The 288358-nt window shown below is 41.0% G+C and overlaps 11 protein-coding genes and 1 long non-coding RNA gene across 26 annotated transcripts; 5 read left to right on the top strand and 7 right to left on the bottom strand.

Annotated features, from left to right (window-relative positions):
• The first annotated feature begins 7135 nt into the window (after nucleotides 1-7135).
• thbs2a (thrombospondin 2a) lies at nucleotides 7136-25868 on the top strand. 2 transcript variants are annotated; one of them, XM_030071076.1, is made up of 23 exons: nucleotides 7136-7202; nucleotides 7661-7732; nucleotides 8091-8647; nucleotides 8990-9074; nucleotides 11884-12083; nucleotides 13213-13353; nucleotides 13460-13553; nucleotides 13965-14135; nucleotides 14941-15117; nucleotides 15478-15651; nucleotides 15921-16048; nucleotides 16163-16315; nucleotides 17438-17656; nucleotides 18990-19097; nucleotides 19197-19356; nucleotides 19625-19743; nucleotides 19901-20135; nucleotides 21880-22107; nucleotides 22235-22506; nucleotides 22598-22695; nucleotides 23263-23402; nucleotides 24850-24880; nucleotides 25230-25868. In XM_030071076.1, the coding sequence occupies exons 2-23, from the start codon at nucleotides 7666-7668 to the stop codon at nucleotides 25231-25233; spliced, it is 3561 nt and encodes a 1186-aa protein (XP_029926936.1). In that variant the 5' UTR covers nucleotides 7136-7202; nucleotides 7661-7665; the 3' UTR covers nucleotides 25234-25868. The 2 variants fall into 2 exon arrangements, with proteins under 2 accessions (XP_029926936.1, XP_029926937.1); XM_030071077.1 differs by lacking the exon at nucleotides 24850-24880.
• A 16724-nt stretch (nucleotides 25869-42592) lies between these two features.
• Nucleotides 42593-47688, top strand: agpat4 (1-acylglycerol-3-phosphate O-acyltransferase 4 (lysophosphatidic acid acyltransferase, delta)). 6 transcript variants are annotated; one of them, XM_030070175.1, is made up of 9 exons: nucleotides 42593-42701; nucleotides 43761-43867; nucleotides 44075-44244; nucleotides 44354-44515; nucleotides 44624-44777; nucleotides 44896-44998; nucleotides 45156-45231; nucleotides 46117-46315; nucleotides 47171-47688. In XM_030070175.1, the coding sequence occupies exons 3-9, from the start codon at nucleotides 44077-44079 to the stop codon at nucleotides 47251-47253; spliced, it is 945 nt and encodes a 314-aa protein (XP_029926035.1). In that variant the 5' UTR covers nucleotides 42593-42701; nucleotides 43761-43867; nucleotides 44075-44076; the 3' UTR covers nucleotides 47254-47688. The 6 variants fall into 6 exon arrangements, with proteins under 6 accessions (XP_029926035.1, XP_029926034.1, XP_029926037.1 ...); XM_030070174.1 differs by having other exon boundaries at nucleotides 42602-42701; nucleotides 43688-43867; XM_030070177.1 differs by having other exon boundaries at nucleotides 42631-42663.
• A 1445-nt stretch (nucleotides 47689-49133) lies between these two features.
• On the bottom strand, nucleotides 49134-78742 carry map3k4 (mitogen-activated protein kinase kinase kinase 4). 4 transcript variants are annotated; one of them, XM_030070167.1, is made up of 27 exons: nucleotides 78533-78742; nucleotides 71474-71664; nucleotides 69942-71365; nucleotides 66560-66820; nucleotides 66261-66413; nucleotides 63631-63788; nucleotides 63328-63444; nucleotides 63122-63221; nucleotides 62860-62943; nucleotides 62462-62731; nucleotides 62051-62200; nucleotides 61340-61501; nucleotides 60380-60513; nucleotides 57743-57821; nucleotides 57558-57636; nucleotides 56364-56457; nucleotides 55795-55917; nucleotides 53977-54077; nucleotides 53801-53881; nucleotides 53502-53693; nucleotides 53342-53412; nucleotides 52751-52867; nucleotides 52468-52627; nucleotides 52071-52193; nucleotides 51282-51388; nucleotides 50633-50812; nucleotides 49134-49550 (listed from the first exon to the last, which is right to left on the bottom strand). In XM_030070167.1, exons 1-27 carry the CDS (start codon nucleotides 78562-78564, stop codon nucleotides 49530-49532), a joined length of 4764 nt encoding a protein of 1587 aa, XP_029926027.1. In that variant the 5' UTR covers nucleotides 78565-78742; the 3' UTR covers nucleotides 49134-49529. The 4 variants fall into 4 exon arrangements, with proteins under 4 accessions (XP_029926027.1, XP_029926028.1, XP_029926030.1 ...); XM_030070168.1 differs by having other exon boundaries at nucleotides 69942-71362; XM_030070170.1 differs by lacking the exon at nucleotides 78533-78742 and adding an exon at nucleotides 78252-78358.
• Nucleotides 78743-81632: 2890 nt separating this feature from the next.
• kcnk1b (potassium channel, subfamily K, member 1b) lies at nucleotides 81633-92600 on the top strand. The gene is made up of 3 exons (XM_030070961.1): nucleotides 81633-82164; nucleotides 84319-84714; nucleotides 88787-92600. Exons 1-3 carry the CDS (start codon nucleotides 81810-81812, stop codon nucleotides 89035-89037), a joined length of 1002 nt encoding a protein of 333 aa, XP_029926821.1. The 5' UTR covers nucleotides 81633-81809; the 3' UTR covers nucleotides 89038-92600.
• An 11709-nt stretch (nucleotides 92601-104309) lies between these two features.
• On the top strand, nucleotides 104310-155131 carry slc35f3b (solute carrier family 35 member F3b). 2 transcript variants are annotated; one of them, XM_030070765.1, is made up of 8 exons: nucleotides 104310-104407; nucleotides 105461-105675; nucleotides 144678-145020; nucleotides 150040-150259; nucleotides 152766-152891; nucleotides 153545-153737; nucleotides 153839-153928; nucleotides 154884-155131. In XM_030070765.1, exons 1-8 carry the CDS (start codon nucleotides 104310-104312, stop codon nucleotides 155123-155125), a joined length of 1527 nt encoding a protein of 508 aa, XP_029926625.1. In that variant the 3' UTR covers nucleotides 155126-155131. The 2 variants fall into 2 exon arrangements, with proteins under 2 accessions (XP_029926625.1, XP_029926626.1); XM_030070766.1 differs by lacking the exons at nucleotides 104310-104407; nucleotides 105461-105675 and adding an exon at nucleotides 132144-132219.
• A 2106-nt stretch (nucleotides 155132-157237) lies between these two features.
• On the bottom strand, nucleotides 157238-161068 carry LOC115372656 (5-hydroxytryptamine receptor 1D). The gene is made up of 3 exons (XM_030070718.1): nucleotides 160771-161068; nucleotides 159541-159701; nucleotides 157238-159335 (listed from the first exon to the last, which is right to left on the bottom strand). The coding sequence occupies exons 1-3, from the start codon at nucleotides 160934-160936 to the stop codon at nucleotides 158001-158003; spliced, it is 1662 nt and encodes a 553-aa protein (XP_029926578.1). The 5' UTR covers nucleotides 160937-161068; the 3' UTR covers nucleotides 157238-158000.
• Nucleotides 161069-161211: 143 nt separating this feature from the next.
• Nucleotides 161212-177269, bottom strand: tarbp1 (TAR (HIV-1) RNA binding protein 1). Its single transcript, XM_030071001.1, has 29 exons — nucleotides 176247-177269; nucleotides 176053-176150; nucleotides 175887-175956; nucleotides 175172-175326; nucleotides 175016-175068; nucleotides 174795-174892; nucleotides 173982-174117; nucleotides 173685-173781; nucleotides 173487-173576; nucleotides 172901-173066; nucleotides 172530-172796; nucleotides 172083-172180; nucleotides 171497-171655; nucleotides 171168-171397; nucleotides 170759-171002; nucleotides 170003-170185; nucleotides 169686-169867; nucleotides 169277-169348; nucleotides 168831-168951; nucleotides 168261-168371; nucleotides 168024-168173; nucleotides 167823-167909; nucleotides 167523-167734; nucleotides 167355-167436; nucleotides 167071-167242; nucleotides 166559-166744; nucleotides 165627-165751; nucleotides 163655-163791; nucleotides 161212-162093 (listed from the first exon to the last, which is right to left on the bottom strand). The coding sequence occupies exons 1-29, from the start codon at nucleotides 177202-177204 to the stop codon at nucleotides 161940-161942; spliced, it is 4893 nt and encodes a 1630-aa protein (XP_029926861.1). The 5' UTR covers nucleotides 177205-177269; the 3' UTR covers nucleotides 161212-161939.
• Nucleotides 177270-177503: 234 nt separating this feature from the next.
• Nucleotides 177504-189041, bottom strand: zgc:172136 (FERM domain-containing protein 6). 3 transcript variants are annotated; one of them, XM_030071070.1, is made up of 14 exons: nucleotides 188900-189041; nucleotides 185517-185741; nucleotides 185280-185370; nucleotides 183810-183889; nucleotides 183515-183591; nucleotides 183134-183329; nucleotides 182396-182551; nucleotides 181833-181898; nucleotides 181295-181363; nucleotides 181003-181177; nucleotides 179591-179872; nucleotides 179199-179327; nucleotides 178979-179049; nucleotides 177504-178885 (listed from the first exon to the last, which is right to left on the bottom strand). In XM_030071070.1, the coding sequence occupies exons 2-14, from the start codon at nucleotides 185592-185594 to the stop codon at nucleotides 178595-178597; spliced, it is 1761 nt and encodes a 586-aa protein (XP_029926930.1). In that variant the 5' UTR covers nucleotides 185595-185741; nucleotides 188900-189041; the 3' UTR covers nucleotides 177504-178594. The 3 variants fall into 3 exon arrangements, with proteins under 3 accessions (XP_029926930.1, XP_029926933.1, XP_029926932.1); XM_030071073.1 differs by lacking the exon at nucleotides 188900-189041 and adding an exon at nucleotides 188276-188405; XM_030071072.1 differs by lacking the exon at nucleotides 188900-189041 and adding an exon at nucleotides 186393-186481.
• Nucleotides 189042-192087: 3046 nt separating this feature from the next.
• On the bottom strand, nucleotides 192088-210339 carry fam135a (family with sequence similarity 135 member A). Of its 3 annotated transcripts, XM_030070301.1 has the most exons (22): nucleotides 210253-210339; nucleotides 210051-210146; nucleotides 207056-207185; nucleotides 205479-205558; nucleotides 204035-204174; nucleotides 203879-203949; nucleotides 203565-203738; nucleotides 202880-203006; nucleotides 201469-201622; nucleotides 200689-200766; nucleotides 200214-200263; nucleotides 199158-199316; nucleotides 198914-198987; nucleotides 198624-198778; nucleotides 196487-198497; nucleotides 196132-196292; nucleotides 195926-196017; nucleotides 195733-195830; nucleotides 195157-195308; nucleotides 194877-194987; nucleotides 194668-194781; nucleotides 193255-193460 (listed from the first exon to the last, which is right to left on the bottom strand). In XM_030070301.1, the coding sequence occupies exons 3-22, from the start codon at nucleotides 207130-207132 to the stop codon at nucleotides 193255-193257; spliced, it is 4284 nt and encodes a 1427-aa protein (XP_029926161.1). In that variant the 5' UTR covers nucleotides 207133-207185; nucleotides 210051-210146; nucleotides 210253-210339. The 3 variants fall into 3 exon arrangements, with proteins under 3 accessions (XP_029926163.1, XP_029926164.1, XP_029926161.1); XM_030070303.1 differs by having other exon boundaries at nucleotides 192088-193460; nucleotides 210051-210327; XM_030070304.1 differs by lacking the exon at nucleotides 200689-200766 and having other exon boundaries at nucleotides 192088-193460; nucleotides 210051-210327.
• Nucleotides 210340-213109: 2770 nt separating this feature from the next.
• On the top strand, nucleotides 213110-231786 carry col9a1b (collagen, type IX, alpha 1b). Its single transcript, XM_030071116.1, has 36 exons — nucleotides 213110-213167; nucleotides 213687-213819; nucleotides 214326-214722; nucleotides 215796-215879; nucleotides 216708-216728; nucleotides 217149-217211; nucleotides 217317-217352; nucleotides 217460-217522; nucleotides 218805-218858; nucleotides 219400-219435; nucleotides 219821-219844; nucleotides 219987-220040; nucleotides 221316-221369; nucleotides 221598-221630; nucleotides 221729-221785; nucleotides 221896-221949; nucleotides 223520-223573; nucleotides 223711-223764; nucleotides 223900-223953; nucleotides 224034-224087; nucleotides 224232-224285; nucleotides 224382-224435; nucleotides 224616-224669; nucleotides 225307-225351; nucleotides 225468-225521; nucleotides 225620-225673; nucleotides 225780-225833; nucleotides 226941-227012; nucleotides 227292-227327; nucleotides 227476-227520; nucleotides 227636-227668; nucleotides 227800-227946; nucleotides 228918-228972; nucleotides 229915-230103; nucleotides 230517-230594; nucleotides 230675-231786. Exons 1-36 carry the CDS (start codon nucleotides 213110-213112, stop codon nucleotides 230878-230880), a joined length of 2667 nt encoding a protein of 888 aa, XP_029926976.1. The 3' UTR covers nucleotides 230881-231786.
• Nucleotides 231787-235807: 4021 nt separating this feature from the next.
• On the bottom strand, nucleotides 235808-254333 carry LOC115372947 (collagen alpha-1(XIX) chain). Its single transcript, XM_030071115.1, has 14 exons — nucleotides 254293-254333; nucleotides 254031-254055; nucleotides 253183-253233; nucleotides 250662-250715; nucleotides 249643-249687; nucleotides 249318-249362; nucleotides 249158-249220; nucleotides 248677-248712; nucleotides 246996-247040; nucleotides 246326-246466; nucleotides 245175-245241; nucleotides 244900-245040; nucleotides 241219-241296; nucleotides 235808-235926 (listed from the first exon to the last, which is right to left on the bottom strand). Exons 1-14 carry the CDS (start codon nucleotides 254331-254333, stop codon nucleotides 235808-235810), a joined length of 951 nt encoding a protein of 316 aa, XP_029926975.1.
• Nucleotides 254334-255465: 1132 nt separating this feature from the next.
• On the bottom strand, nucleotides 255466-260390 carry LOC115372229 (uncharacterized). Its single transcript, XR_003929436.1, has 3 exons — nucleotides 260340-260390; nucleotides 259813-259866; nucleotides 255466-255520 (listed from the first exon to the last, which is right to left on the bottom strand). It is a non-coding gene; the product is annotated as an uncharacterized LOC115372229 (long non-coding RNA).
• Nucleotides 260391-288358: the final 27968 nt, after the last annotated feature.

Below are 288358 nucleotides of genomic sequence, written 5' to 3'. Positions count from 1 at the left end.
CCAATCAGACCCCAATGCACTGTTAATGTGTGAGCTCATCAAATTGAGCAACTTAAAGACCCAATATATCATCTGTTGTCCCATGCTGGAACTAACTTTTCAGGTTGTGAGGTCTCCAACTGACCATGGCTATCACCTGTCTGACTCATTTAAATTCAAGGAATAAATTCAAGCCACAGCATTACTCACTTTTATTTTGTGCCAGTTTTTCATACCCTTAAATGAACTGCAGAACGGAAAGTGGCCCAAGACACCAACCGTGTGATTTTGCTCAGCAATGAATGCACTGGCTTCAAAATCAAGCCAAAACAGGTTTAGCATCAAGCAACAGGCAAATTACATTCCGTAACTATGCATGCATCCATCAGCTAATTTACCCTGAATGCCCCTAACCAAACATGCATAAGACTTTAAGTGTACAGACAGAAGCAGTATGCCAGCTCCAAAATCTGGACTCAATAATAAGCAGGAAATTCCCTTCTTGAGCATTTGGTATTCTCCAGCATATCATTTCTGCTAAGTGCACCTATCCTCAGTGTGTTTTCAATGAATGTGTGCTTGTATCAAAGAGAAGAAGCAATAGATTCTCTTCTCTTCTTGACAGCATGTGCAACTCAGCATATTGTAGCGTTCACGTCTGAGCCAATACCAATGTATTATCCCGTTTCATTGTGTAGGATGATGTGTAGACACGTGTTCACTTCAGCCTTTTACTGAAGGTTAAAAACTGACTGAGAAGTGATGGCTGAATTAAATATTGTTGTTTAAGCTGTCATCTTGCTCAGCTGCTTCTCTGTTGGTAAACAAAGCTGTTTATAAGGTAACAGTCTCCGCCTGTCTAGCAGAAAAGCTGGTTAGTCCTTCTGAATCTTAAAGCTTAAAGGATGTTGTTACTCAATTGAATGCAGACAAATGGATCACTCACTGACAAGAAGACCGCCCTTATGCTCTGAAGTCAGGGGGCTCACATGTTATCCCATACATCTGACACAGCACACGTGCAAAAACTTGGCGGGATGGAATTCATATACACTTGGGAGAAGGCGAATCAGATGAATCTGGTGAGAAAAAATGTGGAAAAGCTCAGTAAGGCAAAAGTAAAGACCGATATAGACACATCAAATGATCTGAACAGGGGTGGGCCATGCAAAATAATCAGGCACGTGATGCTGAAATGGACAATTTGTGTTGTACAATGTACTTTGAATAGTGTAATGACTTTTGGGAGATCTGATAGTCACTGTTGATGGAGTTTTAAGGTAAGAAGAGCTGAGAGCTTGATTTGAAGTGAATTTATCTGACCACTGGTTTACCATTCGGTTTTACTACTCAGTATTGTAATATAATCATTGGTTCAACTTGAACTTGTTGAGTTGAAATTCATAAGACATAATATTGCAGAATGAGTTTGTATAGGCAGTGGAGCTTCAGCTATGTTGCAGCACCTTCTGTGCCCAGGGACCCAAGGCCAGAGCTCCTCCTCCTCCTCTCAGCTGCACTGACTAGCTCTTGCTCTGTCCTCTCTCTCCTCTCTCCTCTCTCCTCTCTCTCCCTCCACTATTCATGGTACTTGCTTTATGTGGTTATGTTGTCCATACACATCTATCTTTCTATAGGCCCAGCATCGTCGGTCCCTCCAGATTTATCAGTCATACTTTCTACCCGCATTTAAGCATTCACCACTTCTTAAGCTCTTGTGAATTCGCTCAATATATCTTACTATTTGGCTTTAACTCCACAGATCCCACCAGCACAAAGAGGAAAACGGCAATCTGGAAGTCATTACCAAATGATTGCACCTCAAAAATGAAAATGCAATTGGAGTTGCAAGAGAAGAACGTGAGAGGGATCCGGTGATTGTTCTTATGTAATCCCCCCCCCCTGTCCACTGACATAAATTTAAGTATGAACTTCTCAATGTAAATTTCAAGAATCACTTCCCAGCATCCTCTGCTACTGTGATATGACATATGCATGGACATAAGGGAGATAATTAATGCTATTTCCTCAAATTAATCGTGTATACTTTGTATATTTTATTTTATTTTATTTTATTTTATTTTAGACCTTGCATATTATGAAGCAGACAACTCCAACCTTGTCTGGATCTCATTTCAGACCTCCGATATGGGTCCAGATTCACATCTGGGAATAAGCCTTTCACATTGAATTATCTGAGGTCACGATTACATCACTGTGACAATCAGTGTTACATAACGCTGGCAGTCTTTTGCCCCTCATCAAACATGTCCCCCCTCTTCTAGCAGGCCTTTAGTGAATCCTCAGGCCTGGCATCCTGAGACTTGAGGAGGTAAACAAGACTACTGGTCGTCCCACTATGTTCATCTCTCCACTTGGTATACTCATAAAGGAGACTTAAGAAACTATTTTGGAATAAAAAGGTCTGGCTTGTCTATATTTTGAGCAAAATCCTTCAGATTGGTCCTGGGGAGGTTGTCCAATATTGTTATATTGTGCATAATATCACCCAGGAAATATTCCATTATATGGCTTCAGCAAATTATGTATCAACAAATCCCACTCTCATAGGTCACACATAAACCTTCAGAGAAGGAAAAGTCAAACACTGGTTATCTCACTTTTCTGCAATGTGTGGTCAAAGCCAAGTCATCCAAGCCTGTTAAAGAAGAAAGAATGGCTTGCTTTCAGTGCAAATGTGTGTGTGTTAGTGGGCCATCTTTTTTTGCCACTTTTTTCCTCTTTTTGAGTGTTATGTATGCCATCTTGACACAAAACCTTTTAGACAGTACATGTAATTGATAAGGTAGTTCCTTACTGTAATTATGAGACTTTGGTGATGCTGGTGCTTGACAGAAGTACTCCATATCTTCATCACCATTACCAGCCATGATCACACTGAAGATGAGAAGTGAAACATGGATGGCATTGTGTGTGTCACTGTTCACCATCTTGATTTCATTCCAAGCCACAAAACAATAACAAGCCCCGTGGTGTTTGTGTACAGATCGGCTTTTATGTTTTCTACAGTTTTCTTGCTCCCCTGTTGACTTCTCAATAGCCTCACAAAACCTATGAGAATGATCCATGTAAAATAGAAGTCTGCTGAATGACTCAAACCTTGCCGTAAATTACTGCCTATAACAAGCCATCTGAATTCAATGGAAATGCTCTGTTGTTGTTGCTAGGAATAAGAGCAGGATTTCTTTTCTAAACAAACACAGGCCAGTTTCAAGAAAGGAATCTCTGATGATATTGTCAGGAACCAAAAGGCTAACTTGGGAGCTTTTCAGTAAATGTTACCATGGCGCCATTTCCAATAAAAAAAAATGCAGGAACATGAGATAACTGAATCTATCAAAAATGACATGATATAGAAGACCCAGTTACAGTAAGCTGCACTTATAAGCTGCAAATGTAGAAGTAGTGGTGCACACAATAATTACTTCAGACATTTTTGCAGGTGAGATACTCTGGCCCAGTGTCGGCGCAAGGATATTTTAGTCATTTACCAAGCTTCTGCAGTATAGAGTCTTTGATTGGTGGGTGCTGTGATGTGGCTCCAACGTCAGCTGTAAACAGAACGCTCTGTCATCAGGTCAAATGAGCAGCCAGGCAAGAGAGATAAATCATAGCCAACATTCACAAGACAAAAATAAGCTTAAATGTGGCGCTACATTTTTTGCAGGAAAAAAAAAAGAAAAAAACAAAAACATAGGAAACTGTGACTGAAACGGCAGCGTTTCAACTGAGGGAGGAGACAAAAGCAGTGGCCAGTGACAGCAAGAAGCGGGCAAAAGAAAGATGGGGCGTGAAGGATATGCAAAGAGCATTTGTGGTCTTTGACTGACTTGTGCTTGACAAAGAAAACAGTGTAATGATTTGACCAGACCAGACTGCCAGTTGCATACCAAAGACAAGCCCCAAAACACTGGATTTTTTGGGATGAGTTATGTCAGGAATATAGCTTGATACTGTAGGCACACACACATGCACTTTCAAAATAAATGCATTGATAAATACACACAATTTCCACTATCTTCTTCCTGATGCTTCTCAGTTAGACTGTTTTTTACAAAGAATGGAACTGAAAATTAAAACATACAATGACAATCCATTGTTTTTTCATTGTGATCAAGGTTATCAGAATACTGAGGTACTTTGGTTGGTAAAAATTGTGATTGGTGCTTTGGCAGGGAGAAAAAAGTTAACTTCCAGTCCTGCAGTAATCCTCACCATAGTGAAACCATTCAGCGCTGTAATGTACAGTTAATGTATGTTGGAAGCATGAACCTTTGTTTGACATCCAGAGCAAACAATCTCCTGTCCAGATATGTTTAAGTAAACAGAGGCGACGTCTTACTGTGATTGTCACCACCTTTCCAGCTCGGTGATTATAGAGGCATAGTTTACAATGCCAACGATTCTTGCCCAAATTTGTCTCACTGGCACCACGCAGCTGCTGGCATAAGCCATATAAAGGGCAATTTGTAGTAAATCTTTGCAAAAATGAAAAAAAAAAGACAATCCTACCAAACCTCACTTATTTCCAATATTTAAGACTTGCCAGGTGCCGTTTTATAGTATGGAAGAAATAAGATTTTCATGTTACATGTGTCACTCTCTCCGGTTGACTGTAGTTTAAACAATTCAGGTGCCAGATTTCCCCTTTGAATTGTGCTGCTGAGTCACACTGGCTCTTTTTTTTTTTTTTTTTTTTTTTTTTTGTGTGTGTGTGTGTTAAAAACACATAAACCTCCACGATGAAGTCACAGTTTGGAGAGGAAAGAACTGGAAACTAAGTTGTTTATCAACCTAACTGACATCCATCACCCGTTTCATAGCTCCTCCAGATCTCTGCTTTTTTTTTAATTTAATAGAGGAGTCCACATTTATATGTGCTCTCTGCTACTTAGTAAGAAGAAGGTAAGCAGCACACTCAGTGTTTGGTCCAAATTATCCAAAGTTTTCATTTCTACCTCTTTTTTCCCCAAAATAAATTACTTAAGATAATCATAGAAACCTAAAGTCAGCACCTTCTCTGTTTTGGTCAAGCTGCTACCAATACCCTAAGCTGTCTTCTGTTTCTTTATGGCATAATTAGGTGTCCATAGACAAATATAGGGATCCAATTAAAGAAGCTCCCTTTAAATCTTGTGTGTAGACTCTAATTGTGTGTCACAGTACATGTCATGAGTCTTAAATTTAATAAAACTAACTTAGAAGTTCAATTCTGCTGTCTCTAAATCATCAGTGGGGTACCACAGTTGACCTCTTCTATTCCTTAAACTATTTTCCATTCCTCCGGTGACTTGACACAGTCTCTATGCTTTAGTGTTATTTGTCTTTCATTTGTAGATAAAATGAAAATAAGCCCACAGATTTCAGGGGTGGAAAATATTATTACAAGCACTCTTGTGACGTGACATCAATGCATTCCTTGAAAAATACTTTTTTTATGATTTTGTGCATAGTTGTGGCTTTTTACCTGAATTTAAAATGTATATATAGAATAGGTGGACGTTATCTATTTATAGTAAAACAGTCACTGTGAGCTTAATGTCCTGTTAGTGATATTATAGCTTTGGTGATAAGCTACATGACGTTGAATGGAATATACCCAAACCTTGGGCTGATTTTACAAGTCATCTGATCCTCTAGTACTTTCACTGCCACATTTGCACGCGCATGTGAGTCAGTGTAATATTTCAAAAGCCTTTCCACCACTGACATCTTAAATCTGATAATCTCTGGTCACTGCAGACTGCTTTTATCATCACTCTGCACATTTTAAGTCATCTGACTAACTGTTCACTGCTCTCCCCAATTTCTGTCAGGCAGGTACACCCATGATGTCAAGAGGCTATTGCCGAATTTGGTAAGAAAGCATCCTTCACTCTTCTTTTTCCACTTCAAATGGGATGCGCATTTCCAAATGACGCAAACCATCTCTAAGAAGTCTTCCGCTGGTACACAGAGGTCTGCTCATGTCCATTCCTACAATCTCTCGACCGGTGGCCAAGAATCAGACACTGTATCAGCTATGACGGCACAGAGGAAAGCCTTGGCAAATCCTGATGCTTTGCAGACACAAGACAGCGCCTGCCAGCAAAATGGAAGCATCCAAAGCATCTATTGTATTAGAGGTCATTTTCATCTTTGTCCCCCCCCCCTTCAAGTAGCAGACATAGCTGGGATTCTCAATTTGAAATATTGTGCACATCCTACATTTTGTTTCCAGTGGATGACTTATGTGATGAACTTGACATTAGATGATTTATTGGACCATTTGTCTACATATCAGACCTTTTTTTTTTTTTTTTTTTTTTTTTTTTTATCTAAATTGAGTTACTTAAAGATCTTTGTATTGCTGTTTTGTCTATATTATTACTTATTTAGGCTTGTGTTGTATCTTTCCATTTTAAAGAACCTCTGGGGGTTATACACAGAAAAAAATACATAAAAGTTAGCTGATAAATATCTCACAACTGCACTCCACCCAGATGAGACCTCTCGTTTCCAAGCTCACGATCTGTGAAATCTTATTTTAGGCTGTTATTTATTATACGGCAACGCCCTCGTGGACATTTCTCACTTGGATAAATTGTGGGATTGCACCTTAAACTGTGGCTTATTCCAGTCTCGTTATTTCTCGTGGTTTTGGTTTCATCAGCACCAAAGTTTTGTCGGTCCACAGTAAAAGCAGCCCTCGCTCAAACCACTTCCCCCCATGTGTGACTCTCTTCCACAGTGAAAGTGAACTGCGCTCCGGTGCTGCGGAGAGGTGGCTCAGGTAGGGGAGCGCAGGAGACAGCGGGCATCAGTGTGAGGGAGGGGTCATGAATCAATGCCAGCGTCCGAGAGAGCAGGGCTAAGAAAATTACGCCATCGGAAGGTAATTATGTAACCCTGTCTCTAACAACTGACCCCAAACAGCTCGCATCTCGGGACTTGATTGACAGGGGCTGTGCGAGCCTCTATATAAGAGGAGGGAGCTCCTCGCCTCAGTCACTGTTAGCGCCTCCAGTCACCCGGGCTGTGGATCTAGTCAACCAAAGTGGACTTTACAGTTTTACGCACGGGGTTCCAGGAGAGACATACAGCTCCTCACTCACTTGGTTGAAATCATTTGCATCTTTATCGTTTCCCTCGGTTTATTGTCTTCGTTGGATATTTGTCTGATTTAAAAAAATAAATAAATAAATAAACTGCATTTGCGTCAGGTAAGTTGCTTGGATGATATTATCTGTGTCCTTGACCTATTTCCAGTGATAGCAAATGGTAGGCTTTGTGTTGAGAATAAAATTTTCTGCGCACTATAATTCAATTGCCTGTAGAATGAATGGACCGAGAAACAAGAGTTTCTATGAGCTGATGGCGATTTTTTTTCCTCCTCTAACAAAAATTCCTGCAAGGATGCAGAGTGTGTCTGTGGTATTCAGCAGTAAGTTTACAGTCACCGTATTGTGCTTTGTGGTGTATTTTATATCTCCTGCTGCTCCAGCATTACTTCCCTGTAATATTTTCCAAACCCATGCTGCGGTTCCTCCTTTGGGTGTTTGGGTCGCTCGAGTGCAAAGTTGGGCTAGCTTTTGAAATGGACCAGAGATGTCAAAAAGTGGCAAAAGTAAAGCCAAACCTGTGGCCACTGGTTAACAACCATTTCTGTTGTGTTTTGAAGGAGATATGATACTCAGGAGAAGTCTCTACTTGCTGCCCATATTATTTAATATCCTCTACTCATTACCTCAAGGTAAGTAGACACACTATGGAAAACCTTTGACTGTGATGATGATGATAGTGATGATGATGTAAACGAGTATGCATAATAATAATGGTGTAATGATAATAATAATAATAATAATAATATACTGTTTTATATATTTATATTGTAGTAAAAAGCCCAGCAATTCAGGGTAATTATTTACAAGTTAATTGATAAAAAGTTTTCTTATTAAAAGAAAAAAAAAATTCTTGTAAAGCACTTTGAGCTGCAAGCCTGCATAAACTGTACTATGCAAATAACGGACTGACTGGTACTGTTTCTGCATGAAGTAATTTCCCACATTTTCCATTGTCTTCCTTTGTGTTTCTTCCTGCCTGACTTAAAGATGGTGAGCAGGAGGATGACTTGACATCGTTTGACTTGTTTGAAATCAGCCACATCACACGCAAGACTCTGGGAGCCAAGCAGTTCCGAGGCCAAAACTCAGATGCCCCTGCTTACCGCTTCATTCGCTTTGACCACTTGCCCTCAGTGAGCGCCCCCATACTAAAGCAAATACTGCAACAGATCCAGAACAATGAGGGCTTTGTGTTTGTGGCCAGCATTCGCCAGGACCGCGGCTCACGGGGCACCCTGATTGGTCTGGAGGGCTCTGACGGCCGGCGCAAGTTTGAGATCGTGTCTGATGGACGGACCAACACTCTGGACCTGAAATACTGGGTGGACGGCTCAGAGAATGCGGTTGTGTTCGAGGATGTGGACTTGGCCGACTCGCATTGGAAGAATATCACACTTCATGTTCATGGGGAAAATGCAAACCTGTTTGTAGGCTGCAACCTGATTGACAGCTTCATCCTGGACGAGCCATTCTATGAGCACCTGAAGCCTGAGGGCAGCCGCATGTTTGTTGCAAAGGGATCTGTACGCGAGAACCACTTCAGGGTAAGAGAGCACTCATGCCTTTTTGACAGGGGACTTGTTATTCTGTTAGGCTGTGTCTGCAGACTGGAATTTCATGGGATCCAAGAGCCTCAGTAGTCCATCTGTCTCATCCCTTATGTGGTCTTTTAAAGTTGTGCTGGGTGAGACATTAGGAGGCCTTATTCTGTCACCTCTCCTAAGTTGCAGGAAACATCTGTGGTTTTACCTAAGCCTCTCATAAAGCCTATTTTAAACCACAAGTTTCCAGCTATAGAAACATGTCTTTTTTGAGGTGCCAAAGTAGCCCAAACAGAGAAGAAACTGTAACCACAATCATGACATGAGTCTCCTATCTCCAAACAGGGCCTTCTGCAGAACGTTCACTTCATCTTCGACACCCCGGTAGAAGATGTACTTGAAAGCAGAAACTGCGAGGTCATCAGGACAGGTAAGAGGTCCTTTTTTTGGATCATCGATGTCGTGTCTGCATGAACACACATCTTATATGGGCTGGTAGAGAGCCCTCAGTGTTTGAGATAACTAGGGCACCTTGCCAAGTTGCTACTCTGTCTGTGGTTACCTTATATTTGTTGATGATCCAAAATAGTTATTCTTTGCAGTCTGCTTCCAGACCCTATACCGAGCAGATGTGAATGTGAGACAGTTTCACATGCAAGCCTTTAAAGCACGGTGTCTGTGTTTCGTTAAATATAAACCACTGCACGATTCCAGACCAAACTGCTTAGCATACTCAGTTGTCTTCCTTTGTATGAATATAGCTCTTTGGTCTTTCTTTCACTGGGTCAGAAAGCTTGCAGATTTGATATGTGGCAAGATCTCACAGCATTACATCATGTTTACGGAAACAGCAGTGTCGATGCAGTGGCTTGAGGTCAACCAATGTGCGTGGTGAACAAAAGGAGATACAGATGTTTACATTTATTTCCATTGGCAGTGGACTCAGGGTAATGCCCTGGGAAAGAAAATAGCAAAGAGAGAGTAAATGCTATTCTGCAGAGCAGGGAGCTTCCACTTCCAGCTGCACACACACACACACACACACATACACACACACACACACACTCGTGCACACATGCACACACACAGTGAAGTCATGAATTGGCAGATTGGGTTGCTTTTCTCAGCTGAAGATATGTTTGCATGGGGAGTAGTACCTTGTGGTCCTCAGCAGGGTTCACGTGCAGAAGGGCTGTGGCTGAGATGATATCTGAGTCAATATCTAGACTATCAGTCATTAGTTACAACCCAGCTAGATGTTACCAAGTCTGGAGCCAGCGTCCCTGGCCAGTATGGAAGCATGATTTCGGTGGGCTGTGACAAAGCAAATCCAGATGAAGTGTGTGTGTGTGTGTGTGTGTGTGTTTGTGTATGCGTGACACTGGTTGTTGCAATTCTGTTGCCACAAGCAGGTTTGAATTCCAGCAGAATGAGTTTATATGTTTAACAAATCTGACCAAAGCCTGGATATTGTCTACATGATGGTACCAGCCAAGATTCTGCACTGGTAGCAATTCTAAAGCCAAAAGTCGCTCATAAACTCACACAAGCCACACTTATAAAAGCTGTCATGTTGGACATTAATGAGTAGCGTTAAAAGTCCCCTAGATTTTGCTTTTTTTCTTTATCCGCTTTGAAAAAATAGAGAATGCCTATCAAGTGAAGAAGAATGTGTAAACACTTTCACAGACCGGCATTCACGCATCCAAATGTACACACAGTGCAAAGCCCTCTTGAGATTTGAATGACTCCACCAGACTCAAAAGGAAAGAAAACATAGCCTTGGCCACAGTGGGATATCATTGGGCAATGCTGTGTTAGAATGACTTCTTGATTTAGAGTCCCTGGTCAACTATTAATCTACACCAATTTAGATAGGTAGCTCAAAACCAGTTGTAGATATCGCTTTGCCTTGGCTGAATGATCGCTCTTTTCCTTTGTAAACAACCTCCTACTGTGAGGGCTGAGCTGGGCCCTGAAATCAATATCACAGTGTTGTAATTTTGTATTTTGTATGTATCTTTACTCTACCATATAACCATACAAGTGTATTATGATATTACTGCGGTCCAGTGGTCTGGGACAGGATGGGGTAAATTGTAAATTGGGAATTTAATGGAATGCACATATGCATTCCATCATGGTGGCTGTTTGAGCCATATTCATATTTTATACATATGAATATGGCCCAAACATGCAGTTGGTCCTGCATGGGGTGCCCTGTCTTGTTCTATGGCTGGGATGTTTGCCCAGACTGTTCAAAGAGCACAGCTGGGAGATACATTACACCAGGCGAGTTTGTTCAACTGGACTTCCTACCCCAGATTTGCGAGATTTGAGGAACTCTCAACATGACAAAGTCTTTCAGACAACCCTGTAGGCAACGATTTACAGATGAGACTGGACTGGCATTTTCCTCTCACTTTCTCCACCACATGATGAGTTTAAAGGAGAAAGGCTTCCTGAGTAAAGCCCAGTTTTAATCAGATGTGATGAGTATGGATATAGCGAAATAGTCAAGGGCTACTTGGGAGTCAACATTTGTTGATGTCTAGAAACTGATATCCCTCGTGCCAGCCCCTGCCCCAGTGCTTGGCACCTTGCAGGACAACAAACCTTTGAATAGAACAGCCTACCAGTGAGAATCTGAGCATGCCTGAGTATGCCAGCCTGCTGTGTTTATACGACAAACATCACACACCAGGGCCACTTCAGAATCACAGTATGATCTGCTGAAAGGACAAGACCGTGAATCAGTTTCACTGGCTCCTTGTAAATCTGTCTGTGTGGTCACTCCAGCCTGTTAAGTACATATTAGAAGTGCCCACGGATCTCAAAGGTCATGGAGATTTATGACAACAGTGTGGTTTTCTCATCACGTAAGGAACACTGAGATTTCTACTTTGGGTTTCCCAATGACACCCCCACCCCACCCAATCCTATCTCATCTCTAATGGAAAGATTTCACCATGTCAGAAAGATACATTTTTCAAATCAAATACTGCTGACTGAACATCTGTTTTTTGGGACTACAATAAACATGGTAATCACTGCATTGTTGTGATCATTTGACTGGCTGGAACAGAACAGGAAATCATTCAGTAATTTCCATGACCAGTCTTTGCGTTTCAATTATTGCATTGGTCAAACATGTTTTCCATAACCAGTCATCATCTATGTTGCTCATTCATTTGCTCGCTCACTCATTTACTCAAATGTCTCCTTTGTTGCCATTCCAGATGATGCTAATATAGTGAGTGAGAGCAGCGAGATTGTGGACGTGAGTCCCTCCATCACTACAAACGTCATAGGTCAGAAGACGGACGAGACAGGGGCAGATATGTGTGAACGCTCCTGCGAGGAACTTAGCACCATGTTTCAGGAGCTCAAAGGCCTTCGCGTTGTCGTCAGTAACCTTATTGATGGGTTGCAAAAAGTGGTAAGTGGCAAAAATAGCAAAAATGTTGACCTTTTTCACTGATTGTCTCCTACATAAATTAAGTTAATCACGGCTTGTGTTTGCTTTGGACAAACCACTGCATATTTCCCTTTATGCTACAAGGCAATTTTAATGATGGATATTGCAACACCTAAATTTGTATTTGGATAAGGAAAGATGAGAAAAAAAAATGAAATGTTCAAAATAAAACTCTTGTTGCAGTAATTCCCAAGTAACCTGATACAACACTCAGTACAGCAGCCAGTAGGCAAGAAGCCTGAATAAGGTTACTAGGTAACCTACATTGGTTTAAAAGCAAACAGTAAGTAGCTGCAGGGCTGTTTATAGAGTCGCCAGTGATGCCTGAACCCGCTTAACTCATGCTAGATCTGTGGCAGCGTGAGTCAGACAGATTTTATGACATGTTACATGTGGATATAGGAAGTGTTCCCCTGGCTGCGATTGGGTCCAGTCTAATGTCTGGCTGTGTTTAAACAGCCCATGTGCTTCCTCTGGGAGCCTCCCAGCAATAAGAGAGTCTGGGCATGAACCTTGGGAAAAAACGACTGTGATGAGAAGGGTCCCTGAGGCTCTTCCAGACCAAGTGGTGTCTCAGATTCTACTGCTGCACATTACTGCCTGCCTGCTCTAACAGAAAGACACATACAGACATACACAGACATGCACACGCACGCATGCACACACACATGCACGCACGCAGATACACACACACACACACACACACACGCAACAGAACTTTGGCAGCAGTTTATCGACTGACAGTTCCCAAGTGTTGAAAAGTCCAGCCAACGATCCCCTAGCCTCCAATCGGGTCAGAGGTTACAATCTGCAAACTGAGCAACACTTTCGAATGGGCTGTTTTCCGAGAACCATTAAAGTTACAAAGAACATAATAAAAAACTTTGGACTTCAGTATGAGCAATTTTCAGTGATGAAGGGTAAGCCCACATGTGTCCCGTTCAGAGGAATCAGGTAGTTGGCACGTGTGACTCGCAGAATCTTTACCTTTCCTCCCACTTGGAATGCACTGCACCCCTACCATAAGGTTTTCCTACGTTTTGACTTACTTCCTTTTTCACTGCTAATCTATCTGTTGTTGTATCTTCAGACGGAGGAGAACACAGTCATGAAAGATGCCCTTGGGAGGATGAAGAACTCTAAAGAGAAAAACATGTGCTGGCAGGATGGCCGCCTCTTTGAGGATAAGGAAGACTGGGTTGTAGACAGCTGCACCAAATGTACCTGCCAGGTAAGGTCAAGCTATAAGGAAACGTACACAGAATCAGTACAGATGTTTTTTTGTTGTTGTTGTTGTTGTTTTTTACACTGATTTCAATACTATTTATTCATGGCAGGAGTCCAAGATTGTGTGTCACCAAATTACATGTCCACCAGTTGCCTGTGCCAGCCCGTCCTTTATTGATGGCGAGTGCTGCCCTGTGTGTATGCGTAAGTAATCACCAGTCTATATATTATATTCTACTAGTCAGTGAATACAGTATAGAAGCACACAATCATAAACACATACACACAACTTTGTTCCATGCATGGCTGATGTTTTAACGTCATGGTGCACTATACCGGAAAAACAATATTCCATGCGTATTAAATTTTAATAATACAGCACTGTTGAAGCCTGTTTGTCTTTGTGAGCCAACCACATATTTATTGCTCAAAGCGAACCACACTGAAAATGGCTACTGTGGGCTTCTAAGATGATGTAATACTGTATGAAAAACAGTCTGAAATAAAAAAATAATAAAAACAGTGTGGTCATTGTCTTTTTTCTGTTTGGACAATGGGGTGTTTTTGATGCATGAAGGGCAAAAATATATGAGTGTATGTTGTCACTTTTTCCAGCTAAAGACAGTGAGGATGGCTGGTCGCCCTGGTCAGAGTGGACAGAGTGCACGGTCACCTGTGGGACGGGAACTCAACAGAGGGGAAGGTCATGCGATGCCACCAGTAATCCCTGTACCGGAGCCTCAATCCAGACACGCAAGTGCAGCCTGGGGAAATGCGACAGCCGTGGTGAGCAAATTTTCACCGATGTCAACATTGCGATATTATCACTATCATAGCATGTGCGTGCCGTTGCCACAGCTGCATGATAATGATGATGTAAGACAAGCAGCTGTTGTGTTACAGTTTGAAATATGGGATGGTGGAACTGGATATAAATGTTGAAAAGTACAGATCTATAGGGTGGAGTTAAATGAAAAATGATATCCTCCACACTGGAAAAGTTCTTTCCCTCATAAATCTCTTGAAAATGGATCCATCTGAGTGAGGCAGAATCAGGAGGAGCGCTGGATCATGTGGTTGGGTTGCAGGGTGTGCCCAGTCGAAGATAATTCCAAAATAAATCATTGGCTGAAATGTGCAACCACTTGCAGCCTACTGGACAAAACCACAAAATCTTAATGAATTTGATTAGTGGACTCGTTCGAGGCGGTGTATCATCCCTTTTCGCAAGATTTCTGCTGAATACTGAAATTGATTAACTACTGTTTGATGAATTGCTGGCTTAATGTTGGTTAGTGCTTGCAGCTAGCATTAAATTGAATCTTAGTGACTGCCTGAAGCAGTTAAACCACTGTTTTACCCACGATGACATAAATACTGAAGCGAGTATCTTAGAACATCTTTGAAATTGAGCCAGTCCTCTCCAGTGTCACATAGTATTTACTCAAAAAGAATGTGGTGACATTTTTTTTCACATTTGCAAAATATACATGCCTTGTGCTATTTGTTTGAATGAAAATCCATGGGATAATAGGTAACATCTGTGTTTTGGTGATCTTTGGCTGACCTTTGTTTGACGTTTGATGCCCAGTTCGCCAGGATGGAGGGTGGAGTTTGTGGTCGCCATGGTCCTCCTGCTCAGTAACCTGCGGAGAGGGCCAGATCACCAGGATACGCCACTGCAACGCCCCTGTGCCTCAGCTGGGCGGCAAGGACTGTGAGGGTAGTGGAAGAGAGACTCAACGCTGCGAAGCCAAGCCGTGTCCCAGTGAGTACAGCAGCCTGGAGGGAACTCTTAGAAACAATATATTACAGCAGTGTCCATTTTGAACCAGATTTACTCAAGCCTCATGGCCAACCCGAGGCAAAATTCCCATGTGTTTGGACTGGCCTCCTGTCTGTCTCAGGAAATGTTGACCCAAATCAGCTCAGTGTGTTTTCCCTTGTAGTATTAGGTTCCAGGCTTCTGACTTTTAGGCTACTCTTCAGCACTGGCACATGCTGCAGTTTAGATAAAAATACCTGGAATACCAATGGAATAAAAAGTTTGGTGCTAAACATTTAATAAAATATTGCATTTCAGACGTAATCAATGTCTAATATCTCTCCTCTTGATGTACTTTTGTAGTTGATGGTGGTTGGGGTCCTTGGTCTCCTTGGGCAACTTGTTCAGCAACTTGCGGAGGTGGCACCAAAAGCCGAACACGTGTGTGCAACAGCCCCCAACCTCAGTATGGTGGCAGGAAGTGTAATGGAGAGGCTACTGACAGTGACAGCTGCAACAAAAAAGAGTGTCCCATTGGTGAGCACAAATCACTCAACATCTTCTTTTTTACTTAAAAGTTATTAGACATTTTTTGCTGAAGGTGTCTGTAAAAGTCTGTATTATCAGATAATATATGCACGCTACATTCCAGCTGGCACGACTTTGTCCTGGAGGCAAAAAGTTAAGATGAAAAACACGATAAATGAAAGCTGAAACTTTTGCAGCCTAACTATAGGTATTTCCTGGCTGCGTATAAATCCATTTGCTTTTGTTTTATTCATTACTCTTGCCTAAATCCTCTACAGATGGCTGTCTGTCTAACCCATGTTTTGGTGGAGTGGACTGCAACAGCTCTCCAGATGGATCCTGGGAGTGCGGACCATGCCCTGCTGGTTTCCGTGGAAACGGCACCCACTGTGAAGATATCAATGAGGTAAATAGATGAAAATCACCGCCTTTCCTTGTGTGCATAAACCAGATATTTATCTAATACCTTGTTTCTGTTATTCCTCATTTACACGGGCTGATGCTTGTCTTTCCCCATTAGTGTGATATGGTTTCTGATGCTTGCTACAAAGTGGGTGGAACACAGCGCTGCGTCAACACAGATCCAGGTTTCCACTGTCTGCCCTGTCCAAAACGTTACAAAGGCACCCAACCATTTGGTATGGGGGTAGAGGCTGCCAGGAAGAACAAACAGGTGAGTTACTGTTGCCCTCAGAAGAAAAAACAGTGAAGTGTTGTAAATAAAAAAGAATGCAATGTAGGCTTCTGCTCCAGGCATATTTGAAAATGCAGTTAAAAGTTGTGTGGATTTTTGCATGTCAGATCCAAATTTATGAAAGATGGAGGCTACAGCCCAGGTGATTTACTAACTTCATTTTTGAAGTGTGCATGTTTGCACAGTGCTAGAGGCCCTGGGCCACCGTATATGAACGTGACACACCTTGACCCAGTATCATACAAGGGAGGGAGAGGCACGAGAGTTTGGCAACTCTTAACAACTAACATATGGTACCTAGCTCTCTGCTGTTTTCACGGCTGAGAGGTATTCATTTCTCTATGTTGTTACTATAGATGTGCATACCTATATAGTTACATAAAATAGGAACTTGTTAAACTTTGCTTCGTCTAGATCTACCTAATAACTCAAGGTTTCCACTCCTGTCAAGACTACTGAATTTTAAACATATCACAAGTTAATATGAAGTGTCAGGATATTAACTGCTTGATTTGGGGACATAGTTCTCTGCCCTCTTGTGATCGCTGAATTTGGACAGTCCTTGGAAAGCCGAATAATACACTATGTCACTCTGACCTTGCACTTGCACAACATCCCTTGTGGACCACTTTGTTGGTCTTTGGCCCCTACAGCTGCTTGACTTTGGTTTGATGCCCCACTTTCACAAATTGATTTGGGAAAAGGGGAATTGTCTCATAGCTGGCACAAATGGGCTCCATTTCACAGTTTCGATCAAAGGCCTCTTCATGCTGTCACTTTGTGCTCCATGAGCTCATGGTGTGGCATCCAAACTGGAGTTATATTCATCCCTTCTTAATTTGTGGCAGCTGTGAATGCCCTGTGCTACAATATGAAGGGCAGCGGAGGGTCATAGTGGGGTGTATGAAGAATTAACTAGAGGTTTCATAAAATCAACTGTGCCGAGCAGTACCTCATACTTAAAATTATACCAGTGGTAATCATTTTTTTTGCCATACTCTATGCCAAGTAAGACATACAGTACTTTGAAGAGCTATGATCATGCCTCTTGTGATTTTACTGTGAAGGTATGCTCCGTTTAATTCCACCTTCTTCTTCCAGGTGTGCGAGCCAGAGAACCCATGCAAGGACAAGACCCACAACTGTCACAAATACGCCGAATGCATCTACCTCAGCCACTTCAGTGACCCTATGTACAAGTGTGAGTGCAGGATTGGCTATGCTGGAGATGGTTTTATCTGTGGAGAAGACTCCGACTTGGATGGCTGGCCCAATCAGAACCTTGTGTGTGGTACCAACGGCACCCATCACTGCAAGAAGGTATCTAGTGTAACCCCTCATGTCATTTTTCTTTCTTCACCTACTCAGTACTGTACACTAACCTAAGTACTGTACACTAACCTGGGGGTATTTGATAAAGCATTCGTTGCAGTGGAGAATTGTTGCACCTAAAACTGCTGGATTCCTTGCTAGTGAGGTTGGGAAAAAACACGTCTGACAACCAGCACAGCAACCCCCCCAAGGTGGTGTCGTATCCTTTCTGTTTTTCCTCCTGTGCACTAACAGCTTCACCTCCAGACACCACTCTGTCAAACTCCTCAAGTTCACAGATGACTCTACTATTTGCTACTCTATTGGGCTCCTCTCTGATGGGGATTAGACTTCCAACAAGAGAGAGCTCGACCATCTGGTATCCTGATGCAGACTGAACAACCTGGAGCAGAATGCTCTGAAGACAGTCGAGGTGATAGTTGACTTCAGGAAAAGCCCATCACCTCCCACCCCTATCACCCTGTGCAGCTCCCCCCTCAACACTGTAGAGTCCTTCTGCCTCCTAAGCACCACCAACGCCCATGACCTCAAGTGGGAGCTGAGCAACAGTTCCCTCACCAAGAAGGCTGAGCAGAGGCTGTACTTGCTGAGGCAGCTGAGGAGGTTCAGCCTGCCAAGGGACATGTTGGTTCATTTCTATGCGGTTACCATCAAAGCCATCCTGTGTGGTTCTTTGCTGCCACAGCTAAGGACAAGGAAAGGCTGCAGTGCCTCATCCAGCAAGCAGAGAAGTTGATTGACTGAAACCTCAGGATCTGTGCTCCTCCAGAACCTGGAAATGTGCTGGGAGAATTGTGACAACAGCCACCCTGGACCCTCCCTCTTTGACCAACTGCCCTTCACAAAAAGACTGAGGTCCACCAGGACCAGAACCATGAGGCACAGAAATCTTTTCTTCCCTACAGCAACAGTTCTGCTCAATGAAGAACACTGAGCTGACACTGAATTTACATATACCCATTAGACACACCCACTCTCAGTCATGCATGGCACAACACACACAACCCATCTCATATGGTTTAAATTTGTAATATTTTGCACAGCTGCTCATATTTTATTACTTATTTATTCTGATATTTGTACTTTGCACTGAGGCCATGGTGCACTGCAGTAATGCACCTTCATTTTATTACTCTTTATTAGTCTTTATTACTCATGTCCTAAATTTTTATTACCTTTCCTAATTTGGTATTACCTTACTAAGTGTTTTGTTTGATCTCAGTATTTCTATCATGTGTTTTTTGGGCAACCACTCACCAAAGTAAAACCCTTGTATATGTATAAATGTACTTAGCAATCTATTGTTATTCTAATATTGTAGGACAACTGCCCCAGCTTGCCAAACTCTGGACAAGAAGACTTTGACAAAGATGGTCAAGGAGATGCTTGTGACAAGGATGATGATAATGATGGAATTGCAGATGAGAGGGTATGATGCTTTAAAAAAAAAAAAAAAAAAAAAAAATCAGATTCACACATTACATTTCATCATGAGATTTAAGAGATTTAACATATCCTCTCCCCTCAGGACAACTGTCCCCTGCTTTACAACCCTCGCCAGTTTGACTTTGACAAGGATGAAGTTGGTGACCGCTGTGATAACTGTCCCTATGAGCACAACCCTGCTCAGATAGACACTGACAACAATGGAGAAGGGGATGCTTGTGCAGTGGACATTGATGGAGATGGTAAAAGAATCTAGTCAAATTACCAAAAAAAAAAAAATATATATATATATATATATATAATTTTTTGATAGCTAATGATTAATTATGAGAAATTCATTTTGGGCAGATCTTTGTATTTGATTACTACAGAACAGCCACCATGAGCAAGTAATTCTGCAAATCTTGGCCAATTAAATATCATGATTAGTCAGTTTAGGACAGTTTATTGTCAGGATCTATTACCTTAAACTGCCTGGCAAATGATGACTAAACTCTTCCTGTTGCTCAGAAATTCTGAATGAGAGCGACAACTGCCCGTATGTGTACAACACTGACCAGAAGGACACGGACATGGATGGAGTAGGTGACCAGTGTGACAACTGTCCACTGCTGCACAACCCCGACCAGGTACTATAACACTCTGTATATAACGAAATGTTACAAAAATCAACAGTCAGAACAGGAACAACTGCTGGACCACCAGTGGTCTCAGATGTCGCAAATAGACTTTTTTTTTTTTTTTTTTTACCATGATTGTTAACCACCACTCATATTTATCCCACAGACTGACGTAGACAATGACCTGGTTGGAGATCAGTGTGATAACAACCAGGATATTGATGAAGATGGCCATCAGAACAATCTGGACAACTGTCCCTATGTGGCCAATGCCAACCAGGCTGACCATGATAAAGATGGCAAAGGAGACGCTTGTGACTATGATGATGATAATGATGGTATACCCGATGATAAGGACAACTGCAGACTAACACCCAACAAAGACCAGCTGGACTCTGATGGTGAGAGTGGAAAAGTGAAAGGATATCACATATCCATTTGGGGGGCACTTAAAGTAGCAGACAGGGGTGTCATGTGCTTTTGACCCAGCATCACAGGTCAAACACACATGCAGGTTCACATGCAGCTTTTTTCCATTGCTTAATCTAGTAAAGTCTAAATGTCATGAAAACATGACATTTGGCCCTCAGCAAAGCACAAAAAGATACAGTTCTACAGAGATGGAAAGAGTACCTACAAGTGCTAGAGGGAAAATTACTCTTGTTGAGTAGCTTTTTAAAAATGTACTCACGGTAACAGTTACTGAGTAACTCCACTGATGTTTCTTTTGCTACTCAATTGCCACTACCTTGCAAGACTAGTACACTAGTTAACCAACACCTCAGGTAGCTTAAACCCAGTTAGTTAAAGTTACCTACACCTGATTGATGGAGATAAAATGTTAAATTGGCCAGTTTCTAATGCAGTGGTCATTTGCACTGGATGTGAATTAAACTGTAGTTCAAAACATATTTCAAGTCAAAGCAAAATTACTGACTGACTGAAATTATCTGAAAAGTACACAAAACAACTACTCATTAACAAGAGTACATAAACAAGGTACATAGCAAAACTAAAGCTTCCAAATGATTAACATTGTAGGTAATGATATGCCATTTGTGCGTACATTGAGAAATTAGAATGTGCCCTGACACACATACTTGCACACACTGTGGATCAGCATGTTAAAAATCTTACCCCCCAAGATACTTTGGCATGCACAGAGAGAAATGTTAAGACTGTAACTACCTGTCAGGTTAGAGTTAATAACCTACAGCTATGAACTGGATAGTAGCTGGTATCATGGCCCACTGTTCTGTATCTGCAAATCTACATGACTTCTTTTAAAGTATGCTCTCTTCATGGTCCCCCTGCACGTAGCCCCTGTGCTCATTATTCAATGATTTTTCCATGTTTCTTGCACATTGTTGTTCAGTATGCCATCTCCTAGACACTTTCACAGTTAGTTAGTGCTACAGCAGGTGTGAAATATAGTTGCTATGGAAAGAGTTAAGGACTGGGCCAGTGTTGGTGATGTCATTATGCATGACTTCACTGTTGAGCCCAGGAGGGCACACGCCAAGCCGTGAAGTTTTTATTTCCAACAGGCTTGCTCTTGATTAATCCGCAGTGCCCAATTTAAACAGGGTTACCTGGAGTTTGTTTCGTTGTCTGTAACTGGAAACAGTCTGTGAAGGAGGAAGGTCCTTGACGCAGTGGCTTCCACACTCTTCACAGCTCATCACATAGTGTTTATGTGATAGAATAAGTGTAGTCTCCCATGCAGTAATAAGAAGAACCGACAAAAATCAGCTAGTGACTTCTATGCAGTGGGCTGTATTAGCTCCTGGCCTCTTTGTGCTTGTGGCCTGTAGTCTGGGTCTAATAGACTTCAGACCTCAGATAGTTACAAGTATCAGTGGAAGTTGTCACAGCGTGAAGAGGTGGTTGATTTGCCATACTAAACTTGGCAAAGGTATAACAGCTGCTGTTTTTTCCATTCAGTTTTAATATATACTGTACTTAGAGGAGCACCTCAGCCTTCACTGCAGTGGAAATATTACGACAGTAACATTAGCTGCCATAGAAATATTCACAAAAGCTTATGGTAACTAGAACAAAAAGGGAAAAAAAGTTGGTGTATATTATGCATAACAATGATTCAATAAAACCTACACATTTTTATGACACTGATGTAATTAACAGGTGATGGAAGAGGTGATGCCTGCAAAGACGACTTTGACAACGACAACATCCCAGACATCTTTGACGTCTGTCCAGAGAACAACGCCATCAGTGTCACAGACTTCAGGAAGTTCCAGATGGTCCACTTGGATCCTAAGGGAACAACTCAAATTGATCCCAACTGGGTTGTCAGACATCAGGGCAAAGAGCTCGTTCAGACTGCCAACTCTGACCCAGGCATTGCAGTTGGTGAGCAGCACACACTTGTCAACATTTGAATTCTATTTCCTGTTGACATGCAGCCCTGATTGTGATATCAAACACCGTCTTGGCTAAACATGACATTTAAGATCTCACTTCTTTTGCACAAACACAGGTTTCGATGAGTTCAACGCTGTGGACTTCAGCGGTACAATGTACGTGAACACGGACAGAGATGACGATTATGCAGGCTTCGTGTTTGGCTACCAGTCAAGTGGGCGTTTCTACGTAGTGATGTGGAAGCAGATCACGCAGACCTACTGGGAGGACAAGCCCTCCAAGGCCTTTGGCATCTCTGGTGTTTCGCTCAAAGTAGTGAACTCTACTACTGGCACTGGAGAGAACCTCAGAAATGCTTTGTGGCACACCGGTAACACTCCTGGACAGGTAGGCTGCAGTCTAAGTGCTATTTGGTCTATTAAAAAGTCAGTGGTAGTTGTTAACGTTAAATGTTGTGAATGTGAATTATTTTCCATAGGTGCGTACTCTGTGGCATGACCCCAAAAACATTGGCTGGAAAGATTACACAGCCTACAGGTGGCACCTCATCCACAGACCAAAGACCGGATTCATCAGGTAGAAGAATAAAGATGCACAATACAATAACACCATTGCAAACACCTAGATAATAGACAAGCAATGTAAAAGAGCAACAGTATGTACTGTAATCACCATGACCCAAATACAAAGATACTAATCACAGATGAAACAACAACACAGTAGAAAAAGCAATGCCCTGTAATGAACAGACTTATAGATATCTGACCAAGTTGCATAATAAGATTAGTATCTTTTGAAATACTGTTTTAAAGTCACATAGCCTTCAGTTTGTTGCAGAAAAGATTGTATATATGTACTAGTCTTACAGACTGATGCATAGGAGAGAATAGAAAAAATGCACAAAGTAACAGTTACCAGAGACCAGTTTTCACTGCACAGGGGCAGATTTCTGTGAAATTAAAGTTTATAAATATACTAAAGGGTTTATGGGATCGGAGTTTAGGTGTGAGCATGTATCACCATAAATAAAGCTGAGAAGTCAATATGAGGGTCAGATATATGGATTGTTGTCCCTGACTCATCTACAATTCTAAGAATACTTTGAGAACACAGTAAGATTAAATCCTTGTGTGTGTTTTCCAGGGTTGTGGTGTACGAAGGCAAACAGATCATGGCTGATTCAGGACCAGTTTATGACAAGACATTCGCCGGGGGAAGGTTAGGCTTGTTTGTCTTCTCACAAGAGCTGGTCTTCTTCTCCGACCTCAAGTATGAGTGCAGAGGTTAGTAGTAACCCTTTCATCACTTTAACTTTCTGACAGTATTTTTTAAAACTTCCTCAAAGAAATAAAGTGTGTGTATATGTGTGTTAGCTGCCTACTGAGCCAGTGAGACAAATGCGTTGTGATTATTTGTGTGAGTGTGTTTGTGAGCATGTATGACAGCCAGAATCCTTAAGGGTGAGTACCTGCAGTGCCTTGAGGGGAGCTTCACATGTTCATGTTAGAGGATATTGCCACTGTGATAACCATCAACTTTATATCTTCACACCTTCCTTATCAAAATAATTGATGGCTCAATGTAAACTTTAATGTCCTGGTTTGATCACAGTTTTACCCAGAGAAGTCCATGCAATATGAAAGAAATGGTTGAGAAACTCCGGTGCTTGGAAGCTGCAGCAGCCTATCCAGCAGCATGCGGTCATTATATTTAAACCCACTGTAGAGCCATTTTGTTTTGTTTAATCCCTGTGGTAACCATGAAACAAATTAATTAATCTGTCAGTGATTTTATTTTTTTCAAATTAGCATAAATTAGGCTACCCCATCTGCAAATGTCATATATTTTAGCCAAGCCAAAGGGATTTGCAGTGGATGTTTTTTTTTTGTTTGTTTGTTTTTTTTTATTGTTTTTTTGTTTTATGATTCTCAGATGGTAGAAATTGTTTTTTGTAGTTGCAATAAATAACCTTTGATTAGAGGGATCTTTTGATTAGAGGACTCCATTATGTATTTCCCATTTTTGTTCATTTTCAAGACCTGTTCCTTATTCATGGGATCTGATTGCTTAAGAACTGGCTAATGAATCATTCATAAATAAGGATAAATTTACAAATTAAAGCAACCATCTTGAACCATTATTACCATGTATTTGACTATTCTGTCACTGAGACTGTGATTGGCTGTTTGTCCAAGGGGAACGATTACACTCGCAGACATTTGCAAGGAGACAGCTATCACAGCAGTGATATCCTCTAATAAGTAAATGTGCAGCTGTGCGTAAAATAAATCCCGTGTGATATCATCATTTGCATTCCAAAACGATGTCTGCTAAACGACATGAATGCTGCATTATGCCTACATCAACTGAATTTGCATTAATATTACACTTACACTACATGTGTCTAATGCATGTCAGTGTAAATTCTGGGCATCATAATAATCACAGAGGTCTGCTCCGATCTTGCAGGTCATCATTTCACAATAGGTAGGCACTGGTAGGTACTAAAGCTGAAGGATACTGTCTGTGTTAGACCATTGTGTGTGTATGTGTGTGCGTGTGTGCGTGTGTGTGTGTGTGTGTGTGTTTTTTTTTTTTTTTGGGGGGGGGGGGGGGGGGGGGGGGGGGCATTTGCACACATATGAAGGTCAAAAAATGAGGGAGAGAACTCTTTCCATTTTGCATAATGAAGGACAGGTCCTTAAACCTTCAACATTTTTGTTTGTTTAGATAAAGCGGAGTTTCCAACAGTGGTCACAAGGTAATGATGATAAGGGTTGTATGCTGTGTTTTGGCTGAGGCAAGAAAAAAAGTCACGCATTGTTTCTGCTTGTTAGCTTGCCCGGTTACAATGCCCCAGATGCATTGTGAAAGGCCTTGTGTATTATTCCAAGGACTTCAGGTCTTCTGCTGAATGCTAAAACAGTTGAAAATGAGATTGCTGCTTTCTCACCGTCACAGTCATGTTACTGAAGACACGCTTTTTGATGCTCACAATGCAAATAGTGTTGCTGCACTTGGGCGCTTGACTGAGCGAGTCTCGTGGAGATTCCCAACTTTTGTTATAAATGTGGCGATAATGATAAGCTGCTTTCCCAATCTCTCCACAGATAACTGAACCACGCTGGATATAAAGAGAACAAAAGACAAGAATCTCTCTAACTGAACTTCATGTGACTGATAAATCCATTTAAGAGGAAACGCAACTTTCTTTGTTTGATGTGTCATCCATAGAAGAGGAAACCATGGCCATTTTTTCTTAGTGCCTCACAGTACATGAATATATTTCCCTTGAAAATAAAAACAGATGAGGGTGGACAAATGAAAAGAGCCTCCGGAAGATATTTAACTAGTGTACTAGTGTCTACATTTTAAAGGGATTCAGTGTACAACCACTTACATATGTGCTTTTTGACAGTTTCTCTTTTCTACTGCTTTTAACTGCCATGCCATTTTCTTGCTGTTCTGTAGCCTTAATAAGTTTGTGTTTATTTAGGAATAGAATCTGGAGGCTCCTTGTCAGGTCCAGGACTTTTCATGGCCCCCATTTTTCCCTGAAACTAAACCTGCCGCATCTGAAGTTATCTGTCAAACATAAACTGTAACCAAAGTGTTATAATTTAGCCCTTTCAAGTCCATTTCACGTCTCATTCTTATCATCCTGAATGTGTTTTTTTATAGTGATCTTGAGTGAATGATTGAAATAGGCCATTGTAGTAAGTACCAAAGATGTTTATACTAAGTCTGTATTATAATGTCTTTTGTAAATTATTTATGTCCTGCTTTTTATTGTTTGTTTGCCTTTTTTTGCTAGAGATTGTAAATAATTATTTATTTGTTTACACTGACAAAATTCACAATTCAATATTAGAAACATTGACACGTAGTATTGCAAGATTTGTAGTGTTGTCATGCACTTACTTGATTTGTTAGTTTACCAAATGAGAAACTGTCAGAGACATCTGGCCTCCTCTTTCAGATAAACTATAGCATAATGCTCTGGAATGGATAAACATTGGCTGCTGAAAGACCCGCTGAGATGCACATGCTGTGTTTATGTATGTGATGGTTACCGCCAGAGTTATTATGGTAGCATGTGTATGTGAAAATGGCACTGTGTTTATTTTGTTAGCTGTCAAGACAGGGCGCCATCTGAAAAGTGATATTTCACTTTGGCCCAACACATTTTAGTGCAGAGTGTCTACCTAGAAAACAAAATTTGACTGCTCCAAGGAGCCAGAGCCAGCAACATTTTTTTTATATTTTATTTTGATACTATAAAGAGTGTCATTCTAATACAAATACAAAAAGGAAAATTGATCAAAGTGGTACTATTTTAAGGGGCATATTTTGCCAGGATGCAGCTGTGGACATTGAGAGCTAGTCATAAAACTAACTAAATAAAATGAAGTAAATACATCACTCTGAAATGTGGTGGATTCACAGGGCAGCTAATGTCAGTGCTTTCACCACTCCGAGTTTCCCTGCGGTTTAAAATGTGTGTGCTAAATTGTTGAGTTTACAGCCAAAGTGACATATCACATCAACAGCTGATCTGAAGTCTGAAGTTTAACAGCCAGTCATCGTGTGTGAGAGGTAGTCATTAAAGATCAGATAGAATAAAAAGAAAAAAAAAAACACTTAATACAAGGTAACCTTTTCATTCTTATGCTAATCGTGAGTATTATGGACATTGTAAACTATATTTTAATACTGTTCACTGAAATGAATCCCGATGAAGGTCTTCCTAAAACCTACAAGTGCTGGCTGTGTATGGGTTTGGTTGTATAGTGTGTATCAATTGTTAGTGTACAACTTTTGTTGTTAGTGTGTACAGCATTCATTATGTTCATCCATGTTTGGTCTCCAGCTTGTTCATTTTCTTGGGGGTTTGCGATGCACAAAATGTAAATTGTTTTTTTTTTGTTTTGTTTTTTTGTATACATGTGTTGTTAGATATACATTTCCTACAAAATATTATTGTAAGAGATTGTCCTGTTTCATGAATAAATCATTTCCTGTTTCATAAATAAATCTTTTCTACGCCACATTGCTGATGGTGCCCTGGAGGTTTGACAGATGTGCTATAATCATACTATTAACACATGCTTTTGACTTTATGCCATACATGAAGCATTAAAATAAATGACTTTTTTCAGTCAGTTTCCAAACAATGCAGTTCTTCACAACAATGCAATTCCTCACCTGACGGACAGTGTGCACTTTATAGTAACACACATTCAGATAATTGTCACAAGCCATTTTTTTTTTAAATTGATCATTTCTAATTGAGTACAGCCCCAACTCCCTTTACCAGAGAGTGTGGTGAGGTGGCACCTACATATCAGTGAAAACAAAACCTATTTATTTTCCCTCTTTTGTCTCGCAGTGGAGCATTTTCTGAAATTCTAAAGAGAATCAGCCTTCCATCACTGCATGTGAAAGTACTTGAGCTGCAGTACTTCAGAGGTTTCTCCAGGACATGTCATCCTTAGCAGTGAAATAAGATTAGAAAAATTGTATCATCGCCTGTGTGATAATGATGACAACTGCAGCACAGAATTTGCAGATTCTCATTGTTTTTATGACCAGGAAGAGGAAATGTCCCAGAGGCTGATGGAGGGGGATGATGTCTGTGGTTTTAACCGCTGCATCAGGCCAGCTGTCCTGTGGGAGCAGACAGCAGGGAGAGAGGGGGTTAACTAAATAATGGGAAGGCCAGGAAAAACGTGCTATTAGGGAATACGGGGAAGTGAAAACTATACTCGGAGCTCTGTGGCAGAGATATTTGGGTTAAGGCCTTTGGAATACGTGGCATTCACCAAAGACGGGCTATGTGTCTGGCAGTAGGAGTTGGTTTTAAGCCCAGAATACGTTCCAGGGTGGTCTTCAATGCTAAGCCAAAGGATGTCAGTGTGTGACACAGTAAACCAGCATTTTCTGCTGAGGTGGGCTTTTAGCAACTGGCATATATTTAAAAAGAATGAAGAACCTCAAGCAAACTGGCTGCAATTTATTGAAAGAACTTTTAAAAACCTTATGTAAAGCAGTGGATTTTTGTAATCTTAAGAAAAACAATGATAAAGTGAGAGGTTTGGACCGACACCAAGGATGAGCTCATCACCACTGAGTTGAATTGAGCAATCAAAAGATTTGAAGATCAGATAGTCTGTTGTTGGTATGTATCTATCTTGGAAGTCCGGATGTGGAGCTTGGCACTAGATTGTCAGTTTAAACAGCATAGAGAGACAGACATGCAGTTGGAAAACCAAGGATGGATAGGGAAGCCTCTTATACAAACAAAAGGAGAGCTGTTCTGTGTGATGTTCCATTTCAGCCACAGGAGTGTGAAATGCCGGCCTGTCTCTACTTCTCCCCATCTGTCTACCACTGCTTTTCCCCCTGTCTATACCAATCCCACTTCCTCTCATTTCTCTTCCCTCCAAGCTCATTTCTCATATCATCTGCTATGTGACTGCAAGAAAATGAAACCGTGGGTGATACTGGACAGTATTCTGCCCAGTCTCATGGTATCTCATGCAATCATCATGAAATTTCATCTCCAGATTGGTATCTCTGGACACATCTGTGGATCTATGGACACAAATCTGGGTGGTGAATGGGTCAGTCAACATGACTTTCCCATGGTAGATCTGGGTTTGATTCTCAAGTCTGTTGCTTCTTTTCCCGTAATGTTACATAGGGTTAATATTTTCATAACATTAACCATGACCTTTTTCCTAACCTTAACCAAGTTGTTTTGTTTGCTAAAGCTACCAGAATTAAGCCACTTGTGGTAAAGGAAAATTATGTTCATGACACAAATTAAATTTGTGTGTATATGCACGAAAAGGAAAAATTTGCAGTCAAAGACACTAATTAAATTTGTGTCCATGTGCACAAATAAATGGACATCTCATGCCCAGGAACACAAATCTGTAGATTCAATTTTGTGACCATTGCACGAACTGCCATGAGACAGGGTTGCAACACTGGGAGGCTGCGGCTTTGTAAGCCTGCTACCTACAACACAAAGAGTGGGGATCAAGTGCCTTGCCAGCTGGGCAACAGGCAAGATCAGCATGTTCCAGGCATCTTGGATCCCAACAACTAAAAATTAGTACTTGGGACTTGGAACATCATCTCACTAGGGGCAATGAGGGTGGATCATATGAGTAGGAGATTGGTAGACAGAGCCTAGGTTTACGTGCACACAAGAAACCACGTAAAGGCAGGAAATCAGGTAGCACATTTACACATTACTCTGATTTGTCAACAAATCCTCACTCTCGACATGCTACTGACTGTTACCACTGCAGCAGCCAGCCTCTTGCAGTTGGGACTTCTCCTGCTTTGCTCATCTGCTCCTGGCAGGACTGGATTGGACAGCTCGGTGAGCGGCAGTAGTTTCTCTACCATTCTTCTGTATTTGGACTAATAAGTGAAGCAGGCTGCATCGGATGTATGATTCATTTCCTTCTATTTTCATCAGTGGCAACGTTGACATAAAATAACTAAGCATTCTTCAACGACAATTTCAAATTGACAGTGAAGTGGTTATTCTCCCAGGCATTGTACAATGTGTGTTTCTTGCATCAATTTCCTTATCCACTCTCCATTCAAAAATCCGAATAAGGATTTACATGACTTTCTTTGCAAGCCAGAGCTCCCTTTGTCAGAGGTTGTTTAGACTTTGTATTTGTTTGATTGGACCTGACAAATGTGGCCTGGACACCTCACAATCTCACCATCCATCCATTCATTTAAAAAAAGTGAACCAGAAGGTGTGTTCCAGTTATAGGGGACACACACTTCTCAGCTTGCTTCAGTAAGCTTGTGCCAGAGTGCTGGATAGGAGGCTCTGATGAACCTGGATTCAGAAAGTACGGTGCAAATTCCAACCCAGGAGCCACATGCATAGTGGTGGAGTGGTTGGCCATCCTTATCAATGTGTGCTTTGTGTATTTGGAAAAAAGCTGATTATCATGTATCCTACGGTATGCACTAGGATTACTAGCAGTGGCACTGTCAGCATCAGTGTGAGCTATATGGTCCTTGTACTCCCAAAGAGTTGTGTTTCCTGTTGTGAGGTCAAGCTTGTTTAATGTGAACATTATACTCCCGTAAGGATGTAGCTTGTCTTTCTGTCTGGGATTTGCATAAACAGGGTATCAAGGTGTGACCAAAGTTTGGCGAGTATCTAGTTTGCTTGGCAGAAAGATGGCGTCTTTGTTTTCTGCAGTTGATATTGTCCTTCTATCTTCTCTTGGATAAGTTGATATCGCACCCTTGTCCAAGAGAGGGGCTTTGAGGAGCAACTGCTCCAGGTCAAGGAGCTCAAGTATGTATGGGTTTTATTTACACGAGGTTAAGTGGACTGTGAGATAACCTGTGGGTGGGTGCAGTGGCTGCAGTAATGCAGGAAGTGTATGGAATCAAAGTGGTGAAGAAGGAGCTGAGTTACAGGGGAAAGCTCTCTATTTACCTCTCTAGTCATCATCGTCTTTGCCCTAACTCTCACCTATGGCCACAAGCTTTGGGCAATGACCATAAGACTGAGGTCACAGATCCAAATGGCAAAAAAGAGGTTTGTCTGGATACATTGCAAGCCTCACCATTCATGATATTGTGGCAACCCAGTGATCTGGCAATCTATATTGAGTGGAGTCGGTTCAGACATCTGATAAGGATGCCCCTATTTTGGCTTCCTTTGGAGGTGTAGCAGATGGACCTGACTAAGAGGAGGCCGCAGGCCAGACCTAAGACACATTGCATGGATTTTATCTCTCAACTGGGAATACCCTGAAATCCCCAAAGAAGAACTGGTGGAAGTTGCTGTACACTGCCGCTGTTACCCAGAGGCATATGCAGTTTGATGGATGGTCATCAGAGTAAAATTTCTTTGTGAATTTCTGGCATCCTGTTTCTCTGTCATCTGAATTATTAGAAAGTGTTTTAATATCAGGAAATCAGCCTTCACTAAACCTAATGTCCTTTTTGGTATCAAAACCAAACCTTCAGCCTGGCTCAAAACCTACCTACCCATTGCAGTGCATCAATAGCAGAAACATTCTTTTGATCAAAGAGAAGGACGGATTTGACCCTTGGGAAGCATGCTTTTCTTTCGCTTCCCAGAATCCCAATGAAATCAGCATTTAGTGTTCCCACTGGTAGCTTTAATGGGCAAACCTCTGTTGTTGCTGAAAAGTGACTAAGGTGCTGCCAAAGGCAAGTGTATTGGGGAAGCAGTGGGTCTGTCAGTTGAAATAAAAAAAGTCATTTATTTGAAGGCATAGGTTCCTCTAGTCATTGGGAAAAAATCCATAGTCCTGTCTCCCTGCCAACCTTTGGGGTGCACACTCATTGCTCCCAGAGAAGAGGGGTGACATGAGGTTTGGGCTGCAAACTGAAGTGCTACACTACGTGGATGCCAGGTTTTGTTTGCATGAATGTAGCCCTTTGATATTTTTTAATACGTTTTAATGTTGTAAAACGTGGGACTGTAATTAAATATTAGAGGAGCAGAAGGAAAAGAAAAGAAGGACAGGCAAATTTCAAATGGAAAATAACTTTTCTTAGACAGCAGTAATTACATATTTGGACATTATCTAAAATGTCAAATCTGAAATGACGTTCTAATTCAAGACACATAAATGGAACTGCAGAATTCAAGGAAAAACGTGTGATCCTCAAAAAGTCCAGGGTGTAAGAGTGAGGCTTGTTTCCACTTACGTCTTGATGGCACTGGTGTGAAACTGGGAACAGATGCACTGTTTCTCATTAAATCAGGTTGTGAAGTCTTGGCCTGGCAGTAACCTTGCACAAAGTAAATCCAGACAGTACAGATAGCTGCATGTGCTATAAATTGTGATTTATCTGTCCTGCAATAATGAACTCAGATCAAATATGAACATAGCAATGGGCAAAGATATCTTTTGGCAAGTGGAGACAATCATAATATCCCTGGTTTTCCTCTGTTTTGATACAAAATGTTTTTCTTTTATCTTTAATGCCCAATTAGGTATCACCCAAGAAGGCAAACCTCCATGAAATTGTTTGATTCTTGGAAAGCATGAGTTGGCTGCAGGTGCCAGTGTGTATCCATGATATTGCACCTGTATCATACAGCAGGGGGCCATGCATGCAGAAACCCTTATTCTCAGCTGGGGGATTTATAACTTGGCGCATTAACTGCTGTCAGACACATGTAACTTCTTTGAATTCTCACACTGGCCAGGAAAATCTGGACAGAGCGAGTCAATAACAAGCACTCGCCTCTCACCTCCATCAACTTCTATATCTTTAAGTGTTCTTGAGCAAGAGACTTAGCCACTAACTGCTCACAAGCCCAGTTGTAGTAGTCCACTTTTCCAATCAAATAAAAGGTAAAAAAGAAACTGAGCAAAACCAGTGACCCATTGTGGTGATAAGTAATACCATTTGACATCACAAGCATGATTCAACAAAGGACACAGAAACTGCTGAATGCAAATAAACGAAAGCAACTCAACTAAATTAATGTGGGAATGGCAGGATATGTGACAGATTCATAAGTTGCAGCTGTAAAGTAGACACGTGAGTGGCTCTGCTTAAATAATAATGGCTGCGGCAGTTTGTGCTGCCCATAGGAAGCATGTGGAGAAGTGTCAAAGCTTTTAAACACCTTTACACAGCCGAGACACCAAATTACACACCCCCTGCACCTGAAAAAACAGTGGAGTAAAATTTTCAAGTTGCCAGTGAATTTTCGTATGCCAGTGTGCCTCGCTGTCTGCACATGCAACTAACGGCACTGAGAGAAAATTGAGAAACTCCAAACTGTTGCTGCCTATCAAAAGTGTGTCAGATGTTCCATTCGCACTCTGCACAACATATGGAGGCCTACATGTATTATCCTCAGGGCGCACTGACAAGGGAACCCACCTCAGTAGGTGTTTTTTCATGCTGCAGCAGAGGCATTCTGGGCCAGGCTGATGGATTTCAGCGTGACACGACAGGAGAGGAAGGCAAAGCCGTGTCTGCTTTTTATGAGCAGGACTACAATGCTACAAGCTCCCCTCCCTGCCTCACCAGTGGAAACAAATGATCACACCATATCCTTTTACATCTCTGATGGATTTTTCAGCCATGTTGCACTCTGCTGTAATGGAACATCCACTCATGAAATGCACATGGCAAGCTTTTTAAAGATATCAGACATTCTCTCCTCTCTTTCCTTTTTTGTCATTTTCCCTGTACAGAAATGCTGGAAAATCTCTAATAGTTTTCCACAGCACATGCCAAAGTATTTTATATTCATTAAAAAAATGTTTAGAGCTATGCAAATGAAAATATATTTAACATACTCTGAGTTACTTCATAATTGTGTTTGCCTAACCAATGTATGATTAGACTGTTGATTTAAAATTATTTAGCGCCCTTTGATCTTAGCTGACATATGCTGCGTGGTATGAGTGTATGAAGCCTGCTTTATTGTGTATGTATATGTTGCAAGCCCTAAAGGTGGGGCCTAGTCTGCAAATTATATTGTATGTTCTGAATAAAGAATAAAAACTAATGAGATGGAAGAACATCAGTGATTTCTCTCTCCTCTTACCTCCACTGCTCTTTTTTTTTTCAGGCACTTTTTTTTTCTACAGCATTTTAGAATTGCATAACAACTGAAACAAAAATGGCTAAAATGGAAATATTACAAATCAGGACAAAACAGCTTCCTTCATTAAAAAAGTGAGAAAATAGAAATTAAAATCCTCCATGTATTCTCAGTCGATTGATCTCTTCAGTGCTCCATTCCAAGCCTTTAACTTTTCAGTGTGAGAAAACTCAGAGCAGCTCCAGAAATCTTAAACAAAATGTGTCTAAGTGTACCACTGACATTAGCATAGTGTATGTGCTCTTGCCTCGTAAAAATGCTTGCCTCATAAAAGGCAAGAGCTCCATCCATTGACGACATGCAGCATCAGATTACGTTTAATGACAGAAGGACAGAAAACTAAATTATTATATAGCAATGATTACACTCCTTAACATAGCATAGTACCATGCATTAGCATAATAGCAAGTACAGCGGAAGACCGCTATTATGCTAATGCACACTGCCCCCAGAAACGTCAGCTATATGTCAAATCTTCCATCCTCTGACCGCTGCAGGCTGCATGTGGTTGTAGTGCAGTTTCTGCTGTGCTCTTCAACAAAGCTTTGTCATTTAGGAAAATTCCTCCTTTCCTTGTGACCTGAGAACTGGTTTTGCATCTTTGGAGTCTACTTCTAGGAAGCACTGATTGAGGAAACATAAAAGTACCCTATCAGGAAGCATTCTTCATCACTACACTCATCACACAAATACGCCCAGACCTCATAGAAGGCAAGCAGATATGCAACTTCAGTTTACATGTAATGACAGAATGATACGACACTTAATTATTATAATAGAGCAATGATTACACTCCTTAACTTTACTCGATACACCAGGCATTGTGAGATTCTGTGATTGACTATTGCACTTAGGTTTGTGATAGGCTTGGACTGTTATGATGACAGGAGGATTTCCTGGTTGCTGGTTGCTTCTCCTTCTTCTTTCTCGCCTATTCCCTGTAGCCTACTCAAGAGACAATCAATGGTAAGAGGAGAGAGGAAAAGGAGCAGTAGGATGAACAAACAGGACAAACCTGTCTTGCAGTCTTGCCTGCTGTGTTTTTTTTTTTTCCTGCATGCTTGCTCTTCATGCATTAATGTGGATCCCACCAGAGTTCTGGGCAAGACACACCTACAAGCATAGTGATTGTTCATAAAATTTGTTGTCCATAATTCCACCATTCAGCACCTCCACCAAGTCCCTTCCATCCACTGCCATTCTGCAAAGCTAAGCTGAAGTGCTGTAGCTCCAATAGGATAAGCCAATGATTCTAAAACTTTTTCAATAATGTACCACCAGTGAAATTTTTTTACCCCCAAGCACCCCTGACCAGTGCAAAAAAAGGCAGAAAAAAACACATAAAGGGCTCTAATACAGCGCCAAATCTCATGTAGCCTACTCCTTGCAGCACTCCAACCAATTCACTGAGAGTTAAAATAAACCAAAATAGTAAAATACATAATATCCATAAGTGCACACAAGTGGCCTGTTGTGCTAAAACTAATCAATTTTCTATTTCAGTGTACTTTAGTGACATGAAAGTTCATTAAACAGTGTTTATGTTACATTTCATTCCATATATTAATACATTTAATTATATTACATAAAGGAAATGCAGTTAAATAAGATTGTCTCTTCCTTAAAACCCATCTGTGTCACAAATTAATAGATATAGAAACAGTCTCATCTCTCAAAATGCACATCCACTTATTGGCTACCCATGTAGAACTAGCTGCCATCATTATCTCGCTTCTACAAAGAGACAAAGCCTTATGTGCCTGCAGAGTCATTTTAACAAAGATGACAAATCTTCAAATGCTGAACTTACACCCACAACACTGAACTTGTTGGATTAATACAGCTCCTGCTCTAAAGCTGTGTTGTTTTGATGCTGAACTCAGCTGGAGCAAGCTTCCTCAGACCAACATGTGTTGCCAATTTGGAAAATCCTACAACATCCCAAAAGCCATTCAACAATTAAAACCCTTTTTAATGTACACAATGGTTTCTATGCCGATAGATTTCTATTTTCTGTGCAACATTGTCTCCTGGCAAGACATTTATCCACTTAATACTTTTACAAGCAGCCACATTTTCTGTACAAGTGCACACGTGTAGCACCCATCACATCCTGCATACAGACTGTATTAGGGATTGTAGGGATTTGAAAAATGGTGTTCTCACTTGGCACTATCATTGCCACCACCAGCTGCTGTGACCAACAGACTGAATCCTAAATATCACGCTCCCTCATTGAATCGCTCTCGGATTCCTGACTATGCAACACCCAGTTCAAATCTGGAGAGCCTGCACTCAATGCTGAAAAAGATCTAATTGCATAACCATACAATATTTTTATCTTCTTCACCATGGTGATGGCAGTTCATCAAATAACATCACTCAGGCCAGTACTTTTTGGCACTTGAGTCCGACCTCATGCGTGGGCCCCGGAGGAGAGCAAAGCAGGTGTCTCCCGAAAACCTCCCACTATTTTACAACTGACAGTCGGATGTGTCAGTGGGGCCCGCGGTTACTGCGTCTGATGGACAAGGCTGCAGCACCGAGTCCCAGGAGGAACACACTCCATACATCAGCTTCTCATTACTGGCTTGCTGCATATTAGACTGTCACATACAGTTTAGAGCTCAGACTATGTGGTCACGCTTTTTGATTTGCTCTTTTTTCTTATGATGATAATATATGCACACATAACATCATAGTAAATGACCCTGGTCATTTGAACAACGTCCAAACATACAGCCACCAGCTTCTTACTATAATGTGCAGGATTCTCCAGCTGAGCACCAGATTTATTTAGATCATACATGCAAACAAGTAAACAGTAAATGCGCCGTCACCAACGAATAATGCCAAGTTCTGGTGGCGCAATAAACAGAAAATATGGAACTTTGTGGTTCTTGATTTACTGCAAACGATTAAAATAAAAGCTCTGGCAGGGCACATGTGGAATGACGCCTCTTGGTTTGCTTGCCAATTCATCTTTTCTTTTAATCTCACCCTTTGATATTCAAAAGGGAGTAAGCTAATCCACAACTGGAACACCTTCTCTCTTATCTCTTGGCTTCTCTCTCTGCTGTGCCTTTGAAAAACAACAACAACAAAACACAGCAGCCATGGCTTGCTGAGGGTGAGAAGTCTGGGTGCAATTGTAGCCATTTTGGGTCATAAAGATCAATGGAAGTTATACACTCTCTGTGTCACCATGGCAATTCTTCAATGTACATAATAATAAAGTCAAACACATTAAAGTGGTCCTGTAACCCCAATTTCCATGTGAAAAATGCTTGTGGGTGTAGGTTAGTAGATCAGAAACTGCACTTCTTACGCATGGCTGTAAATGTTTAGCGATATGGCTGTGAATATTTATCTTAGGCCAGATTACGAGGTCAGATAGAGCTGATGGCCATTTGAATTTATGAAGCAGTTGGTAGGCCTTAACACTCACGTCCCATGGATCAAAATGTGCTCGCTGGTTGACTCATAACGATGACACTGTACTGTCTGATCAAACCATTAGACTCAGAATAGAAAGTGATTTATTTGCCTATAAATACTTTGACCTTTTTATTCCCAATGGATCTCCCCATTTCCCTCACAAATCCAAATTTCAGTGTCTTTTCTTAATCTGCTATTAATCTATATGCCGCATCAGAACTACCAATATGCATGTATGCTTCGTTCATATAGAGAAACCAGCAGTGATGGTAGAGAGACCCTGGACATTAGCATTACCATAAAGAGTTATACACAGAGGAGTTGAATGAGTGTTAATTTGTGTGGAGTAAATGGTGTGGAAGCCAGTCACCGTCTGTTGACGCAAAATGGTTCATAAATCACACTTATGCAGTAATTTCACTTAATCCTCCGTGCATTCTTTATGCAGGGTACTCATCCAAATCAAGTCTGTGTTGCCGAGCCAAAAGTTCAGCTCTCTCTGGCTGAGGGTTGTTGGCTTTGGCCCGCTACATCAGCTTGATTCAATCTTAACTGAAAACTGTCAGCTGCCGCCACTGTTCTTTTTTTTTTTTTTTTTTTTTTTTTTTAAATAATAACAAGCATAACAACTTAATTTCACTAGATAAATAAATAATCGAATAAACAAAGCAGATGTTAAAAATTCACCCTGCACTCCTAATAGGGTGAGAACTGAGAAATTCCCAACATAAAAGAGGACGTTTCGGTGCTGAGCTGGTCAGCTTTCTCTCATGTCAGAGAAGCATGTAGCCCAGCTTCATTACATCTGCTCTTTAGTTTGATCTGGCAAGGAAGCTTTTTAGATTATTTTTATGGCCTCTCTGCTTGATTTAACAGTGAACAATAAATAAGGGCATGGGGATGTCATGCAACAAATGTCACGCGCTAGACTCAAACTCTAAACTTAGCGATTATATGGTATCCAATAGCCGGCTGTACAAAAGAAGGACCCTGGAAGAGCGACTTTAACTGTTACATATAACTTATTTAATGAAAGCTGACATTTCCTGGAACAGAGCAGCTTCTTGTGGTCAGGTGCCCCCGCAACACATCTCCAAATCCAGTAACCTCATATCAACTGCACTTTTCCACCAAAGAGTCAGTGAAGGAGACACCATCCTTCTTAGCCACCCCATTTGAGGAGGAGGCACACTGACGGCTTGTCTTTCCAGTTTAACTACCAATTTTAAAATACTTGGGGCATTTACATTCTGCTTCCTTTCTTGCGTACTTGCTCGTTTCGCAGTTTAGATTTGCTTTGCCATTGTCCCTGCAGTATTCTGCATCAGGAGAGTCCCACGGCTATGACACAATCAAAGTTTGGGTGGCTATTCCTGTTTGGTTTGGCTCAGTATTTGCTTCGCTCTGTGATCGATTATGTTTGAGTAAATGGTACTTAATTTTTGTCATTCAGTAAGAGTTATGCCTGTGTTTACAGGCATCATTGTTGCTTTTATCTGCAGACTATTACAAGTAAGGAAGTCATTAAAAACAATTGCAGAGAAAATGTAATCATATTTTGCCCATATAATATCTGAGGTCTTGGCTTTTCCCACGTCTCGCTACTCTGAAAATGTTATGCGCCTCATACATATGCATGCCACACACACACACACAAAGGCTAATAGGCTAACACACACACTTAAAAAAACAAATGTGAGTGGTCTGTTACTTATTTGAGCGGTCCATTTGAGGTGCAGAATGATGGTAGTCGTTATAACAGAGTGCTATTCATTACGGTCCCTGTACTAATTTTCCTAGCTGGGATTCAAACCAGCAAACATCAGCTGCACCACTTAGCTCTCTGACCTTGAGGCCACCACCTGATTCAAAACTGTGCAACCACATATTGACTGGAAAACCAACTTTTGAGACGTGCTTAACCTTGGAAATGCAATTCTATCTCGATTCTAAAGCATAGAATGATACTGAACCCTTCTGTGTCAACAGCAGATGGATAATGCTGTAGAAAAGTGGTCATTCATTACAAAAATGAATCGCACAATGTCATTTCTTTCTGACCTAACTGTTTTAAGGGTTTTCAATAGTCATCGCTGAATGTGAGACCTTGACTTATCTACACAGGGATACAATTTCTCTAAAAACAAATGCAAACACACACACATAGCCGATTTTTCTCTCTATCTCTTCATTTTCTATTAAACCTATTCTATTAAATCTATTCTATTAAACCCCTTATCATCTTGTTTGCTCCTTCTCTGCCTCAGTCAGTGAAAGCCAGACTAAAGTATCACAATAGACATTTTATTCTTGTGCTCAAATAAAGAATATACCATCGCGATCAATCAGAGAATATGCACCGGATGAATATACTGTCAGTGCTTCAATTCACCAGCCACTGTCGTTTTATTTACATCATATTGTGTGCATGTCCTTTGCAAGGAAGAGTCAAAACCCCGACATATCCATTCAGTTTATTCTGCACTTGACTGAAAAGGGGATTACTTTTTGATTAATTTGGTTCGGGTATTTGTCGAGTTGTTGCCTTAAAGTGATTCAGAGACGTTGCTGTTGACTTTGGCTACTTTGTAAAGGGGCGATGGGATTTGAAATAGCTAACACATGTATTGTAACTCTTAGTGACACTTCCTCTGTGTGCACAGTAAGATGTAAAATGTGCCTTGTTTTTGCATGGATCACTTCTTCAGCAACAGCAACTCGAACCTACTTAATGAGCATTGTGCTATTATTCCCTTGTGTCGCTTCATATCTTTTCTCTGGGATTTGAACGTGGAGGGCCTCTGCAACTACTTTAGCATATGTTTGGACCACTTCAGAAAGGCTTGTCTTCTCCTCAAGACTATTTGAGTGTGAAGATTTGGACAACTGAAGTGTTATGGGACCTGTAACTGGCAATCTCTGAAATAAGGCCTCAGCAACAGCAGCTTAGACCCCAAGGTGGATCTGCCTTGGGACTTGCTCTGAGTGGTTTCTGAACTACAGAGAAAAATAACCGAACAACGCTGGATTTCACTTGTAGTTCCTATTTTGGCTGCCTTAACTGCGAAAACAGATAACCTCTGTGCACAATATGAATCTAACCTGTTTTTCTGCTGCTTGTCCTGCTGGCGCTTCACTCATCCAGAGGGAGCTGTGTGCAATGATGCTTCTTTATTTCCCTCTGGTGTTGGAAAGAGGAAACAGTTTGAAAAGTTCTGCTTGGTAAGACTGAGCTAAACATTAAGAGATCACTTTATGTGAGCATTTTGGAGCTCAACTGCTGGTTTAACATTCATTCTTTGTGAGACTCACCTGACAATAATGTAACTAGCACAGTATTTCCACCAGCCAAGTCACACAAGTTATTATTAGCTGTGAAAAGCTTGATTGATGCCAGAGAGCTGAACTGGCTTCAATGTGACTTTTATTATTCCTACTGGACAACTTTTAGTTTTGGAATTATAACTCAGACAATCACCTGTACTCAGTACCTGGGGTAATAAATTACATGCGTTTTGGTGGCCCCGTGGTTATGGGTAAACATAACTCAGTTGTTGCTGGGTTGGATCCAACTGAGGGAAATGAGCAAGGCACTTTAAGGGGCAGTGAGCAGTCTTTCACTTTAATTGGCAAGCAAATAATTGGGGGAAAAAAGACGGGTCTCTGGCACAGCTTATGGTGGCCTGTAATTGTGACATAAATCATAAAGTCACTGTTTGAGACCAGGGATGAGTAAGGCAGCTAATTAGAGCAAATATCCAGCAGAGATGCTAAGAAGATGCAATATATCATGATGCAAAAATACTGTAATAATAAAAACAACAACTACTATAATAATAATGGTTTGTTGTTGAATCAGCAGACACTGAAATTACTAAGTGGGCATGGTTAGTGTCTTCAAATTCCAGCGGCGAGAGAATCTAGATAATGAGGTAAACACTGGATCCACAGTACAATTATTTTCTGCTAAACACTTGGATTGCTTTAGGCTGCACAAGCTGTTTGGTGGGCATTTATGCTTATTTTGAAGGCTTTGAAAAATGGCCCTGTTAACCTTAATAGTGTGGGAGAAGGCTGACCAGGAACTAACGCTGTGCGTTTTGTTGTCTTATGAACTTCAACGGACACCCACATTATGAAACAGTAAATTAAAAATTAGACTTGCGGTGAGGGCAAGGAAAAAACCTCCCACAAAAACTTCAGTGAGTAAATAATGAATGTTTCATTTTGTTGTGAACTAATTCCTTTAAGCACAAAGTTTTCAGATTTGCACATACAATTTTTCGCCAGTAGAGAGCGCTGTCCACCAAGACGGAGCAGAGTTTACCACCCACTCTTTAGAAGGAACTCTAAGGGTGGCACAATTTCTCCACTCAAATATAGTTTGAATTACATAAATATAATGGCAGCCCATGTGGGTCTCAATAGTTTTAGTGATCCTATGGCGCTTTAAAGCGTTTTATCCCCTACAGTATCACAGTAATATGGCATCACGCTGATATCCCCATAGGGACTGTGAATAATTGTATGCTGCTCTTATAATATTATTTATAGATTTACTAAATTTGCTTAAGGGAGATTCGTAAGGGAGAAGTCACTGCGCATGTGTCCTATTCCCCGGTCTCCTCCTCACCACTCTTCCTTCTACCAAAGATGGGCAAAAGATTCAGAGCAGGAAACAGCAAGAGCTCTCACTCGGCCTCGAGTACCACAAACAGATCACACCGCACTGTTTCAAAATTAAATGCACTGCATTGTTGCAAACGCACCACAAATAGTAATAATGATAATTCTGCAACTACTGACAACAACAACAACAACAACAACAACAACAACAACAACAATAATAATTTTATTTATACAAAGCTCAGAACACATTTGCTGAGTGCTTAACAAATAAGCAACAAAATTCAAAATAAAAATTAGTGACACACACACACACACACACACACACACACACACACACAAAAGTTGAACAGTAACACAGCAGTGTATATGAGAAAAAGACTGACTTTCCCAGCTTGTTGCTTTTGCTGTTGACAATATTTTTCATTAAACCTCATTGTATTGTGGGCAAACCACACACAAACATTTTTTTTCTTCAAGGGCGGAAATATAGGCTTTTTTTTAAAATTTTGTATACATTTCTATACATTTTGCATAAATTTTAATAGCTTTTAAGAACGGGTCAATAACTGTTCTTTCAGGTCTGTACCAGACTGGTTGCCATGGCAAATAATTAATTAATTGTGGTTATGGTTTGGATTTCTCTGAGGCAGCACTGTGAGGTAAGAGTGAAGACCTACCTTTACGGGGGAAAAAAATACCACTAATAACTCTTCCTATGAATAAACGATCTTTGTAAGCGAGTGCTCTGTAACAGGAGCCATTGTACTCGCTGTGCAGGGCTGCTGTTTGGTCCGGGCGTGGTGTACAGATGGGTGTGGTTCCTGGTAAGGGAAGTTTTCATCAAGACTCGAGAGTGCAGAGTGTAAGTAACTAGCATGGACATGTAGTATAGACCGGTGCCTGGCTCTTACCCGTTTATTGGAGGTTGAAGGTCTCTGAGCTTGGCAGGTTTCTGGGAGAAAAAGAAGGTAACAGTGTTTATTGTCACGCGTTTCACTTGGATTGAAGGTGTGTAAATATTTGTCATAGGTAAGCTGATTTAGTGACTTCACACTTTAAGTCAGCCTGACCATTTAATTGTTTGGAATTGTTTTTATCATCATGATTTTATTTACCTGGAATTATTACAACTTTTCACCTTGACTGCCTTCCCATTTCTGCAAAACCTGCATGTGAATGCTGCTGGATATTACAGTATGTCAGCAGGGAGAATGCTTGCAGAGCAGGGTGTGACATTCTGAGTGTTTATCATCAAACTGACATATCTCTGGGACCTGCCCCGTCTTGATGAACACCTGGAAATGGGAATGCAAAGTGAACTGAGTTACTTTCAAATCACTTAACCTATCCTTCATCATGATGACTGACCTTATCATAAGCAGGCTGTTCTAATAGCAGAACATGGAAAGTGGCATTAACTTGTTTTTATTAAATAGTATGACCAAGGTTCAGCATGCTATTGGCTTGTGCAATGAATGATGGCTTATATGCAGTGACTCCTATGCATAAAAAGGTCATGTGTGTAATGTAAGGAGGCACTTCTTTGCCCTGCTGTGATGTGTGATTCTCACTGGACCTCAAAGGCTCTATTCACCATTGGACGGGGTGTCATATAAAAGTCCAGTCAAAGGAGACCTTTATTCCTGAATAGGCAGAGTGCTGTAGAAAAATTTGCTTTTATGGCCCAGGGCAGTACTCATCTAGCCAGCGCAGGGCTTGAGCCACAGGGCCTTTCTCCATGACTCAGTGTGATACAGCACTGAGTGACTCATTACATCATCCCACAGAGAGTGGACATGATAGGAAGAGATACTTGAATTTTCATGTGAAACTGCGTGTGTCTTTAAGTTATGGACCTCCTGCAGCTGCTGAAATCCCAGTTCTTGTGTCACCTGATCATCTGCTATGTGTTCCTGGCCAGCGGTCTCATAATCAACCTGTTGCAACTTTGTACATTACCCCTGTGGTTGGTCAACAAACAGCTGGCCCGCAGGATCAACTGCAGACTGGCCTATTCCATTTCCAGTCGTAAGTACATACCGTACCTTCTGCCACTGTTAGTCTATCAGGTTTTTCTGATAGTCTGCCAGTATACATCAAATGTTTAAACTCTGTTTGTTGCACGCGTTCAGTGAATGATCACTGTCCTGCCTGTGCATGATGGAAAAAACCTTAGCTGTAAGACTACATCACTGCATCATTCTATGTGTGTGTGTGTATTTTCATGACCCTCAGAGATGGTAGCTGTCCTAGAGTGGTGGTCTGGAACTGAATGCACACTCTACACAGACCCAAAGAGTCACCTACTGTATGGAAATGAGAATGCCATTGTCATACTCAACCACAACTTTGAGATAGATTTCCTGTGCGGCTGGACCTTCTGTGAGAGATTTGGGGTTCTTGGGGTAAGATAAAGCGTCTCAGTAAAACCCTGTTTGGCCTTTTGACTTGGAGGTTTTGTGCATTTTGGAGTCATTCTTCAATCCTGTAACAAGCAAACATTAACTCTTCCAGAGTTCGAAGGTATTAGCTAAGAAGGAGCTGGCCTATGTGCCTGTGATTGGCTGGATGTGGTACTTCTTGGAGATTGTTTTCTGCAAGAGGAAGTGGGAAGAGGACCGAAAGACAGTGGCTCAGAGTCTTCAGAACCTGAGGGATTACCCAGAGAACTTTTGGGTAAGACTTGGCCTGTAGACATCATGATATTCACATCGAGTTGACTGAGAATGATAACTTTTGCTCTTAATAATGCCATTAATGAACAATCTGGGTTCTTGGGGCTAGTTCTTGCTTCACTGTGAGGGAACCCGCTTCACAGCACAGAAGCACCAGATCAGCATGCAGGTGGCTGAGAGCAAAGGTTTGCCAAAGTTGAAGTATCATCTCCTGCCCAGGACCAAAGGCTTCTGGGTCACCGTCCAAAACCTCAGAGGAGCCGGTAAGTAGAAGATCAGGATGCTGTTTATTTTGCCTTACAGATCTGCAAATCAAATGAGTCATACAGTTTCAATTAGTAAGCGCCTCTGTTGACCACTGTGTGTCTCCCTCTTGTGTAGCGGCGGCTATTTACGATTCCACGCTCAACTTCAGAAACAATGAATGTCCAACCTTACTTGGAGTCCTCAGTGGAAAGAAATACCATGCGGATTTGTATGTAAGGTACGAGTAAAGAAGTGTTGTTTTGTCTGAAAGGTGGTTACATGGAATCTCTCGTATCCTGTTTATGTCTTGCCTGATGCTTGTTTGTCTCCCAACCTCAGCTTACCCCGCGTAATTATCAGTTATCTGAGAGATCCGGCTTTCTGTCTGCTCACAGGAGAATCCCTCTAGAGTCGGTCCCAGAGGACGAGGCAGAGTGTGCAGCCTGGCTCCACAAGCTCTACCAGGAAAAGGTTAGTGTGTAGCTGTGCAAAAAGCCCCTTGAAGCAAAATTTATTGTTCATGCATGTCATTGTCACATGTAATGAAATCTACATGTTACTGCACTTTAATAAACACATTGTGCTAATTGTGTTTTCGTAAGTTGGACTCGGGATTTTGAAAATCAGGTGTTTTGAATCAGTTTGTTGCCCAGTTCATCATATCTTAATTTGTTATGCAGTAGGTTGTATTTCTGTTCTGCAGAGTACTGCCATGTATCTTGATACATGTATTGTGACTTGTTTCTTTTTTATGTCTTTGCTGATACCCAGCCCTATTAGTGTGTGTGGAAATGTGTATATTCTACATACCTTCTAATGTTCTTGAACCTTTTTTTTTTTGTGGCTTTAACTACACCCTGTGTGTCTCATCCCTCATTCTTCTGGCAACAAGCCACCCCTTAAGTAAACTGTGAATATGCATGAAGCAACAGTGAACAGAACTCCCTGTACCAGTATTTGCAGTCAGGTGCTGGCAGGTTGCAGGAACATCGCAGTGAAGATAACAATTAACCAGCACAGAGTTACAAGAATTACACTATTTCCCTTAACCTGAAACCCATCTACAACTGACTGGACAGGAAAAACTAAATATCTGAACCAGTCCTACGACTGTCTACATCACTGAGTAGGAGGGGCCCAAACCTGAGGAAGCAACAGGCTCCTAATAAATTTACAGTAAAGTTATTTAAGTTTGCATTAACTAATGTTAAAAGTTCAACATGGCATCAATTTAGAAAGTAGTCATATTTTTGCTGCCACTTTTTCTCTTAGACATGCATAGCAACATGGCCTTCATAGTACCTTGCTGTTCAGGACTTTGGTATCAGTTGTGTTTCTGTGTGGATGTACTTACAGGACAGCTTTCAGGAGCATTATGCACAGAGCGGGTGTTTCCCTGGCCCAACAGTGAGCTCACAGCGCCGACCCTGGGCCTTAATCAACTGGTTATGCTGGTCCGCCTTGCTCTGCTACCCTCTAGGCCTCCTACTGGCTCATCTGGTTTCCTCTGGGTCTCTACTCACCATCCTGGCGTCCATGGCTCTCTGCTCGGCAGGTTGGTGTCATGTATTCAAGGTCAGGGTGAGCTCACCCTGAGACACTTGCTCTGCTCCTTCCCTCAATTTAACCAACTCCTCTTTGTCCAAACACTCCGTAAAGCAGCAGATTTGACAGCTCAAATGTAAGTTCCCCTTTTCAGAAAATATGATTCATCAGTCTCGGGAGCATGCCTTCATTTGAACTGATTTAACACATTAAAATACTCATCCATTCAAATGGTTGCACTGGGGTGTGAAATGGAGAAAATGACTCTCTTACACTGTTACCGGTTCATGAATAGCATGCCACCATTTCCATAGTAAATGTACCCAGAACTGTTATATGGGGTTTTAAAAAATTTAAATCCTTGAAGACAGTCTGGTGTAACCTCACATGCTGAATGCTCAATAGAGACAGCTGAGTCTGATAATCAGCACAAAAAGATGGCACAAGTTAATCATGGGAAGTTTTTATAAAAGTGGCAGTCAGACGACTCTCAAAATCACAGTCCTCTTGGATTCCAGTCTCAAATTGTCAAAGAACCTCTGAAAATGTACGTTTTGTGGCACTTGCCAACACATGCATTTAAAGTGTGTAGCAATTTTGGGGCCTAAATTGTTGTGTCATGTCATATTGACATATTGCAATAAAACCTGGCAGCCACTATTTATTTTCTTTACTGCTTGATTAGATCAGTTAAAGTTTAACAATCAAATACTTTCCATCTGTATACATTATAGGCAATCTAAGAACAATTCGAAAGGAGATTTACTGTGGAAATAAAAACACATAAAGTACATTACCGCAGTGGGCAACGTGTGATTAATTCAAATACCCTACTGAATTTTGTTTTTGAATCTTAACTTTTCAGCTTCAGTGGGCGTTCGCTGGATGATTGGCCAGACTGAGATCGAGAAGAGCTCAAGCTATGGGAATAAGGCTTCCCTGAGCTAAGCGATCCTGACCTACTAAGAGCTGCTCCCTACAACAGCTACTAATCTGCAAGCCACTGGTTTCAGGAGGAAACATTTGGCAGAACTCTTATCTCCCAACAAGTGCTAACCTGCTTGGCAGCACAAAGCAGACGGAGTATCGCCATCTGAAGCGCCCTGCTCTCGAGCCTCAAGCTCTACATGAAGCTGAACAGTGTGGTTTGAAATGTGTTCAATTTGGTATGGAAAAGCTGCAATATTATAATGTGAGACAGGTTTAAGTCATGGCTTCACTACAGTCTCATTTCAGGATGCAGATGTTTGCAACACAGCCTTTCTGTCTTAATATGAAACTAAAAGTTCACCTGGGTGAAAAATGGAATACCTCTTAGATAGCAATGTACTGCATAACAACTGACATTTTTCATGATAAAAGATAATACACGTTCCCTTTTCTTAAAAAAAAGTTTGTTTATTAATATTGTTTGTACATAGCAAACACTGTAAGAGCAGCAGAGGACCAGAAGTTGTGGTGTGTGTCAGTGTTTGTATATGGTTGTGTGGATGTTTAATATTCAGCAGCAGGGAGGGAGAACAGACCCCATTTCTCCTCTTAGTTGGCTATGCTCCAGTCACATGAACAGTTCTTCACCAGCGACTTGACTTGGACGTTGCTCCAAATGCCCACTGAGGCTTCAATACTAACTTGACATTTACTCCTCGGCAAAGGCAAAGAAAAATACATTTAAAAAAAAATCCTTCCGAGTGCCCACCCTTGCCAAATGAGTGTTCAATTAATTTGCATTTCTGGATGGTGTTCATTTCATAAAGATAAAACGGCATCGCCTACTTCTGTTCAATGAGGTTTACCACATCCAAAGACTGAAGGCAAGACTCCTGCTTTAACTTGAAGGATCATTCCGATATTTTTCAACCTGGGCCCTATCGTTCCACCTTTTGGGGTCCAGCTGACTGAATACATCCACTGAAAGTGTTTGTTTTGCCACTGACAGGCTCACATTGTTAGTACAAGTGTCTGACAACATTATGGAAAGGATCCATGTCTGCCACCTTTACAGAAGTCTATCTCAAGGAAAAGTCTAACTCTGAAATCTTTCGTGAGGTGAGCTGTTGCAGGAAGACAACAGTGGAAATGTGAGAGCTGTTGGAGAGAGGAGTCACCAGGAAGTGTTTGTTGTTTTGGAGTACAGAATGCGTAGCTTAGTGTTATCTCAAAAGCATTTCCGCATGTCCGAATTTAGGCAAATAAATGAGATGCCACACTTTGTGCAGCAGACTACTTTTATTAGATAAGGACACTGAAGTTGTGGCTAGTTGTGCTACAAATGGATCCAGACACTCCTGTCCGTACACTGCGCCCTGCAGACTGTCGCATATGCAGTTTGACCAGGATTACAACGGCCAGCAGAAGAGGAGAATAAATCCTTCACCAAAGTACTTTTACATAGAGAAAAATGCTGTTCCAAGAGTGGATAGACCTGCTGCCGACAGAGTAAAGGAAATGTTACTAGATGTAAAGAAAAATGTCTCTCTGTGGGGATCATTTCCATAATGTTTAAAAACTTACAATAACAATCTGAACCAAAGGCAAAGGGCAAGAACAAGCACTTTTACTGGACGTAATGTGACGTGTGTACATGCCCTGTTGCAGCCTGTTTTGCACAGCTGCCAGCTGAAGCATTCTTCAAAAACTGACCAATTTCAAAACTTTTTGTCCCTATCAGGCATTTGGACCCCAAAAGGTGGAAAAATAAGGCCCAGGTTGAAAAATACCGGAATTATCCTTCATCTTAAAGGACTACTGAAATAAGATCCCTTTCCCCCAACTCAACTGCCCCCCTCAGGGTAACAGTTTTTAAAAAGTGCCATAGCTTTTGTTCTCCCCCCACTTAAAAAAAAAAAAAAAAAAAAAAAAAAGTATTCCTCATTGCCTTTTCAGAGGTCTTCACAAGTGAGAACAACAAATGTGGCTATAATTACTTTAACTTTACAATATTGTTTATACAAGGATCAAGGCCAATCCTATTCTTACAGTATGTACATCCCCCCCCCCACCCCCTCATCTTCTTCAGTTCATGGGTACATTAAGACACTACCCTCTACCCCGCAGGTCCAGTTGTCTTCTGAAATGATAACATTGTACAGTTCCTCAGTTTAGCTCCATGTGCCTGTAGCCATAACTTCTTTTCTCTTTTCTGTGTCCAGTTTTCTTTTTGCCATCAGCATGTACAGTAGTGCTTTACTTTGTAAACTTAAAAGCCACAGAGTAGGTCCCATTCACTCTTCATCCGTACAAACCTAAGACAAAGACAACAAATGGCAGATGTTATGGGAACTTTCTGGATTGTTTCACCGTCTGACGGTAAGTACGTGTGACAAACTGGGGCAATTTTAAATTCTTTGCAGCAGCATATGCACTTTTGGATGCTTTGTCATATTTTAGTGGTTATTTGTCATGGGAGGAGGGCTAGGTCAAATGAACAAAAGCAAGTATGACTTTTTTTGGCATTTCTGCTTTGTTTGACCCAATTTGAACCCAGGACGCTGCAATCAGGAATATCATGAAATCCTTTAGCAAATATCTTAATACAGTTGAAGCATTGTGAAGATACGGACAACTAGTGGTGCCTTCCTAACACACAAGATTTTTGATAAGTAGTCATTAGCTGCTGTGGATGTGTTAACGGACCAAGTAAGTTCAAGTTTATTTAGAGCCCTGAATAACTGTTACAGTGTTGATGGCATTTATAAGCCCAGTGTTTATAGAACATAAACCAAACTGTCCCTGATGTTAAGTCCCATGAGAGGGCAAGAAAAAAAGTCCCAGGAAACCCCAGAAGCCAATAAGGGGAAAATGCAAGAAATCTATCAGGATCACAGAGCCCCCTCCAGGCCGGCCAGTAGTGCCGTTTGTGCCGAGTGGTTAATTATTAGCTCTAATCAAATAGTCCAGTATTAAAGTGAAAACAAAAAATGAATGTGAGGTAGAGGCAAATAATAGAACAGCTTTAAAAAATGCATCCGCAGGAAAATACAAGACTTGTGCCATATCAAGTAATGCTGGTACATTGTCCAGGCCTACTTGGGGCTATCCCATCAAAATGGGAACGCTTGGTTTGGTTCCCTGATAACACAAATATGCTGAATTTTCCCACAGCTAATGCTAAATGACTGGGACTTGCTGGACAAACCGGTGCTTTTTTCATATTTTTTGGTCAGTTTACCTAAAAATAACAGCCATGAAAAACCACCAGCGGGAGAAAAAAAATACTTTTTTTAAGTGGGTTTCATACTAACCCAAATCAAAACATAATAATAAAAAACAGGAACACTTTATAAATGTAGGTTTTATAACCATACACCATGCAGCGGTGTCTAACCTTGACAAACGGGTGGTCTAGCAGCATGCTAGCTGTCCAGCGGCGTTTGGGTTCGCTCTCCAGACAGTGACCTAAGAAGTCCTTCCCCTCTGTGCTCAGCTTCTCAGGGATGGGGGGTTTATGACCCATGCCCACTTTGTACATGATCTGGAAATTGTGCTCATACTCGTGCCAGGGCCTCTGTGGGTTGACAAAAACAGGAAGAGAGACTGTGATTTTCATGGTCAGTCATGCTGGTTTAGTGAATTTCCTCTACCAGCTCAGTTCAAAGACAGCTGAAATTTAAAATAACAACTTTTCAATACAGAAGAGTTGTAACCAAGTGTAAAGAGATACTGCATAAAACTATGTGATGTGAAAGCTAAAATCAACATGTAATTCACTTTTATATACATGGTAACAACTAAATATATATTTCTTTGTATAGTGATATTGTCCTTAGCTACAAAATCCTACCTGCAATACAGTAATATGAATTTCACCCTGTCTTTTCCCTTCATCAGAGACAAAGGTCACAGAACACAACATAAATCTCAGCATGAGGTACAGGCTTTAAAAAAAATAATCTATGCAGTCAAACAGGTTAAACTATAGATGAGTCTGTAGCTAGATTTATGGCTGAACTAACAGCTTGAATGACTTTACTTACCTTTCCAGTCACCATCTCAATGAGGACACAGCCCAAACTCCAGATGTCTGCTGCTCGTCCATGTCCTTCGCCCTTTGCTCTTGTAATGACTTCAGGTGCCATGTATGCTGATAAAGACACAATAAGATGACACTTAAATTATCCCTGGGGTGAAACCAGGTCATTGAAGCAGCCAACACTAACAAACAGCAAAGTCAGAAACAAAACTAAACAGAATTTGCACAAAAATAGAACAAATGGGGAATAATTATTGACAAGGACAACACTACACTGTATTACAAGATTTATGAATAACAGGTATGTGAATAAAGAACAAAGTGAATTACACCATGTATGCAGGTGTGAAAAAGTTATTACAGTAGTAGTATTACAGTATATTTAATATATTAAAAAAAAAAAGAAAAATTTGTGACTGAAGAAAAACACGAATTTATAGTGCACACATGCAGGATGTTCAAAATCTGCACCATGTGCACTACTATGACTGCAATTGCAAGGTCGCACATTTGCACAAAACTAAATAAATGAATGAATAAATGCAGAGGTGTGCTGATGTACCCTGGAAAAAGGGGCGCTATAACAAATTGGCAGCAACACTGCACATGCAACATGACAAGTCTAGATTTTGCAGGAGAAAGCTTCTGAGGGCCCTAAAGCGCTTCTCGAGCAAGATCTAGCATGAAATCTAAACAGTGAAAACCTGAGGAATTTATCCTCACAGGTGCCTTCTTCAAAGATTAGTGACCCCTAGTGGGCCACTAGGCATACAACCTGCACTCAGCTTCTTACCTGCTGTTCCAAGGGTGCTGTTCACCTCCCCAGGCATGGTGTGTGTGTTGTTCTTCAACTTGACCGAGCAGCCGAAGTCGCCCAGTTTGATCAGACCTGATGATGTCAGGAAGATGTTGGCTCCTGTTAAGAAAACACAAAGTCAGAGTAGGCACTGGTGAGTTTGGATAGATATACTGTAAATACTGATGGTTGGTTGATTCAGATTTAATTCAATCAAATCTTTGGTTTTAAAAATTATTTGGTTTTAATTCTTATACCACACGCCTGGTGTATGAGATTTACTCCAGTGTCACTATCAGCTTTACGGTTTGATTTATTAATGCCTCAAGTAACAAATATGAGTAATGGTTTAGTGACAATGAGAGCTAAGACAGGAGGAGAGTGTGATGCTGACCCTTGATGTCACGGTGGACGATGCCGTGCTCATGGAGGACATTGATGGCTGTAGTGATCTGTTTACTGTAGAGTCTGATGACGTGTTCCTGAAGGCCGAGCCTGGACACCTCCTCCAGAGTGCCCTCATCACAGTACTCCATGAAGATGTACATCTCCTCCTTAACACAGGCACATCGACGAGGAGGGAGGACTCTTGAATACTAAACCACTTCCAAACAACAGCAGCAACAACTGAAGTATCACATATGTTGTCCGGACTGACAGAAAAATGATGCTCTTACCCGATGGAGCTCAACACCAAAGTACCGCACGAGGTTCGGGTGCTTAATCCCTTCAAATATTTTCAACTCATCTGCAGTCTCCTTGATTGTTTTATGATCATTTGGCTGGAATCGGATCTGTTAGAATACAATGGGAAAAAATAGACGTGCTCTCATGCTTTTCCACACTTCAGCAGTTTCCTCCAAGAACAATTAACGGAATAGTTCACCCAAAATAAAATAAAAAAAAAGCTATTTTCCCTCTTACCCCTTATTAATGCCCCCAGTAAGTACAAATTAAAGGCAGATAGATGTAGTCTCCTGATGTTCTTTGGCAGGAAATAGTTCCCAAACAAACTCTTCACGAGCTGTGGATTACGGCTGGTAGCCATGTCACTGTTTTTTGAAAGAGCTGTTGCTGTTCAGTTTTTCATAACATGTAAATTTTTGACATTTGACACAACATCCATCCAGCCCCATCAGGTCCTGCCCTCTTGTGACTGAGTATTCTGGAGAAACTATCTGGATGGATAGACTGCTCTAAGTGGGAAAATGTCTTTTTTTGGATTTGGGTGAATATTTACTTTAAATTGATCATGCTAGTTTACATACCTCCTTCATAGCCATTAATTCTCCTGTGTCCACATTGATGCAGGTGTACACCTTCCCATACTGGCCCTCGCCTGTTTTCATAGACATAACCATAATATCACTGCTTGTGTATCAGTTAAATAATCCAGATCAAAAACAATGAATCCAAGAGTCAACGTACCTATCTTGTTGCCCCTTTGCCACTTGAAGGTCACCTTCCTGAGGCCGACGTGCATGACGTTGTCGTAGGACTTGGGTGTGTGGCAGACCTGGCCGATGATGTTGCGCTGCTTCATCATAGCGTAGCGTTTTTCCTCAAACGTGCGAATGGAGCGACGGACGGCCTCCATGGGGCTTTGTCGCGCTGCTGTGTCTGAGGTGGGAGAGAGAACACAGTGGTGTCTATCATGTTCAATCTCTGGACAATCAGCATATCAGACATATCGCAGCCTCACACGCTACCTCGTTCAACATCCTCACCTTTAGACTGGCTGATGAAGGTACGCAGCTCCCAGCTTCGTCGTGCAGCACTGCTGGGGTCTCCCTTCGGGTAGGAGGGCTCTGGAGAAAAAGCAACAAGAAACCACAGTCAGGAGGAGCAACTAAAACAATGCAGGTCTAGTTAGTGCTGCCATCCAGACCCACAATACACCAACCCTCTCTGTCCTCTGTGGGGCTTGAGTGGCGGCTCAGGGATTTGAAATGCAACTCTGCTGCAACGGATGACAGACGGTCGTTCTCATGGAAACTGGATCCCCTGCAACAATTAATACACAGTTAATTGTGTTTCTGTCAAAACACTTCTTGTGTCAGACGTTATGTTCCAGGTAGAGGTCTGATTACAAAAAGTCCAAGTCAAGAATTAACACATAGCGCTGTTGCCAAGACTGCTCATTCTCTACACAATCTGAAAAAAGATTGACCAAGATTTTGTGGCACAGTAACGGAGAGCATATTTAACAGCTAAACATGAGTTTCAATGTCACGTGAAGCTGCAGTGGTTTCTTGTAGACATTAAAACAGTGCAGATGTGTATTTTGTTATGGAATCAGAAAATGGCAAAGAGCATATTTTCTTGCATTAAATGTATAAATAATGAAAAAAAATTGATATAGAAGTCGACACTAAAAATTCAACATTCAGATTTCAAGGTAACACATAAAGGAAACAATGCATTACACCAAACCATTTGTTAAACAGAAAAGCAGATATGGCCTATTCCCAATAGTCTACCAGATAAGAAGCTTTCACCAGTCAGTGCAAATCAGAATATCACTCATTCAATTCAAACACATGAAGGTTAGATCTCTAGAGTGCAGGTTTAATTTCAAAAGCACAGACAAATCAAGCCAAAACCCTAATAGCAGTGCAACATTAGCATAAAAGCAACACTAATTAGATATTAGCACTAGAGTTGCAGAGTATCAAGGCACACTCTTTCAGTGAGGTAGCATTTGTTTTCCATTTTCACACCATGCACAACACTCCCAGTCTCTCCCAGTTCGCCCTTGACCAGTACAGAGACTCTCCTATCAGGATATTTTTCTGCACTGGTGACACTGTGTTGTGTTTCAATGCCTAAGATCCAGTCTGACCTTCATTTGATCTAAATTGCTTTGTACTTACATTAAAAAGTGAGAAAAAATTCTGCACCTATACTAATGCCATGCACATATTCTCTAGTTGCATCGTCTATCGCTTTTTGTAGCTATAGTTGAGCCCAGAGTGAGTGATATTATCATACCGGAGAAGCTGTGATGGTAAACTAGCAGCAAAAGACTAAAAATCTGTTGTTTTTTTTCTAAATAAAAAAAGCCTGTAAACTACGGGAAATGCCACTACATGCTGTAAAATTATTTCTTGTTGCACCAGGACAATCCAATCTGTACTTGTGAGTATCAATAACTCTGTCCCAAAATTAAAAAGCAGTTCATTATCTGTAATGCTGCACCGATGTACAGCCTGGACATGAGCGGCTGAAAGTTGTAGTGTATTTGTGGATTCATACAGTTTTTTTTTTTTTTTCTAAGTTTGTCTTTTGGATGTAATCAGGACACAAAAAGAAATCTGGAATCCCATATTGGCTCTAAAAGCTACTTACATGTTAAAAAAGTCATATATTACAGTGAGTGCTATCACACGGTCTCTAAGCATGATGTTCTTTTCCACCATTTCAACTTAAAAAAAAAAACAAAAAAAAAACCCTTTAAAGCTATAACTTGGCATAACATTACAGATTTAAAAACGGGGTAAAAAATCCTTTTTGGCCGTGGGAGAGAGCTGTGAATCCTCACTGATATAGACCAAAGTGTCCCGAGGCATGGAAATAACCTATTTCAGAACTGAAAGTCGGGTATTCTCCCTTTCATTTTCAGAAGCTTGAGGATGGCTGAGGGAAGGCTTTTCGTCTTTGTAGCCGGGGCTCTGTGTTTTGATAACAAGGCTCTAACCAGGTGACTTGGGGACAAGGCTACCTGACGTCATTGGGGGTGCTGCCGGGTGCTTTGGTGTGGCTCTGTTCCCCTGGGCCCTGAGGGACGGGGCGGGGGCCATTGGGGAATAGCTGGTTCCGGAGGTCACAGGGGAGACTTCGAGAGCTGTGTGGTGAAAAAACAAACTGAGGAGCTCCGCCTTGGGGGAAAGAGTTGCCTTGTGTGGGATGTGTGTGTATGTGTGTGAGACTGGGTGACTGATTGAGGGACAGACGCTCACACACTCTTACACAAAATTTAAGAAGCAACTTTACCACCGATATGCTTATGCAGCCCCACAAGCAAACACACACACCCCCACGCACACATATACAGACAAGCTTAAGAAAGAAAACATCCACACACACAAAGAGAGAGAGAAAACACATCACACATAAGCTCACAACCACAGACGCCTCTCCGAATTCAGCATCCCTCAATTAAAAGAAGCAACATGAGTCATGCAGGAAAGAGTATGCAAACAGACACACACACACACATACACATACACACACACACTACTATAAAACTATTGTAAAAAATTAGTGTATAGCTGCACTGTGGTAACCTACCTGAATCCCTCAGCATTAGGGATGAACAGGTTGGGGTTTGGAGGATCGCTGTGGCTGCGAGGAACCTTGATAGGTCGAGGGCTGTTCCTGGGGGCTGGATAAAGAAACCACAGAGTTTATTAACTAAGTCAGGAGATCTAAAACAGGAAAAATGCATCGTAAACCACAAGTCAGTCCAGGGCCATTTACAGCTATATGAAGTTTATCCTACAGTAGGGGTGATAACAGTTCTGAATCATCAAACAGGCCCTCACACCAAGAAATTTACCCTGACTTCTGTCCACAAATTTGTCCTCGCAAATGTCATCATATTAAATCAATATTGTGATGTGAGACTCGATATCATTTGGGATTTTTGGATAGTGTAATAAGTGTTGTCTTTCCTTGTTTTTAGAGGTTGCATTGCAGTCAATCTTGCCATTCTCCCTCTTCACCAAAGAACTGTGTTTGCCTCATGAATGGCTTTCATCTGAATGTCATTTTCTGCTAAACTATTATTGTCTATTATTATATTATTGTCTATAAATCACTGGCCACTCACGTGGATGAAACAGCCAGGAGTGTGGCTGCTTCTGAGATTCTGCAGCTGATTTGTCTGGTGTTCATGCCACAACTTAAGACGCTAAGACCCTAATTTACTAAACACTTCTATTTGTAGAAAAAAAAACTTTTAGCGAGTGCAGTAATATAGTCCAGTAATATAGCCCCTGACTGGTCAAGACTATTAGCTTTTACAAACTCTTACCAAGTCTTAACACTGAAAACCTTTTAGTGCCCACCGTTTTAGTATATCTGGATGTAAATTATTTATTTAGCCCATTCTAAAATTCAATTTCATAACCTTTATCCAGGGAATGTTTGCTGAACAAACTTGCTCTTTTTCCAGTAACACCCTGCGTCACAGATTTTCACTGCTGGGAACTGCCCAGTACAACCACAACCAGGCCTCTGCTGCTGGCCACTGAGCAAATCCACTGGAGCAGCTGGGATCACTGCACGTCTGCTGATTCAAACTGGCAACCAGTCACACATCTGCTTTTTTCATCTTGGGACTGGCCTTCAACGGGAAGTGAAAGCCTCATTGCTTTTCTGCCCACTTTAAGCCCCTTGACACGCTGTGAAGTAGCCACTAGATGTGAATGCTGAACTGAATGCTTAATTCAAGATATGTTTTCAGTGTACAGAGCGTCTTACCAATGTACAGGCCAGTGACTGGGCTGTGAGGCTTGCCGATCACATGTCCAATACACTCGTTCATCAGAGCTTGTAAATTCTGCAGAAAGAAAAGTAAATTCACAATTGGTAGATACCATTCCTAACAAGACTGTGGTGCAGTTTGTAGGGAGTAACCCAAGGGGGAAAGAAACAGGCTCTTTTACCAGGAAGTCATCTTCTGGTAATGCTGATATGAAGGCAGGTTCGATAGCTTGAAGGAAATCAAAACCCTGAGTCGCCCACCTGTAAACAAAGAGATGGCAATCCAATCAGTGCGCTCCAAAACTTTCTTTCTTTCATTTTCTCTGTCACTACCTCTAAAAACAGGAAGTGACATCGAAGAAATGAGTGAAAGAAGGATACTGAAGAGAGGAAAGAGAAGGTCAGGAAGGGGAAATTGTGACACTTGAGCTACAGAAGCAAAACATTTTTCAGTCAGTACCAGAGGTCGCGCCAGACTTTTTTGTTGTCTGTCATTTTGACTGACAGGGTCATAAAAATCCTGTCATAATCTATTTTTACCAGTCACTTTAATTTTTTAAATGATAAGAAGGACATATTCAATAGCATTTCTTTTTCAATCATTTTTAATTAATATTCAGTCCAAAGTTAGCTGAACAGAAAATCCAAACCGTATCCATTTAAAGAAACTTCTGACACTCAACTGCCGTGACATTTTGTATGCGGCAAATTTCATCATATAACATATATACATTATTTGAAATATTAACTATCTTGTAACTATCTATTGCTACATTGCCCATTCTGCTCTATCCAAGCTCATCGCCATTTATTCTTATTAAGCCTGCAATTAAACTAAAACCGCCTTGATTTATCTTGCTTTTTATGGTTGTAGAATTGTCAGAATTGTGCAATGACTGAGTGCTTTTGCACACCATCGGAAAGCTCCGGTTCTCTGCTCTCAGAAACTGTCGGATTTTTCTTTGATCGCACCATGGGTTCAGGAGTTACGGTATGAGAAGCTCTTATTACAAACAAGTGACACACCGGGGACTCTTCTGTGACTGGACGGTCAAAGTGTCAGTAGTCCTACGGAGTTACCGTAATGGCCTGTATATAGGCGCAAAGCTCCGTTTCTCCAGTTCCCGACATTTTTTTTTTTTTTTTTTAAGTTTCTGCATGTCATAAACGGTCTAGGAGATATCGATATGTAAAGTACGCATGCTGAATCCTGTCGGCGCCGACATCATCGGTGTAAGAGACGTCTTTGCTGTCTTCCCCGGGCTTCATGAACCTGCGGTCCATCCTGTGGGTTGCAGTGCGTCACATAGACATACCGGCATATGTCTATGTGCATCACTGAAGGCTAACGAGGTTCACTTTCGATGCCACATGGAGCGCCTGATTGTCAACACCCAAGTCCCGGCCCAGCCCTACTTCTGATTGGCTAGTAGGCCTATTGTTAGTGTGGCTGAGAACGAAAGCTGTGCTTCTATTGGATCCAGAGAAATGTCTGTTAGATAAAGCTGGCCGAACCCTCTTTTTTTTTCCGCACTCACACCGGTACGCCGGAGATCTGGCACGGCGCCGGAATGCTATCAGCCCTGTCATTGCCACCAAGTGGTCAGGGGTGTGAATTGCAATCTGTCAAAATGACAGATGGCCTTCAGATTTTTCCGTCACCGTTTAAAAAAACCCGTCAATGACGGAAAATATTCGGTTAACGCGACCTCTGGTCAGTACACATTAAGCTAACTTCAACTTTCAAGAAAATGTGGTGTTTTGTAGCTTTAGCACTGATGATTCAACTTTTATTGGGATATTTATGATAATACTTCCAGTCTGGTCTTTACTGTGTCTCCAAAATGGCAAGATACTGCTGCATTTCTGTTCTATTAATGAACCCAGAAGCTTTGATCTTAAAAAGCTGCCATGGCAACCGTGTAGTCTGTCAAAAGACCAAAGGCAAAAAGAAATTGTTCTTGAAAAGAGTAAAGTCAATGAATTTCAACTGAGGTTGTGGCTTTTACATTAAACATCGGACAGTTTTACATACACCTGATCTTTAGGTTGACACGTTCTAGACAAGCGATGTGGGACAGGACTTCTAGTGTTAACTCATTCAGTCAATAAATACTAAAAGAAAAGCTGAGGAGGAATTTGTCACATTGGCAAAAACTGTAGTGTTGAATAATTAATCAAAGTCTTATCAAAATTGCAGCATGGCCAAGAGCAATATCCCAATCACAGGAGGTGCAATTTTTGGTGAAGGCAAAACGTGTGTCAAAACATTGTTGTAAATAAATTATTATGGTGCTACAGAGATGCCCTGGCCTACAAACCTTGTTTTACTGTTGTAAGAAAACATGTTTGTTTGACATTGACGCCATCATTTTAATAGCAGTGAAAATGAAAATTAGAATACAAAAATGATCATTCCTGCCAAAATTGCCCATCATATCACAATTGTAATATCTGTAAAATTAATCACAATATCATTTTTCCATATCATTCAGCCCTAAAAAAAAAAAAACACACAGAAATGCTGGACAAGAAGCTATTCAGCTAATCTGAGTTTGCAGTTAGGTGGTTTCTTGGCCTTTTGTCAAAAATCGAGCACTCTTATTATTTTTAAGTGGCAGTCTGGCCTGGTGGTTAGAGGTCTCTTGGGTTTAATCCTCTGGCCAGCCATTTTCATTGAAGTATCAGTGAGATACCACACTAAATGTCTGACCAAGCGTTCCAACCACAGGGTGAAAAGAGAATTAAGCATATCAAAGCATCTGCTATAATAATGTCCTATGAAAAAAAGCATGGTCAGCTGGAAGTGGCTGTCTTACCTGGGCTTGGTGCCCCTGCCACTCTCACACTTGGTCAGGACGTAGGTCATCCACTTGCGTGCGAAAGTGATGTAGCGCTCCCCGATCCTCTGCCTGAACTCCCCTGACATGAGGCGCACCACCTCCTTGTGGTACTGTAATGAAAGGGATAACAAAAGGAGGAATCAGAGGGAAGCAGGTATCCGTTTACCATTACCACTTCTACTCCCTTCGGTGCTAACACAAAGTATTAAAGTTCAATTTCATGTGATCACAATTTGTTTGCACCTCTTTTGTCCTCTAATCCCTTCCATCAAAACAAGATCAACAACAGTAGCCCAAATATTTCACAAGCAGGCTATGATCTTAACTGCTCTAGCGAAGCCAGTGACCAAAAATATGGAACTGTGGTTCTGCTGGAACCATTTGGGGAACATTTCTAGAGTACCAGTGCTTTAGAGGAGATACAGGAAAAACATATTGTCTGTGTTTGGGGAGGTACTGAGGGCCTTGAACTCTAATTTAAAATCTCCATTTTCAAGATGCAACCATTGCAGATGACCTAAACTGATTCACAGTTACTTTTATCTAAGCACTATTACAGATGATCTTAAAGATAATTCAAATATTTACTATAATCTAGAAATTATCTTGCCATTTTTGCCCACCTATATGGGCAGAAATCAATGTGCACCTACAACACCTCCTGAAACTTAGCAATTCCTGCTCATATATAGTAATACAAAATAGAAGTGTGCTTAACAATGCTGCTTCTCTTAAAAAAATCAAAAGATAATGTTCAGTAACAGACAATACGGTGCACAAAACGGTCTTATCTTGGGTGTAGTCTATGTAACGTGCTGCACACGCTGTAATGTTCCACAGATTTTCTGACAGCTATCTAATATACTCTGTCTTACTGAGATACAACCTGTATTAAAGCTCACATCACAACACTTTTAAACCACAGCCTGTTCTGACCTCAAAGGCAAAATTGTAGCCCTGTATCATGGCTTCTCTGTAGTACTGCTGCAGAGTGGATGACTCAGACTCCTCCACCTCTGCCTGAAACTCTGTTGTGAACATGTACTCCACCCGGTCAATGGCAATGTTGATCTTAATGCATAGTTGAAGTGCCTCATTCTGTGGTACAACAGAGAGAGAGAGAGAGAGAAAGGCAGGAAAAGTGACATGAAAGAGTAAATGTGTATGAAAAGAAGAGAGCATCAGCAGTTGAAACTGAAAACCGACAACTGTCATTTGAGAGCATAATAGCAGTGGAAATTACATCTGGCATTGTGGCGCTGAATGTGACACATTCGGTGACTTCACTTATTAGAATTTCTAACTAAACACAGCCTGATAGTAGGTCAGTGTCTTTAGGTTCAGTTCAAATCTTTACTGTCCTATTAAGGGAAATTCCTTTTGCAGGTTACAGTAAAAAAGTAAGAACATAATGACTCATAGTGCAGCTACAAAACAATAAGGGCCCATTTGATAAGCAGATGTTAGCCTATTACTAACAATGAGAGTGGAAAATTCATGCAAACTGAGAGCAGCTAAAACAGATTCAAAAGTACATCAATATGCACTTACAGTATGCATATGGACACAGTAAGTCAAGAGCCTAAGGCAAAATGAATTGCAGGTTAAATGTGTGAAACAGCATAGCTTGTGTGGGTCTGTGAGTACCTTGAGCTGCTCCAGAGCACCGGCAATGAGAGGCTGACTAGAGGTTTGCTCCCGGCTGAGAGTGAGCACATCCTCCATGGACCCCTGGACGGCCTTCCGCTGGGCCACCAGGTGAGCTGACTGCATCACGATCAAGAGCATGTTCTCTACCTGAAAGCAGATCAGATCAGTAAGAGGCTTGAAATTCTCCAACAACAGCCCACTTTCATTTCCACAGATTTAAAGATTTAAAGGAAATCACCACTGAATACAACCCTAACGCCCAGCACCATTAGCTGAAATTGTAGGATTACAGCCAGACCAAAGTGGACTAACACAAAAGACACCTTTTAGTATAGAGCCATGTTATTCTGACAGGACAATATCACAACAATACATTCTGGATACTGCAGAAGCCTAAATGCCACATACTTTCATAGCCCTGAGGGTGTCAACAGTTTCCATCTGGGGAACCAGTTTAAGCAGCTCTCCGTCCCACTGTGCCCAGTCAGAGCCATTAGGCGAGTCCCCAGCTCCATGTTTACTCATGAGCAGGTAGGCCTCATCCTCAGGCATTTCATCTGGCTCCTTGGAGCAGTCTTTCCCAGCAGCAGCATTCAGGAGTTGCAGGATTAGAGGCCGCTGAGCCATCAAGCCATAGGGGACGAAAACCTCCAGTTCCTCCAACCCTGGAATCTGAACCTGGACATAAAAAGAGGGCATTAACAAAGGAGGACAACTAACTGAAGACAGATCGGGAAGATGCAAGGGAGAAATGTGCAGAATAACTGCTGTGCAGAACAAGAGAGGAGAGCAAATCACTTAGGCACCTTGACATAGCTTCTCTCCTTAAGTGCTTCCAGGAGACAGGGCACCCCGCTAGTAATACTGAAATCTGCAGCAATTTCTAGGTCCTGCAGAGGGGGGAATAAACACAGTGTGTGTCAGGACAGGACACTAAGTCCCAGTTCTTTACTGAGGAGAAAAACAGGGTCACACAAAAAACTGCATAGTCAGGGGCTGTTCTGGTTTGTTGTTTCAAAGCAGTGAAATCGAGTGACCAACAAAAGAAAGATCACTGCAGTCCCTCACCTTGCGAAGCATTTTTGCAAAGCCAAGAGCCTTGGATGCTCGTTCTCTGGCCTCATGGAAAAGCTCCTTAAGCGACCGACTAGTCTCAATAACCGACCGCCTTAAAGAATGACAAAGTTTTTCAGAGTAAAAACACATGAACCACAGCACAACATTTAAAAACTGACTTAAACAGTAAAAATCTAATAACCATGTAATCCCTTTACCTAATCTCATCCGAGGCTGTGCTGTCATCTGCACTTTCCCAGAATTCATTATCACTCTTTTGCAGGCCGGCATCAAGGAAGTCTCCTGTGGATTTGAGCAGCATCCCTGCAATATCACTGCAAGGAGCAGAACACTGTTTTTAGTTTCACATAAATGATTAATAAACTCTTATGTTACATAAACTAAAGGAGAAAATTTTCAGATAGGCGACATGAGTTAAGCTAAATATTTTAAAGCAAATGCAGTCTAATGTTGTTAATTTTTTAAGTCATGCACATAAAATGGGCTGCAGAGCCACTGACCAGAAGAGCTTCCCGGACTGGGCCTCCCCTCCGCGGATGTAAGGAGTGATGACCTTGGTGAAATGCCACTCCTCCTCCAATAGGTTCTTTAAGCTGTGAGAGGCCTGGGGCAGCTGCTGCAGCATCTGGATCCAACTGTGCATGTAGTCAAAATAGACCTGCAAAAACAGGGAGTGATGTTTAACTAGATAACCAGAGGATATTTAATACACAACTGTAGTGGGAATACACTTCTGAATATCTTTTAAATCCACAATTGCATCTGAACTTCAAAGGATCACAATCTAGGGCTAGGTCTGCCTATTCAAACTCCATAATAATAAAACAAATTATTCTAATTTAATTCCTGCACTGGGCCAAACTCACTTGCCAATGACCAAAACATTCATTCCTTGCCATAAAACTGTGACCACTGTCTTGCAAGGGAAAGTTTCACATTAGCTGGCAATTGCTGGTTGTTGGTTGCTAAAAATGTTTACCATCTGGAGAAAAGAAGCCTCGCCAGACACATGGTTTAGATGGACCCATAATTATAATCAACCTGTTTCTGTAAGGGATGCCCTGAAGCTCAGCAGATGTTAATCAACTGGAAAACACAGCAGTATTTAAACTATCAGCTGCATACAGCTATAGGAACTAGAATGAATTTCCTTCTTGTAACACTGTCAAAATAAACATTTTGAGAGTTTGAGTTTTCTTGTATTGAAACATTTCTCCTCTCTGATTACAGACACAAGCTATCAACTGGTCAAAAAAACATTTAAGCTGGACTGCTCATGTGACTTCGGGAAAAGTTAGGATAATAGGAGAGTCAAGAGAGGACAAGGCAAGACTTGTCTGAACCTGATTTGCATTTGTGTGCCAGGAGGGTGGGCATGCTGCTGCTGAGTGTAGGTGCAATGTGAAATTATCATCCTATACACATCAACACACACAAAAAAGGCTGGAGGGTGTGTTTACTCTCCTGAGAGGAAGTGGTGGGAATACTCTGTATACCCATTCATATGCAGGGCAGCCCTACAGGCCTCTCCATTTGGCCAATTCAGCTGACTGAGTAAACCATTTAAATTTTATCTTAAGGTTGGTTTTCACAGTGGATAAAGACACAGTCAAGAGCTATTAGACCTAACATTTCAGAGATGAGAGCATAATTCATAGTATTTCCAGCAAGGTCAAAGCCAAACTTGTTACAAATCTAACACTGCTGAAGGACAAAGTTTTGATCAGAATATAAAAGCTAAATTTGTCTAGACATGCAGGGGTGTCAGAGGAGCATTGATTATCAATGAGACAAGGTTTGGGACTGTAAATCAAGTCAGATTCTTCAGTAATGATGACTGATTGGCTCATTCTGTGCACAAACACCACTGTATCTCATGGTGGCTTTCAGAAAAACCTCACGCTCACATTTCTGTGAGACAAATTTAGGATCATTTCACAGCTTCAATTCACAGCCTGTGCCAGACTCCACTGCAAATTTAACACTCCTGTAGGTGGAACGACGCATCCAGAGAACTCAGGTTCGCCAAATCTGTCTCCTTAAGACTCACTTTTACAGACTGGCTTTTATGTGAATCATTTTAGTTGATCTTGTATTATTTTTATTTACATGTATGTTTTTCATTTCTTATCTTTTTTCATATAAATATATATTTATATTTTATATTTTTTAAATGTTGTGTTATCTACCCTTATTCTTATGCTGCATTTTTTCCTTATTTTTGTGCAAAGCACTCTTTCGAAATCCATTTGTAAACTAGTACTACATAAAAAAGTAAAATTAGTAATATTTACATTGTCTTGAGCATAAACAAAATGACCATAATTCATCATTCGAGGTTTGCAAGCGGTGTTGATAATGGTCACTCCACTGTTTGATATTTGACTCCTTGACAGCTGCCAAGTTTTTGACACCAAATGTCAGGCCCGTACTCCTTTTTTGTATTGCCTGTTTTGTTCTTGTTTTGTTTTGGTAGAAGTTCTCCACATTCCCAGTATTCTGAACAGCACCCAGTTGGACCTGTGCAAGCTTATTGCGAATAAGTGGCTAAGGGTAATAGGTAGCTAAAGTTAATTAGCAATAGCTACAGCTTGGACTGCCTGGACGATGATGCTGACTGCAATTCCACTCAACTAGCTGGCTCATCTGGTTACTGCTGTGAAACGCGTATTCGTTTGCTCCACAGGCCGCTGTAGCTGACAGGGCAGGAGGGTGACGGAGGCTGAAGTAGAGCTGGAGGCTGAAGCCAGACTTGTGGCAAAGGACATATGTCTGTCCAATGTTGTTCTCATTCTACTGACTGCCAGTAAATGTTACCAGAGTGTCCATATTACTGATTGTTCCTTTAACCTTTGTTTGAATACTCTCTGTACTCACTGCACACCTGACCATCCTGGTTGTAGGTTCTCACCCAAGGTTTCATCCATCAGTTACTAATGTGTGAAATTTTCCTTTGTTTTCAGAGAGTATAAGCTTGATAATATGGGTATTGTGAAGCTTTTTGAGACTGTGACTATGATAATTAAGGGCTTTATAAATAAAGCAAACTTCACATGACTTTAGCGACACTTTAACTACAAATCTTGCAGGGACATATAGCCTAACCAAAACTGCATCTTCAAGCACTTACCACAAGCATCTTGTGAAGATCCTCCTCAAACTCATCGATGTTGGCATTCGTCTGCAAGCCCTGAGCATCAGCCACCACGCCGCGCAGCATGAACTGGTAGTACTGCTTCATCAGAAGGCCACCTTTAAGAACCTCTTTACACTCACGCACCAACTGCAGAGCACACACACACGCATGGATATTAGTGAAATGTTGCGGCATACCTGTCAGTTCAGACTATATCTTCAAAAATAGCTTTATGTTCATTTTCATCATGACTGGTGTACCACTGGGGAGCGTCAACTGAGTAGCTGCCCCACCTGCTTGATACTGAGCAGTGAAGGTTCTCCAGCAGGTCTCTGTTCCAGGCGCAGTTTAAGGCATTCGTGAATGACGTTGAGAAGGACTCGGCAAAGCACCAGGAAAGCTGGCCTGAAGGACGGGAGGTCCATGTCCAGCAGATCCACCCAGGAGACCTGGTCTGACCCCAGCTCGGGATGAGCCGGACCGCTGCAGGATACATGGCGGGACAGCTCTGGCAGATAATCACTGTATAGCATAGGATCTGGAAAGTCTGCAAACTGCAAGTGGAGACAGATCCAGTGAAGTTAGCTCAGCATCTCATGAAGCACTGTGGTAAACCAAGTACACAGTGATAATAACAGCAACAACAACAACAATAATAATAATAATAATAATAATAATAATAATAATAGTATTAATTTGTACAGTTTTTAAACACATCTTACCAAGTTCAGTAACAATCAAAGGCAAACATCATTCTCAAAAAATCACATACAAGAAAACAGGTTAAAAAGGTAAAAATACAGAGTCAGACAATGTTAAAAACATGAAGATTAAGGCATCACATAAAGCAAGTCAGTAATATACAGTGTAAAGAAAAGATTCAAAAGTTTGGGCCAAATCTAAGCATTCAGGGAGCATCTGCAGACTAATCAGTGAATTCCAAAGTGAAAGATCAAATTTCAAAACCGGTTATTAAAATCCTAAATCTTTAACTCTGCCTAGCACGCCAAGAAACACTAATCAAGCCCCCCGAGTCTGCCTGTAAGATCTCCTTTATACTGTTTGGAGATAGGAGAGAGATGATTACAATTTTGCTTGCCTTCCACTTACGTCTCCCCTGGCAAACCTTACTCCATTTAAGTACAGCCTCTAAACATCATTTAACTAAATGGTTTACATTTTTTCATTACCATGTTTAGAAAATAATTTCACAAAGATGTACCTGCTGCATTAGAAACATTTTTAAAGAAATATTTGTACATGAGCATAAATACTGATTGGCAGAAACTGTTTTATAGATATAAAAAAGGCAACAATGCTCAGGTATTTTTAATTTTATTCATTTCTTTTAGGCTAATGCCATCATGTCAACTATGTCATGTACTACAGTACCAGGACATAAAAATAAGCATTTATGGAGAAAATATTGAGAAATTTTGATGATTGTGCGTTTAGATGTTGGAATGAGGTTTGGCTTTTTGGACTGAGCCAGGATAGGAGAATGTTGTGTTTATTATCTATTCCCAAAAATGAGCAAATTACATCTTTTCCATAGTTAACTGCCAAAATAAATGTAAAGACATGGGAAAAAAATGCATTAAAAAGGCCATTAGACAATCACAAGCCACATGAATATATTCTATGTGCCTTGGCATGAAAAGTCTGGAGTTCTACTGGAATTTCCATCATTTGGTGTTTTGTTGGTTTCTCAGTCTGTGCTCCACAATCTCCAATAAGAGGTAAATTGGGTTGTGGGCTGGTGAATGGGACAGCCATGGCATATGGTTTAAATTTACGTTCAAACAATCCAGTGACCAAAGACACAATGTGAATGGATGTAATGCAGTCCTAGATGAAATGAGTCCCTTTTTCATAGCGTGCAGACGCCAAACTCTGAATGGGTTTTTGGCCTTTAACCTCCACCCTTTGATAGATTCAACAGACCAGAATCATGCCAGGAAAAAATCTCTCTACACCACTACAAAGCCACACAGTGCTTTAAATACAGTTTCAGCTGAGGTATGCCCTTTATTTTGGCAAATGGATGTAGAAACAGAATATTGCATGTTGACTCCTAACACTGTAATATTCTACTTTTTTGTACAGCAAGCCTTGGGCAGTATTGCTGTAAAGGTCAAATCAACTTGCCAATGCAGCTTACATATTACAATATTTCTTTTCTGTAGGGAGATCATTAACTGAAGCCTAAGTTATCTGGAAAACAAGTTGTGGTCATCTACAAATAATACATAAAAAGGCCTTTCAGTGCTTATTATGCTTATAATTATCATGTGGGTGTTGAAATTCATGGCCAACTTGCTATAGTTATGCTGAATGAAATTCTAAATGCAAGACACTGATTGGGATTTTGTAGATAGCCAATATCTGACTTCATATTGTTCAAACATTATTCTCAATGGATCAGAGGGTATCTTGACTGAGATCTAGCAGTCACGCTTGTTTTCCATGAGTCACACTTGTAATCCTTGAATGCACCAAATTCTCACCATGGGTGCTCTGATATGGGGTATGCACAAATTAGCTGATGAGATTCGTGATACAAAGCAATGATGTTGTGTGTCACCGTACCAATGAAACATTTTGGTGACGATGTGCCACTTAAGTCATCAAGACTCCTGGTGTTGATGCTGCGTGTGTTTTTGTGTGTGTGGGCACAAAGCTATGCCCCACCGGGAAGGAACAGCCTTATTATGTAATACATGGTCAAAGTTCAACAGCTCTAAAATGGGTTTTTTATCTCCGTAGGTCCCTGCAGCAACTTCATTATATATGCACTTTTCATCAGTTATTTGTAACTAAGTGGAAAGGATGCTCATTTCGTAGTTCAATACAAAAAGATTCAGTCCAATGTGATTTATGTTAATAACCAAGTGAAGACTTATTACATGGCTGCACTGCATACCTACATTCTGATTGGCATTCTGCACTCGAATATTTCTAAATACAAGACTGCTGTCAAGGCTAGGGCTGTGCCTGCCTCACAGTTGTTCTGAGTCAACTCAGAGTCAGTCTTTCAGTCTTAACGCACTTGCACGTGATTATAGGCAGATTGGCTACAGAATGACTCTCTGCAATTCTCCCATTCATTAACCCAATTACCTGCACATCCACCAGTTCTACAAGGATATAAAACCTTAACATTTTTTCATTCCCTATTGCAATATATTCCCAGTGCATATTTAACTATTATATCAGAGTATTTTTTTTTTTTTTTAAATTACTCTTCGACTCCACCTTCTGAGACAACTGAAGAGGTCTATGACTGATGATTCAACTCCTCGACTTTCAGTGGGTAGCCTGAGTCAAGACTCATGTCAAGTTGCAGCCTCATCTCTGTACCTGTTCTCTTTCCATATTAATGTGCTCACTGAAGCCTTGCTGAGTGCTGTAGCCAAATGTAATGCAAGCGACATACAGAGAGAAGCCTGGTCAACAGCTGACTCGTGACACCTAGTGTCAAAAAGACGTTACGGCCATGAACCTCCTAGCCTGCCAATTTTCATCTACAATCAACATATCTCTGGAATGGTAAAACACTGCAGTAAGCAGCATAATCCACTTCAAGGTGGCCCCCTATCAACTTATAAGTAATCATTTTACAACAGAAGACCACTGTGTTGAGGATTATCCCTTGTATTGATGATATAGCCTCACCTCCTGCGCAGGAGTGTGGCAGAGCAGCGCTGCCCTGGACCTCTGAAGAGAGCGGTCCATCAGTTTGTGCAGTCTGAGGATCAGTTTACGCAGTCCCATCTGTTTCAGAGCTTTATCCACAAATGGTCTGTAGATAGCTGTGGGGCAGAACACTCCACCTCCGGCAACCACTTCTGAGCTTCCTGCCCCAGCAGTTGGGAGAAACTCATCCTCTGACAACAGACGGGCAAATTTGGGTGTCAGGGAAGGAGATAACTCTCCCTCAGCTACACATCCAACTACCCCTTCCTCTCCTACATCCTTATCCTCTCCATCACTTTCAGCTGTGAAAGTGGCTGTTGAATCATTTTCCTCATCCTCCTCATTCTCATCTTCTTCATTGCCCCGGGAGCAGCGAGGTGAAGGGATCTCAAAGACGGGCCACCCGATACGGGATAGATCATGCAGGCCCAACACAGTGGCCATAACACGCAGCTTCTGATTGAGGTCCTGGGTGATATTGAGCCACAGACAGAGTGCCTGCACCCTGCCCTGGAAGTCCCGTGCTGCATACTTTTCATAGTCCTTCTGCAATGCCTGCAGGGAGGGGTACAAAGCTTCCACAGACTCTAGCAGCTCCATGACACGTTTGACCTGCTCAAAGGCAAGGCGCTGGCGCTGAAGGTGTTCCCTGCATCCTGCCCCAGAGCCCAGAGGCTCCGCTGCATTCATTGCTGATGACGGGCAGGCACTAAAGCCCCAGGGATCTACTCCACAGTGGTTGGTCTCTGCTACAGCAGGCTCCCTCTCCTCTCCATAGATTAGATCTGGGACACACTCATAGCACCCCTGGCTTGTCTCAGCCCCTCTGCCAGGGATCAGGCTGTCATAGTTGACTTTGAAGTGCAGTACCTCGTTGATGATGTCAGGGATGGCCTGGCGGGCAGTGAAAAGGAATAGGTCTTGGTCACTGGTGGAGCGCCGTGCATGCCATGCCTGCAGCTCCAGCCAAATAACCTCATTGTTGTGACCCATGAAGGCCATGTTCTCCATGCCTCTCTGCTCCTTCTCTTTCCTCTTGGAGGACATAGACGTGAGCTTGAGCAGCAGCCGCAGAGTTTCAAAAAACTTGAGGCGGTCGGCTGGACAGTCTGTACGGGAGGTCTGGCGGTGGGTCCGGGCCAGGGAATGGGGCATAGAGACATGGAGTTTGCCGCTGCTGCAGCCCAAACTCAAGTAATGCTTTCTTGGATCCATGTTGAGAGCACTGAATGGACTCGACTTGGAGAGTGGATCCAGCATAAAGGAGCCCTCAAAGGTCTTCTTGTGATCTCTCTCAGTGGAGCGCAGGGTGGCCCTCTGCTTCTTGCCCTGCTTGTAGCTGTGCTCCTCTGGGACCTCTGCTGGCCTGGGACTCTCTCTCAAGACAGATGGGCTAAGGTCTGCTGAAATAAGCACATCTATGTTAGTCAGAACAATACATAAAAACACCCAATTATTTCAAGAAAGCTTGGTAGTGTTCATTTTTAGTGACCTGTGCACTACTCGCTCACCTTTGTTAGGGGAGCGACCAGCAGTCCTGGTCTGGCTGTTCCTTTGATGTTTGCCAGACATGCGTTTCATCTGACGGGGGGTGTAAGGAGGCGATGTACCATACAAAGTTTCCTCTTCCTCACTGGGAGAGTCCCACGATTCATCCACCTCAGAGTTCTGTTGGGACGCATCTTTCAGAGGGTTGGGCTGCCTGTGAAACATTTTTTTGTTATTTATGTGCTCAAACAGCAGGGTATACTACTGACATGGACAAACATTTACATATTATCAATAAGTACTGTTATCTGTAAGCAACATCAAAGTCAAGGTCAAGATAAACTTAACTATTCCACAGGGACACTGATTTGGTATGGAGCCCCCCCTTGGGTCAGCTGAGACAAAAAAAAAAGTGCCATCTGCAAATCTATCACTTCGGTTTAGAAATCTGTGCCACAATGTTTTACAAAACACACTCTCGGATTCATAATCTGTACCCCAGGATAACAAATCCATGCCCATGAATTTGTAAATCGTGCCCTAGGATTACGGTTCCATGCACGGTGACACATATCTGTAAACTGTGCCCTTGAATATGAAACCATGGCCACGGATTTGACCTCAAAATATGAGGGCACAGTTCACAAATCCATGGGCATGGATCTGTAATCCGAGGGCAGGGATTAGGAATCCAAGAGCATGGTTTGTAAACACCACTCATAGATTTCTAAACTGAGAGGGTACAGTTTTATGTATGGCTCTTTTTTTTCTCCGCTGACTGCAAGGGGCTCTGTAATTTGGTCATTATGTAAACATTTTAAAAAGTAAAAAGGCCAACATGACGAACAAAAAACAGTGACGCAAGCTTAAACCCAGCACAAAACAGGATATGTGACAATATGACAAGCCTAAACCACTAATTACATAATTTCTGATTCATGCCCTGTCAACAAATAAATAAATTTACTTAGTACTGCATATTACCACAAATTGCCTGAATCATAAATTCTACACACAATACGCTTCCTCTTTCATTGTAAATTTTGACTGCTGTGGGCACAAATAACTTTTAGTATCTTGCTGTATTGATTTTATGCTGTAAAATTCTGGATTTCATTTGGTTTTGGCAACTCCAAACTCCAAACAAAATTCAAGGTGAGGAGAGTGGGCAGGGTCATTTAAGGTCTTGCTGAGTTTTTTAAGAATGAGATCAGTGTAGAGTTGGTTTACTGAAACTATATCCAACCCAATGACTATGGCTGCCAGCTTTATCACACACTGCAATTTAGCCTGATCTTGGCCATGCATGTTACTGAATATGCAAACCCAAATGACAGTATCACAAAACCATTTTAATATGTAGTTATCACGCTTGGAACAGCTTCATTTCTCTAGGGAAATAAAACTTTCCTTAATTAACAAGTTCATGTTTTGGCATTATTATATAAGTGTAAGCCTACCACACAGGGCCACGTGAAATGTGCACAAGGTCACATAGAGCTGGCTTATTTGTACCCATAACAGAGAGGGTGCAGCCGATCTCAGAGCAGAAAGCAGGTTACTGAAGGCATGTAGCTAGACTAAATGTCTGCTGCTACCTACAGAAGACTGATGAGTGGCCTGTTCTATGGAGCCTGACTGGCTGTCTCCCAGCTGTACAGTAGCAATGCTGTCTGCATAACCACAGCAGCCCAGACACAGGATAACAAGCTGTGGGCTCTCTACTGGCACCCTCCCTTGGTCTAGGTAAACATGACGGCTCCACCAGAGAAGGAGAAATAGTATCCTTCATTAACTCTGTCTGCTAGGTCATCAACTAGAGGGCACAAAACAGAGATCATGTAGACTAAGACTCACTTACCAAAATTGTCTAAAAGTTGTAACACCGAAGACAAACTCTTCCCCTTATCCAGAAAATATATTCCACAAATTTAACAGCATCTTGTGATTATGGTATGGCTTGAGGAATGATTCATATCTGGCCATCTGAATTTCAGTTAATAGCTCTAGGCCACAGAAGAGTAATGCTGCAACTAGTTCTGCAGAGAGAGAGTTTACCAAACCCATCTCTTGAAACACTTCCTTCTGGGAAAAAGGAAAGAAAAAAGAATGCAAGCGGCACGCCTTTCCAGATTACAATGTCAGAGCTTTGTTCCTTAAGGCCTTTCTGAGGGCTTTTTAATAGGATTAGAGAGGAAGGTTGGAAGGTCTGACCCCACTAACAAAAACAAAGGGGGAAAGGAGGAGGAGGGGCATGAAAACCAAGTTTCAATATGCCTGGTCACCATGCGTCCCTCCATCGATCATCTGACTGAAAGGCATTCCCCCACACGTGCCTGTTGGTGTGTGTGTGTGTGTGTGTGTAGGCAGTTGAAAGGGGCAGAGCTGTATCACTTTCAGGAGGGGGGCTAATCTGGAAATCACTTGCTAAAGCTTTTCATTTAAAGAAAAGGAGCCACATGGAGAGAGCACAGACTGCTACTGCCCATCTGCCCAACAGCAGAATTTCTCCTACACACACACACACACACACACACACACACACACACACACACACACACACAGTCCCATGGGAGCTGCTGTGGAACTACAGGCAAGGCAGACAGACACCTGCTGCAAATCCCTTGGTCCTTACAATAAAGATAACTCCAAATGCAGCCAAATACATAAACCAAGCATACTGCAAGCATAACAGCAATGGGAGAACCATCTAAAAACACAGTCTTGAAATTACAGAATAGCCTAACTCTCGACTCAAAGAACACTGGTGCCCTTATGAGGGTCTTGTATAGGAAACTGTGGAGGGCTTGTTCTGTGGCTGCCGGGGGGAAGAGAACATGACGGCAGTGATCTTTTCATTATTAAAGCACAAGGAGGCACACTATGTAATCATGTTTTTGTTTTGTTTTTTTACAAAAGGACATTTGTCACAATTACAACAGACAAATATCACTGTGCTATGTTAACATAAAAAAAACACACAAGCAACCAGACACTGCAGGAAGAGAAGATAGATACATGCAGTTGCTTCTTATGCAAAGGACTACGGCTATAGAAAAAAAAAGGAAAAAGAAGTGGTTAAGCTTGCACAATCTCCATCCAAGTCTTGTTTGTTCATATATATACAGCGGTGGGTGTCCTTAAGTATGCATGGGTGTGTGTTGTCTGAAGACATAAATAGTGCATGCATGTGAGAGGGAATGAGACCAAGTTTTAAAAAGACACTTCCCTGAGCAGAATACAATGACTAAGTCATTCAGGAATGACAGCAGAACTAATGACGCCATCACTGCCTGTTGTTTGTTTGGTTGCCATGAGACACTTCAAGCATGGATTGTGCAGAGCTTCGACTGTAAAGGCTGCACAAATTCCTCTTCCGAGTTCTCTGCTTTTTCTAAACATACTCCAGGCAGCACAGAGAAAGTCACTGGCCTGCCTGCCTACCAGTTAACCATGACTGTGCTGTGATCTTCAAGCTGTGCTTGCCTGGCTGCCACTGGTGAATTATCGCTGCAGATGGTGTCTGGCTGCTCTCAATGGCTCATCTGATGGCTCATTGGGGTTGTAATAAAGGCCACTGGAATGTTAGAGCCCCAAGGCAGAAACACTGAGTGCATAATAAACAGCACAAAATCGAGAGTCTTTTCTGTATACTGACTGAGGCAGTGATACCAAGGGCTACCAGAGTCAGGGGGGGCCTGACCTTTGACACCCAACCATCCCAACTATTGTACCAGGAAGGGGCACTCTATTGTATAGTTGTGACACGTGGCCCGTGAGGCCCATAGCTGAAAAGCACACAGCTGGTTAGTGAGCACACTTACTCACAATGAGCAAACTAAAAGGGATTTCAGCAGGAGGAAAAGGAGGAAAAGTTGGCAGGGCTTTTGCAAGAGCACACTTTCAACTAATTAGGTCATGCTCCCATAACCGATGGTCAGTAGGCTAAAGCCAGCATTTTGATTTTCTATGTTACAAAGGGGAAGCGTCTGTTGCTAATTTTTGACTAGAATTGTGAGGCAACAAGAAAAGAAACACAGCCACTGCAGACAGACCCGAATCTCAAGCAAAAGAGAAACTCACAAGAAACTGAAACACACTAGTGTGTATGCATCACTGACCAGACCTGTACTCCCTCTGTCTGACCTATTGTCAGACCCTGGAAAACAAGCATTGATGAGGCAGCCAGCCGGATTTGTGTCATACACTGAGAGTAATAAAAAAGCAATGAGAGAACAGGACACGCTTGACAACATCTAACACAGGAACAGCGTGACAGTGCCAAAAATGGAACTCCCATCCTTTCCTACATACACATTTGCAAAACATAAGGGCCTACACAGTGCAGATGTAAATTTAATTGTCTCTTAGAAACCCTCTGCAGAGTCTGACTGTTCCCACCATTATGCAAACAGGCGTAATCTAAATGCATTCATTCCATTTTGCTTAGAAGAAATGAGAATCAGATAAGAAAAGGCATGTTTAAAACTCTACTGTGGTTTCTACTAGATCTCATTAGAAATTTCCAGTTGCCATCACATGTTAAATATAGACAGTGCTTGCAGACAGTGTGCTGCAGCACGAGGTAAATGTTGTAATGACATTCTTTTTTTCACCTCATGCCACTTCCACCCTAAATGCAGCACACACAGCTGTCGTTTCTATGGGTAGCATGTATGAAACTGTGGCAAGTTATAAGCCTCCCTTTAGGCAACCTCAATTTGAGTTTTAATATCTAATTGTCTAATTGTGCACATTGCATGCAAAAGTAGACCTCTAAAAATGGACCACTGTGTCTTTTTGAAGCACTGAACACCAACAGCCACATCCACTCTCCAATATAAAGCTTGTTAGTGGTATGCATTGCCCTAATTTTAGTTGTTATGTAAAATAAAAGAGACATTTCAGATGGAGAGTACCAGAGTATGAGGGATACATTTAATTCCCTAAAGCAGGTGTGGGCAGTGACAGGATGTAGTTAAGAAATGCTAGAGGATGATCCATCTGTATTGCACAGCCTGTGCTGCTGGCAAATGCAGGCATTAATGAGTTACTAGCCATGGGTGCCTCTGAGGCTAGAGGCAGCTATCCACTATGCATACCACATCCTGAAATCCCTGGAATGCTTGTGGGCCACAATGTCTTGAGACTTGACTTCAAGAGCAAGACACTATTGACAAAAGGATCTCTGTCCTGGCAATGTTAGCAAGAGCCCTCACTTATCAAGCAAGCATACAAATCAATTTGATCTTAAAATACCCGTGTGCTCAACTTCCTGTAAAAAAAAAAAAAAAAACAGTATTTGTAAATCTTAACCCACAGTCAAGTTAAACCTCACTATTCTGAGAGCATGCACACTGAGAGACGTGGGCAAGCAGTTCTGTTGTCAACAAAGAATGAAAAACCCCGAGGAAGGCTCTGCCCCAAAAAATTGTGATATACTTTAGTAAAGAAATTTGAGTGTGCAACTTTGCTTTGTGTATAAACACAAAATGACAAATAACTCTGCAAGTTGTGAAGCCTGCCACTTCAGTATCAAGTTTGAACGTCAGCTGATCTAATGTTTTGTTCCTCCAAATTATGCTGCTTCAATTGTTTAATTTTTTTTGAGGAAAACGAGATATGTTATGCATACTTCCTGCTCCACCACTACTGGAAATGCCAAGTGCAACCAAGCCTGCACAGCTTGATTTGGACTTACTTAAACTGAAAGTGCAATCACTACCTCGCCTTTGAAATCACTGCCAAATAGGAGGTATATTTGAGAGCCTGATGGTTTTACATTTCATACTGAAATATGTGCTTACACTGATGATAATGAAATTAAGACAATCAGACAAGCTCCTGATGATCTGATCAACACTTAATTTTGAGGAGATGGGTGAGCAAAGGTGAATGTTGCATGCATGACTATGCAACGATGCTGGATAATACTGAGATGGTTGGCTACACACGAGATGACAACTCTGGCTAGCAATCAGTCATTACTGAAGTATTCAACCACAACCGAAGCTGTTTGTACGAAATCAGGTTAGGGCTATCGCGGATAACTGTGCTCCCCCAACATGATGCAAGCTTTCAAAGTCAATCGCTCCGCAGACAACAGCATGTGAGGAGGAGACGCAAAGAAAGACACAACATCAGATTCCAGAGAATTCTGTCGCCATCGGTCAGGGGCAAACACGACGTCTGGATAATGAAACAAAAACATTAAATAGGCTGATTGTTAATATGCATTCCCTGCGAAGTTACAGAAATTAGTGCATTTATTTCAACGCCAGCGCAACAGCTGCATAGCGGCTGCACGTATTTATAATGCAACTTCTCTTACATGGCTCTTTCTGTAAATTATTACGGGCCTCCGGCACAACATAAAGTCAGAATTACATAATATGCATGGCGTGCAAATGTTCCTAGGCCGCAAAGAGTCAGTGAGTCCATATCATGAACCAGCAGTGGAGTGCAAGGCAACAACAACACGGGCGCCAAGTCTAGCTAGAGGATTAACAATAACAGTGGAGCAACATGCTAGCTAAAGCCAATGGAAGTTTGTGCTTCGTTTCAACATGTAAAATATGCTGAAATGCATGGTCCGGCAGGTATAAATAATCAATGACGGACTTTCACTTCCACGTTATAAGCGCATAATACAAACTCGCCTAGCGCAGCTCTGTCAGCGTATGTTAATGAACTTGCGTGTGAACAATAAACTGACAAGCGACAGCTAACAGTTGATGTTAGCTAGCTTGTTCCTAACATGTTGCACTGTTTGAACAGTTGAGAATGATAATGTAATGTTACCTTTTCATTTGGTTGGCATTTTGCCTGGCTCTCTAGCATACGAGAAGAGACGAAAACCAAATATGGGGAAATTACTGTGCGTACAAAATTGTCTCCAAAAAGTTTGCAACTCTAATGTTGCAAATGCAGTTAACTGCACGCGTACCACTATTTGACAGGAAGTCGATTTCTGTGCGCTGCGCAAGCGCTCCCATGCAGCCGACTGCAGTGTCACGCTCGGCTCTCAATTTGGCAAGTGCGAGGTCCTGATGGTGTAGTGTCTGTTCATGAAATTCGCATACCTGCTGGGCTTGTTGCGATCCGGTGGCTCCATAGCAAGGCAGTGGCTCCTTGTTCCTAGCCGTGCATGGACTGAACCATGTCTTAGCAAGATCACATGTACTTTGCACCTTAAAATATGTGCAAGACTGGCAGGTATTTGTCTCTTTAGAGCACTTTCTATCCACCGGCACAGTTGAGTCTCGCCTGTGCGTGTGCCGTCGCCATCTTTCCAGCGTTCATTGAGGAGTGCCACTGAATTGCATTGCTACGGCAACCCGGACAGGTCATCAGCTGTCATAAAAGTGCAAGCCCTCTGTGATTGCGCTCTAGGCTCATGATTAGTTTTCCCCATCATGCCATCGGAAGATTTAATTGATTTGCATTGATTCTCTGCAGCCGTACCCTGATTTTAGCCATAACCAGCGTATACCTATCCATAACCTTAACCAATAAGGCAGTATGACCACTCAAAATATGAAGTTCCTATTTTATAGTTTCATTAAGTACTGTTATGATGTGATGCATTAGTGCACTGACTCCTGAGTGTGTTTACTTATCTGTAACAAAGGGCTGTTATATGACAGTTAATTATGAATGCCGATCTATTCTGTATTTATAACTATGGAAATTGCAAAGTATGTAGTTTTAGTATGAGGGAAAGGGAGGACACTTTGAGAGGGCCCTTCATAGAGGATGGGGCATGGGCCCATTATTTCAAGCAGTATCCTTTTGAAGGTAACATGAATGGGGTTGTTTATTTCTTTACTTATTTATTGCAATTAAGGAGCATGGACAACAGTTTTTCTGCTACTTAATTTCCCACCTGTTTGGGGCGAGCAGTTTGCTCACAGGTGTTGGAAAATGTTAGAGATATTCTCTCTATTAGAAACCCAGTTTTATTAGAAACCCAGTTTCTAATAGAGAAAGTATGAAGTTATCTGGGTTTCGTTATATTGTTTACATGCATCAGGCCAAAGCCAAGTTGCTTTCCTGAATGGTAGTTCCCCATGAATGTAAATTTAGTCAGCAAATGCCACTTACTGAGTCACAACTATTTTCCTAGATGGCCAGCTTGTTCCTAGATGACTTTATGAGCAAGTCACACACAAGGCAATGAGTGCAGGCATCAAAGCCACAGTGCCCTGACAAATTTTACAAATATGCCTATGTCTCAAGCAGATATAAAGGGATGTAGGCTTCAAAAATAAGCATAGATGCAGGTAATATCACAATGGAAAGCTGCTCTAGAGTCTAGTAATTGACTCAATTTAATCTGGCCTCTGAAACATCAGACAGTCCTCAAATAAACTATTTCAGTATATTATAGATATTATGCAATAGCTGTTATGTGATCATGTGTAGGACTAAAGGATTATATGTGATCTGAAAACTTAAAATCCAGTAGGAATCACCTGCAACCAGTGCAGTGACAACACGTGATATGAATGTCAATTTTTCAAGAAGCGAATAAATAAATAAAGCTTGGAGGGTTGCTGACTTGCAAATGGACTTAAAATTAAAGGATCTAATATCTTGATGTAACTTTAAACTGATAATAAAAGCTGGAAGATGATGCTATTGGCTTCTGTTCTTGTTTTACCTGACTCACTGACTGGACTGTAGTTGTAGTTTTCCATGTGGAGGATGCTGTCATTTTATTTCTTTTTGTTTTATTTTTTATTTTGTGGAACAATGTCACATGTTTTGTTTTATATTTTGAACTTGATGCTCTGCTGCTTCCTTTTGACCAGGTCATACTTTGAAATTAGATTGAATCTCAGTGTGTTTTCTACCTGATTAAATAAGATGCAGTGACAATACTGTAAGCCATGGTGAGCTTGGATTATGCTGAATGAAGTGAGGGACTGGTGTATAGTGACCCAGTAGTATGTGAGGAGAGAGAGAGAGGAAGAGTGTAGTGGTGGTCAAGCAAGATAGACGGCGAATAAAGAGAGAGAGTGGAGGTAGCTCGAACACACATTTTTAAAAGATTTTAAATCACTGCCACCATGAGACTTTCCTCATCACACAGTCATAACTGTGTACAACAAACAGTAGTTTGCAAGATTAACTGAGGATATACACATAAACATCCACATAGATTAATCTAGTACACCTACCCCAAATGTTATCTGTGAAAAAGAAAACTCAGACAAAAAACACTATAGTCCTATAATGTAATATATGTATTTATGTATGTTATACATACATATGTATGTATACTGTATGTGTTAAGCTGCATTACAGCAATGCAGCATTACAGCAAAACAATGAGTCTCGTCAGGAATTATATGATTAGAAATGCAAATAGCCTACCAAAGTTCTGATAAAGACATAATAAGTATGATTGCTACAAATACACTAAAAGTCGCCATATATTACATTAATATGAGGCTACTCGTAGTTTTACATAAGATGCTCCCTGTACAGCAGGAATTGACAGGCCCGCTGCCCACCCACCCCAAATTTCATGTCAGTCGCCTGTGTTATACTGCGCGTATAAGGAGGTAATTATCACTTCCCACTTCCTTCACCATCTTTGTTAACAATGAAAAGGGGAGGGAAAAAAAACACAATGGCTTTCTATGGTTGGCTAATTATTTTGTATCGAAACTAACAGCCGCGTCTACCTGTGGGGAGAGAAAAGGAAAGGCTGACGTCACACCGCCCTCCCTAGTCTAGCCAACACATCACAAGCTGCCTTCAAGTACCGCTCAAACTCGGAAATATAAACACTACACACCCACGAGCTGTTCGGAGACTTTCAAAATGTGAAATGACTATCTTTGGTGGCTGTTGCTTAATTTTACACATCACCTTTTTAGTTTGTTGTGCAGCTGGGGAGTGAAAAAGAGAGAATGTATGCCTTATTAGAATTCAAATTATATGTTTATGTAGCTATTTAGACGCCGAAAGTTGTTGTTTTATTCATAGTTGTCAGCACTCAACACTCACGCTATTCAACCTTAATAATCACCACCTTAATTAACACGCTTCCTCCTTAAGTGGAGGTTTAGTCCCGGCTATTAAAGTCGCGTTTAACAGTGCAGTACAGTATAGCAGCGATAACATTTCCGACAGCGCTTGAAGGCAACAAGTGCCACAGCAGGTTCCGAGAAGAGACAAGGGAAACTACCACGTCGAGGGGACCATTTGAGCCTGGTCTTTATTTACAACATCTTTTTAGCAGAGAGAGAAAGAGAGAGGGGATATTTCAGTAGTGTAACGTTTGCATTTATCATTTTATTTTCACAGATAATTGGTGACCTAATTATCGAGGCAGGAAACCTCTTGAAAATGCTTCAGTCTCTAACCAGCAATTCGTGTGTGCGGTTGATACAGAGTCACAAGTCGACGTGGTATTTTTTGTCTTTAGTCTTGGGCTATCTTCTTTATCTTATATTCGGCGCCGTTGTGTTTTCCTCGGTCGAGCTGCCATATGAAGACCTCCTGCGCCAGGAGCTGCGAGCCATTAAGAAACAGTTCCTTCAAGACAATGAATGTTTATCCGAGGAGCGGCTCGAGAGGTTTTTACAGAAAGCCCTTGAGGCCAGTAATTATGGAGTGTCCATCCTCAATAACGCCTCTGCGAACTGGAATTGGGACTTCACCTCTGCGCTGTTTTTTGCGAGCACCGTGCTGTCCACCACAGGTGAGTGCCGACCGCAGCCTATTGCTCACACTGAATCACAGACTACAGCCTATAATAGAGGTGATGCTGATAACGACAATGGGCGCAAGTCTGACAGAGCAAATCATACACGGCAGAACCAGCATTACCCCTGTTGGTATCCAGTTTTGCTCTTCCCCTTTGCTTTCATCTCGTCATGTAACACAACACCCTTCCCTGAGCAGCTGAAGGTTACCTGAGCTTGCTCTTGGCCGTGCATCCTACATCCTTTTACCTTTTAGCATATGGCCTACAGTCTGTGATCAGCTACCAATAAACATAAATCTATTGGCCTAACCAGTGTGTCTTTGATCCTACTGTTATAGGCTATTATAAATTAATGTCAGGGTAGAAAGGTGATTGGTGGCTGCACCTTGCAAGTAAAAAAAAGTGGTGCCACTTATGACCCTAGTTTTGGCTGCATTGCATAAGTGCTCCTCTTCCTTCTAGTTATGTCGCTGCAAACATTGCAGCAAAATATGCAAAATACATTATAACTCCATTCCGGGCATGAATAACCTACATACAATTTCAGGAACATGAGCACACACTCTTGAGGGCGAAAAAAAAGTTACCCCCTCAAGCACTGGCTGTGCCTAAAATGTATACAAATCATTACAAAGACACATTTCTTTTATGTGTTTTGTCTCGTTGTCTAGTCTTTGTACTGTTACGTGCAACTGCTGCAGGCAACACAGGCTGTCATGACATGGTGCAAAAGTTCATGGGTGGCAGGTAGTTGTCAGTCAGGCTTACTTGGGGAACTTTAGTCCGATCATAAGGCAGCAGTTATCTGTGAGGTTTCAACACACACACGATTACCCAGATAACTGCTGTGTGCAGGCTGCAAGTAGTTCCTTGTTTATACATCAAACAAAGTTAGCAGATAGATAGTCAACTTGCCTATCATCCGAATTAGGTGGGGCTCTGAATCTTTTGTAATAACCTTTATACACACACAGAAGGCTTCCAGGGGCATTACCATAAAACTGGATGTACAAGCATTATCTGAACACGGATCTCTGTGTCTGTCTCTGTTTATGTCAGCTCATGAAGGACTATTGGCATTTACGGAAATGTTTTCTCTTCCTATAGCTAATCACCATAAACCGAACATTAAACTCCTGTAGTTGTTGTCTCTTAGTGTGTGGCCACATGTAGAGCTTGTAATTCACAGAAACTGAAATTAAATTGATGTCATTTTTTAAAGATTTTTGTGTAAATCCTGAACAAGTAAGTGCCAAATACAACCTTCTCATTTGTATGCTCTTGTTAGAAGGGCATGGCATTTGTAACACAGTTGTTAAGGCCACTTGACTAGAACATGTCAGATTCTCTTTTTACAGCAACATCACCTTCACAGATGTATCTTGTGCCAGAAACAGGCTCAGCTCTCAATGCTTTTTGACAGTATCAATGCAGACTTGTATAATGTGCATACTGAAAAACAAAAGGAAGGTCTAGCCTACAGTTACAAAAATAACTTTCTGTGCTTTTTAATGCCCATCAGCAGTCAGAAACAAATCTGTTTACTTGGCCTTCATCATCAGACAGAGAAACATTTGAACAAAGAGCTGGAACATGTTTGTCTGTGATTGGCTGCTACTATCTACTATTGAGGACTTTGTCTTACTTTTGTGAGTGTGAAAATTGCAGTTGCACCCATACTTTACATCAACCTTATTCCAGTGCATTACCTGTGACCTATGTATAAAAGCATTATGCCATAGTATTACATGACTGCTTGGAAATATCTTGAAATCCCAGTTATACCTAATTTACTTACATCCATTAACCACACAATGTAAATACATAGCATTGAAAAGTAATAAACTAAAACAACTTCTTATACAATAGAAATTATGCTATGTTGTGAGCATTTGAGCATTAACTGTTAAGTCTTGATGTTGCACAGTAAGTTAGCATGTGAAAATGAGAGTCAATTTCCATTTAGCATGCACACATGTTATTCATTTCATAATTCATTTCATCAGTTCCCTCTTTTGAGATCTGACAAAGTGATAAGAGTGTTGGAAAGTTTATTTGGGAAGTATCTTGCCCTCATGGAAACTTTTTTTCCACATTAGCTGTCATTGTGGTCATTGAAATATTTTCTGTCTTTTGTTTTGCACACAGGATACGGGCATACAGCGCCCCTATCAGATGGTGGTAAGGCCTTCTGCATCATCTATTCTGTGATTGGCATCCCGTTCACCCTCCTGTTCCTCACTGCCGTGGTGCAAAGGATCATGGTCTTCAGCACACGGAGGCCTATCATGTACATCCACAGGCGCTGGGGTCTGTCCAAGCCATTGGTGGCCATTGTTCATGCCACTCTGCTCGCGATGGTGGCCGTCTCTTGCTTCTTCCTCATCCCCGCTGCCATCTTCTCAGCTCTGGAGGAGAACTGGAACTTCCTGGAGTCTTTCTACTTCTGCTTCATTTCCCTCAGTACCATCGGCCTGGGAGACTATGTACCTGGAGAAGCTTTTAATCAGAAGTTCAGGGAGCTCTACAAAGTGGGCATCACTGGTGAGTGCCTATGATCCACCATGTCTGCAGCTGCTGTTTAAACGAATACTTCACCCTAAAACTACATATTTTTGTCCGTAACTCACTCCATGTTGTCTTGAATGTCAGACAAAAAAGGTTTTATTTGCATGTCTCGTGGAGAAAGCAGTTCCAAAAACTGTGTCCATTTCCACTGGGCTGGAGATACTTGGGCAAACAACAGCAAAAAGGATATAGAGGATTAAAATGATATATCTCTTGACATTTCCTTTGTGCAGCATAATCCAAACCTTGTCTCTCTGTTTGTGTGTTCAGTTTCCCCCGAAACATGTGCTTTCACTAAAAAAAAATTCTAAATAAGCCACTTCCAGGAAACTCATGTCCAACAACAAACTGTGCGTGACTGGCCTGAAAGTTTAAAATAGATGTATTCATCCTTTTTGCTGCTGTTTGTTGAAATTGTCAGCCAACCCAGTGCCAGCAGAAGTGACTGCAGTTTTTGGAGCCTTTGTTCTCTGTAAGGCATGGGATTAAAAACTTTTGTTGGACAGTTGGGATAACTCAGGAAGATTAACAACACAAAATGGTCATTTCCATGGCAGATGGAAGGCTTGCCAGGTTGTTGCAAATTTCCTGCAACTGGAAGGTCTCATGTTTGGACCCTTCATTGCCTTCATCCATGTCATTCTTGCTTTTAAAGCCACTATTCATTTTGATTCACATAGGTTTCACTGGCATGAAATGAAACGTACTTGTCAAACCATACTGGATATGCAATACTAATGTAAGTTAATAGATAGTGACGACACAAATGAAACAAGAGCATCTAGTGATATCTAAACCAGTTTAAACGCTTTATCTAATGACAAACTAGATGCTTCAATCAAAACAATCTAATGATACATCAATCTATACGGTTTATCTAACAGCAAATGTTCAGATTTCATTGCTTCTGCCCTTGAATTATGACATGTAAAGATGTACTTTGCAGCTAATGTGGCAAACTGAAAATTAGTTGGACTTTGTGGAATATTTTTAAGGTTGTGGTGAAATTTGGAGAAGTAAAACTCTCTAATGTCTTGATATTTAATGCTGTATAAGAGGGAAGAGGAAATGCTTCACCTGTCCTTTGGTGTAACATTTGTAAGTGAGTACCATCAGTATATCATTGTCAGATTATATATGATACCTTGGTATAATAATAACCACATTTCTTATAAACCTTTCTGCTTCCCATCAGAATTAGGATGCATCTGCTTTCTCTGTTTGCTCAGAGAGAACAGCGCCTTCCTTCAGTTTTGTGCCATAAAACAATATTTCTTAAATATTGCTCTAAATGAATGCAGTCATGATTTATTGATGTTGAAACGCTGTCTATGCATTTATTAGACAGTGAATTTCCACCTGCTTTGTCTGGCACAAACAGTTGACCCTATATTCCTTTTGGTGCATGCTCGTTGTGAAAAAATGTGTTATACCAAGTATAACATGGTGATTGCACACTTCATAATTGAAAATATAGATGGACTTTAGGCATATAATATATATACGTATAACACTGTATGTACGAAATCAGACAGTTTTATATCTTGTGACTTATAATCTCAGACTAGTGGGTAAAATAGAGGGAGCTTAACTCAGGTTCAAACTACAGGAGTGTAACTGATTTTGATGAAGTGCATTTCACTTATTCAAATTTGATCTAGCTCATTAAACCTCTTACAGAGCTCAAACTGAGAAAGTCAAGTGAGAGCTGTTAGCAGGAGACTGCTCATAGTTTACATTGTTACTCTCCTCCTCATCAGCAGTGATTTCAATATTAGCTGCATTTATAACTTGTAGCAAACCAATGAACTGTCAACAAAGCTAGTAATAGCACAGTTATCAGTGAACAAGGCTACTGACACTGATAAATAGACATAACCCGCCCTTTTTCTTCTAATGTCTCTGCAGGGAAACAGCACTATTACAGTGTATTATATCATGATTCAAATGCAGGTTTATTTGGACATTGTTCTTTGTCTAAGTGGCATCAGAGTCTCCGTGCACATGTCAGACAGACAGTATCAAAATGGTTACAGAAGGAGTATAATCAGTCCTGAGCATAGATTTCGTTGCATATTTCCAAAGAGTGGATGTCCTAATGTTGATGGTTAAACAAGTGGAGAAAATCTTGACTGCTCCCTGGAAAATGGGGCAGAGTTGCGCCTCACACAAACCTTAAACGTCACACCTGTAATTCTGCCTAGACGGTACTCCACCCACAAGTGGAGCAGCAACAAGTCGTCGGTCAGTGGAAACTTGTTGTTATGGGGTCGGATTACATATGTTACTCCTCCCAGATGTGCATTAAAGGGTGACTGAATACTGTATGTGGTACTCTGTAGGGGACAGTGGTGTGGCAGTTTCGGCCAAATCACTTTTAACGTGAAAAGTGATTATCACAGATTAGTTTCAGTTTCAGTAGCCTGCTTTTGGGTGGCTATTTTCCTGAGAGAAGGCTAGCCTCTCTCCTATATGACTAATTTTGCTTTCCCCACATAGCCAAAATAACAATAATAATAATAATAAAAAAGTATATTAAGAGGCCATCTACTGCCTTATTCTGAGGGCATTAGGATGGGCAGCTGTCGGCAAAAAAGACAGCAGTACAGGACAATATATAGGCTGTGGTGACAAGGAGAGGAGTGAGGAGTTTTGCATTTTTCTGGCTTAATTGTGAAGCTTGCTGTCAGCTGCACTGGGAGGGCTACATGTAACTAGAATAAAACAAAGGCCAAACCAAAATTGGAGCCACTGAGTCTTGACGAGCTGTGCGCGGGCATAAATGTCAGATCTACTCCAGAGATTTTTCACCTCCATATGAGATGTGGGTGTTATGTACCAGTCAGTGAGAGTGCATTTCCATTCAGGGCCATTCAGTAGTCACCATGTGTCAGTCTGTAGGAGCAGAGAGCACTGAGTCAGAAGAATTTGTTTTGTTTTCATATGAGCAAATGACATAACCACGCACAGGATTATTGTTTGTAGAATTTTCTTTGTGAAAAATAACACCCCCATGTCGGAAGCAACGTAAGTGTTGTGCGATTGTTGATGTCACTGATGTCTGTAACAATCAGCGCGTTCAGGGCTGCAAAGCCAAATGCCTGATTGTGTTTCAGTGGCTGACTCACTCAAGAGGCATTTCTTATGCACTGCCTCCAGTAGTGTTGTAATACTAATGACTTGAAATTATCATGAGAAACACTTAAAACCATCGGAAATACAGCTGAATACATATTATTATTTTCCTGTTTTTATCATTAAGGCTGAAAGGAAACAGATGCATACACAGTTCCTTGCAAAGAGGCTGTTTTAATTATGCTAAACTCATTTAATCTCTGAATGTTATTGTATTATTGTCTAACATTGAAGACGTCTAAATATAAGACAGATGCTTTGCTAAAATGTAGCTATTGCCTTGCCTCACCCTCAGAACTAGGTAGACGTCTTCTGCATGTTGGATGCTGTGGTGTTTGCATTTATCAGCTGCATGAAAGATAATGCTCTTCGGTTCTGATTAAAAACCATCTCAAAACAGGAAATGGTAAGCATCATCTGATGTTACCAAGTTTCCCTTCCATATTGCTTTGCTTGTGCTCCTCCTCAGAGCTGCCAGTGAACTTGTGAAACATGCTAAGCTACCCGCTGCCCTCTTGTGTCAGTCCAGATTAGCAGCAAATGTGTTGATAATCCTTTGGTGAATACAAAAAAAATACAAAGCTCTTGTTTCTCTCTCAAAAACAAATACAGTAGCCCCATGATGCACCTGAGATGTTGCATACATGATATCATGCAGCTGATATAGGTTAACAAATATACTACAGAAAGAAATCTCTAGTAATACCATGTGATGAAAAAATATTATGAAGTATGATAAAATAACTATAAACTAATCTGTGTGCAGATACACACTGTAAGCCCCTACAGGAGTATTCTGACAATGTTTTTGTTAGGGTTTGTGGAAAATGCAGGGTTAGGTTTGAGATTTGGTATTTTTAACAAAGCCTGCAGCATCTCACAACCCATTCCCTTTGTTTATTTGTTTCCTCAGTCTACCTGATCCTGGGTCTGATCGTCATGTTGGTGGTGCTGGAGACTTTCTGTGAGCTGCAGCAGCTGAAGCAGCTGAGGAAAATGTTCTACCTGAAGAAGGAAAAGCCGCAGGACCGCCTGGCCATTTTGGAGCATGACCACCTATCCTTCACCACCGTGTCCGACAGAACCAGTGAGGACAAAACTCAGCCGTTTGTCAGTGTCCCAGCTCTCGCCTCTCCCAGTGGGGATGACCCCATGATCCAATAAACAGAGACAGAGTGAAAGCCTACTTTACAGACGACAATGTGAAAGTTCTTATAAGGGTATTGCTAGAAAGTAGATCATGTAGGAATAGATGATAACCCTCAGTCACATGAACAGCCCTGACAGCTTTTAGTAAACTGTGTGCTAGTTGAGAATATCCAGAGTAAGCAAAACATTCTCCTTTATTTAAAACAAAACAATGAAAATATAGTGCTATGCAGCGGAAATCAACTTTGTATATAATGATAAGGGATAAACTTAATTTTGTTCGGTAGTTATTGGTAAAAGAAATGCCTCTTATTGTATTGACGTTTAATTTGTCAGAGGGCTGACTCGCAGGAGTAAGGCTCGTTTTTCAGCTGTTATTATTTATTTAAGATATTCAAGGAAATTTTAGTAGGTCTGGCCTCTGAAATCTAGCTGAAATATCACAAAATTCTCTGTAGTCGGTCAAAACATAGTACCTAAATATTTAAGCGATATTGCACAGGTTTGTGGAATGCACAGCATCAGGTAAGTGATATAAGGTCTGTAGTGCTGTCTAGAATTACAATACTGACGCTGGTAAAGATGAGCTAAAAAGACAACGAAAAGATCAACACAAACAATGAGCTATAATTTGTGTTCAGACAGATTTTTAAATGATGAGCCTTCATTCTGATGGAACATACACAGGAAGATTTTGTTATTTCCAATGTGTCATGACCTTTTTCCTGAGAGAGTTATTGGTACAATTTGTTGCTGGGCTAATTCGAGTTTATTGCTCGATGAGTTCTGTAATGCTTTACTGCAGCTTTTCGAATTTGATCTCCCTGGTACACTGACTTACATGGCTGAATAATGAAATGTGTTCTGAAGGAGCATATTTCACCCTGCAAGTCAGTGGTACTCAACCTTTTTGGCGTGCACCTACCCGTGACCCCCCCATCACAGGTCCAATATTTAGGTGAATAGTCTTCCTGAAGATTGATGGCTTTTTCAAGTTGTTTCATTTGCTTAATTATCAGAGGAGGCCTTAAAACTACCCACTAGTTCACCAGAAGACAGAACAAGATCTGTAATCAGTTTTTTTCTTTCCCCCATATTTTAATAATCTTGTGACCCCGAAAAATTATCTTGCAACCCTCTGGGCATTTCCAAGTTACCACTTTCTAAGTTACCACTCCGCAGAAACAGATACACATCTTGCTCACATAACTGTAGATTTGCAGTACAGTCATGGCTTTAAGCAAATTAATTCACTCTGAATCTAAAGGCTTTGATATTTCACTAGTTACGCGTGCAGTCCATGCCATATTCGTATAAAATAACGGCTGGACCTGATCCACAGCAGAAAACTAGTTGAGCTGCAGAGGCACGGGCATCTGAAATGAATACACTACCAACTCTGCAAGCTACACACACGTGTCAAACTTGGAAGAGGATCCATATCCTGAATGTCTAAGTGACTGGTGAATGTGTACGTGAAGTTTTACCAAAGACCAAGCTTTTTTTAAAAAAAGATAAGAATAAAAGCAACTTTCTGATTTTTTTGGCACCAAATATAAGCTAAAATAAAAGAATTACTGAGTACAGAGTACAGCCCATTGCTCGTACTGTGTTTTGTAGCATTTTTGGCTCATCTTTACCAAAAGGTGTGAATTATTCTAGTTGCATACTACATTATCACATTTCATAGTGAATGAAAAAAAAAAAAATTTGTCTGCTCATATATGTTGTATTATCTGAAGGTGTCGCAGTGCTATTTCAAGGTTGTTAATGTTTGCTGATAAGCACTATCATTTATCTTTTTGCCTGAAAGGGATTAATGTGCCCTGGCTATTAGAAAAGGGAAATGAAACGTTAATAGTCCAGTTTAAAAAGGGAACCACAGAAGGGCTGGCCCGTTGCATTGTATCATCAATAACGAGAGCTCACTTTACAGATGCACTGGTGCCACCCAGTAGAAGACTGTTTTCATTTTCCTTCAAAGGAAAGAAGGCACAGACAGGTTGTATTTCATGGGGATGTAAAACAGGAGATATTTTAAATGCTAACATTGTTTCATTTGTTAATCTGTAACAGACTTGATAGTAGCTTTGAGTAAGAGTAGAGGTTGAATTGAAACTGTTTTTACTGTATTTAAGAAACTTGAACATGGCAAAATCTATGTTTTTAAATGCGTCATGATAGGGGATGTTTACAAAAGTTTGTTTATAATTAATGAAGATAATTGCATTCTAGAAAAGCTACATCAAGGAAACTTGTAACTCTAAATTCGAACAGCCAGAGTGCAGTTGAAACATTTCCCATTTTGGTTAATCCAGCACTTCTGTTTTAACGCTGCAAATCAACGAGTGGGAACTCCCCTTTTTTGGAACTGAAGCCTGTACATGTACAGTTGCAAGTTTGTATGATATGATAGTCCTCTTTGTGTTTTTAATAATGAAATTTATAGGTGGAAAAATAATGTTCTGATTGTAGTACTCCATTTTGGGCAGCAGTACATGGTTGTTCAGCATACTGTAGTGACGCAGAGTTATTTGTTCAATATTCTAGTTGGTAAATTAAACAGAAAGTTATGCATTCGTTGTGCATTTTTATGATGTTCCAGCTCCTCGGTGGAGCCGAAGTTCTGACCTCATCGTTCTCTCCTCCATTGCCACACAGTAGTAGCCTTTTATATAGTCTTGAATGTAATGTTTTTTTAATGCTGTCAAGCACACAGTGATCTTAAAGGCCTGACATGGAGCCAGAGGGCAGCACCACTCCTTGCTGCGCTGCCAGCTGTGTTTATTTTCAAATTTATTTAAACATGGCATGCATATTGGAAACAGTGCTCAAAGGTGACCCGTGGGACTGTGTGTTCATATAACCAGCAAGTTAGTGACCACTTGTGGAGTCATGTCAGGTTCATTTGAATGACCATGGTAATCCTTCACACAACCACCAGAGCTGTAGTTCATCTCTACAGTGGACTGGGCCTTCATGTAAACTGTGATGAGTTGATACTGTGTTCATATTGTAAACTGAGCAAAGAAAGGGAACTTGAATTTCTTGAGATGTTTTTTTTTTTTCTTCTCTGTCATTGTGAGATGATTTCCTGTTCAGTGGATATTGAATAGTTTGGTCCTGACATGTTGATTCTTCATCTTTATTGTATAAGTTATAGTGTTTTGTCATTGTACAAATACTGTACAGCCTGTTTGTCTTGAACTTGATGTCTGTCAGGGAAAATAGTGCTGTCCTGGTCCATTAGCATTCACTGTCATCAGGGAGTTAAGAAATACTGTGTTAAGGATTACAAAAACATAAGGACATCACTGAAGGACATCTTTGACTTTCTTTCAAAACTAAAAGGTTTGGAATATTTTGGATCACTTTACTGTACAGGATTTCTGTAGTTATCTCTTTATATGTTTCCACTATTACATTATCATATATACATTATCATAACACTCTGTTACCAGGGTTCAGTTGGAGTATCAAGGTTCATGTGCAGTTAATTTCAGTGTATGAGAAGAATACATTCTCATGAGTATGAACTGTAAACACTTAGTGTCTTAAATAAAGTGTTGGTTTATTATCACTGTCTGACTTTTCATTTGATTTAATATTTCAGTTTATCCAATCATTAAATTTAGCCACTGCAAATTTTCTTCTCCCAATATTTTTTTCATTTCATTTTCATTTTAAAGATTTGTTTTAATGATTTATTTTCATCAAGGAAGGATTTTTTTCATTTTAAGAAAATATAAATGGTTTATAGAAATGAATATATTCTTGCAAACAAACCTTTTATGTGAAATGGTGAGACTTGGGTGCAGTGAAGCTGCTTGGATACATGCAAAGTCACTCAGGTGACCTTGGAAGATAACTGGGTAAAGAAAGTGGAGCAGATAATAATCCCTGTGCCTTTACTTGAGGAGCCTTGAAGTTACTGCATTTTTCTCTTGTATTTGTTCTATCTGTTAAATTATTTTACAAGTGGGAATAAAATTACCGGCAGGTTCAAGATTTTTAGCACATCTTTGTTTCCATCAGGGCAGCGCACTAATTTAAGACACAGCTGAATAAGGGGCTCTTGTATAAAAGATATCTTAACCAATGATTAAGAGGAAATGCTCCCTTTTGCCAGTATAAAAAAAAACAATTTTCTTTTCCTGAAAGACAGGACACTGTCAGCAGCTGCATGAAGTAAATGCATTTATCATAAGGAGCAGCCTAGAAATGTGACCCAGCAACTCCCCTGGTTTAGGTGGGGAATTATGCCATAGCACATCTAGGGTAAAGAAATCTGACATAAGTGATGTAATGAAAAAGCCAAAAAAAAACATGATTCTGTCCAACTATATTTTATCCTTCATCTAGTCTGTCTGCGTTAATCTGACACCTCAGGGGATACAGTCATGTCAGAGCATTTCAATCTCAGCCTTAATCCTCGTACTACAGTTTATGCTGAGGTTCATGGCCACTGGCAGCTGTGTGTGAGCTGGGCGTGGCGTTTGGGCTGTTCAGGGTGCTGGCAGTTTTCTGGTGTGTCCCAAAACCTTTGCAAGGAAAGCAACACCTTTGTTTTCAATGTCAGCCGCAGTTATTGCACAGAAGTGTGAGTGCCCCTGGCTTGTCATCACCTCTTACTCCAGAGCCACTGAGCCAACATCCACATTAGCAAGTTTAAACAGCTGAATTAAAATGAGGGGAAGGCAGCTCTGGGCAAATCCATGAGCCCATTTACACTATTACCTGTGGGCGTACAGTAATTGGCAATGTGGAGGACGTCAGTGAGCTTGACATACACAGTACAAATCTGCCATGATCATAATAACCACTGAGCAGCACCTCATGATTTACAGGTGATTATTAAAACAAAGTCACACAATCAGCGCGGGGTAGTCACTTAAATGTGAGTAATCTGGTTAAACGTATTTTATAGATTATGAATTTGTGGAGGTTATATTTTTTATAGTAACTGAAAGCCTGAGTCAGTTGCGCACCTTTAATGTTTGAGCAAACGGCAGAACGTGTACTCTTTCCATTTTCTCTGACCTCATCAACGTTCGAGGGTATCACACAATTTTTTTGGTACCATGTATAAGATTTTGAAGTGCAGCACCATATCATTCTAGTCTTCATGCGTGTTACTGACGAGCTGTGTGTAAAAACCATTTTTGGTGATTGACTGCAGTTCTGTTGATTGCTTTGCAAAAGCACTCAGACCTCTTGACATTTTGTGCATTTTGTCGTCCTGTTAACTTCAATCAAAATGTGTTTATTTATGACTTTCAGTTTGGGATTTTTGCAGACTGGAAAATACAGTGTACTATCAAAGAGAAAACAAATTTGTAGACATGAAAGTGTTCAACTCATTTGCTTCGCTTGGTCTGAATTGCTACACTGACAAAACATTTTTTTCCTGTTGCTCAAATGTTATTTCTAGACTGAATTAAGTGGTTCTGAACAATTCCCCTTCTTGACAACCCCCTTTTTTGGGGAGTTGAGAGCAACTCTTTCCACTAGGGCTTAATGGCACTTAGTGGAATTTCAGTGTGTAGGCTGGACCCTCCATCATCCATACATATTAAAATAAATAAATGAATAAATACAAGTTTTAAAGGGAGGCATTGCACAGAAACACTTGAGCAAATGATTTCTGGTGTTGCAATTTAGCAGAACCAAAGCAACTCAATCTATTCAGAATAGTTTATTCTATTTGAATTCCTTCATATGAATTTCTAGAGATCGAGAAATATATATATGCAGCATCATAAAATAAGGAGACTCTCTTCCCACCAAAGCTTATTGGAGTATCACATTCACAAAAACCGTGAATTCCAAGTAAAATGTAGAGAAAATAGGATAAAATTCTAAGTAAAATGTCTTGGGTTGGGTGGGGCAATTCAAAACAGTCACAAACTTCTCAAACACACCAAATCTTCTCAGCTAATATCCACAATCAGTATTTAAAATACTGTATTTGTATTGAAGAGCAATCCCACATGACTCACACACACTTCATCATCACACATCCACACAATTTACAATAATCATAGCTGTTCAATTAAAGTGAGAGAAATGAAATCATCAGTGTGATGCTGCTCTCTACACACAGCTTACTCATCTTTTCAAACGACAAAAACATCATTTACGGCAATTGTTAAATTATTATGGATGTTTGATGTATGATCTTCGCAGTTTGCCGCTCACTTTGCGTTTATCTCCTTAATGCATTCAGCTATGTGACTTCACAGGCAGATGACAAAAAATATGACATTAGAATTATGTTTATTTCATGTAAGGCACAAAGCCTGATGGTTAAATGTGGTAAGTATGTCAAGTTCAATGTTTTATCATGATAAACTGTTTTCCCACTCGAATACACCTGTGGAAACTATAGTCCCATGAGCCTGTGAGATGACACAGACTCTTCATGGACACAATTTTTCTTTGTTCTTGCTGTCCAGTCCACAACTCAGCAATATAATGACTGTCACAGTGTTCTTGGAGGTGATTTTCCTTCTTGAATTAGCATAGCCCTCCGATAAAAATCCTCATCAGTAACACTTGATTATAACCTTTTTTTCAGTCTTGTGTGATCATGCATTTGCATAATTGCTGTCCATTAAAAAAATAAAATCCCCTCTGCAGCTCCGAGTGGAGGCAGCCAGCCATGCACCCACCCTGGCCTTTACTGGAAACAGAACATTCTGCGTGCACAAGCAAGGTCTATGCTGGCAGAAAAATGAAACCATACCACAGCCTGAGTCAAAGTACCCGGTAACCTCAGCAGTGGCCAGCTAAAGTAACCCTTAAGCAAGCACATACATCATAGGATAACACATCATCCAACACAAGCAAAGGCCCACCCTTTCACATGCACACACACACACACACATATGCACACACACACACATATACGTCGTTGTCAGTAGACTTAACCAGCGCTGTCACTCAGCAGCGTATTGGGGCAGAACGAAACCTTATCCCCGAAGGCCCAGTTCTACACACTGGACTGAAATGTAGCAGCCGATTCAGTGTCATTAATATTGCCATTTGATCTTTCTCCATCGCTCACATGCACGCAGGAAACTACCTGCGCCTCAGCTGTGAAGATGAAAGAATCCAGTCCTATGTGTGTACCCCACCACTTCAAGGCTTTTTATTCCTGCGCTGAATGAGAGAGACCTCCGTGTGCATGTAATTTACACTGAATTTAAAATTGTTCCTTGAGGAATCAGCTCTAGTGTGGCTTCAGTGTCCTTTTCTGTAAGAGCTGTCGATGCTGTTATAGCAAGATAAGGTCAGTCGAACTGCTTGGAAACCCAGTTTTAATATCTGTCTGTACCATCACAAACGTCATGTCATTACATTGCCTGCAGGCTGCAACACTATTATGTTATACAATATACTGTATTTTGTGCTGTATGTGTTACTATACAGTGATGGATCGAAAGACGCTCCAACAATGTTGTGTAATGATGTATGATGCTCATTTGTTGGGCTGGGTGGGGTTGGACCCACAAACTAGCAGTCCAGGAACTTATGGGTCATCAAGGACAAGGGCTTGGACTGAGGCGACAAGTTGCATCTTCCCTATAGCAGCGCGTTCTGATGGTGGAGCAATTCTATTTATATCCTGATACAGACATTGGGGACAATGGGACTGCAGGAGGCCTCAAGCACAAATACTCCCCACTGCCAACTCAGTAACTGTTCTCATTTGCTACTGCAAACAGGACGCCTTCATTTGCTGGTGTGCGGGGGGTTGCTGATTGTTGTTTTGATATTTTCTAACAGCAGCAAGACTTTAATATCGTTACAATTGACCTGGGAGCTAAAATGAAATGTTTGTATTACAGAGTGATTGTATATTTGAGGTGCTGGTCGATGTGGCTGTCGTAGCTCTTGGCATAAAAAAGCCTTATGCACACTGCCTGTTGTGCTGACTTTGGCAAATAAATGAATATTCTTTCCACCCCCTACCTACACATCCATATGCACGCACACGCACACACACACACACACATGCGCGCGCGCGCACCCACACACACACACACACACACACACACACACACACATACACACATTCAGAACACAGAGCTGAACATAAACACTTTGCCCTAGTTTGCTCTGGCTTGAATGTATAAGAAGTGAAAGAAACTGACAGGACCAGAAGGAAGGAGGAAAGAGGAGAGGGAGGAGCAAACGATAAGTCGGTGGTGCAGCCGTAGGCTTTGTATGTCTTGCAACAATTCTGCAGTGAAACCTCCAGCTCTGCAGTGTTGGGTGGTCAGGTTAGGACTCACACTTACCTATTCCATTCCTCCCTCATCCCTCTGTCAGGGACGATAAAGCTGACATTTGGTTTATTCGGTTCAAAATATGACATACAGCTTAGCAGGCGCACTATTCGTTTTTGGGGGACATCTCATCAATCTTGGGTTAGACGATGATCTCAGCGCCGTCTGACTGGGTGACAGCACAGAAAGTGGCTTTGACCAGTAACAATCTGCGAGCAATGCAAAACATATGCAGGCAGAATACCGGCCTGGTTCTTCATCTTGTGGCATTTGTGCACTGAAGTGGTTGAACAACTTACTTCTGACCCAGACAACGCTCAGCTACATCCCAGCTGTCATTGCTCTGACCCAGTCTTCACACCCAAGTAGTCACAGAAAATAATGGGTCATAAATATTCCAAAGAGGCTTTCTCTCTCTTCAAACGGCGACTGTCAGATAGCCCTCAAGACTCAGAGATGCATGCTGCCGAGTTTTCTCTTGCCAACATCGTATTGTCACTAATTAGCTCGTATCCCTTGGGCAAAGTGAGAAACAAAAGGGAAATGTAGACATTTGTGACATGAGCAGAATTGTCCATTTTAAAAGCAAAAACATGAATGTTTTTGTTGAAAAGGGGGTGGATTTTCAATCTTAACAAGAGGATAATGCTTCAAAACAGCATACACATAAAGAAGAATATTAATTCTGAAAGACGCCAAGAGCGAAAAAAAAAATGATTTGAATAAAACCTAAATGCAACAACAACATTCATCCAATGAATCCAGTAAAATTGTGACAACTGATTTATGAGCATAAACATTCATACTCATTATATCTGTATTAATTCACATACATGTATGAAAAATACATAATAATAGTAAGAGGAGCAATATTGATAAAAAATTATAGTAGTTAGGGTTAGGGTTAGTAGTTAGTAGTTCATTCAACAGAGTTATACACAGTGTAGAATTAGTATACAACAATAATAATAGTATACAATGAAGTAATACTCTGAGAGAGAAAAATAGATAAATAAATAGATAACTCTCTCTCTCTCTCTCTCTCTCACACACACACACACACACACACACACACATAGGCGAATCATGACATCACAGCCCGGAGTTTAAAGAGAAAAAATGGGCGTTGTTTGACCCGACGTTCGCAGCAGAAGAAAGGACAGTTTGCTGAAGTTGATGTAGACTACAGGCAGTCCACCATCCTTCTAAATCTTGTCCTGAGGCTTGTTTGTTAACAAAGTCAGTTGCATTTTCTCTTATATATATTTTTTCCAGACATGGGCATCACAGTCCCACAACTTTGATGTGGCATGTAATCACAAACATGCAATCACACACAGGACAAGAAATCAGTACACACAGTATATATATGTATATATATATATGCAGCATATCTATGTGTATATATACGTATATAGATAGATAGATACAAAAACAGTTTAGACAAACAAACAAATTAATTATTACTGATGAATTTGTTTGATGGCTATGAGTAGATGATATCTGACTCTGTGTGACCTGTTGTGACACAGCCAGCTGAATAATACCTATTAAGCTTCATTTTCCAGGTGACTGAAACATGTAATTTAATATTACTAGCAGTGGAAAACAGGAGGGAATAGCCATTGAAACTGACATATTTTTAATAAAATGTTATTATTTTTGCTTGTATTCATTTGTCAGTGAAACTAAATAGTAGTAGCATGTCTCTACTGGAGGTTGCAGTTTCAGGACCGCATTTCTAGGACCATAGGTGATGTGATGGACCGAGGGACTGAGATGGTGACCATTCTGAGCGTGACCGTATTCTTTTTCTGGTTTTGGTGCCTAAACCTAACCTTTCTCTAACCGTAGCCAAGTAGGTTTGTTGCCTACACCTAACCAAGATGTTAAAGACCTGGGTCCTTGGAGTGCTACCCTGGAAGAGCTGCTTCCTCTGCTGCAGACAGTAATATGGGTAAAAAGAGAATATTTATAAATTCAAATCTGGGCAGATAGAGAGGCCAGTTGTTAACATACAAGAGGAAGTTGTTCATGATGGTTCATGATGTTGACACAAAACGGCATCTACAGGGCCTCTCTGGGAGATTGTGCTGGCTACTCTCCAGCTGTGTGTCAACCTTACCAATAATGGCAGCTGAATAGCAAGTATACCCTAAAGAAATCTCACAGGCTCTTGGGACAACAGGGTGCCGATTCCACAAAGGTTATGTTTCTTTCTGGCTGAATAGCATTGAGTTAGATGACTGCTTCAGGGCTGCATGTCCTTATACTGAAACAGTGGAATAAATGTGTTTTAACAAAAAGCCTGTCTGGAGTGTAAGTGGTAATTTCTCTCACACAGGTGGCCGCAAATGCAAAAGCCCCTAATCACACAGGACTGAATGAGAAATGCGCATGAAGTCACCGAGTACCTGAGTTACACACTGTAGTGAATGTGACCTTTTTTTACTGGCTCAGAGTTTCCCTTCACTTCCTGCGTCAGCCAATCAGCAGTGCCTTGTCACACTGTTTCCATGCTGAGAGCTGCATTAAACATTGATGGCAAGAAGCGAGAGGATTTACAACATACTTCTCTAAATTGTATGAGTCTGGACACAGGAGGGTAGGAGGAATAATAACAACAGATGAAGAAAATGTGCCGGCTGCTGCTGAAGACTGCGCACATAACTGTAAAACTTACGCGCTAAGAGGAGAGGATGATGGAGTATGATGAGAGGCAGTGATATCATATTCAGATTTTGCACTCTACTGTTGCTATAGCTACCATTGTAATTTTAGGATGACCGTAAAATGGCCCTGATGATATTTGCCATGACTATAGACACCACAAGTAGCCCTTGAATTTCAGCTGCTTACAACCACATGGATAAACATTATATAATATTCATAATAACCCTAACCCTAACCCATTCCAGAGAGCAGTATGAGATAGATATTTTTGTTTGTATCTCTCTATTTTCACACAATTTCAGTTCATGGTCCACTGAAAATTGTGCCACCTTAAAAAAGAATATATCACTCCAACACTGTGGATGAAAAGCAAAACTTCAAACCTCACCTGAAACAACCTTTGTGCAGTTTCTAAGAGTATTCCTTTAACCTCCAGCAAGTCCACAGTTTGGTTATATTATGTTGTGGGAATGCTAAAATTGTCAAATTCTTTCCAAAACTTCTCTAACAAGTGTTTTTATATGAGGTGAAAACTAACAGTTATGAACTTTATATTATTATTAAGAGGTTTCATATTCTACCAACACAAATACATAAAAAATAAATAAATAAAAAATCAGAGGACATGGACAATCAATTTGCTGAAATTCAGCTGTTTGCCTGAGAGCAACAGCATAAATACACCTTCTTTTAATCAGCAAAAAAGTTACTAAAGCTCAAACTTTCCTTTTAAAAGCCTCACTGTAAAATCTAACCTGGCTTCGGGCTGTTTTTAAGAGAATCGTTATAAAACGTATTTCATTATTTCTCTCTTGACAGCTGTGAAAACAGCAAGATCATTTTTTAATGTGTTGATGCTGCTCATCCGGTTAATGAGTGAATATGTGAGTTACTATCTCCCATCTGTGTGTATGTGTGTGTGCATGTGTGTATGTTTGTGTGTGTGCACAGGCATGTGGGTGTGTGTGAGGCAGAATTTGGATCATCCTCCCTGTGTTCATTTCATGTTTCTTGGCCTTGAGCTTCATTTCTCTGATCCATATTTAGAAAGCAGCGCAATGCCCAGTAGATTGGGGCACCAATTACGCTGCTATTAGAAGTCTGCTGAAGTGGTGGTGAACACATAGATGATATCAGCACCCACGTTTTATACTTTTAAGTGTAACTGTATACTTAAAAGCAACATTGCAAAAAAAAAAAATCTTCTCAACAAGCCATTGACTTTCACATTCAGTTTTAAAATCTTGTTTTTCTAAAGTCAAGTGGAAAAAAGTCTGCCAGCAGGGTAAGATAATTCCACTTGTTTCCAATGCTGTTCATCTTGTTTCTAGTATTTCCTTGAATCAAGTATCATTTTTCTCGATACCAGCGAGCTGATTTGCTTTACTCTACCATGTTTCAACATATTTATACTTGTTCCCAGACAAATTCCTTTAACAAGTGGCACTGCATTGGAAATGTGGGATTATCTCATGCCATAGCTGAGCGATTCACATGTTTTGAGAAAAACAAGAAAAACACACGGATTGTCTTGAGTACCACATAGCAAAAATGTCTCAATTATTTTGATTAGACGTAGAAGGTCAAACAACAAGAATTGATTTGTCTTTGCCTGAGGGAGGCTGCGCTGACGGACACACTTGAGATGTGCATTATGCAAGATGAACCTGATCCCCCCCGCCCGAACACTGTCGATGGGAGGCGTTGACCTTCTTATTGATGACTAAACTCCACTTTTTTGCAGGAGTAAGCACAGGTCTCAGTCCCCCCCTACAGCGTGAATGTGTGAGGTGTGGCTGGGCCCTGATCGATGCAAAACCTATCTTAAAAAAAAAAGAGGCTGTCAGGGTAGTAGTGCAATACTCCCTGCAGTGTGGAGCCCACAGAATGCCGTCGCAATGCAGCGGGTGGACCAGAGAGCAGGCACATATGGGCGACCTTACCCTGTCCATACAAGGTAGAGCTCCACTATTCCTGATCTAATTCTATGGTTGCAATTGCATGTACTGCTTGGATATATTTGATATTAGATATTTATACTCTAATGCACTTCAACTAAACTTTATTGGACTTTGAACACTGATACAGAATGTATTCCTTGTTGAGAATGCAATGTAGATCATTTTTACAATTGGAGGTTATACAGAGCTATGGGGAAATCAAAATCCATGTCCGTGCCGTGCTGTTGTCAGAAATCAACTTTTTAACATATCAGAAGGCATGAAAAACTCACATAACATTCTGTCATGACTGCATATTTCACACATTGGAACACAAGATACAGAGACAAAAAGGGGTGGATTTACTCCATAACCTCCAACAGCAGTAAAAATATGACATCTCTGACTGCTTATGATCAGCCACTGCCTTTGCTGCTGTGGGAGAAACAGAGATGGAACAGAGACAGTATTTCTGCAGGTTACATTTGAGCCTCTCACCTCTTTGTTCACTTAAACACCTGAAATCCACGGGCCTGCCACTCAACTTGAAATGCTGCTGGTGCCTTTTGGTTAAGACAGATGATGAATAATAAACCAAAGAGGAGTCTGGTGGCAAGTGAGTCACTCAGACATCTGTAGAGATTACCTGTTGGAACAGACTGTTCATAATAACGCCGGCATTATTCACTTTCTTGTTAGTTACACTGTATGAGAACATGGAGGAGTAACACCCATGCCGAAAAACATCTTAAAACAGGATATGTTAGGATGTCTATCTATCTATCTATCTATCTATCTATCTATCTATCTATCTATCTATGAAAACAACTAGAAACAGCTTAGAGGGGAAACAACTTTCCTGTAAGTTGCTCAAGGCAAAGTTTTCTTGATTTGCACTCTGTCTTCCTTCCTGACCAATTACAGTGGCATTAGGGAGGGAAGCAAAACCAAAAGGGATGACGATGACAGAAGTCTGTATGATGATTAAAACATTTGATATTTCCAAAATAGCTCTTTGATTAACCCACTGATACAAGGATCTAAAATTAAAAAGGGAAATGTAATTAATTTCCGCAGAGATATGCGAGGGTTCGACTGTTTGACAAATGAATGATTTGTGATGTACCATCAAGAGAGTTTCATTTTTATCAGCTTCTCTGCTAGCTACCCCTTGCCTGACTCTTTTATTTCCTCCTTTTTTTTTTTCTTCTTGATATAGATTGGAATGAAAACTTCAGCATCTAGACTCCAAACACCCAATTCCATTTTGGCATCATCTTCATCATATTAAAAATTTAAATCCCTCTGTAGCTCATTCTCAAAGGAAGTTTATGGTTATCCTGTTCGGACTGAACCAGTGAAATTCATTGTGTCTGTCTGTATGTGACAGTTTAAGTCAGGCCTATTCAATCTCAAAGAACAGTTCCTGCAGATTAAAGTGTGTTGTGCAGCAGTGTGTTTCAGCCCTGGACCCAGAGTCCTGCTGATTTCCATTGTGCCCATCTAATCAGGGATTATTTTACACCCAGATGCAAAGGGAATGCTTAAAATAATCCCTGATTACCTGGTAACACAGAAAACCAGCAGCACTAGTCTGATTAGTGCTGAAACCTGCTGCTTTACAGGTGGCCTTTCAAGTCACACACCCACCAACCACTGAGATCTGAGCCAGTACAGGCCACATGGAAAGAAGAAACCGGGGCGTTGGGGACCACCAAGGGTTTTTGAGTGAGCCCCAGGGGGTCCACAGCAAAGTGATGATGAATTTCACTTGACTTGTTAGAACATATCACCAGGGCAGCGTTTTCACAGTCTGTGCTCTAATGTCTAATCTCCTTCCTTGCAAGTGCAATTTGAAGCCAAAGCCTTTATCAGCAGAAAGTCTGTGGTCTAAAGTGCATATGTCCTTGATCTATCTCTATCTATTTATCTATCTTAATGAGATCTATCTGAAATAGATTACAAGTCAGATGGTGCTTTTCAATCCTCGTCCTCAGGACTCAGAGCACTGCTTGTTTTCTATCCTGCTGACTAGTTAATTGCTTTTCCCTTTCATCCCAGGTATAATATAGCTCCCTGTTAGATGGTTAGAATGAAAACCTGGCTCCGGGATTTAAAACAACATGGTTCAGATACGACGGGTCAAAGTGTGCCCGCAATGAATCCGGTAGATGGCGCTGTTGCAGTGCCTCCAGGAACCCCGACGTGTGGCAGTATCCAGAGCTCAGCGCAGCCTCTCCGTGCTGAAACACAGTGTAGAGCCCAGGCATATGTTTGTGGAGGTGAGAGGGAAGAGGACGATGGTACTTCTCTCCGTCAACGCTGAAGACGGACTAGATTTACAGTAGCGGGCCGGCGCTGCCCCGGTTAGTGGCCTTTGATCATGTATGGTGATGGAGAGGGCACCATTTGGGACCGGGTCGGGCGCCCCCGCCGAGACTGCATGTGCTATCTTGGACCCCCTACTACTTTGATGCCGATGTAAGAATTTTTAACTTTTATAAACGCAGTGTAGCCTTAACACAGGAGACAGACGACACTTGTTGCGCAGCGAAATTGTTGATAAAGTGCATTGACTTGGACTAATGAGCTGGGAATAAAATCAAACTGGAGATATTTAGGGCACTGTTGGTGTGTAAATAGTCGTGACATTCTTTGTGAATTGGACATGGTTATAATGGTTGTGGACCTGCATGCATCAAATGCTTTAGCAGCCTCATTGTTTCAGTCTAATTGACTCATTTTTGTTGCTTCTTGTGGTAGCCTAATTAACTGGTAACGACTGCAAAAAGCAATCGGCGTGCTTAGGTAAAATTCAATAAAAGTTATTGAGCGATTAGGTCTGAGTGGTGGGCCTGCAGTAATCCTATAATCCATTCACAGGTGGTTGATTTCAGACACAAATGAGCTTGTTTGGATAGATTAGAGGCTATTGGCGCTGTGGATAACTCATCTAATTAGTTATTATCCCGCCTGCTGCCACATACAAGCTTCTGAAGAAACAAAGTATTTTAGTTTCCAATGTCTGAAGGACAAAATGATGTTTGATAGGCTACTGTGTAGTGTGAGGAGGCTGGCTGCAGTTTTGTGCTCCAGTGCCTATGCCCCGACTGTCACAAGCGCTCCTTCTCTCTCTCTCCACATCACTTCTGATCGATTCATTAGTTACAAATTCCTATAAGCCTATCTTTACCCTAATAGGGATTGCACAATGCATAGTATACAACAGTGGGAAGACTAGTCACTTTCGTTTAGTGTCTTTCATCCTGTTTCCCAGCGGACGCAGGGCCAATGAAGGATGATGATTTCCCTGCCTGCTGTACGGTGGAGATGCACTAGATGGGCCTTTGTTCTCGGTCTCGGCGTCTATCCACAATGGGACCTATAGAGTGACTTTTGTAATTTAACCAAATTTAACTAAATTTAATTCTTACTCAGATTTCCAGCCATACTTTAGCTTTACAGGTATCCTTTCCCCCCTGCCAATCAGTCTCACCTTGCCTTACACCGCCACCCCTTGTTGCCTCTTTCCAGCGGGATGCGCAAGTCGCCCGACGTGAGCCCCAGAAGGCTTTCGGACATCAGCCCTCAGCTCAGACAGCTCAAATACCTGGTGGTGGACGAGGCCATCAAGGAGGACCTGAAGTCGTCCCGCTCCGTTGAGGACATCAACAGCGCATCCATAGAGGAGCGTATATTGCGCATCACCGGCTATTATGGATATCAGCCTTGGAATGCAGCCTGCAACAGTAAGTAACAGTAAGCAGGAGTCTGCACAGCTGCATGGAGTTGGTGTGACTGTTGCATAGCCAGCATCTTGGCAGCTAAAGCCACATTTCGAGGGGTCAGGCAAGCCTGTTTGAACGCAGGCACTTATTTGGTAAATTTATTTTACAATGACCATATAAAAAAGGTATTACCATGTATTATCCCATAGAAAAGCATGGCACTTTGTTACACAATGTGATTACCCAATGACAATCTCCCTATTACATAGTTTGCTTGAAAACAGGGATGGATTTAATGATCTGGGGGCCTAGATAAGTCATAGGGCCCCATGAGTTCTGCAGCATTGATCACCGTTTTCAGTATATCATGTCTGTACATTACCTTCAAAGAAGGGCTGAGCAGAGTATGCATATAAGACAGGAACACTTGAACTGATCTCTGTTGACTGAGAAAATAAAGATTCACACACCACATTTTCACGATGGTCATCTGCATTATGTCATTATTTCTAAATCTAACTTCCCCTGGGCTGTCAGCATTGGAAAGCACATTCATCATCATTGTTACTGGTAATGGCAGCAGTGGAGCCAAGTTCGCTTCACTAGAGCATGTTGAGCCTACAGAGGCACTGGTGCTGGCAGCAGAAGCAGATTCTGTGATGAAAAAAGTCACCGAGTCTTTTATTTTTCTCTCTCTTTTGTGTATTTGTATGTCTGAACCACTTGGTAGCTTTTCTAATTGCTGATCCTGGTTAGATGTTTTCTTGGGGTGACGAATCACTAAGACTTTCTGGCCCCCGCTATGAATTGCTATCTTGTTATACTGACACAGGAAAGACAAGTGTCAAGGATCACAGTTTTGTTTCTCAATAGTGCACTACGGCTGCTGTCACAGCTCATGATCTTGATAGTTTTTTGGTGATTCAGAGAGTACAGTGTCTCTGTGAGGATCTGCTGCCTTGAAAGAGGATGAAACAAAATGTGGGTTTAGTCAGATCAATGGAGAAAGTAATGCAGTGCAGAGCTATTTCGTACAGTGTGGGCTATTTAATGGTAGATACAAACATTTGTTGGCTTGCTGATGCTTGCTCGCCAAATTTTTATGAATTTGCATTGTTATTGGTGCTCTAAGATGAGTAAAGTAGGCTTATGCTTTATGAAGCCAGTTAGGGTTAGTATTTGTAGTTGGTGCATGAATTTCATTAATTTAGTGAGATTCCTAATCAAAAAATCGACTTCTGTTTCAAAATTGCTTTACACAGCCAAATTATCTCAAAAATACTCATACATGCTGTACAGATTTGCAGTTTTATTTCATTATTTTCTTGCAATTGATGCAGTGGCAGAGAAAATGAACTTGAAGTCAAGTGGCAATATCTGCTGGAAGTCAAGTTGAATACTTGAATTTATATCCTGAATGAGCACAGGGCTGAAGAGGTTGCCATGACTCTAGATCCAAGTAATATTTATTTTAACAAGAGGAGGGAGTTCATTTATTTATTCATTCATTTATTCTTTCAATAAGCAAATTCTGTTTGGTGAAAAATAAGATACTGGGTCCAAGGCAGATGCTTACATTTGTCTAATAGTGCTACAAGACTGCCTCTGTGTAAAAATTACAGTACAAACAATTTTGTAGTTATCTGTTTAAGGTCATTGAAATAAAGTTGGTAGCGTTTCAGTGAAGGATAACTTTTGCGGAGTAGGTCCACTTTGCATAGAAATCAGGTGAGGTATCCGGGTACTTGATGGATCCAGCTGACATACAAGTTCTTTTTACGCCATTTTGCATTACAGTTTTTCGTTCTTGTCATTGTATAGAAAAGTAACAGTGGAAACAATCTCAGTAAATAAGTTATCAACATGGATATCGTGAAGACAGGCTAGCAAAAAAAATACAAAATGCATTTTAAGATGTTAGTTTCTTGGTACTGTAAAAATATATGTGGTTTAGATTAAAATCTATGAACAAGATTCATTGTAGTTTGCTTCCCTGCCCTGCCTTTGCAATTTATCTATTTAAACCACTTTGGAGGACTTATTTATTCATGCACAGGTCATTTATGCACTTACTTCCAGGAAATCTTCTTTCAAGATGATCAAACAGCAATTTGTGCCCTGTATATTACAGTTATTTTATGTTAAATTACCTAATTATCATGTCTGCCGCAGAGGAGAAGGGAGGATAGTAATTGCAGTCTCCTCGAGTGGTTGTGTTTCTATTAAGCTGAATCACCAGCTCACAGTAAAGCCGAATGAGGGTTAAGATAGAGGGGTCACTCTTCCAAAAGTGTCAGGACATTTCATGCAGTCCCTTTTGTTTGAAATGAGTATTTTGTTGGGATGCTGTTTTTTTCTGCTTGAAGGCTAATTATCACACAGTGTTCTTATCTTAATGTATCCTGTATGTTTACACACATAAAGCCTCTATTTCCCTAGTTTAAAGTGATCTGCTGGTTCTACTATCAGTCTTGGTGTAAATAATGAGCTCGTGGATGCTTGTCTCAGGGTGAAATGCTCTGAGGATGACTTTTGTCAAAACACATCAGCATTTCCTGACAGTAAAATTGTCATCTCTGCATGTGGTAGACCTGTCTTTTGGCAGTTGCAGTCCATTTTGATTGATTTGATTTTATTTACCTGTTAATATGTGTACAAAATTTCTTAATAATTGGGTGTGTGTTGAATGGGATTTGCTATAGTATTGAATCAATCAGTATTGGCATCTGCCAAGATTTTGGTATCTTGACATTCCGATATAAAGATTGGCCTGAAATAAATAAATAAATAAATAAATAAATAAATAAATAAATAGTATTCTTTACCAATAGCTGACGATGTTGCATCAAACATGCTTTTTACTTTTGTGTCAGAAAAAATGCCACAATTTTCAGTTAATAGATAGTTTGTCTTGTCCGCAGCGGTGGGTGTTGTTAAGTTTGGTTATCTTGGCCACATGTACCAGTCTCACAGCAGAATCAAAATTCATAGCAGGCCAGATCCACAGAAGCACAATTGCTAGTTTTCAGTTCCTTCTGGCACACCTTGTTGCAGCTGTGGTTCCCATATAACACACTGCTGCAAGCTCTGTGCTGATCAGAGGCAGCCTCCAACTCCCTTCAACACACTTTTGAACACAGCCTCACAGCCTCTTCACCACTGTCACCTAGAAAGTAATCGCTAATGGCAAAAGAAAGGAAGGTTAATGATGAAGGCAGAGATTCCAAGAGAGGTTGGAGGCGAAGTACTTCTCAATCAAGTGTGAAAAGATTCCTATCTTTCTCATTTACAATCAGACTTTTCTAAATTTCAACGTGTGCTCTTTCACAAAGCAGATATGTGAAGAAATCACAAGCTTCACAGGGAAACTGAGACTGAGGATGAAAGGTCATTTTGTGAATTGTCTTTTCTGTGTTACTTAATGGAGCATCTCAACACCCTTTGTATGAAACTTCAGGGTTGCACACTGATCATCATGCACATGCTGGATGCAATGCATTTGTTGGTGAGGCAGATCAGTCAGTCAGTTAATTTGCTAACAGTGCACAAATCCACATCTCTAGGAGAGCTATGCAGATTTGTTCTCAGCATCTAAAGCTCGCCATAATACTAGTTGAAAAAAGTGAATGGATTGTTGTGTAGCTCTTATCCTACATGATGCCACAGCTTCGCCTTCAGGCTCTGTTGAGCATATGACATAAGGCGTGCATGTGAATAGGACATCCTGGTGGCTCAACTGACTATGGTCTGTCTTGTCACACACCTCCCTCTCCCTTCCCATCTCATTCTACTGCAGTAGAGTAAAGAAATACAACACAAATGCCAGAAAATAAATAAATTCTTTATCTCTTGAAGATCAGCAGGCTATTCCACAGGCTTTCAGAATGGACCTCTGTCGCATTCTGAAAGTAACCACACATCAGGACTTTAATCCAAGGATGATGTCTACAGGTGTCTTATGGGAGCAACAAGCTGTGAAGCAGCTTGTGTAACCCTAACCCTGACCTCATTTAGCACAAATAGAGTGAAACATAGCCAAAATTCATTGACCCTACTTAACTAAATGCTATGCATGCAACACAAGCATTAACCTGTAATGTTGCTTTGGGCTTCACATTAAGTGGCATTTCTGTAATTTTGCTGTATGGGCAATTTTAAAACAGTTCAGCAGTTCAGAAGGTGTTTTGTTCAGTGAAAGCCAAGCAAAGCTGAAGAAAATCAAGAAGATCCCTGTATGAACCTCAGATATTTCACACAAAGAGCACAATGACATTGAATGGCATTGTGTTGTGGACCCAAATTATACACCTATCACCCATCCTGAGCTCTACACCTTTATAGTGCTTCACACCATATTATTTCAGCATCAGACTACTGCCTGTTTCTACATGTTTCCTTCACCTGATCCTTTTGTGATGGAGAAAGGGCTTTCTTTCACTTTTTGTTTACTTAATTCTCCTTGAAGACGTGCTCATTTCACAAATTTCCAGAGATCACATTGTGTGAGACAGCACTTTAATAATTAATTTATTTGATGACCTAATCCATGTTTTTGGTCGACGTATTATTTTTAAAAAAACTAAACACCAAGAAGAATTGAAGGGTTGAAGCTTTGACTTTTTTTCCCCCCTTTTTTTGCCATATCTTTTTCATCGAGGTTATTAAAAAAAAAAAAAAAAAAACATAAAAATGACGGACACTCACACAGGTGCTTGGATATCATTCTCACACTCAGCAGTGTACCAGAAATAACATCCAGTATTGTTAAAGATGACAGCATTGTAAATGGACAGCTCAAAGCCATCATAAAGAGCGTATGCTGTTACTAAAGCCTCCTCTGCCTCCTCTGGTGTTCTTTGAAAACATTTTCATGAAAGCTAGAGCCCAGCGTTGTGTATTGAGGTTGCTTTCACAGGCAGTGGATTAAACTTAGTCCATGTACAGGCTCAGACTGGCTTGTTTCATGTGGGGATCCTCAAAAGGAATGACATTCTTTCAAGACTGCCGCCTTTAAAGAAGTTGCCCCCTTTGGTTTGTCACGTTCCACTGAGAAGTGATATATTTGTTCAACAAACAGACTCTTTGTTCTTTTCCTAATTTACTTACACTATCTATCACAAATGCAGCGTCCCCCCTGGTGCAAATTTAGAGCTTCACGAGGCATGAAATGAGGTTGGTTTCTATTTTGAGCTCAGAGTTTGGGCATGGTGAAAGACACAGCGGAGCAGGTTGGACTGCTCAGAGAGCCTATGTACACAAGCCTATGTACACATAAACCACTGGCAGTGGCAGGACAGCTGGAAAGGAGGGGCAAGGTACAGTTGACTGTGAATGATGTCTAGTGTGACTCTCCAGCAGAAATGGAGTTGAGAAAGCGGAAAAGTTGTAAAGAAGTGTGCTCTTGCACGCTCAGCTCTTTGTCTTGTGTGGTCAGCGTATTTTCACTGTACACACAAAAAGTTGGGAACAGTCAAGAAGACTTTTAGAAATCCCAACCAGTTTTGTGCGTAACGTGCATTTCACAGCTTGTTTTGTCTCCCAGTTATAAATATGCTCATGCTAGACGATTACAGCTGGACAGGATAAGGCTGGGTGATACATCGATATAATAATAATCATTATGATTCGAGGGGTCATCTGGGAATTTTGATATTGTATTATTAAGATGTAGTGCAAGTTTTGTCTCCTCCAGGTTTTAAAGGCTAGATTACAGTAAAGGGATGTCATTTTCTGACCCGTTTTAGCCGTTCTGTAATTTGCCTCTACATGCTTGCTCATTATATACACATTATTAATTACCGGTAGTTATGGAATCTTTTGTTTGTAAATAACATATGAAAGAATCAGTAGTTGTCACAATATCAGCATCAAGATATTTGGCCACAGTTATCATAATATTTGATTTTGTCCATATCACCCAGCCTGGCACAGAGTATGATACAACATCAGCAATCATCAGCAGTACAGTTCTTCCTGAGATTGCCCTGTTGACTCATGAAATGTCATTGATGTCAGGCTGCTAATGCCACTGTGTATTAATTTGCATGTTAGTGCATCGTGTATTCATTTACATAAAAAGCAACAGCAAAGAAACACCCAAACACCCCTTAGTGAGCTCCATAGCTGGAGAAACATGGTCAGCTTTGGCTGAGTTGTGTGCAAGTATTTCAGGATGGAGTTTTCCTTTAAATGTACGTCCTTGCCATTTCAAATAATTGATAATGTATGACCATGGAATAAGAAAAACATCCACGACTACATTACATTTTATTTTGATTACACACTGGCATTTCAGATATATTCATGGATTCATTTGGCAGAGACAATCACTGTTTTATTTTCTGGACTCTGTGTGACTTTGGCCAATGACAGGGTGCATTAGAATGGAAGCGGCACAACTCTAGCCTTCACCAGAAACCATCACATCCAGATCAAGTGGTACTTATTCAAGCCAGGTGACTCCACTTACACAGAACAGGTATGGGTCTTGTCCATACTTAGTCAGAGGGACAAGTTAAACTGTGTAGTCCCTAGTGCACATGCATAAATAGACGCACACAGTTAAAAAAAAATGCACATATATACTCTATGCACATAAGCACAAAGAGAGAGAGAGAGGGGGAAAAAGAGATGAGAGCAAGCAAAAATAATATCATGGTGTTTAGGTAAACAATACAGTCTTTTGCAGAGTTTACTTTGTACTGTGCTGTATTCATTTTTAAACACTCCACTCTGTTGTGCTGATATGCATAACATACTACACACTAAAATAAATCATGTGCCCAGAGGACTCTAAGCATCATGAAACAATTAATAATTTATGTAAATGGGTTAGTTTGACAGTAGGAAACACATTTATGAGCTCTGGGTATGCACCAGATCCATATGGTGTTCATGCCAACATCTGACATGCTGTCTGAATGGGCTTATTCCTTAATCAGACAGACTGTCTTTTTCCACATGCGGTTATTTTCTTACCCGTAACCAGTGAAGAAACCACAAAGGAGCTGAGAGGCAACCTTTCAACAAATAACTGCTAGTGCTAGACAGCAAATTAGAAACTCTCTCAGTTCAGTTAAAGGTCTGTAAACGCTGCATGAATTTCAAAGGAGAATGAGAGCACCATTTAATGTTTCTCTCCCTTAGGAATTTGACAGGAAAATTACTTTTATTTTGTTCAAAATTAAAATTAGAGTCTTTAGAAAACCTATTAAATTGTGTATAAGCATTGTTCTAACCCTTTAAGCTTAATTCCTACAGGTCTATCATTTCCAAACTTTTAGAGATTTCCATTTGTATTCTTTGCTATGCTTCAGGCATGTACAGTAGAAGCAGCTTCTGTTGCGTAACATCACATCAATAATTGAGATGGATGCATAGATCATCACACCTGCTCCTGTAGTCCTGCTTGTGCCCAGTGGACTAGAGGAACTGCAGCTCAGCTGCAGCACGAAGAAAAAGACCTTTCAGTCTCCATCCCATTCTTTCCTCTGTGCTCTCAGTGCCTGCTAGAGTGGTATAGATTGCCATTGGCTGAATGGTGTCTGGAGAGGAGCAAATGAGACAGGCAGCCAGTGACTCGAAACGAGAGCACGGAAAAGCTCAGGTCCAGGTTCACAGCCGAATATCTCACAGAAGACCTTTCTGATATCATTTGCAAAGGGAATATGTTGAAAACCAGGGACACACTTTGTTTGAGTTGCAAAAGAATTTCATGAACTTAATAAATGTACTGTGTGCATCCATCTGTTAACAAATTAATTGTGGTACCGCAGTATATCTCCTGCAGACAAATGAGACCACACTTGTGACAATTGGCAGCCTTTATCTCACACTAGTGGTCATGTTGGTCATGGTGTTTCTCAAAATTAAGACCTAATTTCCCATAAACGATGCTCACTTCCTGGCTTCCTGTCACAAAGACAAAAAACAATTGTGTATTATTATTATTTTACTTTACTTGAAAGGGTAAACATTATTAAAAGTAAATGCTCAATTGCCTCTCTACCATGTGCCATGGCTAGAAGCTCTGAACGGTTTAACTGTGTTTCTTGTCTTAGTTTGAGCTGTAAACCATCCTTCCTTTGTGCTGTGAAGTGATCTAGTGGATTTCCTTCAAAATCCAACCACTGTGCAGTGTAGAGGTTGCCAGTCTTCTCAGTGATGGTGTTGTTTGTATGCAGTAATTATACTGATGACTCAGATTCAATGTGGTAATCATTTAGTGTTGTTCAAATGCTACACATTGCACCTTTTAGTATCTGGACATGCTTAGCTACCTTATTTATTTTGATTAAGATTATGATTCAAATCAGTGTAAGCTTGTAAAAGATATCTTGAAAGAGTTACTTAATGAAAGAATCAAGTGCTCTGGCTTTGTTCAGGAGTTCTCTCTCTCTCTCTCTCTCTCTCTCTCACACACACACACACACACACACACACACAGGCAGAAAGAAAAAGATAAAGACAGGGAGAGAAAGAGAGAAAGAAACGGACTCTCATTTATCTGACAATTCCAGCTGTAGGGCTCTGTTCAGGGCTCAGTGCTCATTCTTCCTTGTAATGGACATCCTGCCAGTTTAATGCCAAATCCTGTCCTACTGTCATCCTTTTCTCCTCCTCACTCCCTTTATCTTGAATTAATTAGAAACTGTGAAGTGATGACTCTTGCCCTTCCATAATTAACGTCAGGTCTGCTGTGGCCGTTCCAAGCACATCAGTGTCTACGGTGGCCACAGAAGAGCAGCGCTTAGGGACAGAGACTGCAATGTGTAAAGGGACATGTGGAAGTAATTAGGAGGCTTATCTGGCCATCACTACAGCCAAATGTGACTATAAACCAGGAGAGAGCATGAGTGGTACACAACAAATGAATTTGTACCAGCTTTGAAGAGCATGAACAGTAGGACTGGATAATGTTGACAGCTTGCTGCACTTATATACACAGAAGCCATCACCAACAGGCTTTAACCAGTACTTGAAACTTGAAGTACTTGTGAAGTACCTATTAGATCTATTTTCAGCAATTACAACTGCAATCTGAAGATGCGGAGAAGTGGAGACAGTGTAATTTGAACTTAAAGTGCAATATCTCAAAAAGTGCACAAGTGAAAAAGATGAATAGAAGTGCTAAACACCACAAGTGTTGGCCCATTTAAAGTCTGTATGAAGCTGCAAGCTCAAACTATGACAGAGTAGTTGAAGTTCAAAATGGGCTGGGTTTGAGCCAAGAGATCAGTTCTGACAAATGTGATAAAGTGTTGAATAATTCAAAATGTATGAAAGATGATGCAGTTGGGCCTCCTTCATGGGCCACTAAGGTACAAACTAACCGAGGTATTGTTATCTCTCTAAAAGCTGGTTTAATAAAGCTGCAGCTCAAGAAACAGCACACAGCACTTTATTTATTTATCCATACCTTCCTGCACTCCTTTTTGATGTTGTTAAACGCCTCTCTATTGGGAAAATGCATTTCCTAAGGTGTCCTTTTTATGTGTTTTTATTTTTAATGAATTTTATTATAGTGATTTATCATGATTCAAATGTGCTTTCTTTTTTATCCTTTTAATCTTGTATTTCTTATAGCAGACATTTGCAAATACAAACCAAAGACAGATGTCTATCTTTTGCATGGAAAAAGTAGTTGAGTTGATTTGCAACTTAAACTGAAGAGGCAGGACTGTACTGTGGATAAACAAAAGAAAAATCCCAGTTAGTTCTATCTGTATTTTAGGATTGGAATTTTTAAGTCATTTTTGAAGAGCTGTATTTCATCAGTGGACTTATTTATCACATCTCACACAAACTTTTGCACTACTAAGTCCATTGTAGTGACCCCTCTCCAAATTGCTAGTTCAGCTAATCTTGCATGTCTTCATTTTCCATCTTCCAGTCACGTTAAACTTACTTAATATATAGATTTGCATAGGATTTCCTCTCCTGTTCAACTAAGTTTGCCCCATCATCAAAACAGTCATCTCTTTATTATTTTATTCATATTTCCTTGCATATTTCATCTCCATATCTCTACTATATAACTTGATGCATGACCGAAGGCTCACCTCTCTTCTTGTTTCATACGGGTCAGAGATAATTTTTGGCAGCTGGTTAATTTGGAGGTCCAATTAGAGAAAGCGACTAATGAAGTATGGCTGCAGTAAGAAAAAAAAGACTATTTAACTAGCTTACAAGCTGTACAGTGTCCAAATTGGGTCAGAGTTCCTTTAACAGCCTCTTAGACTGCACTTTTTAACTTTTTTTTTTTTTTTTTTTTTTTTTCCCCATCACTTGTGACTTTCAGGTTCATTTCAGGGGATTACCATTATTTTGCTTTCAATTTGACACACTGAGACACTGGTTCCATTAACATCATGTGGCAGCTATGAGATTCAAGCACATTTTTTAATTGGCAAATGGTGTATTTCCTTCTTTTATGGCAAAATTAACAAGTTATAAACTCATTATTTTCTACTGCATACCATTACACATTCAAGAATACCAACGCACTGAATTGCTGATGGTCTTAAAGCAAATAAACACATAAATGCCAAAAGGCAAAAGCACACAGAAATGTGGATAGATAAATAACCAAAAAACAAACAATGAAATAAATAATAGACAAACAAACAAATTAACGTGCAAAAGATACAATTCAAGAATGGGACACTGGTCTCTTCATAGCTTATAACTATATATGAGGTGATATCAGCTGACAGTTCTCATTAGTATGAGCACACCAGTATGATAAACATGCTGTGAATAAATCACGTTTAACACATATTGTAGCACAACAGCAAATGAAGGAGAGTAACAAACAGCAGAAATAATGAATTTACTACAGGGCTATGAAGAGCTGCATTTGTATCATAAATATTATGCACTGGATACGTCATTTCCAACAATCAAGAGAAGAGTGATGAGTTGTAAATATACCGTGGTAAATATTTCTTTCTTGATAGATGATTACAACCTGGTCTGTGATTCAGGTGTATCATTTTGCAAATGTGAGGCAAAGCAGTTGACTATGCAAAAGTGGTAGTGGGATTCACAGTAATCACAGAAGATATGAATTTCACAGAGTGTAGGCAGAAAAGCAAAGCATCTCCTGTGTTTGATTGCTCAGAAACAGTTGAATTCATTCATGTGATGTAATCGTTAAATGTTTTGTATCAAACCTCAAACTGTTCGCATTGTTCGCCAACGTCGTGACAAGGTAATTTGCAGCGTGGTTGGTTTCATGAACTGATTGAAATAGAAATCCCTTCAAAAAAAAAAAAAAAAAAAAAGTATAACTATCCATGGACTCTATTACACCACTTTAATTTGCAAAACAGCAGGAATTACATATCAGAATTACCTGAAGTCCACAGACAAGATTTGCACAGTATCACAGAAACATATCATTTACTCAGCAGCTCTCTTTAATCTGCAGATGCCTTTCTCAGGTGTCTTGGCTCTCTCTAGATCCTTTATGCAAGAAAATATAGATGTAACATAAACACAAACACATCAAAGTGTAATTTGATCTTGTACAAGGATTCACCATGACTGATAGGCTATCATTATCCCCTTTCTCCCACACTCAGAATCAGGCTATCTCACTACCTTATTTCTCTCACAGTATGCTGGTCTTTTTTCATTTGGCTGACCGGGGTTTCTTGGATACTGTATGTGCAACTGCATCTTTGTATCAAAGTCTAGAGAAGACTGCAGTTTGCCCATTGATCAGCCCCTCTGCTATGTTTCAATCCTACCCTTTATATCCCAGTGTCTTTTACTCTCTAAGTCTTTCTGTCTCTTTGTCTTGCTTTTTTTATATGGTTTTTCTTTACATTTTGCCACAGGCCCTTTCATTTGCAAGGGGAAAAAATGGCAGGGACCTGGAGAAGCGAAGCACATGTGGCGGTTTCTGCTGCCACTGCAGCAGAAATCAAGAGAGCTCAGCGTGACACCAGAGATTAATATGGAGAGGGTTTCTCTGTTGTCTGAGGCAAGGAGGAAACAAACAAGTGTAGCCATGCATGGGATGTGAAGAACAGTTTGTTGAGTAAACAGCCTTATTTGGTCAAGTATTTGCAGTTTTAAACTATCAGCTAAGTAAATTTGCATGCATTGCTCATGCGAGCCCAGTTGCAGCTGATTGTTCGAAAGCGTGTGATGAGCTTTAGGTGTGAAAATTCAGGTTATGGTTAGGAGAAGCAGGTTTTCACCGATTTCTCACCCTTGGATGGTTGTTGTTTGTGGAACAGTGATAGTGCTATAAGCTCTCTTTTTGGTTGTCTTGAGTCAGAGATACCAATGAGGTGGGAGATGGAGGCAGCAGTGGGAAAACAGCACAGATTAGCCTCTAAGATATACTGCTTGGTTTTTCACTCACAAACCAGCACAACAATTACATTCTCTCACCCAGCTTGCACAGTCTCATTCTGACTCACTCTTTGTAGAAAAGCATCCTCACTTTTTGTTGCCGGCTATAGCTTGGGATTAAGGAGGTTATGTGTTTCCTGATAGGTTGAATATTGTTGATGCAAGTGTGCACAAAGGATAAATGTGAGTGTGTTTACATGAGACGGAGAGAATTGCTTATTGAGAGAGGCAGAGGTAACAAAAGCCACAAAGTCTGTACAGATTTGCCAGAAAAATGGGATGAGGCTTGGAAGACTTAGGACAAAGAATGCTAAAATGCTTGAATCTATTTCCAGAAGGACCCCCGTCGTGTCTCTGTAATTTGTGTGGTCTGTGAAAGCTAATTGGTGTCTCAGAGAGTGAAAGGCTATCATTGGTGACCACTTGACAGCTGATCCCTTTTGTTTGAAATGGTTCAAAGGGGAATAATCCTCGATGAGGGCTGTGCTCTCTGCTCACAAATGCATTTAATCTTTATTTAAAAGTGCTTTTGTTTTCATGAGACGGTAAGAAAGAAAGATTTCATTCGTATGAATGGCCTCTAGCTGATGCTAGATGATGATGAAAGCTTAAAAAAAATCATTTAAAGATATGTTTGCTTTGCTGTATTCATCCATAGATTTCACACAAGCTTAAAAAATACTTTAAAATACATTGAAAGATGTGAAAACATCTTTGTGCCATAAACATGCAACATCTATAGCAATAATTTTCAGTGTTTGTGCTTTTGATAACAGATATTTACAATACAGATGAAATACAAGGGCAGATATTATAATAATGACTGCCTTTTTAATGACTTCCAAGCCTTAACACCTTGCACTAAAAAGTCTGTTAAACCTCTTTTTTTTTTTTTTTTTTTTTTTTTTTTTTTTTGCTGACTGGGGACCTTAGAGTTGCCCTGCAGCATCACCCCTAGTGCCAAAAGCCTCAAGGGCTTCTGGAATTGGAGTTCAGAATCTGCAAATGTACTTAAACTGTTAGGCTATTTCTTTTCTGTAATACAAAGCAATATATCATATCATATATCATATATCTCTAGAGGCTTCAGTGTCATTTGATTTGCTTGAGACCATGACGTGAAACAGTAACTTGTGCGTGAAAATATGTTAAAACCAATTTGCTACATGAAAGGCTAGCTGATATCTGTGTAATATAGAAGTATACAGATTTGATTTTGCAGCTGTGCTCACAGTTTTCACTCTCAGATGTATATTGTTGTCATCTATCTTTATCTGTCACTCTCTTATAGATTATTAGGCTGCTCATGGCACTGTCACTAATGACTGTGAGGGTGCAAGCACTCGGTTGCCTTTGGAATCCAAAACCCATGAGAAAGCGCAACCGAGCATCTCTCTGGTTTCTCATTTCTCTGAGTTTCATAAACAGTAATAACATCACGCGAGCACAGAAAACTCCCTAGATGAAGTTCTTCCCAGATATCCCAAGAGCCTCAATTTAAGATGTTTCTCAGTGGCTTCGAGTCCCTATGCTATAAGTCATAAACAGCGCGACACAATGAACAGAGCAGGACATGACTTAAAAGACATTTCATGTTCTCTTTCTCGTGCAAAACACAGCAACTGTCAGGAGTATATTTCAAGTTTCAGTGCAGGATACCCTTCACATTTTCTTTGCAGCAGTCAACACGATGCCCTTCAGACTGTCCACTTACTCAGCGCTCTGTAGCCTTTTATGGTTTTTACGCTGAAACATTTACAAGACTGCAGTATTTCTGTTAGGTTTTGTTTTGTAGGACGTTTTGTCCCTCAGCTTTGATTCTACATACAACTGAGTAGCTTGGTGTATAATCTCAGAGCTGCCACACACTCTTAAACATCATTTGCATTGGTTTCTATAGGGAATTGTGCTGCTACATGGTCAAAGCACAGTTTAAGGGGCCTTCCTAGCATATTAATATTTTATGGATGAAATGCTGCTGTACAGTATGATTGGTTTTAAATTACGTGTTAAGTCAAGAGGTCTGTAATAGGGCTGTAGTCAGTTGGTGTGAGCTTTCATAGCGAAGGGAGGGAGTCCTCCCCATGCATGTCACTATAAGTCATTATTATAACCCCCCAACCCCCAGCGCACAAAGTGTTCGACGTGGATCAGGAAATCAGACAATTAGGAGAGCTGTGGACATGGATTAGAGCCGACAGCCAATGGGGGAGTACAGAAGGAGGCAGGAAGGCTTGAACCTCTTTTTCCCCTCAGGGGTCTGACTGGTCCGCATCCCTCAGCCCACTACATCTACTGAACAACCACTTAATCACACTGCTTATTCAAATCAAGCCAGTGCACAGGCCCCCTTTTCCCAAGTACTTACTATGCACAATCAGGCTTTTAGGACAGCCATGGTACTCACCGGAATTGCTTATAAGTGAGATTTTATTGAACGCTTTGAGTGTTGTAAATGACCATAAAGCATTTTTCGTCTCCAGTGTCTTCCAATAGAACAAAAGGGCTTTGAGGGCGTTAAAGGGCGTTTACTATGCCTTGGAAGTCAGATTTAATAAATACACAGTGAGTAAATGTTAGTGTAACTATGATGAAACCAAGAAATAATGAAATTCTAATTATGCTGTATACTGTCAATAGGTGAATATAGTTTTTTTTTTTCTTTTCATCATTGAGTCACCACAGCTTTAGATGCTAATTTTATGTCCAGTTCAAATTGTGCAAGTGTTATGAAAAACACACACACACACAGACGTGCAGCACACTGCTCAGATCTAAAACACCTCGCTGCTTTTCCTCACTCTGAATTCTGGATAATTACCATGGAGAATGGAGAATAATTTCAGGTGACATTTGTCACCTACCTTGCTTACAGTGCATTCCAACACAGTTCCTTATACTGAGGACAGCGTTTTTTAAGGTGCCATATTGAAAAAAACTGGAACGATAAATTGCATGATTGTAGCAATTTGAGGAAAACTGCTCTTCCAGTAAGCCTGTAACAAGCACACAGAGTTACTCATTTGGGAATGCAGAGCTACCAGGTTCTGTTTTCCTCCAACACCAGCTAATCACTACCTCTGTTTGTTGTAGGTGCTTTAGTTAAGACTGAGAAGTGGAGAGGGTATTTTCCACTACTGACAGCACACACGCACACACACAAACATAAACGCATGCACACTCACACACACAAACATACACGCATGCACACTCACACACACACACACACACACACACACACACACACACACACCTGCTCCAGGCCTTTTGAAGGGCCTCCAAACACCTGCTGCTGTAGTGGATGGGAGATGGGTTCACCAGTGATCAGAAAGCAGCTTGATCAGTGTTGAAAGCGTTCTGGGTGGACCCGGCATCCAACCTGAACACTTCAAAGACAAATACTAAGAGATCTGAAGCCTGATGATAGTGCGTGAACAGGGGGTAATTAACCCCTTCATTTCCTTTGGCAGTCAATGACAAGAAAGACTTATTTAGTTATTTAGTTATTGCTACTGCCATAACAGCCACCTGTATTTGCCTATAAATATGATCCACCAGTGTCATTCTCCCTGTTGTTTGCAACCATTCCCTGGCTTTCAACTATTTACCAGAAAAAGGAGAAAAACAGAAAAAAACAAAAAACAAACATATGCCCAATTTTGGCAACTCTGCCAGCCTCATTTATGTTCAAGCAAAATGACTCCTATCACTAAATCTCTGCATAATTGAGCTGTGTATTCTCAGGTGTGCTATTTTGGCATGGTTGGTCTTATTTGTGTGCAGGGTGTGAACCCATCAGCAGTTTCCATTGCACAGTCTATTGGAAAGTAAAATGAATCCCACTTTAACAGTCCCATGTGCCTGGTAAAGAGACGATTAGTCTGTTTCTGCTGGAGAGATGAATGAACGGTGGCAACAGGTCCTCTGCTCACAACATCCTCATGACTGGACAGCAGGCCCTGATATCCAGCAGCGTTCTGTGTCTCAGACAAATGGGCCTTGTCACATCTCAGGCTCAGATAACAGTTTTTTCATTACCCTGTTGTTCAGGTGAAGGGCTGCAGGATGGCCTACAGGGTAGTGCATCTGTCCCTCAGGTGCTGGAGTTGTATTGAGCTGCTGGCACAGAGAATCACCACAGTTTGAAACAGAGCTTAAAAACAACTTGAAGCAGGCAAACTATTTACCACAGGTGCAGATCCTAACCTTAACTTGAAGAAACCCATGTCTAAAATTCACCATCATTTACCAGTTTATAAGCATTTGTCTAAAACTGTGATTGGCTGAAAACCATTGCATGAAGATGTGTCTACACCTGCAGCTTGATGGTAGTTAAAGTTCACCTTCAAGTTTATTTAGAGTCCGTATTCACTGATTACAGTGTCAAGGGGCTTTACAGGCTGACAAGTTCACAACAAACAAAACGGGACAAAATCCCTAACTTAACCCTCATAGCAGGCAAGAAAAACTCCGGCCCCCTAAAAAAAAAAAAAAAAAAAAAAAAAAAAAAGATAGGAAGGCATGGGCGTGATCTACTCTGCAGTTAAAGCTCTCCAAGCTTAACAAACTTAACTTCTGTTCCAATGTGTCACAATGCAAATGCATCCCAGCATGAGGGTAAAAAAGAGGATTGCCCCCTTGTGGGTATCAATACATGAAAAGTGAAACATGAAAAACAATTATATAAACATATAAAGACGATGTCACACGAAAGCAGGAGAAAAATAATACATGATAACATCAGTTTGTACATCATACATAATAAAATCTGCACAGAGATGGTGGTGGATCATTGTGATTTCTCTCCAAATTTGTAGATCAGCAGGACTTGCCTGGATGAAACTTAATGAAGCAGCTCATTATAAAATGGCAGGGAATACATGCCTGGTCATATATTTGGGGACACCAGGCTTATGGCTCTGTCATAAAAAAATGCTTGCTACAATGTAAAAATGAATCAAGTTAGAAAAGTGATGTAGCAATTAAATTTAATCAAGTCAGTTAAATTGCAATTGAAGAGATGTTGCACAGAGCGCAAAATGGTAATAATTAATCGGACAAATATGCTGAACTGGTGGTGTGTAAACCAGCTGATCAGCCAGCCATGCATATATACATATGTTGCTGAGTGATTTCAATTGATTAAACCCGCTATGGAGAAGACACAGCAGCACGGGACATGAATCACTATGACAACAGCCGCATGTGAACGCTGCCTCATCAGCTATGATGCATGCTGAGATCTGTCCATGTATGCCTCAGACCTACATGGCTGCTAATGGAGCTGTCAGTGCCCAGTCAGGTCTGTTTGGACTCAGCCTCGGTGATAGGTCTTCCCTCTTACCCCCACCCCCCACCCCTCCAACCCACCCTGCTCCCCACCCCTCTTCAGGACACAGGACACACCTCCCCACCAGTGTGTGGCCTTTTGTGGCCAGGCTATGATCTGCCATGCAGTGTGACCAATCCTACAGTCACAAGTAGGGGAAGGCCAATTTATCGGTTTACTGCTATATTTGGCCAATGTCTGCCTATATGCTTTTTTTTTTTTTTTTTGTATTACTTTTCAGTGTCTATGACTGAGTCTCTGAGTCTGTTATTTTTCATTTTCAAGATTTTCTTTGTTCTGTTTGTTTATTCATTAAAAAGTGGTTTTCTCTAGTTCTCTTGTTTTTTTTTCCCATAGTATTTTTCAAAATTTAAATGTTGAATATCCACACAAAATATCGTCTATCAACAGCGTCAGCATTTGTTTTTAAAGGCCCATATCTGTCAACCCCTATGTGACGATCTAATCAGTCTCCCTGTCACTTAATATTACTCACCTGTGTGGTGTGCTATCAGTGTGCTTGTGTGCGTATTTGTTTGTGTATATTTATGTTTACTGTTTTGTAGGTGCTTCTGCCTATGGTGCAATTTCTGTGCATGTGGGTCACTTTAGCATCTGCCAGTACTCTGATGTAATCCCATGCAATCTGCTGTCCCACTGCTTTACTCCACTGCTGGGCTGCAGTAAATGCGTAAGGTAACTTCTTTGGTCTCTTCTTTGGTCTCTTCTTTGGTCTCTTTCTTTTTTTCCCCCCTTCCAAATGGCACAGTGGATGAAGCTGAGCTAGTGACTCTTCAGTGAATCCCAAGAGTCACTTGATGGGGTCATGGTGCCCCCTACAGGTAGACAAGAGGCCATACACTTTAAATTATTATTCAAACTAAATAAATAGTAACGTGTTTTTTTGTGCAGAGGAAAGATCTTAAAATTGACTCACTTTACTCTCATAGCAGGCGATACGCCCCCCACCCAACACACACACACAGATAGGAGGACTCTTACTCCTCAGCAACATACTGAACCTCTGTTGCATCAGTGTCACACCTGCTTGCCAGTGCTTGGTGTTTTGAAGTAAATAGTCATCATTGTCAGTTTCTTTTAGCACAGATGTAAGTGTACAAAAAAGGCCCCATCATCAGATAGCCTAATTTTCTCTACAAGTTTTGCCTTCTATGTATAATGAAAGAACTGAAAAGCTGGACATTTTTTTTTTTTTTTTTTACTGCATGCCCATGTTCTCTCAGGCTTGAGTAACAGGCTGATTTTCATGCCAGTGGCAGACACCGGTTAATGGCATTGCTGGAATAATAATTACAGCAATTAAGGACAGTCTGAATAATTTTGTTAAGCACAGTAAGTTAAGAGCTTTTTCTGTTTCAGCACCGTGGACAGCTCCAATCACTGCTAATGCATTTAGCACAGGGTCATTTCACACAGGGCCATTAAACAGTAACTAAAGGTGGACTATCTGATACAACATGAATTCATTCACTTATCAGTAATAGAACATTGTATCCTGAATCACAAGAAATTCAGACCATATTATGTGTCCAAAAACCTTGTTGCTATATGGTTATACCATAGCCTGACAACAGAGGGTGCCAGCGCCATTAACTGAAGCCCTATAATCTTTTCTATACATTATTCATCCCCCCAAGGAAGACATTCTCTTGTCAGTCTGCATTTGGGGTTCAGCCTCTTCAGGATGCTGCTGGAGTATGTAGGGGTTAAGAGTCTTGCTGAAGGATAATTTGACAGGTATGGCTACACAGGAAATTGAGCCACTGGCCTTTGTAGTCAGTGGGGACAACTGCACTAACAAGTATGTCATCTTGTTGCCCTTGTCAGCAGTAGTCATATTAGACTTTTTATTAAACAGACCTTATATCAGACTTATGATTATTTACAGGACCAAGAGGTTGCAGTTACTAAATTCAAATGCTGTTTAACCACTGGCTTAGGATTTATACCTTGCAAAGACCTCACACTCCTACGCCTGGCCTACGCTGTGTCACTTCCCATGATCTCAATAAAGACGAAATCTGTGGAGATTAACTGCCACTCCAAGCTCTAACAGAAAAGTGATGTGATGTAATGTTGAGGAATCATGCCATAATCACTACACGATAAATTTTGATCACATTTTTGTTCATTACATTTATTCTGCATTTATTCTAGTCTCTGTTTGGCCTCAGTGACATCTTTAATGCTGGCAGAAAGTGGTGTATGTGGTGTACGCAAATAAGAATTCAGGAGAGGAGGTTATCCTCTATCCCTTTGAATGGTGGCACCTGTGACATTGTCTGCAGGGAAGAAGTACGAGCTGTTTCCAAATTGCCTGCTTAGCTGCCGAATCGAATTTTGTACCTCTCATGTTTTAGGTCACCTTAACAGGTACCTCTCTGAATTATTCCTGTCTCAATTAGACCTCTCTACTTACCTTTCCTGCAGCCTAAAATGTACTATAATTTATAATGTTATAACGCCTTGGTGACACTGTAACAGGAAATGTTTTGGATTTTTACTCGATAAAAGATCGTTATTGAAATTCTAATTGACTAATTTGCCATTGATAAAAGAATTGACTAACCGATTACAAACTCTGGGCCTGCAAGTTTAATTGCTTCCTATTTATTTCCAAAGCATTGTCTTTTTGAAGAAATGGTAGGAGCTCTTATTTGGCCTTTTCCCTTTCAGTGGCCGATTGGTCTAGATAGTGACACTGACTAAAAAAAACTAGGTACGCTTCAAAATGTAATCAATAATTTATGTTGTTGTAAAAAAACAAAACAAAACAAAAATTCTGCATTTGTAACAGTTCTGCAAGGACTGCAGCACTGCCCACAACATAAAAAGTCATATTAAAAGGCTGACCAAATGCGTTTCAAATCACTCATATATATATATATATATATATATATATATATATATATATATGTATATATATTTATTTTTTTTTATTTTTTTTCCGTAGATTTACACCATAAAGCTTTTACACATCCAGCATCACAGGCTTTCTCTGAAACAACCTTAATTGGAAAGGAGATATGTGCTGTCAGAGGCTGATTCCCCTCGTGGGATGTAAATTTAATGGATACTCTCTCTCTCCCTGATTGCACGTGGGCCGCCAGGGCAGGGTGTGATTATAAGGACCATCACTGGGTATTACAACTTGATAGCATTTAATGGATGGTGCTGGACTTTATTAGCTGTGGTGGTAATTAAAAGGAAGGACCCAGATTACTTCCCTTTAAAGTGGCAGTCTCTCTAACTCCCTCTGTCTACCTCCTAGGCAGCTTTGAGTTGAGAGGGAGGGCTCTTATAAGCTCTCTGACCCTCAAGCTGCACTCCCGCTGCTGGAGTTGATCCTGCTCTGGGATCAACCAGGACACAACCAAGGGCTCTGCTACACATCGCCTCAGCCAGATCCCTCTCTATTATATTTGTTTGTTTGTGTTTCTGTTAGACTGTGTGGGTATGTGTGTCTGGGTGTGTTGAGTCTGTGTCTGCATCGATCTACAGTGCACAGAGCAGCAGCTCTTGTAGTATGTTTTCATAGTAAAGTGAGGAATGTTGCCTAAAGCTCTTATTTTATTTTTATTTTATTTGTTTTTGAGCCATTGTACAGCAACCCCACCAGAGAGTCAGCAGACAAATTGGCTGTGTTTGAAAGGCTGGAGTCATTTGGAGTGGCCCAGTAACTATCACCTTCACACCATCACATCACACATGATTGCACACCGCTGTGGTCCTGGAGTTAAGATGTGTCACCGTGATGCACAGAGCCACTGACAAGAACAGAGACGATCATTTGGCAAAAAACTAATTAAAAATAATTTTATGAGTCTACTCTATGTGGAACTTCTACATCTGTTACAAAATATGTCAGGCTATTTTTAATTGAAGTCAGTATTGCAGAGTGATGGTGATGGCGGTGTCAGTTACAAATTACAGTCTGATGAAGTCTCGGTAACACAGTTTCTTAGTGTATCACATGCATGTGTTTGCCACCATGTTGCTCTGTAATTTAGCTAAAATGGGGGATGTATTTTAGTAACCGCTAGCGCCGTGCTGTCCCCAGGGAGCCCGCCGAGGCCATTAATCTAATAAACTGCTGCTCAGTGCAGCTTCCTGACAGTCGCTTGCCTCCACAGATGAGTTGTATCTGCTTTGAAGACGTATAGGGCTGCAGAGGAGGGAAAGTTAATTTGACTTGACCCTTCTGACATGTGAAACAGGCTGTTATTTAGGACTTGGTGCCACAACCCCCCCACCCCTTTCTCACTCACTGGGAGCTGTTATTAAGTGTGAGCCCTGTGAGCCACACTGCTCTTCAGATTTGTAATGAATTCTGAGCTTCCAGGTTACAGTCCTACGACCTGCTTTGTTCAGTAAGTAAGAGGCACAGGGGACCAGGACTGGAACCATGAAGCGAAAAAAGCAATCTTTATCAGTCTTCTCAAGGGAGAGCCTCTGATGACCTCCTCCCTCACACAACACTGCCAATTTTTACATAAATATTAATCACCACATTAGAACCAATATTAATATTAATATAAATTGATATGATCATCTTTAGTGTACATATCCTCATCTTCTTTGCTCAGACTGCAAAACATAATCTATTGTATGTGCTCATTTTCACAAAGCAGCAAGGATAAAGCATGTCTTTGCAAATGGATGGGAAAATAATTGCAAAGTCAGTCGGCACCCAAATACAGTTAACAAGAAGTACAGCAGATCTGTTAGCAGACGGCAACCTAATAACCTAATAAATGACATTAAAAAGAAACACTGCTAAGACTTGCACATTTAGTCCAGTGCAATGCAAATTAAACATGCAAATTAGATTCCATCATGTGTTGGTCAAAATTGTTATGACTTTATAAAATAGAAATGCAGCAGCTCTACTAACACACTAATGCTGTTTTCCCAGAAGGGATAGGGCCATCACATAAAAAGATACTGTAGCACCTAAACCTGTTTCTGGTTCATAATACTAAAATACAAACTAATACAAAGAGGCTAACTTTTCAAAATGATGTGAAACAGATTTCTTCAGCACCAACTGTCACCATAGTACGCAGATGTTGCCTTTCCATTGCACAGAAAGTGTGGAAAATCTATATAATGATATTGCAGTAAATATTGATTTTTGGGTAAATTGTTGGGCTTCCTGTTTGGAGTGATTCTGTGATAAAATTGTGTCCTTTTAGTGCAGCTCTAAAAAAAACAGTTTCAATCAAGGCAGCCTCCAACTCAAGATGTGCCCTTTTTTGCACATAAGTACAGATGAGTACATAAGTACGCACATACAAAACACACAAATCTGTCAAGAAGCTGCAGCACAAGATGTTATAATAATGCGATTAATTTGTCAATAGATCAATCTACCAGTCAGTCAGATATCAGAGAAAACATGTTAATCACAAATAATCAAGTAGATAAATGAATAAACAAATAAATAGAAATCCAGACTCCAAGATTATCAGAGCAGTAGTGGGGGTTGGACAAACTCAGATAGAATAGCTGTGCCAGCTGACTTGCAGTGTTTGATGTTGACTTATTAACTTCACTGCTGTTGGGTAGATAATGATAATATGTATTTTTTAGTCAACTTTTCCTTTAAGGTTTTTCTTTGTTTTTTGGCTTAAGTTAGGGTTAGGTTTGTCATTGGCTAGATATTGTTTTTATAAGGCATTGAGAAATGTTCAGTGTTTGGCACTAGGTCGTTGAAAAACTGGTTCTTTAGACCAAAGGCAAAACCTCTCCAGCACTTCATGCCTTGGGTCCCCGGGTTCCTTTGAAGCCTCCAAGTCTATTGCCAGACTGTGGCAGCTATACAAATTAAACTGGGCACATTTACTCACACTGGCACTATTGCTTAATTAAGATCAGATGGCAAAAAATCAATTAACATGCACACACACCTCTCAACACTCCATCAGCTCACACCATCAAATTAACTGTGCATCACCACATGGACTGCACTACTCATCATACTTCTTCTCAAGTCAGTCAGTAGTCACTTTCCAACTGTGAAAGTGGTGAAAACATTAACTATGATATCTCTAAAGCTTTTTCTTGCCCGAAACTCAAGACAAAATTACTTCTGATTGATTGAACTGATCATCTTTTGAGTGGTTTCACATGTTCTTACTTCTTTTTTTTTTTTTTTTTTTTTTTTTTTTTTTTAAATGCACATAGTCAAACATGATGATCTGAATCCACATGCTGGGTTGTTGTCTCTGTGTTTCTGAGTCATCAGATGTTGCAGGTTTACTGTGCATGAAGTGTTGAGATGCAGGTGGTACAATTGGTTCTTAAAAAAAAAAAAAGTGAAATGCAGCTTTAATCAAGAATGTCTCAGTAGGTGGATGTGTGTGCTGATGTTTTCTATCCAATGCATTTGCACATCCCAACAGTGTTGGTTGGTGGGGTTAGATGTATGTTTGACCTATTAAGCGGTTACTGTAGCTTCCCTCATTCTTCAGCATGAATAAACATTTAAGCAAAGTAGAAGCCAAAGCTTTGGAGTGCAGCAGAACATCCCACTGTACACAGAGGAATAATCGCTTCTCATCCTAGATCCCCTTCTATCAGTCTCGAGGAAGAAACAGGGCTTCAAAAGGATGCAGTGATGCAAGCCTAAGGAACCTCAAGGGATACGGCTTTATTTTTTTTTCTTTCACATTGCTCACATACACTTATCCCTGTTCATATATGAGTGCGTGTGGTAGAGAGAGAGAGAGAGAGTTGTCATGTGGTGTCTCAGAGCCGGGACAAGTTTGATCTTCCTCCGCGTTAACAGATAAAAGTCTATGACTCAATGACTGGGATCCTTTAATGATGTCACCCCTCCACCTATTTCCACCTCCATGTCTTTCTATCAGTAAAAGCATGTGCACTCCCACTAAATCTCCTCATTCTTATCATACTAAGCATCTGAAAATTGACATTAGTTCTGTAAGAAGCTTCAGAACTGTACAAGGACCCCCCCCACCACACATACACACAAACACACACACACACACACACACAGACACATAATGTGACATGGAATCCCTCACTATGACACACAAAAATACCACTCTTTGGTGACACGTTTATGCTGTGTTTATCCATCAAACATCCTGTGCTGCTTTTTTAGTTCTTTCACTTCATCCATTACCGCCCATCCGCTTGTTCCTGACATTTCCCATTTTCAAACCCAAACACAGGGGACTGGGGATGCAATGGAAAATGGTAAGGGATCCAGTGCATTTCACTGCCTGGCAAGAAGGCTAGGGGAAGAAGACAGAATGGGCCTGAGTGCTGAGTGTTTTTAGAGCTCCTTGTCCTAGTTAGGCAGGGCAGGGGATTCTAGCTTGAGTGTGAGGTAGAGTCTAAGCAGTGAATTATTCAGTGGAGCTTCCTTTAGGCATGCTCACACCCACGGCTTTTACACACACCAAGCCATTGCAGACACATACTGTACATGTATGCACGGGGGGGTAATTTCCACCTGGGACTGGGGGAGACATGTCACCCCTACTTTTGAAAACTGCTGTTTTGCCCACACCCTGACCCTGTGAACACGTTTTACAATGTTATTAAGCAAACAATGGATGGTTATGATACGATTTTAATAGATGGCATAAAGAAATGCAAAGTGTTTGCATTATTGATGTCTGCTGGTACTGTGACTGATTAAACTTTATCATTTTGTCATTACATGTAGAATATAAGTTACGTTTTTTTAAAAAAATTTCACTATATTTTGCATGCTGTGTTTAATACCTACCTATCTGAATAACTATTGCTATTCAGCTCCATCAGTAGAACTAATGGCTAGTTAGCATTCAGCAAATGTGTAAGCATAAAAATGTTACCAATTGAAATGCAACATGTATCTTATTTCAGCTAGCTAGCTGGTCCTGGGTCATTTGCAGTTTTGTAAAAATGCAGGGCATAAGTTTTATATTAGTTTTTTTTTTTTTTTTTTTTTTTTTAGAAGAGGTTCCAGGGGGTCCCTAGATAAAAAATTAAGGAGTAGGCTACTATTCCACCGTGCCCATTAATTTACTAGAAATCATCCCAACTGGAAAATATCTGCGAATGACTTATGCAATCATAGGCTTGACTCTCAGCACTGCTGTCTCCCAACATTGTCACAATTTCCTACAACGCTTGGACAAAATTTTTACCAAATCTATGGAGGGTCTGTGGAGCTTCATGTGTGTCTGTGCGTCCTCTGAGAAGCTATATCATCCCGCCCCCGCACTGCCACCCACCTGAATTGCACCGGGCCGATCATATCTATCACACAGTCCATTTATAGCGCAGACTTTGCAAGCGCGCTGCCAATCCAGCCTCTGTCTCACTCAGTCCCATGCAGCGCTGCCTTTGCCCCGGAGGGACCACGGCCGCGGGGGGTCGGGGGAAGACAGCCGGGCTCGCCTGCTTCGGGACGGAGGGGGGAGGATGGTGATATTGTAGGTGGGGGGGTGATGGATGCGTGACGTGGCGAATTGCAGCAATTGCCAAACTGTACGTGGGGAGAGACCAGCCAGGACGCACTGGATACTGCAGATTTGGGAAGGGAGGCAGGTGGAGAAGGGGGGGTGGGATAGGCTACGATCAAAATCATCAACAGGGAGTTGGATAGATGCGAGGGGAGAGAGAGCAGGAGAGCGGGTCTAGAGGGGCGAGGAAACATCAAGAGGGTCCCATCAAGAGGTCTGGTGTCTGCACCAAATCAGCTTCAGGGATGTAGTCGAAGCGGATAGAGCTCTGCCCATCCGAGCTCATCATCATGAAGAAACACTCCGCAAGGGTTGCCCCGCTGTCCGCCTGCAACAGTCCGGTGCTCACCCTCACCAAAGTAGAAGGTAGGGAGAGTTGATATTGATCTGGACAGCCTGCACGGCGCACTGGTGCTATTATTTCTTTCTTCTGGACATGCCTCCGCCAGTTTCACAGACTACCCAAAATTAGAAACCTTTCTGATTAGAGCGGGGGGCTTTGCCTAAATATCCGGTACAGCGTGTCTCCATCAGGAGAGGCAGCGTTTGGCATGGTTGAACTTTTAAAGATGTTACAGCCACCAAGGCGACAAAGGAATCAGCCAAGCGCGCAAGTTCACCTTTGATGTTAAATCCATCCATCATGCATCCGGTAGCCTAATAATATTGAGGCACAGAATTGACGTTAGACAGCAGCCTAATCAATTTTATACACACAAATCCTTTCAAATGCAAGCATAATTTCATGGCATTATTCATTTTGACTATTTTATTTCATCAAATATTGAAGGAATGTAATGTTGCTAAAATACCCAATTAAGCGTTTAAATGAGGGAAGGGACTCGCAGCCTTGCCCAGTTACATTTATTGGCGCATTGTTTCTTTTTTGGTAAAAGCGCGACGCGTTCGGCCAGTAAATTAGTGCAAATTACTGGTTCGTTCGTGTGAAGTGTGTTAAGTTGTTATTGCAGCAGGGGTTTCCCTCACACTCTCCACCCTTCTCTCAGTCATTGGCCACAACAGTTTGTCTGTACTCCAGTGCTAAAATACCGCACAGCATCGTGCCTGGATGCTGTGAGCAACCGGGCTTTGAACCAAAAGCTGTAAACATGTTAATATGTTCTGAACCTCTCTGCGACCCACACATTGGCTGCCCTTCACTTGACTCTGCCTCTGGTGGCTTGAGGAGGGGTCAGTCTTTTGATGAGTCAATCTTATGATGCATCAATCTTGGTATGGGTCAGTGGTATGATGGGATGGTGTTATGATTGGTCAGTCTCATGATGGGTTGGTCTTATGATGGATCAATCCTATGGATAAATATGATCATGGGTCTCCCTGTCTCCTCCTGTGGTCCAAGGAATGTTCTAGTCTGAGAGTCCCTCTGATCACATAGGAAGCTGACATTTCCTGTTGATGATCATTAGTACAGGACAAGTACTCTCTGACTTCCTATGTGTATTTGTGCATGTGTGTATTGTGTGTCTTGTTGCATCACTCTCCCAACACAGCTGTCTGGAACGTCAACGACAAACAAGATGTTGAAAGCTGTAGCGTAATTTCTCCTCTTTTCGTGTCATTCCCCTCAGCCTATACCACTGTTTTCAGTTTTGTGCAATGGGGCAGCGTTATGCATTTTTAACTGTATCCACATAGCACAGAAGATTAGCGATTATCTCAATGTGCTCTTATTTGTTTTGCGAAAGCGCCAAGTAAACACTGAGCTGCACTGGAATTTGCTGTTGACTTCACAGCACTCTTTAAAGAATAGCACCAAGCTGCGGCATTGCGCCCTGCACCCAAAGTAATCCCAGCCTCATTTGCATCCTGTACCATAGTGTAACTGGCTTTGAATGCTATAAAATATTCAGCAGAAGAAGTTTTTCTAATGTGCCATATTCAACTTACAGTCATTAGTTTTTGCCCTATGTCTGTATGAATGAATCGCAATACATTTGCCAAATTAAATAAGTCAAAGATGAAACGCACAGTGAGCTGCAACATTATTTGTCTCCGCATTTTTATCATGTTGGATATCAGATCTTACACAGTGCATTAAGTATTTGGAGAAAGTAGGGGTCATTTTTGTTCAGAAGCATCATTTATTAGCATGTAGTTATCTCTGGAACAGCCCACACCAAATTGACAAACAGTGATAGTCATTTCATGCTACAAATGATTTTGACAGTGTACCAAAATGAACGCTTTATTTAATTAAATCTTTTTCTGTCCAAACATTTTTTGAATGTTAAAAATGCAGGAGCCGTGAAGGCTACCACACAGTACAAAATGCATTGTAAATGCCTTTCATCCAATCTAGATGGAAATATTCTTCAGGAGCTATGCAGACTGTTGTGCAAAATTGCTATTTGATCTCATACTTAATATTGGATTATTCATAATTTATGAACAGGCTGGAATATAAATGAAGCATTAAGTTTCGTAAAGTTTTATATGGTCACTGCAGTAATCTCTCAAATTAAGTAGAAGTAATTAGTTTGGCTCAGATAGACAGATACTGAAGGCATTCTGTGTTGCATTCACTCTGTAGGATAATGTAAGTTGTATTTGATAACCTATCATACTTATATGAACTATTATAAATTTATGTATTGGCTCACAATAGTCCTCATAGCTGGACTAATTATGATTATAAATTAATAGTATTAAGTGCCAACTTGCAATATCCCTTTTTTCAAATGAGTCATAGCTAGCACAGTTATTTCAAGGCATTGTTTGGTGAGGAATTATATGAAAGAGAAAGAGAAATGGGTAGGCTTGGGATAGAGAGAGGAGTGTGTGTGAAGCAGTGTGTATGTGTGTGTGTGTGTGTGTGTGTGTGTGTTGGGCGTGGGGGGTGGGGGGGTGTACAGTATTGTATGCCTTTGAAAAGAGTTTAAAGCTCCAAAGTTTATGATGGGAGCTGTTGGCTTCCCCATTTCTACAGCAGGTGCTTTGAACGAGGAATGAATCACAAGCGGCCACAGCGGATCCTCACACAGCTTTCAGAGTCTCTGCTGGTTATGTAACACCAGCACAAAAACCTGTGTTTCTCTACACTAACAACCTGCACCCGCCTGTCAACGAATCTCTCCCACCCCTCTTTCACGTTCAGTTTTTTTTCTTTAAGCCCATCTAACATCTGCATACAACACACCTCTAAAAGAACAAGCAGGTAATTCATTATAATCTATGGCCTATATGGCTTTGTGAGAACACACACATCAAAGTCCACAGCCCTTCCAAAGTGAGCTGAGACACCAGTGATACAGCCTGAGAAATTTAAAGGTGCTGTGTCTTTCTTGCCCTTGGCTGTACGTGTGCAGTGAAGGTCGCTGTGACAGACAGATTGACCGACCAGCAAACCATGTGACACTCTGCTGGTTGCAGCTAAAAACGTATGCAGACACTACAAAAAAATCTTGCAAACTATAATGCTGCGAATTTCTATAAGCATTTCTAAAGTCAAGGCTTCAGGTACAGCGCTGTATCCTGACATTATTATGACATCGACATTTTTGCTTTAGATGCAGTTATACTTGAGGTTCCTTTGAAGGGAATGGTTGAAGCTCTGCTCATTTCATCTGGATTTCCAGTTAGTTATTAAAATACAACAGTGTCATTTTTTTAGACACCTGGCTTAGTGGCAGAATTAATGTCTTGTAGGCGGTAGCAATAAATCACCAGATGACATACACCCCTCATTCTGTTGTTTTAGAGCAGAAGCACAAGTCCATTTCTGGGCTAGAGGTCGGTGATGCCCATTGCCCTCCATGTTTTGATTCGTTGTCATATTTACTTCCTCCTTGAAATGATCTGTGTTCTTCTAATTGGTCCATGGATGATGAATTATTGATTTCTCTTCAAACCATATTTCTGGTGCTTGTGTCTGCGGAGAATAGCTGTGTTGTTCCTCTTGTTGTCAGAAGCATGAAGAAGAAGTTCATAAAAGTCCCTTTAATCTCTTTAATCTCATTACAGGCTTTGATATAGAGCAGGCATCTTTCTTTGAAAGTGCTTCAAAACAAGCTTATAACCCCTCAGGAAGCTGATCATATTTCACGGGCTGCCATCGACAGCGCGCTGGACCTTTCCCCAGGGCGCAATTTACCTCGACCGCCTATTATATCCATCTAATGATCACCAATACTGACTAATTTACAAACACGCTTACTTGCAAGCTTCGGGTTAAAATGTCCACTTTAACAAGATAGTTAATCAAGTTTTTTTTTCATCATTTTCCTGTGGATAGTGTAGTGATCTGCTTTCTTTTGTCTTGTTTCAAAATACTTTTAGAACAATCCTTTAAACCAAATGAAACTACACTGGAAGAAAACAGATGTCCCTCCTTATATTAGCATAAATTTTCATTTGTGTTACAGAAAGTAAGATTTAAAGACTAAATGTGACATTAACTTTCTTAATATGGATATTTTGGAAAGTGGATGAAAGCCTGGGTGACCAGGTTTGCTGGCCGGTCTGCTCCAGGCATTGTGTATGGGGCATGAGTCTTCATCATAATGTAATATGGGACATTTAAAGGGAGCTGCAGCCATTAAGCAAGCGAGCAAATAGCTTGTGAATTTACATAACAGAAGCGATAGAAGTTGGCAAGATTGCAGAATTGGAGAACTGACAAAACAAAATTTACAAGCAAAAATGTCAAATGCAATGTTGCAGAGTTATTTGATACACACTCACAAAGCGTAAAGACATGCACATGCATTTGTGTATGATAGGTGTGTGAAATAAGATGACTGGGACCAGGGCTTGTGTGAATGGCAACAACTTAGCTGTGAGTGTAAAGGCAAGGCTCAAAGTTGTGTATGCCCCATGTTTCATCTGGATCTGTGGTGTAAAAAGATTTGTGATAATATTGTGCCATTTTCCTTTTCGAGCTGTATTAATATATATGGTGTCTTCCTCTCTTGAATCAAACTGAAGTCGACTTTTAGGGTTGTATGAGGAATGAGACGACTCCCTCGCTGAAATTCATCTGAAGAGCAGTTGAAATATGTCCCGATCGATGTGTAATGAATACAAAGAGTGAAAGCGTTATCGTAGTAAGATTGTGAGCTATAGTGTAGCTCAGGTTAAACAAGTGTAGCGCACATATGGAAAGAAATCTATCAGTCTGGAGCGCTCTCGTAATATTTAATTGAATAGAGTGGAGGAGTGGGTTCCTAAATGGATTTGTTTTTGAGTTCACTTGAGGTTAGTTGGCACTGTTTGCTTGCTGCGTGTCTCATTTGTGTCGTTCATTTGAGAAATGCGCTCTGTAACAGTACAGTAGTGTTTAATGTTTAAGCAAAAACTTGTAAGGAGGAAGCTCTAAGCTATAATCCTAAATTGGGAGAGCTGATCCATAAGCTTTCTCTGCGTGGGAGCAGGGAGACTGCCTTTCCTCTCCAAATGTCCTACGCAGCCTGTTGACCAGGCGGTAGGGTTGTGATGTACCTAGAAGATTATTTATTACATAGATTAAGTAACAAAATATTTTGAGTCAGTCTAAAGCAGTCGTAGTAAATGTGACAAGCCTGGAATGGTGTCAGCAAGAATTTGGTTTACACGCTTGGCTCCCTTTAATCTGTGAAAATGACTGAGTGAGCAGTTCACTCCCTCTGCATTTTGTTTTGACTCTAGTAAACTACCTTTAACTTTTGATTATATTGAAAAGTAATCACTTACCAGACAGTGAGGGTCAATACAGCTGCCTTCCTAACAAAGGTTAAAAGAACGCACACTTCTGACATTACTTTGACCAGTCTCCAATAGGACTAAGGATAATTTAAGACAAGTCTGAAGTCAAGTTTATGTAATGTTGATAAATTATCTTCCTTTTCAGCAGCCATGGGAGGCAGGGAGGGATGAGAGCCACTGTTTGGGAAGACACTTAGAGTTAACACCTACAGTGGCTGCCTATCCATTACTTCGACCGAGGCGGTGCGGCCAATCTTTTAAATATTGATTTGTCACGCAAAGTACTGGGATTCATGCCAGTCTGTTAAACTGCAGGTCCATCACGCTTCACTGGTAAAGGGTTCTGCAGGATGGAGGGTTGCCACAAAATTGGGGGGGTGCACCCGGTGCCAAGTGCTGAGTAATAGTTGTCACTCTGCTGTAATACACAATGCACACATACACACACATGCGCTTTCTCGCTGGCATGGATTGTTTTTGCCGTGTCACTGACCAATGTGGCTGTGCTGGTGAGGGGCCGCAGCACTGACCTGTGTAACCAGCATCTGTTCAGCCACCGGGGCAGATCAGCAATATGACAGGCAACTCACTGAGCAAGTCGCTCCACTGTCCCTTGATGTTGAAGGAGAAAAGACACAGGGAATTAAGCAGAGGGGGATCAGTAACAGACACCCTGCCCTTGTCTGCTCTCCTGGACCGTTCTCCCTCAGCCCATGTGGTCCCACCTATCAGCTGATTGAAGCAGCAGGGTGTGTTTTCCGCCTCTCCTTCTGTTTTGTTATTGAGTGGGACAGGCTAGTCAGATGAGTCTGCTCTGGTGTGTTGAAAGGCTTCTGACTGACAGGTTGGCCTGACCTGCTGTCACAGCCAAGTCTCACAAACTCTGGCTGTCTGTCAGCCAGAGGGACGCTTAAGAGACTGACTGCTGTCTGTGTGCTGCCTGTCAGATCCCGTCACGGAGGCCCCGTCTCTCAATCTGCCATCTTCTGAAATGAGATGATCATAGTTCATTAACTAGGAAATCTCTGCAGCATCTATTTTTCAAACAAGCACATGCTGTAGCTCTTAGCTGTTGTCAAGGCCCAGTCTTTAATCCAAATGATGACAAAGGTGGGCAAACTACGTAAAGCTGTGCGGCATTGAAGGATGTTTTATGGAGTGCTTTTTATTCAGTAAATGACATTGGGTGACAAATACAACACATTGTGAAGATGATGAAAGTTTAGTTGCAGCTGTACACTGCACAAAAAAAAAATCCATCCCAGCTAGTCAAAACAGTATAAAAATCTGCCATGTGAGATAATCCTATTTGTTTCCAGTGCAGTTTAACTTTTTCTTTTCATTTTTTTTTTAGGAATTTCTTTGGAAACAAGTATAAATATATTGAGATGATCAGCCTCCTAGTATCCAAATAATGACACAACAACACTTGACTCAAGAAAATTCTTATAATAATTTTATTAGCATCAGAAACAAGTGGGATTATCTCATCAGTCTTTAAGCATTATCATTTAATACTATAATTTTTCATTATGTGTATTAAAGAGCGTGTGACTATATCACACCAGTCAATTCATATGCATCAGCATACGGTCAGAGAGGCCCAGTAGATTGTAAGACAAGGAGAAGAGTTCCTCTGAAGTGTGTGTCGGTGATTGATCTGTTTACCCTCCAGAATCACTGAGGCACGGCGCTGCAGTGCACTCTTACACCCGAGGAGGGCTTATCAAACAACCGTGTAGGCGACCCTCTCTCTTACCTCGGTGTCGCCTACTTTGTCCAAGTTCCAGCAAAACCCTCCTGACAGTCATATGGCCACCCTCACAAACCAGCACACAGCGCAGCAAGCCGAGCCGAGGCGAGCCTCGTGCGTTCCACACTGCTGTCTGTGATGATATGTGCTCCTGCTTTGGGAATACAAGGGCGGCGGCAGAGACAGAGAGAGAGAGAGAGAGAGAGAGAGAGCAAGAGGGGGTTGGGGGATGTGGCGTGGGCGGTGGCCTGTTGAGAAAGGGACATAGCAGGCTTTCTCGGCCTGTCATGGCCAGGTTCTGTGAAGTGTAAGAGCAGGCAGTCAGGCAGGGCTCTGCTGGCACGTTTGGGATTTGCAGTTATCAGCAGGAGAGATCTGCACTGCAGAGACTGCAAGGGGAGGGAGGAGAACAGAGTTGGAAGGAGGCTGATCGGAGAGCAGGGGAGCGTGGACTGAGCCGGAAGAAACACTGGAAAACTGACTAGTTAATGGCCAAATAAATTTCACAGCCAATCTTAGCGCTTTCTTCTGCATGTAGCATGAAATATATTCAGTAGTCAGTATCAGCCTACAAGACGCTCAAACACTAGGAGCAGAGAAATAATTATACAAGATGGGATTTGTTTTACTGTGAAGCAAAATAGGGCAGAGTAGTTTCACAAAAACAAACAAACAAACAAAAACAAACAAACAAAGGAAGACTATACATTGTCATTTTCTCCCAGATTATTAATTAGGACATAACTTGTGTGATGAAGCCAGTAGGGCCGAAGCGTCTTCTTCACTCCAAAATATCTCCACCTTAACAAGTCATTAAGTCTCATATTCAGCAGTATAATCTTGTTTTGCCAAGAAAAAAGACCACACCAGTGGGATACGATTTTGAAATAGCTTATTCTAATGTGGAGAACCGAGATGATGAAGCAGGGATGGATTGAGGGTTCAGAGGGAGGGATGAAGGGTGAAGATATGGAGGGATGGGGCTGAGGGGTGAAGAATGAAGGGATAAGGGTTGAGGGATGGAGGGATGAAGGGTGAGGGAAGAGGGGTCAGCTGATGGTGGAAGATGGGAGGGAACTGGGGGAGTTGAGACTGAGATGGAAAGAGAGGAACAGATCAGGTGTACTTAAATACTTTTTTGTGGAAATGGGGTGTGTTTAAGGTGTGGTCTTTGTTGCCGAACTTAGTCATAGAATCTCCCAGTGGGATGAGATAATCCCACTTGTTCCCAAGGCGATTTATCTTGTTTCAGGTATTTTTGTGGGAACAAAAGGAAATATGTTGAAACGAGGCAAATAAAGCTGATCAGCCTTATTCTGACAAGACAATGACACTTGATTGTTTTGTTTTCCTCACTTGTTGTAAGAAAAATGAGATTTTAACTCTGAGACAAATTACTTGATAATATGGAGATTTTTTTTAGCAGGGTTGTTATATTGTTTGTAGGTAAATTCATAGTTTGGGGATAAAAACAAAATGTTCTTTTCAGTGGATTTAATGTCTCTGGTGTTCATCATCTTCACCTGTGCTGGATGTCTTGGTATTAGTGCGTCTTATTTCATCTGAGAAGTAGGGATGAATAAACTGAAGAGGCAACAAGGTGAAGCGATATGGCTGTCAAATTGGATCCAAGGTCAGTTTCCCCCTGTCTCCAGTAATTTCACAGATGTCTATTGACTCCATTTGAGCAAATTAGGTTCTAAATGGAAATGAATTGTATCAAGATATCTTTGACGTTATATGGTTAGAAAGTTAAGCATCTACCATAATGCATGTGCTAACTCCTAAATGCAATGAAGTCAGAACCACCTGCTATTATTACTATTATTATTGTTATTACTATTGCTCTGCAGTAAGCTCATAAAATGGACTGCACCACTCACTAACAATGTCCATTCTCACATTTAGCTGGAAAATCTTTTTTCTTGAAACAGGTGAAAAAATCTGCAAGTGGGATGCAATAATCCTGCTTGTTTCCAATATTAAGTAACTTGTTTCAGGAATTGTTCTGGGATTTAAAATAATAATAATGAATAAATAAATAAATAAATATGTTGAAACAAGGCATAACAAGGCAGATTAGTCCACTGGTCTCAAGAAAATGACAATGTATCTCATTTTTTTAGGAAAAACAAAATTGAGATTGATTATGATTTGAGTCTCAATGCTAAGATTGATACTTTATGTATGTATATATGTCAAACCAAAAATTGTGGTATGAGTGGTGAGGGTGAGACAAACAAAGATATTCACTATAGTCATCTCAGAGCCTCCAGCTGACCTTGACAGCTGAAACTTGATTATGGACTGATAAGGTTAAGTGCCTCAGTTAATCATTTAGCAGTAAGAGGGTGACCCTATTTCAAGGTGTTTCAGTTATAGTAATGCCCACGTCATTAGTGGAGGAGCCTTTCTGTCTTGTTCAGCCTCTCCACTGACCCGGCTCTCTCACACTGATGAGTTCAGTCTGCATATCGTGGAGCTCCATATCGTCACGCACTGGCTGTCAAGGTTGATACAGTACCATCAAACTAAGTGTGAAAAAAGTGAATTACTTCTACATCATTCAGTCAGTGCTTCTGTGTTTGAAAAATGAATATACATACAATGGTGTCTCTTTTCTAAAAAAAAAAAAAAAAAAGAGTGAAAAAATGTTCCATGAGTAATATGTTAAAAGCTTTGTGGAGTGTGGCTTGTATGACAGGGACGTCACTATGGTTAATGCTGCCATGATACTTAACTAACTGTGTTGATATGTGTCAGAGCTGGAAGTGCTTAGCTCGGTCCCAGCGCCTCTGTAGGAGATGATTGGCTTGGCCCATCTCTGCATTTGGAAGATTAAACAGCGCTGCAGTGTGGAGCAGTGGCCAGGGCCACAGGATGTGGGAGAGAAGCCCAGGAAGGACAAACTGGGCAGTGCAAACCAGAGGTGACCTTCACCACAACACAAAGAGGCTTGGAGCTCAGAATAGAGAAACTTAATTCTCACCCTTGTGCCTAAGACTTTGATAAACATCTGGGTGTGTCTATGTGTCTTCTTCCCTTTTTGGTCCTCGCTGATTCATCATTCCATGGCAATTGCAGACAATGATCTTGAATTATCTTTCATTCCACTGCCAGGTCTAGTTTAGGGCTGTCAGATCTGTCAGGTCCTGTTGCCACAGCAGAGAGTATTGTTTGTTTGGGATTCCCACATGAACAGTTTCATCTCAGTTGCATCACATTGTCATTTTATTGCAGATATAAACAGACTATTAATCTCATGTGTATTAAGATATTTTTGTGCGCACTCGAAGAGGCTTGGGCATCATTCTCCTCCAGGCATGAGAGTCGATAGTAATCATGGAAGTTAATCTGTGCTGTGATGAGACCACCTGGCAAGGTCAGAGACGGCCCTCCCAGAAAGAATGAACTGCCTCATTGGCCGTGATGGATGCCGTCGTAAAACTCTTTCCACGAATGTATGAAGCAAGCCAGATCCATCAGCCTTGCATTATAATTATGCAGCTTACAATTGAAAAAACACAGTCAATGTAATCACTGCTGGGTATTTCGCAATAAACACAGAGGACAACTGAAAATATATGTGAGAGTTCAACAACATCTGATATGATTCTGTGCTGTGGATAACAACATCACATGTTCACAGTGCAACTCCAGCTAAAGTTAGATTTGTTCTTGTCTCACCAAGGCCTTTTGAAGTGTGTTCTGTTTTCTTATCAGCAGTGTACAGTGGAGATGAATCGGCGTAAGGCTCCCTGCGGCACATCATTACCTTCTGAAACACCATTAGGGAGATCCCTCATTTGTAACTTGTTGGAAGCCACAGTGCTGCAGGAGATGCATGATGCACTTTATACAACCGTTATGAAGCCTGGCTAATGTGGCTTTTCGCTCAGTGTTGTCTTGTGATTGACTTATTTTAAGTTATTATAAGTTCATGTGGTCTTGTGGTGCTGTAAGCAGTGGTGAAAGTGTGTTTGTGGTGTACTTGGCTTACAAATGGGTTAAAGTGATTTACTGGGCATTTATGGTGATGCTGTTAGTGTTGATTTATGGATGTACTGGAGGCACCGTGTGTTCAGATATCTTCACTTCACAATTGTATTGAGAGATGAAAGCAGACAGAGTTGTTACAGCAGCTGAAGTGGTCCTGTGTGAATAGCTGTCACAGAAGAAAAAAAAGTTTTGAGACAGACATGAATTCACTTGAAATGCCTCCGACTGACCCTCATGATGACAGCTGGAAGATGAGCTTGGATGTTGTGTTGTTTCCTATAGGCCTTTATAATTTTATGCAAAATTATACGGTCATAAGTGAATTGTTGGGAGACAGTAGATAATGTAACCATGAGTAAGCATCATTACAAGAGAGGGAAAAAAACATGATACCCTGCAGGGGTATTCATTCTGAAGCAGTGATTGAAAACGAGTGTGACAGGAAGCGGAGCACATCAACATTATGCTTAGATTCACAATTTATTGAAGCTATACTGAAGTTATCAAGGTTTAAAGCAAAGAATGTACACACACACACACACACACACATGCATACATACACACACTTGTGTCATTGTAGCTCATGTGGTCGAGCAGAGGTCGCCTCGGATTGGATATCAGATCTGCCCTCTCTTGCCCTCTGTTTGGCTGCAGCCTGTCACACCCGATCACCAGATTTTTTGCTCAGACGTCTGATTGATTACTTTCAAGTTCAATTAAACTCTGAAAGGAGCTATTTTTGGACACAGAAAAGATGGAAAGACATGGATGACCTGAAGTCACTGACACTTGCACAGTGGGAGCATACCTTTGAATAAACAAGAAGTCTGGATTTGCTTCCAAGGAGAATTGTATGATTATGTACACATAAAACACATAGACATACAATAATGTACTGAAATGAGATTTTCAAAACAAATAAAAAAAAAATCATCATTTGAATCAGTTCCTATTTTATTAGTGGTTAATATGTTTATTCTTGTTTCAAGAATTTTTCTGGGAGCAAGCATCAATGTGTTGAAACAAGGCAAAAAAAGCCAGATCAACCCACTCATATGAAGAAAATGACACTTGATTAAAAAAAATCTCAAAGCAAGCTGATTAGCACTGGAAATACATAAGGTTATCACCATCCACTAGCAGATTTTTCAAGAAAAACAAGATGTTAACACTGAATATGAGATTAAATGACTTGTTAAGATGGAGATTTTTTTTGCAGTGAAGAGATGTATTGCGCCATTATTTCAATACCTGCATCCTTATTCAGCTGAAATGTATAGGACACTGATGTCTAGGTGGCAAAAGGAGGAGGAGAAATCTCCAGTGTGAGCATGATCTTAATCATGATCTTAATGTTTGTGCGTTCACTCAGGAGAAGACCGCAACAGGGAGAACGTGGTGGGCACTGCAGATGGACAGCCAGCGACGGGCGCGGCAGGGGCAGAGTCTGGCACCAGCAGGCGGAGGTTGCATTGCTGCATTAAAGTAACAACCGTACACGTGCAGAAGGCCCTGTGGGGAGTCGCCATGGTGATGTGCGTGTGCTCGTCCTGGGCAGGCTCCACCCAGCTGGCCAAGCTGACCTTTAAGCAGTTTGACGCACCCTTCACCCTCACCTGGTTCGCAACCACCTGGAACTGCCTCTTCTTCCCACTCTACTACATCGGCCACCTGTGCAAGAGTCCAGAGAGGCAGACGCCACGGCAAAGGTTCAGGTGAGGGGACGCTCTCTGCATCACAAAAAGGGCATGACTGTATCTCATTGCCTTGGCCAAATGTTGCACTGTGATGATGTTGACAATGCACTTATGCATTCGTGTTAATGTTAATAGTGACGGTAACATGCACATCACCCCTGGGTAAAAATACTTAGTAGTGCACTTGAAGGGGAAAAAGTCACCCCAAAAACACTGTTAACAGCTACGGCTTATGTACCTTACATTTCTAGGTCAGTTTTATTTTGTCTGGCAGTATTTTGTTTTTTTCTTATGTAACAGTTCAGAGTATTCAGTTCCAGTTTGTTATAGTATTTCAATGGATGCTGAATGCTAAGAAAACCTAATATTTCAGGACAGTCAGCATGGTCTGAAAATGACTCAACTGAGAGTGCTGTGCTCCCTCTTGGAGTATTTCCAGCAATCACTGGTCCAAAATAGGCAGAAATGTGAATACAACACAGCTACATGTGAGTTTAATTGGAGAGAATTTTTCATGTATCGCCACCATCAGTGGTAAATGCCAAGTTAGCAGCTCAGAATCAAAAAGCAAGGGCTTCAGCAATCATACGGGGAGAAACCCATTGTGCACAAGGCAGCCAGTTTCTCCACTGAGTCGTCCATAATGTAACGCAGTCAAAAAGAAATCTTGTGTTCTACGATTAAGGGCGTGACTCTCCATTTTTCTCTACTGGAAAAAGCTCTTGCTCCCCTATCAGGATTGCTCTCTCCACCTACGCATAAAACCCACCGTTGAAATGCTCAGGCACGCTCCAGCGCGCTCTCTGGGGGTTGTCCAAAGGCATTGTGGGAAAAGTATGAAGCTAGTAAGTGAAGTAAAAGTGGATGAGGCAGGCTGAGGGGGAAGTGGTTGTGGCAAAATGGTCAATTACAACACTCCATCACAAAAAGTACCAGAACACTACAGGTTGCTGATAAATTATAGTGTAAGAATATCAGAGGGTGGAGTTCCTTTGAAAGACTGAAGTGTGATTTTGTAGCATACTTGTCCAAGGGTGCGACAGCTTCCCATAGAGACTGTACTGCTTCTGTAGCATGAAAATAACGTGCAGCTCCATGTGATTTCTTATGAAAAATCAAAGATAGGAGCCTTATGTAAAATTTAGGCATGGCTATTGTCAGTTATTGATTAAATTAACATAACAAGACTTTTTTAATCCCCCCTCTAAGGTATGCCTTGTGACTCCCTATCCGTTTTGAGTATCAGGTTCCCACACACTACCTTATGTGTGTAGCCTTAAATGCGGCTTGAGAAACTAGAGCTTTACTAGTTGAAACAGCGCATTAATCAAGGTCTTTTGACAGGACTCATATCGCCGCTACCTGCTGTGTTTTTTTTAGTTCAAAGAGAGGGGTGAAGGGATGGGGGTATGGGGGATTTTGAGCCAGGGAGCCAGACTTTCTACTTCTGATGCCTCTCACGCATATTAACTGTACTCTTGTGAGTGCGTATGCAAGGATCTGGGGCTCCCGTTCCCCAGCCGACGCCCATGTGCTCCGAATATCAAACACTCACTCCCCTCCTTTGTATTCACTCGAATTACACCTGATGGTAAATGTTGGGCGATGCGACAAAATAGAGGGTTGACATTTAATAGCTGGCCTGTCTCCTCACATATAACAGCGGCTGAAGTTCAGGCAAAGACATGACATTTGTAATAGTTGGCTCATCTCTTCACAGATTTATCAGCACTGATCTTTGAGGGGTTTTCCCCGCAAGCACCGGGGAGGCTTGTGCTCTTATTCTTCACTGCACTGTGTCCCCTCATCACTCCCTTTTTGCTCCACTGACTTTTGATTTACCCGACAGATTAGAGCTGTGAGAGAGAAAGTGAGAGTGAGTGAGGCATATTAAAATGACAGGTTTTCCTGATTATATTTTTTTAGGGTGAAAAGGAAAACTTCTTGCACACTTGGGTAAAGAATAGAGAGACTTATCTGTTTATTAAAACCAACAATATCTGGCAAGTGCATTCATTAGGGGTTATAGATTCAAAAGACAAAGAGCTGCTTTTATGCCAGACAGCAAATTCAAATCAACCAATACACACTCTGCAAATTACTACAGGCAGTGATCCAGTAGGGTTATTTGTTGGGTGGGGGTATTTTAGGATAACAAGGTGGGAGCGCAGCCAATAGCAAAAGGGAGAAGCCAAAATGCTACACTACTAATAGGCTCTATTATAGGAGGGACGTAGTCTGGCCAGCAGATTGGCTTGTACAGAGGAAGCACAGGTAAGCACCAACAAATTGCGTATGTGTTTTTCAAGAGAGGAGACGCCCGAATATGTTTAAAAAACTTAAATTTATATACATATGAAAGTCTTTGATCAGGAATCAAAGATGTCTTTATGTCTTTTGGGAATAAAGAAAGCCTCATTTTGTTTCCTTATGTAATCAATGTAACCTCCTTTACTGCTGATTTTGATTTGTTCAGCACCAAAGAAACCAAACAAATATGATGATGATTTCCACCCTCTTAAAAATATCTGGCAGCAGAGATTTGCCAGGCTGAAATACTTTGATTTGCAATGCACTGCTGTGAAAGCGAGACGCAGGGCAACACAGGACGTTTTTTTTTTTTTTTTTTTTTTTTCTCCCACTGTTGATCTCGAGAGCTGCTGGTTTAAAGTCCCTTCCCACAGCACCTTCCTCAGCGTTCGTAAATCCTCACCGGCGCTCGGTCACAGAGCTGCAAGTCTTTCCGACATCAAAGCAGATTACAAGGCTCACTTGTGCAATTGCAAAACATAGCGGAAGACAAACCACCACGTGTCACTGTGGCGTGGAGTTGGGAGAGCATCCAACTTCTGTAATGAAGTGAAGCTCAACCTTAATATGATATTCATTGAGTGAGGTGTCCTGCTTGTAAGGGAGCTATGACCAGTGTGTTTTTAGTGCAAACTCAGCTCTCATAAGCTGGTTCATAACAATGCTGCCGCTCACATCAAACAGGCCACTCTGGCAGATGCATTTGGAGCTACCTGCTACTCCCCAGTTATTGATGTGTCAGCATGTTTAATGGTGCATGTAGTCAGGAGGCTTATCAGCTTCATTGGGTTAGATGCTTTCAGGTTAAACTATGCAGAAGAAGAGAGTGTAAACAGTAGCACCGAGAATGCCAACATTTGAAAAATCATGTTAATGTCATTTCTTGCTAGGAGGTATTTTGTGTGTGTGTGCCTGTGTGTGTGTTTGTGTGTGTGGTGTTGGTGTGGGTAGGCAGAGGTGGAGATGATTGATAGCAGAAAATAAACATGGCATGGTGGGGCATTTCAGAAAACAGTCAGTAACGGTGAACCTCTCAAGATTTTATCGTGGTGCATTATTTAATCTTTGAGGTGCACACTTTTATTACACCGAATCTGGCAGATTCGGTGTAATAAAAGTGTTTATAGTGTCAGTTTTTACTTGAGGGCATTTTCATCCATATTTTTGTATTTTGTATTTGTATTTTTGTAACCGCCTCTTAAAAACTTACCGCTGACTTTAGATTCATGAACTGACTTTAGGTTCATTTATTTTTTAAATTGTAGATGTACTTTATCTCCATGTCTGCATGAATAGCTGTCAGCTATCATCAGCGTATTTCATGAATTATGGACATAAAGGCACCACAGGTATTATACACATGTGGAATTTTATTTCCAGAACCTGAATTTTTGGACTATTTGTAAAATGCACACAACAGTCTCTCAAGTAATTCTTTAAAGGGAGCCTTTTTAAAATAACAAAATAGATCCGATTATCAGTTCATATCAGTTCATTTGATATTATGGAACAGAGCATAATATGTATAAATCACAAGCATATTCATGCATTAAAGATATGACTACTACTGTTAAGCAGCTTTGTGGAAATGAAGCTACTGTGCATTCACGTGTTCCTGTGCTGTATGAGGGGCTCCAGTTAAACAGACAGCAAAAGCATTTTCATCCTTGAGAATCTGCCCACTTCTTCCACTGCTTGTCTACCAGCTATTTCCTAGATTTGCTTAAAAAAAATAATTTAAAAAAATCATGCCTGACTCCCACAACAGGAGCGGTGCCAACACTTGGCAGTGTCGTGTGTCTCTATCTTCTGCAGCTGCCTCTGATGAGCAGCACATACCTCTAGAGGCTGAATAAGGTCACACTATGGGCAGATTACAAAATAGAACAGTGTGTATAATTTCTTGAGTATCTCATATATTGCAAATTTTCACTTTCCTGTCCGATGCATAGTAACTGCCTTAATTTTGGCCTGATTCCCACTTTTTGCTATTAAAGTCCACAGTGAATGCAACACAACCAGAAATTGGCACAAACAATGCAAACACCTGTCGAAGAAATTAATTTAATAAGGTCACTGCGCTGTACCCAGAATGATTATTTTTGAATTCAGAACCAACAGCGCTGCAATAATGCAAGGTTCATTTAGCTGTAAAAGGTTAACACTTCAGACAAGCATGGAATAACTCATCACTGATCAGAGTCTCCTGTTCTCTGGCTCCAGGAGAGATTTTCATGTTCATAAAAACTGATAGAACCCCAGGCCATAAGAAAACATATTCATTCTTAAATATTGTGGTTTGGTAAGTCTGAATGATGAGCTCTAAGATCAGGAATAAATTGTGCTATAGAATCTATGGAAGATAAAAAAAATAAAATAAAATACTTGGATGGAAGTCTTTTAATGCCTCCCTGTTCTTATAGAGCCACACATTTACTCTGCAATGGTTCCAGTGGGATCGGATGTTTCATGAATCAAGACGTCCATCGTAAGAAGACAAATTGAGCATCCTGCAACCGGATCATTCACTAGAGCCTCACAAAATTTTATTGCAAATGAAATCTGACAGTAACTGGATCAAGAATAGATTTATCTGAAAGCTCCACTTACAGTTTAGACCGATGAACAGCAAGGCAAACATAAGGACAGCTGCAGGTGGGATACACTCCATTTTTCACGCTGCTAACACTGCTATGCTGTTGCGCGGTGCATTATGTTTCTGTGCAGGGAGTGTTGTCGGTTCTTCGGGGACGATGGGCTGACACCCAAGGTGTTCTTCACCAAGGTCGCTCCCTTTGGCCTGCTGTGGATCCTCACCAACTACCTGTACCTGCAGGCCCTCAGGAAGATCAACACAACAGACGTGTCAGCGCTCTTCTGTTGTAACAAGGCCTTCGTCTTCCTGCTGTCTTGGATTGTACTTAGGGACCGCTTCATGGGGGTCAGGGTGAGTGTGTGTGGATGTTTGTGTGTTTAATTTTCTATGCATAATCTAGTTTTGCACCACCCAAGAGCAAATAGAGTGTGCTACTCCATATTAACAAGAGCCTTATAAAATAATGATTATTATGATCATTTTAGATTTAGCACAACAAAACATGGCAGCATTCAGCTTTAAAAAATACAAAGAAAATCACATAAAAGACATCACAAAAAAAACAACAACTCTGAACTGATAGTATTTTTTTTTTTTTTTTTTTAACTGAATGAATTTGATCCATTCCCTTTATCTTGAATGCCACAGTCGAATATGGACTTGATCCAGCTAGGACACAATGCAGCTGCAGCGGCATGCTGTGTTTGGCATTGTGGGGAAACCACAGGCAACATTTGCTCGCCATTTGACTTCCTGTTGAGCCCCTCTTTGCTGTGGTGGAGAGAAACAGGACAAACAAGTGTGAGAGGTTTTAGGTCAGTTTTGATGATAAGGGGTGGTTTATGAAATGCTGCACCTATAGCTTCCAAAGGATTGCATATAATCTGCTTGGGAAGTAGCGTGCCTCGACTAAAGTTAAAACTGATTATGGAGTGTGAGCACTGGGGTGAGGAGAGCCGTTACCTGTTCGACTTCGCCACCGTGCCATTGAAATGACATTGCTTTGGCGTGTGTTTGTTTGTGCTTGCATGTGGGCGCTTGTGCGTAGGTCTTTGTTTTTGTCCAGACAAGGAGAGGAGCAGAAGATTAATGGTTTAGTATCAAGGATTGAGGTGTCTCCTCCTCTTCCTCCCACCACATAGTCAAGATGCTTTCATATCTGCAGAATGGATACCCCCACCCCCCACCCCCCCTTTTACTTTACCATGCTTACACTCACCCCATCTCTTCCTCGCTCTACCCCCTTTATCTGTGATGAAAGGCTTTGGTAAAAAACACTGTAATCCTGCATCTGTCTTCCCCCCTCTCTCTACATCTCTCACACTCTCAATCTCTCTCTCTCTCTCTCTCTCTTGCTCTCTCTCTCTCTCTCTCTCTCTCTCTCTCTCTCTGTGTGTGTGTGTGTGTGTGTGTGTGTGTGTGAGATGGGGATTGCAGTGTTTGGATGTCTGCAGCAATGCAGGGGATCTTGGATGAGCTTCCATCCTGAAAATGAAGGAGTAGAGAGGGATGGGGGGAGTTAAATCTCTTCTTGTTAAATAGGGATATGGCCTGCAGTGATACTGGGGAAATGAATGGATGTCCCAGTTGATGTTTTAGCGCTCTGGCATGATGGAGAGACAAAAGCACAGTGAGAGAGGAGCACATGATTGAGAAGATGGTATGACATAAGTTAAAGCACGAAGAACATTTTGGTGGATTTGCAAGTCATGTGGTAAAGTGTACTAGATACAGCATAGGCATCGCAATGGGCTCCAGCTTGGTCTACACAGATATAGCAATAACACTCTAATAACATAAGGTGCCAAATATAGAGGTGATCATTGATGTGTCACAAATGTACTGACTTTGCAGTGGATTGTACTGGTTAGTCAGCTCAGGTCAGATCCATTTCACCTCCAACCCTCGCATTGCACTGAAAGATTTCGAGAGTCCCAAACCCAAACAGACGTGGGGTCTCTGACCCTGTAAACAAACAGCTCTTTCCAATAAATGAAAGGTGTAGTTGTGACTGACAGGCAGCCTGCACTGCAGAGAGAGCCATTTTGCCAAGGGTGCCTCTGGGCTTTGGCCAAGCAAAAACACACAGCTCATTTATCTTCCTGACACCTCTTTAATGCAGCGCTAATCCACTCAGCTGGACTGCGCCTTGTCCCTATTCTTCAACCAAACACATTTGCACACACACGTGGCACATGCAATCATGTGAATACACGCTCAAACATAGAGCAAAGAAAAAACACAGCTGAAGGACTTCTAGCTAGTAGATCAAGGTGGATTGAGTTGAATGAAGTAGATATAATTCACTGGTGTCTTGAAGCTGTACGTCACTGATAGTCAGAGAAGAAAGGAGTCATGGGAGGTGTGAAAGGTGTGGGCGGGTGGACGGACAGTATTTGTAAACGTGATGGCGGTGCAGTAGAAATCAATGTCACACCATTAACCCAACACTGTGAAAGCTGTTTTCCTGAGGTGGAAGCAATTTTCCTGTGTACCTGCGAGCAGATTTTATCTGTGATGTGCATATGTGCTTGTGTTTGTCTGCATGTTTTATAAGTAATTGCACAGCAGCTTGGGAAACTACAATAAGCGCAGCCACAATAATGACAGCCTTAGAATAAACGAATATTCAACTGAATATAAAATAGGACCAAAACATGAATTATGACTGAACTACTCCAAGTCTTGTACAAGGCGTACAGCTCCTGCATTGAATAAAACAAGAGATTATCTGAATCACTGTGAGCAATGCAGATATTTCTGTGTGCTAGTAAGGGTTTAGATATCTTGATCATCACTGTGGTCAGAAGTGTCCATCCTGCTTTGAGTAACACACACATCCTCTCTCTCTCCACAGATAGTGGCTGCTATCTTGGCCATAGCAGGGATTGTTATGATGACTTATGCTGATGGATTCCACAGTCACTCTGTCATCGGCATTACTTTGGTTGTGGCCTCTGCATCGTTTTCAGCACTCTACAAGGTACGGCTGCAAGATTGCACGACAATCATGTGATTAAGTGTAAAATGTAAATCCAAATATCACTGTGACCAGAGAGTCTTTTACCACTGATCGAACTTTGTAATATCAGCAAGAGGTGTATTCAGCCGTTTTTATTCCTATTTTTAACCTCCTTCGTAATGGCAGTTGGCATTTGTGGTACTGGTTGTCCTAAAAATGTTTCAAAAAATTAACTAGACTAATGCATGAATTTTCTAGCCATCGTATGAATTGTGCCGCAGGTCTTGTCTTACATAAGAACTCCTTCTTCGGTGTTCTGGACAAGTGCCGATCTACTTATGTAACCAGGTGACAGGAGACAGGAGGAGATTACGAAACGTAAGCCTAAGCTGACAGAAACATGTGATTTGTGTGTGTTTGGTAGCTCGGCCACAGGCTGCGATGTCCTGATTGAGGAGATAGGTATATTTTGGCTGCCTGTGGTCTCCTCCGCCCTGTTATCTTTGTGGCCTAATGTGATAAACAGACAGTGATGGCCTTGTGCCAGACACATGGCAGGTACTTGGCAGGGACACCCTCTGCTGTACCCCTCTCCACCATAGGGGGGCACACAATGTGAATTTATGTGTTGCCCAAGTCATCAGCCCACTCTCTCCCTCTCAATCCATCAATAGGTGCTGTTCAAGATGGTCCTGGGCAGTGCCAAATTTGGAGAGGCTGCGCTCTTTCTGACCATTGTTGGGAGCGCAAACTTTGTTTTCGTCAGTTTTGTGCCGGTCCTCCTGTATTTTACGCATGTGGAATACATTGGCTCACCTGTGGACATCCCCTGGGCCTACCTCTGTGGGGTTGCAGGCCTGCTTTTTGGTATGGAAAGAGCGATAATTTGATTAATTCCCAAAATAATTCCAAAATTAACTAGCAATTTCCGCTGTATGCTGCTGCTCTGATTTTGCTTCTCCCCACAGCTTTCAACATCCTGGTAAATTTTGGCATCGCTATCACATATCCAACATTAATCTCCCTTGGTATCGTCCTAAGTGTCCCTGTAAATGCCAGTAAGTCCTTCTCATAATACCAGTTTCTTTGACCTGCTTCCCATTCAATACGTCATGCTACTGAATCCTACAACCCCACATTTATTTAATTATTTTTTGGACATCTATAATTGACTGAAGGAAAAAGCTAAATTTCAAAGTGGATAAAGTTTTCCTCTCATTCTTTAATAAATAGCATTTTATTGACATTATCATTCCAGGAGAACTACTTGCTACTTTATATATTACTGGTTTATGTCAGTTCTGTGAATTGTTATGATTTCTGAATTGCAGTACTCACAATATCCTAAAAGGAACAATTCACCCAAAACACTAAAGGAAAAGGTATTTTACCTCGTACCCCTGGTGCAATCCATCCAGATAGTTTCTGTGTGATTTGACGAGGTTTCCAGTCTGTCTGTCCTCCTTCACCCCAATGCACTGGGGCTGGATCTCCAGCTGTCCAAAATGTAGATGTGAAACACTCAACAGCAACAGCTCTTTCTAAAGACAATGACTCCCCGGATACGCGACATAATCCACAGCCCTGATCGGCGGCGAGTTTTGTTGGAAACTATTTCCTGTTGGAGATTACTGGTCAGCTGAATCTATCCACCTCTAAATCACACTCATTACGGGGCAGACAGATACAGTTTGCTGGTGCTCTTCAGCAGCAAATAGTTCCTAATGACTCTTGTCAATAGCTCTCGTCGGGTATCTGTGCCATTGTTTTGGGAAAGAGCTGTTGAGTTTTTCACATATGAATTTTTGACAGTTTGAGCTCCACAAAAGAATACCCATGCAGCCCCACTGTATTGTATCAGGGCGACAGGGAAGAATCACACAGAAACTCTCTGGATGAATAGACTGCACATCGGTAAGTAGGACATTATCTTTTATCATTATTATTATTATTATTTAACTGTTCATTCACTATGGTGGCACATTATATTAAAGCATCCTCATAATTTTACAGTGGTGGACCTGTACACATGTGAAATCCATTTCAACACAGTGCGCCTCATTGCTGTGTTCATCATTTGCCTGGGCTTCCTCATGCTGCTGCTACCAGAGGACTGGGACCAGTGCATCATCCAGCTCAGCACCAAGCTGCGCAAACGCGATGAGCCAGTAGAGGGCAACAGCGAGGCGGGTGCTGCCACAGGGCTCAACTGGAGAGGCAGAGCTAGGACCTCCATGTCAACATTTGGACATTGACTACATGAAATAGTAACACGCACACACACACACACACGCACACAAAGGAAGGAGACACACTAACTCCTCTTAATGTCTACGTCTGGACATTTGATTGCCATGACCCGCATGGTCATCTTTTGCCTGGTGCCCTGCCCTCTCTTTCACACCACACCCTAGTAAAAAATATATATATATTATGATAATATTTTGGACTGTCCTTTCATCTGCAAAATTTCAACTATGAGATGAGACTACTCTTAAGTGATGCAAGAGGCACAGATTATATATCACCGTTTCTTTCCAAACCATGACTCATTTGGCATTCATTCTACCAGAAGTGATCACAGCTGGTGCATGGGATCATATTGGTTGTATTCCTCTCCATCCAAAAGTGATCAGATTCAGCCTGTCTGTCCTAGATGATTGGGTCATTTACCATTTATCATTTTTGCATTATCTCCTAATCATTCCATTGGATCGCGTCATATTGCCTGATGTTTTTCAGGTTTGAGGAAAGGACGGAAATCTATCACTTGTTTTGAGGCAGGTGAGAACTTGTGGACTTGCTGGCTTTAACAACATGTACATGTCACCTTCAAGATCCAAAGAAGATTGCCTAAAAATATCTAATGCCTGAAAACAAAGGAGAGACCTACAGTGGTATCCCTCAGGTGTAAAGCTGATGGCAAGTACCTGCCTTTTGTGCACTGTACACGGATGTGTTTCACACCTTGGTTGTCCTGGAGCTGTGGACACGGTGGGCATGTTTGGTGTGAAAGGACTTGTCTGGACATCTGAGTATCAATCTGAGCTGAAGAAGCTTTCACTATGCCTCTCTGTTTGACCAGTGAGAGGAGGTCAGGTCGTCTTTGAACACACTGATTGGCCTCCTGTGGTTCTACACTTTCCCAGGGCTAAACTCCCACTCAGTTGATGCTGACACCCACTGCTTGGACCCACAGCTGTCACGAGAGATCAAATCCAAGTATATTTGTTTGCATAACTTTTAAGTGCATGGGATGGTTCAAATTTCCAACAGGCCTATGTGATTCATCAAGAATTTTGAGTAGCTGCAGTCCATCCATTTTTCTCAGTGTTTTGGTTGCTGAGTTACTGGAAGCAGAAGGTAACAGATGTCGCTTAGCTAGGCTGGTTCAAGCCAACAGGGCTAAACTTTTTTAAAAATTGTTTTCAAATTATTATTATTTTCTACCATTAGCAATTATACATAATAGCTAATACTGTGCATTTTCACAATTCCTGTGTCTAGTATCTCAGTAATCAGAGCTCTGGTTAAAATACAGAGACTGACTAAAAAAAAAAAAATTTATAAAAATTTATAAGGCACATAGGCTTGATGAAAAACTGAACCATCCCTTACTCTGAAAGTCAACCATAGCTATCACTGAGCCTCCATTTGTATCACGACCACTAGATTCTACATTTAACTTTCTAGAGTCATTCACACAAAATAACCTGCGGCGATTATCTGTTAAAGTTGTTAGAAACCTGTCTCACTGTGGCTTGAGGGGAAGTGTGTTTGACACATGAGAATGGCTATTATGTCTCAAGCTCTGCTGTATGAAGTAAACATTGTCTTATTGTAAACTGTTTTCATTTATCACATTTCTGAGGCAAATTAACAACCGAGAGAACCTTTCAGAGAAACTTAGGCGCTGTGGACAAGCCTTGTAATGGGATAGGTGGAAACTCTGCCTTGTTGTGAATGTATGAACATCACTCAACCACACATGCTCGCTATGTGCTATCTGTTTTTTAACAATGCCACCAGACTGCTGCAGACAGACTCTTTAATACTATGCTTCTTGTACTCATCTGAATTCCATTTTTCTGAACAAACATGACACATCGTTATGGACTTTTTATATTTTTGCATTTGGTTGCTGACTAATCTGAAGGGACAGTGACATCTACAGGACAAGCATGCAGATATGACTAGATACAGCTGAAAAGTCCACTTCACTGCCTTTTCTTTGTTTTGCAATAGATTACATTAGCACTGTTTCCCATTGTCATTCTCTATGACAATAAATAATAATATTGTATTCCTCTGGAATTATTGCTAGATATAAATGTAAACCTTTGTAAGGAATGATAATTTTTACACTGAAATGCAACATATGATTATCACATTTGAGGAAAAATATTTAGAGCGTGAATAAATAATGAGTTTATTAGATCTATTGTTGGGTGTCTTCAAATGTAATCACATGTACTACATAAAAGATTTCTTTTCAATAGATTTCCATGTGCAGTTGTATTTTCTCCTTGCCACTGTTCGTGCATAATGTATGACTCATACACAGCACAGTGTACTGTGCTTCACAGTCACAGGAAAAGGCCAAAAACAGATAAGTTAAAGTAATTTGTAGCATAAGGTTAGTGCAACTTTAATCTCAGCAACACTTTGATATCAAATGCATATACATTCATGCTGTGTTTTTCAAAGTGGAGTCCGCAGACCCCCAGGGGTCCTTGAGGGGCTTCCAGGGGGTCCTCAGCAAAATGAGGAATAGTTTAATTTCACTATAACTTGAATCACTAGAAACTGTATTACAAAATATGCATGAGTGATTAATTTAAAATTATGTCTTAATCTCTTTGTCAGTGTTCAGGTATGACATCTAAACAACTTAATAGTTAAAACACTCTGAATTACCTGTTCGTATCACAATCCCGAGGGCAAAATCACTTCAAATGGGGGGTCAAGTTGGCCAGAACATGAAAAGCTATGACATGACCTACAATCATGCATGCTCAATAAATCATTTTAATTATGTTACAAGTGAGCAGTGATGTGAAAGTATGAAGTGAACTATTACGTGTCTGAATGTCACCTGTGGAAATTTTCCTGCAAATGAACTGAACAGGACTAGCAAACATCATGTTCTACTCTCACTGTAATCTGGCCATAGAAGAAAGTGGCCTGTTGTTCCCTGGTAAGAGCAGAGAAAGGTAATCTGCTGCCCTCCAGTGTCCGAGAAGGGACCTGCAGGCAGTCCACCATCCTGTCACTACCTGAGTCCTGCCATAGGGAGCAGGATGGGGAGGTACTTCCAGGGAGACACACATTGCAGATATGCTCTTTGGAGTGGTGTTTGAAGTTGGTGTTAATAGTGAAAATAGAAGAGCAATATGTAGATTCATCACAGGCTGAAATCCCAGAACTGGAACGTGGAATATGATGAGTGGTTGTCAAAGTGCACGGGTCACTGCCCTTGTCATCATATCCCTCTGCTTTAACCTCTCCTCCCTTGCCCACCACACTACCAAGGCGAGCTCCTATCTTCTGCTTCAGGCCCCGGAGGGCACCCCGGAAACGTTTGCTCAGCAGAGCGTACAGCAGTGGATTGATGTCTGAGTTGAGCAGCACCAGCCAGTAGGAGAAGGTAACAGCAGCGGGTGGGACAAGGCTGGACTGGCCTGATAGGGCAGTTTCAGTGGCCTGAACCGCAGTCACTGCCACATAAGGAGTCCAGCACAGGAAGAAAGCTGACATGACCATGAAGAGACGCACGACTCCATGTTGGTGGTAATGATGGTGTTGCTGGGAGTTGTGCTGTGGAGGCTGAGAGGTGCTCTGACCCAGGAAGGAGAACAGGCGTCTGGAAGTAGGACAGGAGGAGGGCTGCGTGGTAGCTGAGTCAGGAAGAGCAGGGTGTAAGGAATGCCCTTCTATTCTACGATCCGTAGGCAGAAACTGTCCAGTGAGATGATAAAGTAGTGTAGAAGTACTGTGATGGCTCCTACATTGCTGATGGTGTAAACTACTAGAAGCAGGGACAGTGTTGGAACTCCTCCTGCTTTGTTGTAGGTGGTCCTCCAGGTTATGAATCTTCCTGGCATGGCTGCGGGCCACCTTAACAATGTTGACATAGCAGAAGAGGATGACTGCTGCCGGCATGAGGTAGGAAAGAGTCGCCATGAAGGCAGTGTAGCTGAGACTGCTGGCCCAGTTGACTGCACAGCTGTACATGGGCACCACATAGCTGACGGAGCTCCAGCCCAGCAGAGGAGGGCAACTGGTGGCCAGGGCCTGCAGCCAGATCCACAGGACAACAGAGCAGGTCCGCCACAGGGTGCAACGGGAGCTGTAGCGCAGACAGTCCATAATTGAGTGGTAACGGTCTAGGGCAATAGCAGCCAGTGTCAGGACAGAAGCTGTGCAGTACACAGAGGAAGTGTAACCCACATACAGACAGAGATCCTGTCAGACAGGAGGGAAAGCAACAAATAAGTGTTATACAGAGCATCGCCAGCGCACACACAAACACTGGATCAAAGAGGAATTTAAAAAGTGTGCTATGACGAAAGGGTCACACAGGGTTATGACTGTAAGAGACACTAAAGCAGTGATGATATTACAGAACTCAAAAATATAAATGGACTGGGAGTCAGAAAGTATTACATACAGTACAGTCCACCCATCCACTGTTCATGATGGACACGGCAACAAAAGGCATCACTCCACCGCCCACCAGCAGGTCACTGATGGCCAGGTTAATGATCAGCACTGACGTCACCGAGTGAAACGTCTTTGTTGCAGCAACAATAACAATGACGAGAATGTTACCTAGACACACACACACACACACACACACACACACACACACACACACACACACACAGGAAAGCCATCAATAATGACAACCCAGCCTTCACAGAAACACTGTCTACACCAGGGATATTAACAGCTTAAAAAACATCTGTATCAGTTCAATATTTTTACCCTGGGTAGTTGGCTGATTGTGGAATTGGCATTTTTGTGATTTTTTTTTTTCTAGCACCATATGCTAGTTGATTCACAACAGAGAAAAACTAACATTGTCTTACCAAAAACAAAACAAAACAAAAAAAAAAAAACAAAAAAAAACAAAAACAACAACAACAACAACAACAACAAAACCCACTAAATTCTCAAGACAAGCCTGGCTGAAAACCTGATTTACAACTGCATTTGTAGGATTCTTATTGATCATGATCATATTGATCATGCATATTAATATAAGCCCATGGGTGGGAGGTTATGGGACACAGCCATCGGTCTCAAAAAACAAAACAAAATAAACACACCCGCCAAAAAACGGTGCATCCTACACAATGCACAGTTCTGGACAGTTTTTAAAACATCTATTTTAACCTCAGTGCTCCTTCCTTTGTGCAGCAAGGCAGCGCAGTAAAAAGAGAGACCACCCCAAACACACCAAGAAGACCCCGGGGTCGGCAAGCATCGGCCTGCTGAAGCTTCTTTGAGCAAGGCACTAAAATCACTACCTGCCTCTTTGAGCTCTGCTCTGGATTTGACCCCTGAAGCCCTGAGGAGGGCACGCGGGGAGACAATCCTTATGGGGATCAATTAAATAGTGGAGTAGGCTATTACTGCACTGTACAAGATAAGAAAAAAAAGTTGTTTGGTTAAGTTTCATAAGCTGACTGTGCCTACATATAGGGAAAAGGCTGTGGATAATGAATGCAAGTGAATCAGATATCCCGTTGTCTTGCTGGCTAAATAAATAAATAAATGTATTGGTTTAAAAAAAAAAAAAATGCGCACATGATCGCAAAAGGCCGACTGTGTCTTGAACTGTGTATTGCTGAATAGGCAATATATATATGTTAAGCATGTCATTGTAAAAGCCCACCTGTCACGGCGCCCACACACATCAGCACCATGAGGATCTCCAGCAGCAGTTTGGTCCGGGGGGGCAGGACGAGCCGCGCGCCGTCTGTCAGACTGGCGTTGGCCGCTGCTGCACCCACGCGTGCACCGAGCCCCGACCTGACGCCATCCACGTCACTTTCATCCATATCCCAGTCCACTACTTCAGTTTGTCTGACATTGTGAGAATGAGACTAGGGATGCATCACATGAAAAAAGAACAACGCCTGAGTTTACTCCATCTCATCTTTATCTGGTTACGACGCTCTCCAGGTGAGGCGCCTCGGTTTCTCTTTTTAAGCAGCGGAGGGAGGGAGGAGGTGGTGGTGTGCGCGCACCTGAACTTAACTCTTTGAGTGCTTTATTTGACGTCTACAAGGCAACAGGAAATTAAATGAACAAACAAACAAACAAACACTCCATGCCCAGTCCTCTCAAAATATTTATTTGTTTATTTTTCAAATCACAAAATGCACAAAATTAATTGTTTTTGGCAAAGAACTGGTGAAGGATTCCTTTTAAGAACAATGCACAGTTTCTGTTAAAATAAATAGAATTTCAATATGAATATTAAATATACCCTATAGCTTGATAAACATGGATTTAAACTGTTCCTGGTGCCATAGATGCAAACACCGGTTGCTCCTCACACAAACAGAAAAATGAGAAACAACAGAAGAAAATGAAGTTTCCATTTCACACTCTGTTGCTCTGCCAACACAGCAACTGCCTCTTCTATCAAAATAACAGCAAGCCAACTGGAATATTTTAATGTAATATCCAGTACTGGTCTCTATTCACGACTTAATTCTCTCCTGGAAAGGCACGAGGACTGTCTGGTGACTTGGCCCATATTAAAACCTGGTATGAAAGAAGCACAAGGGAAATAAAATCCTATCCAGGCAGGAGATGAAAATGCTTAAGGTCATGATGCTCCCTGTACACAGCCTTTTCATCTACAGCAGATGAAGCTTACGCTCAGAACGTGGAAATATTATAATCATATTAAGAACCCCCACTTAACACATTTTCACACTTGCTGACCGAGTTGAGCAAAGAAGGCCAGCAACTTCAACCAGCATGAGGTAAGACTTGGGTTTCCTTATGGCCACAGTGTCCGATTTTTCAGATGGGCGTCGAGTTGAACAGACTTCAGCCGGAGGTAAGATGTTGCCGTGTGTATTCCCAAATCAGCAGGGCAGCGCTCACATGCACGTTGAGCGAGCGGATCACCCCTTGTTGAGGGATTTCCACGCACACGTCGAGAAGCTGAAGTAAGTTGGCGGGTATACCTTCGCGTTCATTGCTTTAAGGAAAGAGAGAGAAAAAGACATTGTTGAGTGTGGGAGGAAAGAGTGGGAAGACTTGTTTATGTTTCAATGTCTAAGGGAGTCGATCAATCAGGAGTGTTTGAAGGACAACAACATTTATGTTCTTAAAACTAAAAACTGAATTATTCCAAATCCAATTATAAATCCAACATCATTTGAATTTATGATGTGTGTTTCTCCAAGAATTTTATCCTGGCAGGGTAGAAAAGCCTCTGAAACAGCATGTAGCCCATCATGGGACACTAAATCCATATAAGTGAGCACAAAACTGGCTGTTTGATACCTCATATTTAATAAAATTAAAAAAAAAAAAAAGGCAGTATTGGCCAAATAAATCAACTACATGATACCAGTCTAACCCTTCTCTAGACCATATTTTAGTCTTTGTCTATATTTTAGTCTGTGACATCTGTTAACAGTCTAGCAAGCCCAGCGATTTTGTTGATATTTCTAAATCACACTCATTCAGCTTGATGATGCCATCCAGTTTATTTGTTTCAAGAGCCCTTTAACGAGTACTTACAATTATGAGAAATAGGCTACATGCATCTTGCTCATCAGCTTAAAACCAAGAGCAAATTAAAACACAGAATCATCTGTGCATACGTTGAGATCCAGCCTTGTCGAGCAACCACGTAATGACTTTGGTATTCAATTAGTGTACACAGAGTGTGTGAGGCAGCGAGAAAGTGTTATTTGTTGAGCTACATTTATCCTGAGTGCAACTGGGTGAGATAATTGTCATCTAATGGGAGATTAGAGCCGGTCCATGCTGTGTTGGGGAGAGCGCAGCTGCTTCACCGCTGAATATTCAGCTCACACGCAGGATGCTCGAGCTCCTAACAAATAGCAGATCCACGCTACTCACACCTCGATGATTGAGCAGGGTAAAGCAAACAGGACACTGTATGCTCCCCAAGCACCATAAATATTCATCTGTCTGTCTGTGAGAGGCCAGCTGCTGTACTCCAGTGCACTGAGTGCAAAGAAAACATCAACTACTGTGGTGCAACTGCACAAGGTTAAGGTTTGTTATGCAGCCAAGAAAGGTATTATAAAATAAAATGCATGTCCCATTGACCCAATTGATTTTAAGCCACACAACAGCATGTTGACTCGAGGTAGATCAAGGTTAAACTTAATTCTGCTGGCATCATCACACTGTTTGCATTGGTTTGTGTAATTTATTTCCTGGGCTGTCCTCCTCAGGGAAAGCCAATTACAGCCCAGCATGCCCCAACAGGCACATGGAGCGGAGGAGAGGCGCAGGCCCCCTCAGGAAAAAACACTAAACTGGTGAGATAATATTAAATAGCCTTGTAAGCTCACACCTTTATCTATGTGGAGTCACAAGGGCATAGAAAGTCAAGGGCTTGCATGCATTTATTTGAGTGGCTGTGTGGTCGCTGTGTTGATGCACATCAGGACCCGGGGCCTTTTTGTGTTCTCACTCCCTTTAACAGCTGAATAACAGACAGAGCTGGATGGGGCTGCAATTTCAGCCCCAAAAAATGAGAGTACATCCTGCTGCCATACCCAAGAAGCAGAAGGGTCTTCTCCGGGAACTGGTAATCCTGGAGATTCTGGCTGTTGGCTGTCTGCTCCACTCCCACGATGCAGTAACCTTCACTTTTCTTTACTTGCAGAAAGTCAGTGAGCTCCACTGGCTTTACCTGTCAGATGGCATTTACAGGTAGACGTTACAGACTGACCTCAAAAGTTATTTCAAACAGCAATTACAACAATCAAGACAAGACCCAGTGATAACTTCAAACTCATATCTTGGGACAGGTTTGTGAAAATGTGTGAACTGAGACTCAGTCAAGAAATATTTAATTGGGACACTCCTGGACTACTGAGAGAAAATCCTCACTTTCTTTTAAAGATTCATCATTCATATTTCAAACTAGGTTACGCTGTGATATTGAAGGTACTAGGAGTAAAATGTTTCCTACATATTAAAAAAAAGTCATCTGATGTTATTCAGTATTGCATCAGTGAAAATTACAAACTCATTGTCTTAGAAAGAATAATTACGATGTATAATTTTCATAAAAGGCAAAGATCACTTTACCATTAACCACTATTCCATTCTCCTGGTTGAGGACTTAAGGACTGTACTTTTGACTAAAATGCCCTCCATTTTTTGCATTTTTTGGGTTGGGTGATTATTAAACACTATTATTGGACACTTCCTGTATGCATGACACAGAAATCAAAATCAGATCAAAGCAATATAGTGAAGGGTAGGTTTAACACACTTGAAATGTCTCTAATATCCCTGACACACAAATATAGAGGAATATCGTGGCAGGCTGATCTGGGTCAGTCCTGAGCAAAGAGGCAATTCACACGGCGCTTCTTACACAGAAATCTGCTACAGGCTGTCACATTGTAGCATCACTGAAAGCAGATGTGCTCACATTTTCTTTGCACATGGTGCCTGAACAGATTATCAAAACTTGGAGTGACACTGAGATATCAGCAGGATTCAGAAAGCCAAATGTAAGAGTTATCAAGAGCCTTTTTTAACAGTACTGAATCTGAATTTGAGACCAATTTTAACATAAAAAACCAGAAACAAAGCTTGCAATGCATCTTATTTCCAATTAATATACCAAGGAACAGCCCCAAATTATACTTGGGCAATAAAAGATGATTTAGCCGAGTAAGAAAAAAGGGAAAAAAAAATCACCTGCCTAATGCCCCACCATTGTAGCCATGATATACTGTAATACACATTAACACTTATGTTAATGAGGTCATTAAGCTAACAGATTCATAAATTAGTAAATACCTGTGGCGACATACTTGTCTTTACTTAACACAAGTAATACTAAAATGAACTGCAAATTAGTAAAGCATTAAGGCAGCATTAAGGAGTTATAGTGGGTCCAGGAAAATCAGTTTGTCCTCATTAGTTTGCTGAATTATGCAGCTAGGTGCATGAAATTTAATCAAATCATCAAATTTAATCAGATACTCCATATGGACAACCTGTGGTGTATGTATGAAGCTGATTTCAGATACTGTTGTTGAAATATTAAAACACACAGATGTCACCAGGACTTGACACTGACATACTGTACTGCTTATACAAAGCAGTAGAACATATAAAACATGATTTACATACTGGTCTTCTAACACTGTTTTGTATTGATCAAACAGTGGAGCAAATATGCACAGCCTGTGGAGCAAGAAACCTGTTACTGCATGCTGAGAGGATAAGATCTCTAATAAAATGTACATGAGGACATTTAATACCTTTTAAGGCCTTAAATCTAGACCATTTTAAGATTTGTTCTGACTTTACAAGGACCTGCTCAGCAAACTCTGCAGGCTGCCAGTGCTGATCTTGACCAGGTTCGTTTTAAGGGAACACCATAACCAGGCTGACTCACAAATTTTCCAAGTCACCAGACCACTGTGAAACAACATTTAGAGCCAAAGCAGGGATCATGAATGGAGAACTGAAATATAAGACATTATATAAGACAAGACACTTTACCTCTAGAAGAGGGAGCCACAGTTCGGAGGAGACACTCAGGGACTGGAAGTGTTTATCACTGACATGGCAGAGGCTATCCAGAACCAAAGCACTGGCACCAAAGATCTCACAGGTCCTACACAGACCTGCAACCACGACCACACAGAGAGCAAAGGCAGTGAAGTGACTATCTGATGATGAACTACAAAGACCTCAAGACTCATGAAATAAGCTGCTCCACACCACATTTAAAAAGCATCTAAAGAGGAGAAAGGCACCCCTACATTCCTGTATTTTACATAACTGCTGCATTTCTTCAAGGTGCCAACAGGGAACTTGACAAGGTATTTACTGTGAGTGATTTTCAAGGTTTTCCAGGAGTTTAAGATTGCAGATTTTCAGATTGCATGTGGTAGCCATAAATCAGGACAAACATGGCTATTAAAAATCTCAGTTATTGAAAAAGACACTCAATAATGGTGTATTAACATGACTGCTGACAGTTAAAACAAGCAATACCTTCCATCAGGACAATGCAGCGCATGAAATCAAATAAAATATTTGCACAACAACCGAGCCCACTGACATCTTACATCATCCAGTGTCAATATTGGTTCTTAAAATGGGTATTTGCCTCAGTAAACAAATTCAAATCGATTCAGCGTTTTATCATTTGACACAAAAGGGCAAGAGCACACTGGCAGAGGAAATCGGAGTGTCTATGATGAAATCTCTGCATTCACTGTTTACACTATTGGCTAAGAGGTTTGAAGCAATTGGGTTTCCTCCTACTGCTATATTTAACCTCTTTGACCAGGACAGCATTGTGCAACCTAGAAACACTGTCCTACATTTATCCTTCATGCAATATCACAGACAAACAAATATCATCAAGGCTCTCATTCCTGATTCAAAAGTGTGAAAAAAATTATGTGGAGTTGCATTTCTCCGACCTCCTAAATTGGTGGGTTTGTCGATCAGAGAGGCGACCACCAGGAGGGCGCCGTGGATTTTTCCTAGTCGGGCAGCTCTCTGTTGAGGAACCAGCTGAAGCTCGGGCTCCTGCTCCTGGATCCCCAGCCTCCACGGGGTTATCTTCTTCTGGACCTCCGCCCAGCGCTCCTCCCTGTCGTGCTCACCTGGGAGACACAACATCATTGCCAAAATAAAGTTTTACTATGAGTAGGTGGGGGTTATTTATCAATATTTCAGTGGACAGCATGGTATGAGACTAGATATTGTCTTAGATTTTGGATGTTGTGGCATCGTGACAAGTCTTTTCATGGCTGCATTACAGTGAGGGGATGCAATTTTCTTCAATATCTCATGAAAGCACAAATTGTCATCCCTGCTATATCAATCATCGTGATATTTGGTTTTGTTCCTATTGCACAGTCCTAATCACTAGCGGGAAGATTCTTGTGGTTTGCAGTAGTTTTACTGCTTCCGAGAGGTGCTACTCTACGTTTGTCTTGCTGGATCCAGTCTCCAGGCTGGAGCTGGCTCAGGTCAGGGACAGGATTCCTCAGAGGAAGGGAAGGACTCTCTGAGAAACACAACAACTTCTCAAACTTCCATGGAGGGATCCACTCATCATCAGCCAACTCTGACAGACAGGGAAATGTATAGAATATGGTCTAAGAAGGGAAAGCAAAGAAAAAAAGTGTTACTCCACTGTTTAATTTTAGCACCTGGAAATGCTGAATAATTGGCAGGCTTCATCTGTTGAGCAAAAATATAATATAGCACCTCAACACTGTAATCCCTGATAGGATGAAAGGCAGCAAAGAAGAAGTGCTCCTGAATCCTGATCCAGTTCTTGTTGGCGTTTCTAAGGAGTCAAACAACATTTCAAATAAATATAACATTAGCTTACTACAAGTCTCAACACTGTTTTAGCTGTTTTGTTTTTCTCACCCGGTGCTCTGCATCGCTTCAGCCTGGTGCAGGCAGGCTTTGATCACAGCTGACAGACCTCCCAAGCCATGGGCCCCCTCCTCTGCCTCGGCCCTGACCTCAGCCAAGGACCACACCCGCTTCAGAGCTAGCAAGGCATACAGACGCACACTGAAGTTGTGGCTGAAACACCACTGCAGGATGACATCCAGCGCCTTGCGCCATTGCGCTGCCTGCCACACACAGAGAGTGGGAGCTTCAGGTAAGAGAGAGGAAACACAAAAGAAGTGGGGGTTTGTGTGGAGGAGATCCAAGCCTTACCTTATCCTTTAGTTTAGGCATGATGATATTCAAATGTACCAGGACTGACAGGAAGGTGCAGATGCTCGTCTTGGTCTTTTCTTGATCCTTGACATAAAATGCAGAAACTGGCCCATTACTACTCTTTTCTATGCAAGTATTAATAAAAACATTTTCTATGGAAGGTGAACAGGAGAATAAAAGTCATATCTGGTGGCTCACCATGCTGAAGCAGGACCAAAAGCTGTTGATGTGTTGTGGATACATGACAAGGATCAGGATCATGATCCACTCTATCAGGTACTTGACTGAGGCCTGGTTACTGCAGAATCCTGCCTCAAACACGTGGCGCAGCAAGGAGGCCACAAAGTCCTGCGAGTGCACATACAGTTACTTTTTCGTAGTTATTGTATTTGTGCAGTATGATTGTGAGTAAGAGTATGAGGGTCTCTCTCGTACCTCCTTTAGTTTGGGCAGCAACAGCAGCAGCGTTTGCCACACCCTATTTTTCACACGATGTTGAAGGGAGTTGCTGTAGTAACGCACTTTTGACTTTGATATCTCCTTATCCTGCAGAGAAAGGGGAGCAGAATGGAATAAAGAAATATGTAGTTAAATACTGTTAAATTACCTGTATCATTATATCATGTAACTGATAAACAACTCATTCTTTGGATTAAAAAATGCCATGTGCCAAGTGTGGCTCAGACTATTATATAACAAATACTACATTTTTTTCCGGACTACAACTGTTTTTTAATCAGTTATTGGAGCTTTGGTTATCTGTGTCAGAGCCTGTTAATCTGGAGGTTTACAGTGGGGTTTTAGGGGGTTACAAAAATCAAACATTACATGTAACATGTTTCAAGTCTGTTGAAATTCTGGTAATGAATATTTTGCGGGATAGTGAAACAATCTACACAGAGAAATATTCAACAATTCACCATTTTGTGGATACAAGACAAAACTGGAGGCCGTTGTTTGGGTGTACAAACCAAAGGATGGACAAATAACTCAGCTAAATCCCACCTTTTTCAGCAGGCGGGTGACCAGATCCTCCATCAGCCTTTCATGCAGTGGATTGGAGGAATCCAGGCGACTGAGGAAGCCTATAGCACATGTGCGGGGCAACTGATCATCCTTGTTATCACTAGAAGAGAAAATGAAGATGTGACACATACACTCTGTAGGAAAAACACCGAGGTGCAGTATTTTATTCCATAGATCACACACACCTGACGAAGCACAACTGAGGCCGAAATGTTGTTTTACTCAAAATAAATGTTTTGGAGCAGCATGCTGTTGTGTGGATATTCTACATTTATCAGCTGATCTTTCTTTTATCCTGCACCAGCACCAGGTTGAATATGCACATAATTTTTTCCTACTTTGAATCAGCATTTTAATCCATAATCATAAAAGAGAGGATCATAACACATTACTACAGACAGAACTGGCGTAGTTCAGTAACTCACCATGTAATTACTACATTAGCAGCGCACTGTTCACCAAGTTGCTCCACATACGCTTGGACATCCTGGATTAACCTTTGAAAGACCAAGATAAACCAGTTAGAGAAAAAGAAGGACCCAAATGAAGACCATATCTGGTTGATGATGTTTTTAATGATGTAGACTCTTCTACACAAGGGATTTTATAAATTTTGTACAAGCAGTGTCTTGGTTTTTTTTTTTTTCCTACTTTTGAATAGTGTTATCTAACTAGCAAGAAATGTCCAGAGGGGTCTATTTTCATATATTTTCATAGATGCCTGTCTCCAGTAAGCACATGTTCTGCCTTCACCTAAGTTAGATCCAAGCGGAGCTTCAACTCTGCTTTTTCATACTGTACCGCAAGCAAAAATTAAAATGCTCTCAAAGTTACCTTTGGTCTCTCCTGAACACTGGTCCATAGACACAAGCCTCAGTGAGTATGTTGATGTGGCTGAACACACTTGAAAATGAGCTATCAGTTCCTGTGGACAGCCACGTTTGACAGCAGTGTTGAAGCAGCACGTTGAACACTCCTGTCTTCGACTGGGACAGCGCGATCAGTTCATCCGCAATCTGCAAGATAAGCACAGTACAACTATCACCACAATGAACACCTTAAAAATTATCAGAAGATATTTTTAGATAATCATGCAATTTAAAGACCACCATACTGCTGTAATGTAACTCTGCATGCCTCTTTTTCCTCACCTGTTGCAGGGTGGCAGTGAGTCTTGGAGCATCTGTGAGCTCTAGCAGGTTACGATGGAAAGACGCAGAGATGAAACCTTTCAGTGTGGGCCAGAAGTCGCGGGGGTTTGTGTTCAAACTCTTCACCAGCGCCCAGGTCAGAGTCACGGCCTCCACACACAGGCTCTCCTCACCACACACCAGCTGGAAACAGACAGAGACTTCCTCAGTTGTTTTAAGAAATGCTTACATACTGCAACAAGAAAGCCCTTGAGTAGTGCAAACCTCTGCCAACAGTGGATACTTCTCCAAAATCCTGTTACATCCAAAAACATCACTTTTTTAAAAAAAATTTTAGACTGCCCTGACTTCATGCCCCTTCAGTCAGTCACACGCTTGCAACCTGGAATCTATTTCTTTTGTAAAAAGGAAAGTCTTTTGCACACCCTCTCAAAATCAGCTTCATATTTCATTAGATAAAAATGACTTTGAAAAGGTGCGCAAGGCTTTTTTCCTTATTCTCATACATGCACATAGGCTTTGTACAAGCTGATGAAGGGTAGAGTGGTGTGTGTGGTATTTCTCTATTTTCAATCATAACTAGTGGACATTCAAGTTCTGGATCACCTGTAATGTCTTTTTAATCGTTCCTTGGCATAAAGACTTAATGGACATCTTAAGCCTAACAAACTTCATGGAAATCTGTCCATATATTTTTGACTTATCCTTCAGAAACTAATGGGAAAAAATGCAACGTCCCTGGTGGAAGAAACTCACTTGTGGTAGCACTGCCTCCATAAAGGAGAGCACAGGCAACACCAAGTCACTGGGCAGCAGAGCCAGGGCCTCCACAGAGCAGCCAAACGCAGCCTTGAGGGTGTCAGGGGCTCTAGAAATCTCCACAGACTCGGAAACGCCAGCAGCCCTCGTCAAGAGGCTCAGGCACGCCCACTGGTCCCGCATAAACTGGGCAGCTATGCGTCCCCAGTCCTGTAGTAGAGGCCCCTGCACTCCTGCATCGCTGTACAAATAAGGAAAATGCTCAATGGTGTCTTAGTGCTGAGAGTGTAAGCTTTTATCTGAAATATTATTTTCCCACTTCCCACTAGTACTATAACAGATGTAACACAGGATCAGTGATCAGCTTTGGAGCCACATGAATTATGCACTTCAACGCTGCACTAACCTTGAACAGTCTACTGCCGGTGGCTTCACCAGAGTTTGATTGAAGCGACCCAGAGACACTCGGCTTTGTGACAGAGAAGACGCTGGATTGTAGAAAAAGTCATTCAGAGACTTCAACGCTGCAAAGGTCTCTGATTGCCTGTCAATCACTCGCTGCTCCACGAGACCACACACCGCAGCCAGCGATGCCATAGCAACTGCCCTAACCACCTGGCTTGCAACAGAGGAGATCTAGCAACACAAAAACAAACCTTGTTGAATAACCCAGCAACACAGGTGACTTGTAAAATTACTAACTGATGAGAGGAGAATGAATATTTGGCTGTGCACCTGTGGGGAGGGTTCCTGCAGAATCTTGAGGCTGTTTCTGATGAGTTTAGGGAAATAAGTCTGCTGCATTTTACTGTGGTGCTCTGGGATAGAGCTGTACATCACCACCAGCTGCCTCAGGACAGACAGATACAGCTCGGCCCGCTCCACATCAAACAGCTGTAAAGCATAGGAAATGTCAGGGCTGAATGATATATCATATTGATACTGTGATCCACTAGGAATTGTCTGGGATTTTGGATATCTTTATATTGTGATATGGCATAAATGTTGTCTTTTCTTGATTTTGAAAGCTGCATTGCAATATAGGGATGCAGTATTAAGAACTACTTAGTCTGTTCTAGCTGTTGGTATTTGCCTCTACCTGGATGGTCGTCATATCCACATCACTGTATCCACATTACACACATGACACCAAAAATCTCTTGTGTGTAAATATCTTATGAAACCACCAAGACTGCAATATTAGCACAATATCATATTGAGGTATTTTGTCAAAGATATTGTGATATTTAATTTTGTCCATACTATCCAGCACTATATATACTGTAATGCATGCCAGTGGTAGTGTGTGCTTGCTGTTTACCTCCTGCAGCTCCCCGCACAGCCGTCTCAGAATAAACTCTTGGATGGGATCTGCAACTTTAACAATTAGCCTCTCCATGGTAACCATCACACTGTCCACTGTGAAAGACAGAGCGTATAAAGAATATGACAGACTGCTGACAAAAGCCAGTGCAATATAAATCATGACATGGAATAGAGCCATTGTCCAGTGTTAAAATATGTAAGACATTACCTTAACATTAAATTTAACATCAAATAATAATGGTATGATTCTAACACTACGCCAGAAAGATGCATGGCAAAGGACTTCCATAATGGTCACCCCTTTGGACTACAAAGGAAGTAAGTCTGGCTTTTTTGTGTTATTCTTGATGGACGAGCGGTAAGAAAATCCTACTTTTTGTCTCTCTCCAGTAAACTAAACTTCAAACTCCTCAGTAAGTGAATCAGTGGTATTATTACAAACCTTGCTTGCCTGCTACATGCCGACACCCTGGTTTTCCTCCAAGTTGGAAAAGTCGAAGAGTGAGCTGCAGACTCTTGTCAGCCTTGCGCAGTGGCAGATAGACGTTGGTGCTGACTCTGCTCAGGGTGTCCAGCAGGGGGGAGAGTAATGTCTCCAGCTCATTGGCAATATTTCCTTCAGGTCTACTCTTTTCTATGTCAGCACACAGGAGAATGGCCCTGGCCAGCTTATCAGCATCTCTGGGGTCAGGTAGCCGCTCAGTCTGACCTGGAAAGCATGAAAATTAACTTATAGCACACCATACACACTGTAATGTCAAATGTTACCATGTCTCCAGATAGAGACATTCAGCATTCTCCCTGGAAACTCACCTGTGCTCGCTGGGACTTGGAGAAAGGTGTGAACCTCGGATTGAACATAGTCTCTTACAGTCTGCTTGTTCGTGGCACCACAATCAGCTCCATGTTGTTGGTCCTTCACTCCATCCACAGTGCTGGGCTTGAACTTGCCTTCACTGTCTGATAGCCAGATGCACAACTGCAGTGGAGTCACAAATATGAAGCAATGAGTACAGCTGAACGATATGGTAAAAATAATGATAATAATAAAAGTAAAAAAAAAAAAAAGTAATAATTGCATCACAATTTTCATTTCCACTGAAAAACTGATAGAATGATGATTATGTGATTTTTGATTTTTGCTGAGGTCCACATCTGGGAGATTACAATTTGTATGCCAAAGCACAATAATATTTCAATTTTAAAACTACACTGTCACACATTTTACCTTTATGTATAAAAAAGCAGCTCATGCAATTAAGATAGTCATGTTGTGATAACAATAATATTTTGATTAATTGTTTAGCTCTAGCAATGAGCCAGTTATACATATTTGCCTTTTTTTTTTTTTTAACAAAAGTTCATTGAATTTCTCTTTCAATTGCCTCAGACACTTTACCTGCTTCCACAGCTGTGTTCCTCTACATAGGGACTCATCTGCACGGAAATGCGTCAGGAAACTAAAAACATCATCAAGGGTCACTGCACTCTGTAAAACAATATCTTTTCAGTATGAATGCCATCTGCTTTAATAGCCATATCTCTAAGTTACCAAGTTCTAGGAAAGGTGTGACATAATGTATTTATTGTGTCTCACCACTTCTGTGAGACAGAGGGCGCTGTTCAGGAGGAAGCGCTGGGCCGCTCCTCTCAGCAGGACTTGATGAGTGATCATAGTGCACCGCAGCACCTCCCTGCAGCACACCACACACACACACACACACACACACACACACACACACACACACACACACACACACACACACACACACACACACACACACACACACACACACACACACACACACACACACACACACACACACAATATTAATCCACATCATGCAAAACCAGCGACAATGCAGTCTGACTGTCTGTGATCACAGTGTGACACCTGAGGGCGCTGAGCCCCTCGGTCCCCAGCAGAGGCCTTGGGGACAGTCCGGACAGGGCCCGGGAGAGGAAGAGGATGGGTACTGCACCCCAGTGTCGAGACCCGAGCCACTGGATCAGCTGCAGCAGCACAGAGCCTGCAGGGCAAAAAAATAAGTGAGATGTGGCTCTTCTTTTTGTGAGTGACAAGCTGCGTTAATCAGGGTGTATACAGGTATCATAGAGCTGAATTTAATTATTTTTAAGACCTATTTCAGACAAATTTTAACCAAATTTGCATCTGATTGTTGGACAGCTAAACTTTTTCCAGTTCAATTAAAAATAGCACTCCATGCTAAGCATGGAGTGAAGTACATTATTAGTATATTAATGTATTTGATCCAGTGTAGAGTTTTAAGTTTTTAAGTATGAATATGTTTGGTTCTTATCTGCGTGATCCTATAAACTGTTATTATAACAGTTCCCTTTTGGTTAGATATCAAGGTGGTACTGCAATAAATGTAAACATTGCTTTTTTCCCCAAAGGACGTGAATTTTTGATTTTTATCTCTACAGGTAGGTATAAATTAAGCTGAGTTAATCTACAATAGGCATTTCACCAACAAATGCGTGAAGAAAGTATTAGATTGGCCTAAAATAAATACATTGATAAATGGATTTAGATAAAATGTCTATGCTGCAACTAAAAAAACTCAAGTTCAAATTTAGGACAATTTAATGACTCATAGCCTAATATTCAGAAAATGTCAGACTTTTTATTAAAACTGGAGACATCCCGGTTAATAAGCCCTCTGTGGCTGCTGTCTCTCTGTACCTCTGTGCTCTGGTGGCAGGCTGCTGAAGAAGGTGGCCATGAAGCTTTGGAGTTTAGCTCCCAGCTCAGGACAGTCTCCAACGCTCTGCCCACTGGTCCTGGAGTCAAAGTGTGGCTGATTAATTCGAGCTGGCGCAAAGCAAAACTCATTATTTCTCAGTCAACTGTTTCTGGGCACTTCAGTTTTGTTTATTTGTGCTGTACTGTTCTGAAATTCCCACCTGTGAAAGAGGGAGCTTTCCGACAAAACATCCATGAAGGGGCCAACAACAAACTATGGAGCAAAGGGACAGAAAATATCTCAGTAAGCAGCTCAACTTTACCTTTTTTTTTTTTTAAGTTATATTAAAATTAAACTGACAAGAGCTAGCTTGCACCTGTGAGAACGCCAGGGCAAAGCTGGGCTGCTGCATGGCCTGGAGCTCCAGCAGATGACACACTCCCTCTCTCATCAAGGACTTGTTCTCACTGTGGAACATGCGCTGATACACACACAGCAGCCAGGACGGGTGGAAGAGGCCGCTGCCCGACGCTGCACGACCAACAGAGCAATGACAAAGACACTGCAGTTCTGGCATTTCACATAACATCTTTTCTATGTTGTTATTTTTTTTACTTTATAAATGAAAATGTGGAGGTGAAGAAAGAAATTTAAAACAGTTTTCAATTTGGGATAACAATTTTTTCTTTTAGAAAGTTCTGTTTTCATTCACTCAATTTTTTAAAGAATCCAAATTTATACATTCAAATCTCTTCATTTTTCTCAAAACTCTTTTCACAGGCTATCATCATAGTAAGATAAAAGAGGACACAGTGGCAAACCAACAAGTTCATATCACTTATTTTATCATATATAGTTATTTAATATTGGCTGTCAGGGTTCAGCAACACTTTGAGCCATCCTGATAGGTGAAAAATGATATGATCGACCTGTTATAGGTCATCCTAAACTCATCTGAAAGATTGAAAAGAGATCATCCTAAATGAAGAGATAGGAACACAAAACTGACTTTTTCACTTTTAAAACCTTTATACATGGTCAACATAGAGATACAAAAGTAACACCACACTTTGCTTAATGCCAGTTGTTACCTTGACTATCATTTGCAGTCGTTTGGATCAACATGTCTATTCTGTTGAGAACTGGCCGAATGACATGAATCTGCAAGGGTAAAAGAGAAACAATAAATAACACCATGAAGTAATGCCAAGAATCTCACCACTGATTTGATCCAAATAATTATGTGGGATTTCCTACCTGGTTTTCCTCCAGGGTCTCCATCACCAGTGCGTAGTCCTCCCAGAACTCTCTCAGCAGCTTGCCTCTCTCTGGATCCCACTTGAACAAAATCTCATCTGCAACGATTTCAAGTGCAAGACAGGAAACATCAAACCAGTGCACTAGAAAGTAGATCAGTGAACTTGAAGCTGGCATAGAACCAACATCTTTACCTTCCTGTGATGTCGAGCATGGACACTCGGCCTTTTCCTCCTCCGACAAGGCCACACACCTTTTCAGGAGGTACAATGCCCGCTTGCGAGCCACGTTGTCCCTGTGAGTCAGTCCATCCTGGAGGATCCTCCAAAACTGGAGGGACAGCCGTGGGTCAGGCTGACAGGCGGGCAGGCTTTCACAAGGCTGCTGAGGTCTAAACAGGTGGTCCGAGAGCGCTGTCAAACACAGCAACACACGCTCTGTCACCACTGCCACGGGGCTGTGTGAGTGCCAGCTGCACAGATCATCCAGTATGACCTGCAGCGTGCCTCTCAGCTGAGCTCTGCTGCAGCAGCCCAGGAGCGTGAGCAGAAGCCTGACAGTGATTTTGGACACCAGGGCATCAGACAGGGTTTTGATGCAGGACAGGGCAGAGGACAGTGTGGTTAGAGTCAGCTGCTCATCTGATACAAGTGTAGGGAACAGTACAGCAAGTGCCTCGATGGCTACCTCTACAGTGAGCCGGCCCTGGCTGGGCAGCTCCACCTCTGGATCTCCCTTTGACACCTGCAGCGATGGCAGTACGGACAGAGCCAGCCGCCTTGTTATGGCGTTATTTATTTCGCACAGAGGGATGCAAACACTCAGGAGTCTGCAGGCAGCCGTGGTGGTTTCTCTGCATCGCATGCCTTGGCTCGCCGCAGCTTCTTCTGATAATTTTGCGAGGAGAGGCAGACACTGTGTCCAAACGACTGCTTCGATTTTCCCGATAAAGTATTGCCTTTTCGCCTCTGTGAGTGGAGCAGAGTCCGCAGAGGAGCCGGACAGAAGCGGTCCGAATCCCTCAATGAAAGTTGTAAGCGCCTCCACTCTCTCTGTTTCCGGCCACGACTCAACTGGCCAAGACAACGTTTCAAATAAAATGTCATAATCAGGGGAACTAGACAAAAGCGCCTTAATCAGGATGGAATGCATTGCAAACTAGCTGTTACGACAGGGAACATGCGAGCGGACACCACCTCAGTGCGGGTTTCCTCATGCCACACGTTTCCATGCGGAATGTAAACTTCCGTACACGTCATCACAAACTCTCGCGAGAGAAAAAAAGCATCTGAGATTTATTTTCAGTAATTATGCACACAGAGACAGCTTATACATTTTTAGTGAACTATATTTTGGGTGTAACGTGTATTTACTTTAGTTGCATATACAAATAGTGTGGATATATGCTTGCAATATTTTCCAATAGTGCAAAAAAGACCAACAAGGTATTCTGCATTTATAATTTATTTTCACTATGATATAAAAAACAGTGCTTTAGATATAAAGAAGTGGTTCAGAATTAATACCGTGTCATTTCCTCAAACATTATTGTCTCTGTATAAACATTTTTGTGTGTTTCAGGACTGAGATGCTTTCCCATTGAGTTCAGTTTATCTGGGTTACAAACAACATGGCTAATCCTGAGCTCACCAGTTATAATGTACAAAGCAGTTCCTGACAATCATGTCTGAACAAAACAGTAAAGAGGCTCTTTGTTTGGGGGGGTTACATAATACAAAAATAGATTATACACTTCAACGTTCCAGAAATAGTACTTTACAAATAATACTTTGCTGTTCTAATTACGAAAGTGGAAGGAAGTATAGCAAGAGGAAGCTTTGAATGAAGAATGATGAATGCATAAACAGCTTTAACAAAATTCAGGATTAAGCATCATCAACTGATTTGGATTGTTGTGGCAGACTGACAGGCAAGGGGCGACTGTCCATGCTATAAAAAAAACACTGAGCATCTTATAAAATATGATTTTAAAAAAAAAAGGACATAAAAGCATAAAGGAGCACAAACAGTAGCACCGTGGCTTCCGGAGATCCTCCTGTATAAAACAATCACAATTTCCCAAAGTGTTCACATCAGCAAATAAGATTAGAGTAAGGAAAGGGATTCCCATCTGTTGAATGTCCCACATGTCCACAGACATGTCCACACTGCCACACAGTTTTTAAACACTGTAAACTTGCAAAAATGCGACAATAAAGTTGATTAAAAATGTTTGTTGCTATGAGAAGTTGTAAAGAAGCAGCGCCAGTATGTACAGAATATACAGTAGCAAAATTATGTCAATAAATATGCTGTTGTTTGCAGATTGAAATGCTGCAGGATTAGGCTTCTGTTATCTCGCTATATTCCACAGCTTTACAAGGCAGTTATAGGAGAAATACTACATGAGACAGGGTCCTGTCTACATATGCATCGCTTGTTGTCAGCAACCCCACAGAGAAAATACCAGGAGACATTCACATGTAACAAATTCCCCATTTGAGAGAATGGGTTAGTTGAGGACTTCAGTGCTTTACGGTGTTCAAAGAATGAATTCCAGCAACTGTTCATCCCCCAGAAGGTCCAACGAGAGGCAGTTGGTCGACCTGCGGCCGTAGAAAGAAGGTTTGGCCTGGCAGTGCAAAAGGGGGTAATAACTATGGTCCGCAGGGATCTTTGTATTTGCTGGGGCGTCTGGGAGCCCAAAGGTGTAGCTGTGTGAGGAATCAGGCAGCAGTGTGGTCCCCAGCGGTGCCGGAGGCGGTAAAAGACGGACATCATCCAAACTCTGGCTGTGACGATCTACGCAGACCTGTGCCCTGGATTTCAGCACCTAAAATAGAGACAAGATGGTGAAAACAGGGGCGAATACACCAGAGAAAAACAACAGGAAGGGAAAGCAGCAAGCAGATGATCCATGACAAACCTGTTTTAAAGTATCCTTGCTGTGTAACTTCCCTAGATCATCATCGCTGTCTGTGGGACATGCTTTGCTTTCTGAAAAGTGCAAAACAAAAACATTTACCAGAATCATATCAAAGAACAGAGAAAAATTACTCTGATGATAATTTACAAAACACAGGTAAGACCGGTACTGATGTATATAAAGATGATCTCACAATTTAAAACGATTCCATCACTCCTACCTGTCAAGTGAGGGTCTGAGGTGAGCTCTGGGCAATCCACCGAGACCCCCTCAAGATCAGCCAGTTGGAGCATCTCATCAAGATCATCCATGAGAACCTTCTTTGGACTGCTTCCACTGGTCTGGATATCTATGTATCAAAAAGCCAAACAAAGAAATGAATCAGCAATGAGTAGTGTGCCACAGCCTCATATCAATTTACAACACATAACATACCCTTGGCATGTGCTGTGTAAATATAACTTTTTTTTTTTTTCCCCCAGTCATGCATTTCTCTCCTTAGAAATAGCGATGGTAAATAAAAGAGGATTTATAACTGCAAGCAAGCAAGAAAACACCAGCATGAAAATATAAATGGGTATAATTTCTTGTTTGATTTATTGATCTTCTCACCTTCCTCTTGCCACTCATCATCTGTTCGAGGCTTACTGCCTGTATCAATGCCGGAGGTGCAGGAGCTGCCGTGGCTGACCGCTGAGCTGAAACACTTCTCTGTACGCCGCTGACTTTCTTCCTCCATGGAGGCTATCTCGGTTGAAATGCTGTGTTGCCGTGTGTAAACTTCGATTCCAGAGCTACTGGTGGAGTGTCGAGACAGACCAGGGCTGCTCTCACTACACGGGGGGTCCAGGTCCAGGTCATCACTGATGTACGACTCTCTGTAACGTTTCTTCTCTGGAGGGAAAGAAAAAGACAACTTTTAAAATGAAAGCATAAACCACAGGATGCTAATCAAATTTGTTTTGATGTGACTTCTAACATTGAAATGAATACAGATACTCAAATAGCTGCCCTGGGAAAAATGGAAAAGCTCACTGTCAATGCTTTCTGTTACAGTACTAGGTGACATTGTTGGCACCCTTTTCAATTAGGGATGTACCACTTGCATTTTTCTAGGCTGATTATGATCTTAAAGCCTGACCTGCCAATAATAATCATGGCCAGTTACGGTTTTCTTTAGTTTAATATGATTAACTGTATACACACAAAAAACATTGTAACTAGAAAGTTGAGTATGCTCACTCATGCAGCCCTACTTTCAATATTGTTGAAGAATGAAATATCTGAATTCACAGATCTCCAGATTCTCAGCATCACAGAACCAAAAGTAGATATTTTAAACTGAGGAGTATCACATTATTTTGAAACGCGCTATTAGATTTTTACAATACATTTTTAAAAGGCTGCCCGCAAGTGTTGTATTAAATTTGTTGTTCCAAAAGATTTTGTCGTACTTCCTCCATGGGAAACTTTCTCTTTGCATGTTTTACAAACAATGGACTTTGAATCTTCTTCACACACTTTGTAGAAGTCCCACGCAGCTGACATGTTTGTGCTAGTCAGCGCAGGTCAGCCAAGTGAGACACTTGGCCCAGTGTTTGGTGGTTTTTCCTCAATCCACCAACACTGTTTAAACACTGTTTCACACTGTGTGACATGTTGAACTATAAAACACTGATAGAACTGTTCAAACACTGCTCATATTCAAATGGCTTTCAACCCACAAATTATTCAACTGAGCCTCAACCACCGTACCTATCAGGTAAAACTGGTGCCTGAGATCAGCTAATACAATCAGCTTTATAGTCAGATAGACCTGCCAGTCCAGGACTGAGCCAATATGGTGTAAAATTGGCTGGTTCCAATCTTAGGCCAATCAATCGGTGCACCCCTACTTTCAATACTGTTGATCAATGGAAAAAAGGTGCCAGTCTGATGTGTACTGCAGACCAAAGCCACACTGGAAGTATTGCTGATATCTGAGAATCTCACTGTATCCACATATCCACGCCTCCTCCCCTTACCTTCGCTCTCCTCCAGCTGGCGGAGGTGTTTGAGGGCTGGCTGGAGGCTGAGGTAGAGACGGTGGCTGCTGCTCAGGTGCAGGAGGAGGTGGCGAGAGCGGAACGGCGACCCGGTGTAGTAAACCAGCTTCCTGGCTGAAGGAAGGCCATCTGGCTGGATCTCAAATTTCTTTCCCTGGACAGGACAGTGTGATTACTATGCATGTGTTGCTAATGCCCATTAAATAATTAGAATGACTACACTTAATCTTAACAGAGAATGGAAAAAAAAAAAAGTGAGCGGTGTGTATACCAGGAAGGTGAGACGTCCCACATTAGACCAGGGAAAGTCATACAGCAGCTGGCGTATGTTGTTCACCTCCTACAAATGCAAAACACACACAGGTAATCTGAAACAGCTCAAATGCTCGCAGAAATTTATATGAAGTCCAGATTTCTGGATGCACAATCTACTTATTTTAAAATTAGCAATTCATTATCAATGCTCCATTATGTTTTTGTTCATCAGAGCCATCTGGACCTTGCTTGCTAAGAGGCCACGGGTTCCTCAAGGTATCTCACGGTCTGCTGGCTCTTTAATCAGCCAGGCCTGGAGCCCTAATCCCCCCCAGATGGGCCCTGATGGACAGATCAAACAACTGAAGGGCATGGCAGACAGCCGCTATCTCCTGATGCACTGCTGTTGGTGGCGATCCCACACATTCCTCACATGGCTGGTCAGGGGTTTTTCAGAACCACAGACACACAGTCTGAATCTCTGAGCAAACGCAGGTTCGCTCTTACGTATGTTGACACACACACATTAATAACACATTCAGACACGCACGCACCTGATAAACCTGCATTCCTCGCAGGGTCAAACCAAGCAATGCCGTCCCTCTCTCTGCCTTCTTGTCCTGGACACATGAATGATGAGATGTCAGAGAGGTATTTCAGCATTCAGATAAGAAACCCATTCTGCTGCTTTAGCCTGTCTCCTAGTTTGTTAGGAAACTTTGCATTGCTCTTAACAAATTAAAACCAACAGCACATTACGCAACTGGTGACATCAGTAGTCAAAACATCACTCAGCAGCTGAGTGATTTTAAAATAGGGAGGACAATGAGCTGGCACAAATATGCTATAAAGTTATGCAGCTGCCCCATAACCATTCATCCAGCCCAGCACATGTGAGGCCTTCATCTATGAGGGGAAATACATTATTTCAATCAAAGAGAGATACTCCTCAAATGGCCATAGGTCAAAATGAGATAAAAATGCAATCCTTCAAACCACGGGCTAAACGTTAATCATCATTCCTTATTTCATCACAGCCTCCTGCAGAACTGTACTACATAGGCTCAACTGAAGCAAATAGCACTGAAATGGTGAATTCTGTCCTTGAATCCCAGACCTTTTGTAGTCTGTAGAAAGTAACAGGAACATCCTCCAGGCGGCAGGACTCCCGGATGAAGTGCAGGATGGCGTCGCGAGCAGACATGCCCCACAGTTCCTGATGCACCTTGGGCCCATGGCAGAGGAGGTAGTTCACTCCACGCTTGGCCAGAATCTGTAAGGGACAGATAATGTCTGGGGTTAGAGAAAGCTCAACATAACCAGGAGTGAAAATTTAACACACACATATATATATACTTTTAAACTGATGATCTTTATGGAGATAACTGTTGTAGAGGTGCATTTCACATGTACACTGGTGGATTGTTAATGCCTTAATATAGTGATTAAAGAGTAAGCACAGAGCCTGCTGCCTGTTTGTGTATTAACTCAGCATTTTAGAAATTTCAACTTATATTCGTGGCTGAATGATGCTGAAGAAATAACAGTGTCAAGCAGATCAGGCCAGGGTTTTGCTTGAGCAACCCTGAAATCCTAAGATGCTAGTATCCTCTTGTGTTTCAAACCTAGATAGAAATAAAATTGGATTAAATTAAATATTGGCCTTCAGTGAAAAGTTAGAAGTACAGCATTATCCCCACTCTGGATTTATCAAGATTATTATCATTATAATAATTAAGGAATAGTCTTTTTTTTTAGATGTTTTCTCTTCACTTTTGTAAAACACACATTTGTCACATTCATAAAACAAAGACAGAGAAACTTTGAGATGTTTGTACCACATGGTGACACCTACCCATGGAGGGAAATAGTCTTTAGGCTGAAAGTAAGGGGTAGCCTCCTTATCCTCCCCTGGCAGCGGGTGGTCAGCTAGGTCAGCCTGCAAGGCGTAACCTGCCAGCTGGAAGTACACCTCCTCCTGCTGACGGCATTCAGATCGTAGCACTCGCTCTCGCAAGTCGGAGTAGTACAGATGCCGTGCCTTCCGCTCACTGGTACAAACACAACAGCGGGGGGGTGGGGGTGGGGTGGGGGGGTCAAGAAAAAGATGATAATGAAAAAGACAAAGATTTATGAAGTCTGAAAACAGAGGTGCAGGATGAAATACATGTAATAAAATGAATAAACAAGCTGGTATTGTAGTGAGGATGTAAAATGAAAATAAACAGGGACATACGAAATGAGTCTTCCGTTCTCCACGTAGTACTGCACTTTGAGACAAAGTACCAGAGGCAGGGCTCTCTTCTGCAAGGCCTGTGTAAAGGGTAACACATATATGGAGTAAGCCTGAGTGTGCTGGCATCTCTTTTTGTCATGCTAAAGCACAATGTGTGTGGCTCTTATGTGGGGCAGTGAACCGTTGAGGACAGTTATGTAGCTTGGAGTGGGGGTCAGAGCAACATGCTCATAATTTGCACTGACGACATTTGTTCTCCACCGCAATTCATTTACACAAAAATATATCCCCTTACCTTTCCTGAATCTTGCTTCCATTCCTTAGGAAAGTACTTAGTCAGCTTCTCTTCCATGTCCAAAAATATGTGCTCATTGTCTGTGAGGAAGAGAGACAATCAGGAGACAAGAACACACACAGAATGCAAACAAAACAATAATGTGACCAAGCGTAAAATTTGCGTAACAATGGGATTAACTAAGGGAAAAGAAAAAGGCCCTTGTTCACCCATTTGTGAATGAGGCTACTAGGAGGCAAATGGCAACTACACTAATGCTAATGTAATTTTTTTATTAACCCCAGTGTTAGCATGGCAGCTCAGGACCAAACACTGCAGGAACATTTTTGGTTTAACATTCTATAAACTCATATAGAGATGATTAAATGCATACAAATATGTTTCTATCTACATACTGTCATCATATCTTGAAAATAATCCCATCTACGTATAATTCTTTAAACCAAAGCCAATATTGTGCCATCAAGAGCACTTCAAGAGGCTGATAAGCTGTTTGTAGCCTGTGCTGAGAATGGAGGGGTTGCATTACTAACAACATTGCATTTAAAATAACCTCAGTACCACCCCCAGTCTGGTACCATGGCTCATGACATAGGCATGTTCTGTTTGACCCATCTTATTTGTCTTTAAACTTTTGTGCAACTTATTGGCCATATCATGTTCCCCGGACTATTGCACAAGTCACTCCCCCAACTGTCTATTTCTCTCCTTCCATCCCATCCCATCTCTAATCTGACTCATTCTAACTCTTTCACCTCCTCTTGTTCACCAGGGTCTTTGAGTAAGACTTGAGTGAAACTCTGTCATGTTGAGTCACCCCTCTACCCTTTTTTTCTCCCCACACTCCCACTCTCCCCTTCCCATCATCAATCCATCCCTCCCCTCACTGAAGAGGTGGAATGCAAGGGTGCATTCCAGGCTTAATGAAGTTAATATTGCTGGAATCCAGGCCTAAGTGGTCATTGGACCAACACCACAAAAACAAAAGGCTGCTTGTTCAAGAGGTGAGCCACACAAAGATTACCGAGGCATTTCGACATATTTGCACAAAGAAAGAGAACAGGAACAAGAGCATGAAGAAGAGAAAATAGAAAATTTAGAACTTTGCTCGGTGGCTGAAGGAGATTAAGCCACTCATTTGTGCAGACTGAGAGGGTGAAACGACACTTTTGGTTGTTTTGATGTAATCCACTTTTGGCAGTAAACCCCACTGCCACAGTATTATGTAAACAGTGCCACCAAATGAGTGGCACCACAGCCAGTAGTGGCCTACAGGGTACCTATGGCTCCAAAAATGAAGCTCTTGTTGGCAAACTAAACGAGTCATAGCTGGAACATGATACGTGCATGACCTACACCACGTACTTCCTACACTGTCCATCTTGTGATCTTCTGATGATACTGCGGTGTAGACAAGTGTGAACACTGCTTTCAGGTTCAGAGGCTCAGGGGTCAGAGGAGCTTACTTACCCTTTACAACTGTGAGGCCAAAGAAGTGCAACTCTTTGATCCCAAGGAGCTCTGCCACACGGTTGAAAACATCCTGGCCTGTGGACTTCAGCTGAGGCAGGGAAGGAGAGAATGAGAAGGGTGATCAATATGTATTCACAGGATGTACAAACTATGTAACAGATGCAGGCCAGTGGATGAATAAACAGAACTCCAGCAATCTGTAAAGGTCTCTGGGATCGACAAGAGAATACTCACTCCAACAGTGATGTCCAGCTGTTCTTTGTTGGGGAGGAGAACACAAATGGTTCTCTCCTGCTTTGCAGAGACAGACATGATGTCTGGAGTCTGTCAGTGTCTGTTGTTCTCTCTGTCTGTCTGTCTTTCTCTGTCAAGCTGCTGCAGGACCCCCTTCCTCTCTCTCCCCCCTGAAAAGTGTCTCTCCTTCACTGCTTCTCTGTTCAGGCGCAGTCCATATTTTATCTTTAAAAGAAAAAGCAAGAAAAAAAAAAAAACAGATGACATCAAAGCAAGATAAGCATTGCAATGAAAATGCAATATCCAACAAGATTCTAACATGAGTGACACGGCCAGCAGATAGGAAGATCAAACACTGGTGTGTATGAGATATCAGATAACCAGAATTAAAATTCTGCTCAGACGAGTTTCGCAAGCACCTGTAGCTTTTTGCACCGATGTGGTATTCGCATGCCATCAATCAGCCAAGGGAAAAAAATCTCATACCCAGACATTGGTAAACATCATGAGGGGGGAGTCTGGCCACTGAGATTAGCTCCACATAACTTGTCCTATTCAAATGCTTAGAAATTAAAAATATGATGAACACATTTATCTTCCTAGGTAATCGTCACAGCTATTACGAATCAAAAACAAGAATGAGGTGGATGAGGTAAGTATGTCCATCTTAAGAGGCATCTTGACCCAAGTTTGGGACGACCGGACTGTTGACAATGTTCTGCTAAATGCACCCAGAGTATAGCAAAAACCCAGGCATTCAAGTTCAAGGAGCTTATCATGCTGTAATCCCAATAAAAGTCATTAACTGAAACCATTAATCAATCATCTAATCCTGTGCAATCCTCTTCTGTTACAACTCAGAATTCACCAACCCACCATATAAGAACTATGATTCCTCCGTGCTGAATATATGTTAAAGTATATAGTAAAAACAGGCTCTAGTGAAGGGTGACAGATCATTTGTAGTAGCGACCAAGGCCAACCTGAAGCTCGCCCCATTATGTTGACCCGAAACCCCAGCTGGTACGATCCTCATCTGATTAACGTCTCAGAATCAATTAATCAGATTAATGGCTGCCGCGCGCTGACTCTGATCCCTTCTAAATCCTGCTCTGGACCATAACAGGGTTAAGAAAAAAAATAGAAAATGGACAGAATACTAATATGATTCTGAATGTAAAGATCATGTTGCTATGCTGGTAAATGCCTTCCTCTCAAAATGCATTTCAAGTAGAAAACAAAGTGAGGAGGCAAACAATCCCAAAATGAAAAGAGGTTTCTTTTTACCACAACTGTGTTTGTCTACATTTGATCATTTAGGAGTTTTACATTCACAGTGGCCAAGGATAATCATGTTTAAAACCACCATGATGCAACAAGCCACTCTGCTGGGTTATTAAAAGACTGTTAGGCTGCTTCACACCTGCAATTATTATGTGGCACAAATTCTTTTACCGTGGGGACAAACAGTACGGTAAGATTTTGCATGTGTACCAAGGAAAAGTGTGGGATCTACCAAAGGAAATGTTCTTGGCTCACAAACATGTTCAAACACAGCCTCGCTCATATCTGATTGTCAATGCAAACAGATATTTAAAAACCTGAAAATCCAGTAGCTTTCGCATCCATCTTGTTCATGACAAGGCTGAACTAATTTAACTACACATTTGTGATGGCCTCAGGCAACGTGATAGAAAAAAATTCTAGCTTTTTTCTGCACTCTGTACTTGTTATCTATTTACTTCAATATACTCTTTTAACTAGCTTACATGTGCTTCTTCAAAGACATGATTTATTCTGTTAATAAGAGGAGCATGGGTCTTTGAAAGATACCTTTCCAAGGTGTGTTCAGACTTCTGAGAAGTCTATTTGGTTTATTATGAGCTGTGAATCTTTTCCATAAAAACAAGTCCACCTGCTTTGAATACTGAGATGTGAAACACAAAAGCTGCTAGCACTTAGGAGCAATTTCAGAGATTCTTCTCAGGCAATATGACTGAAAAATGAAAAAAAATTGAAGGAAAAAAAAGAAACAGAACAACTCTGGAGGGTACCACATTTGTTTTGCACCTGAGATTTTCTTGAAATGCAACATCTGGCAAAGCACTTTCCTTTCTTGTAGCATCTGCCCTACTCATTCAGACTTCTCACCTTCACACAGTTCTAATTGTCATCATTATCTTCATGAATGCAGCATGTTGCTCCTGATCTGATGTTGGAAGCAATATAAACTTATCTTATTTACATGTAAGAAGATAGCCAGAAAGAAAAATACTGTTCTATCACAGTAGGCACAATAAGTTCTGATTTTCTTTCAAAAGCATCTGTCTACATATGTGCAGTGAGATGACAAAATACCTTTTTTCAACAAATGGCTTGTGATTAACAATGCAGAAAAAAGATAAACATTATTAGTTATTCTCATTCAAAACAATGGGTACTACCAGTTGCATTCGATTGAAAACAATTTATGTTAATGATAAATACTTTTCTTTTTTTTTTTAGGATACAGCTAAAGGACAAATGTAAAAGCGTCTCCCAAGGGTGTGACAGGAAGCAAAGGAGGAAAAAGGTCTAATTAAAAAATTACTAAGCACACATAACAGACATTATAGAGTCAAAATGGGCTTCGAACATCAGCAGTACACTGACCACAGATGAAAAGCATGAGAAGCAGAATCACCCAAATGAATGAGGACCACAGCAACCTTACACCTGCCTCCACTCCACCATACACACTACCCCTCCCTGCATCTGACCTCCAGGACAAGTCCACAGTCAGTCCTCAGATGTGCTGGATGATGTCTTCAGATGTACCCCTGGTTGCTGACCACAGTGGAACCTGGCATCACATGAGAGCAGCCATCTGTATGCCTTAATTCCCCCTCAAGACTGTTATAATCCCTACTTCTGAGCGCACTGCTGGCTGTAAAAACAACATTCCCACTGCTCCGGACGAGCTCCTCGCTGCCTGCTAAACCCCCTTCATAACCCAGAGGAGCCCTCTATAGAAAGATGGGATATAAATGAATCACGGAGACCAGTTTACACCCACCCAACCTGAAACCAAAAAAAAAAAAAAAAGGTGAGCCACATTTTCAGTTTCAGGGGAACAGGGGCATCTATTATACGGAGCAGGGTGCTTGGGGTATGAGTCATAGAGCAGCCCTGGTGTGGAAATCCAGAGAAAAGTTGAATTGTGGATTTCCAGCCTCACAAAACCGCACAAAAACAAGACTATTAATAAAGTGCTTAACATTAATGAAGCACAGGAGAATGAATAATTTCGTTACTCCCGGGTTCCCGTCCGTTACTAGCAAAAAAGAGCCGGAGCAACAAGTGCATCAATCTCACAGCGCTACAACACACGCAATAGTACTCACCATCGAGTTGAACGGAGGAAACTAAGTAAAAAATGGACAAATATTAGCGGTGTGTTTTCCGTTAGATCCGTTAAGACGCATTTCTTTGCTTGTATTCCGACATAAACCCGGCGGAGGTGGGCGACACTGACCACCGCTTGATCCCCAGTCGCGTGTTTAAACTTCTTTAACCAACGTAAAGCGCAAAAGATTGGACCGTACCACTTCCGCCAGCCGTGGGGGGTTTATGTCCCAGTGGAAAGGATTAGGACAATTATTTTTAACATAACAATTCAAAATATTGATTATTTTTGTTTATGACGCCTGTAGCTCTGGCAGAAAAGGAGAGAACTCGTAAGAACGACTTTCAGCGACCGGAAATATTTGAAAATATTACTAAACATACCCCCCTCCGTGATATGGTTGGCTCTATTTTGTTGTGGGGAGTTTAGTCTGAGAAGTTATCTTTAGTGCGAGGCAAGCTAAAGTTGAAAACAGTGTGGGTTCACTGGCTGACAGTCACCTCTGCTCGATTTGATCAGTTTTCTTTGAATCATTGATAAATATCCCATTTCAACAATTAACATATTATTTTTTTTCTCAGCATGAGTATTCAATTTATTATAACCTAAAAAAAAAAAAAAAAATCATAGGCTACATTCTCCTCATTGCTAGTGCGTTTTCTACATTTTCATCTTAATCCAGGTCATGATCTTTTGATGGATCTCCAGTGGGTTTAAGAGTAAATATCTTTCATTCCTATGTTTGTATGCATTTTTTGAAGACTGGAGAGCTTTGTAGGATATTTGGGTCATATTTGAGTGTTTTTACGATTCATTTCCCATTGCCGCGGCTTCTCCACAATCTGTGCACGTTGACAGCATCCCATACCACGTCTCGACCTCCAGTCATTCTGTGCACATGAATCTCATGGCCTTAAACTCACTCCTCACGTTTCCCTCTCATCCACCTCTATTACCCTTTAACCCTGCTACCCTCGCACCTCTTTCTCCACCCGTCAGTTTGTGTAATTTAGGACCCTTGCTGAATTTGGACAGAAATGACGTCAGCCCACAATGCCCCTGTGCGCTTTGAGAGATGAGGGGGTGGTGAGGGTCATTTGGTTGCTCTGAATGGGGGCCCTGCGTCCGTTTCCATGGAAGACAGCATTCCCAATATCAGCTGGCTGCAAGAGGGCTTTCAAAGTACAAGAGATGTCTCACTGAAAGAGAGAAGTGGGACACGCATTGCTGGATTGCAGTGGACCACAGAAATTGAAATATAAGGTGATGTTTCAATACAGTCACTGACACTTGACAACCGACAACAAAATTTTCACTTGAAACTGCAGTAAATGCAGCAATCCCATTTGCATTCTTTGCACCATGTCCTGGGCGAAATATTGTACACTTATTCAATGTCATATTATTTCTTTAAACCCTGTGCTCTGTTAGGACAGTGCCATCTAGAGGGCAATTTGATCTAAGGCAAAAAGAAGTTCAGCTGTCTCCAGTAAGCCCTGATTAGCAGCAGAAAACAAAGACTAACAGTAATGACAACACAAATCTACATGAAAAAAAAAAAAAAAAAAAAAGTAATCTCACTACAGGATTCAAGACTGACTGCCAAGTACACAATTATAACAAACCCGAAATTACAACTGATAATTCTGGTTCAGTAAAATTGAAAAACTATATGGACTCCCAGCAAAAAAGTATCAACAATACTTATTTTGCACAAATAAAGCAATGCTACGTTACCATTAAACACTACATAGCTACAAATAAAATAATATACGCTATATGGACCAAAGTATTGGCACACACCTCTTAATCACTGAATTCAGGTGTTTCATTCAGTCTCATTGCTCCAGGTGTATAAAATCCAGCAGCTAGTCCTGCAGTCTGCCTTTACAAACATTTGTGAAAGAATGGCTCATTCTAAAGAGCTCACTGAATTCCAGTGTGGTGCTGTAATGTAATAGGTGTGCCACCTTTGCAGCAAGTCAGTTTGTGAAATTTCTTCCTTCCTGGATATTCCACCATCAGCTGTAAGTGGCATTATTGTAAAGTGGAAGTGTTTAGGAACCACGGCAACTCAGCCACCAAGTGGCAGACCATGTAAAGTTACAGAGCGGGGTCGCCGAGTGCTGGGGTACATAGTGCGTAAAAGTGGCCAACGCTCTGCTGACTCAATAACTGCTGAGCTCCAAATCTCCTCTGGCATTAACATCAGTACAAAAAATGTGTGCCAGGAGCTTCGTGGCATAGGTTTGTGTGGCCGAGCAGGCAAGCTTTACATCACCAGGCACAATGCCAAGTGTCAGATGGAGTGGTGTAAAGCACACCACCACTGGACTCAGGAGCGGTGGAAACGCATTCTGTGGAGTGACAAATCACGCCTCTCTATCTGGCAGTCTGATGGACGAATCTGGGTTTGGTGAATGCCAGCTGTATAGTTTGGTGATAATGCTCTGGGCTTGTTTGTCTGGGGTCGGCCTCGGCCCCTTAGTTCCAGTGAGGGGAAATCTTAATGCTTCAGCTCACCAAGACATTATGGACAATTCTCTGCTTCCAATTTTGTGGGAACAGTTTGGGGAAGGCCCTTTTCTGTTCCAGCATGACTGTGCCTCAGTGCACAAAGCAAGGTCCATTAAGGCATGGTTGGGTGAGTTTTGTGTGGAAGAACTTGACTGACCCACACTGAGCCCTGACCTCAACCCCATCCAACACTTTTGGGATGAACTAGAACAGAGACTGTGAGCCAGATCCTCTCATCTAACATCAGCATCTGACCTCACAAATGCTCTTCTGGATGAATAGGCAAAAATTCCCCCAGACACACTCCAACATGCTGTAGAAAGCATTCCCAGAAGAGTGGAAGCTGTTATAGCTGCAAACGGAGGACCTACTCCATATTAATGCCTATTCATTTAGAATGGGATGTCGTAAAAGCTCCTGTGGATGTAATGTGGAGGTGGCCAATACTTATACTGGGCCAAGCCATTTATTAATTTCAAAAGGGCCAAATCAAATCTTAAAATTGTTTGTAAAATAAAGAAAATAAAGAACACTTGGCTTAAATTAAGGTGAACTCATCAAAAGCATGAAAAAAAAAAAAACATTTTGCAAGTTCTCTTTGCAAACTTGAAATGAAAATTCAATCTTGTGTATCAGAAATTCACTGGTCTGTCAAAACTGGTAATTTTATTTTAAATAACACTTCTGATAAAACCTATTTTTCAATTAACATAAAAAACAAGCTTCAAATTATGTTGAGAAGCAACAGACATGACTTACATTGATGATTACAAATGATTAAACAACTGATTAAACTGGACTGGACTTTCCTCAACAACAGGAATTACATATCCCCCTTTAAGTCTGAAAATGGAAAAAAAAAAAAAAAAAAAAAATCACATAAGCCACTTAATAATATGCATATTTAATGGTAGAGTGTGATGATATATAAACCATTGACCAAGAAACTTTTTTTTAATTAAAAGCAATACTTTCCAGTTTGAACACATAAATAATCCCCAAATGATACTAAAGAAATACTTTCAATTAAAAGAAATTCATATAACCAACGTGTGCTTTTGCTCGATCGTGTTCATTGCTCAAAACCCCTGTAATAAAATGTTACCATGTTTTAGGCAAAGCTTTACTCTCCCAACACCAGGTTGGGTCAGTGTTGTGCAGATTGCTGCCATGGCAAGGAACAGTATGCATTAAGACCAAAGCCGCGGCTGCAAAGTCTGAACAACAGTCCTATTTCAACTGCAGTCTTTGCCTTTAAAAATGATGGAAATTGTTGATAAAAAAGTAACTTGTACAAATGACCATTCTCAGTACAAAAGCTTGTAAAATGTAGTTGTGGTGCAAATTAATGCAGAGTGTGTCTTTAAAATTGGTGGAAAAACATTTGCAATGGTGAGGACAAAATGTGCAGACTTGACTTAGGCCAGCTCACCAAAACAACCATTTCATTTTTAGCAGCTACATTTCCAGTTCAGCATCCAAATATAATGAATGTCTTGATGGAGGGGAAAAAAGACATAAATAACACTGAGAATATAGCATATTACGGGGGAAAGGGTTTCCCAGCACATAAAATCAACGGAAATAATCTTTAAAAAAAATGGCAGTAGAAAAATAAAAATGGCGGACTCCATATCCACTAACATTCCAATAAAATGGAAACTGCAACATGAAACATAAGAACTGATTTTGTTCTTATGTCTTCCCCAAGGAAGTATATGCATTTAAAAACCAAGTGATAGTCCAGATACAATAATAAGAATTAGATTTTAGATGCAGTGAGGTAATATCTCCACATTCCTCTCATACAGCCATGGGGTGGATGCTGCCACATTCCTACTGAAAGAACTTGAGGCCTGCAACTAGGAAGAACTTCTCCAGGAAGATCTCAGAATCGAGGACGGCGATGTGGGCGGCCCGGCCAATAAGGGAGTTGGCTGTGTTGGGAAGGGCATGAATGACATCATAGCGCACTAGATTACAGTCTTTGTTCTGAAGTACGGGCAGCAGCAGGTTCTCAATCATTTCAGCGTACACAGGACCTGATAAGAGACAGGGGAGAAACAGAGGAAAGTTTGAGGACAATTATTCTGTGTTCTTCAGTGTCTCAATTTGACATGGAGTTGAGTTTACACACTGAGCATATTAAGGACACTAAGTAATAGCCATTTTGTGAACGAACCAAATCTAATTTGTCTTAAAGCTTAAAAATCCTTCTCCAACTTAAGATTTTCCCCACTAGTGTAGCTCATGAACTGCCAGTGCCACTTTTAAGTTTGTATTTAAGTATAGAATGTGAACTTAAACTGTGATGAGTTTGGACAATTAGTTATTACACACATTTTTCATTGCACTCAATAATTAATTAATTAATTAAAAATAATGTATTAATTTTGCAAAAAAAAAAGTGTAAAACAGTGATTTGTCTTATTGAAAATATACTTGGTAGCTTGGAATATGGCCCACATAACTAATCATTCAGTACATTTTCCTCTCTTATTGAAATAGTACCATTTGCTGTGCAAAAAGTGCACTATTAATTTAAATTACATTAAAAATGTATATAAAAAAACAACAGATTCTTGCACAGTAATAATAGGTACACTACAATAGGTAGAGTGAAAGGCTTTTACACCAGTTGTCCAGTTTTTTGACACACCTCATTTTCAATTAAGCATTATGAAAGTATTCAAGGCTGCTATTTGAACCTGCACATACAAACTTACAAAATAAGTTTCAGAGTCTCTGTGTGTACAGAGGAAGTGAGACAGAGTAGTGGAACTGGGATCGGGAGGAACATGTATACACTGCATAACTAACCGAAGCAAACATATTTTCTATGTGGGTTTCTACTTTTGGTTTCAATTTTACTTTCAAACGCTACTAAACCTGGCTTATCTCTGTTGTACTTCCTCACTCATCTCTAGTTTACAGTCTCGGCAACCCTAAGGACCAGAAGCTCTAGCAACAACAAAGAAAACAACAACAACAGATTATCAAGGGTCTGAGTATGAAACTAGAGCAGCCCCTGCAGTTATCCGAGTCATGCCTGTGTCTTGTGCCAGGAAGTTGTTACACCAGTTTGCCCAGCAGGCACAACAGATGTACATAAAAATAACAAATACAAAAGATACAGCAACTGGCTACTGTAGAGGAGGATTAGATTTTTTTTTGTAATCAAGGTACTCAGGTACATAAAGCACTTGTTTCAGCCTTAATTCATACAAATTTAATCCTGTCTCAACTCACCTGTCTGTTTGTCCTTTAATGCTGTTTTGCACATCTCTATACGAGCAGAGTGATAGGGGACATAACGGTCCTGAAGTGAACCAACCAGCACCACATTCTTGAAAAATTGCAAACCTTAAAAAAACAGATGCACAGAAAGGTTATCAATACAATCCCATACAGCACATATAAGGCATAAATCACCTTTGGTCAAAAACGGCAAACCCTACCAGATTTCTTGCTCAGCTTGTAGAGGAAAGTTTGGCGAGGATCTGAGTGATCACGGCAAGTCAGCTGAAGGAGCGACCCTGACTTCTTCCACTTCTGCATGAACCAAAGGCCTTGGAACACAAGACAATTATTTAATAGGCTCCAGCACTGTGATAGAGTAGAGGAGGCAATACAACCATCCCAGCCCCTATTAAACTGACTGACAATCTTTTTTTTTTTTTTTTGAAAAGTGCTACAAAAAATATTAATATTATAAGGACAATTTTGTTTAATACGTACCAGTGTTGACCAGAGCAGAGCTGTTGTACAGCGTGCCCAGGTGAGGTCCAGAGAGTGAAAGGAAGGTGTGCAGTCTGCTTAGGTAGCATTTAAACCTTGGCCTGGTTAGCACTGAGCGAACTATTAGGTTCCCCAAGGAATGACCCACAAAGCTACAATTGAAGAGAAATGAGGAAAAATCCTTACAGATTGTCAAGACGCTGACCAATACAAATATGCAAGTGGCATTCATAATTAATGTGCAGGACTATAGAATTTGAATTTTAACAAGAGATTATTTCATCCCAACAATAAAAAAAATGGAACCGGTTGTTACAATTACAAGATGTGACTTGGGACATATTAAGCAAAAATAATTACACATTTGTCCACGTTTACATAAACAACTTTGTCACAAAAAAAAATCCTACAGAGAAGAAAACAGCATTCATGAGTAAACATTCTTTGATGTAAATACTAGCATTTCCAAGATGCCACTGGTAATCATGGCTTGCTGAGTCACTATCCTAACTTTAAAGTTACAACTTTTGTTGCAATTTTTCGATTATAAGCTCTAATATCGCAAATTGATCTCACCTTATCTTTGACACTGTGAGGTTGTATATCTGGATGTACTGGACTATTTCATCTAGCAGTCGATCTGTCATTGACTCAAAATCAGCAAAAGTGTCATTCTGTGGAACACAGATTGTTCCATTAGTCAGTTTATTTGCATCAGATATACAATAGTGAAATAATGCAGAGGGAGTGTGTGTTATAATTTCATTACCTGGTTCCTCTCAGACATAAGGAAGTCTATACGAGCTCCTGGCAGTCCTAGCTCTAGGTAAGTCTTCACCAGTCTCAGGTCTGCACTGTTACCTGTGGTTATTAGGGAGGCATTTAAAGGTAGGAACATGTTCCTCTGACTTACAGCAAAGACTAACAGAATCTCCAAAAAAAAAAAAAAAAAAAAAAAAAGAGGAAGTCTCCTACCATCCAGGCCATGGACACAGACTATGAGGTGGATGCCTTCATCACAGCTTTCATCCTCCTCCAAGCTGAAGTAGGGCACAGTGGATGCCAGCTCAGGTACCTCGCTGTATAGGAAACCAGGTAACCTTAGCTGCTTCATTTCTTCCTTGGCCTTGATGAACCTGAATGACAAAGCACAGTTATCAAAACATGACTGGACAGTTGATGTTTGATAACCTGTCATGTAGTTAAGCCAACAAGTATTTGTAGCAAGCTAGGACATGTGCCTTCAAACAGGGGCTAAAGAAAAAAAAAAACAAAGTAGGAAGTGAAGAAAATTGTGCAAGATGTGTGAGGAGATGGTAACATGACTCACGCTTTCATCTGTGGTGTGGGTGCACTCTCATACCAGCGGAGGCAAGAGGAAAGGGAGGTGGAGGGACAGGGATGCCTTCCCTGGCTATGGCCACCACTGCTGGAGGGTAGAGTGGAGCAGATGGGGGCTCTTGGTAAATCCTTTGTGTCATGGAGGTAACCCAGGCCAAGCTGTTCAAATAAAACACTAGCCTCTTGAGCACCTGCATCCTCAACCCCAATTCTGTCTTCATCAGCAACACCATTCACAAAAGCATAGCCATCTCCTTCCTCGTAGTAACCATTCTCGATCATCTCATGCTCAGTCTCATCCTCGTCCTCATCTTCCTCACCCTGTGGTCCTGTCTGGATTCCCAGAGTGATAGCAGATGTTTCCACAGGGCTGATCTCAGACACATCTGTGCTAGAGCGTGAACCAAAGTAGTTCTCCACCATCCCACGCTTCACAAGGTCAGTGCTACTGGTGGCAGAATTACTGGAGGGGCAGGCAGTTTGGGACTCACTACGGGATTCTTTCATGGTCCCAGTGCCCACTGCTCCCTCTAGCCCAAGTTCAGAAATACCTATCGATTTGGGATCTACTTCCAACTCAGGCACAGGCTTTGCAGATTGTGAATCAACTGTAGTCGTGTCAGGGTTGCAGGCCACAGAGTGGTGTGATTGGGGAGGCAGGGGGCAGCGTGCTGTAGAGTCAATGGCAGGTCTGTTAGTGAAATCTCCAGAGAAGACTACGCTCTGCTCCTGCACCAAAACACTGGACTTTCTGCCTCGGATTTCAGCTCCACTAGAGCCCCTAGAAGAACCATCTCCCTCTTCATCTGAGGGCAGGGAGTTGATGGAGGTGAGAGAGGACTGGACTCCACTAACGGCACTGGTACTTTCTGGGTTAAGTCCTTCTGTGGTCCCACTAGCCTTTTGCACAGAGCTAGGCTGAACAGGGCGTAGTGCAGGGCTCAGGAGGGGCCTCTCAGGCTGTGGGGGGCCACCATCTAATTCAGCTACACCTAGTCCTGCAAAACCCTGGGATCCAGGAGCCAGTTGGGCAGCGAAGGAGCTAGGCTCACTCTCAATACCCGAGTCTGAGAGGCGAGAAGAGGCACTGGGGACCCCCGCATCTGGGAGTCTGATACAATCACCTTTTACCTGCATTGGGACCAGACCAGGCCGGCTACGCTGTGCTGCTGCCTCTTTATTACACCTATCAAACACAGAATCCACTGACATTTTAGAGTCACAGAGGTCTGTCTGGGTGATCTCTGGAATATCTCTACTCATAGTTCTATCAGTCCGACAGGGTAGAAGAACTGTCACTTTGTCTCCCTGGAATGGGTCCTTGTTACTTGGTTTCACCTCAATTTGCCTAAGCCCAACAGGCTGTGGCAGCTTTTGGCTACAGTGGTCAAGTTGCTCATCTTTGTGCACTGTTTGATTATATGTCCCTACAGCCCCAGTACCTGCCTGAGACTTACTCTGTGGATCCAAGTTCGTAAGATTTTTGAAGTAACCTTTTTGACAAGCAGCGGTAGTTGTGTTTTCATCTGTAAGATAATCAACAACACTGTTTCCAGCATGTGTGGTTGTGGCACTAGAGTCCTGAACAGAACTGGTATTAGTCCTTAAATAACTGCTTGAGTCACCCAGCAAGGTGTCCCGCTCCTCTTCTTGATTCAGGGGTGCCTCCCCTTCCTTGTACTTGGTACTAGGGTCGCCAAAAGGAGCCTTGAGGTTCTTATAGCCCACCAGAACTACAGAGTCCTTAGACCCCTGTCTTATTAGCTTCTTGGAGTTCTCAGTCTTGGAGTTTTTCTTCAACTTGACTGACTTGCCTTTTGACTTTGGTGGTGGATCGCAGCTGTCTGGCCAGGTGGTGTCCACAGCTGCATACCGAGATTCTGGTACAGGGCTGGGGAAACTGGCAGCTGCTGTGAAGTCCTTTGAGTTGGGCTTGTCCATCTTACTGGACATTGAGCCAGCCCTTGTATTGTGCATGCCCAGCCAGGGACCATCACGATCTAAGAGTCCAACCAGGAGGAAAAGAAAGTTAAAGTTATACAAAGTATTTTTTCGTCTAACGATTAGTAAGTAAGCAAAATGTTTTAAGCACACTAAGGCTGTGTTGCTCTTATTGTGCTACTGACCTTCAGTGATGGAATCCAAGTACCTATCCTCAAAGATGATTGGCAGGGAGCTGACATCGCCATCGAGATCTGCACATTCCACTGGAAGTGGAGGCAAAGATAGAAAGTAGCTGGAGCTTTTGATGGCATTAGTCATCTGCTGGTGGCTGTGAGCACTGATAGGGGGAGGAAAGAAAAGAGAATCAGGGCTTTCTACATTTAGGTTACAGTACTTAAGACAAGTACATGTTCCAGCACAGGCTAAGATAATGATTCATAATCATCAAGAGGAATATGCCCCTGGAACCCACTGTAGCTCTTGATACGCCAACGCAGTTTGTCTTGGGTGCTCAAGACAAAAGAAAGCCTCAGCAAACCGCCTTACCTGCAAAAAGAGCATATTGCAAAGACAAATTCAGACATTCAGAGATTTTATTTCTGCTCACACTTGAGACAAGCTATGATTTAATATTCAGACCAAATTAGGAAATTGCCATTCAGAGATAGTAAGTCAGATATTCAAGTTTGCAGATGAGTATAGAAGTGGGGATTCACTCTTAGTGTATGGTGCTCCATGGCCAGCAGGGCGGCAACATTCTCCTGTAAAGACACCACCTCGAGGAATTGCCCCCAGAGGGCCATCAGCAGAGAGCAGAGTTGAGCCAGGTTCATGTTCACAAGCTCTGCCAATTCATCAGGGGTCTCTGCTTTTTGCTACGGGGATAAAAAGCCAAGTCAGCCACCAGAGGGCTCCAGTGATATTCTACAGCCATAAGCAACAGTGGAGATACAGTTTGATGCATTCACTGCCTAGATAAACCAGGCATTCTTCAGGCGTTTCTTGATTGTGGATCTGCCAATATAGCAAATAAAGTTTAATATTTCTCACAACTAGGGGTCTGATAAAGAATTTTTGCGTAGTAGTTTTTTTTTTTTTTTTTTTAAGATCAATATGAAACCAAATGGGGGAAATTAACTGTATCTGATTTATTTGCTGAGCAAGTTTTTCTTACTCAGCAGAGAAAGAGCTGCACTGAATGCCAATTGTTTACTCATAAATCTTTTCAGCCACAGAATAAACAGGGTGCTCTTACCCCTCTGACATTTCTGCAGGGGCCTTAAAACAGTGAAATGTTGCATAATTGTAAGTAGGTCATTATATTTTTTTCCAAGTCTCTTTCCTACATTACTGCCAGAAAATGAGCTGCTTTTTATTAACAGGAACAAGAAACTCTATATGCAGTCGGCAAAACAAAATAAATATAGGCTAATCAAAATCTACCCCGATCCTTGCTCTGTTACTGGATAACTAGAAACAATGTATTTTATGATCTTTAGATATTATCAGCTATAGAACTCTTTAAGAAGAGCCTGAAATAAAAGTTGAATTGAACTGAATAAACACCAAACAATACCAGTGTCATTGAATTAGTATGTAGACAAGAACATATCTACACACAAACACACATACACAGATACCCCCATGACAATACCATGTTTTGGATACCCTGTACCATGGTGGCAAGATATGAACATTTCAAATGCTCTGTTCATTGCTACTTAAGAGACAATTACTCAAATCAGAAAAGACCATCACTCGTAAGATCTTACCTTGACTTGTTCACAAAGCTCAGCCAGACGGGCCTCCAAGTCGAGTTGCTCTGAGGAGGGAGAAGAACAGCGTTAGAAAGTTCTACCTTCATTATTTATTCAGTGATCATACAGCGGGTTTTCAGAAGAACCTGTAAGACAGGCTGTAGAAAACAATGGTGTCAGACATAATTTGTGTCAATGGCATCACAGACAATTTGTCAATCTCCTTTATGTGACAGGGTACAAGACCCCAAACAGCAGATGCAGGCCTACATTTGCTTCAGTATCACTTTCATGAGAGTCTCAAAAGAATTCCTATGTATCAAGATGGAAAGAAAGATGAGAATGACAGTAACTAAAGTGTAAATTGCCTCTGAAAAGTTGGGCATAGAGTCAACAAAGTGTATCTACAAGAAGGAAAACTAAAGAAGAGGAGTAGAGGGGAAAAAAAAGGAAAGAGGCAGGCTGATTTGAGGTAAGGGTCGGGACATACCTATGTAGACGTGCCTTTGACTTCGGGGATAGGGTCTTCTGAGTACTCTCTCATAAAGGACTTGCATGCTGGGCTTGGCTAGTAGGATTGCACATATAGGCATATTTAACCTTCCTATTACTCTGTTCTCTCTGGGATGGATTAATATATGTCCACTTTTGTGGATTAGGTTTAGTGAGCCACCAAGTCAGTCAGAAGGGTGAGCTGTGTGTTTAGAAGCTGTTGAGGTTTTGTCTTTAGTCTACTGGTTAAGATAGGTATGTATTGAATGTAAGTATGATTTTAATAATTATCAAGAGTCAACCACAATTAAGTCCCTGAACTGATATGGAGGACTGCTGGATATGAGATGCAGTTTCAGGGGTTAGGATTTATTTATGGAAAGGGATCAGGTGAAATGATGTGGGAGCAGAGTAAACTTGGAACTGCACAAACACAAACACTGAAAATGATAAATTAACATTTAACAATCAAAACAATAAAAATACATCCACAACAAAAATGAATCACAAGACTACTAAATGCATAACTTTGAGAGTACCTGATGCTTTTGATTGCTTCCAAGAGAATGAGTGAAGACAGTGTGCAGAGGCCTAATGCATCTCTCAGCCATTCTTTTGTGATTAAAAACTAAACTGTTGTTTATCAGAGTTGAACCATGCACTGAAATCAAAAGATCCACCAGCATGAATGAAATGCCTTAACAGAGGCTGGGTAGTGTGGATATAAGCGGTCATAAACCCCTGCTTCAGATTAGTGTGGAGCCATAGTGCAGCATACCTAGCTCCATACGATGGGAGGATGGCAGATCCTTGGTAACAGAGGTGAAGTAGTCAAAGAGTCCCCGGTAGGCTAGCAGCAGACTGGCGCAAAGGTTATGGTGCAGACTAAAGGCATGCTGTAGACAGTGGTCAGACACCAGGAATGTCCTGCCCTGAGGCATCATGAGGGTCACAGATAAGGAAATACATTAGATCCATTGATGAGCATGTGACTATTCACGTGGACACAGCCATCTACAAATTTAAATGTTCATATTCTTAATGCTTTGTATTGATAAAGCATTTGCAACCCGTTCTGCAAGGTGAGCCACAAATTATTTGTGCTCGCAAACTGAATATGACAATGAGAAAGAGTGCCTTCATAGCTCATGTCTATTATCTACAGGTAAAAAAAAAAAAAAAAGAAAGATTGCTGATAAACATGTCATGACTTTTGCTGATGAAACTACTATTGAGCAGACAAACGTGTCACTGACAGGAGAATCATCCTGATATTATTTTCTATTTTAATTTATTTCAGTTAATGCTACACAGTACAAAAACACTCATGACAACATACAGCTGCAAAGAAAAATAGTTTAAAGTTTTAAAGTTTAAAAAATGATGCCACTGCACACCCTGTGCCTCATATTACTCTAGTGCGGTGGGGGCAATTACAACCTTGTAAATCACATTAGATTAACCTGCCAGTTATTCTCAGCAATTTATTCTGTGTGCAGTCCCTACACAGCGATGCTTTATAGCGGCTTCGGTGCAGGTCCTTGTTGTGAAATGAAAAGTGGTCGATGGGTCGTTATTCCCGAGCTGCCCATTAGTGTTGCATCGAGGAGTGATGAGGGGCATTGACTCTGTTCTGCTTGAATGGCTCTGGTACATTCAGGCTCCCTCATCTCAGGGGCAGCTCTAGCTGGCTACCTTTCTATATCAGCCTGGGCCAATTACTCTTGGCCAAATGTGATAGTGGTCTAGTAGTTTCCTCTTCTTCTGCCCTATCTGTCAACAGCCTAACATGTCCCCATGCTTCAAATGCAGAATGTAGCATGCCATTCTTCCAGAAACGTAGAGGAGTTACATCAAAGCCCAGAACCATGCCCACATAAATCAAAGTCTGTATTATTAGCAGTTCTGTTCAAGCAATACATACCAGGCTGTTATTACCCTTTCAGCTTCATCTCTCCTTGTTTTAACAACATAAACCCCCCCAATGCTTGTCTTGGCCGTTGTTAAGTTTATGATGGTAATTTCCTTTTTTATACAGTGCTTTATGTTAGCCACTTGTGGTGACGAAGTTGTAAAATGATAAAAATGGTGCCACCTTTCTAAGCATCCTGTGCTCATAGTAGCAACTATCTGTAGAAAAAAAAAGGATTGCAAAAGACACTGTACTATATAAGATGAGATTAGCTTACATCTGGGGACACCTGCTTGACATAACTGCTGCCGAATACCACATTCTCCAGGGGTGGGATAACCGAGTCTTTGCTCTGTGCTGGAGCATTGCGATTGAGCCATGTGGTCTTCACTGGCCGAGGAAAACTAAACAGATAAAGAGAGTTCATATAGTACATGAGAAACTACAATGTAATAAAAATACATGAAGGAATTATTCTTTCAGAAAAAAGACACAGATCTGTTAATATTCTTGATGCATGTGAGCATTAAACTTTGCATGTATGCAAGTACAGCCTGAGAGGCAGGGAAGGCTTTTTTGTGACAGTGGTCATTCATAGGTATGAGGCCTCAGAGGAAAACTAATATTTGTTTCATACTGTAGGCTATTGACATACTGCAGGTCTACAAGCTCTCGTGTTCTAACAATTTTCAATTTGCTGAAGCTGTTGTTGCTAGTTCCTTGTTACCAACACGGTCTTTTGTGCTGTCAAATTAGTGAGTAACAAACTAAGAATATTTATGGTTTTGCAAACCTCAAAACAGCTGCTGCATAGTACAGCCTTTTATTAGATGTCTGAGTTACATATTCCTCTTTATATTAGAGAATTGTATATACTTCAGATACATTGAGGATTCAGAATTGTGTGTGAACTTCAAGTTGAAGTTCAATGGTTCTGCCGTGTGCTTTCCCTGTAATCTGACCTGATGAGGGGCTGATGCAGTGCCACCAGGGAGGCATGGATGGCTACGGAGATGACAGACAGGTGGAAGTAGTCAAACATGACATTGATGTGTTGGTGGATGCCTCGTTGGAGGCTAAAGTGCATTCGAAGAGTGCGGCCACTGATATTCTGGAGAGAGCTTGGATCATCTGGCCTATGGAAATTAAATAAGGGCAGAGAGCACAGATATAATTTTATCACTACTGCATTTGCATAGAGGCTGCAAGTCTCAGTTCACAAATAGTTCACAATTGCACATAGTTAAGATAGTCAGCATTTCCCTGCAACACCTACGTGTAGTCACCATCTGTGAAGTATAGATCCAAAAAGAGCTGGAAATCCATGTCATTAAGGGACTCTTCCACCTGGGGATGAAAACAGCAGAAACATTCAGTAAAACCAGAGCTCATTTGTAAAAACAATACTTCCTTTCCTTAAAACAAGACTTACCCTCTTTTCATCCAACAGCATCATCACTTTGAAAAGAAGGACGTCATTGACCACAACCTCCTCATTCTTGTACAAGATTTGGAAAGTTTTGCTGCAGATGACATCATCTTGGACACAGGCAGGGAAGGCCAGATCTGAGCCTAAAAAGAAAGCCATGTGCTTTACTTTGTTAGGTGAAACAAATCCACTGAGTGATGAAGAACCAACCTGCTCTAGGAGCCTCTAATTAAGCCTTTAGCAACTGATTGTCTGGAAGCGTGGCCAGGGACTACGGCCAGGGCAGGCTAGTATGTCATGTGCCAGATTTTACACATGGCTGATACTTTAATGAACAAGATAGAAGGATATCTAGAAGTGTTTTTTCACATGCAATTTCCACTTGTAGACAAATTAGGTCTGACACAACTGACAGGACCCAATGCAAAGTCTATGGATGACTAACTTCAGTGCCAGGAAGTGTCAAGATATACCTCACTAGGTATGGATCAAAGATGAGGCTGTATTCTGTTTCATATCATCTTCATTGAGCAACACTACCGTAAAAGTGTAATTTTTTGGAAAATGGAAACATTTATGCACTGACATCTGCATTTTGTCATTTTCTCTCGATCCTATTGTGACTAGCAGTTATTGTGTGAGACAGAAAGGAGTGCTTTGTGTGGAGAGAGCAGCGCAGTTCTCTAAGGAAGGGGATGAGCCGTATGCACCAGGCCTTGGAGAAACACTAAGAACAAGGAGTGGTTTGTGAGATAAGCCATGCCCTTCCTGCCAACAAAACCAGTGAGTACACCAAATCTGCACTAATCATAACTGTGTTCATTGCAACAGTAGTGCTAATAGTACACTATTGTAATAGTGCTTATAGTGCACAATATGTTTGGTTTCACAACAGAATTGTTTGGGTCTGGTGTGAAACCTGCAGAATGTGACAAAAGCAACACTTACCGGAATTTTTATATTGAAAACACAATTTCTTAGTGTAGCATGAAACAAAAATACCAGTGAATAAAGTAGAAAAAAAAAAAAAAAACATGATACATTTAAGCGATTGTCTAAGACTAGCAGCAGCGAAATAGCGTATTTACACTAGCCAAGCTTTGCTTTTGGCAACTAAAACTGCATCAATTCCAGTGGGCCAAAGTGGCTGGTAAATGCCAAAAGGATGATTGTTTACCTGTCAATGTAGCTGAAAGAGCAGCAAAGCCTCCCAGCCACAGGCATTATTTACCAGCATTTGGCTGGTGTTTATTTCCCACCCGGTGGTCCTGCATTCTTATACTACTGAAGGAAAGCTCTGGACCAAATTTTTCTCTCCATGAAATATATTTTAAAGAATGTATAACAATACACCAGATCAGAGGGAAAAACAGCGACCTAATGGGCACAAAAATAGATTAGAGTGTATTGGTCCTAGATAAAGGCAAGCCTCCAAACATGAATTCACCTGCTGGGTGAAGAAGACTGGCCTCTACTTTGTGTGGGACCCGAGGTGGCACTTTCAAACTGGCACGAATCTGGTAGAACCTGCAAATACAGAATTTTTCTTAGAGTGAATACTGGCAAGAATGACTAACCCCATTGACTTTGTTTAGAGCATCACTTGAAGCTTGCAGTGTAAGAAGCAAAAGCGCAGGTTAGCTAAAAGCACCTGTACTTGTAAAATGACCCTGTACCTTTCATAAATGAATAATGAGCACTTTCTTTTACACTCACTCATGTAGTAAACCTGAGCTCTTAAAGCACTGATGAGCCAAGAGCACGGAGCAGGCACTTTATCTGACCACAGTGAAGTATCACTACCCTTCTGCTACAAAGAGAATTTCCAGATGTTATAGGTCACTGCCGTTAGTGCTGTGCTGTTTAAACAATGTGAGTCATATTTCCTCCTGGCTTTTCCTTCCAACATGATGAATACATTGGTTGGACACATTGTTGTGCAACACACTCCCAGTTAGCAACGTCCTGCGTTTGTTTCCTGCCACAGTGTGTTGCATGTTCCCAATATAAGTAAAGTAAAACTACCAAAATAGAAAAGGGGGATCACACCTGTTAGATGGGGCCATTTAGCCCTATGTGGCAGTGTTACTGTATCACTATGGGACAACATGCAGTTTATATCTTAGTGAACTGCGAGTCATATCATTGGCTAGGAATGTGGAGTCCCAGAAAAAAGGAGAAAGACAAGCATTAATAGTTTATGACAAGTGGATTTCACTGGTAATGCAGTTGTTTCTCACAAATTATAGCTATTCCATTCACTGTCAGAGCACAAAAGTTATTACAGCCTCAGTAGGAAGACATAGACAGTGTGAATTACAGCGACGGTGCTGATATTTAGTGTCTATGTTCCCCTTCTCCTTTGTTGTTTCACCCCCCTCTCTTTCCATGTATGTGATATCAGACTGCACAGAATTTGTTCTTGTCAAATGTTTATTCATTTCTATAATTTGATTCTTCTGAGATTGAGAATTATAAGATTGTCTGTAGCTTGAATTCCACAATGTGACCACAAGCCTTTCCAGACAATGGTCGTCAGGTGTACTAAATCAGTAAACTCTGGTTCCCTGGTGTAGCCTGTTTTTCCAACTTAACCACCAGACACCTACTCTAGCCAAGCTTTGTATAGCCCTTTCTCTGGAGTCTATACAAATGGCATGTTTTTTTCTATCCAGCTGGAGGTCTAAATAAAGGTTGCCAACTCTCCCAGTTTAGCTGGGACAGTCTGAATCAGAGTTGGTCCCCTCCTACCTTTGGCATCAAGTTGGTGACCACAGGTCTAACTCCCTTTAAGGTACAGTATATAATGAAAGCAGGCCTGTTTCAAATAAACAAGTTAAACTCGTCTGTAGTGTGTGTGTGTATTTAAGTGTACCTAGCCATTCAAGAGAGGCTATGTGTAGGTGGTGCAACACACAGGAAAAAATTCCCCATCCTTACAGTCAAAAGCTTTAGTGACTAACCAAAAGTTTGCCAATTAAGAAATATAAAAGCAAGACAATACAATAGAGAGACAATACTTACCCTCTCTGGAACAGGTCCACATTGTAGAACTTGTGGAGCTCCACAGAGAACTCTACTGTGGCCTGGACTTCACTCATCTTGGTTTTTAAAGGCAGAGGTGCCTTGCATCATCTGGGACACACCTGTAGGCCTATAGGCACAAAGTAATCACATCAGTCCCTTCACCACCAGGATTTCTCTCACATCTGAGCTGAAGAAAAATCCTTTGAGTCAAAACATTCTTTACACTAAGATCTCACTATTGAGCACCTACCTGAAGAATATAGCCTAACTGTACCCAAGTCACATGGAACTGAGACCAAGTCCTAACCCACAATGAGGAAATAACTTCACAACCTAACAGGTTAAATAAAACTGTTAAATATTGGTGCTAGTAATTTATTATCCTGGTTTACATTACAATTGGGGTTAAAGCACAGCTTATGTTAATATTCAACTTTTTGGTGAAATTTAGTATTAATTTGAGGATATAAGTTTTACATTTTGATTAAGTGCAACCTTGTGCTGTGGGGTCTAATTGGTTCTCAGTTCAGACAACTACAGCACAAGTGAGACTGTGGGGGAAAAGGCTATGAATCACAACACAGAAATAGGCCTGAAATATAATATCCACAAATTGACAGGGTTAGAAATAAACAGACATCCATGTCATTTAACGCAAACATTTTTAGCCTAAGTTGTATTTAGTCTGACAAAACCCCATTTAGCTGAGACTCGTAGCTGCAGTAGAGCTACAAGGAAACTGACATTGACTATTATACAGGACAAGCCTGTATTACTCATGTATGAAATTAATAAATCATTCACTAGGAAACACTTGATGACATTGTGTTCATGACAATGAAAACCAATGAGACACAATATGGCAACATGGATTTGAGATGCTTGACTGTGAACAGATCAAGTTATAATTTCCGGAGTTAAAAGATACCAGATTATGCTATGGTAATAAAAATAAAATAGCCTACATGGCCCTTGGAGGAAACAGAATTGATTAAAACTGTAAATTTTAGTGATCTGTGCAGCTGACAAACAGACCTATTTCGATTTTTAATTTCCATTACTGCAGGCTCTTTATAACTTATTAACAATGAGTTTATTATTTAACATATTTAACATGATAACAGTTTGACAGAGAAATCATGTGAACCAGTGAATTAAGTAGCTAAATCATATGAATAGGGCTACTGAGTACAATGTAAAAAGAAAATGATTGTATCCCATCAATGGCAGAAGCCCTTAGTGAGCCAGCCTGCTCTATCAGTACAGCTAGACTTGAGGTAAGGCTGCCAACTAAGTCCACAATAATGGCATGGGAAGGAACAAAAAAAAAAAGGTAAGCGTTACAAACCATCAGATTATAGAAAACCTCAAGCTATTAGGGAGCAGCAACAGCACCCCAGTCTACCAAGCTACCAAGCTATAAATTCGGACCATTTCACAGTCTGCAGAGGCTGACAAATACATAAAAGTTGACACAGATAACACAATGACAGGCTAACAATCCAAAGATAGTCTTTTTAAAGAGACGGGATGGGGGTGAACACCAGAAACTGAATCCAAGAGAGGAAGTGATAATGCTTGCTTTTCAAAGAATGAGCAGCAAAATGCAGAATCCCTCCTGACTCTCATCAAATAAATCAGCAATACCACTATAGCCTTAAAAGAACAGTAACAAGCTGTCACTGAAATGCAAGATAATAAACATAAGTTGTGAGTTCTGTCCTGAAAGATAAGTGTGTTTCCACTTAAATGCTAAGCTAAAGGGAAAAAAATGCAATTGATAAATCATGTTTCGTCTTTGGTTTTCGAGGAGTCAAAGGAGCTTTGTTTGCAGATGTGACCCCACACTTCTGCACAGGGAGATAAGACGGTTAATAAAATAATACATATATTTAAAAAAAAAAAAAAAAAAAGTGGGGGCAGTACATGATAGCTTTGAAAGTAATCCATAGAACAATACTGTATTATCTAAAATCAACTGGAAGCCAATGTGAGGTGGCTTCAAAGGGAATTTATATCATCTCTGTTAATAATGTCATGTCATATATTTTTCTAATGAGAAGGGTGCAGTATTTTTAACACAGGCCTCAGCCAAATACAGCTCATCAGCCTCCAGCGTGCTTGTAGTAAAAAATGTATTACTAATTATATGAAATATCTACAAACAACATAAACATTTTCAGCTGTCAATGGTTCTTAGTGAGTACAACTTCTGATGCATCAAGCAGGACCATAGTGACAATGCTACAGCGAAGCAAACATTACCATATATCGCTTACCGTCATTCAAATCTCTAAACTGCATGTGTCACATGATGTGGCAAGCAGCGGAGTATGATCGCATACTGCTGCCGGTGAATTACCTCTGGCATGTTTGGGCGTGCAAGCAATAAACACAACATTGCTGTTTGGAAAAGCCCCAGCCTTTCCTGACATGATCAGGAATATTGCTGATTAGGTAACCGTAGGGCAGTCAAATTCACTCAATCCAATCCAGACGAGGGTAACACCCCACTTCTGGAGAAATAATCTAAAACATCCGAAGATGGGAAACAAAATTTAAAAGCGACTTCTTTGACACGGCCTCGATAAGCATCCGGCTTCAGCTTTCATCTTTGGATAACTTACTGTCAATGGAAATAGCTGAGGCTAACAGTGACACGGGGCCAGTTTTATGAGTGCTGTGGAAGTTGTGTCATTTCGATGTTACTGTTATACTGATGAGATAAAGGTGTCTTAACTGGACTGACAATCTCGGCGTGGGCAGGGTCACAGGTGGAGGGCTCCCAAACAACATTTTGCCCAGTTGGGGCCCAGAGAAAGGTCAGGGACGGCGCTGACACTGGCGACGCAGAAAATACGAGGACAGACATTTAGGAAAGTCTGACTTCGTAGTGGCTTGCTAGCAAACGGCAACGGTTAGCTTAGCCACCCACCAGAGACTTGTCGTTAACGTTAGCCAGATATGCTACAAGCAAGCTAACGCTACTTACCATTGCGTTGGCAGGCTACTTCGCTAACGAACATTAGCCAGCTAACCAGTGTTAGCTCCGACTCCAGTCTTCTCGTCGTCCTTTCCTGTTGAAGCGCTGACAGAAAACACCACTTTGTTGACTAATTCACTTCTAAATCGGGCAACGCTGCAGGATAAACATATTAAAAATTCTGTACACACTGGGTAAATCGGCCAAATACCTTTGTGGATTGTGCGGCTTGCTAGCCAGAGCTAACCACTCTGCTCAGTGTGAGACTCACTGAGCTGCCAGGAGTCTCTCATCCAGCTGCCCGTTTGTGAACATTTAACTGCGCCGTCACTGCGCATATCACAGGCGCAGTTGACGCCACATCTGAAATTGCCACAGTCAATACCACATAATATACAGTGAATGAAACATTTCAGTCACATTTTTAAAAACAATGACACCGAATGGCAGTGGTAGAGACAGCAATCATGGTGCATAAGAGATGACCAACAATGGCCTGCTGGTGGGGGTCAAACATGTGGAGCCAGTCATTATTAGGAGTCAGGGTGTGTATGACTGTGTGCAACTAAATATAGCCCAGTATAAGCTTATCATACTTATCTCATGATGTGGCAAAAGTAAACAGAATAATATCCATCTACTTTAGAAATTATAGCGCAAATGCATTTAGTCCCAAAAGATCCATAGGCTCTGAGACTTAAAAAACATTATAGCCTACTTGATATATGGTTAAATCTGAAAAGGCTTTATGCATTTTTAAATAATACTGCATGCAATTTTTCAGTGAATACATTTTGCATAATTGTTGGGTATCCTCAGTGGCACCACCAGCCAACTTGTGTGCAAGTAAAGAGCTACAAAGACGGTCTGATCCAAGAGAAGTGTAGTTTCCCATTGAATTGAATTGAATGCTTGTGGACTATTCGCTTGACTGATCAAAATGTTTTGCTGGAACAAACAGCGGCACTGTGTAAGAAGCAGTAATGCATGTTAATCCTTCACCTCAGCCTGGATCTACACGAGCCTTAGTTGATAATGAGTGAGGCATTATGGGTTCATATATGGTTCTGGCCCTTGTTCCTTAAAAACAATGAAAATGAAGTGAAAGGAACCCAAAATGTCCCAAATACCCCAAAGACATGACAACATGGTCCTCTTGTCTACATTCCTTAAAAGTATGTGCCATTTAATTTTAACATAGCCAAAGTGCTCGTTAAATTTCTTTAGTCCACATATAATATGATAGTGGGGGATGAATTTAGGGTTTGTAAATGAACTACATGCAATCCACATCTATCTGTTGCCCATGAAAACAATGAGAAGTCAAAGGCTGTAAAGTTCTATATCCAACCAATTTATCACCTGTGGGTCAAGTGAAAAATACCAGGATATAGGCTTTAAACCCTCACACTTGAGGGTTTAAGTGTGAAGATTTAATACAGGCTAGACTACTATTTCTTGTCTTGCACTCCCATTGTTGCACTGCTTAGCAATAAAATGTTTCTGAAGATCTTTATCTGTCTCTTTGTTGTATTTTTAGCTCAGTGGAATTATTATTATTGTACTGAGATGTTAAATGCAGCAAAATCCTAGCCTCTGTATTCCAGAATATACTTAAAAAAAAGAAGAAACAAAGGGATGAAAAATGCCATGTGGCTGTCTCTTGGCCTGACAGTGTAAATACATGTGTAATTGCCTCTTTTTAGTGCCTCTTGCTTTTAAGTTTGAACTGCGCTGAAAACAATGAATTCTGATTAGTGTGGGGCCATGGAGATCACAAAGCATGTGGGTTGCCAGGAGCGCCAGGCAAATAAAACTACCATGTGGCAACACTGTTTTTTTTTTTAATCACTTATTTATTCATTCATTTTTATTTATGATTTTCAGTCACAAATGTGGACGTGCAATTGTGATTTGGCTATTGTATGACTGAGGAGGCATGAATGTCCCATCAAAGTTGGATGGAGGGAAGTCCCTGTGGAATGTGAGGTTGACCCTGTTAAAACGGACGCACCCCCACAGCTGCACGACAACAGGCAAGACTATAAGAGACCCCTCACTATAAACTTAAGTGTCAGTCTTGCTGAGGGAGCAGCTACCTATAGAGGCTTGTCATCCACTGGAAGCCATTGTGAAGAAACAGCCAGCACAGGTGTTGCATCTCCAGATCAGCTGTTAAATGGATGGACTGGAAAGGTAACAGATTTACTCAATACTGATAATGTGTGTGAATAATGAGACATATAAATTGATACCAATTGTGAGTGACAGACAGTTTTAATTGTAAAAGCCAAACCTGTAGCCACAATGAAAAATGTTTGCTCATTCTTCAAGCATGTAAGGATTTATTTATTCATTTATTTATTTATTTATTTTTACATATCTGATTGCATTCCAGAAAAATCCTTCTGTACTCCCTGTGCTGCTGTTACATGATCCCACGATATCTTTGCACAGGGCTCCATTCACAGAGTAAGTAGCAGCTATACATGCATCCCTTATGTGTTGCTAATGTTATCCATATTTTATGACATGCCATTATTGTGGTCTTCTGTAGCTTAGTGGGTAGAGAACAGCACTAATATTGCTGGATTAGAGGTGGTTTCCCCACTGGGGCCATCCAGCATATCCACTGATGCTGCAGTAAGGCATTATGCACAAGTGTCCATTAAATGGTAATCTCTGAACAAAGAAGAATGATATGTGTAATGCTCTACTTTCATATAATATGATTACTTCCTGTGACATAAGCACATAGGCAGTAGGCTGCATGTATTATCACTCCTAACTTTGTGGTTTCCAGTAGTCTGTGTGGATCGTTTCTTCAAACTTCATGGGGAACTCAGACTTCTGTCCAGATGTGTGATCATGAGCCCATCTAGAGCTTGGGTGTGAAACAGGAAACTACAAACAATCAAAGATCGCCTAATATTTATTCTAGGCAGCAAGAGCAGCTTTTCAAACAGTGAGGGATTTTACCACACACACACACACACACACACTTGGACTGCTAATGAACTGTTTTGTATTTCCATGTTGCAGCGGTGAGATTTTCATCAGACGTTGGCATGCAGATTGAACAGTCCATGTGCCCTCAGATCAACGTTGGGGAAGATCGTTTCCCAGGTGGATTCAATACCACTGACACATTTCTGTGCACCTGTTTATTGCTCTTATACTCACAGCTTACATGTTCTCAAGGATCCTACATTATAGGGATATTATATTATTTAGATATCCCAATATCCAACTTTTAGTATGTTGCTGTATGTTGCTGCAGGAAAACCTACAGTAATCTCATAAGAGATTACTGTAGAGAGAGAAAAAAAAAAAAAAAAAACATAAAGTAGGCTATGATATGGCCATGAACTGACTGATGACCTCTGACACAATACAAGTCCATATATTATAGCAAAGTTACAGATTAGTAGTGCCAGAAGATATTTCTAAAGTGCTACAATCAGGTCTTTATAAATTCACTCTTAAGTACAACAGATGAATTGTAAACCCTTACAGTTATTATTAGGTGCTTTACAGGTTCTTTGCAGTTTTACAGGTACATCAGTCCAGGCACAGGTATTTTACTGTATTGTTGTATTGAACGATCTTCGTTATCTAATTTAGTATTTTTCCCTATGTCATCAGGATTTTACATTATGTCCCAGTTCCACATTGCTGAGCTGGCAAGAAGAGGGATTGTGAAAAAGGTTCCTGGGTCTTCTCCTCACTATACTGCTTATCAAATAGGCCCAGCGTTCAACTTCCGAATTAACACGAGGTAAGTGCTGGTGGTAAGGGCGTTGACTGGAAATGCACAAGTGAGCACTGACACCTGGTGGTTGATGTAGGCGGCCCGTTTACCCTGTCCATGGTCCTGAAAATTAAATCCAGGGCACATCTGTGGGACATCCGACTTTAATAAAAAAGCAAATTCATTGAGAAATTTTTGGAGGAACACTATACAATTACTCATTCAGCTACTCAGCAAACTATAAGTCTCTATGAGATAATAATATTAATATTATGATTTGTGTGTGTGTGTGTGTGTGTGTGTGTGAAATCATAGGAGATAACATTAAGTGCAATTAGATCACTATAAACTGAGTGTCACAGACCTATAGAAATATTATAAAGCATTTATTTATTTATTTATTTATTTATTCATTCATTCATTCATTCATTCATTCATTCATTCAGTTATGGGGGATACAAGTTGAGCCCTAAGCACAGCACAATACCAGAACTGAATTAGTGTCACAGTAACCACCTCCCTCTATGTTTCAGATCAGCTTATCCCCTTGGACTACCTGAGCAGTTTGCGTTTGTGGCAGTGCTGCGCATGAGTGGCAAAACCATAAAGAAAAACTGGAATATCTGGCAAATGCAGGATGTGAACGGCAACGAGCAGCTCGCCATCAGACTGAACGGGGAGTCTCAGTCTCTGGAGTTTTCCTTCACGGCGCTGGACAAAGGAAGGCACACTGTTGTTTTCTCCTCCCTGGCGTTCCTCTTCAACTCCCAGTGGCACAAAGTCCTGCTGGACGTCAGGAAACACTCGGTCACTCTTTTCGTGGACTGCATCATGATCGATTCACTAAATATAGCAGCTCGAGAGAAAGTCAGTCTGGACGGCTTTACGTTGATAGGAAAACTAAAGGAAACCCCAGTGATAGCAGTTCCGGTAAACTTATTATGTTTTGTTGCTTGGATTGCATTGTTTACATAATAACCCAACTGACACCAATAAACATAGCCATATTGACATCCTCCAGCCCAGCGGTTCCCAAAGTGGGGTTCCTGGACAATGAAGGGCCCCTGATCAGGTTCCAGCGGTCAAACGAAGAGTAACCCAGTTTAATGTCATGAGTTAGTTTAATTATTTATTAATAATTTATAAGGTTGTTACAGCCACCAAGGCCTCCTGGTTCGCCTATATAGCCCATTATACACCTATAGACATAAATGCCAACCAAAAACGCAAATGGGGTTCCTTAAAATCGTATCTACAGAAGACTATTTGGGAACACTTACTCCCACAAGCGTGTTAGGTCTGTCTGCTGTGTCCACTCAGACAATTCCTACAGATATGTGGTAATTGTCACAAGTCCAAGTGAGGAACAGGACCAGTGCACAGGCCACAGACTGTTGCAGACAGGCCACAGTATTACACTGTGGGGCCTAGAAGTATCCCCTTCTGAAATCTGGTGAACATATATGCCCCTGTAAATGTTGGCATAGATCAGTTACATAGTAGTCATATTTAAAGTAACCATATACTTCCATCAGGATATGGAAATATATGTCTTTCTCATATATGTTTACCATTGCTATATGTGTATGCATATATTAACAACAACAACATAATGTCCTCAAATGGGCATATGTGCACCTGCTCGACTTACACAGCAGCGGCTGGTGACTCAGAAACTATATTTGTAATATATGTTAGATGTTTAGTCCACACTTGAGAATGGGGCCTAGGCCTATACCATATATTTAAACCTCCTATATATACATGTAATTCATTTACTGGATGATTTCCAGAGATTCAGGTGATGTGAATCTCTGTGAATCAGCAATTACGCACGCTAACTACATTGAAATTAAATCACATTTACCAAAACGCACACCATTAGCTACTCCTGGTAGCCTAAAGTCTGACACTATTAATGCGATAAAGGTCTGCAGAGAGGAAATGTAGATGTGTTATTGTTGTTATTGTGTATTTTTTCTTAATTAATTTTTATGTTTTAGTTTGAACTACAATCAATGGTGATTCACTGTGACGTGACGCAAGCCCGGAGAGAAGCTTGCAATGGCCTCCCAGGCAGGATCTCGGTAAGTACGGCAATGTTCCCACTCTCAGCCTTAAACATATAGCCTGCTGCATAAGTAATTGTAACTGAGACAGCTTGACGGCATATGGGGTGGCATTACATCGTTAAAAATAAATAAAAAGTGAAAAAAAAAAAAAAAATCATTCATAAAATTAATGGGCGTCAATAGCCAGATTTGATATTGTCATTGCAATGCACAGCAAAGAAAATAAATATGTGGAGCCATATGTCGTTATAACTAGGCCTAGCACGAGACAAAATTCTCTCCCTCCCTTGTACATCAGGATGACCTGTGCGCGTCTTCGGTTGAACAAATCTAATAATGTCTTAGTGATTTCTGCAATTTTAAAAAAGATCTCGACCCAAGTAGGTTTTCGAGGATGAGGGGCTTTTGCGCACCTAAGATTCACTGTAATAATTTGGGTCACGACAGACCTCAAATGACCCGCTGCTGCTGACTATTGGTCGTGTCCTCCATGTAACCCCTCCCCGTGGTTTCTCTCTCTGGAAACCCTCCAATCCCTTCCTATAACCAAAGCTGGCATGAATATACATGAGCCCCTGATAGCTATGGTACCTCGGACGGTCTAGATAGTTGAAGCGGATTCAGTTGGGTTGTCTTGTCGGGGGCTGCGCTAACCCAACGAAGCCCAGAGAAAGGACTTTTCCCGGACCTTTCCTGCCAGCGGGGACATCATGGTTCAGCCCCCCGTCCTTCGAGGGCCACTTTTGGTGCTGTGCCTGCAGATTGTCCTTATTTGCTCCGCTCAAGTAAGACTTATTGTGTTTCTCTGTGTGTTTCACTCTCTGTGTTTGTCTCGCTCAATAGATCGACGAGGCAGAAATGCAGGTGAGTCCTCTCCTGATGCGCGTGGTTATATCTCTTTCGGGAGTGAAGTTTGCCCATTATTGTTTTATCCTGTAAGTTTGTTGAGAATCTGTCATGGAAATAAGCATAAGGTGCACGACTTTAGCCCGATGACATTTCACACTCCATGTTTTGTAAAGTGCTTGCCTATCTAATGTTTTTCAATTTCTGAAATGAGTCACTCCACTATCTCTGCATTTCAGTGTGTTCCAGAAATAGTTTGTGCTTCTATAACTAGACTGTCAGGCAGTGCACCTGTGCTCCCATTTATTTATTTTTTTTTTTTCAAACAGGGCTCTATCAGAGCAGCACAATAGGCACTGCATGAAAAGGCAAAAATGAGTGGGATCATTTTCAGCAATTTAAAGTGACACTGATATTATTTTGATCCTGCTTTTCCAGAGGAGCCAAGGAGCTGTTGGCCCTCCCGGACCTGCAGGTGTCCCAGGAATTGATGGCATCGCTGTAAGTTCTCTCAGTCCTGCATTATTCTCCATATCATGTGAAGATGACTTTGCCAATAGTTTATGATTTGTGATTTTTAAAGGCATTCAATCTGTTTCGTTTCAGGGGGAGAGGGGAGCAGAGGGCGAAGACGGGCCTCCTGTAACTATGAAATCTTTCTAAAAATTTTGAAATGATGTACTCAGTTGCTTTGGCTTGTGGGCTTTTCTTTATTTTATGACATTTGTATTTGGAACCTTTGTTTTTAGGGACCTGACGGAGATGCAGGTAAACCCGGCTCTTCAGGGTTGCCAGGAATACCTGGAGCTGATGTGAGTTTATTTTAGACCCAGTTTGTTTTTGTGTTTGGCTGCCTTGTTGTTCTTGTTGCGACTTAAGACAGCAAGGGGTGGAACCTCTTTGTCTGTTCCTCCCACTAAATAGGCTAACAGGCTCTTACTTATTAGTGTTCTGCAGTAGCCTATGAAATTCTGATTTGGCACAAGATCAGGGGACAATATACACAAAAACTTCAGGAATTCATTAAACAGGAGGAAGGAATCCAAATTTCCTTTGTAACAGGGTACTCATGTTGTTCAACCAAGGACTGAATGTAATTAGTTGCCCCCTTCAGAGGTTAAAGGAGGGTTAGGAAAACAAGCACACATAATCTTGGGGCAGAGTGATACTGAGCTGACAAAGAGCAACTATGAGAGATTTTTTTTAAGTTTAGACAGACAGAATATTGATTACATTGGTGATTAATGGTTTAGGTTAACACTCTTTCAAAATATGCTGTTAATTCTGTTTTCAGCCCTGTCAAACTGTTACCAGATCTGTTGCCTTTTTTTTTTGTCACAATTCTTTGCCTGAGTGCTTCTACCAGGATTTCTGAAACAATGCCAGTATTGTTGGTTGGCTGCTGTTGGTATCTCCTGTAGAGAATCCTCAAAATGGTGTGGAATGGTTTCTGTCAGTGTTCTTGTTTGAAATGAGCCAAAGGAATGTTGCCCTCCAGTCTGAGAGTTTTTTTCCCCTCTGCCCTGGTGCTGATCTTGCTGTGTGTCTGTTAAGCTGAATACTCTCTACTGGAAGGTCATGATGTGTTCAATATACTTTTTTTCTGTATGAAATGATAGGGTATTGCAGCATCGATTTTAAAGAATGATGTAAATGTGGTCCAACTTGGGATGTCAAAATTGTATCTAATTGCACTGAGTTTTAATATTGTTGCGACTGATGAACATGAAGCTGCACTGCAGTATTTATTGAAGCGTTTCAGAGGAGGGATTTAGTCAAGTCACTGGGCTCCTCCCACAGAAATATGGCTATGCAACACTGATGTAAGATATGATCATTCAATGGTGTTAGGATGTTGTAGCTGAGGTATGAAACAACAGTTTGAAATTCAGTACTATTTCTGAAAAATGGTTAGAGCAGTATCTAAAACAGATATGGTGTATTGCAGGAACATCATACATTCCCATGATTTTTCAGCCTCCAACACAAGGTCATAATACAGAGTTTGAAGAGCACTGCTCAGCCTCTTGTAGGAGAAGGTGCTCTAAGGTTTGTTATGCTGCATTAGTTAAGCCTGATCTCTCCTCTCTGCAGGGTGTGACTGGCCCTATTGGAGATGCTGGGCCCGACGGCCCTCCTGGACAGAAAGTGAGTGACTAATGAGCTTTTCCCTTCCCTGCTTCAGAGGCTCTTAGTGAAATGGTGCCAAACTGCTGTCCGGTCTTTTGGCATGGCAGTGAGAGTTGCAGTGTGTAAAGCAATTCCTCATGACAAATGAGACTTAATCCTGCAAGTGTTCTGTGTAATCTCCCTGGGGAATGAAGCCCCAACATTGGTGCTCATTAAGCTAAACATTGCTGGGTCAAGTGTTCCCAGGCTCAGTCATGGGATAAGCTGGAGGAATGTTAACTCAGTCTGCCTGAGATTTCAGACAGCTTTATTTTAACTGAGCATGGTATGTTCTTCAATGTACTAATTGAAATACCCCGATTTTGTATGGTCAATATGATGAAAGAATATGATCAATATGATGTGACGATGATATGACTGACATGGATTAATCAGAGGCATTATCATCATGTTTGCTATTGTGGTTGCTTTGAGAATAAGATTTTTTTTTTTTGTTTGTTTTTTTTTTGTGTCCGTTGTGTAATGATTAAAGATGTATGTATTTTTCTTTGCTCTGTAGGGTGAACCTGGAAAATCTGGACCTCGTGGATTAGCTGTGAGTTTCTTTTGCTCTCTGAACATGTAAAGCCAAGCACTGGATAAAACAAGGGCGATCAGAAAGCACCTCGTCTAACATGAAATTTTACTCCTTAGTCAAAGCTTTACATTTCAAACTCTTGTACTGTGAGCGTACAATGCAAAATGGCCAGTATTATTATTATTATTATTATTATTTTTACAAGCATGATGATTTATATTCATAAATGCATTTCACAAACACCAGGTGCGAAAATATTAACCTCAAATTAACGGTTGCTAATTGTAGCTAATTGTAAATCTGTGCACTTGAATTTGTCTAAGTAGTATTTTTAAGTATTTCTTGTCATGTGATCAGCAAATTTTATATCATGCTGAGTCACATTCTGTTTGTCTCACCTTAGGGTGTTGGACCAGACGGACCCCCAGTAAGTCCTTTATTTGTGTTACAAATGTGTTATAATACCATCAGTGACATACCTTATGTTCTTGTACTTTATTTTAGAAAATCGTAATGGTAGATGTGTACATTGAAACATAACAGTAATATCTAAATGTGACTTTGAACAGGGGCCACCTGGGCCTGGAGGACTTCCGGGTGAAGTGGGCAAAGTTGGGCCCCCTGTGAGTATTGAAACACAGGCACACTGTTACAGTGTATTATTATGGACTCACTACTAGGATATTGATTAGTTTTCCTACAGGAGCGACACAAACAATCTGCATGAGTATTGACATGGCAGAAAGCTGGCATGAGCCAATGAAGGAGTCAGCCATCCTCAGTAAAAAAAAAAAAAAAAAAAAAAAAAAAACAGTGGCGTAGCGGCCAGGTCAATTCCAAGTGAACAATGTGTTGGATGAAAGGAGTGCCACTATAATTTTATAGCAACAGTCTGAGGAGTTATCCTGTCTTGTGTTTTACTGAGGACGGCCAACTGGCTCAGCCCATTTCACTGGTAAACAAGAAATCTGTCTATGACAGTTTAGAAACATCTCCATAATTAGTTATAGTTTGACTGACAGAAAGATGATGTAATTGTACTGTAATGCCTGTGTCTGTTGAATGAATTCACGGTACCCATTGAACTGAAAATGAAACCTCTCACGCATGCACACACACGTTCACACTCCCTCTATTCACTATGTACTCACTCAAAAAATTTTAAACCCCTCAAATCAAAAAGATATTTCCTTCGATGTTTGAGTTGATTTTTTTTTTTTTTCTGGGGGATGGAGATTCAGAGTATTCCTTATTGCACACTACCCAGAATTTATCCTGACTAGTTAAGGGCTTTTCATATATTTTTTTTCTTTTAAAAATTTTACTTGTTTTGCCCAATATTTGTGTACAGTGGTGTCCATAACCATGATTATGGAGCACAGTATGTAGGGCAATTATGGTTGCGTTCTTAATGTTTCCATGTAAATATAAATGACCACATTCCTGTAACTACATATGAAAAGGCAGAATTCCACAGTAAAATTAGACAAGTAAAAAGTGCAAATGAAATGAAACATCACGGTACTGAATCTCTGTAAATGGTTTCCATAAATGGTTTCTGCTTGGGCTATACATAGAGATGGATATTTTACAGTGAAGTTCTCATTATAAGCTAGTACTGAATTTATGTTTTTTAAGCTAATTTCAATACTCTGAACATTGTTAGTTGATATTATACCACAGTGTAGTACACACACTGTAATAGAGAAAACATCCACACCACCCAGTGAGATGCAGCGATGCTTGACAGAGCATCTAGAGGGAATACTGCTCCAGTGTCATTTCGTTAAAAGGGTTATTTGTTGATAATATTCAGTAACCAGCAGTGGTGGAGAGAGAGAGAGCAATCATTTTGTTTGTGTATTTTTTTTTTACACATTTTACGTCTCTTACTACAGGGCGCCATGGGTGTTAGAGGACCTCAGGGACCTCGTGGACCAGCAGGGCCCAGAGTAAGTAGCACCGATTTACTGGAGGTCTCACAAGGAAAAGATCTGAGATTATCACTTAGTTGCTTAATATCTCACAAGGGAATGATACTGGTATGAGAAATCACACCCAATTAGTGATGTTGCCACTGCACTTCCTATCCTGTCTCTTATGATTTACTAGCTTATATTTTCCAGCGTGTCAGCTGCACTTTGAATAAGCTGTCTGTCACATTTTCCTTTCAATTTTAGGGTGCAGCTGGAATGATGGGCTCTGCTGAGCTGGTGAGGCTTTGTTATTGGAAATCAATGACTCTGGATTTTTTTTTTTTAAATGACGTGAGATATTATTTTCTAAGTTTTGCCTCTGCACTCTTCTCTAGTGCCCAAACTCTTGTCCACCTGGGACCCCTGGTCATCCTGGCCTCCCTGGTATGAAGGTGAGTAGGATGCAAAATAATTGTGTCAGCGACATTTTGTCCTTAGTGTTTAATTGGTGCTCCCTCTACTCCCTCCACTCTGACCACACATTTATCCTTTATGTTTCCAGGGTCATAAAGGTGTAAAAGGAGAAGCAGGGGAGCCTGGGAAACAAGGACACAAGGTAAGATTGATTGAATTTGGGGAAAAATCTTTGCTTTGAATCCCATGGAATTTCCCTTCACATCTATCACTCATGCCACAACACTGTACATCAGGGAAATTATGCACGACTTAAAAGTGAATAAGGGATTCCTGGTGCCTCTGAGACAAGTATCATTTGTGCTGCTGTATTTCAAGAGGAACTGACATGTGCCTGTGTGTAATGCCTCTGACTCCTTGTAATGCATGGAATATGATTTATTTGAAATGACGTTCAAATACAACTACACTTTCCCTGTAATGTGTCCATGCACCATATAAATGGAAATGAGTCTGGGCCTATCTCCCGCTTATCACCTCCTGCCATAATGTGATTTACCGTCAGTCTGCGCTCTGTTCCTGGGAACGATTTTCTCCTTAAAAGAAATTTTTCCTTTGAGGGGCGTTTTGCATGTTTTCCATTCACAGATGTAAAGATGTTTCTGTACATCCGGAGTACGCTTGTAATGAGGCACTAACCAAACGTGTTGTGGGTAATGAAATTTGTGTTATTCGGTAGTGTTGAAGAAAATTTGAAAATATAAAACTCGCAAGTATGTTTTAAAGGTAATGTATAGTGAAACATGGTGGTAAAAGGACAACTATGCTGACTCAGATGCATAAACTGAGCATTATGGCCAATGTACGCTATTCTACATAAAGTCAGAAACATTCAGTGGTGACAGGGTATTTTTAAGCCTTTATTTTCCAGAAAACTCCAATCTATTAACTATAACAATGATAGGATACCATAATAAGATATTTTCCACTGGCCATTCACTCACTAAGAACCCTAAAAGCATTAATACAGGCACAAACTTTTTATCTGCTATTGGATTTTCATCACCCATGTTATCCTCCCTACCTTGGAGAAAGAGAGATTGCCTTCATTAGAGGAATCTGAAATCCAAAATGTTTGATGATTTATTAAAAAAAAAAAAAAAGAAAGAAATCAAACAGAATTAGCACTGTGATGGAAATCCCTCTTGTTGCTGTTTACACAGCGATGTAAACAAAAGCTGACCTGTTTTATTATGCTCATTTCTATTGTATTATTTGTTCTGTATTGTTTTATTATATTTATTGTTTACTTGCCTTACCATCAGAATCAAATAAACACATAATTAAAAAGAGGAAATTGATTTTTGGATGATGGAAAACATTTGCGCAGCCTTAGATGTGGCCCAGAATGCCCTCATCAGTCTACCACACACTCCCACAGATATGCAATATAAAACTTCCAGTGCATAGCAGTAATAATAATAGTAAATAGTAAATTTAATGAAATTTGTAGTGAATTGCGCTTCTTTTGCCCTCTTGCAATTGATTTCAAAATGAGTGACTGAACACAATAAGCACACAGATAATTACATTCTTATGAAAGCACCTCCAGAGGAAAGGCACCAATGGGATGCCACTTGCTTTGTGTATTAGCATATGAATGCATTTTTTTTTTTTAACAAATCTGTCTGTTAAAACTTTCTTGCTCTTTGTTGTATTGCCTGTTTTGCCTTCATGCTGCTTTGCTGCTCGTTTCTCTTTCACGTCCCCAGGGTGAGGAAGGAGAACAAGGAAGTCCAGGGGAAGTCGGATCCCAAGGGCCAAGGGTGAGATCCTCTTGCTGATATACCTTTGTTTTCAGATAATCTTAGAGCCTTCCAGTTACAGTTTGTGCTTTACTGTGGCATTTTTTCCACTCTCTGGTCAGTGAAGGTTCAAGCTATTGATCTGTCTCTTATTCCAGGGTCCACAGGGAATTCGTGGAGCCACTGGGATGATGGGTCCTAAGGGGGAGATGGTAAGTGTTTCTGGGATTTTTTTGCTGACAGTAGTCTTCATGTCTGTCAGTTTTGTTGTTACTTTGTAAGCAGATACTCTATAGTGGTCTGTAAACTTGCTTATCCTTTGAACACACAGTATTGTTTTCTTGTAGGGACCCCGAGGCCATGATGGAGACCCAGGTCCCCAGGGTGTTGCAGGAGCCACTGTGAGTTTGTTACATAATGTAAATAGTTGACTTTTTTAATAATTGCAATTTGAAACATTGACAGTTCCTTGCTTTTTCAGGGAGATCAAGGCCAGAGAGGCGTGATGGGCGAGGCTGGGCCTAAAGGTGAAATGGTTAGTATCACAAACACACATACAAAGTACATGATTGATACAGTGTCATTTTTGGAAGAAGAGGAAAACAGATATTGATCTGCCACAGTGTCAGTGTACAGTTTTAACAAATGGACTAAATTCTTCATTGTTTTGTTGTTGAAGGGTCCTCAAGGGCCAAGAGGAATCACAGGTCTTCCAGGTCCCAAGGGAGAGGCTGTAAGTGTCCTGTCAATAATAAATGATTTAAAATTTATATGCATTGCATCTTCCATGAATTCATTAGATGTTGTTTTTTTTTTTTTCTATACCTAGGGTTTGCCAGGTGTGGATGGTCGTGAGGGTATTCCTGGTATGCCAGGAGCAAAGGTAGAGCATCCATTCTCATTACTAATTCAAAACAAAACAACTACTCTGTGATCTCTTTGACTGTTTTGAAGCATTTTTTATTACAGTCTGGCATATATTTTTCTATCAAGGATCATTCACTTGTCTAGTACGAGCAATATTGTCTATATTTCATCACTGTCTGTGTCTCTTTCCCTGCAGGGTGATGTTGGGAAAGCAGGAGCTCCTGGAGAAGTTGGGCTTCAGGGACTTCCTGTAAGTTTGACCTTTGACCACAAACATTCAAGAGTGACTCTGATTGGATGCACCTGAGTAAACCTCTCACATGCAGTTTGAAATTTACTATCACTTCATGTGTCAGAGTACCGGGCTCCTGTCATGAGATAATTTCGCAGCATGCATTTTCTATGATGAGTTGACTTGTTTTTCATCATTCCGTGTTATTATACACATCATGCTATTATGTAAGACATTCATTACTGACTTTTTTTCTACCAGAAATGAGAGAGCAGTTTTCCAGCTCCCTGATTTGTGATTAGCTTAATGAAAAGCACCATTCAGAATCAGTCAGCAAAGATGAACAGGCTGAATGTGGCAGTTTTGAGAATGACTTTCTAAGCATTAGAGTCGTTACCTGATCTAAATCAAATTAAGCTCATTTGGGTCAGAGGCTGAAAAAAAAAATCATTTTTATCAACCAATTCAGTCTTTTTGTGCTACAGTGTGGCATTAGACTGTATTCTGACATCATTAATTATACGTTCTTACAAGGAGTTGTATATCCTCTAAGATGTTTTTGCACATTGTTGCTTGACTTTGAGATGATGTGTGAGGATATTTGTCATGCTGTTTATTGTAGTGCCTCTTCATTACGTTTTCTCTGTTTTCATAGGGGTTGCCCGGTGCGCCTGGACCAAAAGGCTTGAGCGGCCCTAAGGTTGTTTTCTCTATCAGTGATTAAATATTAATTGCTGATTTTTGCCTTGTATTTTCTTTTTTATCAACTGTCACAGTTAATTGTCAAAATCTGAAATCTGTCTTTCCTCTGTGTAGGGAGATGCTGGTCAAGCAGGCCTCCTTGGAACAATGGGCTCTGCTGGCAAACCAGTAAGCATGAGCCACACATGTGGAGCTACTATCATTCACAGCGTGTCGCCTCTGCTGTGTCTAATGTGTCATTGTGTCATTTCACTGTCACACCACAGGGAGAGCGCGGGGAGCAGGGAGAAGTAGGACCTCCTGGGCCAGTTGGCCTGTCTGTAAGTATCATCCGTGTTTCAGTTTCATTGTCTTAATTCTATTTGTTGGTTCATTTAAAAAATAAGACTCTTTTCCTCTTTTGCCATTTCCACATCCATCATCCAGGGAGACATGGGAGAACAAGGCCCTTTAGGTCCAAGAGGAAAGCCAGGAGCGAGGGTAAGATGTTGGCTTTGTGTACAGCACAACAAAATTAATTAGTAATAAGTAATAACAATGTATGCTGTGATAATATGTTGTTATTAATATTATGTTGCGTTAAAAGTGACATGTATTCTAGATACATAATGACACTTAAATCATTTTTAGTATAGCTATGTGTAAGTATAGCTAATTATAACAGTGATAGTGGAGGTAGTGGAGGCTATGAAAGTAAAATGGGAATACCATTACAGTATGCCACCAGCAGTAATAGGGATAGAACCTACTGTATTGTATATATAAGATATATAGATTGTATATATGAAGATACTGAACTTATAATTTACAACACATTTCAGATTTTGTTAATTTTACTTTTTTTTATATTTTGTATGCAGTTATGTACAAAAAAACCTCTATTCTGAGTTTCAATGGATTCAGAAGCCTGCAATATATTCTATTTTCCATGTAGCAGTAAAACCGTTAGTGTGTGTAAATAATACATCCAACAATCATTAGCAGTGATGTCTAGAGAATACATAAAGAAGCATAATGCCACCAAACAGTAATTAGAAGAACATGAAAAGGAGGGCAGCTGAAAGCAGGGAAGCCTCTCAGCGCGTAGACTTGGCCGTTGTTACACTGGAATTTCCCAGAGAATAGGCCTGGACGGGATCTCACATGAGGGCTATTTTCACAGTAAGGGGAGACGTCAGACTAGTAAGCAGCAGGCTGAAAGAACCCTCTGTTCCCCTGGCATTCCTCAGACAGACGCTCAGTGATCAAAGGTGTGCTTGAGGAAGGGCATACACAAACATACCCAGGGAAATATGTAGCTGTGTTAAAAGTTAATTATGTGCTCGCTGTGTGGGCACATTGCTGAACACAACATATCTTATGACTTTGTTTGATTTATTAACTATCACCACAGAAAATCAGTTCATAATAATCTTGTAGTTTTCCTTGTAGTAATGGTCATGAAATGTCAATAATAAAGAGGTAAAATGCGTTTTTTTATTGCAAAACACCCATGATGAAGCTTATGTTGGGCCCCAGCATCTATTTTATGCCAACTCTGCCTAAAGGTGTCCTCACAGACATGATGATATTCCTGTTTTGTTGTAGGGTCCCAAAGGTGACCTTGGACTCCCTGGTCTTCCCGGTCCTCCCGGTCTGCCTGGGGTGAAAGGAGAGAGGGTAAGAAAAGCCCGCTGAAACCCACTTATATAAATCTGTTATGATGAGGTACTGGATTGTAATAATTCAACACTCTTATCTTGTACACCAAGACAAAAACAAATGGCTGGCAATAACAAACAGCTTCTGAGCTCCCTCTAGTGTGGTAACTTAATATATTCTGCCGTCCTCTAGGAGGCTATAACGCGCAATATTCTATAATTAATGAGAAACATTATAAATGATACCGACTATTACATTCATTTCAATTTAAAATATGCTTGTTTTTTAATGTTTCAGGGAGAGTCTGGAGAACCAGGACCCAAAGGAGAGCCGGTACAAATTTCAAATGACCACTCTTTCTGCAAAGAGCAATACAATAATGAGAAACAATCAGTGACAATTAATTGTTTAGCTTTACAGATTTGCTATACTAAGTGGGCCACTTTGCATAAATCATTTACTGACTCATTTATTTTCATAGGGAATGCCAGGTGCTGAGGGAAACCCTGGAGACAAAGGGGATGTTGTAAGTTGTTATGCAAGTGCATACACCATTCTTGTCAGACAACCATTCAATATTTCTGTCCACAATAGCAACTCACCATGCTCCCCATGTTTGTGTTTTGTCAATTGTCTCATAGGGTGAAGGAGGAGAGCTTGGACCTAAAGGAGCAGTGAGTTCAAACAGATTTATACTTCCCTGCAATCTCAGTACTACCTTTAGGGTGAAACTATTGAGAAGGTATTTTTATTGTTTTGCAGCTGTGTAATGTTTCTCTGATGTGGTACCTGCTTTTCTGGCAAGGTTGGCAATCCCGGTGAGCCTGGAAACAGAGGACCTGAAGGAGCTCGAGGCCAGCCTGGCATTGAAGGACCTGCTGGCTCACCCGGACCACGTGGCATGCAAGGAAACAGGGGTGCGCCCGGCGTCCGTGGGTCCCAGGGTCCAGCAGTAAGTCTTGGAGAACACACTTTTATATCTGAAGAGTCAGTGTCAAGATGCTGAAGTGTCCTTAAGCAAGACAGTGAAGTTTAAATATGCTAAAGGTACACAAAAGGTGGGTACAAAAGTCTTCACATTGTTCAAAGTCAGCGCTAAGCCATGTGGTAAGACAGTTTGCTTGGCTAATCACGGCTTATGTCACTGGTTTTGCACCTCATCCATCAACGTCTTCAGTAAATCAGGGTCTGAATCCTTTCCAGCTCGAGGACTACTGTTCTGTAGCTGGCCCTGACCCTGACCTCTGATCCCCTTCTGCAGGGGAATCAATAAAATCCCAACACAAATTCTATAAATGGGGCAGCCAGACAGAGGTTTTGTATCCGCCAAAAAACGATCGAGCCAATGTATTCTCCATGGGGCTGATACACTGACAGACAACGGAAAGAACAGAGGGCTGTCCGTCAGTTTCCAGATGACTGGTCCACATTTTGACGTACATCAAAAGTTGGATCCATCAGAACTTTATTCAGACCGCGGTGCATGCAAGCATCCGTTGAATGTGCAGTAGCCAATTTGCCCGCCTATATGTCCTTGCTTTTTCCACAACGTCAGCCTCTATTTTTGCATTCCAGTCACACACAAAACAGATTCTATGTGACATTCATCTGTTTCATCTGTTTCTGTCTGGTTGCCCCCTCTCTCATTGCTGTCGGGTGAAAACCTTGTATCCCCAAAATGTCAACTTCTCAAGAACTAAGAAAAAGCAGCCATGTTTAGCTTGACTACCATGCATTTTTGAGGTTATGCATAGGAGTTTAAAAGGATTTTATAATCCTACAGACACTAAAATCCATCCTTCAAATGAAGTAAAAACATGGAAATCACCAATTGGAGTTAGGAGGTTTTCACATGATAAAAGTACTATGGAATCTTGATGCAAATGTCACAAAAAACTATTATGCAATCTTTTTTTTCCACAGGGCAAGGAACCAAGTGATCAACACATCAAACAAGTTTGCATGCGAGTCATGCAAGGTAGGGACTAATAATATTTTGACCCCATTTGTCATTTCCTTGACTTTTGTCATTTCCTTGACCTCATTTCGTGACTTTAATCTTCCCCAGATTGCCTCATTACAAAACCACACAAACAGTCACCCCACTGCTGTCCTATTGCTCTGGGCATTTACAGGATACTCTGAGGTTCAAAAGGAAGGTCTCATAACCAAAGCATGAAATATACCTCAACCTTTGTTTATTTGATGGATGAAAGACCCGAGATTTCTTTTCTGAGCCTTAGAAATGTTTCACTGAAGTCACAACCTCTGTTCCCTTCATTCTTTGCTCTTACTTCTTCACAACTCATCTCCTAACTCATGACTTTTTTATACCCAGTGTGCTGAAAAATTAATTTCACCTCCAGCAGACCTGCACTTCTCTGCTCCAAGCAAAGAGTCTGCCTGGATAAGAAATCTTAAAAAAGAGCAGTCAAGCAGCTGCTGCATGAATTTTCATCAGGAAGCTGAAAACTTGAATCTTAAGTGCAAAATACCATGCAGGAAAGAGCCACAAGAGATTAATATTAGATCCTTTATGCCATGGATATAAATTTTCTGTCACTTATTGCTTAAAATAAGGAGTATTATTACCTTTCTGCTCAATTTACCAAGGTTTTATTGAAAAAGGTTGGAAAACACAAAAGCTCAAGAGGATATCATGACCAGATATTCACCTTGCTCTGCTTCACACCGAATTGAACTACTGGAACTGCTGGACCATCTACTCTGTGAAAGTTGCCAAGGGGTTTCAGAAATATGAGCCCTCTATGCTGATGTGGTTTTGAATGAAATATAATTAAGTCTTGAAAAATCCCTTGATAGCATTTAATTGCAGTTTTTAGATGGGATTAATGTATTGTTGCCAGTTTTGCATGTGATGGGTCTTGTTCATAATTTCCTTTCCTTTGTGCTAAAACAGAGCAGCTGGCTCAGTTAGCTGCCAGTCTAAGGAGACCAGAGTCTGGCGTAGCTGGTCTACCTGGCAAACCTGGACCTCCAGGTCCCCCAGGGCCTCCAGGAGACAATGGCTTCCCTGGGCAGGCAGGTACAAGAGGTCTTCCAGGACTCAAAGGGCCACCAGGACTTATGGGAATCAAAGGACCTAAAGGTAAGAAATGTCTTGTCAAAAGTCAGTCCTTTTAAAAGGAGATGCTGCTTAGATTGGATAGGGTGATGTGCAGTACAGGAGGTAGAGATAAAATAAAAGTGGTGACAGTGTTTGATTGTTGTTCATCAGCTTCCTGGTATAATGTGTTTGAGCGTGACCTTGTTCACACTTTCATCTCAGCTGATGTGATCAGAAAAGTGCACCTAAGTACATGTGTGAATTCATCTTGGAGACACATTGTGATCTGTTGACTCAAACCACCTTTGAAAGTTTTCAAAAAAGCACCGGGCCACTTAAAGTTTGTAGTGTGAGCACTAATGCATGCTGATGCATCTCAGACAACATCAAAAGATCACCTTCTTGGAAGGCCAGAGTGGACTGTTGGCATGAAATTCAAATTTGTTGTGTTGCAGGTGAAATGGGTGACAGAGGATCTAGAGGTCGCACTGTGCGAGGGCCTAAGGGTCAGCCAGGACCTCCCGGCCTGCCTGGTGAGTAACACCTGCCTTATTAAAGCTGCTCTTGTTCAGTCTGATGGGATTATGTCCTAATAAGGGTTTTGTGATCATAGGTGAGCCAGGGAAACCTGGTTACGGTCAGGATGGACGGGACGGCGAAAGGGGACCCCCTGGCGTTCCTGGACAGCCTGGTGTGCCTGGGCCTCCAGGTTCAGCTGGACCCAATGGCTATTGTGACCCGTCAGCCTGCAACCTCCAGGCAGGAGCTGCCCACCAGTCTCTGAAGGACTCAAATCTGAAGGGGCCTGCAGGGAATTGAGAGCCACTCTGGCAAAGACAGAGAGACTGTTGGATATCTCCCTTCCCCAGAGCACACAACGTTTTTCACAGTTTCTTCTCAGGGGCTGTAGCTTCTGGTGCCTTCAATCCATTAACCTCTAGACTTGTGAGAATGTTTTGCGCTAGTCACGTCTCTGTCAGAGGGAATCTGCCTCTTCAGATTGCAAAACACAACACAATATTTTTATGTGCTGCAAAATCCATCTTGTTCTGTTGTGTAACTGTTTTTATACTGAAGGATGTTCTGTTATTTTGAGAGATGTGTCTTCACATTCTTGAAAAGATATGAAATGACCGGAGATGTTTGTTTATCCCGCTCTCCTTGTACACCTGCCCACATTTCCTTTTCTCCCTCTTCATTTTACACTTTTTACTTCAATAAAGGCTCCTCCAGTTTTTCAAAAGAAGTCACAATAATAGCCCAAAGCAAATCAGGATCAGGATTTCGTTCAGCTAAAATGGTTTTTCAATTATTTTGTGCTGTATGTGCTACTGTGTACCAAAGATAAACCTGCTGAAACCTGCTTTTTCATATATTTCTACACATCTTTCTTTTTTTCTCTCTTTTTGGTTCTGCCATCCAAAGTAAAAAGGAGCGAGGATAACATTGACATCAATTTACACTGACTTCAGTGTACACTGTAAATCTCTGTAAATTGTTTTAAGTGTGGTTAATTATATTTCCTACAAAACAACTTAATGAATGTGAGATTTTGTGTCATTGTACAATGGGAACATACTCTGGTTAAGCAAATGAAGCAATGTATTTAAGAAGAATCATCACATCCAAGAGTAATTTATCAACCATGGTAGTATACTTTCTAGATGATAATAGAATTTGTGACAAACAAAAGAGTTCTCAGTTGTTTTTCTACAGGATGTTCATCAAAATAAAGCCAAAATATCAAAGTTGATTAAAAAAAAGTTTGATTTCAAATTAAGTTTCCTTTGTAGCTTTGCATTTTTATTAATTTTCTTTATTACATTTTAAAACCAAAGACAACTGAAAGGCAAATAATCGCAGCTGTTGTCCTGGCAGAACAAGGTGACAGAAATGATTAAATTACAAACTTAACACAATCTTAATATTCAAAACAAAATGTCACAAAATGCATACGCGTTGAAAGTTACAGCAATTGGCCATGCATAGAAATGTGCCATTAAATAAACATTTAATGTTCTTCAAAGAATTGTAACTGTTGGTGGTGAGAATATCAGAGAACGCGAGACATAAAGCACTGAATAACATTTATTGCACAGGTGTAAGGCAGGCGCCATTAATCAGCATGTCAATAAAATACGCTGTAAAGAAAATGTTGCAAAATATAACCCCTGATACCTGGTAACCACATCGTATACGATGTGAGGTTATATATAACCTCAAATCAGATCATGCTCCACCAGAGGGACAGCTTTAATTTCATCCTCTATGTCAACAGTTCAGGAGGCCAATTGGTTTTGATGCCATAAAATCAAGACCACACTACATCAATCTCAGAAATGAGACTTCAATTATTTTTGCAGTGACTCTCATTATAGGTATATGTTTTCAACATCATGTAGACGTGGTAACCCAAGACTGAGGTAGATATTTAACAAAATAAACCCTTTTCAGACACACACATACACATACACACACACACACACACACAGAAAAAAAAAGAAACAGAAATGCATTAGCTGCAAAGGAATTGGAAGTGGAAAAAGGAAAAGTTACAGTCACACATGATTTGAGGGATGATGTTGAGAGGCTGATGCATAGCACTCCTCATCACAAGCTTATTTAGAGGGAACATTGAGCACAGATTAGATTATATCTGACAGCAGGATGTACATTAGTTACTGTAAAAAGATCAAGAACAAAGCAGGAGGGGAATACATCTACAAAACCATCTTTTTTTTTTTTTTTTTACATAAACTTGCAGACAAAAAGTTTGTTTTTTGAGTTGGTTGGCCTTGGTCAGAATATTTATTATTACTTGACATTTAAACAGTATCAGTGGATGCAGGAAGCTGCAATGTGGCTCCATCCGTGCACAGTTTGAATGCTTAGTATAATTTGCTTCCACATGTGCCAACTTGGGGTGATAAAAATGCAATGTGACAAAATTGCATTTAAAGTGAGCTGTGACATCAGCAGCCTTTTTATGTCCTCCCTGGTTTTCATACACAGTAATGTTTTTGCAAAACTGAGCTCACAAAGTAGTATACTAATATCAATTCAAGTTCAATTTACGGGACGAGTTGCCCCCATCTGTCCAAAAGAGCAAAAGCGAAAGTCAGATTACACTGTTTTGCTGATGTTGTCTCATTTCAATTTGGTTAAGGACGGTGCTGTTGCTTGAGAATGGGACCCATTAAGATGAATATGAAAATTAATGTGAAGAAAGGACAGAAACCAGTGGAAAGAGAAGATTTCATGAAGCTGACAACCCAAAGAAAAATTATATTTCATCCAAGTTGGAGGAAATAAATTACAAAATGTCCAGCAGGGGGCTCTTACTACTCACAAATGAAATCAGTGGTAGACAGTACATTTAATAACCCGCTCTCATGCTGATAGAAATTTCACAAGATAAAACCAAGCTGGCATGCTAAGAAAAATAATAAAAAATAAAAATGAAACTTCCAAGAAAGATGTGAGTTATAAATTACATATATAAGAGAAAGATGATGGCTTTCAGTGATGTGAGGCATACACTAGGAAGAAAAAAAAGATGTGTCAACCAGATCTTAAAGGATGAAATATAGATTAGATTCTTAACGTCACAAAATTTCAGATACACCCACATACCTTCTCAAACATTAATCACAGCAGAACAGTTAAAAGTAATGCTATCTTTCTGAAAATTAAAGCCTTATGTCAAACCCCCTTTAAACAGCTCTCTAAGTGAAAGCTGTTGGAAGGTAGAAGCTAACCACCCAAATCTTTATTAAATATTCACTTCAGGCACTGTATAAACTCATTTATTGTTCACCAGTATTAGATTAGGTTACTTGTTGAAGGAAAAAAATTGGTTATTTCCCTCAACTCTCACTGTGGAGAACTCATTTAAATATAGACAAAGTTTGAATGCTGGTCCTTACTTTCTCAAAGTAGATCTATGAATTTGAGTGTGTTATACAAATGCTCATCTGACAAAATCTCAATTCAGTGCATTTGTAGATAAATTCTGCTACTGCAAGCTGTGTCATATAAGCTGATTAAATGTCTTTTACCTCAAAACCTGAAGCCTGTGAGTCTAAAACTAACTCTCAATGTAGAAGAGCAAATAAATAATTAAAAGTCCAGTCTTAAGACACCCCAAAACTCATGTATATAGTAACACACAGTACTGGTCAATGCTATCAGAGCAGCATGTAGACAATGAAACTGTTAAACAAACAGGAAAGTTCAAGTACCTCTGTGAGCACATTTTTCTTTTCTTTTCATCCAAAAAAAAGAAAGAGAGAAATAAAAAGGTTGTAGTGTAGTATTCAGATTTCCTTGTGTGGCTGAAAATCAAAAATATACAAATAAACCAGAGGAGGAATCATCATACACAACACTATGTAAACAATAAATGCTAGTGGAGCTCCTGAAGAAGAGTAATGCTACATCGTCTCCGAGACAGAAATATTTGACATAAATTTTCAACATTACGGCAGCACGGTAGCATAAATGAAAACTGTAATGCATCACAGCGATGACAACTTGCTTTTGTTGTTATACACTCAGGTCCCATTACAAGCCCCATGAGACAATAAAAATAAAAATATATATATAATACGCAGACACTCGTTCAACTTATTTACAGACTAAACCAACGGTAAAAGGACTGCATGTGAGTGTGAGGTCACATTACAATCATAAAACATACACAACATTAGAAAGTCTTTTCATGTGGATCAATTTGCCCTTTACATATCTTTTTTTTTTTTTTTTTTTTTTTTTTGCAATCTGGCACACATTGGAAGATGTTTTACAAGTAGGCAATCAAAGAATATGCAGTGAACTCATGTATAGCTTGAACACAATGGTAAGCCCTCCTAAAGGCTGATTATACCGCCAGCTCTTCTTAAATCTGATTATCATGCACAATGCAAATCAACGTCTGAGCGACAGTTGTGAAAAATACAATTCTTAGTAATCCTAACATTTTTTTTTCTTAGCCCAAGATGTAGTAACAGGATATTCCTAACGTTTTTGTAACACATTCTAGAAGAAACCATTTAAAATAAATAGACAATTTTCATATGAATACTTTTTTGTCTGTTTGTTTTTCCTCCTGCACTTTGGTTTGCATAAGGAGCTCCAAAAATCAATTATTTTGTCACACCTTGACATAAAAAATGAGTATACTGACAAGTAATCGCTCTGTTGCATCTCTTGCTCGCTCTCTCTCATGCACACACACACACACACACACACACACACACACACAATGTACCTTTTGCCAACACAACTGCATATCTGAACAAGAGCAGAAGAGTGCATAGCCATGCCTATTAAGAAGGCAAATGAATAATTAAGATTTTTTTTTTTTTTTTTTTTTTCCGGACAGGATTGAACTTGAACAAACAAACTAAACTCATTTCATGGTCTTGAAAGACGTAATGAGAATCAACATGGAATGCTTTAGGTCACAGTGGGGGATATGGAAACAAGAAATAATTTAAAAGTACAGCATAGCAAAAAAATGACTTAAAGATTTCTGTTGCATTCAAAACAAAATCCATTAGCAATCCCAGCAATCCCTCAACTGCATCCAAATGTTACTGTAAAGTGAGTAAAAGCAGCCGGTGGTGAGCTGTAGCTGAGGAAGCTGCAGGATGTTGGATGTCTTCTCTCGCTCCGTGCCGCGCCAGTGGTCAGGGATGGGAGTAGCTGTAAGAATGGAGATGGATGGCTGTCTGCGAGAACCAGCCTACCCATTCCGCCGCGTTCGTAAAGACGGAGGAAGACAGTCACTGGGGTCACATCTCCCAGGAAGTCCTTGTGGCCCTGGAGCGCCAGGAGGGCCCTGGGAACCCAATCCAGGTGGGCCTTGACAGAGAATTTGGAGTATACCATTAGTTCTTACAGCGCATTACACTTCATCATTGTTCAGTTGAGCACTAGTCAAACTCTGGCTTAAAATACATTCAGCTTTTCACTGATTCACTGGTTGGTGATTTAAATTAAGAGCTATTTTTATTTTCTGGAATGATTTGAGTGGGTAAACCATGATTTGAGTCATTCTGATTCAGTGCCAAAAATTTCACATCCATTAAGCAATAATGAAAGACTATGCTTTTTGACCAAAAGGCAAAAAAACCCAGAATTGCTTTAACATTATTTACTGAAACCCCCCCCCAAAAAACAACAAAAAAAAAACAAGGTGCAATTAATGCCACTCTGTTAGATCAATGCAACGTTATATCTTCTCTTAAGGCATTGCGAATGAATCGATTCTATTCATTTTCATATTGATTCAGGCCAAAGTCTGAGCAACTTTTTCTATTTGCTCTTTTTTCCCCCCAAGAGTTGAATGGGCAGCGTTCATAATCGATGCATCAATGCATTGATGCAACAGAAGAATCATTATTCCTCTACCTCATACACATACACACACAGTACTCTTCTACTGCTGGCTTTGTTTTTCTTTTTTCTCTACCGTAAGCAATGCTCTCTCTTTGCCTTTCTTCAGGATGTCAGCATATAAGAGAGCCCTCTTTAGCTCCAATTACACCATGTCTGTCACAGCCGGACCACTCACAGCACAACAAGGGCGTCCTGCCTCCCCTGTATCCCCACTGTGGATCACAGGTAGGGCTACTGCAGCCTCGTTATCTTCCCTATGAAGAAGACCACAACTTGCTCTGCATCACAACCACCACACACAAGCTGTCAAGGACTTTGCTGCCAGACACAGCTCGGCGATCTCCACTGTCAATATCTGTGCTAGGAAACTAATTTTCATTATGGATTTCTTTTCAGTCAGCCAAGTCAGTGTGTTAAAGCAGACTTCAGGGAGCCATATTAGCGACTTACATCTTAGTTTAACCCTAATTAGCTACTTTACACAGCTCATACACCGACGTGAGCATAGCCGAGCTTATAGTGTAGCAGCTTACACCTACTTGCTAGAAGATGGCAATAATAGACTCCAGCCTGTGAGGCAGGGCAACAGTTCATGATGGGAGAGCAGTAAACAGTAAATTGACATCACGGTGTTGTCATGCGCTCATAAATTACCTAAAATTACTGGTTGCTTTTCATTCACTAAAGCATTTCCTGCCCTTTCTCCACAGTTGTAATGTCCTCATGAGGAAAAACAATGACTTCCAGTGGTGGGCTATTATGAACTGTCAGGAGGTCACTGCCTCCCTGCAGTTAGTCAGACTGGTAATGTGGAGCTGCGTGGAGCTCCTGCCATCGTGTTTGACTCGTGTTCACGTGTCAAGTTCGTGGAGGTGGACCTGCTGTGCTGATGTGAAGGACCACACGCTGTCCCTCATTAAGATGGCAAAGTGATGGCAAGGGGAACGCTGATGGGCAGAGATAGTCCAGCTCCTACATGTGCTATGCTGTCTTCTTCCATTGTGCAGGGACCAGTAAACCCAAATCTACTGTGGTTAGCTCTCTGGACTTGATCTGCGAGAAACTGAGGCTGCTGTAGATCTGCCTCCAAACATGATGGAAACTGCAAAGTACAAGTTGTAAGGGTAAAATGTATTTGGTGGCATGCAAAGACTTTGAAAAAGCTACAGGGGTAAAATTCTCGAAAAGGGCAACTTTTGGGCTGTCCTGCTGGTTCAGTTGTCTGAGGTGCCTGGTAAATGCAACATCTTGGCTTTGAAAAATCTCCCTGGAAGCTTTGTTTGTTACATTCCCTTGCTGCCATCTTTTCTGCTTCATTCACTGTGAACTGTCTGATAAAGCAGAAATAACATAAAAATAATCTTTAAAAGGGCACTTCCCCAGAAAAGCTCAGCAGACTGGGCAGAAATTTTTTGAAAATCTGCTTTTGAAAAATGCATTTGTGGTGAGTATTACAGGCCTTGTTGTGGCATGTACATACCCTTTCAAAAAAGGAAATGCAATATTCCTACATTTCTGCCTTCTCACTGAGAACAGTTTTGATATAGCAAAAAGAAAGTGTGCTTGGAATGCATTTATGGAAGGATAATTAAAAATTTCCTTCCATACACCATGTTATTCTGTGATGTAGTATGTTGTGTATTACAGTTTTACTGTAGTAGTTACACTTATAGTGTATGAATACTGTAGACTACAGAACATTTGAGCAGCGGATTTGTACTTTAAGTTATACACAGGGGGAAATTCATGTAAATGTATATATTTTTACAATCCGGTTGTCTATGGGATTCTATTTATTTATTTTTTTATTCAAAAGATATTTCATATGAACATATCAATTGATTACTATAAATCACCCAAACTGATTACAGTCTTTATATTCAAGGCATGTTATCACACATCAGCAGGAGGGGAATTATGTTTCTCCTGTGCACTGAATGTCGAGCTCCATGTGCAGCATTTATATAATAATGCCTGTGTTTCTAACTGCAACGGTAAACAGTCACTTGTAACACTCATGCAGAAATGCAGAGATTGCTCACATTCAACATTTGTTTCCACTGGACACCCTGATCTCACAGAAGGTCAGGGGGAGAAAAACAATCCATAATCCACTTAATAATCAACCAACCAATAAACTCTCACTGTCCTATCTGATTTTGATCGATACTCTATTTATAGTTCAGTTACAATAATTTTTTAAGCATTCTATGCGGAGTCAAGTTGAATGGAGAAGAAGTGATAAACTCTTCATAAAGTTGAATTAATACTGAAAACCTAATATCGTCATAATGTCAAAAACATAAATATGTTGTACCCAATGCTACACTACACCCCTGTGCCTAGTATAGTAGGCTATAGTGCAGTGCAGTATCCTTTTTGTTGTATTTGAAGAATGCCACACTATATTACAGTATTCACTATATTATAGTCACTCAGTACTGCATTTAAAATTAAAAATATTGTAGTTTACTACAATACTCTATAATGTGTATTACTATAGTGTAGTATAGTATGTATTAGTATTCTGTAGTATTGTAAAGAGATTTTCTGTATGGACCTAACGAAGTCGCTTATGGTGAAATTGCTTCCATTTCCATTTTCCAGAAAATTCGAAAATATATGTTGCTATACAAGTTGGTAAAGTATGAGTATTTCCAGATTTTGTCACGCAGTTTCTATAAAATATCTAGTGCTGGTATTCAGTAATTAAGAACAGCAAGTACCGGGAAGTTGCACTGTTCTACATAAGTCAGTGCTCAGTTGTTTCGAGCCCTAATAATTCCAGGTGAATTTACTTTAGATTGCTAAATGTGAGGAGGCATTCTGAAAATCTTGATCATTTGGCATGCCGTTTTAAAAATACGCCTGATATTCAGACCAAATGTGACATAATGTTCATGGCTTAAAAAATGCCAAGGGGTCTTGGTTTGTAATTATATTTACAGGCCAGTCCAATTAGTTGCTTCTCATTGCAGTCTGGCATCTCTGAGAATTTTGGCAGTTTTTCATCTGAAGCAGCTACAGACATTTTTCACGCACAGACTGCATTTGAGAAACCATCTTAAGAAATGGACACTGCTGAAACTGTCTGTCTGGTGAAACTGTTTAAGAGATGTAAGGCATGCACTTAGTGGGAATATTGTAGTATTAATATCCTCCAGACTGCTTATAAGCCCCTGTTTGTTTATAGCTATTCAGGTGATCTGTGTTACTGATCTCTGTTTGGAAACCCTGTCTCTCTATTTCAATCTGAGAAGGGCACCAAAGACCAATGAACAGAGGCATTTGGCTCCAGGCATTTCTTATCACTCTATTTGACCATCAAGGATTACTTAACAGCTACAGTATGTCTACTTAAAGCAAAGTGAAGACATATTTCTCTTATTAGCTATAAAGATATTAGCTATATTTAGTTAGTCTGCTTGCCATGTGGGCTTTGGAACCAGCACAGTGGGCCAGCATGTTCATGGTTGTTCGCACCATGATTTTCCATCGCTTTCCAAGGTGTGAGTGCAGCATAAACCTGCATTTACGCCCAAGGTGCTTGGTTCCTCCAATTACTATGCTCCAGTAGAGCCGATGGGTTTCTGCACCTCTGATTTCTCCTTTCCAAAAGAGCAATGGCTAAGTTGCTTTGGCCCAGTGTGTGCATTATGGATGTACTAGGCCTGCAGACAGATCAAGAGAGTTTATTGTCGGTGATGAACTCTGGTATGATGGGCCACAACTCAGAGAGGTAAGCCCATTTCTAATCTCTCCTACTGGCCGGTGGGATAGGTTCTTTTTGGCTTAAAGGAGCAATGGGCTAAGGTGTCCTGTGGGTCTTAGAGCTCAGGCCACTCGGGACATGCTATTATCTTGGGCCTTGTTCAAGAAAGTCTCTCAGCAGGACAACAACAAGCTCGACTTTGCCACATATTCCTGTCACATTTTACAGAATGGATCCCTCTGCTTCTTCACTGATGCGTACAGTCCTCAGTGTTGGTGCATTAAGGCATCTGTTTTCAACACTGATTGTTGCTGAGCCTCTACGTGGGTCTCTGTATGTCACAGCAGTGCCTTAGCTTTGGAAGGCATAGTGTAGACTCTCTCCCTCACAGGCTGAGATGCCAAATGAAGCTTGAAAGACAATTTAAGGTTGCTGGACATACCTGTGATTCTCTAATAACATAGTGAGATACTTTGTCACACTTCTCTCCTTGCAGCAGACGAGAAAGAAAACAACCTTGACAAAGCTGTGCCTGTAATCCGCAGCGGTATATGTTGAGAGGGCAGGACTCCACGGAAAGGTATAATTGGAGCATCTGTGGTTGGTTTGCTTAAGAGCATTCTTCTATGGCTATACTGTAACATAATGTTACCAAATGCCCTCACTGGGCTTTATTGGACTATGGCTAGTCTCATACTTCTGCATACTTCTTGAGTTATGTAAAAAGTGGCAGCATAAATTATTTCTAGGAATCATTCAAATTCAAATGCTGTCATACTGCTGTCAGGGCTCTAACATGAACTTTTGATGATTGCTTGTAAATACACAGCTAAAGGTTGAAAAACATCTCAACATCTTGTGTTCACTGTTAACCATTAGAAAATGTTTGATGTTTGATATCCCAACAGCACCACTCCGGCCTCTTTCATTTCCTTCCCCTAATTCTGTATCTGAACAAGGTTTGAGCTTCATTTCAACACATACACAACATAAAATGCTATACCATACTTATCTTAGTAATTATCTTAGTCCAGTTGTCTTACCTGGCTGGCCAGCAGGTCCTTGATCTCCTGGTAACCCCAGACCAAGCTGTCCTCGTTCTCCTTTCTGACCCCTGTACCCTGAGGACAGACACAGCACTGTGGTTGGACTCAGTAACACACTTCAAAGATGGCAGGGGCAGCTGTGATGTCATGTGTCAGGAGTTTGTGATAAGTAGGATTAGTACAAATGCCATATCCTGTTATGTTATAATCAAAGTTCCTTCAAAGATCAGAATAAACATTTCAAAGAATGCAACCTTTAGATTCGTCCAGGAACTTAGATAGATTACCTTTTTGATGCTACAAACAACATTAAAACGACTACAATGTCAAGCATCAACTCTGCACTTGTGTTTGGAGGAGCAGCTTTGGTAGCTGATGTAGAAATAGGCTGTTCTGAATTCCCAGTTTCAATCCCAAGCCTTTGAATAATACAAAACCTACTGACATCCTGTCAAAATAGAAATCATCAAACAAGCCATCTGTGCCTTTGTCTTCGAAGTGAGAGGCATCATGGGCTTGTATGGCCTTTCTGTCAACAATAGGGATGCAAGCAAATGGCTTTGAAGGATTCGAAACAGAGCCAGCAGGCTTTTTTTTTTCAATCAGAGGTCAGGTATGACGATGGCTGAGGACATTCAGAGGGAAAGAAAGACAGGTCTAATCACAGGTCGATTCCTTTCTTCCTTCCTTCCATGAATAGATGTGAAAAACAAGCATGTCATTCAAGACACGTAGATTGGGATGCTTAAAATATTCAAAAGTGATGTAATTCTGAAGGAAGACCTCATATATCATCAAATGTAAAAGCAGGTGCATTAACAACAATATAAACACAGATTATTCTGTTTGGCCACAGAGAGGACATTAGATTCACTCGTGTTAAATCGTATTCAGTATTTTGTAAAGGTGGTGACTGGCTGTTACGCACTCATTCTCACAAGAATGAAAAATAAGTTCTGCAGTGATGAACACAAGCACATGCTTATCATGTCAGAAAATGAGGCTAATGAGTAGAAAATCAAAGCATCTGCAATTCTTTGACCCAGTCAAGTAAGTGTGTCGCTTAGAGGAATATGCACACAAACATAGGGCTTTCTCAGAATCACTCCATGCAAATTCATACCAAATAAAGCCGATAAATCTTTACATTTCAAAACAGCAGCATACCAAGTCAGAAAGTGAAGGGCTGTGAAAATATTTCCCCATGAGGCACTTAAAGTAATGGAGTCTCAGGACCAGTGGTTGCATGGAGTGCATCAGCACCATTGACAGAAGTATCAAGCATTGCACTGCCAGGCCCAAAGGGGAAACGCTTCAACGCTTACAAGGCAGAGAAAATCTCAGAAAAAAGGCTTATGAATGCTCCCAAACTGGGCCTCAAAGAGAGAGAGGCTATCTACACATTGCCGCAATAATGAGACTTCTTTCAACACTCACGGTGCCTGGGGCATTCATTCAGGGAGGTGGCGTTCCATGGAGAAAAGAGCACTGTACCTTAAGCAAAAAAACACTGAATAGCACATAGGGCAATAAGCTTGGGTGGCACGTTGAATTGGTGCACTCACTGATAAATCGAAAAAGCTTTTGTCTGTCTTTACTTTGTTGAAAATGAAATGTATCAAACATTTCTAGGGGCACTAATGCACAAAATATGATAATGAAAAATAATGCTGCCACAGAGTGTTTTTTCATGCTTGATTGCAATCCGGCACCTGTTGCACACTGTTGTAAACAGCGTTAACAGCAATATCTCTTTATTCATGTTATGTCTAACAAATGAAAAGGCAAATCTTTCTTTGAGCAGCTGCTCCATCAAAGACCAATTACCGTGGGTTATTTACCAATACTTAGCACATTGTACAGCACAATGCAGGGCATTTATGACACATACAGTGTAGAGCGCAATATCACTGAAGGAATACAGTCTTACTAAATAAACACAAATAATCTTGAATAGAAAAGAGAAAAAGAAAAAGAAAAAAAATGAAATATACACTTGAGCACAATGACTTACATCAGCGAGGAGTTTCATATGATCTCAAAGGAAAAGATGAAAAGAATCATAAATGAACACTCATTTACAATAACATACGAAAAAATAAAATCAAACAAAAGTGACCATCAGCTCCCCAAAAACTCATGGATTCTCTCTATGATGTATATTTCCTTGTGGATATACTCAGACAGACAGACTATAACACAAATGAAATCAAACCATGGGAGAAAAAAAAGTCTGTGAATTCAACAGAGGAAATTCAACAGAGGGGTTATTTTTCTCCATAAACTATTCATTTTGGCATATTGGAGAAGAAGTCAAATTGGATATTCCAGAGAAGCACAGTCTCCAGCGGAGGATGACGAGAAATAATGAGGAAATATTACCCCAAACTCTCTCCCCAGCTGAGTGGAGGCACAAGTCAACAAAGAAAAAATTAAAAAGTTGTTGAATTTTTTGATTTATCAAGGGAAATAACTTTTCTCTTCATTTTCAATAAATATTTATTGCAAAGCTGCATTAAAAATCACCTATAAAACATTGTTTTGAGGCATACAAAATAAAACAAGCAAAACAAAATCCAGTTATCATGTGTAATGCAAATAGCATTAGCACAGCACAAATATTTATAGTCTAGTGGCTGCATTATTACAATACTGCTGATGACTGAAATCATCTCACATACTGTATATTCTAGTAGTGTTAAACAGTAAACGGTCTTGAATAGTGTGAGGTAGATACAAAGCTTAAAGACAGAGGATAATGCAGTGGTGCGATGATCTGCACCAACACACAACACACTCACGTCTCTTCAAAAGTTAAGATATCATAGTTCTGCTGTGGCCATGAAATAATTCTAAGCATGTCCGAGAAAGGTGTAAAGCCTGACCAGCAAACCATTAGTGATGTACGGGTAGTTTAAGCAGTCAGAAGGTTGTGTCAGTTTGATAAAGAATGTCCACCCATTTTCCTGACTATGCTCCTTTTGTTTTTCAGGGCTTTCTCTCATGGAGTGAGGTATCAATACTGGGGCTCTTTCCTGTCCACACTGATATTTCTTTCTCTTATTCTCAGCCAATTCTTCGTTTGTCTTCATATTTCCCAGAGAGCCGCCGTGCACCACACTCCTGGCCTTTCCTCTGCTTCCCGCCCCTCAGTCTGCATTGATATATGGGTCTAGCAAGAGAGAAATACCCGTGAATCCCTACAGCAAAGTGTCAGTCTACATTGGTGCCCCCTAGTCTTCATCACAGGCAATCTCTGGAGCGCCATTTCAACTCTTAACATACAGCAAAACATCTTTTACAAAAGTGTGGTTGCCAGTTCAACCTCCACAGGGTTCATCTTTTACCATGTCAAACTGCAGCCTCTGTTACACAGCACTACAGTGCAGGCTGCCTCGCTCAGATACAGCAGGCTATTGTATATGAGTGGTACAATGTAAGGCAGCAGGGAGAAACTATTTAAGTCGCACCCGTAAGTACATTTAAAGCACCAATGAGGCATACACATGGCGTATTTACACACATATGTAAATGTCACGTGGTTCAGTTACACCAAACAAAGGGTTAATACTCAGGTTTCACCGATAGTTTTGTGCAATCACAGGTTAAGAGTGTTATTTCTTGTTCACATTTTAGCAGTGGTGGTTATTTTACTGAGGCAGAGCGTTTTTGTCCTACCTTGGGGACCAGGAGGTCCAGGTTCTCCGGGGGGGCCTGGTAAGCCGTCCTTGCCAGGGGGTCCCGGAGGCCCTTGCTGAATTTGCGATGCTAAAATGGCTGCTGGTGTCTTTTGCAGCGTGACATACCTGGATAGTTTCTCTGCGAGGTGAAATCAATATTCGCGATTAGAATGCGTTGCGATAACAAGAGGGAAAAAACAGAAGAATAGAGAGATAATTGAGAGTAAAAATGGACAAATAGTGAGACATTATTTTCTGAGGTAACATCTGTACCTTCAAAGACCCTTAACACTTCATTCCGGATAAATGTCTTAATTTCCTCCATGGAGCTGGGATCACTCTGTGGAAAAAGTTGGGATGCAAACTTCACTAAAAACACTCTTCACAGATTTAGACAACGCAATTATGAGACAGTAGTCATTCATGTTTTATTCATGGTGAAATGACAGCAAAGAAAAATAAAGGCATAAAAGTTATCGTGGCATAACAATCAACTTGCTGCCTGTCGTGTATCTCAACGTAAGAACTGCTTTCTCCAATTTTTGTGACTAGGGTTATCGCTGTTGAAAAGAGTGGCATAGAGCTGCGTTTACTGTTAAAATTCTATTTCTATAGTTCTTTTCTGGTGGCGTGTTACACTATAATACAGCATTTGTGTCCTGACCTTAGCTAAAAACAGAGGAGATTAAAGCAAAATGGATTTAGAGGAGTACAATAAATGATATATTTGTATGAAATGATTTCTTCTCCAGTTACTGCATGTCTGTCTTTCGGATTGCTATGCCTGTTTTCTAGCTGACTACATATGGAGCCAGGGAAAATATACTGCACATAAATGCTCTGCCACTATAAGGCTCTGAACATCTCATATAACCCTGTTCTGGTTCTAACAAGACATGACACTTAATGTCAGTCATGGGCACATATTTTCAAAAGCATTACAAGCACTTTGCAAAGCCCCTATTCTATAAATAATGACATAAACTTGTAGCTGGACCTTTAGTCTTGGCTTTCAAAAGTGTTTAATCTCTTCTGAGAATGTTATATAACTTATATAACAGCGTATGTGTAAAATGTGTGTGACACTCGGAGGTGTTTTCAATGCTCTGCAGAGCTCTAGGTACTCCCACATATTTCTGTCTTTCTTTCCGTCTGTGTCTCTATCCCTCTCCCTCTCCTTCTCTCCCTGACCTTCTGTTGCGCTTAGTTGATCAGGAGTGGGAAGCGTTGAGCAGAGAACAGCAACCTCACTTGCAAAGCCTCATTTGATGTTTCATACAGAAATCTGAGGCTGCACCATGTTCCATACGGGGAACGAGAAATATGCTGGTTACACAAGCTTGGTAAGTAGGCTGATGTTTTAATCATTTGGGAGGCTAGTCTTACTCAGTTTACTCAGATGTACTTGTAAATGCACAGCTTACCAAGAGGTTCACTGTGCCCGGTCCTGGGAGGCCTGGTTCTCCTTTTTGGCCTGGAGGTCCCATTGGTCCAATCAGTCCAGGATCTCCTGTCCGCCCCCTCTCACCCTGAACACCTCTCTCTCCAGGAATCCCTGGGTCACCCTGCAGTAACGGAGCGGAGACACATCACAGTGATGTAGTAATTGGCCATTCTGTTTGCACCAATTTAGCTCCAGTTGAGTTTATACACATTAAAGGACCAATGGGAGTGTAGCATATGATGCAACACCAACATTTCTCTTTCCAGCCTTGACTCATACCAATGCTGTACCATTAAAATTTCTGTACACATTCACCTATTACTGGTAGTGTGTTCAGTAATCTCTCCTCAGAGACTATGGTATAGCCGATTGTAAAGCTAGCAGCCTCACTTTCTGTCCTCTATTACCACCATTTGCAATAGATTACTGTAGAAGTGTGACAGAGCCCTTTAATTGTGCCTAGGAAATACAATAGGAAACTGCATTGAGCTGTAAATGCCTTTATCTAGTGCTTATGCGCTTGTGGGGATTAACCACATGTTGTGAAGAAGTGAAAACTTGCATTAGTATTCATCAAAACCTTTCTGTGCATGATATTTTGTGGCATAAAACAGCTTTCTTGTCAGAAAATGGGAGAGAAAACTACTCACACGTTCTCCTTTGGATCCTCGGTCTCCTGGTCTACCTGTAGCTCCCTGAGAAAGAAAAAAAAAATGTACAACTGGAGATGAATTTGAATGCTTTGTTGTCGTAGAACAAGGCGAGGTGGTAATTGGAAATAGAAATTATGTTGACCCTGGAGCTAATTTTTTTATCCATGTTTCTTCTACTCCCAACAAAGTCTATTGATATTCAGTTACAGACACCAACACAACACTCTGGTGTCTCCTAGTTTCCAATGCTCCACACATAATGCACAGGTGGGATTCATTTTAATTCAGAGTATTGGCATATTTACACATTTGGCTCCTACATTTGCAGAAGTTTCTATTCTTTTGGCTAAAATTGTACGCAAGCTTTTCCTCGGTTAGCCTACTAGAGTTTTAAAAATGTACACTTATCATAAGACTATGCATTGATTGCCTCTTACTCAGCTTGGGTGTACTGCTTGTATAATGTCTCCCTGTATAGTGTTTCACCTTCTGCAATGTCATGGCTCCTCTGCATCACTCTGTTTTGTCTGAGAACTGCCTGCTCTCCTACCAGCTGTCTGTACTGTATAGAGAGGCCGGGAGAGAAAATACCTGTCGCTGGCTTTATGTCACAACATCTTGTGTCTTCCAATCCCTCCCTGTCACTCCTCATTGCTTTCCTTTTCTGCACTCACAGCATTACCTCTGGGAGCATCTTTGTATCAATTTCCTGCAGGATTACAGGAGCCATGCAAAAGACAATCTGGCATGATGTGGTTTTAAAGCGGGCATCTCTTTGTGATGCTGTTCTCCTCTGCCTGCTTTAATCTGCAGCACTCTGTATTCCCCAATGCCTGATGGGAGGCTTAAATCTATCATCTTGCCCACTGAAATGTGCTTCCCTGAGCATTACATTAAACCTCAAAGCAATGTGCAAGGAATCTAGGCAAGGAGGGAGCAAAGCCACCTGCTAGATGGCACTGTTGCCCCACCAAACAAAATCAGACAGAGGTGTAGAGAGACTTCAAGCAACACAGCAAGGGTAAACATCTAGAATGGCTCTGTGCAATGGAGAGATTTTGATGGAAGAATAATAACTAATCATAAGCAGAAAACAATAAACATTTGGACCTGTCATTCAGGTATTAGGTAACATAGCCACACGCTGAAGAGCAAGCCAGTATTATTCATCGTCTACCCAGTTAGGGAATTATATTTTGTAATGTGTTAGGCATGGCTATGCTTGGCAGATGGGTTCTATGAGCACATTATGTGTGTTTATGTGGGATATAGTGTACAATATGTTCAATCTAGTCACCTGAAAAAACAGACATTTACAGCATCACAGTGCTATTTGTCTTCACTTTGGCCAGGTTCATCTAAATACTTATCAGGCAGGAAAATGCATATTTAATCTAAAAGTCTGCTGCCCTCTATTACAAACATTTTATCATCGCCTGAAAGCATTAACTGTATAATTAGGATAAAAAGACTAAAAGTCAACAAAGCCTTAAATCTGCAGGATTCCATTTAGTTCTTATCGTTAAAATGCTCAAATATGCAAATACATTTAATGCACTCTTAGGATGCTGTAGCTTGGGGGTGGGGGGGATAAAAATCTGCTGTGCCATCTCTCTGTAGCTTGGCTGATGTGAAACATGTTCTATAACGGGATTTGCAGCATGTTCACACAACTAACCTCGTATCCAGGAATTCCATCTTTTCCAGGTCTCCCCTGCTCAAGGAGCACAACAGAAAACAAAGACATTTGTATTAGCTCCCACCTTCGATTGGATCAGCACTGTTGCACTCTTAGTAATCTCCACAGTTAATGAGATATCTCAACCATAGGATAATGATCCTGATTGCTGTGCGAACACTGTTCCATTCTGTGCTTACAGGGAAAATTACAGAAACCATCTCTGATGGTAATTACATACAGTAATGTAATCATCTACAGGACAAGTGATATCTAACATATCTAAAATGCTTATTTTCTCCATATTGTCCATGAATCATGTTCTTTTTTCCACATAAGGCTAAAACAACAATGGGTTAAATTGCTGATGCAATTGAGCAGTCTTCCACTAAAAGACCTTCATTGGATGGTGCTTTGGCAACCGCTCTAGTAGCGCGTATAAAAAGAGGGGAGAGCTAAAGCATTCACGTAACGTCCTTACAGGAACACCTTGGGGTCCCTCGGGCCCTGGGAATCCTGTCTCTCCGATTGGCCCCCTCTCACCCTGTCAGAGAACAGAAGCAGCCCATGTGTCAGTCGGCAGTGACAAAGGAATGACGCGTGGATTGACAGCTGAAAGAGAGTTAGAAGCTGAGGCTCACCGGCTCTCCTGGGATCCCTGGCTCTCCACGAGTGCCGGGCTTCCCCTGTCAATCACAAACATTGGAAGAGAAGAGCCCATGTTAGACAGGTCCTCAATGGTGTCATATCTGCCTCCTATTTATAATATATCAACCAGCCTCCTATAGGTACATAGAATATCCATTCAACAGACCGCAGCTTTATATCCGGGTTTTCTTATAGCCAGTATGGCATTATGGGACTTCCGTTTAGAAAGCTGCTATTTTATTTACTTCATGAAACACCGTCAACAGTGATGATTGATCTGGAAAGAGTGCAAGTAAATGAATAAAAAGCCTTGCTTACCAGAGGACCTGGTATGCCAGGTGGGCCAGGCAAACCAATATCACCCTGAAGGAAAAGTTTCAGAATGTTAGATGACCGACACATAGTATAAATCTTGCACAAAACCACTGTGATGTGAAGCAGACCCACAGAAACTGATAAAAGAGGTACATGGGCATCAAAGATGCACTTTAGCTCCTCAGTGTTTCGATGCATGCAATCTTTAAAAAAACATATAACTCGCAAGTTCTACTCAGTCAAACCACTACCATGGATTTATGATAAACAACCTCCTTATGAACTTAAGTTTTCTCCATTTTTCAAAAGGAAATATTTTGCATATGTCACACCTTTTGACAATTTTTCCCCTGAAGAATAAATCACTCTGGATGTCATGGAAACTGAGACATTTCACCCCCAACACCCAATACACACACACACACACACACACACACACACACACACACACACACACACACACACACACGCACACACACACACCATCAGTCATACACACAATCATACACTGTCAATCAATGCCAACTTCACCATCCAGATTTAGATGTAGGAAGTTGTGAAAAGTTGCAAGTAGCATTGGCTTTGTTGCATGGCTGCAAATGCAGCCAATGATGGCTGTTTTCTTTGTGCACATATAACTACTATACAGTATTACAAGAGGGGTTTGATACCAAATGCTACAGTATATTCCCACTTCAGAAATCTCTACCTGAAATCCTTGCAGTCAATATTTCAAACAGCGCAGGTGATTGAATTCTCCACAACATAATTACTTTCCCTTAGGATGAATCATAACTTTAATAGTAACCCATAATGCGGTTCACTTTCACACCAGCAAGCACTTTTAAGCAAGCGGGTTTCAATTTTATCAAATGCTGGAGATCTCATTTTGGAGTGAAACTGTTTAAATTTACTGTAATGTGAATGAACTACATAGGAAACGCATTCCCTCACTCTGTAATCTGGTTAGGTCATGGCGGATGAGAAAGAGCCCTCTGGGCCGGGACTCTTCTATAGCTTACCTTGGCACCGGGTAGTCCTTCAAGCCCCGGTAATCCCATGGCTCCTGGTTCCCCCTGCAACAGATGATACACCACTTACTACGCCACAAAGAAAAAGCCACCACTGAGATAAAATGAGTGTTTAAGGTCCTCTCTCTCTGTTCCCAGAAATGGCGATGGCTTTTTTTTTGTGTGTCGCTCTCCTCAATAGTAGAAGGAGTTTGTTGAAAAGCTATTTGAAGGCAAGGGGCATTATTCTGAAGCTGTCAACAACTGTTTAGTATAAAGCTTGCAGTTGCAGATCAAAACTACATTAATGCAAGTAAATTCTTTTCTCCGAGTGTGACACTTTCACACAAATAACATCTCTTGTTTTCCTTGACTTGGTATAAATACAGCTATTCATGCGTCAATATGAATGTAATCCTGTAAGAGGACAATACTTCAGTCGCAGTGTACTACATTATATGTTTTATGACATATGCTGTCACAGCTGGTATGATATCCAACAGACAGAAAGGCTCCATTTGAAAATTACAATTAGAGTGCCTTTTGCACTAAAAATAGAGACCCATTCCCTGCACTCGAAAAAGTGATGGCCTCGGTCTGCCTCATCTTGCTCAAGCTGCCATGGAGAAATGCCATTACACAGTATAGAGGGGCAACGGGTGCTGACATAGACGGATTGTGCAGGTAATTGTCACACATGTAGATTGTCATGAATAAGCGAGTGTGGCTAAGAGGAGAGTGGGCCAGCTAGAGGATCAGCTGTGAGACGGATTGGGGCAATTCCACCACAGCTCTCGAGCCGCTCAGACAATTTATTAAAATGTCAAATTAACATCCTGGTGAAAAATCGCTCTGCAACAAAACAATAAAAAATGCAATTGGCCCCATGAGAATAAAGAATTCAAGTTTATACCAGAAGCGTCAAATTGTTTCCATGTCTGTGTGGATTGTTTCGGGCTTCAGGGTGGGGGCAGGGCATGAAAGGGAAGTACAACAGCTGAAAGGGTTCATAGGTTCCCACTGGTGAGACAATATGGCACAGTAATTTCACAGTGGCAGTGGATGTGACCATTTTCTGTGGTGTGTTGGAGTTCTACTGAGTGTGGCTAAGTGCTCAAGCTTGAGGGTGTATCGACTTATGTTGTAGGGAACCATAGAGACAATGTTAGAAAGCAACCAAGTACACTGACTTGTCTATTTTGTTGGGCAGCACACAAAACAAGAAAGAAATACTTTATACAAATATATTTCAGAATTGAAAGGTTGAACTCACTGCAGTTCCTTCATCTCCTTTGGGGCCCTTAAAAAAAGAAAGTGACAGATTACTCCAGTGAATATGACAACTGCTAACATAAAAGTCAGAAATATGCTTTCAGATGTTCAACTGGTATGATATGCGACTAAGCTATTACCATTACAATTTGTAGTGTTCAAAAAACAATTTATTGTTTGGCTATTTCTTCAAGTCATGCTTACATTGTGTTATATGCAACTGCATTTTCTCAAGTAGGATTAAAAAATAAGCAAGCTCATAAAATACAATAAGGATCATAAAATACAATAAGGATTTTAAACAGTATTATGTTTAACAAACATTTGCCATGGATGTCTACCGTTTTGGTCTTTCTATAACCTTAAAAAAAGGGATTTTGTGATAAATGAGGCCCCATGTCCCTCTTAACACTGATTAAGATGCTCTCTTAATTGATTGCTCCAGTTGAGCTGTTTGGCTGTGATGGATGCAGCACAGGGAGAAGCATCCCCACAATTCAGCTATGTGCACTGTGCACTAGGGAGAGTGGAGAGGCTATTTTTTTGTCACCACCTGAAGTGTTAGTTGTGGTGGATAGATCCCTGCAGGGCCAGTGAGTGAATGTCTCCCAGGATTGGGCAAGATTACAGTACAAACTGCCTGATAAGAGGGAGCAGAGAGAGCTGATAAGCAAATCGGGTCACTTCAACTTGTGCTCTGTGCAGACCAGCTGAAGTTTTGAGTCCATTCTGCATATCACCAGTGTTGTGCTGTCCTGGGGCTGGTCAGGGACACCTGTTTGAAAGTCAGGCAGCCTCTTAGCCTTCACCAGGCAGCAGCTCTCAATGACATGACTGACAGTGATGTAGGGACCTCAGAAGACAAGATAACACTGGAGGGCCTGTTAGATTATTTGTTATTCAGGTCTCTTAGGCGGTGCAGCTCGTACAGTATCAACATGCCTGTGTGTTAGTGTTATTCCATAGAATATTTGCTTCAGGCATAACAAGTGATTATTCTTACCGGAGCACCAGGAGCTCCAGGAGGTCCTAATAATGCTCCACCACTCTGAAAAGATAGGTTTGTTATTATTTCATGACTAAAATGCTCACAATTTGTCAGTAAAAATAAATAAATAAATGTCTATTTTTAATGCATGAGTCAAATATATTTTCGTCAAGCACAAGCACAATTTGCTTTCTACTGATATGATGGAAAGTACTGTGCATTAAATGAAGTGCACTTGCATCACTGTGATAATGCCATTTGAAAAGTCTTTACCTGGAGCTTGTATAGACTCCTCACCCCATTGCCCTCCACATAGGGAACACCCTAAAACACAGTCGCACCAGTAAACCAGACATCTTTTCTCAGAGACCTTCCTTTCTCTGGGTTTTATGCACCTACAGTCTTATAGAAAACTACATAGTAGGTCTGGAGCAGTTATACACTGTTAAGCCCTTAAATGCTACATGAGAGAAATCAATAGTGCAACGGCCTGATGATTACAAAGAGAGGGGGAGAGGGTTGCAGAGGGAATGGGAACAGAGAGGAACTGAGAAAAAGAGAGAGAAGTATACTTATTTAACCCTCGAGCTGTTGGTAATTCAAATACTATATATCAGAAATCTAATATAGCAGAAATTCAAACGAGGATGTTGATTAGAAGAGATAGAGCTGTGATATCTATGCTTCTTGGACAGTATAAGAACATAAAAGGATGTTTTCCCCATGATGGATTGGAAGGAAGGCAGCTATTGTAAATGGAGAGAAGGAGTCAAGGTTCTCATTTAGAAGCAAGTGGATGCCTGTGCCCTTTTCAGGCCACTGAGCCATCCCCTGTCCTCCCCAACTGCAGTTTATGAGACCAGGGTGTGGGGGGGCACAGCAGGTTCAAGGGGACGGCTGATGAATTATAGATTTGCCTTTGGAAGTGCTTACTCACTGGCCTTTTAAGGAAGGGGACATGATTCATTGCCAGTGAGCAGGTCGCCACAATCTCATCATATTTGTACTTGTTCGTCAGTTGTGGTTCTTTTGTTACACTAAAGAGTGAAACTAAGCACAATGAAGTACACTGATGGTCATGTCCACATGAACAGATGCCAAGACAGGGTTTTGACCCTAACCTTGCTGGGCTGGGGAAAGATGATCCTTGTGTAACACGGATAAAAGACACACAAAGTCACGTTCAAACATTGTCAGTGTGTAAAGTGTGTCGTATCAGACCGGAGCCTTAAAGCATTTACATCAAGTAATATAATTGGTCAATCAGCACACAGAAAACCAACTGGAGGGTGCATGTGAAGGCTACTGAAAACATATTACCCTAATTGAGATATTGTCAGTCACTACCACCAGCAGGTACTAATGATAGGAAGAGGAACTTACTGGAGGTCCTGGAAGCCCTGGTTGGCCTGCAGGGCCTTCATTTCCCTGCCAAACACAAACCATTAAAGACCATTAGGGCAAAATGATTCTTAATCATGACTGTGCCTGGAAATATATATCAAGCATAGTTTCACGATGGCTCAGAAAAATGTAACAACCAGACCAAGACCCTATTTGCTGCCTTCTGGCTACTTTTATATAACAAAAAATAACAAGAAAAGCATTGTACATTACACCTGTTTCACAAATACCAGGTTATGAAATTACAAATCATTACAAATCATTTTGCAATTTAATCTGGACATAATGTTGTATGCATATAGTCCATATAAGTGGTATATGAACTAATAACAACACCGACAACCTATGTAGTGTGATGTGTTTTGTTTGCTGTTAATCTGTAATAGAACAGGGCCCGTGTGTTTGTGTGTGTGTGTGTGTGTGTGTGTGTGTGTGTGTGTGTTTCTGTTTTCAACAAACATAGCAAATGTAGCTGCTGATGAAATCTGAATAAAAACTGGGAGAAAATAGGGATATTGAATGAAAATTAATCTCCCAGTCCTCAAAGGAAATCAGTAGGGTTTGCAAATACTGTAAGTACAGAACCATAATGTGTAAATCTGTATCATAAGAACTATAAAATCATTTTTTGTTTTTTTTCATTTTCCCATTAAATATTAATAAGAAACCGCTTTATGAAGCCAATTTTTTAAGTGCAAAACAGCAGGTGAAGAAATATCATGTTCCAGGCAACAGCCATACATTTCTAACAGGCACTGAACTGCTGTTTTTTCTCTGAGCCTGAGCACTTGAGCATCTGAGCACTTACCAGGTACATCAATTAAAATGGCCTCATGAGTAAGGCATATACAGTGTGCACATACATCCACTGTATGTACAGAGATGCTATGCACACAAGAGAAATAAGTGTTTTATCTAGAAAAGACCTTACTTTGTCTCCTTTAGCTCCTTTTGGACCCACTGGGCCTGGTCTTCCTATAAGACCCTGCAAAGACAAGAGTGTCCAATAGTGAAATATGAACCTCAACAGAAACATCATGAACATGATGAAAGACTTTAAACCTTTTAGAGGTGCTTTTTTAATGTGTAAATGTGCAAAGTAAATATATGCTGTGTAATAATATCTGGCTTCATTAAGGATAGAAATGCTTACTTGAGCTCCCGTTCGACCTGTCACACCAGGGAGACCTGGTACTCCAGGAGTACCCTGGAAGAGACATGGGCGATCAATACTTCACCCATCATTTTTCACAAGCAAAGCATATTCACACCTACGTTTACAGCAACAACATGGCTGCATGGCTCATTCACAAACACATGGGCTTTAAAAAAATAATAATAAAAAAAAAAAAAAAAAAAAACATAATGGCGGAATGTGGGTGTACAGGGAAAGATGCAGTAATTTTCTCACACGCTTTAATGCTCTGTGCTCCCCTCTGCCTGTGCCTTGTAACTGTTCAGGAATGGGATGTGGACTTGCTTTTCTTTGAAAGGTAACAGGTGTAATGAAGAGTCCCTGTGGTCTTGTGAACGTGTTCTCTTACATGCCAAGTTAAACATTAATTAGGCTGAGTCCATCTGTAATGTTTATCTGTCAAATTCAATTTCCCTGATAAAAGCATATCACCAGGCATCCAGACCTCCTCCCCTGGGTCAGTTTGACAAAGTAATGGGTCACTGCAGTGATTCATAAACTATAGTGCGTGGGGAAGGAGTCAGCTAATCAGAGAGTACCGAGTAGGCACACTTATGCTGTGCTAAAAACACCTCCAATCATCATCTAACAAAAAAACCTATAAAAATAAAATAAAAATAAATAAATAAATAAAGCTGTTTTGATATTTCATTCTGGAAAATGTTTAAATTCATTAAAGGATAGCTTCCAGTTTTTTGAAGTCTGTTCCTTCTATTCCAGCCATGAACAAAGTCAAGCAGTGGAGGTTACATTTTCACCTTGATTTTCACCGTACGGGAGGTGCAGTGCAAGCTCAACTCTACCTCAGCTGAAGTCCATAGGGCCAAAACTCATCATCTTTCAGTGCAAAATTTCACCATACTTGGCAGGCAAAGATAATACGGTTCACTTTAGAAAATCAAGCGGTAGTTTATAATCACTGTTGCAGCATTCCCTCTTTGTTAGGATAACTGGCCTGGCAGAGGCATAGTCTACCTTATTGTGGAAGTTACTGTTGCATCATAATAGCAACCGGACATAGAAGACATAGGATACATAAGAGATTGAAGAAAATAGTTTCTATTTGTCCCTTTCCTGGATGTGGGAACAAAAATCGCTCATGGTCACCACAGCAATTCTACTGATTTCCTTTGAGGGATCCTAACAAAGATGGAATTTATCAACAGAAACTATGAACTACTTGCTCAGCTTTGTAAAGTGAACCTTTTGTAGCACCATATTATCTTGGTGTGCAAGTACAGTGGGTTTTCGACTGAAAGATGATTGATGAGTTCTGGCCTTGTAGACTTGAATTGAGATGTACTGCACCTCCAGTATGGTGCTCAGGATGGATCAAGGCAAGAATGTAACCTCCATTGTTTAACACTGCCTGTGATATGAATAAAGGGAGTAGACTTAAGAAAACCTGAACATATCCTTTAAGTGAAATAATCATGAGAATGATATTTATTTATCAATTTATTTATTTATTTATTTTTTGCTAACTTTCCTCATACTGGTCTGACAAGATGTTAGAGCAGGTGGTCCCAGCTAAATACATGGTTGTTTGCAACACAGTAATACAATAGTCTAAACCCAGGGAGACATGTGGACGAGATTTTCCCACCATCATAGAAGAAACTGCAGGCATGGTTGGCCTGCAGCTTCCACCTCCTGCCCTCCCTTGATGACTACAGACAACATCTGGGAGTTTGTGGAAGCATCCTGGTCAGAGCCCTTGAAGATCAATGCTCCAGTCTATGGCTTCCCTGGCTTCATTAATGCCAGCTAAGAGTGTGAAAGATTTGTGCACCCGCCCTCCCAGTTGTTTACTGGTGAGAGGGGATTTCAGTGGTGCTACACTTTACAAAAACCTGCCTTGTACACCTAAGAACATCAATAGTTCTTTTAGGTACAGAGCGAATCAGCCTGGATGCTGGATCTGAGAAACGGCATCTGTTGTGCTCGGTGTGCACACTGAGTTGCTATGTGGAGCGTCTGTGGAGTGGCTGGCAGGACCCTGTCAAAATGGAGGTTTGCTCACTGGTTTTGGCAGCGGCATTATTTAGTGGAATAATTGTAGAGGAGTTCTGCACAGCTATGCTTCGGTGGGTACCCTGGCTGTTCTCTCTTTTGGATATGACTTTCTGCAGGTCTGTGCTCTCTGACTTGGAGCAATGGTGTCTGGTGGCCCTTTTCCACTGCAACAGTACCAAAACTTTTGGCATGAAAAACATGAACTTTGGATTTTCCATTTGCCAAGAGTTCAGTTCCAGTTCCAGTTGATTTTTTGTTCCCAACATGTGGCTCTCACAGGAACCAACAGGATAATGTGGCTTCTTCAACCACCTGAAGAGGCCACATTATGATAGCACGGACCAATAACGGGTTCTGAGCTCGCATCACCCTTTGGTCAGAGGATGAAATTCAATGGAAACTCCAGGGAATGAAAAGAGACAAGAAGGAAATATCTGCATTTGAGGGAAGTGAGCTTCAAGCGTGATACTGACGAATTTCGAGTAAAGCTAAAGATGCATTTTTTTAAGCATAAATAAATGCATAGCCATTATAAAAAAAAAAGATCATACCATTAAATTATTATTTAAGTTACTTGTTTTGTTAAGTCTGCCATGTCAGTCATCTTTTTCTTTTGTCACCACATCTGTCTGTTGAAACACAAACAATAACTAGAACTGGGTCTGGCACCAGTTCCTGTTTGTGAATTTCCTTCGGGATGAATAAAGTATCTATCTATCTATCTATCTTATGCTGATTTGGGCTAGTTCTTGTTTCTTCTTATGCAGCGGAAAAGAGCCCCTCGAGTATACTTACACTGCAGACACTCATCACTGAGTTGGTCATGCTGTTAGACCTGAGTTCTAAGCATTGATGGGAGACCCCATGAGGTTAGTTGCCTTTCAGCTGGTAGCAGATGAGAGAGGCTTTGACTCTGACTCACTCATGTATGTACATGGTGACAGTCAATCAGGTCTGTGTGTAGCAAGTTGCCAACATGTCATGTTGCAGCAAGGGGTGTAACTATTGGGCTTTACCCCCCAAAGCCAACAGCACCCCATTAGAGGGTGAAGTCTGCGTGAAATAGTTACACATCGTAACTCCAGTTCTATTATCCCAGATGGAGCCCCCTAATGAGTCACCCTGCTGGTGCAGAAGTCACTGAAAGACGTACTGGATACAGAACAGAGGTAAACCCTATTAGGGTGAGTAGGCTCACTGGGTGAGTACGTGCATGCAAATTTGAGAGGGCTGAGGCAAGAAGAAGAGTGTTTAAGCTAGGAGAGCCTCCTCCTATGATCCCAGACCTACACTCGTATACAGTGTCAATCTGCTTAGGCATTCATTTGGGACAGTATGCGATATTTCAGCCATGAATGTCCTAGAAGTCTTCAGAGGGTTACACAGCATAGGAAATGATGATAATAATGATAATAAAATAAAGTAGTTTTCTGCACACTGAAATATGCTTCCAAGGTGTATAAATTTATTAACACCTATGTTGTGACATTTCGGACACACTTCTCTTTATGGGCTTGGTAATGAATCAGCTTTCATTAGACTGTTTATTCTTTGTTTACTGACCACCGTCAGTGGCAGGAGGGGTAGGGGAGTCTGTTAGCTGTACCAGTGTTGTACTGATATTCCTTTACAGAAAGAACTGTATGGCAATACAAAAGGCAGGAGTAAAATCTACTGACAGACAGTAGCTTACAGGGGCTATAAATCTACAGCAACAGAGTGTTCCTATATCTCCTTTTGCTGTGATGCATTTAGTGACAATGTACATGCAGCATCTTTATTCCTTTTCTCAGATGAAAGCATTTTTTCCCCCATTTGTTTTGGTGTTTGCTAGAATGTGCAAATCGCTGAGAAGAACATGTTTTTTTTTTTTTTTTCCTGAGTCTATCGAGTCTGGTAACAAATATGCCAGTTAGTGAGATTCTCTCTTTCTTGCCATTGCAGTTCATGGCTAAAAGATGAATACTCAGTGCTAGTCTCAGTTCTTCTAAAGAGTGCCTTGTTTTTTAATTAGCGCACATACAGATAGGAAGTTTGAGAGGTAGTTCCTCAATGTGTGCAAAAGGGGGGCACAGTGCACATGCAGGATCTGGGATAGCTTTAGATTATTTCTTTTCAAAATAAACAATTAGTGTCAACATGATGCAGGTTGAGGCAAGTGTTCCAATATAATTGCATTCTTTTGAAAAGCTACCCTTAAATGTCAGTCTCATTGTGACTTCCTGATGTCAACATAAATAATGGATTACTTTGTTCAGATTAAAGTAAAGTCTTTTTTTTAAACTCACCTCATCTCCTTTATCTCCTGTTGGGCCTGGAAATCCTCTCTCTCCTTTTACTCCCTGTAGGAAGGCAGAAAAGGGAGGTTAATGTATTTCCACCCTACATGAAAAAGCCTTAAATTAAAGGCTGCAAACTTCATAATGTCTGTTAAACTCTTTAAGCAAATAACTTGGAATTTCTTAGCCTATTTCACTGTGCTACAACACTGTATCCATAGCAACTATTTCTGCAGCCATGCAGCACATATGAGCTGTACAGGAGCTAGCTAGGCTTCCAAGGAAAAAAAAAAAAAAAAGAGACTTATGAAAGACGGCTGTCAATTTTTATGATGGGCATTAGATATTAAAACAGAGGATTCCATAAACAATATTATACATCAAGGCAATTATGTTTAATTATGGTTACAGTCAGCATGCTGAGGATAATAGAATAATAATAATTCATTTAATTTCACAGAAATAACTACACTAACTGTAGTAATGTTATGAATGGCCAGTCTTGCGTATATTTTGCAGGATATTTGACTGTCTACCTTTGGGCCCTCCTTTCCAGGGTTACCCGTAGGGCCTCGCACACCTTGATCCCCCTGTTTGGGAGAGAAACACACACACATACAAACACAGACACACACAAGCACCGAGATTGAAGTGTCTAATATGCAACCCACTTAGCGGAGGAAGGTATCACGGTCACATAAGCATGTTGGAAATGTCTGCAAGAAATTGGAGTGACTTGCTGATGAGTGACTCCTACCTTCTCTCCCTCCCTGCCCTCCACTCCTGGCACTCCAGGGGACCCCTTCTCTCCTTTCTGCCCAGGCAGGCCGGGGACTTTTGTCTGGCATACACTGCAGGCGTTCTGCTGGTTCAGGCAAGGCATGAAGCATAAGTGGTGGCACAGATAAGATTTCATCAAGATGAGTTGGCGCGCTGCATTTCCGCCCTTTATTATTTCACATCCCCTGGGTGGAGGACAAGACCCCAACTGACACAAAATGTTCTCTAAATGTCTGCAGAGGAGAAATAATGTGAACCCACCAAGAGTGTCTCTCATCTAGGTGAGTGGTGAACTTTGTCAAACTCATTGACTGTGACATTTAGGTGAGAATCTTAAATATCATAGAGTCCTCCTCCCAGTCTAGATATAAGAACTGCAGCTCACAGAGACGAGCTCTAACTTGGGGGAAACCAGTATAATACACCCTGACCAGACGTGCAGCATTAAAATTAGGCACAAAAATGGAGGAAAAAATACATAAAAAAAAAAGAAAAAATAAATTACCTTGTCATCTATGCATCTGCTCAGGGTTCAATTTAAATACCACAAAATGAAAGGCTGTTACTATTGAGTTTATTAATGAAAAGCAAAAATGACAGTGGTTATGCCAAGAGATTTTAGTCAATTTTTTTTGTAGGTATCATCAACGTGATGAAAGTATTAATTAGAATGCCCATTAACCGACTCTGATGAGGGCTGTAAACTACCGCAGAATCTAATGGAACATTTAATGGACAAAAGAAGGGATGCCAGTAAAGGCAGGGGTGACAGAAACCAGAAAAATTATAGGACGACTGGCATCAGTGGCCTTTAAGCTCTCAACTAATAATTATTGAAGTGAAGGTATTGTATTGTATTGTGAGATTTGGAAAAGCGCACAAAGTCTTAAAATAAAAACCTTCGATTTGGCTAAGTGCTCTCCTGCAGGTAGCAATATGGTGTAAACTGACAAATCTGTGGCAATTAGGAGGAAACACAACAAATCTGATTATTTGAGGGCTGTCATTCACCACACTGCTCTGGCTTAAGTTAAAATTCTCCCCTTTATAAAAGACCATGGGGAACAGCCACGAAATAGGAACTTATGCCACAGAGCTGTCTTTCCCTCATCTGATGGCATAAAAAACGTTTCTCTCCAAGTATAATGCAGCAAGTCCTTCATTTCTGTCCATCACCTAAACCAATTCAAGAGACCTCAAGCACAGATTGTCTTTAACTTCTTTTCCGCATGTTTTTTTTCTGCTTTTTTGTTCCGCTTTGCTCCACTAGGGAAGGCTGAATAATGAGTTTAAAAGAGAGAAAATAAGCATACAGGCAGCAATTCTGTGCCCGTGTGAGGTTAAGAGCTATACTGTTTGATAATGCTAAAGTAGAAGGTAAAAGGGGGTCAGGGTGATAGGGACATTCATCAATGGAGATTATATTCATGCAGTTTTGTAACAGGAGAAGTGAATGGTTAAAAAGTAAAGTCTTTTTTATGCAGATGTCAGGTCATTTGGAGGTCACTTTGGCCTGCCACATTTACAGATATCAATTTTTCGTTTTTGTGGTGCCTCTTATCAGCTGAATTAAACATAACACTGTGAAGCCAACCAGCTTGAGTATTTATCCCAAGTTAATGATAGTTTGGCAAACTCTCATGCAGATATGGTCAGGTTTGTAATGAGCCACACTTATGCTCAGCAGCAGCCTTGCTATCTGTCTGGACTGGTTTTAAAAATATTTGTCACTTACTATTTGACACTGAAAGGCTGCAGAGTTTAATGCCACTGGGACAAACAGTCTGGGTGACTTAGCCAATATTTTTCAAAGTTTATATTTAATTATCGCTACTCTATTCAGATCCATTGCTGTCAAAATTGAATATGAACCAGGAAAGTCACATTCTTGGCCATATTGTTCAGTTTATGTGTTTGGCCTGCAGCGTCCGACAGCAAATTGAGAGAAAATAAATGTCAAAATAAATACAGACGGGCAGGAAGAGCCTCTTTTCACCAGGGACGATTGTTGTGTGATAAACTCACATGGCCAAAAAAGAGAAGTAATTTGATGTATTGTTTATGACTGTGCATGGTGGGGGCAAAGGTTTCACACAGCAAAACTGAATTTAAAACAAACCACATCTGTGCATCCATAGACGATGGGGAGTTTGAAAGGGAGTCTTTGGATTGTCTTAGCACTCATATGTTTTGCAAAGCATATTCACATTGTATTGGCATGACATGTCTCTTATTGTCCCATTCCCATGTGTGATGCAAGCTGCTATGGCAAAGCCTTACAACAAATTGATTTTGTTATGTGCATCCCTGATGAATATCCCGACACAGGATCCCTTGTGAAAAATTATTCGATTGTCTTTTCCTGAAACAGTTCTCCTACTCATCCTGTTGGAGGCACTCAAGGGCTTTTACATTCTCTTATATACCATTGGGTTCCTTTACAGTATATTAGTACTATAGGACTGCTTGCAATAAACAAACATTGATCGTTTTATTAGTAGTAAACCAAGCAACTCTTTGCACGTGCTCTCACTGTCAGACCTAAGAGGGAAAAAAATTACCTTGAGTAAAGCACCCATGTCTCTAACAATTGGCAGGGCAGTCTGTCAAAAAAGAACAAAACGATCAATGAAACATGGTCAGACATACATTTGTTAAGAGAAATCTTTGTTTGGCTGCTTTTGTTGCTTTAGTAAGACGCTGCTGGAGATACAACTGCGTCTTGTAAAGTGCTCAGTATGTCAGTGATACCACATCATATTACTTTAAAGGATAAGTCAAAAATTATCACTACTCTTTGGTTTGTGTCAGCCACACCTCCAGAAATGGTGTAATTAGTCTGCTGTTTACAGATGAAAATCTCACATCTCCAGAATGTTAACTTTTCCACAAGTGAGGGAGGAAAAAAAGAGTTTTGAATTGCAGCCTCTGTATTTTTAAAAATATAAAATGGGTCATAAATGGTTTTCATGGGTCCTTTCAGCACATAAAGCACTGTGTAAACTTTCAATTTATGTAAATGGGTTACAATGCTAAATTTACAAGGCTTTGATGGGACAGAGGCAGCACTTTTATGGTAGCTACTCATACAACAGCTATCAGAACTAAATAGTGAGGCTTACATGCAATTTTGAAAGGTTTTGATGAATGAATGTGTGTGTGCCTGTGTGCGTGCGCGCGTGCGTATGTGTGTGTGTGTGTGTGCAGCTGTAACACAAATGTGTGTGTTGCTGATTTGCACCATGTCTACCATATCCTTCCAAGAAGGTGCAGCCTGTTTGAGACACCTTTGCTAGAAACAGTGATGATTAGTGCAGTGGTTTTCAAAGTGGGGTCTGGGGACCCCCAAAGGTCCTTGTGGGGCTTCCAGGGGGTCCTCAGCAAAATGAGAAATAGCTTAATTTTTTATCATTATTATTCATTAGAAAAAATATGAATGGTTATTTTGACATTTGACTATGAATCTGTTCATGACATTTATACAATTGAATACTTAAAATAAACCAAAATATTGTTTCATAACAGGGTCTGCACATTGATGAAAGACAGCTCTGGGGTTCATGACATGAAATGTTTGAAAACCCCTGGGTTAGTGAACAGTAGGACTGGCTGCTAAATACTGTATGCCTCACCTGTGCTGCACTCTGCACAGTGACTTTGATTTTGAGATAACAGTTGACAGCACCACTGATCTGCAGCGAGGAAAGGTTTCAATGTCTTACTTACCGGTTCACCTGGGGGTCCAGGAGGGCCTGGGGGGCCTGCTCTACCAGGGGATCCCTTTAATTGAGACAAAGAAAGGAGTTAACAACACCTCCAGCTACGACATAAAGGAGACACGCAAGGCTGCAACTCTCAGCCTGGGCTTTAACACCCATCCCTGTTGGTGGGGATTTGTGTCCAGGAACTGTGACACATCGTACTTGTTCATGCACAGCGGGTAGCTGACATTCTTTTATGCTGCTGGCCGTCTTTTATTTGCAGATGTGTAGAGTGTCTCCCACCAAGAGAGAGGGACCGAGGCACAGTTGAAGGGAAAGGCTCATCTCACTCACCTCCCTTCCTGGAGCTCCAGGAGAGCCAGATAAACCTGGAGATCCACGAGGCCCCTAAAAAATGGCCACATGCTTAAATGATTTTCATGATACAGCTTAAAGGAACAGTTCATCCAAAATACAAAAAAAGATATATTTCATCCCTAGTGCAATCTATCATCTAGACAGTTTCTGTGTGATTTGGTGAGGTTTTGTTGGGAACTATTTCCTGCTGAAGAACACCGGCGAATGGTATCTACTGACTGCAAATTCATATTCGTTGAAGGTGGACAGATCTCGTTTGCCTGAAATCCTCTGACCCTGAGGGCTGTTGCTTATGTTGGGTATCCCTGTTATTATTTCTGGAAAGATGCACTGTTACGTTTTTCACATGTAAATTTTTGAGGGTTTGAGCTCGACACAACACCCACCCAGCCCCAAAGTGCTAGGGTAAAGGGAGACAGGGAAGATTGCAGCAGACTTCCCAAATCACACAAAAACTATCTGGATGGATCAACTTTTTTTTTTGTTTGTTTTTAATTTCATTTTATTGATATTGTGGTGAACCATCTATTTAATTCAACTATCCAGTGACAACCCCGTACTTTGTGCAATGTAAAGCAAATGCAAGAAAACTAGCCACATCGGTGAACTGAAAATGAACTTGAACACTTTGTTTGTGTGTTGTGGTTTCCACAGACCTCAATTCCTGGCTTTCCTGTGGGTCCCACGGGGCCCTAAGAACACATCACACATCTTGTTAACACCATCTGCCCACCAGCACCCAGGATCCAATAAAGGAACTGTGTTAGACACCTCTTGCTCTATTGATTTTCTGTTTTCAACAATCCTGTATTTCAAAAACCAAAGCCAATTCACACACACTCTAGTCTTTGAGGTTCAAACTAGCAGTCCTGAACATGTATGATGAAGGCAGAGCGCAACACGGCAGCATGTCACAGCACTGCCTTCCAGCTCCATCTGCAGTAACACTGTATTTAATGAACTATGATCTTGATATTCAAAAAGGATCTCTTTTTCCAGGGCCTGGAGATGAGACTCAGAATTTAAAGATATGACGGTCCAAGCTAAATAATAAATGTGGCAAAGGTAGATGAATCAATACAATGCTCTACTCACTGGGGGGCCGGTGACACTCTCTCCGGGCTCGCCTTTTTCACCGTGGTCTCCTGGCAGTCCTGGGACACCTCTCTCACCCTGATAAAAAGAAAAAGAAAAAGAAAAAAACAACATTAAAAAAAAGGAAGCAGTCAGGGCACTTTTGATGATATCAGTGATTTCACTGAAGGAGAACTTGAGCAGAGCTTCCGCACAGTATGATCATTAACTATTTAGACGGTGCCGGAACTAATTTTCTCCCTGTGTTTCGCATTTAATAGCTCCAAGGTTGGGAAATACAATTCTATATTCTAGGTCAGTAGCATGCACATTTTCTTTATCCATTTCATTTGAACTATCGCATGTCTTTCAGTGAGTTGAGTTACACAGTACAGCACCATTAAAAACTGGAATACATTAACCACCTCATTATTCAAACCTGCCACCTAGCGTGGCATACTTGAAACCTCGGAACTTCTACTTTCATTACAATTAAGTGCCGCAGATGTGAGCACAGCTTGGCTATTCAAATCATATTAGCATGCCTACACTACACCTGTACCTGTTAAATATGCTAAAAGTGAAACACAGCCACTGTAAATATTACTGATCTGTCTAGAAGTTAAAAAAGTGGCCACTTTGGATGACTTGCATCGGTCCTGCTCCACAATCACAGCAAATCCTACCTTGGGTCCACGAGAAACCCTGGGTAGAGACAACCCATCGCCCTGCAAAACAACAGGAAGAAGTCGTCAGGACAGGGATTCGCAGCCCATTCATCAGCAATTCACTTTGAGACCTGAGGTGCAGCCAAAAACCCAGTTTGAGTGCAGGAATTTAAATTGGAATATTGAATCTCTACGAGCTGCACCCCACAGTGCAAACAGCCTGAACGCTGCATTGCATCATGAGCTCATGTTCAATACTCTTTACAACATTTTTAATAGTTTCTATGTAGAGAGAGAGACTGATAATGCCATACCACAGAGAAAAAAAAAAAAAAAAAAAAAAAAACCTTGATTGGGATTGAGGCTACTGTAAGCACTATTTATTGTACACTTCAGATGGGACATTGATTTCTGTAGTCAGCATGTATTAGTGTTACAAATCTTACATTGCACTGTGTAAATTAGCTCAAAAGTTGGACTGAACTAACACAGCACTTCTGAAGTTTTAGTGAGAAATGTACTAATTCCCACAACCCAGAAATAAAGTTTAGGAAATTAAGAAATCTGGATGAACAAAGCATACGATCCAATTCTGTATTTCTTCTTTTGGAAAAGAAAAAGAAGAAAGGCAAACTGCACAGCTAATATGTTGCACTGGAAATTAAGCATTTGACTAATGAAACTAAACCTTCCCATGAATACTTAGGTGGAAAAACAGATTGCTATCCCTTGCAAATAACACAAGTCAAGAAAAATGAAGAGTAAATTGGTCATTATTCATTTAAAGGTAAAATCAATGCGGTGGCATTAGCTACTGCAGCAGCCTAGCTCATCAAAGACACTTGAGCCTGTCTTACATCGGATTTTCTGTTTATGGCTTCCTTCTCGCTTTGTTTACCTTAGGAAAGACTGTGCCGTGTGTGGGAATCTCTTTTAGATTTAAGACTTTGATCCATTTCTGTCCAAGGTGCCACGTATAGAAGACTGCAAAGTGTGTCAACGACTGTTTGGATCTATTGATACACTTTCTTTGTCAGCTGTTTTACTACATATGAATGAGAGTGGCCACTGGCTTGTTATGAGCAGCATTGCACCAACACACACACACACACACACACACACACACACACACACACACAGACATTGCAAAAAACACACACACACACACACACACACATATATATATATATATATATATATATATATATATATATATATAATTTAATTGGCATATTTAGTGTTAATACCTTGTTTTGCTTAAAACAAATGAAAAAAGCCCATGCTGGGAGATAACCCCAGGCTATATTTCAATGTTTCAGAACTTCTCTCTGGGAACAAGTATAAATATGTGGAAACAAGGCAGAATAAGGCAGATCATCAGACTAGTATTGCATTAGTAGTAAATGACACATGATTCAAGAAAATTCTGATAACAACTCGCTGAGTACCCCAACAAGTGGGATTATTATCCCATCCACTCACAGTTTTTTTTTTCTTGATTTAAGACAAAAAACGGTTTTTAATACTGAGTTTGAGACAAAATGACTTGTTAAGATGGAGAGTTTTGCAGGGCACACACACACATGCACTCTCTCTCTCTCTCTCTCTCTCTCTCTCTCTGTCCTTCCCTACCCAACCCTGCTTTCATTTCCACAGTGCTGAAAAACATTAAAGAGGTTTAAATACTTCTGCCTGAATGCAATCTTTCCCTTATTACTCTGCGCAACTGAACACATTACCCCAAGCTTGATGAGCAGATCTGCTGTCAAGCTTAATGTTTAGTTTAGCGTTTCCAAACAAACATGATTGTTTAAAGCCATTGAGCACTTGCTGGCGATTGAGCACTGTGTGTTGTCAACCAAGACTGCGGCACCGGCTAAACACAACCACACACACACATGCATGCACGCTGTCGTTTGGTGATGCTATAATGAACACTTCTATATGCAAAGCCATGTCCATAAAAGAGAGTGCCTCAACAGCTATAAGCTGCAAAATGGGAGTGGATAGGTGATTACCCAGGCTGGGGTTATCCAATGGTGGATTACTTAATAGCATCGCATCTCCATAATGTCATGGCAGCTAGGCAGCTGGAGGAGGTGGTCTCTTTTGACTTGTCTGCTGCTGTCCCAGCTGTTTGCAGACGATCTACACTCTATGAATTTGTATTGGATTTTCTGTGTGTGTGTGTGTGTGTGTGTGTGTGTGTGTGTGTGTGTGTTAGTGGTCCTGACTCATGGTCTAATATTTTCTCGGGTACAGCAATCTGTGTATCCTGTGGCTTCAGGGCGAAAGCCAACAAGGTCAGACAAAGATGATTATCTAAACGCTCTATCTGGTACCCACCAGATATCCAGGTCCTGGCTCTCCAGGCTCACCCTTAGGTCCAGGTAGTCCCTGGGGCCCTATCGCTCCTCCACAGTCGCCCTGTACAGACAGACAGACAGACAGAAATTGTTGAGGGGCTCCTATGCGGACAAAAACAGCAGACCGGCTTTGCTGTCTCAGCGGGTCGGGGGCAGGGAGGAGTGAGGAGGATAAAACAGCAGCGGATGACACTACAGTCATTTCACACACTGACAGGTGTAAAGTTTACCGCTATATCACGCTGATATATGTTTTTGAATAGCAAGTATTAGCTTGTCCATATCTTTCCTCTCCAGCATGAAAGAGATTATTGTCTAGTTTTTGGGACAGACTTTTTGATATTGATTGACAAAGTCTCATCTCGTTATTTTGCATTTGAAATATTCTCTTTGTTTGTTTTGTTTATTCAAGCATTCCATTTAAAAGAAGATCCACTCTTGTGAAAGTTTTCTTTACTTTTTTTGCATAGTCATTTCCAAATGAAAGGACATTGAATTTTAGCAGAAAATAACAGCTTTTGGCAGTTTAAAAAAAAAAAAAAAAATCAAACTGGAATCAGTATTGCTCTTAAAATGTTACGGTAGAACCAGCCAGCTATTGTGGCACTGTGGGCTCTCTACAAATCCATCACCAGCTGTATGCCGGTTGGGAATTGCAGCAACACTGCTTGCTTTCTGTGACTTGCCTTTGTAATCAAGGCTCTAATATGCTTCTTTTTTGTTGTTTTTGCGGTTACATTGGAAATAAAATGTTGACACAAAGTGAAAGCTGCTTAGTTGAAAAAAAGAGAAAAAGTTAGACTCACTTACTTCACTTTCAGGTACATAATTTGTGCAGAATCACTGATTCTACGCTCTCTTTAAGTTCTTTGCTCGTCTGTTTTCAGTTCATTATTTTTTCACCATTTACCAGCATTTAAATATATAAGCAGAACTGTCCCTTTGATCAAAGTTTTTATCAGGATAACAGACGTGACAAAGGATTATAAATGTGAATGGATGTAGGAGGGTGAAGCACTTTTAGGTTTAGTTCCCTACCCTGGAGTGCAGCAGACCGACTCCAGTGGGTGGTGTGCCATGAGTAAGGCTTCCTTTATTATGACAAGTGCCAAAACCCCATCAAACAGGAACGTCAGCTGAGTACTTTTCCCACTTATTATTTGGAACAAGTCCAACCGCAAGAACAAATTTGTGTACAAATAACAGAGTAGTCAGAGGCGTCAAGGATGAAAACACAAAGTTACAACTTGATTGAAGATGGCATGCAGGGTTCGTAATCTGAAAGGTGCTTTCACAAGTTGTCTGGAGTGTTCAACCTGTGATAAAACATCATAGCTGCACGTTTTTCTCGGAGGGAAGAACTTGATTTGAGGTTTACCTACCTTTTCTCCTTTCAGGCCATCTCTCCCAGGCACCCCTGGCGAGCCCTGTAAATAGTGGTGAAAAGAGACACATCTATCACCAGGCCTTCATCTCCTCACACACATTTATCTCCTCCTCCTCACTGCTTCAGTGGGCTGCCGTGTTCCAACATAATTTCCCTTAGCCAGGATTTATGAAATGCCTCTTTTCCCTCCCTGCTTTTGAATAAAGACAGATGCTCATTACCGAAGCAGGTGTGGAGAACAGATTGGGCCTCTGCCTCCGTTCCTGGCATAAAGCGCTCAGATTTTCCTCTTTCCACTAATTAATTCTTAAATTTGATTACTGATCGTCTGTGTAAAAATTCTGGACTTTTCTTCCTACTTCCTCTATGTCTCTGCCTGTTGCAGTTTATCTATTTATCTCTCTCTTTCCTTCTGGCAGGCGGAGCAGGGGAATAGTGGAAATGGCAAGGTGACAGATAAGGCAACGAGAGGAGGCAAAGCTTAACATGCTGCTGAAGGCACTGGTGGTGCCTATACTTACTGGCTCGCCTGGGAGTCCTGGGAGTCCGATGGGGCCAGGTGGGCCTTGTTTCCCCTGGAAAAAACACAAGGGAAAACAGATAGTTTTGGTTATTTGCCCCCTTTGTTTACTGATCACAGAGCTTTCAACATTATAGCCCGGCCAGCCACACCGCAGGCACTGGCTTTCAAGAGTGCTCTAAAAATAGCAGCCTTGTTTAAGTCCTGCCACAATCTTTTTAATAAAACATAGTTAGTGTAAAGGCATTACTGTATCCCGAGGATATCATCATGTATTAGCAGTTGTTGGTTTGCATACACACAGCATTTCAAATAAAAGCTTATATCCTGGTAATGGTCTTCTTGTGGATAAGCTGTTTATACGCATTCTCTTCTCCCACTCATTACTGTCCTTGCATACATGGATAAACTGAGTGTTTCACATATTACCATGGAAACTGAGCTTATGTGCACTAATACCAACTGAGAAAAGGAGCCTGGCAGTATCCTGGCTAACACCAGTATATCCAAGGTATCCTATTTAGGGTTCTTATAATTGGGATGAAAAGTTATCCACATTATTATGAGCACAGCATGCACCAACCTTTAAAAGGATATGTGACAGTCCTGAATAATAATAGTTTGCATGCAGAACTACATATTATTCCTGAAGTGAATAGCTGCTTAAATTAACCCTCACATACAGCATGGTGAAATTAACTGAAAATTTTGAATGCCACCATGCAAATAGAGCATGGCACACCAAAACTAGATAAAGAAACCAACAGCAAATTTGTTAAGATGTTTACAGGTTTGAGTATGCCAACTAATACTGGCATATTCCATCCGTTATGCTTGGGTTTCTGCAAATGAGGATATCAGTTTGTCTAAGGCATCATAAATGAAACTGGTGTTTACATGTGCCAAGTTTTAATAGGATATCTAAATACCCAAATTAATATTAATGTCCAGGTCAAAACACTCAGTGTTGCTGTCACATGGAAGAAAATGAGTTGTGTTATCAAGTGCTAAACTTGAGTAGCGCTGTTGATTGCAGCACTCTCACAGTGGTGACACTCTGACCCCCCTTGTAATTGCCTCACCCTTGTTTACGCTCAAAAGACTTTTAAACTGTTCTTTTTAACCTGAGCGTCATTACAGACATGAGATGGATATGAAAGAAACTTACCTCAAGTCCTTGATCTCCCTTTAGGCCTGGCAACCCCATGCTTCCCTTTAACCCGACCAAAAAGCAAGGGTGGGAGTGAAGAAAGGTGAGTCAAGACAGAGAGAGAGAGAGAGAGACAGAGAGAGAGGGAGAGGGAGAGAGAGAGAGAGAGAGAGAGAGAGAGAGAGAGAGAGAGAGAGAGAGAGAGAGAGAGAGCAGATTTTTTTCAAAGTTTGTTTTTTCATCACAATTTCGTGACAGGATGTACTGCTGAATAAATCTGAAAATACATGTTGTCTGTCTGAATTCAATGGAAGTTTAAGGAAAATCCAGCACAGAAAAGATTCCTGTGCCAAGATGTTTTTAAACTCTTCCTGCGGGGTCTTTTTTTTAGTCAATAACTGCTTAAATCAACATGATGTATGCTGGCTTATTATCACAACAGTTGCACGTACATTGTAGCAGAACATATATATATATATATATATATATATATATATATATATAATTTCACATAGTGGTGCACAAGAGGCATCAATAATGGACCAAGAGATCATATTTAATAATGTGCATAAGTGTCAAGGGTATGTCACATTAATGCAATGTTGTGCATTAGCAGTGTGCACTGAAGGCGCTCATGTTTTTAGTGAACAGTGAAGTGACAACGTATCCGTTAGCAGCTGATGAATGTGAAAATAAGGATTTAGCATGCAACATGGCTAGCGCAAGTTCAGACACCACAGCTACCCGCATATGAATATTTGAAGGAGTTTTATGAACAAATAACTATAGAGTCCAGTGAAAAAAATCTCAATCAGCATCAACATATAGAGCTGAAGATTCCAATCACTTATAGGAAATTTTTACAAGTGAATGATGATCACATGAAATCGTGAACTTTAAGGGTAAGACCATGAGCCAAAAGTTGCAAAACTCCTCCATCCAAGTCCAACTCACAACATTTTGTTCTGTCTACTTGTTGTTGAGAAACATGTTTCCCAAGAAGAGGTAGACAGATGTGGAGACTAGACTGCACTGTAGGAGATCTGCAGCTTTAGATCAAGGTCGAAAAGCCATTGTTCATCAAATTAGTTGGTGGTTTGCAGCTGTCCAGGTGTGTGCCTTCAAGAAGGTAGGAAGAGACTATTGAATAGCTCACTTAAAAACAAAAGAAAACAAAAAAAGAAATGGAAGAAATGAACATGATTTAGTTCATTTTAATCTATGGGAGCTCAACTTTGATCTTGTTCTTGTAACGTATGAACTCGCAAATTACTGTATTAGTGTACATCTCAAGTCTCTTCAGCTATCCGACATGTTACCTTGAAGCCCTGCGGTCCTTGAGCTCCTTTCTCCCCCTGTAGCAGCAAGACAAGGCAGACAACCATCATCCCACAAGACACATAAAAAGAAAATACTCAGGCAAACCCTTCCTCTGGCTGACTCAGATTCAGAAACATTTCAGTCAAGGACCTCCATGAAGCTGAAGAACACTTGAGCGCTCGAGTATTCCCTCTTTCACCTTTCCACCGAGAATGTGTATCAAATAAAATGAGCAACTAAAAAAAAAAGTAGCCATATCAGAATATCAGATAACACTTCCTGCCTTGCATCTTGATGCCATAAACTACAATGATACTTGCCGAGTTATGGTTTAGGTTTGGTTCAAGTTCAAGTTCAGGCTTATATCAAGGCCAAAATTAGAGTTTACAGTCTTAAAGGGTGTAAAGTTTACGACAAACAAGGACGAACAACAGAATGACACCACCAGGTTTTTAGTGGGCATGAAAAAAATCCTTAAAAATCCCACCGATGAATCAGGGAGGAAGAAAAGAAGAAGAGAGCAGGATGACGAGGATGAGGGTCCTCTGTTTACAGTATTTGCCATAAACGACTTACACATCTTATTTTATTTGCAGATTCATATATTTGTGCATATAGTTTCTTTTCTCTTCTTCATTTTATCATATTAGAAAGCGGTCTCTTGATGTTTGGCCGGTAGCTGCATCACTGGCCTTTATAATGTGACTCATGTAGGTGCATCTGCTTTGTGAGCTCTCAATAAAACTTGTATACCAATTTATTCTGCGCTCCACCTCTGCAGAGCACAAACAGCACACCGCACTCCGCATTTAAACAGCAGGTGCTGTTCAATTGTTCTTACTAAGTCAAATGTCAACACCCCAGTGGCTGTGTTATATATACATAAAAAAATGAGAGCGATTTTCATGCTGTGGTGTCAAATGTGTGGTGCAATGTTGAAAGTTGGTGGTGAGTGTTTTATGGCAACACTGTCTGTAATGAGGAATAATAATGAGTCAGATAGTTACCTGGTCTCCCATATCTCCCTTTTGGCCCTTCTCCTTCATTTCATCCTCATGCATGGGAGAAAACAGACCATTTTAAAATCTAATTCAGTTGTCTTCAACTATTACTTACAGCATATTCCCCCCCTCCCCAAAAAATCAATAACTGTACCTTGTGTAAGATTTGAAAAATGACCGTAGAAATGCAAGATGCAATACATAAGCATTTCAAGTTTTGCGATAAAAAAAAAGTGCTTACAGTTCCAGAGAGCTGTCGTAATCCATGAGCTGTCATCACCTAGAAGTATTGAAATAGACACAATGTTCTCAAAACCACCCACCAGTGATCTTACAAACAATTACATAAAAAAATTGTCTTTTTGAGAAACCAGCTGGTCATCAAAACAGAGATAACAACTCAAAAAGAAACATGTGCAAACAACGTGATCCTCACTTTGATTGAGATAGTGACTGAGAGGGACCAAAATAAACAACTCCTTAAAAACAGGATGTTTTTATAGTAACTTTTCAAAAAAGTTTCGAAACTGAGTGATAAGGGCAAGGGCCTTTAAAAACAAAATTAAATAAAATGATTGGGGAAGGGCTGACAGCCAGTCGAGGTGGTTTTTTTTTTTTTTTTTTTTTTTTTTTTTTTTAGGTATTTGTTGTTTAACCTAACCCTAACCTACATTTAAACATAGGTTTTCATTACTTTCTGACTCCAAAGGCTATTTTTTGTGAAAGCCAATATCACCTATGCATTAAGCTATTAGTATGATTCATTTCTCTAAACATGGTTTATAAAAACGAATAGCATTGGAGTTATGAGTTTTTGCAAACAGACTCTTCAAGTTCCAAGATATGGAAAACTGTGCAAAGCAAATCAGAGCAAATTTAATTTCATCTATCTTCATCGTTACTCATTAAATCTAATTTTCCTCAGCCTCCTTCAGTTACGGCTGGATCCAAATGTCAACACTCTGGACTAGCAGAACGAGCCCTTGTGGAAACTGTTAAGACTGAAATGAAAATGATTTTAAAAATACATAAAGAAATGCCTGGAGTAAATATTAGGCAAAATTGAGGCTTTATCAACTGGGAAACCTTCTTTTGTGGATTTTTCACCATGCTTTAATTAATTAATAATGTATTGCTGTTGTATTTGTTGCATCACCTTCTTTATGTCTTCACTTTCTTTATGTCTTGGATGATTGCACAAGTGGAAGTCTACATCAGAGAGCTGCGCTGTGGACTTAATGAGCTGCTGAATTGGACAGCCATTACAGCTTTGGACCTGATGGTAACGTGCCCTTTAAGTCCTCTGCTCCAGATATTTGGATCTAGCCTAAATCTTTGGTGGTTGTAGCCTGCTGACAAGAGAAGCAAACTTGCAACCAGCTTGTGCAGTCAAATTTCCTATCCCAGGTGCAAAAATCTAAGTGGATGAAGTGAACAAGAGGTGCGCTCCCCTCCAGCAACAGCGATGGTCAAAGTGAGGCGCCGAATCCCCTGCTGTCCAAGTGGGGTTGTTGCATAATTAGCCCCCCTTCAACCTGCAGCTCCTCGTCAAAGCCGTTGCTGTCAGCATTCCTGCCTACGAAGCTGAACAACGCTCTAGTGCCGTTAGTGTCTGTGACCAGATAAGAGCTTTCCTCCATGTTTATCTCCTCTCAGCTTGATCCCATTGTAGTAAGAAATACTACAGCATTCAGAAAGCGTGAGGTACTCTTGCAAAAGCAAAACGAATAAATAAACTGAACTCTGCTATAAAGACGTCCGTGCACGCACGCACATGCATGCACACACACATAAACACAAAAAGGCTTTTCTTCTCATGAGTGGTAAAATATTGCATACTACAGCCTTTTACCATCAACATAACTTAACAGATTCGGTTTAATAGATTGTAAAATTCTATTCTAAAGCAATAGTTCCGGCTATAAAAATAGGACCGTCTCAGAGCTAAAAAGAATGTTTTGCCACTTTAAGGGCGTTAGGGGAGTTGATGGCCGTGCATGCCTATGAGCCCACTGCTCCTCCCCGGCACTAATAAACAGAGGCACAAGAAGGTTTATGAAGGGAGGGTAATGATCTGAACCCTCACTTCTGCTGTGTAAGGGAAATCAATGTTCAGCTGCCAAAATTATCTGCCACAGGAAAGCAGAGAGCACACAGAGAGAGACTGGCACTAAATATTCAAACAGCCTCATTTATCAAATGACTAATGTTGGCCACATTACTGTCCTATAGCATGCTTCTTCTATACTCTGGGTGGTCCACACCTCAGCACACAACAATGAGCATAATTGAGTATTTCAATTATGACAGAGCCTTCATTTCCCTCCCTCAAAGATCAATTGAAATGCAAGGCCGTCAAAGTAATTTAGTCCCATTTGAGGGATGTAAAGAGAAAACTGTTCAAAAATAATTGCAAAGCAGGACTTTGCTGTTAAAATAGTCATTAAAGTCACCCACCATGATATCTGTGCTTTACGAGCAAGTGTTCATATTACTGCCGAGATGGAAACCAGTGAAACCAGCGGAGAGAGAGGAATATTTGTACACCGTATAATTAAGTTGCCTAATTTCCATATGAATCACCTGCTAACAAGCCATGGGGATGAGAATAAGAACGCGAGCCGTCGAACTTCGTTTCCAAGTTCAGGTCTGAGGACTTTAGACACTCAGCGGACTAGTGGACCGGAAGACTGAATCTTACCGGGACAGGATGATCCAAATGAGGTTTGCATCTGTCTCCTCAGTCCATGACACATCAGCAATATGCTCACGACTATGACCAGCAGTATTTTTCCATGGTACATTTGTTTTCATCCTTTTTTCAACATGGGTATTCATGTCAGTGGAGTCATCAACGCCCCATCACAGATGTTTAATTGATTTATCACGGTGTTTTATTGTTGCGAGACGTTAAAATGGCTCAGCAGCGGGTGCCGCCATCCCTGAACGCCGTCTTGTGCACCGCTCTCAGCACTGATCAGACAAATTCCCTCTACATCTGAACTCGGGGTTTCACAGCTCACCTGCCTCTGTACTGACAGAAGCACATTTTTTCCATAAAGATATTTTCTCATTAGTGTCATTAGAGTGCTGGCTAAGACAATGTGCGCACTTGATAGCAGGTACATGGGAAATCTCAGCTCATAGCGTTCAATGGCAGCAATAACCTAATCATCACGACTTTTGTATACTACCGTACACTGTGCATATTTTTCTGCTGCATACCGGAAAATCAGCATGCCTTATTTTCATCTAAAGATAGAGGAAATCTTGCAGGCCTGTCAAGCGTGCAGGAGGAGTGATGACAAAAGTAAAGGCAGTGCTGCTGTTTTTCCTCCTTCGTCTCCTTATGATGTAATTTGAACAGCCTAACTGTACTGCAGCACTGAAATTAGGCATTTCTTTTGGTCTGACGAGGAGGATGAGGTGTGAATATTCAATTCTCTCCTTTTGTTGCTACTGTTCCAACATGGTGGCTTCTCCTTCATAACCACGGGTAACGACATGCACTCTTCATGACAGATCGTCAATAGAAATCCTTATTTATCAACACAGAATGACACAATGAGGTCTGTATACCTGAAATGTTGTACTTACAGGACCAGGAGGACCTCTAGGGCCAGCTTCACCCTGCACAAAGAGCACAAATACATTATTTATCACCTCATATGATAGATAGATAGACAGACAGATAGATAGATGGATAGACAGATACATAGATAGACAAAAGAGTGCTAAAATTCACTTCCTTAAACACCTCGAAAAACTACTTTTGAGTGCAGGCCGCCACAGGTGACCCGAAACGGCAACATCAATAGGTTTCGCAGCAACAATAAAGGAAGCAATAACATGACCAGACTTCAGAGAAATTCCTCCCTACCTAAAGTTATGTAAGGTGAGCCATGAGATAAGCAAGCAGAAAAACAGGCATTCTAGTTCAAAAGCTTGCCGCAAAGCAGCGCATGAGAAATGAGCAATCGTGCTTATAGTGTCACTTCTGTAGTAGTGCCACAAAATGCTGTTTTGCCAACAGGGCACATTGGTCAATCATCAGTTCTTCAGTCTCTAGAAGCTTGACTGAATATTTTACTCTTTCCCCTCAAAGCAAGTCTGTTTGACACAGCTGCCATGATTGTTGGCGATGTGCTTTAAAGCCGTTAAAAGTGCAGAATGCTAAATTGCCGAGGGTTGATTTAAGTGAGAGCCCTTTAGAGGCGACAGACAAAAACCATGGAATAAGCATATAATTTATCAGTGAGTCAGGCAGATGATGAGGAAAATGTTGATTCAACCATCAAATGACATGCTTATTCCAAGTTTTTTTTTTTGTCAGTTGAGTCTAAATGTCCTCAGTTAAATTGACCCTCAGCAATTTTACATTCTGCACCTTTAAACAATTAAACAGCATTTTTGTTTATGGTATGGCTTTTACGCTGTGTGTGTATACAGCTACTGCAGAAATACGATCCTGAAGTACATTTTGTAATAAAACTGTAACAAGCTAATAGATACTTTTAAAAAGCAATGTGTTAGTTTTTCATTACAATAATTCTGTACTTGATGGATGAGTTACTACCAACACTGGCTCGTTGCCACCCCTATTACAGAATGAAATGGGAACAATGTTAGTTTTTCCCTCCTGACATCCTGCATAATATGGAATATTCTTCTTAGTCATGTCTGTCACCATTTTGCACTGGCAAAGCGTATTTTTATAGAGCATTTCATACAAGATTGCAACACAATGTGTTTTATAGATTCAAAACAACAACATTAAACAATTTAAAACAAAGACAAACATCTTAGCAAAAGCAACTGGAGAGCTAATGCGAGAAATAAGACAAATTGAAAAGGTGAGTTCTGGGAATTCTTTGGGGATTTCATTTAAAGAGCCATTTGCTCAGGTTATAACACAGGTGAGGGCCACAGATGATGAGGGCAGCTACTCCACGGGTCTCAGTCCTCACCTGCAGAGCGACCGGGAGGCCAGAGCTGGAGGACATGAGGGCTTTTTGGTGCATCATGGTGGCCAGGTGGTAAGAGAGACCACAGAGGAGGAAGTGAAGCCATTAAATCCAAATTATTCCAATTATCCAAATGAAATCCTCTATGGTAAAATTCATGAGGATGTGAGAGTTACATTTATATTTATGTCTCAGAAGGATGTAAAAAAACTGACAATATGAGCAAGATATTCACATATCTTGAACTTCTATGTCAAGGATAATGCAGTGAGGTCCCCGTTGAAAACGAGATGGTACATCTCAGGGGGGTTAATCCTAACAAAGAATTTCCAACTATAAACTCACAGACTTACTTCCACTGTGTGGCCCTTGATGGAGGTGAATTGAGCGCTTATTGTTTCCTTTTAATCCTTGTGCCTTTCGAAAAAATCGTGGTGTGTGTGTGTGTGTGTGTGTGTGTATGTGTTTAGAGGGTTGGAGGGAGTTTATATTAGAAAATTCCATTGTAAATTATTACTCTGACCGAGTTATATGAAAATACACAAACATGCGCAAAACGAAAAGAAAAGAAAAAAACCTCTGGCAAAATCTTTTGAAATAATGTTTCAGTTGTGCTTAAAAGAGTAGTGGCAACAATAAAAAAAAACACAAAATAATCACCTGATGATTTCATACTTTTGCTGCTATTTGGTTTTATGTATTTATTTTTATTTGGAGGATAAAAAAGACTCAAAGGTGCAAACTAACTACAAAGGCTTCAAATGTGAATTCTAGCGGCTCACAGCAATCATGCAGCTGGGCTGAGTAGAAATACTGCACCAAACACCTCCACCTCTCCTCTTACTTCTCACTAGCCCTCGCCTCTCTCTCTTTCACACACATACACACACACAGGGACAGAGTGCTGGGGAGCACAAACGGAGTGTGTCATCATGTATGACATTTGACATTGATGTGACTTACCTTCTGTCCTTTCATCCCGCTGGCCCCCTTGGCACCTGGCTGACCCTGTGGGAGGAGGCCTTGGTTAATGACTTTGTAGCACGATGGCATTGTAAATGTCACTGCAGGAAAATACATACAGGGTCTCCTGGTTCTCCTCTCTCCCCCCTCTCTCCCGGGACTCCAGCCTCACCCCTCTCTCCCTGCATGTGAACAGAGCACAGCACTGACAATGACTGACAGCGGAGACAGGGGGAAAAGACAGAAATCTCAGAAAGTGAAACTCAAGGCAAGGGCAGCTGTTGTGAATGAATAAACACAAGAGGAAAGCATACTGTATCATCGCAGAATCACAATACTTTGTCTTGTAATTATTTGTATAACAAATGCAGCATTTTCAAAAACTCGTGGCTTTATGAGACTATGGGTATTATGTGTACCTAATGGGATAATGAAAAACTCAAGCCCCCTTTTGCACTGCAGCACTTTTACATACTCATGTTAAAATCATTCCCCTGTCTGCCAATAGATGGCACTTTATGACTGCAGGTGGCTGTCCTTAGAGTATTTTTTTTTAATAAGATTTCTTCCTCCCAACTGTGCGAAGAATACTCTAAATGTACTTGCACTTCGGTGAAGACATACAGGTATACTGGATCATATCACACTATAACAGTGAATGAGCCATTAGAAACACTGCGTAATGACATGCTTCCTGATGCATGTGGGCAGGAAAACCTCTCACTTCCTCAAAGCCTTAACAAGAGGACTCATCACATGTAATCTCCATCTCCATTTCCAGTCAAATAGCTGAGTTTTTTTTTAATATTTTCACTTTTTGTACCGTTGTAAAAAATGGCTCCAAGCTACAGGCGTACAGGCACTAAGAGCCACTATTTAGCTATACAGAAAAAAAAAATATATATATATCTCATGAGCTAGTGCATACTCTGAGACATGCATGATCTTTACATTTCAAGACATTTTCAATATTCTGCTTTGTTTTGTACATTCTCCAACACCCAACAAACATAACAGAGAATAAAGACGAGGCGGTTTATCAGACAATGCTGTTATTTTCTAAGACATGTGCCAAAGACGGGTAGGGAGCGCTCCAGATGCCCTGCGCTGAGATATTATTGTGTGTCTGTTCTGCAGTCTGAGAAGACTGAGAGACATCTGAGAAAGGTTGCAGAGTATTTACACACACTCCTTAGTGGCGTGTGGACTCCAACAGACAATAATTGCCATTCAGTTCCAGCCCCTCCCCTATTCTCCTGCTCTCTAACAACAGCCGCTGTGATACCATTCGTTTAATGAGATATAGTCGCTGTTTCCTCGTCCAAATTATGAGCGGTTATTAAGCCAGTAGACTGCTGCCATGTATGAACAGATGGATTGTCCTATTAATATTTTAGGTGGGGAGGAGGGACTACTGGCAAAATTGACTTTGAGCATTAATCGAATTCTGTAAAGCTTTTTCAAGTGCAGACAGACACACCATTTCACCACCATTATCTCACCACTGAGAAATATCAATGATATCATTGTTGTGCACTCCATCAATCATAATGGGGCAGGGAGGTATTCCTTAATGACATATGAGACCGTTTACAGGACTATATCAGCGTTTGTTGTGTGTGCTTCATACATCATTTCATAACTCCCTGGTAGGAGTTAAACCTGACACCATGTGTGGCTTCCATTTCTCCATTTTTGACAGCCAGTTTGCACTGATTTATGGTGGACACAGCCATCAAGTGTTTCATACAGAACATATATTTAACAGCACATTGCAAATCCATGAAAATCACATTAGTGCTGGGTGACAATGCAGTGTTACCATTTATTGCTTTTTTTTTTACAGCACAATCATATTGTGATTATATACTACATAATTTGGGGATCTTCTTGATAATAGCCAGTATTCTTAAAATATTCTTTTTTTTTAGAAACTGACAGACATCAGCATTGAGGTTTAGGTTTGAAATATACCATCTAACATTACCATTCAGTTGACCATTAATTTGATTATTTTGATTTTGCATGCATGACTCATATTCTGTATCAGGGCTGGGTGATATGGACCAAATCAAAAAAATAAATATTTTTGTCCAGATATCTCGATATCAACACAGCGACGATATCATAGGGGCGACTATTGGTGCTTTCATAAGATATTTACCCACAACACTGTAATGTAAATATGATAACCAAGAGGTAGAGTCAAATAACAGAGCAACAGTCTAATATGTTCACAAAATAGGATCCCTTTACTATAATGCAGCCTTTAAAACCAGGAAACGACAACACTATATCATGATATTATGATACGCAAAATCCCAGACGATATCTAGTCTTATATCATGATATATTGATATAATATAAAGTATCTTGCCCAGCCCCAACCCTAACATATGCTGATATGGAAAACAAAACAAAACAAAAGTGTCATTATACTGATTGCAGCTATATTTCCCAGCCCTTCTGACGTAGATTCCAGTGAGACCATTTTTGTGGCTGCTGTAGAAGCTTAGCAGTAGAGACGTTCATTGAGTTTCAAGATGTCAGGGGTCCATTTTCAGATACACTGAGAGCATTAAAAATCAAGGCATTAGCAGAAGGTAGCATGTAACAAGTTAATTCGCCTTTCAAATGAGGTTGACTAAAGCACGGCTTGTATTTACCCAGACTATTGCTGTGTTTATACAGTGTGAAAGCTCAGCGGTGTCTAGGACAGGGACCTGGTCCACCTGTGGATGTCTGTGGGCGATGTGTTGACTTTGAGACACCTCGAGTCATCAAACTGCAATTAAGCCCTCTGCATCTCTCCATCAATATCTGCGGTGTTCTGTCAGAGCTCGTTTGAGACTGTCAGTGGGAGATGCAGTTATGGAGATGTGATTCATGGGCACGCCGTCTTGCCTGCACCTCATGCGCCATGCAAGCCATTTTTTACTGTAAAAGATTCACACTCCACTGACTGAGTGTGAGGGGGCTAAGCGCGCAGTCACAGATGTTACACAAGCTGCAGTTTAGTCTAACTCGAGCCTGTTTTGTCCAAGCTAAAAAATGCACAGGGGTGCTTGTGAGAGGTGGTGAGAATCCCTGATGTTGTTCAATTATTACTGCCCACAGAAATTGTTGGCTATCATTCCTGTCAGAGGTGTGGTGATGTAATTTCTCTTACAGCAGTCACTTATCATGTTGGGCTCTGTAAATTCCTTCAAAGGCATGCCTACACTCCTTTCATTACGACAGTTTAAAATGGGAAATGATACCCTGGGACAAGAGAGTGCTCTTGTCATCCACGGTAAGCATTAATTTATAATGATAAAGATGAGATCTATCCTTAATGTAGTTGCATGACTGATTCATAGCATAGGCAAGCCTAGCATGCACATCTAATGTATGCAGTAAAGCAATGAAACAAGGCTTTATCTCACAACTAACATCAGCATCAGTCTTTCAAAACGTTCTCTCTTAAGATACACTCACAAATATCTAAGCACAGTTATTTATCTATTGTGGTCTGTAGCTTTTGATCGCATCTCCAATGACATTCATTTTTCTTTTGTTGAAAACACTGACTTTACTATGGATGTCACTTGCAACAGGCTGTAATTAAATGATTTTATTTTCAGCCTGAATTGCAATCACTGATATTTCAAGAGCACTATAGTGAAAGAATCAGCCTAGACTGTAGTCTGTTACACTAAAACAAAGATAAAACAAAACAAAATGTTATGTACTATAATGTGTATTTACTCTATTTAATTATGCTTTTCCATCTTTTGATCCAAGCTCTTCAGTCATTTTCAAAGGCATGAAAGAAAGTTCAGTGAAGCAGAAATAGGTTATCCACCATACTGGACCCACAATCTCAGAGCTATTTTCTTTTCTGCCAAGTAAAGTCTGGAGTTTTATGGCTGCATTTTATGATTTGAGCCTGATTCAAGTAAAATATAATAAAGCCGCAACTCAGCAGCCAACTTCAGTAAACTCTTTCACAGGAGTTAAGTCTATTCATGAAAGCTTAATCAAGGTAACCTCTGTTTGTCATTTTATTCTTAAGTTTGACTTACTAGGACATGGCAATAGTGTGTAATTTTTCATCCGAACAAAACCACTGCCCACACGCATCCTACTATAGTATACCTACTGCCATCCCATTTGTTTTCAGGTATAATAAGTGTGTCCTCACACAGATAACTTTCTTTTTCAAGGTTGGCCAGCCAACACTTCTCCTTCCTCTGGGCAGAGGGAGCAGGAGGAATACTGCGGCCTGAGCCGACACCACCGCAAACGACACACCTATACATCAAATGAACAGCTATGGTCAAGAGGTTGTCCACAACACAATAGCCTTCACTCTCAGCATGATCACAAGTGGGCCACTGGAGGCTGGGCATGTGTGTATGTCTGTATGTGTGTGTGTGTGTGTGTGTGTGTGTGTTGTGTGTGTGTGTGTGTGTGTGTGTGTGTGTGTGTGTGTGTGTGTGTGTCTGTGTGTGTGTGTGTGTGTGTGTGTGTGCAGGGGGGCAGTGGGGGGTTGTGAAGGAAGCAACTAACAACAGAGACAGTGGGAGGCCTGGTACTGGTCCACATTTAAGAATTTCTCTTGTGAGCTACGGCACCCCTGGGCTTCATGAAAATGATTGCAGACCTTTTTGCAAAAGCACTGTACGTAATGGCCATCTGTCTGTTTTGAGTGTGAGCACTGAGTCATGCTGTGCCAGGCCACGGGAGGCGCGGAGGAGATGAGGGCGGGAAAAGCTATTTCACTTGCACAGTAGATAGGCTACAATTGACTGAAAGGTGCCATTCCCGAAGAGGGAGATCTGCCCCTCTTTGCGAACACAGAAATGTCAGTCAAGGGCAGAGCAGGTTGTGGCTGCGGTCACAGACACGTCTGTCCAGTCTGAGCTGAGTGAGATTCCGCAGTAAATCATCAGGCTACCTGAGACGACCAGTTACACGTGGTAAATCTTTATACAGACAATGTTGTGCAGACGATAAAAGTCCCAGCCTGTTTGGAGAACCACTACAATGAAACCTGCTCAGTCATCTTGACAATTCATCGTCGCTATAAGTGCAGGTAACGACTATTAAATCAAACGACCAGACAGTTCAGATCTACTTTAAATGCCACATGTCAGTGCTTATGCTTTGTGATGAATAATATTTTGCGTGGTACCTTGACACTTGCGCCTTCAGAGGTTCCTGGGGGACCCTGCAATAACAGGAAATGAAAAGAGTCCTTTTATATGGTGAGGCGATGAAAGAACTGTTTCACATAAAGGTGATGTTTGAATAGCAGTTATATGGACACACATGCGACTCTGCCAATGTTACTTTCATTAAGCAAGATACTTGTTTAACCTTTTAACCTTTAATTTTCATAGCCATTATCTAAGCAGCATTGATTTGAAACACATTTAGAGCAGTGGCCTGTTTAAGTGCACTGGGAGCAGGGAAGGTTTCTCTCTCTGTCTCTCTTTCTCACACACACACACACACACACACACACACACACACACACACACACACTTTTTACAGCTAGGAGCTGCCCAGTACAACCGCAGCATTGTTCTATTCTGCTGCTTTTCTCTAACCTTTAGGCTACAGCTGCCTCCCATGAAGACCAGTGACCTGCTGCCTATTCATTATCACTGGGCTTGTCTTTGTTGTCTGCCTTTCACCGATTTTGAAGTCTTGCTACAATGCTAATTTGACTTTGGAAGATAAGTGCTACCCCCTCAACTATAAACGATGTGCTGCTGCCAACGGAAAAGAGAGTGACGCCCTGGTGTGTGTTTTGAATGAGTGATTTTGCCCCTGAGATCTACCTCAGCAAAACAGGTGACTCATAAATGCCAATTCTAGGGGATGGAGGCAAAGCTGGCACATGCTATAGGTATCATCGTGAGACTGCCATTTAGAAATGTCACACCTTCTCCATCCCCTCTCTCTGCCCTCCTATCACTTTGTGTCCTACAACTTTATGAGTTATTAAGGAGGCAGAGGATACACTGAGTCATGCGGGAGAGGTTCAACAGCGAGTAGCTCAATTATACAAAAGATAATTGAACCTATTGAGCATAACGGTGATAGAAGCAGAATGTGATCTTTCCAGATTTCTGGATGAAATAAAATAAGACAAAACCTACGTTCTGATCAGAGGTTTAATCAGGGCAACGGTGCATGAAAATAATTGGACACCAAAAGCATGCAGCCGACTGATATAATATTGTTTGTACGAAGCCTACGAAGTCCTCTTTGTTAAGACATCAGCGCAGCTCAAAGTGTGATGGACTGTCTTCTGCAACACATGATAATGTATGTGCCCTGTAGCATGTGGGTCACTACACACACACACACACACACACACACACACACACACACACACACACGCACACGCACACGCACACACACACACACACACACACACACACAGAAGCATTCTCTTTGATGGATATAGATGCCTGGGGAAAAGACTATAATTCAAGAAGTCAACAAGCCTTATAGGCAGACTTGTCCTACTCATCAATACCAAGCATTCTCAAATGCTATCTTAATATACAACCTGTGGTTTTGCACTAATAATGTGTCTCGGTTATAGCAGAGGGATAGAAATTTTTCATCAGATCAATACCGCATAAGCAGCAATGACAGCATTAATGGACAAAGTTTGCATACATGTTTCAAAATGATTTTGATGGATATTGCAGCCATAAAAAGCATTCAATGCAGAAAATCTCTATCTTAACAGGTCCTTGCGTCTCCTGTTTAGTGTTAAAAGCCTGTTTTTTCTCAAAGAAAAGTAAAAAAAAAAAAAAAACTGAACTACTACACTAACTACTACAAATATGTGGAAACAAGGCATAATACAGCAGATTAGCCCACTAGGATCAAGAAAATGACACTTAATTCAAGAAAAATCGGGAAACAAATCAATTAGCATTGGAAACAAGTGGGCTACTATATTCTATTGGCAGATTTTTTCCACCTGTTTGATGATAAAAACAAGATTTCAACAATGAATAGGAGACTAAACAACTTGTTAAGATGGAGATTTGCAGTGAAATTCTGCTATAATCTAGTTCAGTGTGAGCACTTACAGGTAGGCCTCTGGCACCAGGTTCCCCGGTCTTTCCTCTCCTTCCCTAAATCAAAGAAAAAAGATTAAGATGAGCGAGAAAAGAAGCAACAACAGGTGTGGCTGGGCATACATGCTGCCAGCGATTAGGGCTCGACAGCATCTCCTGTCGCAGTCTCTGATTTGCTTTTAATTAACAACAAGAAAACAGCTTAATTGCTGCACCCTGTGTGGTCCACCACTTTTTGTTCCCTCCTCCAGTTTATTGCCTCCTACCCAGCTGTGCGCATCCCTAGCCGAATCAATCAAACCGAGAGCAGATAGCGCACCAAACGGGCCGAGCCAGCATTCGCTGTCCAGCATGCCAAAAAGGGGGTCATGAAGGAAGCAACCATTTTGCACCACTTTGCTGTTTTCAGAGCTAAATTTTTCTCGACGTTTTTGTGAATTGCTAAAAGCTTCGCTGCGTTAGAATCTGGGCAGTTTTGAAAAGCTGACATCTTAATGGGATGTAATGCTATCTGAACCAAACCAAAGTTGGTATAATTTACATCAAGAGGGTTTATGTCCTCGTGAGAAAAGAGGATAAAGCTCTGCGGACATCCGCGGAGATATGATACACACTGGCAGAGCATCACTGTCTATCTTATGAGTTCTGCCTGGAAATAGCTGGCTTTCACACACACAAGACGGATGTGAAATCAACTCAATTAGGCAACGATAATACTCTGGCCAGTATCAATTCACTGTACGGCAGTGTAATTAACACCAGGACACATATTGCGCCTGGAAACCACTACCTCTTTCTACTGTAAGAAATGTTACCATCTGACACTATTGTTATATCGAGACGTGATATTTCTCGCCTATTTGTCAGTAAGGGTGACACAAAAATGTTTCCCTCCTCCATGGTGTTAGTGACTGTGAAGATCTTTGAGAGGATCACAAGCTGCTGGAAGAAAAGCAGAGAATCACAAAGCAACGCCCCCGAATCTTCCCTCTGACACTCCATATACACAGACTTTGATTAACTGGGTTGAATTCAACATGTACAGTGCATTTGCCTGCAACAAAGAGGCCGGAAAGAACTTCACTGAGATCTATTGCGATCATGTGTGTTTGTGCATGTGTGTGCTGTGTGTGTGTGTGTGCTGTGTGATTTTCTGTTTGTATTCCACAGATTACAGCATTATCAAAAGAGGGGA

Source organism: Myripristis murdjan, chromosome 15 (assembly GCF_902150065.1).
Source record: "Myripristis murdjan chromosome 15, fMyrMur1.1, whole genome shotgun sequence".
Classification (NCBI taxonomy): domain Eukaryota; kingdom Metazoa; phylum Chordata; class Actinopteri; order Holocentriformes; family Holocentridae; genus Myripristis; species Myripristis murdjan.
Note: the sequence above shows the minus strand (reverse complement) of the source record. Positions and strands in the feature narration are given on the sequence as shown.

What these genes read in the sequence shown, in the direction of transcription:
- thbs2a (XM_030071076.1), top strand. Translation starts at nt 7,666, where the DNA reads ATGATACTCAGGAGAAGTCTCTACTTGCTGCCCATATTATTTAATATC. An exon ending in TTGATGGGTTGCAAAAAGTG is followed by an intron (nt 12,084 to 13,212) that starts GTAAGTGGCAAA and finishes TTGTATCTTCAG; the next exon opens with ACGGAGGAGAACACAGTCAT. An exon ending in ACTGTGAAGATATCAATGAG is followed by an intron (nt 16,049 to 16,162) that starts GTAAATAGATGA and finishes TTTCCCCATTAG; the next exon opens with TGTGATATGGTTTCTGATGC.
- agpat4 (XM_030070172.1), top strand. An exon ending in GGCCTATTCCATTTCCAGTC is followed by an intron (nt 43,868 to 44,074) that starts GTAAGTACATAC and finishes CATGACCCTCAG; the next exon opens with AGATGGTAGCTGTCCTAGAG. An exon ending in AGAGATTTGGGGTTCTTGGG is followed by an intron (nt 44,245 to 44,353) that starts GTAAGATAAAGC and finishes TAACTCTTCCAG; the next exon opens with AGTTCGAAGGTATTAGCTAA.
- map3k4 (XM_030070167.1), bottom strand. Translation starts at nt 78,564, where the DNA reads ATGGAGCCACCGGATCGCAACAAGCCCAGCAG. An exon ending in ACAGCCTCGGATGAGATTAG is followed by an intron (nt 63,222 to 63,327) that starts GTAAAGGGATTA and finishes TCATTCTTTAAG; the next exon opens with GCGGTCGGTTATTGAGACTA. An exon ending in AGCACCCCCAATGACGTCAG is followed by an intron (nt 54,078 to 55,794) that starts GTAGCCTTGTCC and finishes TAATTGTTGCAG; the next exon opens with GGGATCCAGTTTCCATGAGA.
- kcnk1b (XM_030070961.1), top strand. Translation starts at nt 81,810, where the DNA reads ATGCTTCAGTCTCTAACCAGCAATTCGTGTGTGCGGTTGATACAGAGT. An exon ending in CACCGTGCTGTCCACCACAG is followed by an intron (nt 82,165 to 84,318) that starts GTGAGTGCCGAC and finishes TTTTGCACACAG; the next exon opens with GATACGGGCATACAGCGCCC. An exon ending in CTACAAAGTGGGCATCACTG is followed by an intron (nt 84,715 to 88,786) that starts GTGAGTGCCTAT and finishes TTGTTTCCTCAG; the next exon opens with TCTACCTGATCCTGGGTCTG.
- slc35f3b (XM_030070765.1), top strand. Translation starts at nt 104,310, where the DNA reads ATGTATGGTGATGGAGAGGGCACCATTTGGGACCGGGTCGGGCGCCCC. An exon ending in TTGGAATGCAGCCTGCAACA is followed by an intron (nt 105,676 to 144,677) that starts GTAAGTAACAGT and finishes GCGTTCACTCAG; the next exon opens with GAGAAGACCGCAACAGGGAG. An exon ending in AAGTGTCCCTGTAAATGCCA is followed by an intron (nt 153,929 to 154,883) that starts GTAAGTCCTTCT and finishes ATAATTTTACAG; the next exon opens with TGGTGGACCTGTACACATGT.
- LOC115372656 (XM_030070718.1), bottom strand. Translation starts at nt 160,936, where the DNA reads ATGGATGAAAGTGACGTGGATGGCGTCAGGTCGGGGCTCGGTGCACGC. An exon ending in GTGTGTGGGCGCCGTGACAG is followed by an intron (nt 159,702 to 160,770) that starts GTGGGCTTTTAC and finishes GTGTGTGTCTAG; the next exon opens with GTAACATTCTCGTCATTGTT. An exon ending in GTGGATGGGTGGACTGTACT is followed by an intron (nt 159,336 to 159,540) that starts GTATGTAATACT and finishes CCTGTCTGACAG; the next exon opens with GATCTCTGTCTGTATGTGGG.
- tarbp1 (XM_030071001.1), bottom strand. Translation starts at nt 177,204, where the DNA reads ATGCATTCCATCCTGATTAAGGCGCTTTTGTCTAGTTCCCCTGATTAT. An exon ending in GCATGTAGCAGGCAAGCAAG is followed by an intron (nt 172,181 to 172,529) that starts GTTTGTAATAAT and finishes TGTCTTTCACAG; the next exon opens with TGGACAGTGTGATGGTTACC. An exon ending in TGTGCGGGGAGCTGCAGGAG is followed by an intron (nt 171,656 to 172,082) that starts GTAAACAGCAAG and finishes TATGCTTTACAG; the next exon opens with CTGTTTGATGTGGAGCGGGC.
- zgc:172136 (XM_030071070.1), bottom strand. Translation starts at nt 185,594, where the DNA reads ATGTCTGTCTCTGCAAAGCAGGAGAGAACCATTTGTGTTCTCCTCCCC. An exon ending in GGAAGCAAGATTCAGGAAAG is followed by an intron (nt 183,592 to 183,809) that starts GTAAGGGGATAT and finishes CCCTTTACACAG; the next exon opens with GCCTTGCAGAAGAGAGCCCT. An exon ending in TGATGAGTGGCAAGAGGAAG is followed by an intron (nt 179,328 to 179,590) that starts GTGAGAAGATCA and finishes TTTGATACATAG; the next exon opens with ATATCCAGACCAGTGGAAGC.
- fam135a (XM_030070301.1), bottom strand. Translation starts at nt 207,132, where the DNA reads ATGAGTGAAGTCCAGGCCACAGTAGAGTTCTCTGTGGAGCTCCACAAG. An exon ending in CCCACACCACAGATGAAAGC is followed by an intron (nt 196,293 to 196,486) that starts GTGAGTCATGTT and finishes TTTGTCATTCAG; the next exon opens with GTTCATCAAGGCCAAGGAAG. An exon ending in CTGTGTCCATGGCCTGGATG is followed by an intron (nt 196,018 to 196,131) that starts GTAGGAGACTTC and finishes TAATAACCACAG; the next exon opens with GTAACAGTGCAGACCTGAGA.
- col9a1b (XM_030071116.1), top strand. Translation starts at nt 213,110, where the DNA reads ATGCAGATTGAACAGTCCATGTGCCCTCAGATCAACGTTGGGGAAGAT. An exon ending in TCGACGAGGCAGAAATGCAG is followed by an intron (nt 216,729 to 217,148) that starts GTGAGTCCTCTC and finishes CTGCTTTTCCAG; the next exon opens with AGGAGCCAAGGAGCTGTTGG. An exon ending in CAGGTCCCAAGGGAGAGGCT is followed by an intron (nt 224,286 to 224,381) that starts GTAAGTGTCCTG and finishes TTCTATACCTAG; the next exon opens with GGTTTGCCAGGTGTGGATGG.
- LOC115372947 (XM_030071115.1), bottom strand. Translation starts at nt 254,333, where the DNA reads ATGAAGGCCCTGCAGGCCAACCAGGGCTTCCAGGACCTCCA. An exon ending in AGGGACCCCAAGGTGTTCCT is followed by an intron (nt 248,713 to 249,157) that starts GTAAGGACGTTA and finishes CTCCTTGAGCAG; the next exon opens with GGGAGACCTGGAAAAGATGG. An exon ending in CGGGCACAGTGAACCTCTTG is followed by an intron (nt 245,242 to 246,325) that starts GTAAGCTGTGCA and finishes CTTTTTCCACAG; the next exon opens with AGTGATCCCAGCTCCATGGA.